Source organism: Camelus dromedarius, chromosome 11 (assembly GCF_036321535.1).
Source record: "Camelus dromedarius isolate mCamDro1 chromosome 11, mCamDro1.pat, whole genome shotgun sequence".
NCBI lineage: Eukaryota > Metazoa > Chordata > Mammalia > Artiodactyla > Camelidae > Camelus > Camelus dromedarius.
The window spans coordinates 52,774,916-53,022,087 of record NC_087446.1 but is presented as its reverse complement, the minus strand read 5'-3'; the positions used below and the strand labels follow the sequence as shown (position 1 = coordinate 53,022,087).

Genomic DNA, 247,172 nt, shown 5'->3' with positions numbered 1-247,172 from the left:
GTTTTCCTTTTCAGCCCCTTTCTTGCTGTTAAGATAAGCCATCACCCTTAAGGACCAGTGCTTCTCCTCTTAAGAAACCCTTAAACTACTCCATCCGGACATGGCTTCCCAGGCCACCCACTTACCCGTTAAAATCAGGTGATGCTTTCCTCCTCCTAGACTCCTCAAAAGTCCTGCTTGGTGACTGAGGTTACTGATAAGTTAGGAGCACTTTCCCAAGTACTTTATTTTTATACTAATAAGTAGATAACCTCTAGAGTTACAACCTCTTATAAGATAGTAATAATAGAGAGGACTTTAGCTGCATGGCAGGCCGGTGGGGGCCTTTTTACCCCTGAACAACTTGGCGAAGAGGATGACCTAGTCCCTCTGTCTCAAGTACTCGGCCTAGGATGCCAGGAAGGAGGTGGAAGGAGCTCTCTTGTGGCAGTTGCTTAAACCTTCCAGCTTTTTTTTTTTTTCCAGGGGAGAAGGGACATGGGGGATGAAAGGGAGAGTTAACCTGGAAGGTGAATGCTTAGCATCCAGCTCTTAGGACAAATAGCAACCTTATCTTCCCAGAATGTGAATAGCTCTTTGTTTATGGCTTGACAGAGGACCCCGGTCTAGGGTCCACTTCAGGATAATCTGGGCAAGGGAGCTTCTAAAATGAGCCTGGAGAAAGCCAGTGGAAGGATTGGTCCTGGTGGGATGGAGGCAGTGACAGGAAGAATGAGTGTGAGTGTGTATGAGTTTCTCACACTAGAGGTATAAGGTCTGAAGGCTCTAGGGAGTCACTGCATTACTTCCAGTTCCAAGTACCTAGATTGGTCAGAGCAGAGCATTGACAGGTATTTATTTTGTACTTTCTATGTTTCCTGACCTATGCCAAGAATGGAGTCAAACCTCTGTACTGAGGAGAAGACCAGTGAATCTATTTCTGGGATGCTCTGGAATCCTTTGGGATAACCATAGTGTACCATGTAGGGCAGTGAGAGTTGGAGAATAATTGTGTAGGGGGATACCCCTTGCTGCTGCTTGGTGCAGGGAGTGGTGTCTTTGTGCAGGCAGTCATAGTACTAAGAAGAGCCTCTTTTCCAGTTCAGAAGGGTGTGGAGGTAGGAGGGTCAACTCCAGTTCTCTATTTTCTAAGCTGGTAACTGGAGGGATGGAGTATCAGGCTGGTCACTGGGGAGTGATAGGATCCAGATGCCTTTTTTTCCTCTGCAGGTTTTTCATTCAAATTAAGCTCCCTGGCCCTGGTTGCTGGAATGGGTAAGGATGATCTTGAGTTCCTGGGCAAAGGGAGGAAAGGGTTAGGTCTAAGGAAATCTGAGCCTTGAGTATGGTAAAGGGAACAGTGCCGCTGAAAGTCTGGAAGTGAGGAACTTGGGTCAGGACTGTTCACCATCAAGGCTTGAAGGTAAGTGTCTTCTTGTTTGTGTCACTGTGGCCACAGCTACAGAAGAGACTATCTGGGCTCTAGTTTAGGAGCAGATCTGGCTCCTGAGCTGAATGTCGTGGAGTAGAGAGCACAACACTCGGGCCAGAACTCTGGCTGTCTGTGCCCAGAGCTGACCAGTTCTTCCCACACACCTTTCTTCCCCTGACCCTTCCTCCAAAGCAGGTACATTGAGAGTTGTCTCTGAGGAGGTCTGCACAGTTAATCTGGGCCAGGCAGGAGGTTTGAGAATGAACTTTTCCACCTGACACCCCCTCCTATACATTGTGGAGAACCATCCTAGGACAGAATTGAATACAAGGCCTTTTAAGGGTTGGAGGGCTTAGCTTGGGGCTTTGAACCACAGAAATTTGGATGCAGGCTTCTTTCTGAGTTCTGAATATAGGAATGCTGGCTTTAGATAATAGATAGGAGTTAGAGGCTCTCTGGTTTTGCTTATGCCAGATCTTGCACTGATGGAATGGTACCTCCCTGGCTAAAACAGCCAAAAGGGAGAGTAGGGGAGGGAGGTAATGTTTCACTCTTGGTTACGAGTGTATAACCATACCTAAAAAGAAAACATCTAGTCAGCCAGGGTATGCATGCTCCTGAAAATACGGCATTTGATTTTGAACCCAGATTTGTATATATTGACTCACAAGCTTTTATTTATTAACAATCTGTTAAACATATTAAAACCATTTAAAAAGCAGTGCCTTGCTTATTATCTGGCACATAATAGGCACTCAGCCTTGATGAATGATTAAACATCATTGTCCGTAACCAAGCTGGGCATGGTGGGCGCCCCATGGGTCTTAGAAGTCAGGGGTCTATGGTAGTTTCTCCGGCTGGCTGACACAGACACCTTTGAAGGTGGCAGCCTTTCCAGGAGTGGTCCTCCAATTAACTTGTGCCTCAGGTCAGGGTTGGGCCAGCTCCCCTCCCTTTCCCAGAACCATTTCACCTTTCTCTGTCCTTCGGTTCCTCCTAACTTGATCCAAGGAGAAAGCTTCTTCCTCCCTGGTCCCTCCTGGGTCCAAGTGGGCTTGTGCTGCCCTCTGTGGGTGATACTGTTGTCTTAGTTTTGCCCTTTTCTGCTACCATCCTCTCACCACTTCCCATTCAGATTACCAAACGAAGCCTCAGAGCTGAACAAGATAGTAGCCTTCCACCTCCATGACAACATTCTAATCATCTGACGCATCAGTGTAATGTGCGTGGTCACCCCTTTGCTCAGAAACTTTCAGTGGGTTCCCACTGCCATTCAAGGCTCTCCACAACCAGCTCTTACTTCCCTCTCCAGTTACCTCTGTCTACTCTTCTGGCTAAATCCTGTACTTTAGCCAAACTAGTCTATTCATTTTTTCCAATTATCCAACCCTCTGCCTTTATACCCTTTCTCACTTGTTTAGAAATACCACTTTCCTTTAAGATCTGCAAATCTGCCCATGACCTGTCTAATCACAAGGACTTCTTTTTTCCTGGTCTGGCTCCTTTAGCTCTATTAGCACAACTCCTTCAACACTTCCCATACGTTGCCTTGTACTGCTGTATATCGTGTTCATTCATTAGATATTTTAATGTTAAAATTAATTTTTGTAACCAAAATAATTATTACAAAAGATCCAAACAATACACAAATCTTCAGAGCAATATGTGGAACTTGTTCCCCTCTGCTCACTCAGTCCCCAAAGGTAACTACCCTCAGCTATTTGATGTGCATCTTCTGGTTCCTTTTCTAAATATATATACCTATGCATGTTTGGGGAGGGGTTAAAATATAAAGGGGCTCATGTCACATCTATTATTCTTGCTTTTTGTAACCTAAAGTTATATACATTTGTCTTAGAGGTTTTCTATATTAGTTTAGTTTTTCCTTTTTAATGGTTTCTCAGAATTGCATAGTATAATATTTATTCAAAGGAAAAACATATATGTCTAGAAACCGTTATATGGAGGCTATTGTGCAGCTAGCATCCAAGGGCCTCCGGGTATGATCACAATCTTGTCCTTGCCATCAGAGAGCTGGCTCTTGAGAGGGAGGGAGGAGCAGGTCGTACACAAATAACCACAACACAAGGGAAAATACCATAAAGTCCCTGAGTTTATGCCTGAAGTTCAGAAATAAGAGAAGTCACTTTCACCTAAGAGAATCCGGACTTCACAGAGGAGGTAATCTTTGACCTTGGCTTGGAGGGAGCTTGACAGGTGAAGGAAGAACATGAGCTGCGCACAGAGATGAAAACACTTGGTGCAGGTTCATCTGATTGCCATGAGCAGAAAGGGGATTTGATTCACTTTATAAACATTTTTGGAGCATCTATATGTCAGACACCATATTAGGCAATGAGCATATAGAAATAAGATGAGGTTCCTGTCTTTAAAAGGCTTTCATTTTAATGGTATCAAAGCCAACTTTGGAAAGGCAGATTAAGACCAGAGGATGAAAGCTTTCAATTGGCATGTCAGGTAGTCTGAATTTAATTCCCGGGGCAGTGTGGAGCCTCAGCCGGCCTTTTAATGGCAATTAACATGACTGAAGCTAAGCAGATAACAGCAAGGTACAGAATGGGCTGATGTAGGGAGAGGCTTAGGAGCTTATTTTTTTGTTTTGTTTTAACAGGATAGAAGCTCATTTCTATCTTAGTTAAAAGGTGTCTGGTGGTAGGCAATCCAGGACCGGTATAGTGACTCTACAGTTACCAGTCTCTGATGACTTCTTTTTTTCACCATACTAGCACGTAACTTCCATCGTCATGGTCACCTTATGGTCTCAGGTGGCTGCTGGAGTGTAATTCATCTCATCTACATTCCAGGCAGCAGAAAGAAGGAAGGGAAGGAGACTGGGGGAGGAGGTGGAGCACTATGGCACACTTCTTAGCTAAATTAACTCCCTTTAAGCAGCCTCCCGGAAGTCCTGGACAATATTTCTAACACTTCTGTGTCTTATTGGTCAGAATTTAGCCACATGGCCTTATCCAACCTTAAGGGAGATTTGGAAATATAGTTTTGTTTGTGCTTGTTTTTTTTTTTTTTCTTTTTGAAAGATTTGCGGTATAATTTGCATACAGTGCAATGCGCCGATCTTTTGCAGTTTGGTAAGTTCTGACATGCATACACCCATGGAGCCCACATCCCTAGATATGGAGCACTTCATCACCCCCAGAGATTCCCTCCTGCTGAGGGGACTTTTTTTTTTTTCTTTTTAAATAACCCAGAAGAGAGAAATAAGAGTTAATTAGGGTGGAAGCCATGGGAATGGAAAGAGGGCTGCAGAGGCTGTGGAGGGAGAAACCAAAGGGGACTGGTTGGATGTGGGAGATGAGAGAAGAATCAGAGAAATGCTGACAGCAGAACCATGAACAGAAACAGGCAATTGGGAGCAAAGTCTAGATTGTTGCAGGTGGGATGGAAGGAGAAAGAGGATTGAGAACAGTATTGTGTGTCTTGATTTGAGGTGCTGGTCAGACATCCAGGTGGAGATTCCCTGTATGCAGGGATGCAGTTATGTCTAGAGCTTGGAAGGGCAGTCAGAGCTCTATGGCATCACTGACTAAAGACAAGGACTAAGAAGTGACTTCAAAATATGGTGAGTGTGAGCTCACTGATGACTTCTGAGGGAGCAGAATCCAGATACCTAAGGCCTGAGTGGACGGGCCAAATGCTGAGGGCTTAAATCATGCACAACGGGACTGGCAGGGTCACCTGAAATAATTTTAAAACCCTTTTAAAAGCTGAAATCCTTGCACAAATGTAAAAGGGTTGTATGTAGCTGTCCTTTTGACAAGTTTGTTGATGAAAGGAAAAAGCAAATGGTAATGTCAGAGGAAGAGATCAGAGATTCACCCATCCTTATAGTAAAATAGCTCCTTGCTCTTTTCAATCAGCCTTCTGAAGGACAGGGCGATGGGACAGCTCCCTGCCTCCTTTTGGGTATATGACCTCCGGAAGTTCTAGCCGAAGGGCTGGATGTGGGAGAGGGATGCCACCTTCGACAACGGCTGGGGTCGGGTGCGCCTGCCAGACACTGCCAGGATAGGTGTGAGGAGACACATCTTTAAGAGGAAACAGAGCAAACGTTTACTCTGGACTCGGATAGTCCTGGGTTTGAATCCTGTCTCTGTCACCAGAGATGACCTTGCGCAGCTACTTAACCTGAAAACCTAGTTCCTCATCTGTAAATTGGAAACAATTTTGCCTACATTTTAAGGTGGTTTTGAGGATTACAGACAAGTGTCTGAAACACAATAGGTAATCATAAGTGGGTGCTACTAATGTGACCCAGCCCCTTGCTATGGGACCGAACGGATAACGGACAGCTTAGAATCTGTAACCTCCCGATCTTAGAGGGAAGGGAGAGCTCCCGCGGCCTCCTCCCTCCAGGAGGTGGGGACAAGGTGGAGGAAGGGCTGCAGGAGGAGGAGCTGGCGTGTCGCGACCCGCCCCGTCCCGTCCAGTCTGGCCTGGGCGCCGAAGGAACTGCTGTCCTAGCCGCTGCCACCCAACAGCCTGTCCTGGGTGCCCTGATCCCTGCCCCGCATCCAGTCATGACCCTGCGCCCCTCACTTCTCCAGCTCCGTCTGCTGCTGCTGCTGCTCGGTGGGGCAGCGTGCCGGGCTGAGGCCGGGTTCGAAACCGAAAGTCCTGTCCGGACCCTCCAAGTGGAGACCCTGGTGAGGAGGAGATAGACCAGGGTGCCCCGGAGGTCGGGCCTTATGGTGGGAATACTGGGGTCTGAACGAACCTAGGAGCGGGGAGGAGAGGAAGTGCGGGGACTGAATCGGGGGTCCCGAGTCCGGGGGCAAGGACGGGATCTTTGGAGGAGCCTCCGTGACTCCTGTAGTGCGATCGTAGGTGGAGCCCCCCGAACCCTGTGCTGAGCCTGCTGCCTTTGGAGACACGCTTCACATACACTACACGGTGAGGGCCTGGGGGACCGAGGCGGGGCCTGGGGGGAGGGGGCGTCACCCTGCTGAAACACGTCAGCTTTGGCATGGACACGTGGCAAGTGGTTCGGGAGTAACAACTCCCGCTCTGGGGTCGCCCAGCACGTGGCGGGGGGAGGGGCGCCCCTCTTCCCTCCCTGCTTTTTCTGCCAGTTCCTCCCCGGCACTGGCACCGAGAAGTGAAGGGTGGAGAGATATCCGCTAAGTGCCAGCCCTTATGGAGCTTCCTGTTCCTCTCTGCCCCAAGGGGAATGCTAAACTGCAGCTGCCCGGGGGTTGCCGCAGCCTGAGGCCCAGGTGTTTGCGCGCCCTGCTGGGAGGGAGAGGTACTAGGTGTGCGCTCTGGATGCTCTCTCCCTGCAGGGCAGCTTGGTAGACGGCCGCATCATTGACACTTCTCTGACCAGAGACCCTCTGGTTATAGAACTTGGCCAAAAGCAGGTGATACCAGGTATGTGAACTGTACCTCCCATTCCACTTCTTTCCAACCTAAGCCCTTTCTTAGTAACCCTTAAACTACTTTGGCTGGAATAAGACCCCAGGGCTCCACCAGCCACCTCCTGAGGTTCACGCCCCATTTCTAGGACTCCTTTTGCCCCATACCACACTGGAAACCAGAGATTTGAGAAGTGGGGAGCTCATTTGAGGGTCAAAGGGGAGTCTTCGATCCTCTCCTGGGATTTGGGGAATGGAGGTAGTTTCCTGTTGAGTTGTGTCTTCTTCTTCAAGGTCTGGAGCAGAGCCTTCTGGACATGTGTGTGGGGTGAGTATCTGCACAGGGGTGGGCTTAGGTACCCCCTCTGCATGGGTGGAGGCTATCTCTGCTATCCTTGGTCCTAGAGGAGGCAGGAGCATTTGCCCTGGCTTCACACTGGGCAGGTCAGGTCAGGTCACTGGGTACTGAGGCTTTGGATAAAGCCTCAGGCTTTCTGGCTGTGGGTTTTGTTGGAGGAGTTGAGGCATGTCAGAGGATGGACACTGTTTCTGGTCAACCTATTTGCTGCTCAGGTGGGAAGGTTCACATTTTGGGTGTGACTATCCAGAGGGTTTTGCTGGTGGGGCTTCAGATGGACTGAGGTGGCTGGCCTCCTTGGTCTCACCTTTGGCTATGACTCACATTCCTTCCCGCAGAGAGAAGCGAAGGGTAATCATTCCTTCTGACTTGGCCTATGGAAAACGGGGATTTCCGCCGTCTATCCCAGGTAAACTGACTAGGCATCTCCCTGAGGCATTCAAAATACCCTGTCCCTAAGAGCTATGAGGAGCCACATACTCTGGAGCTTGCGAAGGTCTAAACCCAGTTTGCTGAAAGCTTCAGGAGTGGCTGAGGCCTCCTTCTGCAGGGCCACATTTTTCCTTCTCAGATCACCAGCAGGGACTAGAGACATGTCTGTTACAGCAACCTGGCTTGCCCTCTGGCAGCCAGCAACTTTTAGGGAGGAGACACCTGCTTGAGACACATGGGTCTGCTGCCTGTGCCACCTCTCCAAGAACTCTAGACTTCCGTCTTTTTCCTACAACTCCAAACTCATTTATGCAGCTGGCATGGCTTCTCACCACTTCACAACTATTCCTCTCAGCATCCACTAGGGACAAGACAGAAAAAGTGATCACCATCAAGAAATTCAAAACAAAATAAAACAAAAAACAACTTGTTTTAAACCAAGCCTGCCCCATAGCTTTAAAAGCCTTCACAGGTCACTGCTGATACCTATTCCTGAAGGCCTGAGGTTGGACAGATTTCCCAAGATGCATATCACTTGCTTTTGGCTATAAGAAATGTTGTATTGCTAAAATGAATTACACCTCAGAGTACTGGGATAAAAGTTCTTATCCTAGTTCTGGCTTAGAGGGAGATCCAGAAAGAAGGGCCAGGAGGGCTAAAGAAAAATTCTTTTACCCAAAGCTCTGTTACCTCATTTCCAGTGCTGCTTCTATTTGCATTTCTCCCCCAACTCACTCCTGTTCATTCCTCTACTTCTTCTTAAACCACATCCTCCTTCCTCTCTAGCCCTTATGTTGAAACACCTATATTTTTCTAACAGTCATGTTGAATGTGCTCATTGGTTGGTGAAATTTTTAAAAGTCTAGTTTAAATCCAATTAATTTCAGCCCCACAAAGATTCTATCCACGTGGCTGTTTGGGAATGGAATACAGTTAGTACAGAGGTTCTCTAACGTATAAATGGAGAACAGCCTGTACTTTTCAGACCCACCGAAAGTTCTTCTGCCCTGTCAGAAACCTGCCACTGAACATAGGGCACAACTTGTATGTTTTGGGTAAACATGACTATCACTAGAGAGCCTCATAACCCTCCTCTGCCCTCTGCCTTTAAGAGAATTCAGTCCCACATTTAAATCTTGCCAGCTTCGTAGTTGTTGCTGTGGTGTGGTCTGCCCTCCTTGTTTTCGTTCAGATTCTGAGTCCTGGATAAAATGTACAGAGATTCTAACCCTCACCTCCTCTCTGCCTCCAGCGGATGCAGTGCTGCATTTTGACGTGGAGCTGATTGCACTGATCCGAGCCAACTACTGGCAAAAGCTGGTGAAGGGCATTTTGCCTCTGGTAGGCATGGCCATGGTGCCTGCCCTTCTGGGCCTCATTGGGTATCACCTATACAGAAAGGCCAGCACACCTAAAGTTTCCAAAAAGAAGCTCAAGGAAGAGAAACGAAACAAGAGCAAAAAGAAATAATAAATAATAATAATTTTTAAAAACCTTCTCTGCATTCTTCACCAGATACTTTTCGATCTGTGTAAGTGGGAATGAGGTAAAGGGCTGGGGAAAAAGGCATTCTGAGTTGGGTCTTGCCTGGCATGGGTGTGGTTAGAGGCTTTGGATCACTTCTCCTGGCCTCTTCCGGTCCTAACTCACCCCTAGGACCATAGGATCTCTAGGTCCTGAAGGTATGGGTTTTGGCTCCCATGGTGTCCTGACTCTGAGGAGCAATAAATCCATCAATGAGAAGTAAGTCTCCTGGTAGTTGCCTAGCTATTCTCTCTACTCCCTAACGCCGCTGTATTCCTAGCATCTTCCAAGAAGACTATTCTATCCAGTACAGCAAAGATAGAAGAAGCTCATAAACTCCATGGAGTCTTTTAATAGCAAAATTCTCAGGTCTCTCAAAACACTCTCTGGGAGTTGAAAAGAAATTTTCTTGTATCACAGGATGTGGGAGATCACATGGGCTGCTTCAATGATGTTGTAAGTGGTTGGAGGTTTTTTGTCACCTGGCTGGGCTGCAGGCGTGGACAAGGGCTGGGGTAGGTTGCTGCGATGATTGACGATGAAGAGTGGGTTGAGCTGGCTCAGCACTTCATCACTCACTGAGATGCCATCCAAGTACTGCCTGAGCATCTCCCGCAGCTTCTCATTGATTTCTAACAACTGGGCACGTCTGTGTTGGAGGCTCAGTTGCTCTAATTTCACTTTGTTGTACCTTTTCCAGAAATTCTCCATCCCTGTGTAGTCCATTATCACCTGGGAGTTGAATTAAAGGGAGAAGGTGTGTGGTAGGACCCTTGGCAAGTGCAGCCCAATGCTCTGTCATCCCCGGCCCTGGGCGACGGCCCCGGGGCCCTAGGAACTTTACCTTTGCCAGCTCGTCATTAAACTCCTTTGGGTTAATTTCCTCTATCTCCTCCTGCTCCTCGTGAGTCAATACTGATGAATAAAAAGGCAGCACTTTTTCTTCCTCTGTTTCAAATTTCCTACATATTTCAGCCAGTTTAAGGATCTTTTCACCCTATTGGAAGCAAGAAGAGACCTTTTATTAGGAAAGGGGGTGGGGAGGGGAAATAGTTGAGTTGGTTCTCCTGCTTCAATCCAGGGAAGCTACCTATCCAAATGGAAGTCAAAAGTAATAAACACATCTAACCCAAGAGTGCTTACTATGTGCCAAGCACAACTGCAAGTATTATATATTCTTCTAAAATTCATTCATTATTAACTCATTTAATTTAAAATGTGAGAGGGAGGGAACATGGAAAACAAAAGATATTCCAAGTGTCCACTCGGGTAGGAAGCAGGAGGAAGCCCTCCACCTCTCCCAAACTCCTTTCACTTCGCAGGGAGCCAGTTTCCTTGGTTTTGTTCTGACTGCCCTCTCCCCTTTGTTACCTTGTCAACAGCCATTCTCAGGGCCTTGAGGGTGGCGTTACTTTCCAGGGTGAGTCTGACTAAGTTCTCTTGTGATATTCTCCGGGCCTGAGTCCTTTGGGCCTTAAGTTTTCGCAGTTGTACAAGGACCAGCTCCTTGTCATTACGAATGTCCTGGTTCTGTTCTTCACTCTCCCGGCTGTGTACCATGATCTTGCCTTTCAAAATAATTATGGAATCCTAAAGGAACAGAGCAGATTAGAGGAAACACTTGACTAGGTGAGGGTCTTCGGTGAGACTGGCTGGGGACTGAAATCAGAGCATACCATCTTTCCCCAACCAGTGACAAGGCCCAGTGGAAACTGGGGAAAGAAGAGCAGGGGATAACGGAGCAGTTACAGCAGTGACTCAGGTTGGTTGCACTAACCTGTAGTCTCTGTATTTTTTTCATCTGTGCTTCAATCTCTTTGGAGCTCTTCTCGTCCTTCACTTTTAGAGTCTCGAAGGCAATCTTTCGATCTTCTGTGGCATCAGTGTAATTCTTGAGTGCATCCTGGAACCTTCTCCACAGATCTTCAACTATATTCTCCAGTTGCAGTCTTAGAAAGTGCTTCTCTTCTAAGTTCTAGGAAGTGGCCCCAATAGACCCAGTGCTTGGAATTACCCTATTAGCACCCTTTTACTTCTACCAGCAACCTCCCCCTCTTGAGCTGTTTGTAGCACAGCATGGTACAGAGGTCGCCAGTGAAAATGCCTACAAAGACCAGGCAGATGATATAAATAAGCGCTGTGGGCTACATGGGGCCTGTGGCAAACCAGAGAGGAAATGTTCCAATGGTGGTGGGGGGTGGGGGCACAGCTGCTCAGCTCCACACGAATGTCCCCATTTGGAAATATGGCCCAGGGTTACCAGATCTTTAAATTTGTCAAGGGAAGCTGAGTTTTTGGATTTTTATGTGAAATCTCCCAATTTTTAAATGTAGGAAGCTTATTAAAATTTTTTATAAAACACTGTGGGGCAAAATAAACCCCCCCCCCCACTCCCCAAAACCAGAGCTTCAGGTTGGCTAAGTCTGCACCCTCCAGGATAGTGGAAAGCTCTTGGGGACCCCGGGCAGGAGACCTGGCCTCTCCTGGCTCTACCACAAACCAGTAGCATGACTTTGGCAGGTCATTTCACTTCTTTGGGCCTTACTTTCTTTAGTTACAAACCACAGGGGTGAGGCCATATGATCTCCTTGGTGCGTTTTAGCTCTTAAATGCATTTCCTAGACATTTCAAAGTGGTCCTCCCTCCCCGCCAATTTTCACAAAATTACAAAAAGCAGTAGGGGTACGTATATTGGCAGCAGGCATTTTATTGACTACGTTGGTTAAAGGGATCTCTTCTAGCTCTACCAGCCTTGAGCACGTTTCTCTCACTTCTCTCCCAGTTCCTGCCTAACTGCTCTCCCTTGGTACCTTGTTTTTGAGATCATCCCACATGCTCTGGAACTCCAGCTTGCTTTCATACTCAGAATCTATATAGTTCTGTTCCATGGCCATGAAAACATCTTGTAGGTAGTGAATCTCTTTTTCATGTTGGTCAATAATTGTCTTCCTATAGGAGACAAGACACTGTCCTTGCTCTGAGGGATAAAGCATATGAACCAATAATGACAACTCAAAGCAGTATGTAATAAAACTATATGAATGGTATAAACTCTTAGGTCTGATGACAAACAGAGGGAGGGTGAGTTCTATTCTTTTTTTTAGGGCCAGAAAGAATGAATAAGATTATTTTGATTTCTGAATAGGTAATACATTCATATGGTACAGAAAAAAAAAGCAGAAAAGCTACAGTGAAAAGTCCCCTGAGTAGTAGATGGGTAGGATTTTGATAGTTGAAAATGGGGTGGGGAGGGGATAGCTCAGTGATGGAGTGCATGCTTAACATGCATGAGGTCCTGGGTTCAATCCCCAGTATCTCTGTTAAAAAAATTAAAATATAAATAAATAAACCTAATTACCTACCGCCCCCAAAATGTTTGTAAAAAAGAAAAGAAAAAAAAAAAAAGAAAGAAAGTGGGTGGCTGCTTTCAGGCAGCACCTTGACGCAGGCTCTGGATACTCCTGTATACTCAATCCCCCATCTCCTCTTAGGCCCCCACACCTTTCTGTCTCAAACTCCTTGGTGAGGGCCTCCAGCTCCATGTTGTAACTCTCCTCTAGGAGGCTGAGCCGGCATCTCTGCAGAGCCAGGAGCTGGTCGACGTTGTGCAGGTGGCTGCGCAGGGCGTGGGCATACTGCTCCTCTGCTTCTGACAGGTCCTTCGCTAAAGACTGTATAGAAAGCACAGAGTTACCATTTTGGCTGAATGACATCTGTGTGAGGAAATAAAAATGTACTCAGCTGGCTAGCTGGGTGGCATGAAGGGCATCCCCTTCCCCCAACTCCGTTCCTAGTGCCAATTCTTTGGCTCTGGGAGTACTGGTTCTCCCACTTTTGAATGTGGGAAGCCAGTGTCTGTAGGGGCCATGTGAAAGCACTGCAGTTAACAGCCCAGCTGAATTCCCAGCTGACAGCCAGACTCAACTGCCAGTCAGCGTAAGACACCCAGCTCAGTCAAGCCTTCAGATGACTGCAGCCCCAACCGACATCTGACTGAAAACCATGCGAGATGCCAGGCAAGAACCTCCCTGGTAAGCTAAGTCAACCTACAGTTCACAGAGAGTTAAATAAGATGTTGTTTCAAGTCACTAATTTTGGAATGGTTTGTTACGTGGCAGTAGATAACGGGCACAAAAAAGGGACAGTGTGAACATCAATAAGGCTAAGAACTGCAGTGGACTGAAAAAATGTCAACCTGTTTGATTATGAGCGTATCAGGATGCTTTAGAAAAATCAGTTACCATTAGAGGGTGGCAGACAACCAATTTTTTTTAACTGGTTTATAAAGGGAAGAGAAAGAGTCAAGCATTTCTTATATAAACTATACCTCTGGGTCACTGAATTATAAATGATAGGAAGTATCTTTTTACAGAAGTATTGAAACTAATAAATGAAAAATGAATGATGCTATTAGCAAATCAGCACTTTGCAATCTCCAGTGAATTGGATAATCGTCAGCTGCTAACATCACAAATGTACCTTCTACTGGAAGAACACAACACCTGTGAGTTTCTAGATGGAATTACCAGACACAGGAAATACTGAAGACAAATTAACATGTTGAACTAAAATACAGAATACTATGCAGTTGTAAAACAAAAAATGTGAAGCTCTTTATGGGCTAATGTGGAATAATCCCCAGGATATATTATTAAGTGAAAAAGGCAAGGGGTAGAACAGTATGTAATACTACCATTTGTGTAAAACAAAGGTTTACTCATGAAACTAAAATTATTGGGAGGGGCATAGGGTGGCTGAAAGGCACCAGTGAAAGGGAACTTTTCTCTATATAACTTTTTTAATCTTTTGAATTTTGAATAATGTGAATGAATTACCTATTAAAAAGAGTAAAACAAATTAAAATTAAAGTGAGTAAAACAAAAAAGTATTCACAAGAGAGCAGGGGGAGGGTATAGCTCAGTGGTTAGAGTACATGCTTAGCATGCACAAAGTCCTGGGTTCAATCCCCAGTACCTCCACCAGAATAGCTAAATAAATAAATAAACCTAATTATCCACCCCCCAGAAAAAAAAACAAAACAAAAAAAGCATTTACTGAATGCCCACATGATCCACTCACCATAAACTACCCCAGAACTAGCTTTTACCTTGTGTATTTATTATGAAAAGGATTTATGAAATAGGTGCTGATAATGGAAGACTGTTCACTCACTCAACAGATGTTTACTAAACGTGCTATGTACCAGCACCATGCTGGGTGCTGAGGATTCAGAGATGGAAAGATGTTCTCACTGCCCCCCAAAGAAGCTTGAAGTCTTGCAGTAGGAAAAGTTATATAAACAGAAAATTACAGTATCACATGCAAAATGCTATGAGGTGGATGATTTCCCAGTGATAATGGGATATAAAGGGCTGAATGCCTACATCTGACTAAGAGCAGTAGGGAAGGCTTCACAGGAAAGACGTCATTTGTATCACTCTTAAAGGAAGAGTGAGAGTGTTCCTGGAAGAGTGGGGAGATGGGGAAAAGAGAATTCCAGATAGAGGGAAGAGCATGTGCAAAGGTACAGGAAGGAAAGAAGGCTGGCTATGCGAAAGGTACAGGCAGAGGCAAGATCATGAAGGGCTCTGATGTTCTTTCCATGGGGTTTGGATCTTTTGCTGTAGAAGAGGGGAGCCACTAAGGAGATTTAAGTAGTGGAGTAACAGGATCAGAGTTTTGTTTTAGAAAAACAATCCTGGTGGCTGTGTAGACAATCATCCAGAGGCAGTTGAGCACAAAGGCTGGAAGATAAGAGACTATTGCAGTAGTCCACGTGGGAGATAATGCCCAGGTCTCAACTACAGCAGGACAGTAGGGAAGAGCAGGGTGTGACTTTGAAAAATACTTAAGGAGAAGATTTATACAAGACTTAGTAACAGAAGTCAGGGATGGAGGCAGAAGCTAGGATGATTCCCAGATTCCTGGATTGGGTGATTCGGTGAATGGCGCCTGGGTGATTCGGTGAATGGCTCCAGCTACCCGAATAGAGTATAAGGAAGACCAGATTGTGGTGGATGGCGAATGGGGCTGGCTAGGGAAGGGGGAGCTCATGAATTCAGTTGTGAGGACAATGCAACAGCCAGGAACAGATATCTAGGGATCCTGAATATAGGGATTTGGAACTCAAGAGAAAAACCCCTTAGAAAAAAAAGATGGTATGGACTCAACTCAAGAACCTCCCAAGAGTGTAAGGATGGCTAATTGAATTGCCCAGAGAGCCAGAACTCTTACCAATGGAGATCTTCTCAACCTCATCCAGGGCCACGGAAGTTGAATTAAAGAGGCCAAACAGAATTTGGCTGAATAAAGCGCTGGAGTGCGAATCAAAATTGTGCTTTCATCACAGCCCTCTCACTGACTTGCTGTGTGACCTTGGGCAGGCTGGTTCCTCTTTCTGGAACTGAGTGTTCTCTCATTAAAATGAAGGTGTAGGACTAAGTTCAGGGCCTTGGGTGATGTCTACTGTGCCTTACAACTCTAATATTGTTCTGTACTGGTTTGAGGCAGTAGATGACCAAGGAGAATGGCTCCTCTAAGGGAGGGAGAGGGATGACAGCCCAATAATCTATTTTTCATTTCAGTGAAATCACCAATAGCCTGGCTTAATCACAGGCTGTGTCTTGTTAGGGCTCGATTAATTAATTCACTCAGCCCATTTTGTTAAGAGAAGAGATCAAAGCAGCCAAATTCAAGTGTTCCCTTGGGAAGAGCACTTGCCTTGATGACACTGTCCTTGCAGTCCACCACTCGTTCAAATGTTTGGCTGAGGATCTCAATATCTTTATGAAGCTCTCTGGTCTTGACTTCCCGAAGGACCATTCTCCACTGCGTGTTAATCTTATTAAGGTTCAGAGCACTATTGTGCTCCTCCTTGGCCAGCTTGTCCTGTGCGAAGGAATAAATATACCCCCGCCGGGAGGTCAGGGTTAAAAGCCCTGATACGGTACAACAAACAAGATCACACTTAATTTGTCAACTGACACTCTGCCTTTTGTCTTTTCTGAGGGACCAAAGCTCCTGGTGGCTAACATTCAGGAGTTCCTGTTCTCATTTTGGGAGGGTCTGAAGTAAGACAGAACAGCCCAATGGCATTTTAAGAAGGGTAAAGGTGAATTTCCTTCTGAGTGGAGGCATCAGAGCAGGATATTGTTTGTAAGGACCCATCTCCAGGGAGAATGTCAGAATTTCAGAGAGCTCAGACAGCTGACAGCACCCACTGTCCCAGTTCTGGGGCTAAGTTGTGATTGCCAAGCTCTAGACCACCTCCCTCCCTCCATACTTCACAGAGAAATGCCTCTTCCCCCAAACAACATTGCCTGAAATCTAAGTATATCTGGGTCTTAAGACTTCCAGAGGAGGGGAGGCCAGCATAAAAATGAGGCCAACACAACGACAGGGTCAAGGCAAAAGGGGCCAGTGCAGGGAGTGGGTAGAGTTTGGGCAGGGAGTAATGCAAAAATCCATCACCTTCAAGAACTGGTTCAGGAGCCTCTCTTTTTTCTTGGCCATCTCCTCCTCTGCCAGCAACTTCTGCTGAAACAGCAGCAGCTGTTCCTCATCGGACAGGGGCATCTTGGCCTTTTTCCCTTTCTTAGACATGGCTGTGTAGGGGACTGGATCTCGGCGAGGATCCTCGGCCTGCCAGGGCCAGTGCTAGAGGCGGTAGGAGGAAAATGTCTCTAGAAAGGAGCCTTCTGGAACTACCCCTGGAGGGTGGTGGACCCTTGTATCCCAGTCCTCAGGCAGGAGGGAGCGTGCAATAGCGGTGAGGCGGGTCTACCAAAGCAAAAGGCGCATCTCCGTCTCCTAGCAACGGGAATCTCACAAAGATGCCACTGTTGGAGCTACGAGGAGAGGCCCTGGCTTGGAGCGCCCTCTGCCGGCTGGAGGACTGCAATCTGTTTTTGAGAGAGGGTCGTTTTCCCTCAAAATCTCTAGCCTCCTCACTGAACACTTTGAAAAGCTTTTTTGGATTGTTTTTCATAGAATGGCCATATTTAAAAATATAGGTAATAAGAAATTTTGGAGAGATATGGAGAAACAGGAACACTTATACGTTGGTGGTGAGAATTAAAAATGATACAGCCACTTTGGAAAACAGTTTGGCAGTTTCTTAAAATGTTAAATATAAATTTACCAAGTGATCCAGCAATTTCACTTTTAGATGTCAATCTAAGAGAAATGAGAGCGTATCCAAGGGCTCGCACAAGAATGTTTTTAGCAGCATTATTCATAATAGCCCAATTGGAAACAAGAAGTTTATCCAACAAGTGAATGGTAGACAAAATATGCTCTTTCCATACAGCGGAATACTATTTAACAGTAGAAAGGAACAGATTATGCATGCATGCTACAACGTGAATAAAATGCAAAAACTTGTTCAAAGAAGCCAGATATAAGAGACCACATATTGTAAGGTTCCATTTTCATGAAATATCCAGAAAAGGCAAAGGTAAAGATGGAAAGTAAGCTACAAATTACTTGAGGTGGGGAGGGGAGATTAATATTAAATGCACATGAGAGATCATATTGGGTTGATGAAAATGTTCTAAACTGATTTATGTTAGACAACTTGATGAATAGAATAAAAGGGCTGAGTAAGAGGAAACTCCTCCTGCCTGCCTGACTGCTTGAGTTGAGACAATGGTTTTTTCTGGTCTTTGGACTCAGACCAAACATCAGATGGATGGAGATTTTATATATATATATATATATATAATATATATAATATATATATATATATATATATATGTTCTGTTTCTCTGGAGAACTCCAACACAGGCATTATATCTCACATTTAAAACAACTTTATTGAGGCATATTTTGCATATCATAATTCACCCTTTTCAAGTGTATAATTCAATGATTTTTTTTTTGCCTGAGGACTATTGATGCATTTGCTTAAGCAGAACAAAGGAGTACACAATAAGCATGAAACAAAGAGAGATATTCCCACACAAGGTGATAAGCCCAGCGCAGGCTGTATGGGCTCTTTACTTCTTGGTAAGAAAGTGTTCCAGGCCCAAGGTCCATTCTTATGGGGCTGAATGGGGGTTGAAAGATTGAGAACATGAGACTGCCTTTCCTAGCAAAAGGTGATCCAGATCCCTGTGAACTGAATGATGACATAAAACTAAACAGTTGATACACTACTGAGACAGAACCAGGAAGGTGTATTGCTGGCTTCGCCAGCTGAAAGCAAACTGCTTTTGGTAAGGATGGAGAAAGACACTTGCCAGCTCACTAGCTACATACCAAGCACCAAGGAATGTGTTGATCTGGTCAAGCAATGAAACCACATCTGGCAATTGGAGTCACTACCTGGTTAAACTTACAATAATCTGCTCTCATTCTCCAAGATCCATCTGTCTTCAGCACAGGCCAAATAGGTGAGTTGAATGGTGATGTGGTAGAAACCACGACTCCTGCACCTTTCAAGAACTTGATGATACTAATCTGTATAATCTCTCCAGGAATTCGGTATTTCTCTTGGTTTACAATTTTCCTAGGTAGAGGCAGTAGGCAGTTCTAGTGGCTTCCACTTGGTCTTTCCCACCATAATAGCCCTCAACCCACAGGTCAGGGAACCCATGTGGGTATTCTGGCATCTGCTGAGTGTATTCCAATTATGCATTGCAGAATTGGGAAAACAACCATAGCATGGGTTCAGGGATTCACTGGCCCAGGGTGAGATAGACCTAACTGATCATCTTATGATCTCTAGAAGCCCCTACTGTGACTAGTGGACCACAGTGAAAATTTAGGTCTCCTGGGTTTAGTGTCATTTCATAGCCAGTGTCCTGTAGTCCCTGAAAAGTTTGACTATTTCCTTTTCCCCAATGCACAATGACTCTGGTAAAAGGCCATAGGTCCTTTTGGGGAAGGCTAGGAGAAAGATGAACAGTCCAAATTTTTGGCAGTGTACTGAGGTCCTTCCTCAAGAAGACCCAAACTCTTCTTCATTCAAAGGGCTCTGGGTCTGTTAAGTGGCTCAACTCTAGGAACTGACTGAGGGGCTATGACTCTCTGCTTTTATGATTCAAGTTAGAATTTTGATCACCTGACCTAGACCTTTTCTGCTTATACAGATCAAGTAAGAATTTAGTAGGCTTCCTATCTAGTTCACTTCTAGGAACACCATGATCGACATCAATCTATGTAATGGGTCTTTGTCAGTCAGACGTCTGATTTCTGCTTTGAATATGCTCTCCATTATGGTAGCCACTCCCACCCGGCCTTTGGTGGTTGAGTGCTGCCACTTGACCCCTGCAGCCCTAGGACCTAATTTCTCCCTTGCATGTATTTTTCCCAATTCAGTGGCTTACCTTTTCACCAAAAAAAAAAAAAAAAAAAAAAAAATCATAATATTCTTCCTTTCCCTTTTCATCTTTTTAATGTTTTGCTTGTTTTTAATCAACAGAATATTTTAAAAATGTAACATAGTCAAATATATCATTCTTTTCCTTTAGGCTTGCTGTTTCTGTTTTGCATACTGTTTAAGAAGTCATTCCCTATCCTAAGGTCATGCAGATAGGTTCCTATCTTATTTTCTAAAGGCTTTATTGTTCTACCTTTTACATTTATACCTATAATTCACCTGGAGTTGATTTTTATCTATTGTGATTTTACATATACCTTGGAGACATTTCCTCACTGCTCTGCACATCCCCTTTGTCATAAATCAAGTGTCCATATATGTGTGTGTTTCTGTTTTGTTTCCTTATTCTATTCCATTGGCCTCTTTCTATATCCTGTAGCAATGCCATACTGTCCTAATTATTATAGCTTTATTATAAGTCTTGATATTTGCTGGACCAAGAACTCACATATTATTCTTCTTGAAGAGTCTTGGTTATTCCTGACCCTTTGAGTTTCTGTATAAATTTATAAATCAGCTTGTCGGTTTCCATTAAAAAAACCCTGTTAGGACTTTTTTTTTCCTTGTTAGGATTTTATGGGGCAAATCTCTAGATAAGTTTGGGGAGAAGTGCCGTCTTTACGGTATTGGGACATGATATATCCCTCTATTTTGGTCTTCTTTAATTTCTCTTAATATTGTCATATAATTTCCCTATTAGAGGTCCTGAATATATTTCATTAGAATTATTTTTAGATATTTGATTTTTTAAATTCAAATGTAAATGGTACCTTTTAAAACTTACTTTTTTTGTTTGTTGCTGATATATTGATTTACATGAAATATTGATTTTTGAAGATTGATCTTATATTCGGCAATATTGCTAAACTCATTTCTTAACTCATAATTTATGTGTAGATTTCTCAGGATTTTCTATCTCACAATTGTATCATCTGTAAATACTGACAAATTTATTCCTTCTTTTTCTCAAATTGTTTATTCCTTTTTCTTGCTTTCATGCACATTACATTATTCTAGTTCAAAATTTCAGAATAATGTTAAACAATACTGAATAGAAAAATGGTAGGATACCATATGATCCAGCAATCCCACTCCTGGGCATATATCTGGAGGAAAATATAATTTGAAAAGACACATGCACCACAATGTTCACAGCAGAACTATTTACAATAGCCAAGACATGGAAACAACCTAAATGTCCATTGACAGCTGACTGGATAAAGAAAATGTGGTATATATACAAGGAATACTACTCAGCCATAAAAAATAAAATAATGCCCTTTGCAGCAATATGCATGGACCTGGAGATCGTCATTCTAAATGAAGTAAGTCAGAAAGAAAAAGAAAAATACCATATGATATCACTTATATCTAAAAAAAAAGGTCACAAATGAACTTATCTACAAAACAGAAACAGACTTACAGACATGGAGAATAAATTTATGGTTACCACGGGGCAAAGGGCATAGGAAGGGATAAACTGAGAATTCAAAATTTGCACCTTCTGGGAAGTGATGGAAATGTTAGCTATCTTTTTTTTTTTTTTGAAATGTTAGCTATCTTGATTGTGATGGTGGTTTCATTGGTGTATACATCTATCAAAATTCATCAAATTGTACATCTGAAACATGTGTAGTTTACTGTACAAGAATCATACCACAATAAAGGTGTAAAAATTTTTTTTTAATTAAAAAAACGATAGGGGACATTTTTTTTGGATCTCAAAGGGAAAGCTTTCAACATTTCACCACTAAGTATGATATTTGCTTCTAGGGATTTCAAAGTTATTCTTTATCAAATTAAGAAAGTTTTCATTTATTCCTTAGTTAATTAGGTTTGATTATTTTAAGTCATAAATGGATGTTGAATTTTACCAAACACTTTCCTGCGTTTATCGCTCTGCACTGCCCCCTTTGTCATAAATCAAGTGTCCATGTATGTGGACAAAACCATTCAATTTTTCTTGTATGTTGAGTTCATATAGTAAATTACATTGATTTTCAAATGTTAAAATTCCTTGCCATTTTTGGAATAAGGTGAACATAGTCATAATATATTATCCTTTTTATATACAGCTTAATGTTACTTGTTTCTATCTTGCTTAGAAATTTGCATTTGTGATCATGACTTTAATTTCCCTTTTTTATAATGTTTTTATAAGGTTTGGTGTCAAGGTTATGCTTGCCTAATAGAATGAATTGGGAAGAGTTTTTCTTTCTATTATTTAGAAGAATTTTTGTCTAGCTGGCTTTATTTCATCCTTAAATGTTTGGTAGAATTCACTGGTGCCATATCTGAGCCTAGCATTTGATTTGTGGGACTTTTTAAAATGAGAACTTTATTGAGATATAATTCACATACCATACATTCATCCACTTAAAATGTACAGTTCAATGGTGTTTAGTACATTCACAGAGTTGTGCAACCATCACCACAATCAATTTTAGAATACTTCCGCCACTCCAAAAAGAAACCCCAAACCGTTAGCAGTCCCTCCCTTTTTGTGGCAATGTTTTAAATTATAGACTCAGTTAAGAGTTTTCTAGGGGGAGAGGGTATATAGCTCAGTGGTAGAAGTGCATGCCTAGCATGCATGAGGTCCTGGGTTCACTTCCCAGCACCTCCATTAAAGAAATAAATAAATAAACCTAATCAAAAAAAGTTTTCTGCTTCCTTCATGGTCAAACCCAATGCCCACACTTCAGGATTAGCTTTTCTCAGAGACTCCAGCTCCAGGATCAATGTCAGCAAACAACAAGGCACTGATTGTCTGTGGCACTGTGCAGGGATACAGAAAGGAGATGAGTGAAGAGGGCAATGAACCCAGGCTCTACATAACTCTGTTTTAGCACGAGGTTAGAGCTGAGATTTTGAGCAAGTTTACATTCTGAATCTGCATCTTTGTCTACCAAGTAGGGAGCATAATCTCCTCTATTTTTCAGGACTAGGGTGGGACAAATGAGAGAATGTGTGTAAAAGCACTTTGGAAATCGTAAAGTATTCAAGTATTATTGAAGAGCTGGCGATTTAGCTAAGGAGACACATACTAAATATAGAAACATAAGTGTGTGCAACAATACATTTTTGAGCACTCACTGTGTGCTAAGCTCTATATTAAGGGCTGTGTATGCATTACCTCATTGGATTCTTACAATTACCCTCTGAAGTAAGTGCTGCTCTTATTTTTATTTTAGAGATGAGAAAAGCAATGCTTAGAGGGATTGAGTAACTCACTCAAGGTTATACGGCTACAAAGGACAGCTTGTGGAGAGGAGCTGCTCAGTTTGGACTTACCAATAGCCCTTGAGAAGACTGCTTTTATGGTCTCTCAACGAAGCTTGACAGGGTAGGAGTTACTCCAGTATCGCTTATAAAGCAATCCCTCCTCCACCCTGACGTCTGTCTCCCTCTCTCCATAATTTTCTGTGAACGTTTTCTCTTTGCCCTTCTTATGCACCCCACCCTGAAATTCAGATTCTTCTCATAGCTTCACAAATCAGTTCTGGGATGGATGCAGAGGCTCTTGTTTCCATGGTGATGTGGGGAGGCTGGTACACCACAAGCCAAGTGTAGGCGATGCAGAGAATTGGCTCAGGATCCAAAGGTGTCGGCAGTAGCCAGGCTCCAGGAAAAGAGATCGATGAGAAAGCCAAGTTTAAGTGACTGGACCTCCCTTGAGCTCCAGAAGGACTTCCACCCCCAACAAACCCCCTGCCCTCCCCAAACTCCTAATTTGGGAGTAGACCGTAGGAGCCCTGGGAAGGGAAGCGGTGGAGGCTTCAAAACAGAAGCTACCGCCCCTGACTTGTTCGAAGACAAAGCCTAATCTCGTTGGGAAAGTCTACCCAGTTGGGGGGTAGCCCCCTCCCCTAGCCCCTCTGCCTCGCCTCACTCTCCTCTTCCCCGCTCTGACCTCATTCTTTGAGCCCTGGCCGGGTCGCTGAAGGGGAGCCGCGCGGCCAGCAGGGGGCAGAGTCTCCCTCCGTCAGAGCTCCTGTAGGAATCCTTCCTCTGCTCCTGCTACCCCTGTTCTCACCAGGATTATTTTCAGCTGACAGGCTGCAAAGGCGCAGTAGGTGGATTTCGGGACAGGGGAGGGGTTCTGGCAGGGGTTGTGAGCATGTGAAACTTTGGTCTTAGGCTATGAGCCCCACTGGAGAGAGGGGTATTTAGGGCCACAGAGTCAGGGCACCTTAAATTTACCGACAAAGGTTTCTTCTGAGGTTTTTCTTGATAGGTTGAAAACATTAAAAATGCCCTAACCCTGAGGAGTGGCTTAGTCATCCATTCAGTAACTGTTTATTGAGTATCAACAATTATATTCACAGATGGATGCATCCAGTCAGAAGTGAGTGTTTACGGAATGCCTACACAGTGGTTCTTAACCTTTTTTTGGCTGGGGGGAGGCATTGCATACCCCTCGAGATTATGATTAAAAAAAAGAGACCCTCTCCTAGAAAGAATGCACTACAAATCTACAAACATTTTTGTATGATTTTGGGACCCTCCTGAACTCCTGGGGGCTCCTCTGTAGACCCCAAGTCTTAAACTCCTGGTCTATTATGGGCCCTGTGCTGGGCACTGAGGGTATGATACAAATTAGATAAACATGGTCCCCACCCTTTCTGAGCTTGATGGGCTGGTGGGAGACACAGAAGACAAAAGGAATTTTCACATATTGAAGTATGGGGAGGTCATTCTGGCTTATACATGAGTTAGCTTGAATTTTATGCTAACTAGAACAGCCTGTTTGGGGCCTTTACAATGCACATCTGCTTTAATTATGAAAGAAAAGGGCACTCTGACCAGAAGTAAAGAATGTCTGTGTTAAAAATAAAGATGAAATGCCTCCTTTCGTGGGATGCCAATGCTGGTTCTCCTTTGATAAGACTCCCTTCCCAGGTGCCAAGGCCGTACTGACTTACTGTGTATGTGCTGATCTTTTCTTCTTCTTTTTTTGGAAAACTTGAAGGAACATATCCCTGACTTGTTTGATGTTCTTTGTTCTGACAAGACATAAAACGGTGCTGAAAACCATACTTCCCCAGAGCAGTTCCTCAGAGTTATCTGAGAAGCTGTCTTCCAGGCTATAGTCCTCAGTTTGGCTCAAATAAAACTCTTTTCTATTCCTATAAAGATTGTTTATTGATTATTTTCATCAACACAGATAAGTGAAGAAATACTTAAAATACAGTCGGGAAATTCAGGTGCGGGGAGACCCACCAGGACCTAGACCAGGGCTCTTATGGAAGGCTTCCTGGAGGAAGTGACAGGTAAACTGAGAGCCGAAAAAGGAGCAGGAGCTGGTCAATAAGACCACTTGGGGCAGGGAGAGAGCATATGGAAAGGCCCCGAGGAGAGAGAACAGCAAACCTGAGAGGCTGACAGCAGGCCTGTGTGGCTGGCTCAGAGATGCCAGGCGGAGGAGTCATGAGAAATGGGGCTGGAGGGTAAGGGCCATATGTAGGCCCTGGGATGCAACAAAAAACAGGGAGACAGCTGCTCCCCTCAAGGACAGAGATAGGAAAGCCGGTGGCTATGCTGCAGATGTGTAAATTGACACTGGGAGTGAGCAGAGGGAGATGTGGGAGCATGTGGACGGAGCTTCAACCCCAGTCTTGGGGATCAGGCCCAGGGCCCAGGAAACGAGGCTCAGTGGTACATTCAGTGTGTCCAGAATTCCTTCAGCCTCTGAAAACAGCTGGGGGACAAAAGAAGAAGTCACGAGGGCACCTTGGGTTGACTGAAGCCTACCATCAGGAACATCTGCTATTCTCGGGGTTATGACGTCTGGGCTGGCATGAGTTCAGCTCTGCCAACTTTTTTAAGTACCCGAGTTGTGGCCAGAAACAGCCTTGGCTAGAAAAGCAGGTGAAGAGAGAGAGCAGTAGGCTTGGCCCTGGCTCCCCACTGTAGGCTTAGGGGTGGGTCTGGAAAGAGACAGGGAAGCAGATGTTGCAATGAGGTATTGCCAGTGATTTATTTTATTTTGCAAACATTCATATAGTCCTTACTACATGCTAGGCACTGTCCTAAACACTTAGTAAATTCTAATTCTTAACACTCCTAGGAGATAGGCATGATCATCGGTGTCATTTTATACATGGGGAAAATGAGGCACAGAGCAGTTAAGTAACTTGACAAGATCAAACAGCAAGTGACAGAGGTGCCATCTGAACCTAGGCAGGCTGGCTCCAGAGTCTGTGCTCTTAGCCACTAAACTATGCTACCTCTGAAAGGAGGGCGTTGAAAGGGCTAAGAGTTGTACCTGGGCCTCCCGCATAAGACAGGTGAGAATTCTATCATTCCACCTCCTAGGACACTGATACAGTACAGGGAGGCAGGCTATGTGGGAGGTCCCAGGGCAGTGGGAAGAGCCATGGGTAATGGTGGGGCCTTGCAACCATGGGCAGCTGCCAGAAACTAAGACTTAGGGTCCAGGATGGAGAGGGGCAGCTAGCTAAGGGGAGGTCAGGGGGCTGGTAAAGTGGCACCTCCTATGTGGCCCCTGAGCTCCAGCCCCTTCCTTGTCATTGTCATTTCTTGCCACTCTCCCTCACTCACGATGTTCTTTCCTGCCCCAAGGTCTTCTTATTTTGCTGTTGCCTCTGCCCTGAAACACCCACCCCCGGCACACAGACACACACCCCTTACCTTTCCGCAGGCTGACACCCACTCATTCTTCAGATCTGAGCCTCACTGTGGGGTCTTCAGAGAGGCCCTTTGGGATCCAATCTCTGAATTAGATCCCTTCCATTGTTCTCTCATAGTAGCAGCCTATTATTTTCCTTTATAACTCATAACTTGAAATTATAGATCCAGTTGTGTTTATTCATTTAATGTTTGACTCTCCCATTAGACCATGGGCTCCCTGAGGCCGAGGGCCCCATCCTATTCTCCACTCTAAACCTTGCTCCTGGCGTTATGCTAAGCACTTACAGATACTTCATTACATTTTAATAAATGAATTTAGAGGGCTTTCAGAGGTCTACTGGTCCAGTGCCTCTTTCCCTCTACCATATGCCCAGTAGGCAGTCATCTCCTTCCTCCTCAATTACTCCTAGTGTCAGAGAACTCACTACTTCACCACAAGGCCGAATCCACTTTTGAAGAAATTTCATAGTTAGAAATTTCGTCCTCTTCGAAGAAAAATCTGACTCCCTCTTACTTCTTGGCCCTCGTTTGGCTCTCTGGAGCTATATGCAATCAAGACAGTCTGTTGAACAGTTGCAGACAGCTATCCTGCTTGCCCCCACCACCCTCAAGCCTTCTCTGTGCTGCCCAGACAGTTCTCTCAGTTGTGGAAGGCTTGGTTTCTCAACTCGTCTCCACCCTGGGCCCCTTTCTCAAGAAACACTCCCTTTGGTCAGCACTCAGAATGTAGCCTGATTTAGGAATTATTACCCCCTCACCCTCAGCCACTCCTGTAACTAGATACAGGTCCGGCAGGATGATGGAGGAGGAGGAGGAGGAAGTGAGAAAAGAAAGCTGTTTCTTTCTCTCCAGTGTAACTGGGGATGTGTTTCTCCAGGAAACAATATTATTAATGATGGCTGGGGCCCCAGGCTAGTCCTGAACCAGATGTACCATTGTCAGCTGCATTCTGGGTCAAGTGGCCTTTCTGGACCCTTTTAATACATTTTCTCTGGGAAAAAAAAAATGTGTTTTAGTTCCAAACAACCAAGTTATATATAAACCCTTTAGATAACTGGCTTACAAATTGGGAACTGCTCCTAAAGAAGTATTTAGGTAACACCGAGTGGGAGAGTGAAGGGACGAGAACAGAGTGGGCTTGTTCAGAAAAGTTTCCAAGAGGTTTTTGAAGCAAAGGCGGGGAAAGTGGGAAGGCACATGGGCTTTAGAGCTGTGAAGGAAAAGCCCAGATGGGCTAACGAGCTAAGTCACAAATCTAAGTGTGATAAGTGTCAGTTTACTGATACAAGTTTTGCCGGGCTAACTCGTAAATCTGAAGTTTAGTGTCAGTTTACTGGGCTAACAAGCTAACTTGTAAATCTAAGCTTAACAAGTGTTAGTAACGTGATTTGTTCTGAATTGATAAGCTTTAGTGTACTGATTTTTTGTTTTTTGTTGTTTGAACCTTATTGGCTAATAGCCCCATACTTGTAATTAACCCTATAAAACCTCATGCGCATGTCTTGGAGGTGCTCAGAGCTTTGGAGGAGAAGCCCCTCTGAGCCCGCCGGCGTAATAAATCTGAGTACTCCAACCCTCCGAGTGGTGTTTGTTTTTTGGCTGGCCTGTCGTTTCCGTAACATAGCCAGATGAACCTGGGTTCAAATCCTAGCTTTGCCACTTATTGACTGGAAGGCCCGCTGGCTCTACCTAACTTCCCCTCTGCTTCCTCTCTCTAGGAGACCAAGATGATCATTTCTCCTCACAGAGTCACCTGGCACATGAGTACTGTTGAATGGTAGGTATGGTAATGTTTTCAAAATATGGGTCTTTTCCCTCCATGTGAGGTTGCAAGATCCATGACCCACGGAAGTCCCTGACCCCGAGATGCAGCTCTCCTGCATGCCGGCCGAGCTGACTACAGAGAGGACTGTCCACTGTCTTCCCTAAAGAGATATTCCAAAGCTGGGGGCGGGGGGCGCTCCAGAATGGAATTAGGGGGACAAAGGTATTGAGGGCCTGAGTGTCCCCAAAGACGGCTGCTTCAGTACGAACTGTTTCTGTAGAGGGGTGTGTCTGCGTGGGTCCTGGGTGGCTGTAGGACAATATTCTACCTGTCAGTGGGACTCAGGAGATTCCCTAGTCTCTCAGGGTCCATTACTCAGCCCTTTGCGCCCCGGCCTTATCACTCAGCTGCTGCCCTCTGGCCTCTTCCCTTTGTTTACCAACTTGGCTGGCTTTCTCCTCTGGGAACAAAGGAGGTGTTCAGTTCTGGGCAGTGCCTGGCTCCAGCTACCCGCCCCCACTCCCTACCCCTTTCCAGGAGCATTGCCCCCCTGTCTCAGGCAGACCCCTTGGTTCTGAGAGGCCCCTTCCCACAGTTCCAGGGAGAGGGGAAGCTGGACTCCTTAGTTGGCACCCTCTTTTCTCACCCTCTGGCCCCCATTCCTGTTCCCTGAAGCTACACTGGTCTAGGCTGGAGGCAGCTCCTCTCCCCATTGTCTGGCCAGGATTTGGAAGCTCTGGTTTCCATAGCAACCCCTGGGCATTTAATTAAGGGAGGAGGCCTTCATCTTTTCTAGTCCGGGCAGTTCCGAATCTCTACCCGAAAAGGATACCCTGAGGGGGTGAGGGAAAAGCATTGTCCTCATATAAAACACCACTCCGGCTTCTCCACAGAACCCATTATAGCTTTCCCAGCCCACCCCCTCCCACCGCCAGCCCTATCCCCACCTCACACCAGAGCAGGCTGGGGAGACCTCAAACCAGTCAGGGCAAACCCCAAGTCCCAGAATAGCAGGGGATGGGTCATGGGGGACAGGCAATTGCTGTAAGCCACCCCCTCCCCCATATACTCTGCTTTGTTTACTGGGCTATCGGGTTGGAGATGAGGTGGGGTGGGAGATAATTCAACACTAGCCTTACTATCCAAATGCTTTACCAAGAATGGGATTAGGGGCTCCTCAAACACTCTGAAATTGAACATAAAATTTTGTATATAACTTCATTATAAGCTTTACCCCTGGGTATCAGGTACATAACTTTTCATCAGACCCACAAAGGTGATCTCCAAAAGGTCCCTAGATCTGCCATTTGCCTGCTGTGAGACTTTAGGCAAATTACTTAACCTCTCTGTGCCTCTGAGTACTCATCTGTAAAATGGAGATCATAATTCTTACTTTACAAGATTGTTGGTATCTGGAGGGCACTTGGTAAGGGGTTATTGTTGTCACAGTTATTATTACTACGAGGGGGGTGCTAACTGGAGGCCCTGCCTCTTATTCATTTCTCACACACAGTCCCTCAAGGTGACCAGCTGACTCTCTCAGTAGGAGGCATTCACCTCCTCCGCCCTCTTTCCCTCTGGCTCCACCCCAGGCTGCTGGAAAGTGCACCAGACTCTGATCGGAAGCTGGCAGCTGCCAAGAGCCTCGTCATGAGGTGGAATTTCCAAGCTCCCTCCGGTCGGTCACCGAGTTATCCTAGTTCCTGAAATTCCTGACTCCAATTTCTCAGCCGTTGCCGTGATCGCTTTTTCCCATTTCTGGTTAGGTTTGTTTGTATGTGTGTGTGTTTTTCCTTTTCACTGTATTTTTAGACTTGGGAAAAATAAACAGTTCACACACTAGCACCTTCCTGATCTTTTGGTTCTTCACAGGCACGCGGGTGGGGGCATTTCTTTCCATGACTGTCTGTCAACTTTGCCCCCCACCCATCCTTACCTTTTGTTGAAAATTCCCAGTTTAGCCCACCCTTCTCTCGTCACTCTGCCTTTCCCATCCCCTCAGCAGCGACAAATGTAGACTGAACACAATTCTGAACTGTATGTGTCTCTGGGTCTTTCATCCTTTTAATACTTTTGTCTTGTTTTCCTTCTGGGAACTTCCCCCAATGGTGGCGTTTTCCCCTCCCTTCAGAAGAGGCAGTTCTGTTTCTGCAGTGCTTGGCTTGTCCCACCTGTTGCCACAGGTGATAGCACCGTGATTCAAAAAAGGAGCTGGGGAGTCAGATGAACTTAGGAAACTGCACCCCACCACTTACATTTAGGCTTCATCATCAGTAAAATAGCATTTACCTAATAGGGTTGTAGGGAAGTTGAAGTGAAATAATGTGAGGAAAGCCCTAATCGCAGTGCCTCGCAGGTGGCAAAGGCCTATATAATGGAGCTGTTATTCACTGGGCCGGAGGGTCCTCCAGGATGCAGGGCTATTTCTCAGCCCTATTTCCTTCAACTCCATCCACACCCCAGTCAGAATTCTGGAGCTGGACTGGGCATCACCAGCATCTGAAGACAGAGGTGACAGAGGGAGGTGGCAAAGGAGAGATGTGGGAAGGCTGAGAATTAGATTTGTGAAGGCGAGAGAAAGGGACTTGGATTATTCAATCTGGAGAAAACTGGAAGAGGGGAGGCAAGGCTTTTAATAATAACAGACGTCGGGGCTCTCTGAATCAAATTCTCTTTTCTCCCCATCAGGGGAGAGGAAGTGTTGGGGTTAGAGAGACCATGGCTGGTGATCAGAAAAATGTCCCAGCTGTGGATGAAATGCTGGCTCAGGAAATCCAAAGTCTTTGCAAAGAAAACTGAAGTTCAGAGAGTTTGTCTAAGGTCACAAGGTAGAGAGTGCTGGGCCCTGGACGCAGACCTCAGCCTGTTGAGAGCAGAGCCAAGGCTTTCAATCTGCCTGCTGTGGCCAGACGCCAGGAGCCCCAGGGGGTCAGATGAGCTGGCAAGCCCAGTGGAGACTCCCAGTTTGCTTAAGATTCCCAGTCCCCAGGAAGTGCTGGAAAGAAGATGAGGTAATGCAATTACCAGCGTCGCCATTTGAGACACCAGAAAGCTCAGAGAAAGACTGAGTAATTTACCCAGGGTCACATCACTAGTAACTGCTCGAGCCAGGATTCAAACCTGGGCCACGTGGCTTGAGCTGGGGCTCTCCACCTGTGCTGCCTCTGAATGTGTCGAGTCAGGTTTTGAACCTAGTGGGGCTGACTCCTGGGCAGGAATGAGTGAAGTTCTGCACCACCTCTTCAGAGGACTGAGGACTGAGTGAGACAACGCAGGTAGAGCACAGCATGTAGGAAGCACAGCACCGTGGTTGTTCTCATTGCGCCTGGCTGGCTTTCCATTTTTGCTCTGTGCCTGGGTTTATACCTTTGGCCTTCAGCAACCAGGAATCTAGGTCCTGTCTCAGTAACTGTCCTCAGTGGGTAGACAGGATTGCAGGTGAACAGGTGACTGCCTGACCCTCTCTGTCCCACCCACTGCCAGAGTTGGTTATCTGGAGCACATCCTCTGGCGTGTCCTGGAAAACTGGGCTGTAGGTAAGCCAGAAGGGTGCTCCAAGAACAAGTCCAGCCCCACGTTTTGTAGAGGAGAATGCTGGGGACCAAAGAGAGAGAGAGTTTGGATCAGGGTCGTTCCTTCTGTCTTTCAGCATTCACTGAGCTCGTGCTGTGTTCTGGGCACCGTTCTAGGCACTGGGGATATGGCAGTTGTCAGTACCAGAAAGTCCCCACAAAGTCTACCTTATCAACATGGGGGAGAACGACAATCAACAAAAAGATAGGTAAACAAAAACATTAGGCAGAAAATATTATAGTGACAAATACCAGAGAATGTTAAAAAGAACAATCAAGTTGCTGTTTCCGTCAAGGTGACCTCTCCAGACAGAAGACACCAAACCCTGAGATCTAAGGGATGAAAGGTGCCAGTCAGGACAAGCAAGAAGGGCATTCCTGGCAGAGGGAAAGCAGCGAGAAGACCTGGAGTAGAACCAGAGTACATTGTACTTAGTAAAGGTAATGATTTAGGAAACAGTAATTTCAGTATGAATGTGTATGTTATATATATATATTTATATATATATAACGTGTGAGTGTGTATGTTTTGGGTTGTGGTGTAACATATATTTCTGACTAAGACTTGTGGGCAGAAAAGTCTGAAAGCCATGACGGGAGGACTGAAACGTTCAGCATGGCTGGAGCACAGCGGGAGAGGGGAAGAAGGCAGGAGACCAGGGCCACAGGGGGCAAGGCAGGTCAGGTATGGCTTGGAAAGAAATTGGATTTTACTCAAAGTGGACCTGACCCCATAGGAAGACTTAAGCCGAGGATGGACACGATCTGGGTCGTTTCTTGGTTTTAATTTTAATCTAGCCATTTAGAAATAGAGAAATCAAGTCTCCTCAGTCATTTTCCCACCAAAACAGATTTGCTTCACTTTTGCAGGCAAGAAATTTAGGGCAGGCAGGGGAGACTTATACTTCTGTCCATCTTTGCCAGATCAAGGAGGACTTCCTGGAGGGGTCCAGGAGGGTGAAAGCACAGAGATCCCCAGGGAGGCTATAAGGAAGGTGAGCAGGAGGACCAGAGAGGGTAGAGGAAGGTGCCGGAGTTGTCATGCGGGAGGATGAGGAAGTGGCTGGATCTGGGAAACTGGAGAAGGGGTAGGTCTGGCTCAGGGTTCACATCATTTCCCAGCTCATTCCCACGTTCCTGAAGGTCCTCTCTTCCCTGAGAATTCCCCCGAGCATGAGAGCTCCCTACCAGTCACCCAGCAGTGGCCACCTTGATCTTAACCAAGCCCTGGTGGTGGCAAGAGAAGGCAGGAAGCCTCCATGTTGTGGTCTCACCAGTGTCCTGGGCTCTGTGTGGCCTGTTCCATGTATGGCTGCTGCTGAACTCCCACTGGGTACATTCTGCTCCTCTAGTCCCCACGTCCACCCCCCAACTCTGCCTGATCCAGACAGAATGCAGGCTTCTTCAGGGCCACTGCCTTTACTGCATCCCTGTTTCCCCTCCTGCCCCATCCTCAGACATCTTTTTCCTCCTAATTTTCAGTCTAGCTCAGGTAGCCTTTTTCTTTTCTTTCTTTCTTTTTCTTTTTTTCTATTTTTTTGGTCTTCCTCCTCTTCTACACGCCTTTACACACACGAATACACACACATTCACTGGTCCTCTTCCTACACCTCCATCTCTTGCTTCCACACCACCCCATTCCCCAAGAACATCCCTTACACCCTGGCCCACCTCTCAGCACCCTATTCTTGTTTTACTGCATAGCTCAGTGCTACTTCCTCCAAAAAGTTTTCCTGGAACATTTTCCTCTTTCCTTTTGTTTCTCCTTCCGATCTCTCACATAACCACAGCCCGCTCCCAGGAAGAGGAGCCGAAGAGCACTGGAAGGACAAAAGCCCCAGGAGTGGGCCTGACCTTCAGAGCTGGGCTTTGGTTTTCTGCTATGGGACATAAACAATTTCACAGAATACCAACATCAAGGAGACTCACTCTGGGAGAGTCACATCCTCTCTGCAGTCACATCCAGATATGAAGATGAAAATATTACCCAAACCACAAAATGAAGAAACATCCCCCTAGCCTAGCTAACGTGAGTGGCTGCTGCTTCTCTACCCATTGCAGCGTCTGCCCTGTTTCATTCTTCCCACCTTCTAGGTAAGAGTGATTGAGGCACCTGACTGTTGAATCCTCCAGCTTCCTGACTGCCTCTAACCCAGAGCTTCTGTGACCTCTCCCCAAATCAGAGAATCTAAGTCCAAACCCTAAGTCCTTTTCCTGGATGCCCCACAGTTCTGCCATGACGTGGACTGTTCTCTTTGCTGAAATGAGTCCACAATCCCAGTTTCATTCAGCTACAACTGTTTGCTGGTGGTCTTTGGCTGAAGGGGACTGACACTCAAGAACAACATACAGGAATACTTGTACGTATTGTTTTAAACTACGAACTCCTATATTTTGGATTTTAGGTGTATTTTATGATATTTTAGTCTCAGATTTCCTTTCCTAATTATGTTCTCAGGCAAACTGCCCCACCCTGCCGACTCATCTGGTCCAGCTGGTTGGATTTATTCTCCAGTCCTTGGATGTACTTAGCGTTTTCCTTCAGCCGTCCTCTGCCCTCCCCAGTCTTGTATCAGAATTGAGGTCCAGGTGAAACCACCCTCTTCCATAAGTCTTCCAAGGTCACCTAACCAGATCTGACCCCTCTCTCCTTAGCACTCCTACTGCACTTGATTTAATTACCCAAGGGGCTCTGGCTTTACCTCCTCTCATAGCTAGAAACCCCCTGAAGACAGGGACTGAGTCTTAAAAACCTGGTTAGCATTCTAGTGTCTTCTCCAGCTAAAAAGCCCAGTCAAAAGGTCAGGTATTCCCAAGGCCAGCGATGAGAGATCCCTGAGATCATGAGAAGCTGGGGTTTAGAACTGAGAAGTGGAGCACCTGAGTCACATTCGGGGATGGGGAGACTGGGCCCTGCCCTGCCACAGTCCTGGGGGACGCAGGTGGCAGGGTGCCCGGCAGCTCTTTGTAAGGATCCCTAGGGCAGAGAAAGTACTGGGTTTGTGCACCCTCGGTAAGAGTCAGAGTGAATTTGAATTTGCTATCATGCTGAACACCTTTGTGTATTATGTCACTGTCCCAGATAAAGACCTTATCAAAGTAATCAGAGCCAGAAAAAGATAGGGCAGCGCTGAGCTTTGAACATGTGGTACACACACACACACACACACACACACAAGCGCGCGCGCACACACACACACTATCCAGGCTAGTGGATTTCAGACTGTGTTCCCTGGAGTTTGTTCCTTAGAGGTACCCCAGGAGGGGAGAGGATGCTGAGTGAGCCCCCACCTCAAGTCCTTTATTCTGATTCAACCAGAGCAGTTTTATTTTTCATCTTTTTTTTGTGTTTTGGAATTCTGCATAAGATTTAATTTGTAAAGGGCTTTACTGCATGTTAACAACACCATGGCGATGCAATCAGCAAAATCCAGAATATGGAAGACACTGCAGAACCTGGTTTCCTTTCTTTTCTTTTTATTGAAATATAGTCAGGTTACAATGTTGTGTCAATTTCTGGTGTACAGCATAACAGTTCAGCCATACATATACATACATATATTCGTTTTCATATTCTTTTTCATTATAGGTTACTACAAGATATTGAATATAGTTCCCTGTGCTATAGAGTAGAAACTTGCTATGTATCTATTTTATATATAGTAGTTAGTACCTGCAAATCTCGAACTCCCAGTAGTTTATCCCTTCCCACCCTCTTCCCCCCTGGTAACCATAAGTTTGTTTTCTATTTCTGTGAGTCTGTTTCTGTTTTGGAAATAAGTTCATTTGTATTATTTTTTTAAAGAGAATTCTTTTATTTTACATATGAGTACTGCAATCTCTATGGATTAAATGATATGATGTTTACAATTTGTTTTAAAATCATCCAGTAAGGAGGTTTAGTGGGGAGAAGTGGGTGGGGGTATAGATGAGGCAAGATTGTGTTGAGAATTGTTGAAACTGGGTTGATGGTTACACATGGGTTTATTGTATTATTCTTTCTACTTTTTAAAATGTTTGAACATTTCCACACAAAAGCTTTTCAAAAAAACAAGTTAAAGGAGATTGTATAAAGAAGAATGGGAATAATAAACTTATTTTTTGAAGTAACAGCTTTATCAAGATATAATTCACATACCAGATAATTCACCAGCTTATACTGCACAATTCAGTGGTTTTTAGTATATTCACAGAATTGTACAACCATCACCACAATAAAATTTAGAAGAGTTTCACCACCCCAAAAAGAAACTCCATAAACATTAGCAGTCAGTCTCTATCCCCCTAGGCCTTACAGCCCTAGGCAACCACTGAGCTACTTTCTGTTTCTTTGGATTTGCTCTGGAAATTTCATACAAATAAAACCATATAATATGTGGTCGTTTATGACTAGCTTCTCCCACCTTAGGAGAATGTTTTCGAGTATAACCTTGTTTTAAACTTTTCTGGTCTTGATAAAAGAACAATCTTGTAAATTTTGTACTCTGGCTATGGAGTTTTAAATAAAGACACTGGGAAGAGGTTTAAACAAACGGGGGAGGAAGTCTAACTGCTAATGAAGAAGAAAAGCTAAACCCCCTTCTTTAGTCCAAACCCCTCACATTACGTTCAAGGAAACAGGGGCCCAGAGAGAGAAGTTTACCTAAACACACACAGCTTCTTAAGGGCAGAGCTGGCCTAGCACCCAGGCCTACTGAATTTTGGCTGCATCCTCCTTTCATGTTGCTATGCTGCCTTTACACACACACACACACACACACACACACACCACTTTTCCCACCACAACTCATAAACATGTAACCCACAAAATATGTCAGAGAAACAGCTTGCGAATCAGCCTTGATGGGGGTTGCTCTGCCTCACAGCTTGGGCTTTCTGCTGCTCTCTCCTGAAAAAGAGCCACTCAGGGAAGAACCAGTGTTAATACAGTTTCCAGAATTTCTATCTCAGTGGAGCTCTAGAAATGGCAATCTTGTAAGAAGCCAGAGGAAGCTGTTTGCATAACAAGAACACATTTTACTTATTTAAACATTTATTTGGAGTGGCTTGGGATGGGGGTGTGTGTGTAAGGGGAGGCTGATAAAGAACATAGGGGAGAGAGGGCTAAAGCCTTTAGGGCTGCCACCGGAGGGAACCCAGTTAAGGGATAAGAGAATGTATGGGAACCCCACTGATGCCTCCAGAACTGAATTCAGATGAGACTGAAGGTGGGAGACAGGAGGGAAAGATCTTACAGCTGTTCCTGTAACTCTCCCAAACCATACTTATGGGCAGCTCAGAGGGGCTGTCAGGCTGCTGAAAAAGGGCAAGGAGAGGACAAATTCTATAGACAGAACACTATCTGAGGGCTGAGGATGAGGCCTGGGAAAAGATAGGGGAAAGAAACTTCCAGAGAGCCTGCCTGAGAGAGGAGGGTAACCAGCCAGATGTAGCACCTGGATAACTGTCTGTCTACCCTGGAGGCTCCCTGAGGTGATTCCTGATCCCTGGAAGGGGAACCTTAGGAGATGGCCTTAGAGGACAGTGCCGAACTTAGCCTCAGAGCCCTCAGCCAAGCAACTTGGACTTGGATGCCACAGGCTTTGATAGGAGGCACATTGGCCAGGCTCAAAATATCCTCCATTCTACTGTCTATAGAGGGCATTGGAAATCTTACCTTTAGAGATCTGTCCCTTTGAGTCCGGGGAAGATCTTTAAATATCCTTTTTGTTCGTTTTGTTTTATTTTTTGGTGGAGGATGTAATTAGATTTATTTATTTATTTGTAATGGAGGTATTGGGGATTAAACCCAGGACCTTGTACATGCTCAGCACGTGCTCTACCACTGAGTTCTACCCTCCCCCTTAAATATCCTTTATAAATGGGGAAAATACCCCTGGGTGGGGCAACAATGATGGCAAAGTAGAGTAAAGCTCAGGTGGAACAGGACCCAGGCCTTGCTCCAGAGGTGCTGGACTTGACAAGGTGAAGGGACCTAAGCATGGACCCTGGAGTGTCTCACTTTTGCCCAAGGTCAGTCTGACTTCAATCCCTGATCCCCAGGAGGCCTTATCTGGGCTGTCCTGGTTCCTGAATAATCAGTGGGTTTTTCAAGCTGCCTGCATACATCTCGTGGGTGTGTCTAGTGGAGAGGCGGTAAGATGAAGGGCTCTGAGGGCCAAGGGCTGGCAGGCAGTTACGTAGCTCATCTCAACCTCATCTTGCCTTCCAGCTTCCTAATCCCGAAGTCCCAGGCCCAGTCTTCCAGACTGGACTTTAACCAGGTGACACAAGCAGTACGTCAGCATCCGTAGATGTCAGCCTGAAACTGGACCTGCGCCTGATTCATCCAGGAAGCTAAACCCAAACAGCAGAATAAACACCCCTAAAGCAGCTCCTGCCAGGCCTGGGGTGAGAGGTTGTCTGGCCAAACAGACAGCAACTTTGTTTGCTTTGTACTCCTCTCTCCCATCCCCACTTGCCAGACTCCCTCATTCCTTTCTCTCTGCCCATCTCTGGGTCAGGAGTTCTGTGGGTTTTTTCCAGATGATGCAAAGAGGCTTATTTATTTATTTATTTATTTATTTATTGGTGAAGGTGATTTCTGAGGAAGAGACTTGGGCGTTGAAAGGGGTCCAGCAGGAGCTTCTGTGAAGGGAAGCCAGAAGTGGGAACGGGTTTGGATGGGGATTACAGGGAACAAAGGGGTCAGAGATTTCTGGGACCACCTCCTTCTTAGGGGTGCCATCTGTCTATAGTTTAGGCAGGTCTTGCTCTTCTGGGACAACTCCAGCTTGTCCTCACTTCCTGCACTCATGACTAGTTTATTGTTTTTGACACTCGTTGGTGGACACTCAAGACCATTAAATTTTGCTTCACATCTCCTCCCCCCTCACTAGTACAAATACACAACAACGTGGGAATCCCCTTTCAGAGGAAGCAACCATGCAGCTTTAAGAGAAAGGGAAGGGAGGGAGAAGGCTCTGACTCAGATCCTCCTGCCATTGGCTGCTGGAGGGGATCCCACCTCAGGGATTGGCTGTGACAGGGTCTGCCTCCTCTTGTCATTGGCTCAACCTGGGATATATAAAGCGGCTGTGCCGGCCTCTCTCTCAGTTGGAGAGAGGCAGGGAGTCCGGCTTCCGTGCGTGCCAAGGCGCTCCTGGCGCAGCCCTCTCCTCTCTGAATCCTAGTGCAGGACCTGCGGAGGCTGCAGCCATGAAGGAGAGACGGGCCCCCCAGCCAGTCGTGGCCAGATGTAAGCTCGTTCTGGTGGGGGATGTGCAGTGCGGGAAGACAGCAATGTTACAGGTGTTGGCGAAGGACTGCTATCCCGAGGTGAGTTCCCCGCCCGCCGTTGGGCAGCTCTGCTCCCTGTCTGCCTGTCTGCCTGCCTGCCTGCCTGCCTGCCTGCCTGCCTGCCTGCCTGCCTGCCGGGGTAGCTTCCCACCTGCCCACCGGCTCTGTCTCACCTCACCCCACCCCACCCTCAGCCGCTTTCTGGCTGGTGGATCGCTTTCTGGCTGGAGGACCGCCCTGCCTTAGCTTCCCCTGAGACCTGTTCCACTTCTGCAGCCCCGCTGGCTCCTCCTTACCTCTTCACCCGTGGGCCTCCGATCAAATCCCCTCCTACCTCCCTTCATCCTGGAGTCAGCTCTTGGGAGAGGGAGGCATTTGAGAGTCTGGGGTTTCTTCTTGACGTAATACCTTCCCGTGCCTTCACCCATCCTCAAGGGATCTATGCGCTTGTCCCCAGGCAGGCTTCTGTTGCTCCTTTCTGCTGCCCTGCTGGTCCAAGGGGCTTGTGGGGAGAAGATAAAGAGCTAGAGTTGTCTGTGGCACTGAAACTGGGAGACAGACAAATCTGGGGACAAGAGGAATCTGTGTGTGTGTCCCCAACCATCTAGGATATGGGGGGGCTTGTCCCTGGCAGGAAGTCATTCACATTTCTTACTTCAATGGAGCAAAGTGTGCCTCTACACTCTCCTCCTCCTGTCATATGTGTCCCTCCTCTCCTTATCTCCTGCCACTTTAGTGTACTAGGATGGGTGGCTTCTTGTGTAGACAGCACTAATCGGAGGGTTACAAGTGTTGGCGCATCCAAGGTGTGAGTAGTACCTGTCTTTTCACAGACGTATGTGCCTACTGTGTTCGAGAATTACACAGCCTGCTTGGAGACAGAGGAACAGAGAGTGGAGCTCAGTCTCTGGGACACCTCAGGTAAGGCTGTTGGCTCCAAATGTCCTCTTCTCACCCCCACTGCTCTGCTGTAGCTGCTGTCTTTTAGAAATTGTTTCCCTCTTTGATGAGGAGAAGGAGTATACTGCTTGCCAGGAAACTGAAAGAAGGGGACCCGAAGATTCTTTAGTTGGGGATGGGGGTAGAGTTTGGCCAACTCAGTTGGCTGATCCAAGGGTGCAGAGTGGATGAACTCCAGAAGCCACTCACTTCTCCGAATATAGCTCTGTCCTTCAGAAGGCTGGGATGGTAAGGTGAATGGACCCCAGAATACTACTGGGGAGGCAGTCAGGGTTTCTCTGTTTCCACTCCCTGCCACTCAGCACACTCACGCAGCCTTTACTGCCAGATAAAAGGCAGGAGGGAGTGTTGCTGGAGGCAGTGATGGTTGAGGCAGGGAGACAAGCCTGCTTTGGGGAAATATTGCTCCTGACTCAGTTTTCTCTCCTGCATTCCATCTCGGGCCACTGCTGCCTGTCTGCTTGCCTGCCGCAGCTCAGCCCCACTGTCATACCTCTGCGGCTCAGGGATGAAGCGATGCATCATCGATGTTTTGGAGGGTGGGGGCTTAATATGGGGCACAGTCACATTGTGGATAGTCAGGGAAGCAGCGGTGTTGGCTCTGACCATTCCCCTCTTCCTCAGGACTGGGCTAAGGTAGAAGATGCTCTTGTCTTTCTGGAATGTAGAAAGCAATATGTTTCCAGCCTCTCATCCCTAAACCTTTAGTGCTAGGCTATCCTCTGCTTTGATTCTGACCCCTTCCCATTATCTCTTTACCCTAGCCCTTTTTAAATAGACTGAGCTCAGAGTCATAATTAAGGACTAAAAACCAGGAATAGGAGAAAGAAAATAAAATCTACTCCTCTCCAAAAATGCATATTCAGGCTGAGTTTTGAGAGGAACTATAAATCACTAGAGGTTTCCTGTTACATATAAATATGCCATCCTACTCCTCCAGAGAGCTGTTGCTCCCATGATCCAATCTTGAGGTCTGGAAAGACTGGAGGTAGGGGATGGGTAGACGGAAAACAAGCCTCCCCTTGCTCCCCACCCCCCCAAACAAAACGAAACAAAAATTCCTCAACCTGGTTGGTATGCTTTCCTCCGTTGCAGTTCCAGGGGTGGGGAGGCAGGATTCTGGTTATCCTGGACTGTGCTATGCTGGCTGGATTGGACTGGAATGCAGCTTAGCTGCATGATGTATGGTTTTTCATTTGCTGTACTCAGCTCACCTCTCAGTCTTCCTAGAATCTTACTGCAGCTCATCTCTTTTCACTACCACCGCCCCAGAGAGCCCCCTCCCACCACTGCTGCTGCCTCCCCTCTCCTCCCAGTCAGAATGCAGCCGTTGAATCCCAGTCCAGATAATGGAAAATCAGCAAGGTGGTCTCTGTTCCCTGTGTCGCATCCCCAGCTCCCAAATTCTGAAAGGATGCAGGCTATCAGTCAGCCTCAAACTCCCTCTTTCAAATTAAGTGCCCACAAGGAAGGAGGACTGGCAGGGGTGTGTGGGATGGGGCTTCCCAGCACTGAGGCCAGGGTTGAAGCTGTTCCCATTATTCACTTGCTGGTCTTAGGGGAGGGGGATCGCTTGGAGCCAGAACAGAAGCCTCCTCCCCTCCCCCGTCCCCAGTACTGCAGTGCTCCCTTTGCTCAGCACTGCTGAGATAAGACCCCACCTCAGAGAGGGATGGGGACCGAATGCTGAAGGAGCAGGCAGCTAACCCAACTCCCCTTTACTCCCTTTTGTTTTTACAACCAACCCCCCACCCCCCGCCTCAGCTTGGATTCCCCCCCAGTCTCCATGGCAATTGCGGTGCAGGGAGAGGGGCTGCTTGCTATTCTGAGCACGGATTGTCTGGGTTCCAAATCTGCTACCATTCCTTCCCCAGGGTGGAGGGGGCCAGGCTCAATCCTTAGCTTTCTCCCACATTGGACCACCAGGGTCTGCACTGCCTACTCCCTTCCTAGTGAGGGGCCCTTATTCGAGCCTCTAAATCCCAGCTATAGGTGCTGCTGTCTTTGAGTCAGCCTCCCTGAGATCTCAGGACAGGGGCTACAGCTTTCCTTTTGCTCTTCTCAGGATAAGCTGATTTGGGTGGGAGGAGGAGTGGGACCCTGAATCATTGATGCTCTCCCTCCGCTGCCAGCCTCCAGAACCTCCTAGTTCTGACCCCACGGCAGAGAAGCAGGGCAGCCAGTTATGTAACAGGCAGGTTTGTTTCTTCACTGGGAAGACCCTGGAGCAAAAGAAGGGAGCAGAGGTTGGGCAGCAGGCAGACTCTAGAAAAGAGACCTTAAACAAGCGCTGGTCTTTCTGCAGGGGCTGGGAGCATCTTCCTCTGGGACTCGGAAAACTGGTGGATCTTAAATTAAGCCCACTGTAGGAGACCCAGACAGACAAATTATGCTCCACCACCCTTTTATTTTTCCCCCTTTCCCTTTTTCAGGACAAAAGTAGATGATCTTCATGCACTGCCTTCTGGTCCCAAGCTTCCAGGCGGCAGCACATTCTCCTGGGAGATGGGTGGGGCCAAGGGACCAACCTCAAGGACCAAGCATGGTAGTCCCAGGACTCTCTAGGTTTGGGCCTGCAGGGGAGGGCAAATGCCATGGCTCAGCATCTGCTCTTCCCCCCACCAGGGTCTCCCTACTATGACAACGTCCGTCCACTCTGCTATAGTGACTCGGATGCAGTATTACTCTGCTTTGACATCAGCCGTCCAGAGACAGTGGACAGTGCACTCAAGAAGGTAAGGCTGGCTAAACTCTGTAGTCTCTAGCTCAACCTGAGAACAAAAAGGAATCTTGGGGACCCTGTCATCTAATCTCATCTTGTGTAAAAGGAAGAGACTGAGGCCAGGGAAGGAAGAGATTTGCCTGAGGCCACACCCTTCGCTACAGCTTTGGGATCTCCAGTCCCCTCTGCATCCCTGCCTTTCCCCCCATCCCGTACTGCTCTGCCAGATGCCCAGCAAGGAAGGTGGTGCTGGTAAATCAGAAAGTGAAGGATGGAGAGTAGAGAATTTCCTGCTGGTATGGTTTGAGGGTCGGGGATAGGGCCTTTTGGCGATTGCTTTTATAGACCTTGATCCCAGGCCTACTGGGACTGGGCAAGCCAGGCGGGCCTGAGCTGAGCTGCTGGTAGGAAATGCCTTAGTCTGGGTGGCAAGGTTTGTCCATACTGAGGGGTCCCAGGATACCTTGTGGAACTCGCCCAGTTTCTCAGAAGACTCTGGGATTATCTCCTTCCATTAGAGAGACTGGTTGCCCTCTTCCTGGATTTCTGGACTTGTGAAGCCCTGTGACTGGGTTGAGGCAGCAAACCCATACCCTGTGTGCTTGGCAGAGAGAAGGAGATTTGCCCTGTGCTCTCTCTGGTGATTGGGCTGTTGAATGGGGGGACAGACTCTTGGGTCAGCACTCCTGTGGCCCCAAAAGGCCTCATGGGCAGGAAGATGATGTAATTAGTGCAGTGGCGATGCTGTGACTCAGAGGGAGAGCTGGGCTGGTGATAAGCTGGATGGTGTGTTTGATGCTGCCAACTGGGCTTCTCCGGGTGTCCGTCAGCCACTGACTCCCCTTCCTTCCTCCTTCCCATTTTGCATGGCTCTTCAGTGGAGGACGGAAATCCTCGATTATTGTCCCAGCACCCGTGTCTTGCTTATTGGCTGTAAGACAGACCTGCGAACAGACCTGAGCACTCTGATGGAGCTGTCCCACCAGAAGCAGGCACCCATCTCTTATGAGCAGGTGTGTGTGTGGGCGCGGGCACCTGTATGTGTATCGGGGGTGGGTTGGGGAAGGCTACAGGAGAGGGCTTGAAAGGTGGCCCTTGCTCAAACTCTCACTATGGCAAGAGAGAATTGGTATTCTGTGGGGCCATCTATAGTCAGCAAACTAGTTACCTGGATAGACGTGGTGGGTACCAGATTTATGCTGTAGTCTGGCAGGTGAGCCATTCCTGTGCGTGCCAGTGTTTCTCAGGTGGTTGTTTGTTCATCGTGGATCACCTGCATTAGAATCACTAGAGTGCTTGTTAGAATTCTTGACTCCTTCCCTATAGAGTCACTCTAGGAGAAATGTTTGGGAACTGCATTTTAAATTAAATCCCTGGATAATTTCTGATGCACATGGGAGAGTAAGGATCATTTCTTTTAAACCATTGTTTCACATTACAATCATCTGGGGAGCTCTTAAAATACTAATGCCTAGATATACCTCCAGGAATTTGGATTTACTTGGTCTGGCATCAGTATGGTTTTAAAAGTGTTCAGATGATCCCAAGGTGCAGTCAGGCATCACCTTCAGAAAATAATCAGCAGAGTGTGGTGGTGGGAGACTGGCAGTTGGGTCCACTGGAGCTGCCCTGGGGAGGACCACTAACCTCAGAAGGTAGTGTTTCAGAGCCATTTTGGATCGTGGTATTGATGACCTTGCTTCCCCTGCAGGGCTGTGCAATAGCCAAGCAGCTGGGTGCAGAAATCTACCTGGAAGGCTCAGCTTTCACCTCCGAAAAGAGTATCCACAGCATCTTCCGGACAGCGTCCATGGTGTGTCTGAACAAGCCCAGCCCAGTGCCCCCGAAGAGCCCTGTCCGAAGCCTCTCCAAGCGACTGCTCCACCTCCCCAGTCGTTCCGAACTCATCTCTTCTACCTTCAAGAAGGAAAAGGCCAAAAGCTGTTCCATTATGTGAAGTGGGGGTTGGAGAGGGGAGACAGCCTCCCACTTCCTCCCTTGGGTTGCAGAGGCACGGGGAGAGGGAGGAGGAGACAATTTAGGACACTGGACATGAGTTTTTCAGACGGCCACGGTGAGGGCTTGGAAGGAGACAGGAATGGGACAAGGAAAGAGCCAGGCCCGGCTTGAGGACCTGACACTGAGAAAGAACCATCACACCCCAAGCCAGGCACTAGGTGGTGGAAGGGGCAGCTGCCCCAGTGCCCTCCGCTCCAGAGGAAGGAAAGGTGTGGGGGTTTGGGGGGCATGCTGGCCTCTAGGCTTTGGTTGGGGGCCTACAGAAGCCTCACCTTCAGCATCATGCCTCTTCCACACAGTGTTTCCATGCAGGCCGGGGGATGGGAGGGGTCCCTGAGCCCTTCCCTTCCCCTCATAGGAGGCCGCAGAGGAGTGGAGAGTGGGGAAGCCAAGAGGCAGCTCCTTGGGGAGCTGAGCTCAGGTGCTTCGTGACTTAAATCAGAAAGGCAGGGGCTGGTCAGAGCCAATGAGAAGGAAACCTCATCTTTGCATAGCCCATGCCTCATGGAGAGGTGACATCATACATTCACATGCTTCTCACCTAAGTCCCCAGGGTCCAAGGGAGAAGCCCCAGACCCCCTTCTCTTGCAGTGTGGGGGTGGTGGTGCTGCAGGGGGTAGGGCTGGGTGGGGGTCACCAGACTTTCTCTGCCCTTAGGGCAGTATAGCTGGCATTTGTTTTATAGACTCTTGTCTTTGGAATTGGGGGGAGGGGGGAGTGTTTCAATCTGTTATATGTTCTGTGTTTAAAGAAGAAAAAACCTATTTATTAATGAAAACTATGACATATAAAGAAGTTGGCTCCATTTTCTTAGTTTCTTTCTGTTTCCTTTGGTCTTTGTTAATGAGGAAAAAGCTGTCCTGGGGCCCTTTCTGTGGGTTGCAGAGTGGCTGCCTCCATTGTTCCCTGGCACCTCTAACAAGGATCTCCTCCCTCTCCCCCGACCTCCTGTCTCATCCCCTTCCCCACCCAAGTCCTGCTAAGCCAACGAAGATCTCCTCAGCCCTAGAGCAGGGTTTCTCAACCTCAGAACTAACGATATTTTGGACTAGATAACACTTTATTGGGGCTACCTTGTACCTTGGAGGATATTTAGCAGCATCCCTGGCCTCTACCTGCTCAGTGTCAGTAGCATTCCTGAGTTGTCACAACCAAAAATGTCTCCAGATATTGCTAAATGTCCCTGGAGCAAAACTGCCCTAGAGAGTCTAGAGTAGAGAGAAAAGGTAGTGAAATCTCAGGAGGGGATCCAAGCTGCTGAGATCCCAGCCCCAGCAGAAGGTGGACAGACTGAAGCCAAGGTTGGGAGGTTACTGAGGTTCTGGTCTCTGAGTTAAAGGAGAGGTGATGCCTTCTGCTTTCTTGACCTTCCAATTCCACAGCCTGTTGATGGCAGCTTAGCAGCTTAGGGGCCTTAACATCCCTTGTCTTCAGCTGCTATTAGGTCTTTTTTCTAAGTTTCACACTGTGCTGGGAATAGTTCCTGTGTATTGAGTACTTACTATATGCTCAACACTGTGTTGAGTGCCTTACCTACAGTATCACATTTAACCACATAAATTAATAGCTAACATTTGTTAAATGTTTACTATGGGTTGGGGTGTGTACGAGTTTTTTGTATGTTACTTATTCTTGTGATAACCCTATGGGGTACCACCGAACTCATTTTAAAAACAAGAAAACTGAGGTTCAGAGAGATTAATGTGCCTGAGGTCACACAGCTAGAAAATGATAAAACCTGGCAAATCAAGGCAACTTTCACTGCTCTGCTATCCTAGCGTGTGAGACAAATGGTGTTATTATATCCCTATTTTATAAAGAGGAAATAGAAAAGCCAGAGATGCCCTATAACTAGCACAAGGTCATACTCTGGTAAGTAGTAGAGATAGGATTCAAACCCAGTCTCAATGTTAACTATAATTCCATGGGCCCCTTACTGCTACCCATGTTGTACCTGGATATGAGACTCTACCTCGGGTCCTCACTAGAACATAGTCCCTCTGTTTTTACCTCCAAGGATGCATGTTTGCCAAAGAACTGGCAGGGTAGGACAAACCACACAAGTATCCTTTAAGCTCAATGTCTTACATGTGTCATAAAAGGTGTGCACAAATCATAGGGGAACTCTGCCACTGTGAACTTGGACAAGCTTCATCAACTTTCTGGGTCTCGAATTACTCATCTTTAATGGTGATGGAGAATGGTAGCTTGGAAATAGGGAAAGAGCATGGATTTTGAAGTCAAATGAACCTGAAGTCAAATCCTGGCTCCATTCTTTTCTTAACTATGTGGACTTTGAAGGCATAATTAATCTTTCTGGGCCACAATCTCCTTATCTGTAAAATGGAGATTAATATCCATCTCATACTGTTACAAGAACAAGTAAAATAAGTAATGTAAGTTAAGTGTGTAGCACAGAGTTGGGCACGCAGAAGCTTCAGCTGCAGCTCTTGAAGATTCCAGTCTACACTTTTGGTCTGTTAGTTCTATTCTGTGAGTGGAGAGCCCTCCAGTGTTCACTGGGTGAATTACACCTAGCAGATCTGAGACATCTCCCTTCAGTTCTCTCTCTGGAGTAGAAGTGGGCAGCTCAAAGGCTGCAGAGTTCTAAGAGCCGAAGTGTGTCTCTCCCAGGGTTACTACGTGCCATTGTAGTGATACTCAGAGCCTTAGTACTATTTGGGTCTATCCCCAGGCTCTGCCTCAGTAGAATTGAACACATATTCTGAGAGAAAAACCAGCCCTAGAACCATGTGGGACTGGAAGCAAAAGCTGATGATGGTTAAAAGGGAAGGAAGAAGGCATTAGCTACTTCCTGGTAACTAAAACATCCTAGAAGTTGCAAGGGTTTTTGTTTTTGTTTTTGCTTGGGAGTGGATGGGTGTGTAGAATTATGATAAGAACCATAAGACCAAAGAGAAATAAAGTGAAAGTACAATTTGGGGTTTAAAAAAAAAGCTCATTTGAGGACTGAAGAGAGGAAACTAGGAAGAAGAAAAAGTATAAAAGCAGCCCAATAACTGGCCAGATTCTAAAGAGCCAAACAGTGAGGAAGCTAGGTCCTACCTGTAATGTTGAGAAAACCAGGTGCCATAGCCCAGGAGATACTATCTTTCCGGGAGGACTTTGGAATCCATTGTGTGGGCTCATTTCGAGTTGTCACAGTAACTAGGGTGTTGCTGGGCGGGGCGAGGGGGTGGGGTGGACAGGTTTGTTAAAATGTCTTCCTAAACCTGGGATCGTCTCGCACAGTGAACTGTCCCATTCTCATTGAGAAATACTAGGCTGCTCCTGTAACTTAACTTTTAGTTTGTCCACCTGTAAAATGGGGCTAATAATCTATCTCACAGACTTTTTTTTTTTTTTGTAGAATCGCTTTTCCACAAACGGTAAAATGTTACTGTAGTTGCAAGTTATAATACGTGCTATTGATATCTAAGGAAGGCCTTAAATTACTCCGTTGTAAGCAGTAGGCCATGATAGTCGTTAACTTCAGTTTCTAGGAAGGCCAGCATTATCTAGGAGGATTGCACCCGTGGAGAGAAACGCCTTTTGAGGAGAACCGACCCACGAAAAACTCTTCCTCTTGCAGACTCAAATGTTTGGCGAACCACATTGCCCAGCGGCCCCCGCGGCCCGGGACCGACGCTCGCGCCGTGCATTCTGGGATTGGCAGTTCTTCGGCCCCTGTTGTCAGCCTTCGCCACCCAGCACCAGGAACTCGCCTTCCCAGCTTGCCGCGCGGCCGGGGGAGCAGCCCGGCGACCAGGAAACGGGAAAGATGGCGACTGCTCGGCGACGTTGAGGCCGCGTTGGGCGGTTCGGACTCAAGAGTGGTGAGCCCCGGACGGTGGAAGCGGTTCCTACTAGCTTGCAGAGAGGGCAAGAGTGAGGGCACGGCGGTGGCCCCTGCCTCCAGGACGAGGCGGGGAAGAATGCCTCAGGGAAGGGGCACGAGCTTGGAAAGCTCTGGCGGGCTGGAGCGAAGGGGCGCGGGCCCCAGGGGTAGTGTTGGCTCCTGGGGGCACAGGGCAGAACCTTGGACAATGTTCCCTGCCAGACCTTTGCCCATGGGCACAGTACCCGTGATACCCTAAGTCCGACCTTAGTCCTTCATGTTTCAAGTGGCCCTTGCACCAGGCAAACTGGAACTCTGGCTTTTCTCCCAGAACCAGTCATGCTTTCCCGCCTCTGCGCCTCCCGTGTTATTTCTTTTGCCAGGAATGCTTTCTTTCCGGCACCTTCAATTACACATCTTCAAATTCTACCTATACTTAAATGTTCAAGAGTCACTTCCTCTACAGCTCTTTCCAAATTTCCTTTTCCAAAGAAAGGAAAGTTCTTCTTTCAATTCCTGGTATAATTCATCTGAATTTTCATCTTGGTATGTGTCTCATACCCTCTGTTGTTCTCTAAGCTTCCAATGGACAGGATCTTGATTTGCTTTTGTAATGGACACAGCACCTAGCTTGATGCCTTGCATAAAGTGGATGCTTGATAAGTACAAACTTCATTGAATGAAAAAAAGACTCTGCCCCTGCCCTATGAGAACTGAGGAACTCACAGATCTGGAGCTTTGCAAGGGAGGCTGCTGGGAAGCAGTGGCCCGGCCAGGCCTAGTTATCTGCCCCCTGTGATAACTAGAACCTATAATAAAAGTTGCCTGTATTTGCTGTCTTCCTATTCTCACTTATCATTCTCTTCTAAACTTACTCCCCTCAGGCTTCCACTCTCTCTATTCCATTGTAACAGCTGTCAAGGTCACCAACCATTTCCGTTTTTCCAAATGCAAGGGTCACTCCTGTGACTCCTAGTCTTTCTCCACTTGACACAGATAACCACTCTCTCCTTGAAACACATTTTTTGCTTCTGTGATGTCATACTTTACTATTTTTTCCTTCTTTCTCACTGGCTGTTGTTTCTTTCCAGTTTTTAAATCTGGCTCCTCCTGTGCCTGACCTCTAAGTATTATAGTGTTCCAGAGCTCAATCCTGGGTCCTCTTTGATTTTCTTCTTTAACTATAATGGCTACTTAAGTAATATCATTTAATGTCCCATGACTTTAAAAGCCATCTGTACATTGATAACTCAAGTTTTTGTCTTCAGACTCTCTCCTGGGTTCCAGAATTACATTTTAAACGATCTTCTTGAACTCTCCACTTCGTTTTCTTACTGACATCTTAGCATTCAACATGGCCAAAATGAAACATTTTGATTTTTTCCTAAATCTTTCCCTTCCTCAGTCTTCTCTGGCTATGAATGGCACCAAGAACTATTTAGGTTGATCAAACCATAAATTAAGGAACTATCTTTGTGTCCTCTTTTTATCAGTAAGTCTTGTCAACTCTGCCTTCAAAATATACCCTGAAGCTATATATCTTTCCACCGCCATTGCCACTTTCCTAGAGCAAGCCACTGTCAGCTCTTGGCTAGACCACCATAATAGCATTTTTAGTCATTCTGCTTCCACTCCTGCCTCCCTACTGTGGATTTCCTTCACATCACCAAAGTAATTCTTTGAAAATTTATAGGATCACACCACTTCCTGCTTAACACCTTTCTAAGGTTCCCACTGCAGTTAGATTAAAATCCATGTTCCTTTATCCTGGCCTAAAACACATTTCCATGATCTGACTTCTGCCTACCTCCCTGAACTCATCTTGAATCACTCTTCCCCCTGGGTCACTGCCACTGAGCCACACAAGTCTCTCTTTAATTGTCAGACATGCTAAGCTAGTTCTTGCCCCAGTGCCTTAGCACTTGCTGTCCCTTTTACCAAATAAGTTCTTTTCCCTGATTTTTACAGGCATTCTTTCCCATCATTCAAGTCTCAGCTCACATGTCATCTAAAAAATTCTTTCCAGAGCCATCTATCTCTTGTTCATACCGCCGCCTGTCACATCAACCTGTTTTAGTCTCCTTATTAGCGCTCATTACTGTTTGAAATTCCCTTATCTTTCTGCCTCACTGTTGGCTACTCCACTGGAATTTAAGCATTATGAGGTCAGAGACTTTGTTTGTTTACTCCTGTATCTCTCGTACTAGAACAGTGTCCGGCACCTATGAGGTACTCACTGAATATTTCTTGAAAAGACGATGATGTCCAGGGTTCTATATAGAGAAGATAAAATAAGATCTAAGAAGTAGATCCTGAGGTTTAGGGATGATAATGGTGATGGTGGTATAGAGGCAGATTCATACTTGCTGTCATTTCAGCTCCTGGTTGAAGTATATTTTGTAGTCTGAAGGACAGTTGACTTGTGGCATGGTGTTCAGTGTCTCCCCCAGGCAGGATGGGGACAGAACAGATTCCTGCCCAAACTTTTTATGAGACTGGGTAATGATCAAGGCTACGAAAATCACAGTAGGAAATGTCAGTCAAAATATGTGTGACCTCTAGGTTTTGGTACACTTCTCCTCCCTCCTTCTCTCCCCCCCCCCCTTTTTTTCTTTTTTAATTCTAAAATAATTATAGACTCACAGGAAGCTGCATAAACAGAGTGCATGGAGGTCCTGTGTACCCTTCACCAGTTAGAAGCACATTTCATTTAATCTGAGTAAAAGGAGTTTGTTTCTCTATTTGAATTTAGATTTTCCTTAGGGTGCTGATTATAAATTCAAATGTCAAAGTTACACTTTGTTTTTCTCTTTTGAGTTTTCTTTATGAGCTCAAGAGAACTTTCCTCCCTTAGATGTGTATGTGTTGACTGATGCTGGTGGATTGGCAGACCTAATAGACTCCTAAGATAAACACTACAGGATGTTTTTAGAGATAGCTAGTACACTATCATTCACTAACATTTTTTTCATACTCTTGCAGTCTAATTATAAAAATAAGGTGTACTCATTGTATACTTTTAGAAATGAATATATACAAAAGAAGAATCCCAGAGAGACAGTATAGTATTAATGAATAAGAATGGGTCTCTGGAGCCGGACTGCCTGAAACTCTGACACTTAACACCCGCACGTCTGTAGGCAAGTTACCGGAGCTTCAGTTTGTTCATCTGTAAAGCAGACATACCAGCATAGCTACCTCAGAGGGTTGTTTTGAGATTAAGTAAATTACATGTAAATCCTTTAGAGCAGTACCTAGTACATAATAAATACTTCTCTTTCCCATGACAGATGGCAGGAGAGCTGGCTGATAAGAAGGACCGTGATGCATCACCTTCCAAGGAGGAAAGGAAGCGATCTCGGACTCCTGACAGAGAACGGGATAGAGACCGGGACCGGAAGTCTTCCCCATCTAAAGATAGGAAACGGCATCGTTCCAGGGACAGGCGTCGAGGAGGCAGCCGTTCTCGCTCCCGTTCCCGCTCCAAGTCTACAGAAAGGTAAAGTGACTTTCTATGTTTGTTACAGTTACATGGGAAGGGAGTGTACATTTCGAACTTCTTCATTCTTGGTTCCTCTGATGCCTCCACTATTAGAACATTAGTCTTTCATACATTTCTCTACACCTAGTGACCCAGTAGCTCTTAAAGGTTAAGGGGAACTTATAAGGGGAGGAGGGGATAGCTCAAGTGGTAGAGCACATGCTTAGCATGTTTGAGTTCCTGGGTTCAATCCCCAGTACCTCCTCCAAATATAAATAAATAAATAAACCTAATTATCTCCCCCTCATTAAACAAAAAAAAAAAAAAAAAAAAGAGGGAACTTGTAAGATGAAGGTCCAGATGAAGGGAAGATGATTGAAAAAGAGAATTTATCTGTTCATGTGGTTTATGACCTGTGATTGCCATTAATACTTAGCAGTACAACTCTGAGCTGTAAGACCTTCGTAGAATTCCCTCATAACTTCCCCGGGAAGCAACATTTTCCAATTTGTAAGATATTACTTTGGGGAGAAAAGCGCATTGGAACCTTCTTAGGGTTGCAGTGAAGCCAGGTACTCAGAAAGTATCAAGTAATTTTTTTTTTCGAGGAGATAAACCAATTTTACTGTCCATCCTTATGTTATACAAAAATCTAGAAACAGGTTTGTAGAAGAATTAAATGAGAGGTAAATAAGGCAGCAGAAATAAGTTAAAATGGAATTATTTTCCATGTTATTGGGATGAAACAAGTGATTCCTTAAATGTCCTGTTTTCAGAGAACGCCGGCACAAAGAGCGAGAACGAGATAAGGAACGTGATCGGAATAAGAAGGACCGCGATCGGGATAAGGATGGGCACAGACGGGACAAGGACCGGAAGCGATCCAGGTACCTGAGGGAGTGGGAATGAGCTTTAGGGCAGCGCTCCCATCTCTTCCTCTCTGCATCTCTGCTGGGTCAGCTTCGTGGCAAAGTAAATTTTCCATAATGAACCCCGTTGGCAGTTACTGCAGGGCTGTCTTCTAGAAGGCGCTTTAGAAAGTATAATCGGTTAGTGATGTCACAGCCCCCTGAAGGTCAACTTGTTCTTAGAATTTAGAAATTAGTTTGAGGGAGGGAGGGTATAGCTCAGTGGCAGAGCGCATGCTTAGCATGCATGAGGTCCTGGGTTCAATCCCCAGTACCTCTTCTAAGAATAAATAAATAAATAAACCTAATCACCTCCCCACAAAAAGTAAAGGAAAAAAAGTTGAAACTAGTCTGATAAAGGTTGCCAGTCTACAAAACATCCCTTTAGCTCCATCAGACCATTCAGTTTTCTACTCAGAATGTACGACATATATTTGTTGAGATAGCTTAATGTCCTAGTATCTTGATTTCTTTGTTCTGGAAACTCTCTATGCAAAGTTTTTTTTTAGGCCCTGAGTGTGTAGCTTAGGATTCAGGCCAAAGGATAGAATTCTCGTAATAGATACAGTGGGGTTGTTTGAGAGTTCTCGTGGGTTAAGCTTATAGCAGGTGTGGGGAAAAGATTGCTGGGACTGGTAGGAAGGCGAAATGAGGGGACATATATAGTAATACCTGGGAAGGGGGGTGTGGGTGGCCATGTCAGCTAAATTCACTGTGTATTATAAAATAATGCAGATTTTTTTTCTTCTGAAATGTATATGCTATTTGGAGGATTTTTTTTTTAATTGAAGCATAGTTGATGTACAATATTGTGTTAGTTTCAGGTATACAGCAGAGTGATTCAGTTATATGTATTTTTTTTCCAGATTCTTTTCCATTATAGGCTATTATAAGATTTTGAATATAGCTCTCTGCTACACAGTAAATCCTCGTTGTTACCTATTCTCTATGTAGTGGTGTGTATCTGTTAATCCCAAACTCCTTATTTATAACCATAAGTTTGTTTTCTATATCTGTGAGTCTGTTTCTGTTTTGTAAGTAAGTTCATTTGTGTTATTTTTTAGATTCCACATATAAGTGATACCATATATTTTTCTTTGTTTGACTTACTTCACTCAGTATGATAATCTCTGGGTTTATCCATGTTCCTGAAAATGGTAATACTTCATTCTTTTTTATAGTTGAGTAATATTTGGAGGAAATATATTTGATATCAGTATTGAAGACCCACTTCCCAGGAGAGATTAGTGTCAGAAAAGGAGATTCAGGTAGAATGGGGCCAAGATAGGGCCGTCATTAGGTTTCAGAGAAGGTGGAGTGACCAGGCCTGCAAAGGGAGCTTCAGGACATGTTGGATGACCATGGGCCAGTCTTGTAGAGTCGTGGGGAAACGTCCACCCTCCCTTTGGGGGCTCAGTCTGAACCTCATCCAGGGGCTAGAAGAAGACTGATAAGGAATTTTCTTCCTTTGCTTTCAAGTTTATCTCCTGGCCGAGGAAAAGATTTTAAGTCTCGGAAAGACAGAGACTCTAAGAAAGATGACGAGGATGAACATGGTGATAAGAAGCCTAAGGTAAAAAGAGGAAGGATTTTTTTTTCCTTATCTTCCTCTTCAGTTTAAGCCTAATTTTGTTGTTCTTCAAAGGGAGATAGCCTCTATGGACTGAAGTCCTGTGTTTTATCTTCAGGCCCAGCCATTATCCCTGGAGGAACTTCTGGCCAAGAAAAAGGCTGAGGAAGAAGCTGAGGCTAAGGTAAGAGCTTGAGGGGCTGTACTGGTTGGCTAGGGCTGCTATAACAGAACACCACAGACGGAGTGATGTAAGAAACAGAAATTAATTTTTCTCACAGTTCTGGAGGCTAGAAGACCGAGATCAAGTGAGGTGGTTTCTTCTGAGTCTTCTCTTCTTGGCTTATAGATGGATGTCTTTTCTGTCTTCATAGATCTTCCCTCTGTGTGCATGTGCCCCTGGTGTCTCTGTGTGTCCCCATTTTCTCTTCTTATAAGGACACAGTCACATTGGTTTAGGGCCCACCCATAGAGTCTCATTTTACCTCAGTCACCTCTTTAAAGGCTTTTTCTCCAAATACAGTCACATTCTGAGATACTGGGAGTTAGGGCTTCAACATCTGAATTTTGAGGGGAACACAGTTTAGCCCATAACAGGGTCCTAGGTCTATTTGTGTTTTCCTTAACAGGTTTATTGCCTGAGCAATTATTTGTGGGCCCCTTGCCATCTCCTCATCTGTGATGTGATTTATACCCTCCTCCCAGAACTTTTGAATACAGTTGCAATCTATTTTGTAGCCGAAGTTCCTCTCCAAAGCAGAACGAGAGGCCGAAGCCCTAAAGCGACGGCAACAGGAGGTGGAAGAGCGGCAGAGGATGCTTGAAGAAGAGAGGAAGAAAAGGAAACAGTTCCAAGACTTGGGCAGGAAAATGTTGGGTTCGTTTACTTACCCTGTGTAGCCCCTAGATGGGGGGGGGGGGGCAAGGACACACAACTGTGGGATGGGATTGTACTGTCATTCAGGAGAGCTGAAACCTGTTTGCTCTGAATTTGGAAGAGGGAAGGGTGGGGCAAGTGTATGAGAAAATTATCTGTTAGGTCTCCATTTCCCTATCCTAAATCTGCCCCTCTCCTTTTTTCTTTTTATTCTTTCTACTCACCTGGTATCTGTTGTCTGGATTTCCTCCATGTCCTCTCTTTTCTTCCATTGAGTTCGTCTGCAGCTCTGCTCTCTTTGGTCTGCAGAAGACCCTCAGGAGCGGGAGCGGCGGGAACGCAGGGAGAGGATGGAGCGGGAGACAAACGGAAATGAGGATGAGGAGGGGCGGCAGAAGATCCGGGAGGAGAAGGATAAGAGCAAGGAACTGCATGCCATTAAGGTGCAGGCCTCGGCTGTCCTCACGGTCCCCCTCCGTACACACGGGTGAGATCTGGCCATTCTAATCTCTGCATGTGAGATCTGGGCCTCCCCCTTGATAGGCTTTGTGTTCTGTCCCTGGGCAGGAGCGTTACCTGGGTGGCATCAAGAAGCGGCGCCGAACAAGGCATCTCAATGACCGCAAGTTTGTCTTTGAGTGGGATGCCTCTGAGGACACATCCATTGACTACAACCCCTTGTGAGTGGCTTGGGCCTAAGTGCTGGGTCTTTTAAACTAGGCAGTTTAGGAACCAGAGAGAACCAGTGACTACAGAGATAGAAGCACGATACGCCGGGATGGGGAGATGGGTGAACTGGTATAGTAGTCAGCCAGCCCTCTGGGTGAGGAAAGACTGGCTGGAAGGGGAACCACTACATGTTGGTTATTTGCCCTTCCATCCTTGTGCCGTAGCAGCCCCTTCCCTTTTCTTCCTCCTCTGTCTTGATCCCAGGTACAAAGAACGGCACCAAGTGCAGTTGTTGGGGCGAGGTTTCATTGCCGGCATCGACCTAAAGCAGCAAAAACGAGAGCAGTCGCGTTTCTATGGCGACCTAATGGAGAAGAGGCGGACGCTTGAAGAAAAGGAGCAGGAGGAGTGAGTGGTCAGGGCCACGGTGGTTGGACAGAGCCAAGTCTACAGAAAGGGGCTGAAGGACATGGACCCCACTTATTCCTCATGTCCTATTCCAGGGCAAGACTCCGCAAACTTCGTAAGAAGGAAGCCAAGCAACGCTGGGATGATCGGCATTGGTCCCAGAAGAAGTTGGATGAGATGACAGACAGGGACTGGCGGATCTTCCGTGAGGACTACAGCATCACCACCAAAGGTGGCAAGATCCCCAATCCCATCCGATCCTGGAAGGACTCTTCTCTGCCCCCACACATCTTGGAGGTCATCGATAAGTGTGGCTATAAGGTAAGAAGGAGCAGATTGGCCCAGAAGACCTGACACGTTCTCCCATTTTAGGGGATACAAAGTTAATTTGAGAACAGAATACTTTGTTCCTATACTGGTGCCTTCTCTGCCAGTGGGCACCAAGGTTACATTGTCTCTTGATTTCTTGGGTATGTATCGTCTGTTGATTGTGTTTCTTCCCAGGTCCCATTCCTGTGAATTGTGCTTGGTGTCTTCCCCTTGTGCTCAACTATGTGCCCACTCTGTCAGCAGTAGCCCGAGTAGTATAATTCTGCCTGTACCCATGACTTTCTCTGGGTCACTGCAGGAACCAACACCTATCCAGCGTCAGGCAATTCCCATTGGGCTACAGAATCGTGACATCATTGGAGTAGCTGAGACAGGCAGCGGCAAGACAGCAGCCTTCCTCATCCCGTTGCTGGTCTGGATAACCACTCTCCCCAAAATTGACAGGTGAGTCAGCTGACACCAGTTGGAGTGGGTTTGACTGGGTAAGAAAGGTAAAAGTGGCAAATGAGTGCTTGGTTTTCTTTAAAGTCTATAATCAGAAGCCCCCTTCTTTAGTCTGGGTCACGTTCTAGGGAATAACTGGATCATAATATCAAAGAAGTGTACGATTTTATTGCTGGCAGGAACCACTCCCTGGAGAACTTGGCTATACCAGAGTCTGATTTTTAAGGGCAATCATTGCATTCTTTTCCCACAACCCTCCCCGTTCCCATAGCTGCCCTTAAGAGTGACTGTCTTGCTCCTGTTTGTGGTTGGATGGGAGCCAAAGCTCATGAAACTGTTGGATGCCCCTTTACCATAGGATCGAAGAGTCAGACCAGGGCCCTTATGCCATCATCCTGGCCCCTACTCGTGAGCTGGCTCAGCAGATTGAGGAAGAGACCATCAAGTTTGGGAAGCCACTGGGCATCCGCACTGTGGCTGTCATTGGCGGCATCTCCAGAGAAGACCAGGGCTTCAGGCTGCGCATGGGTTGTGAGGTTTGTTCACCTAGCCAGCAGCCGGCCTGCCATTTGGGAAGGCTCTCTGTTTTGGGACTTTGTTTCTATTTTCTGCCATAGATCTACAGTAAGTGAAGAGGGCTGGTTTATTTATATACGCTGTTATTTATGGAGGACTTTGCACTGGGGATTATACTCCACGTGTCGTTAATTCTCACAACGACCATGTGAGAATAGATAATGGTATCTCCATTTTATAGATGAAACTGAGGCTCAGGTTAATAACTTGTCCAAAATCACAGCTGGCGATAGGCAGAGCTGAGATTCCTGTATGAAGGCTGTGCTCTTAATCACTCTGCCAGACCACGTCATTGATTTTGTGTGTTGCCTCCTTCTTAGGGTAGGGGAGGAGAGCTTTTTACAAGAAGTCTGCTGCAGGAGTTGTCTTCTGCAGGCTTCTTAGTGGAATCCGTTTATACAACCCCTTCCATAGTATCCCTTAGTCTCTCTTTCATTTAAGAAAGTTCCTGTCAGTTTTGCCTTCTCTATCTAACCCCTGGACCTTACTCAAAGACCCCATTCATTCCTGAAAAAAGTCCGAAGTAGCAACAAGTGATTTCATGTCAATTCTCAGGAACTGTCACTGCCAAATGTAACTGGAGGTTGGGGTCCAAGTTCCTCAGCATTGGGGGGGGGTCTGTTGCCCAAGTGGGTGGATAGTTCACAGGAGGAAGAAAGGAGTACCTGCTGGGGCCACATATGATTCCATTGTACCTCCCAGATAGTGATCGCTACCCCGGGACGTCTGATTGATGTGCTAGAGAACCGCTACCTGGTGCTGAGCCGCTGTACCTACGTGGTTCTGGATGAGGCAGATAGGATGATTGACATGGGCTTTGAACCCGACGTCCAGAAGATCCTGGAGCACATGCCTGTCAGCAACCAGAAGCCGGACACAGATGAGGCTGAGGACCCTGAGAAGATGTTGGCCAACTTTGAGTCAGGAAAACATAAGTACCGCCAAGTAAGGCTGCTTCCCTTGCCTGGGAAAAGTTGGGCAAGTTGCCAAACCTGCTCTAGAGTCCTTCTTGCCCTCAAGCCCAGAGTACATGTTTCCAGAATGGTGAGGCATGGCTAGGTACCATCCTCCCACAGTCCTAGCAGTGTGGCCTCTTAGCTGAGCTCTGGAAAAATGATTCCAAAGTCACGCTGCTGTCCACCACAGGTGCCGGCGAAGGCTCTCAGGCCTTCCTGTTATCGTAAGGTACAAAGTACCCTGCTGCACAGGCACTGAGGAAAGAAGTAGGAAGGCAAAGGGCAGTTTCCCGAGGCCCTATTTCCTCTCAAAACTTGCACCATGGTTCATTTTCGATTCTTTAGCTTGGGCTGTGCTGCCTGTGCTGATGGTGGGATCTGTAACGTGTCTGCCTGGGCCCAGGGCTGAACCTCCTGTTTTCACAGACAGTCATGTTCACGGCCACCATGCCCCCAGCGGTGGAGCGTCTGGCCCGGAGCTATCTTCGGCGGCCTGCTGTGGTGTACATTGGCTCTGCAGGCAAGCCCCATGAACGTGTGGAACAGAAGGTCTTCCTCATGTCAGAGTCAGAAAAGAGGTACGGGGGCAGCTGAGCCAGTGGGATGGAGAAGGGGCTTTTTTTAGAGTGAGTGGTGGCTGGAGGGTGATTGTTCTGCCATGTCAAAGAGCGCTGTTTTCTTGTTCAGAATTCCATGGGCATTGGGGATCCTGGAATTGGTGTTCATAGACCAGGGTTGGGCGTTTCCCTTGGAGTGGAAGGTAGTGTGTGTCTCATTTTTCTCTTCCTCTTCTCCCCAGGAAAAAGCTGCTGGCAATCTTGGAGCAAGGCTTCGATCCACCCATCATCATTTTTGTCAACCAGAAGAAGGGCTGTGATGTTTTGGCCAAATCCCTGGAGAAGATGGGGGTGTGTCTGGCAGGGGAGAGCAAAGCCTGGTCTCTTTGGTGTTGCTTTCTGAAACTGCATGGGCCCCCTAGGCTCCTGCTTTCATCGATCACCCATTCTTGAACCTCTCTAGTATTTAACAAGTCAGGGTCAAGGGGGAAAGGGAGGTTGATGAGGACTGGGTCAATTGCTACAACTCCCTGTCCATTCCAGCAGTGCCAGCCTCAGCTACCTTGGGTCTTCCCCTAAGTGGGCTGGGGCCAGGAAGAGGTTTCGAGACATATATCCTGACAGGATCTGAGAATGTGAAATAGAGTGGGTTGAAGTTTCTCATGTTTATGTATGTTTGGAGAGCGGGTGGTGTGGTCAAGAGGGAGATGTTAGTGATCATTGTTCTTTGCCCCGATACTGTGAGGGGAAGGGTGTGACCTCTCCACTCAACGCTTAAATCTCCTTAAACTTCTTGGTCCCTGCTTTCCACCCTCATCCCTCACCTTCATTCTCTCTCACTACTTCTCATCTGTCTGCTCCACATCTCACTCGATTGCTTTACCTTTGACCTTGCCCTGTCTGTCCCCCATCTCTCCCATCCCTTTCTTCAGCTCATCTGTTCTCTTCTTACCTTCAATTGCCCTCATTCTGTCTCCTGCCTCCTTCCCCTTCTTCTTCTCCCCTGCTGCTCTCTGCAACCCTCCCTCCCTGTCCCCCTCCCTCTTAACTTCTGTGTCTCTCCGTGATCCCACTGCTCTTTCATCACCTCACCATTCTTCCAACAGTACAATGCTTGTACACTGCATGGTGGGAAGGGCCAGGAGCAGCGAGAGTTTGCACTATCCAACCTCAAGGCTGGGGCCAAGGATATTTTGGTGGCTACAGACGTGGCGGGTCGTGGTATCGACATCCAAGATGTGTCTATGGTCGTCAACTATGACATGGCCAAAAACATTGAAGGTAAGTGCAGGGGAAAGCAGCTTTGATCCAGGAAAAGGGAGACTCCTTGCATGTTTCCCCTTGAAGCCAGGGTGTTGCACCAAGGATTGCTTGTCCCGGTGAGAAGAAAAGCTCACCTGGTTGTGTCGTCCCAGCACTTAGGATAGCGCTGTCTTCAGGGTGGAGGAGAATGGAGCTGGGTCACTCGGTCTTAGTGTGGAGCTGGGTCACTCGGTCTTAGTGTGGTGGGATGACCACTGTCAGCAGGGCTAGTGGGGAGAGCACCAGCTGTGTTTACTGCCCTCAGAGGTGCAGTGGGAAGGACGATGCCTTGAGAAGTGAAGGTTTCAGACACTGCTCGCCAGGGCGTCTGGTTTGGCACCCTGAGTGACATTTGTCTCCCTCCCCAGATTATATCCACCGCATTGGCCGCACAGGACGAGCAGGCAAGAGTGGTGTGGCCATCACCTTCCTCACCAAAGAGGACTCTGCTGTGTTCTATGAGCTGAAGCAAGCCATCCTGGAGAGCCCAGTGTCATCCTGCCCCCCAGAGCTAGCCAACCACCCAGATGCCCAGCACAAGCCAGGCACCATCCTCACCAAGAAGCGCCGGGAAGAGACCATCTTCGCCTGACACAGCACCCTTCCCGTGGTTTCAGGCCATGCTCTGGAGCCTGTTCTTCAGGACCCTCACATCTCTTTCCAGGTCCTCACTCTTTCGGGGGCTTAGGAAACACTCAGACTCCCTGGCCCAGACCCTCAGGTCTGAAGGCCTGGCGTGGGCTGTAAAAGGAGAGGAGACTGCTCTGGGAGGCGAGAGAACAGATCACCATGGCTTGTGGCCCAGCTCTGCCCCTCTGGCGTGCTCTGGGATTGCATTGGGCCATCAGCTCTTGCCAGTTACAGGGGCAGCCAGTTGGCATTGCCTCCCAGACTGAACAAAAACCTGGCTGCCAGGCTGGGACTTCTTCGGCACAGACTTGACTGCGTGATCTGCAGCACTGTCATTGCCCTAGATGACCCAGGGGATCTGGCACTGAGGATTATGGACCTTGGACTCTGACTGTCACTTTGACAGCTGTTTGCCCTTTTGGATTATAAAACAAGTTGAGAGCCTTGTTTAGAGATGTGCACGGTCCCTGTGCCAAGGGGTGCTGTGCACTCTAGGCATCCCTCACCCAGGGAATTTTTTTAGTCAATGTGGGGACAGGGTGAGCTGGCTTGAGTCCATCTTGAAGTCAGAGTGAAATTTCTGTTTTCTATTCTCTGAGAAGATGAGTTTGTATGTTCTGAGAATAAATACACGAATATTAAGGCTTTGTCTAGTTCCAGCTAAACTCATCTCCCAGGTTCTCCCTGGCACCACAGAGGTCAGGAGCCCAGCATTGGGCACGATAGGTTGACTTGGGAGATGAAAGAAAACCACTCTGGAGAAGAGCCTGGGGTCTAAGCTGATAGTCTGAGCCTATAGGAGGCACTTGAAGAGAGATGGAAAAGCCACTGACAGCAGGATCGGAGTGTGTCTTCCCTCCCCCGCTCTGGCCTCACAGAACTTGCAGCTCTGGCCTGGGCACCCTCTAGGGAACTTTGCACAAGGGTGAGGAAGGAAAGCAGCTGTGAAACTTTGGCAGGAGAGGCAGTCAGAACTCTCCCGCCCTGTTGCTGTGTGCTTGACATCAAGTCTTCAGACCCTTGCCTGTGGCTCCCTAATTGCTGAGCCCACTGCTCTGCTCATGGAGGGGCATGGAGACGGGCACCAGAGGCACCAAGGAGTGATGAGCTGGGCCCGGCTGAGTTTAGGTTGCGGGGAGAGGGCTAGAGAGCTGCCCAGCCTGGGTTCTCCCCCAGTATTTTTATTCACACACTCTTCCTTAACCCTTAGAGAGCTGGGCAAGTATATGGAGTTAAAAATTGCAACAAATTCTGGACCTTTTGGGCCTGAGGCAGGGACGGTATAAGGCTGTGACTAAGCCTCTTCTCCACCTCCCTAAACAATTCCCTTCTGTGCTGCTGAAAGTTTCCCTCCAGGCCCTGGGCATGAGGGGGTGGGTGAAGGGGTGCCTGGAAGTGTGGTGCCTCTCCCAACTCTGTCCTTTTCCCTTCCCACTCAGTGGGTCCTTTGTGACAGAAAGGAGGCCAGGATACTTCTTTACCTCCTCCAGACTCGGTCCATCCAGTGAGGAGTTTGGCTGCTTAAGCCAACAGACAGAGAACAGGAGCCTGAGGGACTGTGGATGGTGTTTATTAGTGATGACAGTGAGGTGGGGCAGGGTCTTGGGGAGCATGCTCTGTAGGTCACACACTAGAGCCGTAAGTCAAGGGTAGCCGGGTAGATGGGCCTCTGGGGGCTGTCCACGGGATCCTATCTCTCCCCGGGATCCTATCTCTCCCCATCTAACCCTAACTTAACAAGCAGCAGCTATGGATCAGGGAATAAAGTCAGGCCCATATTCCCCAGGAGGCATGAGAGCCAAGAACAGAAATGACAGGATGCAAGAGCAAAAGAATGTGGGGGGCAAGGAGGCCCCCGAAGCTGTCCATACATTCTCCGCTACACACGCCTTCCCTTCCCAAACCCCCAATCCAGGCTGGCTCCCTTCCGCCATTTGGCTTGACCCTGTTCCTGGTCCCTGGTCCTTTCAGGTGTTAAGAAGCTTCCTGGCAGGTGAGGAGAGCCCTTCCCTTCAAGAGCTTCAGCTGTAAGGCCTTTGGCCCTAGCCTAGCCTGCCTGTGCTCCAGCCTGTGTGGATGCCCCACCCCAGCTGATGGATGGGAGTGCCACCCTGTTGGGCTTTGATTGTCTCATTTCTAATGTGTGGCAGTGAGGTGAGTGGAGGCCCTCAGACCCCAAAGCACAACCCCTGAGTCTCTTGACTGTTAGGATTACACCTGCTCAGGGACCTTGTTTCTTCCTCAGGCCGTGCTGCCCACACCCCCACCCTCTAGTCACTTTGAGGGGGCATCCCTTCCCTGAGTCTGGTGGGAAGGCCCCTGCTAAGGGGATCCTGGCCTGAGGGCACTGCCCAGTGGGGCAGCTTCTTGTGCAGGAGGAGAGGAAGGTGCCAGGGGTGCAGCACACACAGCTAGTACCTGGAATGGGAGGCTTGGGGGGGGTCACTGCTTCTCCCAGACTGCAGGCAGCCCTGGAGCTGGGGCCGGGCAGGGGGTTTTAGGGGCTGAGCCTAGTGCCAGCCTAATGCCAGTCTAACTCCAACCTGCCTGGAGCGGGCGCCCCAGCCAGCTGTGCCTGTGCCTGCCAGGGTAGGGCAGCCGGAGGCTGTCAGTAGCTATCCTTGGGCCAGGGCCGGTTGCGCTGCCAGTTCCGGTCACTGTGGTTGTGCTCCGAGTCCTGGGCGAGGAGCCGGTCTTGGGGGTCGTGTCCATTTGCACTAGGCAGCCCCGAGGTGTGCTGGCGGTGAGGCTGGTACAGGTCCTGGTAGGCATCTGCATAGTCCTCCTCCAGGTGGCGGGAGCTACGCTGTGAAGATCCTGTCCAGGCTTGGCGGGAGCTCTCGCTGGCCTCATCTGAGGGCATCAAGCTGTCCCGCTCAAGGGGTGAGTGCTCCTCACCACGCTCCCCTAGCAGCTGCTGGTTCTGGGGGCAACAACAGCTTGAAGTGAGGCAGTGCAGACCTCGCCCTGGCCTCCCTTCCACCTCTAATAGGGTGGGGGATACTCCCCCTCAACTCAGTCCCTGGGTACAGCAAATAGTGCAAGGAAGGAGAAGCATACAGGAGCATTCTTCCACCTCAGACGTGGAAAACTGGCACTTTTGACTCTTGCAAAATTCAGGCTCTGACTTCAAGACAGGCTAGGAGAACGGTTTGGAGAGTGTGTCTCTTTTGAGTCCTAGAAAGGTGGCCTCTGATGACCCATCTCATTGCTTTATTCCCCTCTCATCAGGAAGTGCCTTCGCCCATCTGCTCTAGCTCTGCACAGCAGAGCTGAGTTCTCTGATCCTTTGGCCTTCAAACTGGAGGCCAAGGATGATGCTCTGGGCAGGGAGGGGCGCTGCCTTGGCTGGCTTAGCCTGAGCATCTGTGCCTATTGGAAATGGTTACCTGAAGTCCAGGTATGGCACTGGGAGGGCCCAGAAGTCCAGGGCTGGGGGCTGGGTGGTGGGTAGCCCGCCAGTAAACCTCCAGGTACTCAGCCAGGTGCTCACAGGCATCCTCCAGCTGGTTCTCATCCAGAATTACATCAAATGACTCCTGCAGGGAGGGGAAAGGGGAAATGTTGGCTTTTTCTCAGCAGCAGTCCCCCATCTATCTCTGTCACTTCCCCAACCCTGGGAGAGCAAGAGTTGGGCACAGGAGTAGCTGCCCAGGCACTCACTGGTGGGCACTGAACAAGTTTATCATATGCCATCATCTGTACAGTCAGGTGCTTCATCTGTGACTTCCCCCGGGAACGGATGAGACGCTGGAGTACCTGAGGGAAAAGGGCAGAGCTGGGCCTAGAAAGAACTGTGCTCGTGGTACAGCATGAGGAGCAGGCGACGATGACTCAGAGTTGTGCTAAGTAAGGGGTAGGCAGGGAAAGGGAATCGGTCCCTGCGGGCAGGAACCAAGCAGAGTTGTACTGCATTCTAGGAGGGTAGCCTTCTCCATCACTGCTGCTGACTTACCTTCGGTGACGATACTTTGACAAAGACGATGATGGGGGCCAGTGAGGTCTTGGCCAGCTGTGCTGGGTGGTTGATGGTGTCAGCGTCCAACACTACTAGCTGCAGGGATTTGGCCAGCTCGAAAATGCGCTCGATCTCACTCTGTACTTCAGCTATGGAGGGAGCCAGCGAGCCGCAATGCTCACCAGTGGCTCCACCCACTTCTTACTCTGACAGGGTTTTGGGGCCTCCCAAATGTGGATGGGAAGGAACTGGAGGGAGAGGGTGTTCATCAGGGCCTGGGCAGGCAGAGGGAATTGAGGAGACTGGGGTCGGTTCTTGCCAATCCTGGGGCAAGTGGAAGGGGTTGGGCAGGAATGCAGGTTGTTGGAGGATGGTCTCACTAATGCTCGAGTAGGCAGAGGAGAAGGAGATGGGGGCTCCTCACCAATGCTGGAGCGGGCAGAGGAACGCTCAATGATGGTCCTCTTGCCAGGATTATTGAGCACAGATCTCTTTGCCAGTGAGAGGTCGGCTGTGACTCGGGTGATGGAGATCCTGGGTCGGGGTGGAGGAGCACAGCCCACCTCTAAATTTCAAGCCTAGCCCCCTCCTTACCCAGGTCCTGCCAACTTTCACTTTAGAGAAGACTTTGCTACAGGCATCTGGAAGAAGGCAATGGTTTCTCCTTGGTTCTCATGCCACCCCAGGTCAGGGCAGCTTACCTGCCATCAAACCTATGTTTGAGGAAGTCAAAGAGGGCCTTCTGCATCATGTCTGTGACCTAGGTGGGAGGGGTGAGAGGAAAGGCGTGGAACTGACTGAGGCCCCTCTTGGAGGGAAGCAGCATCCTGTGGAGCCCACCCGCTCCACATGAAGACCTTGACGAGGGGGCCTGTGGGGAGGGACATCCCCTCCCACCGTTCCTGGGCCCCTCCTGTGGTGGGCTTGGTGGAGGTGACTCTGGGGTCAGGGACTTCCTCTTACCTCATAACCTTTGAGAGAGGGTCCCACCAGCACCACAGGCCGCATGGAGGGCACCACATCATATGGGGGAACATGTTCCGCCTGCAGAATTGACCTGAGGTCAGGCAAAGTCATGGCTGTGTGTCCTGCCCTTCACCTGACTGGGGGTGGGGCAGATTCAGAAGTTCTAGGCTCCCTCCCCTCTGTGTTCTCCTGCCCCTCCAACAATGACTGCCCAGAAACCTGTCCCCAAGGCCAGAGCCATGAGCCCCCCAAGCCCAGGTCCCTTCCTTGACTCACCTGCTTTTGCTTCTGCTTGGCTTTTTGGAAAAGGAAATAAAAGATTAAAGTTGGTGAAGAGGGGAAAGGCCCTGCGGGCACGGTATTCCCTTCCCCAGAGGAGACCCTGGGCTTCTCCCAGCTCCAACCCCTTCCCACACTGTTCACCTGGGAGACTCTCCCTTCCCCTGTGTCTCAGTTTCCCACCTACCCAAGATGGGTGGGTTGAAGGGAGGCTACCTAGAGATGGAGGAGGGGAGCGTCGGTTGCCAATGTCACTCAGGCTGGAGGGGTTCCCAGATCTCCTGAGAGCAGAAAGAGAGGTCAGTAAGTGTCTGTGTGTCTGTGCTACACATCATTTAATAGCTGGATACATTTCCTTATCTTTTAGCTAGTGAGGGAAGTATGTGTGACATATGAGCATTTGCGTGTATGCATTTGTATCTGTGCGGTGAAAATGTGCACACTGCGTGTATTTGTGGGGGGATAACGTGTTGCCTGTGTGGTGATGTGGACCATGGGTAAAGTGCATGCACACCTCTGGGGTGTGTGTTTCTTGAGTCACAGCCCTGTGCTTACCTGGCCTTCTGCTCCTGCTTGAGCCGGATGCTCTCCAGACGTTGGGGGCTGGGGATGAAGGCGATGTCTCCACCCTCTTTCACCAGCCGCCCGATCCACCAGTCATTACTGTACTTCTAGGGGTGGGGTGGAGCAAAAGAGGTGGTGAGAGGAGGCCGCCCAGGCCCAGGCCTCAGTCCCGGCTTTTTGGTGTGAAGGAGTCAGGGAGCCATTCAGAGAGCTGATCTGAGGAAGGCAGCACAAGCGGCAGAGTCGGGGTCGGGGGCAGAAGAGCAGCCAGGTTTGAGGCCCCCAAGATTTCGGTGTGAGGCATCATGGCTGTCACAAGGAACCTAAGAGGCAACTAATCTCACTGCTTCCTTTACAGATCTGGAGATTGAGGCCCAAGCCAGGTCTCAGGAAGATGGAGACCCTGGGGATTAGGTCTTGCATGTGAGGGGTGTGCCGGGGTGTGTTAAGGATTAGAGTTGAGGAATTTGGGGAACTGTTTATAACTGAGGACTGAAGCAAGAGGCATGGGAACTGGGTCAAGAGTGGAGAAATAGACATTAAATGCTTTCTATTTGGAGGGAATTGCTCACCTCTTTAATGTGAAGAAAGTCTTTGGCCTCAAAGTTGACTCCAGAGCCCTGGACTGGGCACTCCTCGTCCAGTACGCCACAGTAGCTGACATTGGTCCTCACAGCAAATGCCACGGGTTTGTGCTAGAGAAGTTGACCATAGGTGCAAATGAGGGGCGCTTCAGAGTTCCCCTTCCAGTGCTCCATCAGCCTGCCCATCACACACATGCTCTTGCACACTCATGCACATCCTGCCCGTTGACCCCTTGAGACTTAGGACCTAGCACGAGTTTCCACCCAGCCTGGCCTGGCCTGCCCCCAGCCCGCAAGATGATACCTTGGCCCTTTCAAGCTGCTGCTGAGCCTGGCTCTCCACTTCACGCCGGGCACTCTCCCGGTCCTCCTCCAGGGAGACGTCTGAGTCCAGAGATGGGCGGCTGGTATAGGAGTCAGCTGAACCCTGGCATGGGGGAGATGCTGTGACCCCTGGGCTCAGGTGTGAAGGGCACTACAGAGGCACCTCCAAACCCTACAGTGGTGTCTCCACTAACCTTGGCCTCTCCATCTCCACGGGGGCAGCTGACCCCACCAGTTCCTCCTATCTCCCCGAGAAACATCCCAGTGCCTCTAGGGCTGCAGAAAAGCCAGCCTAACCCATGTGTGCTACGATCTGGACCCTTCCTCCCTAAACCTATTAATACTGCACCTTTGAACACAGCCTTCACTTCCCTCCTTCCTCCCTTTTCTCCCCTTGACCATGTCCTCCAAGACAGAGGCAAGGGAGATGTGTTGAAGATGATATATTGGAGATGATTTGGAATCTTGCGAGTCCAGAAGACCTAGCCCTCTTGTTCACAACAGCCTGCAAAGCAGCCTGGATGTTATCCCTTTAAAATGCCTGACAGGAGCACAGCCAGCCAAGTACGGTCAAGAAACATTGGTTGGCATGACACTAGCCCTGAGTGTCAGGATACAGCTACCCACCCTCTTCGATCCCATCTCCCCCAGGCCCTACCCTTCCAGGGTGAAGAGGAGGACACAGGGCTCCCAACTCCTGAAAGTTACTTCCTCCCTACTCTCCCCGCCTCCACCTACTTCTTTCCTCTCACACCTGCTGGAACAACTAGCAGCAAACAAGACAAACTGAGAAGGCAACACAAAGCTATCTCCCTGGGCCCAGGTGAGGCTGGACCACGCCTACCACCTGGCCTATGTCTCCCCACCCCTTGCCCAAGGGGATATCAGCCCTGGAGGAAGGCCACGTGGGTCCCTGGCAACCCAGCCAGGAGCAACCCTGGGGATGCTGGGGTGGGTCTTTGGTAACCTTAGCCAGGAGAGTGAGTCTGCTCACAGCAAGGATCTTTGGGCAATGAGGGTACATTTGGAGGGTCACAGAGCTCACCTTTAAGGCCATGAGGGAGATGCGAAACTGAACAAGGGAAGCTGGACCTTAGGACAGGAGGACAGAAGGCAGGATATCTGTGCTTCCCCCTCAGTGTAGGGAAAAGGGAGTCTTTTGTTTCCTGCTTTAGTTTCCCCTCTTTATGGGCAGAAGCCTGAAGTGATCCTTCCAGCAATTCTGAGATGCAGGTGGCACAGGTAAGGCAGGAGCCTAGATAAAGGGTCCACTTGGTAATGTGTGCATGTGTGTTTAGGAAAGGGAGTTTAGTAGAATGTTCTCTGAGGAACATGCCTTCAAGCCCACTGTGCATGACCACCTACAGAAGGCAGCAGAGGCCAGGCTCCGGGTGGGGAAGACAAACTCACACACCTGCTGTTGGCCACGCCCTCTGGCCCAGCCCCACCATGGGCTAGAGGGCTGGTCAGCCTGATGGCAGCCCATGTCCTAGAGCGTAAGCGCAACACAATTGTCTGTGGGAGACCAAAGGCATGAAGATAGCACAAGGTGGGGGGGGGGTGTCTTCCATTATTATATAGAGAATGTTCCCCATCTCTCTTGAGAACTTGAGGCTAGCTTGGCAGCAGGATAATGAGCGACTGAACCCCAGGAAGAACCTTTGCACCATCAGTAGAGTGGGGTCCTCCTTCCAGGGTCTTGGGGACAAGAGATACCTCTGTGGCAAATGGCTGGCTGAAGTGAATAGGGGCCAACAGGCTGGGAGGCAGGAGGCCAAGTAGAATGACCACTCACTTTAATACGTAATATCAGATGCTTCCTAGATGTCCAGACCCGTACTGGGAGAGGAGTCTGACCTTTACTCTCTGTTCTCCAGGCTCTCAGCCTAATTTAGTAACCTTCATGTCCTTGCCTGGGACACCTGGGTTACCTGGCCTCTCCCCCTAGGATGTGAATGATGGGATCTCTTCCTAAATGTCTAATGAGTGTGCTCGGAATGGAATCCCCTCTCCATTACGCCGGAGTCTCTCAAGCTCTGGTATCACTCAGGGAAGCCAGTCAGGGCTGCCCTGCCAAACGTACTCTGGGGTCTCACCTCTCCCACCTCCTGTTATGCCAAAACAGCTAGAGGCTCAGTACTCTGGAGCTGCCAGGAGTTGGCACCGTGCCCTGGTGGTGCCCCCCTCGCCTGGTGAGTGTGTGGGCAGGCTGCAGCTCCACTCTTGCCTGGCACGGGGGAAGGAGAGGAGGGAGATGAGCCGTTGGATTTATTTAGAGCCTGATTTCCCTCCTACTGCTTCAGAGGGGGCCTCAGGGAGAGCAAGGAGCCAGCTGAGAGAAGGGGAAGTGGGGGAGGGTGATCCAGGAACCAGAGGGGCTGGGGGGTGAGTGATGGGTTAGCAGGCTGCCCCCTCACACCATCCACATGTCGATCTTTACCTTCCAACAACCCCTGCTTTCTCAACCAGGGACAGGAAGAACCTTCTAGGGCCCTCCAGCCCCACAGAGAGGTTCATTTTCCAGCTCACCTTGGCACCCTGGGCCGTGCCAGCTGTCCCTTCAACTGTCAGAAAGCGGTGTCCACCAGAGCCTTGAAAATCATCTGCTCTAGCAGCAGTGTAATTAGCCCCAGAGGCCCAATGGGGAACTGGGCCCAGCAGGAGCCCAGTCCGGAGAAGGACTGACAGCGGCCTATTCTAAGCCGGAGAACTCATCTATCCTGGGCTTGGCAGCAGGAGAGGGGAGAAGACTCAAACACTCCCCTCTAGGCCCTGGAGTGCTCCTCCCTCCTTACCTATCAGGGACCCCTTCAAGCCATCTCGTTGCTCTCATAAGGAGACATTCTTGCCTCCTTAAATGTTTGAGAGAAGGGACTAAGAAGCTGCTGCCCATCCTTGCCCCATCTTTCCAGGCACTCTCCCTGCTCTCTGAGCTCCGGGAATCACTGCCTAATGAGCTGATTTGTCTCAGTGGGTCAGGAGATAAAAGGAAAGAGGAGAATTAAATATTTATCAGTTGCCTGGTTCTCTGAGCAAAGAGCTTCCTCTCCATCCCCAGGCCCTCAGTTCCTCTGGCCTCACCTCCAGGTCCTCCATGCTGAGCAGGAGCTCAGGATGCCTGCTGCTCTTAAGATGCCTCAGCAGGAGGAGTGGAATGGATGGGGCTCAGTCAGCTGGCCCACCCATGTGCAGGGTGCCCAGTTTTCAGCCTAGGGGAGAAGCCGGGCTAAAGACACGGTGAGGAGATAAGGCAACACTCAGATGGACAGCAGAAGGGGATAATGGAGGTCCTCAAGTTTTATGATCCTTCTCTCCGAAGAGGCTGGGATCGGATTTTCTGCTGTTCTCCAGGCTCCCTAATTTGTCCTTTACTTGAGGCACAGGAGGTCTGGATTGGCTCCCTCTGCAAGAGCCCCAGCTTCCGCTATAGCTGTCGTGTTCAGACCCCACAAATCCTCCCTTGGGAACTCCGGGCATTGAGGGAGGCCTCTCTAAAGCCTCTGTGCCCTCAGCCTCGAGCCCCTCCTCCCTCTACCCTTCTGTCTTGGGCTGTGGAGCCACCTGCTCCGAGCTCTTCCGCTACGCTAGCCCCTCTTTGCACACCCGAAGCCCCCTGCTCTAGGGCTGGGGCGATGGGGACCCTCTAGCATGAAAAACCCATCTCCCCACTTTCCTGGAGCGCCCCCCTACACGCCTGCCCCGTCACAGAGGCGTTTTTCAAAGTCCTGAACTGGGGGAAGGGTCCGAGGGAGAGGATGTCACCCCAACTTCCCCACCCCCACCCTCCCCGTGGGCACTCACCGCCTCCGAGTCCTCAAACCCGGGCACGTAGGAGTCGTCATACATGGGGGAGTCCAGGTGGGGGGAAGCGAGCGGCGCCGGGGGCGGGAGCGGCCCGGAGGCAGAGGCGAGGACAGCGGGCCGCGCCCGGGAGATGCCACTGAGCCCCGCAGCCCTGCGGGCGGCGGCGGAGAGCGAGAGAGCGCGAAGGAGCGAGCGAGCCGCGAAGACCAGCTGCTCCGAGCTCAAATCACCGCTCCCCCCCCACCCCGCAAACCCTGCCGGTCCCACCCCGAGCGCGGCTGAGGAATCTGGCGCCGGCTCCTACAACAATAGTGCCCGCCCACCTGACCCCCCCTCTCCCTGCGAGCGGGCGGGGGCGGCGGCGGGGGGCGCCGGCCACGGGGGGAGCCGGAGACCCGGCCGGGAGAGGGTGGCCGACGGGCGCTGGGTATAAGGTGGGTCCCCAGGCACCTATAGGGCAGAGGGGCGGCGGGAAGGAAGGGGAGGAGAGACTGCGGGCGGGGCGGATCCAGGCTTGAAGGAGGCGGGGCGAGGAGAGATGCGGAGACAGAGACGCTCGGCAACCCAGGAAATACTCCGCCGGGAAACAAAGGGCTGGAGCGGGGGAGGGGAGGGGGCGCCGCGGAGACGAGACCCAGCGGAGGAAGGAGAGGGCGCAGGTTACGCGAAGGCGGGGGCCAGAGAAAGGAGGGACGGAGACAGAGGGAGGAAGGGGGGAGGCAGGAAAGTGGGGAGATTTGGGGAGACCGAGGAGGCGGGGCGGGGGCGAGCGGCAGACGGGGGAGGGGCGGCAGGTGTGAGGGCGGCGTGTCTGGGCCCTGGCGGCCCGGGAGACTCCAAAATCAAACCCCGCTGTGGTAGTGGGGAGAAATGGGTTTAGGGACCCCAGGCCAATGCCAAGAAAGTAGCCCCTGCTCCCCCCTCCCCCGGCTCTCGGCCCCCTCACTCCTGGGACCCTTGCAGCAAAGGGCCTTGTTGCCCAACCCGTGCGAAGGGTGAGGTTTTGGGTCCGGCCACCCCACACCTGTTGCGCGGGCAGATTTCATCCTAGTCTGGCCAGGATGGGGGTTCCCTTCCTCACTTCTTTGCCAAGGACTGTGCCAGGCATTGCCAAGGCATCCGTGGAAACCGGCGGAGGGAGGGGCTGTTTTAGGCAAGCCTAAAAGGAGGAGGAAAGGAACCAGAGAGCGGAGGTAAGGGGATTGTTGTGTCTGGGACAGAAGGTGCGATCCTGGCCACACTGGGGTTGGGAGAGGAAGAGCAAGTCTCCGCAGAGTCACTATTGTAAGGCAAGATGCCCTCTTTAGCAAAAGGATGGGGGTGGGGTGGGATGGCCGGTATCCCGATTGGAGCCACCTGTACCAATCAGTCTCTTTCAAAGGGGCACTAACGTTTGAGATTAGAGACGGAGAAGCAGTACTTATCTTCAGGAAACTTTCTCAGAGAACCACCTATCTGAGCTCCCTCCTTTTTTCATGTCCTGAGCAAAATTATTCCTTTGAATTTTGATTGCCTACCTACCTTCCTTCCCTCTCACCCCCAGGGGGATGTGAGATACACAGAGGGTTACACTTGGAGAGCTTCGGAGCTCAGTCCTTCGCCGTTCCCAGTGTCTCACACTCAGGAGGGTGAATCAGAAATTTGCTCATCCCCTTACCTTCCTGGGCTACAAGGGAATTAGAAAACCAAAACTTTGACAGGGTTTGATGAGATCTGTAGTAGGGAAGCACTCTGTACGGGAGAGAGGAAGACCACCCAAACCACCTGGCTCCCACTTCTTTCACTGGTTCGTGTTCCCTTGGCAAGAAAAAGAGAAGGGGCCTCATCTTAAGACCGTCTTTAGTCTGCCTTTAGTCTGCCACCACCCTGTTTGAGTGGTGCAGTCCAGCCCTGCCCAAATTCATCCTCCTGCTGAATTTGGCAAACAACTTTGTTGGAGTCCTGTGGCTCACTATTGAGGGAGACAGTCCTTTTTCACAGTTCCCACTCCTGAGTCCAGCACCATTTGGGAGTTGGTTATATGTTGGATTCCTCTGTATTGGAAGATCCCAGACACTCTGTCGTCTCACTTTGTGCCCTCTCCCAGTCTCTTAGTATTCCTTATATCATATTATTCTGTCTCTTTGTCCTGTTCAGTCATTCTGTCTCTTATGCTATTCAGTTCCTTCTGTCCTTCCAGAGAAGCAGAAAGAAGGCATGAAATGTGAAAGAATAAGACCCTCAGGGTGCTCTCTCTTGGGAGATGATTCTAAACAAGACAGCTGCTGGGGCATCTACTTCTCTCCCCATCTCTGAATTTACTCCCCTGGCCTCTCCTTTTGGGACTCCCTCCACCATCAGGGTGTCCTGGGGACTGTAGGTAACAGTGGATCTGCCATCAACCTCACTCATTAGTCACACACCTTGTTCTCTTCATCCCCATCTGGGATGGTAGTGCCTAAGTCTGCTCATGAAGCAAGCATTGCCATGCCAACCACCTCCAGGAGACGTGTACAAGTTTCTCATACCTGGGCCCATCCCCTGGGTCTTTCAGAAGCTTCACAGCCTCTCTCCCTCATTCCCTTATCTCTGCCCCCTTCCATTTCCTGCCTCACCCACCACCTGCCCGCTCCAGTTCTCATGGCAACCTATTGACTTCCTGTCCTGTAACAAGACGTGTGCCTGTCAATCTACACATGGTCCCTAACCCTTTGTTTTTCCCAGGAGGAGCATAGAGAGCTGAGGGCGGGGCGCGGGGGAGAGGGGGATAAAGATTGGAGGAGAGGATTCCTCCTGTTCTCTTTCTAGGAGAGAGCAGTTAGACTGGCAGCTGGCAGATACCCAAGGCATGGAAGCAGGACATGTGGTGGGGGGCGAGCCTGAATAACCAGGTTTGGGAGTTGGAATTCTTGGGAGCTTCTGGAATACATTCTAGCTTCTCCTAAAAGTGCACTTAGGAAGCTAGGAAGATCTCAATCTCTGAGCATCAAATGGGGAAACTGAGGCAGGAACTAGGATCTCTGGGAAGTCCTCCCCAGCAGTATTTAAGATCTGGATAAAACCAAAGCCCCTAGCATCCTAGCTGCTGGGCTGCCCCAGGGAGTGGCATCAGGGGAGGTTGGCAGAGCACCACCCCCCATATCTAGCCTCTTTTCTGGTTCCTCAGACAGCCCTCCGCTCCCATTTCCCAGTCCCAGTGCTTAGAAGCTGCTAGCTCTGGCTGCTCCCTCCTTTCCTACCTGCCTCATCTACCCTTAGCCTCACCTCCTTGGCCTCCCTCCCTCCCCATCACTGCAGTCTCCCCCAAATGCCAGCCCTCTTCCTAGCTCTCCTCCGACCCACTGGGGTGTGTTAACGGGATTTTCTCCCACCCACTGGGGAGGGGGCCCCCGCGTTTACCTCATTCAGCAGGAAGGTTGCACTGGAGTCAGAAAAAGACATAGACCGGGCTGGCGGCCTCTCCCCCTTCCCCGGGCCAGGGGCTCCGAGGCGGGAACAGGACCCAGCCGCTGCTCTGCACACTGGCTCCCGCCTGCACGCCTGGCCTCGCCCCACGCCCGCCGGGCTCCAACGCCTGCTCCCTTCCCTCTCTCCGGGTTCCCTCCCCCTTCCTCCCTCCCTCCCTCCCTCCCTCCCTCTCTCTCTCTCTCTCTCTCTCCCCCCCCCTCCCCCTCCCTTTCTCGCCGCCTCTGTCATTCTCTCCCTCCTCTGTCGCCTTTCAATCCTGCTCTCTACGTTTCCATCTCTGCCTCCTCTCTACGGTTCCTTTTCCCTGTTTATCTGGGTGCCTTCCACTGTCCTTCCATCCCCATATCTTGCCTACCTTCTCCGACACCCCCCGCCTCCCTTCCTCCTCAACCCGCTCCCCAGAAAAGGGACTCTGGAGCTCCCACCGCCGCAGGCAGAAGGCGGGAGTAGCTCAAGGGCTGCCCAGGCTCCAGAGCTTTAAGGCGGAAGGTTCCGCTCCCTCCTGGCCCCAGCTCTGTGCGCCCGGCGCCCATCCTCCAGCGCCCGAGGAAGAAAGGCGCTTCGGTCCCAGCGACGGCTTCGACCCGTCCTCAGCAGAGGAAAGGATCGAAAAGGACTATTGCTCGTGTACGCCTCGCTTGCCCCAGCGTCAAGCCCTCCTTCTGGGTTCCGGGGAAACCACGCCCACGCACCCGCCCCAGGCCCAGACCCGGTGGCTCCTACGGGATCCAACTGGAGAGAACCCAGCCGGGATGCACCCGGCGCCTGGGGAGCCTCTTCTGTAATTCCTCTCTTCTGGGTTCTGGGGCCGCGGGACTCCGCCCGCGAAGGCGAAGCGCGAGGTGAAGCGAGGTGGCTCCCCCACCCGCTGCAGCGCCCCCTGGGCTCACTCGCCGGCGGCCGCACACGCCCTCCAGGAGGCGGCACCCGTCCCGGGGTCCCGTCTGTTGACCAGCAGGGGTCCGGCCCTGCCAGCAGGAGGCGCTGTCTTGGTCAGAGCAGAGGCGGCGCAACCCAGACCCCGGCCGAAGCCCAAGACAAATCTCTCTCCCCTATCCTCTTCGTGGTCCCACCTCCATACCCCTAGTATGGGACTCCCCACCGGGGCTCCTTTGAGATCTTTGGCCATTCTGGAGCCTTTGGCCGCTCCTACCTCCATCCTGGTTTCCAGGGGCGCCCCCGCCGAGCCCGGCAGCGTCCCGGCCCGGCCTAGGCAGCGGGGAGTACGAAGTCGCGGGGCTGTTCCTCGGGTCAGTACCCTCTCCCGTCCCCTTCGGCAGGCACGTCAAATAGGACAAGCCCAAGTTCTGGCGGGGGAAGGGGGGTGCGGGGGTGTAGACCCAGCCAGCTCTCTCCCTGCACCTTTCTGAGCGGATCAGCTTCTCATTGGTCCCTCCACACCCCCAATTTCCTCAGTCTGGACTCTTCGCTATACTAAAGACGGAGGCTGGAGGGGAGGGAGGGGGTGGCTGACCCCCTTGCGGAGACAGACACACCCTGAGGCGAGACGACCGGAGTCCCCAGCTTCCCCCTCGGCATCACTTTAGAACTCTTCCCTTTCAAATCAAGGGCATTCCACCGTCCCCCCAAGGCCCTTCTTTTAATTCCCTTCCCCTGGGGGTTCCCAGAACCCCTCCCCTCAATCCTCAGTCCCTAAGGATCTTGGAAGACTTCCCTCCCTCTCTGTTCAGCTGACCCTGCTCTTGCCCCTATTCCAGAGGGAGCTAAATTGGGGGAGAATCAGTTCTCCTCTCTCCACCCCCAGCTCCTCCTCAGGCTTAACCTGGAAAGTGCTTTGGAAGGGCGCCTCCTCCACTCCATCTGTGGTCTAGTCCAGTGGGCCCTGGATCCTCTACCACCCACTTACCCCCAAGTTACTCAGCATCAACTATTCAGAGGAGATAAAGAGGCTGTGTGTGTGTGTGTGTGTGTGTGTGTGTGTTTAAAATGTGCATAGAGGTTTTTATGTTTTTTGTTTTGTTTTGGCTCTAATAGAGGGAGCAGAAGCTTTGCTTTTCATTTGGCCATAAGACCTGGAGGGTGAGAGGCCCCTCCCTACACCCCCGCTGACCACAGCTAATGGACTAGCTCCTCTGGGCCTTGGGGCAGCTTAAGTTTCCATAGGAGAAGGGTGGGGGCGGGGGCGATGGCCAAGGCAAGCAATTGTCCCTGGCTTCCCTCTCCCTCCCTCCCTTCTTCCCTCCCTCCTACCCAAGAACCTATAGCCTAGAACACCACCTCTCTCTCCATCCCTTACTTTAAAATAGAAATATCAATGACTTCTCTCTGAGCCTATCAGAGGGAACCTAGGTGCACAGGGGCAGCTCAGCACCCTTCACTTTTTCTCATTTCCACTCCAGCTGCTGGAGCATGCAGCCCTCTCTTCTGTCACAAAGAGCCCTCTCTTCTGTCTGCCTCGGTGTGAGGTGACTGGCAGGATTATCCCTCTTGGGCCCTGTCCAGGACCCACGCAGTCTTCCTCCCCGCTTTACCCCTGGGTACCCCATCTATGATTCTGACCTCACCGTATCTGGCACCCTGTTAAGAGGGGCCTCTAGCCTGGGTGCACTTCTGTGAGCCATGCTTAGCCTGGCCCCTTCAGGTCCTCAGCTGCAGCCTTCATCCCTGCTCCCTGGAGTCAACTGACCCTCTTCTCTGACCTCCAGGTTGTCAGGACCTCAAGATATTTGGCAGGGTCTCTGCTGGCTCTTTTGACTAGCCTTGTGCAGATACAGCTCTGCACAGGAGGTTGCCCTACTAATCTGGAGTTGGATTTCAGTCCCCACTTGCCTCCCCAGCAAGGCATACCCCACACAGCTGTACTTGGTGGTCCTGGCATTGGAAAATCTGTGTACCACAAAAGACAGAGAACAAAGATCACCGTGTCCATCCCTTTGTATCTACTGTACTGAGAGCTTCAGAGAAAGCTCTGTGGAAGTGGTTTCCACAGGGAATCCCCATTGCCAAGTCCAGATATTCCTCTGAGGAAGTTCCTCTAACATCAAACCTCAGTCCCTCCTGCTGCAATCTCTGTCTTCTCTTTCTGGGCTCTGCCTTTGGGCCCATGGTGATATTTGATGCTTTGAGGCACTTTCACGCTCCATCCCCTGACGCAGCATTTGCTATAAATATGTCTGAAGAGTTTTTTGCTGACAGTGCCCGGCAAGACTGCACCTTCCTTCCCACATCAGGCCTCTCTAGAGGGACTGGGCTCTCAGCTATGGGCTTCAAGACCCAGCTCTCACCTGCTCTGGGGCCGGCAGTGTGACTGCTCTGTGGACTTGGGGATGCCTTTTCATACCTGAGAAAGAGGGAAGGAAAGAAGGCTGAGCTTCTTCACCCTCATTCTCTTGCTGCCTAGAGTCTGGCTCAGCCTGGCACATAGTAGGCGCTTGATATATGTTTATTTTAGTCTTAGGTCTCAGTTTCCATTGCATGTGATTGGTGATTCCAATTCCACAAAATAAACTAGGGAGAGGAACAAGGCTGGGACATGAGCAGAACTCTAGGGCTGTCCTGGGTGGAGGAAGGGGTGTGAGAGGCAGACTCCCAGGATGGCCTAGGGAATGGGGTGCTGGTCTAGACTTGACCACCTTCTCTCCTTGCTCCTCCCAAACTCTTAACACTTTAGGACTCTGAATCACAGCACTGCCCGAGGGGTCAAATCCTTCGTCCACTCCCACATATTTACAAGCTTTGAAAACATCAGAGGTTTGCCAGAGAAGCTGAGGTTGAAAAGAGATGGGGTGGGGTGGGGAATCCCTGGGAAAAGTCCAGAGACTCAGATTCCAGGCAGGGTGGGAAAAGAGTTCTTCCAGTGGGAGCAGTGGAAGCATCCCAGGGCTTCCAAAAGTTGAAACAGAAGGCCTGGGGCATCCTAATTTAGGGGGTGGGGATGCTGACAAGAGACTGGGGGTGGCCGCAAGAAGGCTCAGGGCCATGAGGGGTAAGGCTGACCCTGATATACAGCTGGAGTGAGTGGGATGTTTGGATGCTTCCTCTCTGCCCCTCTGGCTCAATGTCATTCCTGGGCTCCTTTATCTCTCATGGGACCCCTGACTCAGCCCACATCAGAGCCCCTCTCTAACAAGAAGTAAGGGGGAGAGGTACCAGTGATGGGCCAGAGGCTGGGTACTCTCCTACTTGCTTGCAGTAGCCCTCTGGCCCACCCCCAGCTCCCACCCCTCTCAATGTAAGGATATGAGCTGTGGTAGTCATCTCCAGCTCAGAATGAGGGCACAGTGCCTGCAGCCTCCCCAGGAATGAATTATTGAAGAGAACATAGTGCTGGCTGCTGATGGCAGCTGCCCCTGGGGTCCACTGTTGCCTCTCACTCTGCTTCTCAGGCTCCTTCACCAGCTCCAAGGGGGATGGGGGCTGGGAGCCTGGGAAGGGAGAAAAAGGACTGGTGGGGAGTTGCGGCCCCTTGTTATGGACCATGAGGGTGGAGGGGGCTGGTATCTACCCTGGAGCCAGGTTGGGAAGTGAGCCTGGAAGACCCTTGACAGAGGGACTGCCCATTGTTGGAGGTGTGGACTCCTACATGGAGTAACACAGAGCCAGGAGCCGGATCCTTCTTTGACCTGGAGTCAGCACCAGTAAGGATCATTAGGTCATTCAGGGATGCTCTGTGCAGAGCCCTCTGTCCCTCCCTGGGGAACAAGGCTGTGCTGGGAAGGCAGGAGATCCACAGAGCTGGAAACGTGTGTCAGCTGACAGGGGTACAGTTAAGTGTCAGAGTCCTAGGTAGGCCACCCAGCCTGGTGGAAAGAAACACAGGATTTGGAGTCTGAAAACCAGACGGCAAATTCTTGCAGGCTGGTGACTTAGAAATAGTTTCCTTACCTTTAAAAGGGGGAAAGAACAGTGCTTGCTTAAGAGGTTCTGTGAGAATTTAACAGGAACCTTTGTATTTCATAAACTGTAAATTTCTGTGTAGAAGTTGGTTGTCATTATAAACACAGCACATAGTGGAGAGAATCTGTACGGAGTCCTGATCTGGGTTGCAGTCTATGCCCTTTGACGAACCCTTAGTCCATCCACTTCTGCAGTTAAATGACTTTTCAGAGGCCACTATCAATGGTTGGATCTGGATTCAGACCCAGATCTTCAGATTCTACCACCTGGGTTCTTTCCATTACACCATGTGGGCTGGATACTTTGGTCCACTCTGACCTTCCACGGCCCACTCAGCACTGGGGACCTCCCTGAAAAGTCCCCCACACCCGGATGCCACAGCGATTAGGACTTCATTCCTTTGCGTTATGTGTGGCCACACCCCTCTCTCCTGCAGGAATAACGCTGCAAGTACATTTCTTGACTTTCCCCTGAGGCAGCAGAAATGATATTATTGGGTATTAGAATGAAGTTTAAAAAATGACTTCTTATTATTACAGAAGCAGAGTACTTATATATGGTAGAAAATTAGAAAATACAGACAAGCAACGAGAGAAAACAAATCAAAACAGACAATTCCCACCACCCAGAAATGACCATGCTTAATGCTTTTGGTGTAATCCTTCTGGGTTTTTTCCCTTAAAATTAAAAAAAAATTGAGATAACTCAATTGTATAAAATGCACAAATGTTAAATGTACAGTTTGATAAATTTTTGCATGTATATATATCAATATATCTGTATAAACACATCCAAGTCAAAGTTTATATTATCCTCACTCCAGAATATTCCTCATGCCCCTGCACGGTCAGTATCCAGCCTCTTGTGGTAATGGTTATTTAAACTCTTATCACCATAGATTAGATTTGCTGCTTTCTTTGTGTAAAAAATTTTTTCCCATTTATGGTATGTTTATTTATTTAAACATTTTTTATTGATGTATAATCAGTGTACAATGTTGTGTTAACTGATTTGCTTATTCTTGAACTTCATATAAAAAGGATCATACAGCATGTACTCTTTTGTATTGGGTATCTTTCCCACAGCATTATATATATTTTTCTTTTTTTTGGTGGGAGGTGACGTAATCAGGTTTATTTATTTAGTGAAGGTACTGGGGCTTGAACCCAGGATCTCATGCATGCTAGGCATGCACTCTACCACTGAGCTACACCCTCCCCCTCAGCATTGTATTTTTGAGATTCATCCTTGTTGCATTTATTAGCAGTTTGCTCTTTTTTTTTTTTTTTTTTTTGGTGTAGTATTCCACTGTTAGAATATACCAAAACTTATTTATCATTTCTCCTGTTGGTGAACATTTAGGATGATTCCAATTTTGTCTATAATGAACAAAATTGCTATGAACATTCTATATTCATTACTATGAACATGTGTCTTTGATAGACTATGAACTCATTTCTCTTGGATATGTATATACCAAGAAATGGAATTACTGAGATACAGGGTAGACTGTATCCTTTTTTATTCACACATGCACGCAAACACACACACACACACACTCACAAATGAATGCTTTTTTATAACCTACTTTTTTTCAGTCAATGCTCTCCACTTTTCCATTTCATTAATTTTCATTCTATCTAATCCCAGTCAATATTCAGATCTCTCCCATTGGCCCGCCAAATGTTTTCTATAGCTGATATGCCGTAATCAGTATGCAATCAAGGACCACACATTACATCCTGTAAGACCTTGCGGTAGGCTCTTGCTGGCTGTTGGCTGGGTATGTGAATCAGTTCCTTGTCATGTGGCCCTCTACCTAGGTCTACACGCAACATGGCAGCTTACTTCTAAGAGACAGAGAAAGAAAGAGAGAGAGAGACTAGAAGTTGCAGTCTTTTTGTACCTTAATTTTGGAAATGACCTTGCATCATTCTTGCTGCATTTTATTGCTTAAAAGCAAGTCACTAGAACCAGCCTACACTCAGAGGGTGGGGTTCCACAAGGACTTGAACACCAGAAGGCAGGGATTATTGGGAGCCATTTCAGAGCTGCCTACCAATACATTGTAACTGGGAAAATGTGTAGTAATTTAAAGGGCACTGTGTTTATATATATATATATATATGCAAATACTTCCATCTCCATTTTATGGATGAGGAAACTGAGTCTAAGAGAGAGCTTCCTTTTTTATCCTGTCTAACACAGATCCCTCCAGTTACTTTTTATTACATGTTAATTTCCCATAACACACTTTAAAAAAGAACTTCATTTGTAGAGCAGTTTTCAGTTCACAGCAAAACTGAGCAGAAAGTACAGATTTCCCATATACACCCTGCCCCTACACATGCATGGCCTCTCCCACAATTAACATCCCACACCAGAGGAGTACGCTTGAAATCAATGGAGTCTGATTCTGATGCATCATTATCACTCAAAGTCCATAGTTTACACTAGGGTTCACTCTTGGTATAGCACATTCTTTGGGTTTTGACAAACGTGTAATGACATATATCCACCATTGTCGCATCCTACAGAAGAGTTTCACTACCCAAAAATCCTCTGTGCTCTGAATGTCTGTTCATTCATCTCTCCCTGCAAGCCTTGGAAACCACTGATCTTTTCACTGTCTCCATGGTTTTACCTTTTCCAGATGGTCATCTAGTTGGATTCATGCAGTATGCAGCTAGATTCTGCAGTACACCTTTCACGATATCTAATTTTCTTATTCATTTGTCTTCTTGTTTACGCTCTGCCTGCCTGGACTCGAATACAAGTTGCATGAGGGCAGGAACCTTGTTTGTCCTCTTTGCTTTATCCCAGGACTGACCTAGAATTGTTCCTGCTACCTAGTAGGCATTCACGGATAATTGTTAAAAGGAAGAGTACGTTTTGAGATTTGTCTGTGTCACATTTTAACTGATTGGAATTCAAGTCTCCCTGACTTCACAACCCAAATGGATTTGTTCATGACACCACATTGGGAAGGGAAGAAGGTGATGGTGTGTGGGATAGGGAAGAGGAAGAGCAGGGGAGGAAAGAGAGGAGGAGGCTAGGGGGCAAATAGCTTGTCTACAAAATGCACTTAGCCGAGGAGGCAGCTCAGGAGCTTTCCCCAGAGAGCTCTGCCCCAGCAAGAACCTTTGTCCTGGTTCTTCTCGACATGGTTGACAGAAGCTCACATTTGTTTTAAGCAAACAAAAAATTTTACCTAATATTAAGGAAGGCCAAAAAGAAAACAAACAATGAAAATGCATGAGCTGTGACATACTCCAGGAGAGACTGAAGTAGAAAGTTTCCATTCTCACTACAGCTTGCTTTAACCTCGGACTCCCAGACGTGGGCTCTTTGTGTATCTTGCCCCCCAGAAACTGCTACCCAATTCCAAAGATTTTTTATTTATTAATTTTTTTTTTATGGTTCTGCAGTCCCCTTGTATGCCTTCCGGGTTTCCCTGCCTTCCAGCTCCCAGCCTGTTTGTGTCTGTGGGTGTGAGGACACACTAAGATGCCCTGGGCAATAAAAAGATGATGATGATTCCTGTGCAGTGAAAAACAACTCAGCTGAAAAAAAAAATCAGTTTAACAAAATTCTGAATATTTCCATGATAAATTTGATGTCTAGGGGAAAATGTCAGCTATCAAATTATTTCTAAATAAATCTTCTTTCAGTGCCCTTATTTTGCTGGCACCTAGCATTCAGCACACCTATTGAGTGAACAGTCAACTGTTACACCCCTGAGACCCCACCTCTGGGGGAAATGTGAAATTCAGGGGAATCACAGTATATTGTCAACTTTCCTCATATGAAGTATATTCCTGTTGGCATTAAAACTCTGAATGGACCTTTCCCCTAATTTTTATTTTGAAAAAAAAAATGTAAACTGTTGGCATTAAAACTCTGAATGGACCTTTCCCCTAATTTTTATTTTGAAAAAAAAAATGTAAACTTTTCTGTAGGTTTAAAGTTGGAAGAATAATATAACTATATATCCTTTTCACCTAAATTCACTGGTTGGTAGTGTTTCCCCACATTTACTATGTAGATGTGTGTTTTTGCTGAACCATTTGAGAGTCAGTTCCAGACATCAACTGCATTCCTGAATACTTGATCACGTGTTTACCAAGAACAGAGACATTTCTCCATGACCACAAAACATTATCACACTCAGGAAATTTAACTTTGTTAGAGTGTTATCTAACATATAGTCTGTTTCCAATTTCCCCAACTGCCCCAACAATGTCCTTAGGACTAGAAAATAAAAACAAAATCTGGGATCCAATCAAGCACCATAGATTACATTAGTTATGTCTCTTTATTTGTTTGTTTGTTTGTTTGTTTGTTTGTTTGTTTATTTATTGGAGGTACTGAGGATTGAACCCATGACTGTGCATTCTAAGCACATACTCTACCACTGAGCTGTACCCTCTCCCCTAGTTATAACCTTTCCATAAAACTATAATATTTCCTCAGCTATTTTTTTTCTTCCATAACATTGTTAATTTTGAATTGTTCAGGCCCCTTGTTTTAGAAATATACCTCAATTTGTCTCCTTGGGATCAGATTCCGTTTAAAGATTTTTGGTAGGAAGACGAGAGAGGTGACATGGTGTCCTTCTCAGTGCATCCCATGGGAGATGTATGATGTCAGTCTGTCCCATTTTTGGTGATGTTAAATTTGGTCACCTGGTTAAGGTGGCGCTCATGGCATTTTTCTTCATTGGGGAGGATGTTACCTTAAGAGGAGAGAAATGAGGAGAGCTGGAAGGAAGAGTGAGGACCAAAGAGAAGAGGCCCAGAAAGGAAGGGCTAAGGATGTTCATCATTTTTCCTGGGGCCAAGACTGTACAAAGTGACGAGGTGCTTCCTGTTCTCTGCCGCACAGCCTTGGAGCCAGCCTGAGCCAAGCCAGCAGCGACTGAAGTATCTTTCTCCCCTCCCCTCCTCTTCCCTTGAGCCCAAGTCCTGGACTAAGTAAGGGCTGAAATCCACCTGGGTCAAAATCCAGTTAGAAAGGACTCCTTGTCTTGCGTGTCTGCTACCCACATCTGTGTGATGGTGCCGGCAAGGAGCAGGGTAATAACTAATTCCTGGGAGCTGGTTCTCCACCCCAGGCTTTCTCTAGGATCCTTTCTCTTGATCATGATCTTCTGTGAAGGATCAATCAAGAACACCACGGAAGGGGAAACGCTATATGCTGAACACCACTTTTTTTTTTTATTAACGACAATATCTATAAGTCAATGACAACCATCTCCATCCCTCATCCTTCTGTTCAGGGTTGATGGAAGAGTTTTAGTGAATTTGTGTGTATATATTTACTGCCCTAAAATGGGAGCCCTCTGAGACTTATGGGATGAGGAAGTTTGATATTTATTAAATATTATTCCTTTTAGTCCCCGTCACCTCCTACACACACACACATACACACACACACACACACACACACACACACACACACACAAAGCTGACTTCCTGGACATTTTTGGCAAAAGCAAATGCAACTTTTTGCCAGGGAGATTGGGAAACAATGGGAGGATGGCTTCATGACTCTCTCCTTGCTACTCTAAAGTATTTTAAAGAAAAGTGTGGGCATAATGCTATTCTACCACTAGAAACTTCAACAGTATTTCTCAAAAAGAATATTTTCTTAGAACACTGAGATAACACTATTCCCTTCAATGCAATTAAAAATAATTCCTTCTAATACTCAGTACATCAAGCTTCTCATTTCCAAGAAGGGTTGATTTCGAGGAGTGGGTTGAGGAGGGACTTGAAAAGCCCTTAAGAAGGAGGTGGGATACTGAACAAGGTCTTGAATGATAACTAACAGCTACCTCATTGTGGCGGGCTGACTCCAAACTGGCCCCAAATGATCCCTGTCTTCTGGTATTCATTCCCTTGGATAATCCACTTCTCTGACATGTGGGCTGGCCTAGTGACTTACTTCTCATTCCTAGAACACAAGTGATGAGATGGCACTTCTACCATTAGGCTACTGGAGACGGTGACTTCCATCTTGCTAGCAGACTTTCTCCCTCAGGCTTTGATGAAGCAAGCAGCCAAATGGCAATGAGCTGAGACCCTCAGCTGGACAACCTGCAGGAACTGCGTCCTGTCAAAACCACCTGAACTTAGAATTGGATTCTTCCTCATTAAAGCCTCAGATGGGACTGTAGCCCTGGCTGACACGTTGATTGCAGCTCAGAGCACCAGCTAAGCCATGGCCAGAGTCCTGATCTACAGAAACTGTGAGATAATAAATGTGTGCTGTTGTAAGATGTTAAATGTATGGTAGTTTGTTATGCAGCAATAGATAACTAATACACTCAATTAGTAAAACGTCCTTGCATATGGAGTTCATTGTTATCATCCCTTTTTAACGTGGAGGACACTAAAGTTCAGAAAGCCTTGAGCCAATGTACCAGTCAACCAGTTGGCTGCAAAAGCAGAAACAGACTCCAACTAATGTGAGCAGAAGAGACATTTCTTGGCAAGGTAGGGAATAACTTGCTCATAGAATTTATGAAAGGGCCAGAGTACCAAGCTTAAAAACCAGGCAGGAACAAGGGGAAATTAAGCAGTAGGAACCATGAAAGAGTCTGGTTCCAGGGCTCCTGCCACTGTCACTGGATGCACTGCCACTGACAGCAGAACGAATTCTAAATTGCTCTCTCTTCTTCACATCACCAGCTCCAGACCCCAAGCCCTTGGTGTGAGAACCTGATCATCTGAGTTTTGGTCAGCTTTGCACATGTTGGTGCCTGAGATAAGCTCACGGTAGGTGCTCAAAAATAATTTACTCAACTCATAAACAAAAGATGAATCTGGCAATAGGTGGAGAGCTAGCTCGAAGGCTCAGATACGGACCTTTGCCTTAATGCAATGACATTCCCAGCACTTCCCAGAACTTCTGCATTTCCCATGCTACACCCCCATCCGCAGCACGCAGCCAGAGGAAAAGGTTGTAGATTCCATGGTGAAAAGCTGGAAAGATTAACTATGGGCGGCAGTGTCAGAAATTCGCCACCAGAGGGCAGAAGAGAATCAGAAAGCTAAGGGAGTCTGACTGGGGCAGCGGAACCGGCTGGTAGAGAAGGCTGAAGAAGTCCGGCTTGTCTGGGGCCCTGGTAGGCTGGGCTCTGGGGACTCAGAGAAGGAGGGAAGGACGAGCAGTGGTGTGGGCACCAAGAGGTTTCTCTCGCCCTCATGGCCCGTGCTGCACCCTCTCCCCATTGTTGGAGATTTGGGTTCCACTGGTCTTTGCTCTGAGATCTTGGGAGGACTTTGGACTTTTTTTTTTTTTTTTTATGGCATCAATTCTCCAACTGTAAATCCTCCTCCCCACCCCATCAACCCCAGCTCAGCATTGGAGTAGAGTGCAGGGGTGGGGTGAGGGGTGTGCCTCTGGCCCTGAAAATGGGGCAGGGTTGGGATGGGCAGCAGCTTCCCCAATTTGGAACTTGCTATGGCAGAAGGGCAGGAGGAGGTGGGTTTGTCTTTCTGCTCTGGACTAGTGCCTGGCAGATAGAAGCCTCTCGCTAAATGTTTGTCAGTTTTTGACTATTCTTTGATACAGATAAACCACGTGGAGGGAATCAAGGCAGGTCCTTAGGGTACTCCAACTCCACATCTCCTGAGTCCTTCCACTTCTCAGTAGCCCACTATTACCAGCCTTGTCTAAGGATGTTTCTTTTCCACCTGAATCACTATAATAGCTCCCTAAGTGGTTTCCCTTGCATCTCTTGATCCCTCGAGGTATTCTCCACCCAGCAGCAACATGATCTTTTAAAACCATAAATCAGATCATGCTGCTTCCGAGCTTAACATCTTCCAAAGGCTTCTCATTATACTTTGAATGAAATCCAAACTCCTTATGCTGGCCTGTGAGCTTCTCCACTAGCTGAGGCATGCCTCCCTCTCTGGCCTCATCTTTACTCCCTTCCTCCAACACACTGGGCTTCAGCCTCACTGACTTTGTTTCTTGAACACGGTGAGCTTGCTATTGCCTTAGGACTTTTGCATTAGTTGTTGTCCCCTCTGCCTAGAGGCTCTTACTCAGGTTCTTTGCATGACTGATGCCTTGTCATTTCAGGTCTTTACATAAATGTCACTTCCTCAGAGAGGAAGTTATGTCCTACCTACCCCCAATTCTACTGGTCATGGTGGCACTTGTCACCATCAACTCTCTTCTCATCTATTCATCTGTTTCTTGTCTCCTCCCACTAGAAGGAAAGCTCCATAAGATTAGGGACCCAGTCTGCTGAGTGCAATCACTGTATCCCCAGCACCTATTAATAGACAGTACCTGGCCATAGGAGGCACTTGATAAATGTTTGTGGAAAGAAGGAAGGAATGAATGGATGAATGAATGAATGACAGGGAGATAAATAAGGAGGAAGGAAAGTTTGTATGGATCTGGAATTCACAGTCAATCAATCATTTCATTCCCACGGGTGGTAGTGATTGTGAGACTGGTGGTGGCCAAGACCTGGGACCTAGAGGAAGCCAAGAGTCTCTGGGGTGGGGGAGAGGTGGCAGTGGCCATGTTAGGGGTGGTGAAGTGGACAGGATATATGCAAATGTGGGTTTTCCTTGTATATCTTTCTTGCTTCCGAAAAATGTGATGTACAGAAATCTGATCGTTAAGACAGAAAAGTCAGGGAATGGTTATTTGCACTGTAAAAGGAATCCTTGCTTTTTAAGAGGGAATAGGCAGAGGTTGGGTTAGCTCTTTCCCAAGCAATCCAGGGAAAGCTCAAGGGACTCAAGCCCATCAGTTAGTTATGTTACAGGGTGTTTCCAACATGGGATATTTATAGGGTTGTCCAGATGCACTTACAGCTGTATGGAACTTGCATTTACATATACTTTCCTTGTAGGAATTTCCTCTTTCTGAAAATGAGAGGTTGAGAATACATCACTCTGTGACTGTGGTCTGTATTAGAAAAACCACAGTCATTGAGACCAAGCTAGACTTGGAGCAATAGAAATAGCTCATGCCAGCTGCCTCTCTCTCTCTCTTTTTTTCCCTTTCTTTATCAGGATTAGAACCTTCCAATTGATCCCTGACTTGCCATTTATTTTCCACCCTGGGAGAGGGAGGTCCTTTCTGAATATCTCATTCATTATAGTGGTTCTCAAACCAGGCTGAGCAGGACTGGTGTTCCACAAGCTGGATCAAGGTGTTCTGCCCTGAAAATTGAGTACTATCCATCTCATTCTGATTTAAAGAAAAAAAAATTCATAGAATTTTATCAATTTTAGGTTTTTCCAATTTTTTTTTCTAAAACACTGGTGCCTGTGATTCTGGACTGTTAGATCTGGCATAGAACAACATTATGTATTTCATTATTTTAATATATTAATATTTCATAGCATTCTGCAAAGAGTACCATTTCCTCTAGGGGCTAAGGGTAAGTCTGAGACCCACTGCCTCAGAGACTCCATGTTTCCTACTAAGCTTCTCACCTGCAAGCTCTTTTAAACAGCCTTGGTGTATTTCAGACAGAGGTGATTTGACTGAAATATGTCCCGCACATGCAGTCTTCTGTCACGGAGGGGCTGGTGGACCATCCAGACCCTAACCCGCAGTCCCCCTTTGCAGTTGGTCAGTAGCAGCAGTTCTTTTTGGGTCGCAAAGCAAGAGGTCGGGGCCCCACTGTCCCCATCCTTCATGCACTCCCCACAGCCAAAGGGGGACAAAGCGAATCCGCCAGAAGAACAGTATCTGTGCTTCTGAGGGAACATCAGGGAAGGGCTGACAAGGCTCACGTCTGCGATCCATACAGACGGAACCGTCGTGAAGCTGAGTGGAGAGAGAAACGAATGAGGTCAGTGGCTCTCAGTTCTGGTCCTACTTCTGTCACCCACCAGCTGTGTGATCAGGGGCAAGTCACTTCCCAGCTCAGGGGCGTGGTTTTCTGTAGTCAGTAGAGCACAGTGGTTACAAACACAGACGCTGAAGCCAGACAGCAAGTGTTCAGAATCTGGACCTACCGCTTTCTGACCTTGGAATTACTGAACCTCTCTGTGCCTCACTGTTCATGAGGAAAGTGACAGATACCCTCACTCCGAGGTGAGGATGATCATAATAGCATCATGGAGTTATGAGGATTCAATGAATTATTTTATATCAAGGGCTTAGGAGATGACTCAGCACACAGTAAATGATATATAAGTGCTTGCTGTTTTAATTACTAAAAGTATAGCTGCTGAATTAGATAATCTTTAAGATTTCTTCCTGCTTTAATGTCCTACAAATTTATAAAACTTAATAATTGAGTATTTCCTGTGTGCCTAGTGCAAGCTAATGTTTCCTAGCTGTAAAATAAAGGACAGGAATCATTTTTAAGGCCTCAACAATCTATAGTGCTAGAAGCAGATCCTCTGTGAAAGGTGCTGATGGCACCTGCCCTCCAGGAACTGGAAATGAAATTCAGGAGGCCAGGCTAACACACCTGCCATACACTAGGGTAGAGGAGGCCAATATGACTTAAAGCACTCAGAAATGGACCCCTCCTATATTTCTCCAGCTTCTTTGGTTGGTGTCCAAATTTTTTTCTTACTTCCAAAATAAAATGAAGGACAAAGCCTTCCATTCTAAAATATAAAATTTCATAATGCATACACTTCTTTCTCTGAATTTTCTTTTGCATTTTCCCCCAGACAGCCCATAAACATATTATTTTAAGAGATAAATTGCAGATACTGGATTCAGGTTGGAGAGGAAATTTTGATAGTGGTGAGAACACTGGCTAAGTGTTCTTGAAGGGAGAAGTCAGGCAAAGAGGCCCCAGAGGTCAAATTACAGGCCAGGCCTGCACAATTGAGACTCATACATGGCAGAATAAACTATCCCTTTCTCATTTTCATTTCCCATTTTTGAACATTTTTAACCAACACTTTTCTAGCTGATCCTCAAGGTCCTGTGAGAAAGACAAGGCAAAGTTTCCTCCCCATTTTATACAGATGAAACTCCAAAAGAATGAGTGATGATTTGCCCCAGTTGTGTAGTTTACAATTTTATACACCTGATAAGCGATTGAAATGTAATTTTTTTAAAAACATTTTTATTGAAGTTTAGTTGATTTACAGTTTTGTTAGTCTCTGGTGTACATCAGAGTGATTCAGTTATACATATATTTTTTTTCATATTTTTTCCATTATGGTTCATTATAGGATATTGAATATTGAAATGGATTTGCTTAATTCTTCCCCTCTCTTCCTTGCCTCAAGCTCTGTCCTGGTCCTAGGAATCCCAGTAGGGACTTGATGTGGACAAGAGTTGGGCCTTCAAGGACAAGAATATAGAGACAGAGGAGGGTGTAGTTCAGTTGTAGAGCATGTACTTAGCATGCAGGAGGTCATGGGTTCAATCCTCAGTACCTCCTTTGAAAAAAACTGATAATAAATACATACAACTAATTACCCCCCCCAAATCAACAAAATAAATAAAAAAGAATACAGGGAGGGCTGGGTCTGAGGAGAGAGAAGCTTCAGATATCTGAGTTGTGGGACCCTGGGTGGGGAAGGAGCTGCCAAAGGAGCTACAAGTCTGGTTGAGGCAACCAGGAGACCCCCTCCAAGGGACGCCAGTCAAGCTGCCCTCTTCCCAGCTCTAGAGGAATGGCATTCCGTCTAAAATCAGACTCATCTACATCCTGGATGAGTTAATTAACCCTTTTCCCCTTTCTGACTACACCATCTTTCTAACCCTCAAAGGGTTAAAGTAGCTTCCACGTGATTTTCCCATCTCCCAGGTAGGGGCGGCAACTCCGTGCTTGAAAAACGTGGAAAATAAATAAAAGTCCCAAACAATTTATCAGTACGTGTACCTAGAAATACACCCCCTCTCCACCCCCCTACACTCCGCGGGAGAGCACAACCCTTTGGGTGAAAGGGGGCGGGGGACCCTGCACTTTGATAGGTACTGGGGAGGGACACCCCAGAGAGAGTGGGGCCGGTGGGCAGCGTGAAGAGTGCCCCTTCCCCTCTTTCCTCATTCCCCCTCTGGGCTCTGGGTGCAGCAGGTTAGCGTATCGGGGCCAGCGCCCCTGAGGATTGGAGGAGGAAGCAAAAAGTGGTGTGCGGAGAAGCAGGCCGCACACACCTGGCGCCTTGTGGAATGAAATCTTAATTAATTATTAAACTGAGTTCCCTCGGGAGGGAGCAGGGCCTTGGCAGGCGGGGCGGGAATGGCAGGGAGGGGGCTGGAGGAGGGAGGAAGGGAGGAGGGATAAGGGATGAGGAGTGGGTGCTGGGCACCAGTTCAACCCCAGGGGACCCTGACAGGAAGGAAGCCGACCCTCCGTGTGCGGGGTGGGGGGCGGGTAATCGCTGCTAGAGGGTGGGTTTACCCGCGCGCTTGGGGACCCCTAGGGTGAGGGTGGGAAGAGAATGCAGGAGGATGCGGCCCGGGGGTGGAGCGAAGGGGGAGCGGGCTGGACGGCCCCGCTCCTCCCCGGGGTCTTGATCCCAGAACAGTAGCCGCTTGTTTTCCCAAGACTGGGGGAGGGAGCGGCCGGAGGAGAGGAGGGGGCTCGCAGAGGGAGGGGTCTTATTCTTCGGGCTGTCCCACCCCTACCCGGTTCCTCCGAAGGGGAGCGGGCCACCCTGCCCGGCGTCCGGGGAGGGGGAGGGGGTGCCCAGACAAAAGGAGCTTGTGCCTTTAAGGCGGGGAGTCCGGGAGCCGGCGGGGAGGGGACTTCTGGATCCGGGGTAGAGGGCGGCTGCGCTGGACAACAAGGGAGGGGGCGAGGGCCGGGCGGACTGCGGACGGCGGGAGGGACGGCCGGGACGCGCGGGCACGGAGCAGGACCGCGGGACGGCCGGCCGGCCGGCCGGAGCCCGCGGGGGTGGCGGGGCGGGGGCCCGGGGGAGGCACCGACCCCGGCGGGCAGGTGAGACCGCGCGGAGCAGTGTCGGGGGAGGCGGCGGCGCCGGGCGCTCGGGGCTCCGTGCGGCTCGCAGACTCCCGCGCGCCTCCCGAGAGTTTTTCGGTCGGGGCGCGGATGCCGGGGCGCGCGGGAGCCCGAGGCTGGCGGAGGGAAGCCCGGGAGGAGATGGAGGATAGAGGACTCCTGGGTCCGGGACTCAAGGCTCCCACCCTCACTCCCAGCCGTACGCTTCCCTTCCTCCACCCGGAGCGAGTTCCCAGCTTGCTGGGAAGAGGGAGAGATGCATGTACTGGGGGAGGGGCTGTCCTGAGGTTTTTGCAGCCGGGCTGTGGGTGAGCCTCCGAGTCTGAGGTAGAGTGTGATTGTGCTTAGAGGCAGGGGAGGTAGCTTGGGCGGAGGGAGGGATGCCTTCTGCCTGCAGGAGCCCCCTTCTCCTCACTCCAGACCTTGGGAATGAAAGGGCTGGTGTCAAGGCCTGCTGCAGGATGGGCTAGGGGGCCAGACTTTATTCAGAAAGGGCTCTTGGGCATGCCTCAAAAGCTACAGGTGGGAGCGGGCGGTGGACTCTTTCCCCATACCCTCCCCTTACTAGATACCCGTGTGAGTTGGAGGACTCTGGTGGGGATTGTACGGTTGGAATGGAGGTGAGAGCTCAGTGCAGTCTTAGGGAGACCAAGGGCTGGGAAAGGGAGGAGAAGGATTGCTGGACCTCCATATACAGGCCCTGGGGAGGCTCCTCTACATCTGGAAAGGCCTGGAATTGAGGCCCACATCGCAGCATAGTGGGTGGTGCTGGCAATGAAGTGCCCTGCCTGGGCAGCGCCTTCTGCCACGAACTTTCTGAAGTCATTTAAAATCCCCTGGAGCCTCCTTTTGCCAAGGAAGGCAGGGGCAGAGGGGCCCTGGGGACAGGATTGACGGGTGGTGGCCAGGAAGAGGGTTTGGGCGAAGCAGTGGGCAGAGCCATCCTTGGGGCTGGGCCTTGGCCTGCTTCAGGCTCTAGGTCTTAGGCTGGAGAATCCGGGTTTGGGGCGGACTTGGGCTCTGGGAGGCACTGGGCCTCCATCTGCCAGGGTGAACAGACATGGCTTCTGAATGATGCGTGGAGTAGTAGCAGATCTGTGAGAAGAGCAGAGAGATCAGGACCCAGTGGAGGGGGTCGGAGGCACAGGCTCAGGAGTCTGTCTCTGGGGAAGAGGGAGGTGGTCTGTGGTTCATAGTGAGAGGTTTCTGGACAAGGAAGGTTGGGGGACCATATAGGGAAGTTTTGTGGCTTTGAACAGTGCCCTCCCCTGTTCCCTGCCCTACCAGCCTGGCATGGGCTGCCAGGAGTGCTGGGAGCCTGGCGAGTTCTCCAGGATGGGCAGTGCCTGGAGTTGAGCCCAGGGTGGGATGGTGGCAGTTGGTTGGACAAATTACAGATCTGTGAAACTATCCGCTTGTGGGGTCAGGGTGTTCTTGCGAGGGTCATGTGTTCCCCTGGACAGTGTCTGCCCCTTCCTCCATGGGTATAAGCCAGATGCTGGGATATGCTTCCAGGGGGCTGGGAACACAGCCAGAAACAGGTCCTTTAGGAACAGAGGTCTGGCCGGTGGGGGTGGTAAGGACAGGTCAGGGGACTGGCGAGTGGGCAGAGGCTGAAGCACAATGTCAGGGGGAGTCAGAAATCTGCTCACTCTGGGCTCTGTCTCACGCAGCTCTGGGGACTGACAGCTGAGGACACAAGGACTGATAGGACCTGGCTTCTGACTGGCTGGGGAGATACAAGTTCTTGCTCATGACTTTCTGGTCTTTCAGTCTTTTGGACACTGGCAGAGTTTTGGGCTCAAAGTGGTATAAGGCAGGGAGAAGAGCTACCGCTTATTGAGTGTGTAGTGCATGGCAGGCACTGTTAGACTCCTTCCTCACAACTATTACTATTCCCATTTTACAGATGAAAAAACTGATACCAGGAGGTTGTCACTTGTCCAAGGCTGTGAAGCTAGCAAATAATCACAATAAGGTTTGAAACCTGGTCTCACTCCAAAGATCACGTTTCAAATGAAATATTTTGAAGAGCCAGGCTTTCTTTGGTGACCTTTTCCAAATGCCAGCCTAATGAAAAGTCTTCGGTTTTTGATCTGTCCCTCCAGATGGTGCTGTTGGTGATGTTAGGGGGTTGAAGGGCCTGCTGCCCTGTGGGATATGGGAGAAGGGATGCCGAGAGAATGTGGCGGAGGGTGAACCAGGGAGTGGGGTTTCTGGTATGCAGAGAGGTCCCCGGATGGTCTTCTGCTTTGTGGGCCCCTGGCTGTCTGCCCGGAGCGTCGCTTCTGTGGCATGAGCATCTGGTCCTGTGGCCACCTGGGGCCAGTGCTGGGTACTCTCCCCCTTGTCCCCTGGTGAGTACAAATGTCAGTGCTGCTAGCTCTGCAGGTTAAAGTACAAGGAGCCCCTCAGGGTGCCCTGTGGGCATGGAGGTATGTGGCCCTGGTGGGGACGCAGGCATCCATTAATGGCAGTGCCCATGTCTTTACCCTCTCCTGAGCTGGGCTCAGCTAGGGGACACACTGAGGGTGTTGTCATGAGCACCCCTCCTCTTCCGCCAGATCAAGACATTTCCCTCCTGGAGATGTGAGACCTGGAGCTGACTTGGTTATTTGTGATCTCTAGAACTTGGGCCAGCGATATAAAACTGCTGGGAACCTTGGTTCTTTTTTTTTTTTTTTCTTCCCTGTCAAATCTATCCTGTGCCCCAGGTGGCTGCAGGACCAGCTTCACAGGGTTTGGGTGAAGATCAGATGGAATTCGGTATGTGGAAGGATCCTGAACCGTTTAAAGCAGAGAGCTAGTGTGTAAGAGTGTTACCATCCATCCACCCATCAACTCAACGAACATTTATTTAGACCCTACTAGATGTCGTAGATATAGCAGTGAGCAAAACCGGCCCAAATCCTTGCACTCATGAAGTTCACATTCCAGTTAGGAGAGACAGACAATGAACAAATGAGAAAAATATATAGAATGGCAGTTGCTGATAAGAGCTGTGGTGAAAATAAAGCATAAAGCTCGGAAGAGAGATAGGGAGCTCCAGGAAAGGGGGTTGCTATTTTAATAGAGTGGTCAGGGAAAACTCACTGATAAGGGGATGTTCGAGCTATGACCCGGAGGAGCTCTCGTTCCAGGCAGAGGGAACAGCAAGCACCACGGTCCCAGGCTGGCCTGTGCATGGCGTGTTGGGAAACAGCAAAGAGGCTAAAAGGACCAGAGTGCAGTGAGAAGGTGAAGGATCAGAGGATTATCATCTCTAGTTGTTATTTCACATTGGCTGCTCTACACCAGTGCCCTTGAGCTTGCTTGCTTTCTGTGTTTTCAGCATATCAATTTATTGAGTCTCTACTATGAGCCAGGTTCAGTACTCAGGGTACTTGAGTGAGGATAAAGCACTGAGCAAAATAGACATAATACCTTATAAAGTTTATAGTCGGGGGCAGAGTCACACATTAAACAAGGGGCCATTTAATTGTAATTGTGGTAAATAGGAAATGTGCAGGGAGTAAACGAACAGGAGACCAAACTTGGTCTGAGGAGGGGAACTGGGACATCTTCCGTGAGGAAGTTAACATTTAAGCTGTCACCTGAGAAGTTGAATTTCACTTGGTAAAGTGTGCACAGTGTGTGAGTGTGATGGGGAAGGATGTGGAAAGAGACTCCCTTGTGTACAAAGGTCACCGATTGGCAGCTCACAGGCTGAATTCATTCTGTAGATGTGATTTATTTGCTTTGCAGTGTTGAAAAACATGAATGACTTGCCAGTGTTTAAAAATCAGGAGATGTCGTGTAAAGCCTACTTTTTTTTTTAAGCTTCTGTTGAAAAAAGTCAAGATCAGGATCCACTGGGACACCAGTGGCAACAATCTCCTGGTGCAGGACGGTACTTGCCCCCTGCTTAGGGTGTGCCCTCTCCTGAATCAGGTGGCTTTTCTCATTGGTGTGTCCACCACTAAGGAATCAGAGCCTTTCAGAGAAGAGGTGAAGGTCTAAGTATATTGCTTTGGAGTCAGACAGATCTGGGTTAGAATCTTGGTTTTCACACTTGTGTGGCTGCTTGATCTTGGACAAGTGACTTCCCCTCCCTCTGCTTCAGTTGTCTCACCTGTTGAATGGGGGTACCATGGTCTTCTTCAGAGTCATTTTATTTTATTTTTTTCTTTTTTTGCAGGGAGGTAATTAGGTTTATTGATTGATTGAGTGAGTGAGGTACTGGGGATTGAACTCAGGATTTTGTGCATGCTAAGCAGGCACTCTACCACTGGGCTATAGCCTCCCACCCCCAGCAAGAGTCATTTTAAGAGGATAACATGTCTGAAGTGCTCAGCTTGGCAATGGGAAGCGCTCAGTTAACGACAGCTACTGGTGGTGGCAGGCGGTGATGATGGTATTAACACCGTCTCATCCTTTTCCTCCCAGCAGCATGTCGTGGTTTAGTGGCCTCCTGGTCCCCAAAGTAGATGAACGGAAGACAGCCTGGGGCGAACGCAATGGGCAGAAGCGGCCGCGCCGTGGGACTCGGACCAGTGGCTTCTGCACACCCCGTTATATGAGCTGTCTCCGGGATGCCCAGCCACCCAGCCCGACCCCTGCAGCTGCCCCTCGGTGCCCCTGGCAGGATGAGGCCTTCATCCGGAGGGGTGGCCCAGGCAAGGGCACGGAGCTGGGGCTGCGGGCTGTGGCTCTGGGCTTTGAGGACACCGAGGTGACGGTGGCGGGCGGGGTGGCTGAGGTGGCCCCCGACCTTGCCCCCAGGAGCAGGCGAGCTTGCTGGCGCCGGCTGGCGCAGGTGTTCCAGTCGAAGCAGTTCCGCTCGGCCAAGCTGGAGCGCTTGTACCAGCGGTACTTCTTTCAGATGAACCAGAGCAGCCTGACGCTGCTGATGGCGGTGCTCGTGCTGCTCACCGTCGTGCTGCTGGCCTTCCACGCCGCGCCCACCCGCCCTCAGCCTGCCTACGTGGCCCTGCTGGCCTGTGCCGCCGCCCTCTTCGTGGCTCTCATGGTGGTGTGCAACCGGCACAGCTTCCGCCAGGACTCCATGTGGGTGGTGAGCTACGTGGTGCTGGTTATCCTGGTAGCCGTGCAGGTTGGGGGCGCCCTTGCAGCCAACCCCCACAGCCCTTCTGAAGGCCTCTGGTGCCCTGTGTTCTTCGTCTACATCACCTACACACTCCTCCCCATCCGCATGCGGGCGGCTGTCTTCAGTGGCCTGGGCCTCTCCACCCTGCACTTGATCTTGGCCTGGCAACTCAACAGTGGTGATGCCTTCCTCTGGAAGCAGGTGAGTGGTCGGGGAGGCAAGCAGGGAGGGACACCAGGCTGGGAATGAGGAGGGGTTCTGGTTATTGAGGGTGGGTGAGTGGCGGGGTGGATACTGGGTGAGGGGTGTCTGGATGTGTCTGGGAGGAGGGACAGGTGTTGGGAGGCCAAGTTCCAGGGGTCGGTCTACATTTGGGATCTGGGGCAGAAAGCACTGCTGAGAGGAGGGAAGGCTCCAGGACCCAAGCCTGTACTCTGTCCCCATGGGTCACAGTCTATAGCTCTTTAGCCAGAGGCCCTTGAAATAGCGTAGCCTGTAGAGACACACTGTTGTGCTGGAGCTGGGAATGTGATATTTAGCCCCGGGGCCGGGCCAAGATAGGCTCCATCCAGACCTTGGCATCTCTGGCCCCAGGTTGACATCCGAGACTCAGGCCCTGGTACCTTCCCTGAAAGGCAGCTCTAGATGGTGATCTGAAGGGACTGAGTAGGTTTCGGGTGGAGTTATCGAGTCGCCTCTCTGCTGGACCAAGGCCAGCTCCGAGAGGACAGGGAAGGTGATGAGTGAGTCATTTCTCTTCAGGGCATAGGGTTGGACTGTAGATGAGAGGGGCGTTAGGCTCCTACCTTATCTGCCCTCTTCCCACCGGGCACCAGGACTCTGGCAGCCGGCCTTGATGAGGTTGTCTGCCCGTGTCGGCTACTCCTCTGGCTTCTGAGTGGTATATGAGTTGAGAAGTAAAGGCTTGGCTGCAGGCAGACCTGGTTTTCCAATGGGCCACATTCTTCTCTGTAGATCGCAGACAATTAACCTCACCTCTCCCAGCCTTAGTTTCCCAGTCTGTAAAACTGAGATAAAAATAGTATCTTCCTTCGTGGTGTTGCAGTTAGGGCCCCACCCTTTCCCAGAGTGGAGCCGAACCAACAGGGCAGGTTCTCACCTGGAGGCAGGGAGGTGTGGGGATGCTGTAGGCAGTGAAGGGGCCTCCAGGATGTCCCTTGCAGAGAGACTTGAGCTGGTGGAGCCAGCCATCTCGTGTCATCCCCTGGACCAGGGACGAGGGGGCCTTGCCTAGCTGATCCTTCAGGGGCTGCCGTAGGCATAGCCCCCTAGCCAACACACCTCTTGATCCCTCCATTGGCACCCTTATTTAGACAGTGCCGTCCTCTGTTTTGCTCAAGGTTTGAGAGAGTGCTACCTTGCCCAGGTCTTGTGGCCTGTAGCCCACCCTAGCCCCACCCACAAAGAGGAAGTTGCCTGGGGCTCCCAGAGTGAGAAGCTGGGTGCTCTGGCATGATGCCCTTCCCTGCCCAGCCTGTGCTGTGGAACAGAATGTACCTTTTTAAGAGTAACCTTATAGCCAGTTTGTTTGTGGAGCACACGCCTGCAGGGCACCGTCAGATCTCTTAAAGGGCCAGGGTCTTCCTGCTGCTCCTAGCACCCCCTTCCCACTTCTCTCCAGGGTAGCTGTCACACTGGGCTTTGGAATGGGACTGCCCTCTTGGGGGAGGAGGAGCTTGGAGGTGGTGCCTCCCTTCCCCCATCCTCTCTGGCTGGCCAGGGGTAGGTGGGTGTCTCTTCCCTGCTTTCAGCGGGCATGGTGCCCAGAGCCAAGCCCAGGGCCTGACTGGGGAGGCACAGCCCCATTGGAGGCCAGGACTATGCCAGTCTCGCCTCCCCAGGGCCCCCAGCTGCTTCCTCACCCAATGGGGCTCGGCTGGCACATTCTTGGGGCACGTGGAGAAAGCTGCCCCTGCCCCGTGCCAGTCCTTGGGGCCAGGGCTGTCCAGAACCCTTCTCTGAGCTGAGAAAGATTCCCTGCGCCCAGTTGGCCTATAGGTTTCTGGATGGGGTGGGGCTGTGGCCTCATTTGTAGGCTTTGTGGGCAGCCCCTTCCCAGATCCAGTCCCTTCGTCCTAGGATCTGCTCACTCAGACACACTGAGCAGTTCCACTTGGTGACCTGGCCCAGACTGGAGTCTCATCCTGTTCCCTGGCATCCATTTTTTCTCACAGTCAGATAGGGGTCTGTGTACAGATCTATTTCGGTCTCTTTTACCCCTTCCCCTTCCCTCTGCCATGACTCACATTTTCCTCTTGGGCTCCTGGGGCCAGGAAGGGAAGTTGCCTGGTTTGCCCCCCTTTCCTTCTCCCCCACTGGGGGCTATTCTTAGAAACCCCCGAGGGAGATAGTGTGCCCCCCTCTTCACCCCTGCTACTGGGAGGGGGGCCTTGTGAGCTGGACTGGGAAGGGAAGTTGGGAGGCCAATCCTAGAGGGTGAGAGCTGGAAATGCTCGGGGGTTAGCCGTTCCAACCCCTCCGTCTTACACAGGAAAAATGAAACCGAGGTCCCAGAGACAGTGACATGCCCAAGTTTGCGGGATCAGTTCTGGTTCTGGGCAGAGCCCAGAACTCCTGGCTTCCAGTCGGTGCTCTTTCCCTCCCTTCTCCCCAAACCAGAGCCCTGCCCCAGCCAGCTCTGGGGTGGAGCCACAGTGCCAGGTTAACCCCTGAACTTCCAGAAACACGGAGGCCGGCCTCCCTTAGACTGGCTTTCCAGTCAGTGCTGCTGCTGAGGGCTGAGGGCTGAGGGCCGAACACCCTAGGATTGGGGTCCTGGAGCGTGGGGCCTGGCTGGGCCAGGTGTTGGAATAGCCAGGCCTGGTGGCACCCCATCCCTGTCAGGAAGGGTTCTTTGTGTCAGTGGAGTTGATGATTTGCAAGCCTCGGTTCTGAGGCTGGGCCTCAAGAGCTTGGGTGAGTGGGATCTTGGAGACTTGGAATGTACTATGCAATAGGCTTGGGAGTCTGACTGTCCTGGACTCAAGTCCCGTACCAGCTACTACTAGCTGTGCGGTCTTGGGCAACTTACTTAGCTTTTCTGTGCCTGAGTCCCTCACCTTTAAAAGGAGATAGTGTTACCCATTTCATAGAGTCGTAAGAAATACATTCAGTAACATATAGTGGACACCTGTAGAGTCCAGGCACATTGTAGGTAGCCAACAAATTACCTTCAGTAATAGTAACTATAGTAATTATTATGAAGTTACGTCAGGGCAGAGAGGGACCTTAGAGGTCTTATTCTTTCTCTCTGGGTTCTAGACGAGCAAAAAGAGGCCCCAGCAAGATGAGGTGACTTGTCCTAGGCATTCACAGGAGGACGCAGAGCTCAGCTCTCCTGGGTGTGGTTCTGTAAGGAGAAGCACGTGCAGAAGGAGCAGCATTTGTCCTTTGTTTGGGGTCTTTGTGGGGCAGGAAATCATAGTGTGCTGGGCCCAGGCCCTGTGACCTACCTGGCTCTGGTTGGTGCTTCTGCTCCCAGGAACTGTGAAAAGATCACATTTCTAGCTGTGGGTGATCCATCCAGGCAGGAGGCTGGAGTTCTGTGGGGAGTGAGGCGGCATATTGCAGGCTTGCGGAAGACAAGGCACAGGATCCTGGCTTCCTCCCCAGAGGAGTGCATCTACAGAGCCCAGAGAATTGCACCTGTGTGTGTTGGGGTTGGTCACCCATCTGCCCCTGCCACCCTTTTGCAGCTCGGTGCCAACATGCTGCTGTTCCTCTGCACCAATGTCATTGGCATCTGCACACACTACCCGGCTGAGGTGTCTCAGCGCCAGGCCTTTCAGGAAACCCGTGGTTACATCCAGGCCCGGCTGCACCTGCAGCATGAAAATCGGCAGCAGGTGGGGTTGTTTTCCCTGATTGTGGCCTTCCCCCACCTCACCTGCAAATAACTTGCAGGTTGGATCCACTGCCGCATGCAACTCTGTGGAATAAGTGTGAATGCTTCCCCCTGACTGTGCATCACAGAGGCCCTTTGACACTGGGGTTCCTGTCCTGTCCGAGGGTAGGAGGGAGTAGATAGGAGTGCATCTGAAGGGTTGAATGGGGGAGGGTGGTCCAAGAAGGCTGGGATGTATTTCTGCTGAGGGCTCTAATGGAGGAGGGTCAAGCCATGGTCCAGAAGGGAAGTTTAGGGTCTCCAGGAAGGTTTGGGAGGGTTCTGGTGATGTGGAGGGACCAGGAGGGATTAAAATGTGAGGCCAGGAAGATAGTAATGCTCTGTTGAAACTACTGGTCCAGGAGCGGCTGCTGCTGTCAGTGTTGCCCCAGCATGTTGCCATGGAGATGAAAGAAGACATCAACACAAAGAAAGAAGATATGATGTTTCACAAGATCTACATCCAGAAGCATGACAATGTCAGGTAGGGTCGGGGTGGGAGGGTACCAGGAGGGGCTGGGGATCGGGGAGTCTTTGAGGGCCACATGGCCCTTCCATCTTCTGCCATTGTCCACAGCATCCTGTTTGCAGACATTGAAGGCTTCACCAGCCTGGCATCCCAGTGCACTGCGCAGGAGCTAGTCATGACCCTGAACGAGCTCTTTGCCCGGTTTGACAAGCTGGCTGCGGTGAGGGTGCTGGGGCTTGTGGGCGGGGCCGAAAGAGTGAGAGCACAGCCTCACTGGGAGGGAGGGGTGGATGGCGTCCACAGTGAGGGTCGTGGGCTAGGCAGGCTCAGTGAGCAAGAGAGTGAAGGTGACTGTTCCCCAACTCTTTCTCCTTTAGGAAAATCACTGCCTGAGGATCAAGATCTTAGGAGACTGTTACTACTGTGTGTCAGGGCTGCCAGAGGCCCGGGCAGACCATGCCCACTGCTGCGTGGAGATGGGGGTGGACATGATCGAGGCCATCTCGTAAGCACTGTCCCCTTTGGGGAACTGAGGGAACGCCAGCCTGCTCCTGCCCTTTGATGTGTCCCCAGGATTTTTCTTTAGTCTTACGGCTTCTGTCTTTAAGATCCATCACTGGGGCGGGGAATGTACTTTTCTTCAGCCCGTGTGAAGACCACGTGCCCTTAGACTCCAGCTATTAGGATGGGGTGGTGGGGCCAGGGTGAGGTGGGTTTGGGCTGCAGAGAGTGCCAGTTGAGCAGGCCTGAAGGAAGGACAGTTGTTCCTCCTCTTCTAGCTCAGTTTCACAAGATGCTTCCGGGCCCCTGCTGGTGAACATAGTTCTCAAACTTTTGCCCTTGAGCCCCTTGCAGACTCAGGTGTGTCCCGCCCAGGCAGTACTTCTAAGCCCTGCCACGAGGTCTGTCCTCGACCCTCTTGTCTCCAAGGAGAGCACAGGGCCTGGGCTCTGGGCTGGGACTGGGGAGGACGGTTCCAGGAGCTAAGCCAGAGCCGCCTCCTCCCAGGCTGGTGCGTGAGGTGACAGGCGTGAACGTGAACATGCGCGTGGGCATCCACAGCGGGCGCGTGCACTGCGGTGTCCTTGGCCTGCGGAAATGGCAGTTCGATGTGTGGTCCAATGACGTGACTCTGGCCAACCACATGGAGGCTGGCGGCCGGGCCGGGTGAGTGTGGGTCCAGGCAGTGAGCAGGGGGAGCCGAGTGGGAGTGCCAGGTCTCACCGCCCTGTTCCCGCACAGCCGCATCCACATCACTCGGGCCACGCTGCAGTACCTAAACGGGGACTATGAGGTGGAGCCAGGCCGTGGCGGGGAGCGCAACGCCTACCTCAAGGAGCAGCACATTGAGACCTTCCTCATCCTGGGAGCCAGCCAGAAACGGGTCAGGGTTGGGGTGGGGCTGGGGTGGGGCAGGCAGACAGGGCAAATAGGGGAGCCGGCAGAGGCCTTCTCTGGACCCCTCTCTGAGCCTGTATCCGTGCTGCCCACACAGAAAGAGGAGAAGGCCATGCTGGCCAAGCTGCAGCGGACGCGGGCCAACTCCATGGAAGGGCTGATGCCACGCTGGGTGCCTGACCGCACCTTCTCCCGGACCAAGGACTCCAAGGCTTTCCGCCAGATGGTGAGGGGCCCACAGCACCGGGACCTGGGACCTCACTTTGTCTCCCTTAACAGTCTGTGTCCCCCCTCCCTCTTCTGCCTTCCTTGTTGTGGCTCCATCTTCATAGATAGTTTCTGGTATTGGGGTCCCAAGCCCCCCCCCCCAGCCTATGGGGAGAACCCTCAGCACAGTGTTGGGAGTGGGAAGGGGTTGTAGAGGTGAAGGTGGCCTGCCCTCCACCTCACACACACACCCTCTGTCCCTTTTTCCAGGGCATTGATGATTCCAGCAAAGACAAGTAAGTCAGGTTACTGAGGAGGGAGGCACGGGAGGGGAAGGCACTTACATCCTGGGATGAAGTTGCGGGTAGCTGAGGTCCCCCTCTTCCCTGGACCTTAGATGTGTCATGTGGGAGCAGATGCCACACACCCGGCTCACACTCCCCCTCTGAGTGCTGCCTGTGCCCTTCCCTTCTCATGGCCTGTCACATGGCCGTGCTTGTGCACCTGGTGAAGCCATGTCCCCTGCCCTCAGCCGGGGTGCCCAGGATGCCCTGAACCCTGAGGATGAGGTAGATGAATTCCTGGGCCGAGCCATTGACGCCCGCAGCATCGATCAGCTGCGCAAGGACCATGTGCGTCGGTTCCTGCTCACCTTCCAGAGAGAGGATCTTGAAAAGAAGGTTTGGGGGATGCGAGGGCAGGAGGAGGAAGGCTGGGAAACGAGGGGAGGTCCCAGGAGGGAGGTCTGAGCACAGGTGAGGGAACAGGGGAGTTTCTGGGGAATGGGGAGGCCACCTCAGGGCACAGTGGGGATTCGTATCAACTGGGCCAACTGGTAGTGCCCTGCCTCCCCCAGGGCGGAGCCAGTGCCCAGCTCAGTCTCCCCTCCCTCAGTACTCGCGAAAGGTGGACCCCCGCTTTGGAGCCTACGTGGCCTGTGCCCTGTTGGTCTTCTGCTTCATCTGCTTCATCCAACTCCTCGTCTTCCCACAGTGAGAGCCTTGCCCCTTCTCGTTTGGCGTCTCTTCCCTCTGTCACTTCCCAGAACCTTCCTAAACATTTGTGCAAGCACACAGCCCCTAGAGCCTTCACCCTGCCCGCCTGGGGAGGGGGACGAGGATGCCCAGATCTCCCAGAGTAACGTTTTCCCTGGCCCTCTTCCACCCCAGCTCAGCCCTGATGCTTGGGATCTATGCCAGTATCTTCCTGCTGTTGCTGGTCACCGTGCTGACCTGTGCCGTGTACTCCTGTGGCTCTGTACGTGGGGGGCCTTCCAGGGCTCATGGGGGAGGCCAGGCTAGGGGCAGGGAGGGGTCACATGGGACGAGGGAGGAGAAGGCCATGCCTCTGCTGTCGGGTCCCCTCCCTGGGTGGCCTTACCCCTTGGCTGATGTGACCTCTGACTCTCAGTCTCCTGCCTCCCGGCAGCTCTTCCCCCAGGCCCTGCGACGTCTGTCACGCAGCATCGTCCGCTCGCGGGCGCACAGCACCGCAGTTGGCATCTTTTCAGTCCTGCTTGTGTTCACCTCTGCCATTGCCAACATGGTAAAGGTCCAGTGGAAATTCTTCCACCCTGCCTGTGCACCAGGCACCTTTCTGGGTGCTGGGGGTGTAGAGGGGATTGAGACAAATTTCCTGCCCATAGTAGGGATGGGGTTGACCCCAGTCCTCCCTCCTTCTCTCCCTGCCTCTTGTGATCCCTCAGTGAGAACATGGGCCCCTGGGGTATCAGGCATCTGGGCGTGGCTCTTGTAATCCCTCCCAACCTTGGTTACCCTGATATACCTCCCCTGACTTCTGCAGTTCACCTGTAACCACACTCCCATACGGACCTGCGCAGCCCGGATGCTGAATTTAACGCCTGCTGACATCACCGCCTGCCACCTCCAGCAGCTCAATTACTCTCTGGGCCTGGATGCTCCCCTGTGTGAGGGCACCGCACCCACCTGCAGCTTCCCTGAGGTGTCCAGGCAGTGCTCAGGCGGGGTGGGGGTTCTGATCAGTACCAGTTATTGACCCCTCTGTGCTAGGCTAGGTGATGGGCACTGGGGACCTAGGATCTCACCAGAGTCCCCAACACCAGGAGCAGCCAGGGGTCCTGGTGCACTGTAGGGGTGTGTAGAGGGTGAAGGAGGTTTGGGTTTGAGGCTGTGGAGGGGAGCTTGGGTCAGGCAGGGGCGTGCAGCGCTCTCCCTGCCTGGGGGTGCTGTGGCCTCTGCCTTCACCCAACACTGCCTCTGCCATCGCTCCCCAGTACTTCGTCGGGAACATGCTGCTGAGTCTCTTGGCCAGCTCTGTCTTCCTGCACATCAGTAGCATCGGGAAGCTGGCCATGGTCTTTGTCCTGGGGCTCATCTATCTGGTGCTGCTTCTGCTGGGTCCCCCGGCCACCATCTTTGACAACTATGACCTACTGCTTGGCGTCCATGGCTTGTGAGTTTATCCTCAGCCCTTTAACCCCCAGGAGCCTCTTGACCTTACTGGGTCACTGTGAGCCTCTCTGGTACCCAGGCCCCTTGTGCCCCTGGAATGCCACCACTTACCCCTCACCTGGGGGTGGAAAGGAGGTAACACATGACCCCCAATGTCACCCCAAGGAAACTCCAATCCTGGGAAATCCCTATATTTTAGGCTTGACATTAAAAAAAAAAATTCCCTCTTGATTTGCATGCTGCTTTCATATCCACACTTAATTACAGCTGCTTGGTGGTAGAGCCCTGGCTGGGAACCAGAACTTCTGACTCCTGCTTGAGGGCTTTGTCTGGGACACCACACTGGCTTTTCCCTTGCAAAACCCCACCCCTCATGATATGTGGCCCTAGCTTGGTGTGGTAGAAAAAGCCTCTGGGGTCTGCTAGGTTTGAATCCCTCCCCTGCTGCTCATTAGGTGTGTGACCTTGGACAGGTGGGTTAACTTCCCTGAGCCTCAATTTCCTCATCTGTAAAATGGTCATGCCACCTATATCACAGGGTAGTTGTAAAGATTTTAGTAACTAATACTATTGAAGGCTTGCTGACGCCAGGCACTGTGCTAAGCCTTTTGCAGGCATTATTAGATCTCACCATTCTTTTATTGATGAGGAAACAGGGGCTTAGAGAGTTAAGCAACTTGTCCCAGGTCAGTCACATAGCTGGTGAGTAGAGGAGCCGGGGAGTGGAACCTCTGTTCTTAAATGAGTTAATATAAGCAAAAGCCTTGGCCTAATGCCTGATTTATGGTGCTCTGTAAACGTAGTTTCTGTCCCCGCTTCCATGCCCCGACCTAGCGACTCAGGAAGAACTGATGATTGTCTCTTGTGTTTTCCTGCCAGGGCTTCTTCCAATGAGACCTTTGATGGGCTGGACTGGTGAGTGAGGACTCTAGGGCAGCCAAGGGTAGGGCTGCTAGATGCCTCCTTCAGACACTGAGCCTGCCTCTGCTCACTTCAGCCCAGCTGCAGGGAGGGTGGCTCTCAAATATATGACCCCTGTGATTCTGCTGGTGTTTGCACTGGCGCTGTATCTGCATGCCCAGCAGGTGGAATCAACTGCCCGTCTGGACTTCCTCTGGAAACTGCAGGTGACTGGGCGGGCCTCTGGGGGAGGGGGAGGAGCCTGGGGGCGGAGCCTGGACCATGCCAACACTTCGGCTGGCCAAGGCTCAGGCCGCCCGAGCCCACCCTGGCTCCACGCCTCCTCTGTGCCTATCCCCTATCCCCAGCCTCATCCTGTCCCTGCCCCTTTTACTCCTTTGCCTGTTCTTTAGGCCTCATCTATCCTCTTCTTCCACGTGGTTCCCTCTGATGCCCATCTCCAGGCGTTGGCCACTGCCCTCGCCCCTTGTGAATGTTGGGCAGTGGGTGATGGGTGTGGTGTCCTTAGGCAACAGGGGAGAAGGAGGAGATGGAGGAGCTCCAGGCATACAACCGGCGGCTGCTGCATAACATTCTGCCCAAGGACGTGGCTGCCCACTTCCTGGCTCGGGAGCGCCGGAACGATGAACTTTACTATCAGTCGTGTGAGTGCGTGGCCGTCATGTTTGCCTCCATTGCCAACTTCTCTGAGTTCTACGTGGAGCTGGAGGCAAACAATGAGGGTGTCGAGTGCCTGCGGCTGCTCAACGAGATCATTGCTGACTTTGACGAGGTACTTATCCAGTTGGCTGGTGCTAGCAGAGAGTCTGGGGACATGGGGACCAGAGGAGTGGGGAGGACTTTGGATAGTAAGGCTGGGTTGGGGTGAGTGGTACTGGGAGGAGGAAGGGAGATCTGATGGGACCCAGAGATGACAGGGGAAAGGTAGGTACCACAGAGTCAGGGACAGGGACTCATGAAGGTGTCAGAGGCAGTAAGGAGGTCAGCCCTAGTGGGGCAGAGGTGAGGAGCAGAGGAGGATGTGAGGATCTGTGAAGGCGCCAGGATAGGTACCAGATGGATGTCACTGAAGAATAAGCCAGTAGTCTGTGGACAGAGCCCCATGACAGGCGAAGTAAGCAAGATGGTCCCCTGAATAGAAAAAAATGGAAGCAAAATGTGAAGAAATGTCCTGAACATCCAGGGCAGGAATGGGCTGTTCCCTGTTCTACAGGGAAGGCACTTTCTCAGTCTGGGACTCAGTTTCCCAAAAGATGAGGGTTGGAATAATTGATGCCCAGCATTCCCCTGTGGTTCTTGGTTCTGTGAGTGAGCTGGCGAGGTTGACCTGAAGCTGTGTGCTCACGTCCTGGCCTGGGTCCTGATGGCTGCCCGGTGAGGGGGGCTGTTTCCTGGCTCCTTAGCCCTGCACTGAGAGCTGCAGCTGGAAGAGGGGCTCACATACTAAAAGGATGAGAGCTATTGAGACAGGGGAGTGGGGAAGGGGGCCAGGGTGTGACACAGCATGAGCGTTGCGGCAGGGCTGGGTTTGGCCTCTGCCTTGATGGCCAGGTCCCCCTGTGCTGTCCAGATCATCAGTGAGGAGCGGTTCCGGCAGCTGGAGAAGATTAAGACGATTGGTAGCACCTACATGGCTGCCTCTGGGCTGAACGCCAGCACCTATGATCAGGTGGGCCGCTCCCACATCACTGCCCTCGCAGACTACGCCATGCGGCTCATGGAACAGATGAAGCACATCAACGAGCACTCCTTCAACAACTTCCAGATGAAGATTGGTGAGAGGGCTGGGCTGATGGCGGGTTTCCCCAGGGCTGTTTCTGGGTGAAGCTGAGGCCACAGGCCGGGGATGTCATCTCAGATTCCCCATGGGGAGTCCTGTGGGGGTTCCCTTTTCTCCCACTGCTTATATCGTCTGGTATTAAGAATACAGATCATTTGATGAGGGCCTATGATGTGCCAGGCTCTGTCCCAGGCATTTTTAGAGAGGACTCTCAGAGAGATTAAATAACTCAGCCCCAAGGTCATGCAACTAGTAAATGGCTAAACTGGGCTTCAAGACTAGGTTTGTCTAATCTCCAGTACCAGTGTCCTTATCTCTGGCCAGTTTGAGAGGCCCTTCCTCTCAGATGAACTGGTGGATGGGAGTGGTTAATCACAAGGGTTCTGGAGTTAAATGATCTGGTTTGAATTCTGACTGTTCCACTTACTCTTGTTTAACAAATCACCTAACTTCTCTGAGCTTCGGTCCTTTTCTGTAAAATGGGGATAAACGATACCCACCTTTTAGGGCTGTCGAGAGGACAAGATAGTGTAAAGTGCTTACCAGAGTGGTTGGCACAGAGCGAGCATTCAGTGCTCACACACAGCAGGGGGCTCCTCCGATGGCAGGCCTGCACCTCCCGTTCTTCAGGAGACTTGTGCCTTTTCCACTTTCTTCTCTCCATCCTTCTGAAGGTGCCAGGAGGTGGGGTGCCTCCATCGACTACTCTCAATTTTTGTACTACTCTCCCCACCCACCCCAGGGCTGAACATGGGCCCAGTTGTGGCAGGTGTCATTGGGGCTCGGAAGCCACAGTATGACATCTGGGGGAACACAGTGAATGTCTCCAGCCGTATGGACAGCACGGGGGTCCCTGACCGAATCCAGGTAAGGGGAATGCGAGCAGAGGCTGGGAGGGGTATGGGCCCAGAGGGCTTCTGCATGTCCTTCTGTGCAGTTAGCTAGGACGGGTAGGGTGGCAGTGTTCTGTGGCTGGTGGGGTGGGGATGGGGGAGGGAAGCTAGCATGACTGGAGAACCCCTGGGCCCCTGCAAGTGCAGCAGGAAGGATCCCAGGCTAAGCAGGCCCCCATCCCCCCCCAGGTGACCACGGACCTGTACCAGGTTCTAGCGGCCAAGGGCTACCAGCTGGAGTGTCGAGGGGTGGTCAAGGTGAAGGGCAAGGGAGAGATGACCACCTACTTCCTCAATGGGGGCCCCAGCAGTTAGCAGGGCCCGGCTACAAATTCAGCTGAAAGGACCAAGGTGGGCATTTGAGTGGACTCTGTGCCGTTGGGTGAAGCTGTGGCAGGGGACGCTGGGCCTCCAGACCCTGCTGACCACCACGAAAGGGAACACCCAACAGGCTGTGCTTGGACCATGCGCGTCTGCCCTCAGGCTGGTGAACGAGGGGATGCCAAGAGGATTATGCAAGTGACTTTCTTTTTTAATTGGGTTAGGGCTGTTCTCTCCTTTTTTCCAGCTTTGGGAGCAGGGCAGGGGGAGCAGCAGAGGAGCCCCCTTGCCTGAGATATTAAAATGGCAGCTTGCCACCCCTACCCTTTCCCATCTGTCTGGGCAATAGGCTCAAGGCTGGGCCCTTCCTTTCCCTCTTTTTCCTGGGAATATTTTGTACAAAGACCGGGGCAGGCTTGAAGAGTGCCTATTCCATGCTTGCCTTTGCTGTGCCTGCATCCCAGCACCGGTCCTGGGCACCCCCCACCGTGGCCAGGTCTCCCTCATACACACGGCACAGGAGGGAAATGCTCTGGGTTCCCACTCTGTCCATATTTCAGGGGAATGTTTCCATTTGCCAAATCCCAGTCCCAGAGTCTGTCCCCAAAGGGGAACCAAGGGACTTCTGACAGCTCAGATTTAGCTCTAGTTCCTGCACAGCTCCAGGGAAAGGGGCATCTGGTCCCAGTGGTACTGTGAAAATGCCCCGCCAGAGAGCAAGCATGTGTGTGGACGTCAGAAGATCAGGGGCTGGATGTTCACTTGCAGGTGCCAAAGAGCAGGCTGGCCAGGGCCTGGGGTGGTGCCAGACTCTGATGTGAGGGCCCTGATGGGGTCAGGATCACTCCACTCTACCCCAGCGCTTTCTTGCTGTCTGCTGGCAGGGGGCATGGAGCGTCTCTACCCCTTCTGTTGCCAAATAGAAAAGGGCCAGGGCTTGGGGGAAGATGACCCTGATCCCCAGCTCGTCCTCCCAAGCCTCTGGCACGGGGGAAGGCCTGTGTGTCTGTGTAACCATGCGTGCACGGTGGTCTGTGTGTGCGTGTCTGTTTTCCAGGTCTGTGTCCTTGTGTTCCTGCTCCTCGGCTCTCCACCCTGGGTTGCCTCTCTCCTGCAGGCCTGTCTTCTGGGAATAAGGCAGGGTTTCTGATTTCAAGGAATGGAGAGAGATGCCTAGGTTGCCCAAGAGTGGGATGGGGTGTGGTAGCAAGAGGAGGGTGGCCCTGGGGAGAGGAGTCCTTTTTGTGCCAAATCCCTAAGTGCCATTTGGGGGCCATGTGTGCAGCCTGACTGTCTCCCTGCTTGGGGCAGGGACCCAAGCACCTGCTTTAACTGCTCCTTGCACTTGAACTGTCTGGGGTTTGGTGGGCAGAGACTCAGGAGTTTCCTGGGTTCCCAGCTGGTGTCCTGGGACACGGTATGCTTTGGGGCTGGGGTTGCATAGGATCCCTCTGAGGACCCAGATTCTGGTACTAGGGGAGAGAGGAGGGGAACCTGGACCTCGCTCTTCCCCAGCTTTCATCCTAAGCCCGGTGTGCTCTGGGCTCTCCCATCCCCATAAAGCCCATAAGGGCTGCCAGGAGGGTTAGGAGACTGGACTCCAGATTCCCTTCCTATCCCTGCCTACCTTTTACCCCACTCCCTACAACCTCCTCGCCTCTGTCCTGACCTAGTTGGTGCCTTGGTTTCTCTGTCTGTACCTATTTAAGCCAGAGGTATTAGCCTGAATTTTGCTTGAAGATTGCTTTGTCTTAGAGGCGGTTAGGGAGGCAGAGGATAGAGGCAGAGCTGCTGGGTTTGGGGAGTAGAAGAGGCAGGTGGCACTGTTGCCCTTCCTCATGCCCTTTCTGACTCTAGCTCCTTGCAGAGGCCTGGTTTCTGGATTGCACTGCCTGCCTTGGGGGATCTTCCTTTGGCATCAACCAGATGGGCCATCAGTCACTTCATGAGCCAAGGCAGGGAAAGGGGAGAAGACTAATTGGTCCAGATAGAAAGCCATCTCCCCTTCCCTCAGCCACATCCCTGGATAGGAAGGGACTCCCTGGGTCCTGGGGTGGGGATGAGGCTGTAAGAAGATCAGAGTGGGAAGACCACAGCCTTGGGTGACTTGTCTCTGCTTCTTGCCAGGTGGGAAGGGCCTGTCCACACCCTGGCTCCCCATACCACAGTGCCAGCCACGCGCTTCCCCTGGGCTGCCACTGCCCACCCCCCCAACCCTTGCCAGTTGGTGGGGGAGTCAGTGGATGGGAGGCCCATGGACTTTGGTTTTATAATGTAACCACTGTGGGAGCGGGGGAGGGTGGTGTACCATGTATTTCAGTGAAATATTTAATATATTTAAATATCAATAAAAATCAAACTCTTTGTAAAATTCCCTGTTCTCTGCAGCTGTTCTGGGCCCTGGGTTGGGTCAGAAGTGGCAGAGCCTGGTGTAGGAGCAGGCCTCTGCCAGGGGGCTCTGTGGACTTCTCTCATCTACGGTCAGAGGGCTTCCTCTGGTTTCCTCCCTGCCAAGGTGGAGCTGCAGTGTCTTCAAAGTGTGACTGCTCTAGGCCCTTCAGCAGCATGAGGACCAGTGTGTCTTCCCAGATCTGTTACTCTGACCCCCACGGTGCATGAAGTCAGGACCCCCTGAGGTGGTCTTTCCAGTGCCCTGGCCCCTCCCAAGCCAAACACCAAGTTCTAGCTCCTTTAGGAATCTCTCACAATCCTGATCTCACAAAAATTTGGGTATTGGAATAATTTCCCTCCCCCTTACTTCCAGTGCACAGAAGTGACTTTTAATCCACTCTGTTTATTCTGCTTTCTCCATCCCCTCCTCCCAGTAGTCAGCTGTCCAAACCAGGGCACCTCCCTCTTTCCCCTTCTTTGCCCTCTATCCACAGTCTATCTTGTCCTCCTGCAAACATCCTGCTCAATACGGACTGAAGTTTCTGTCGTTGAGAATGGAGTGATCCATAAACCTGGAAAAGAGATGGGGTCTCAGATTCAGCCAGGTTAGGCTGGGGGTTGGGGGAAGGAGTGGTGTCCTTAAACCTAGCTCCCAAGACTGCCTCAGGGCAGGATGGGCAGGGGTAGTGAGGAAGGCAGGCTCCTGCCAGTGGGTGGTGGTTAGAGGGATGGGGAGGTGGCGATGGAGGGAAGCCTCTCACAAGAAGGGAGCAGATACTTGTGTTTGTTCAGAAGACATATCCGTGAGGTGAAAAGCAAAGACACAGGCAAGTCTTTAGCTCCTTTTTATGCCAACACTGCCCAGATTCTGGGGCCAGTTTTCCCTGGTAAGACCGACACCTCTGTCTAATTCCCAACTCTGGATAGATATAAAACGGTCTCCAAGGATTTAAGGGAGGGATATCTCCCCACCCTCACCCCTCCCGGCCTAACCTGGTCATTGGGCTTTTAATGAGGCAGTGGCGGGGGCTCCGGATCCACGGCATGGCTTCCTCTGGGTGCACTCCTGGACTGTGGGACCACCAGAAGCTGAAGTTCTGAGCATCAGTCAGAGGGACTCTGAAGACCTGGTTGGGGACTGAATGGCTGGGAGAAGGGCAGGTTATCCAATTTCTTAGAGTTCTCTGCTACCTTTTGTGCCTCAGGGCATCACGAGCCCAGCCTAGCAACTGGGCCTGACCAGGTGCTGAGAAGTCCTGGAAATTTGGTCATCACACCCAGCTTCACTTCCGGATTCCAGCCTCTCACACCCTTCGTGGTCAGTTGAATCAGTCTTTGCTCTTCCTGCTTCCACTGTAAGCCCATCTCCAAGAGAGCTTTCCCCAAGTGCTAAGGTGGTGGAAAAATAATTGGTCAGCCCACTTGGAAAATGTGCAAGATGGGTCTGCTGGTTCCTTTTTTTTTCCCCTTTGTTCATTCCAAGTAATTCTTTGAAATTTAGCAATGATACTACCTTGATATCTTTACATATTGCTAATATATACCATTTATCAAGTACCTGTTATGTTCTAAATGTTGTTTTAGGTGTTTTTAAAATTTTGAAATAATATCACTTGACTTACCTAGTTTTTTTTTGTATTTTCACTCTATTTATTTGGATAAATCTAAATATATCAGTGTATAAAATTTGTATATTTTTAAAACTTAGAATTATGGCCTAATATTCTGTCTATATAGTCTTTATAATCATTATTTTTTAAAAATCCCTGATACACCATTGAATAGATGTTACATTTTTGACTTGGCTGTTTTCCTATTAATTGATAATCAGCTTTTAAAAAAAAGTTTTGCTGTTAGAAATAACAGCTACTCTTCACACCTATCTTTTTAAATTTCTGAAAGTATTTTAGTTTTTTTTAATTAAACTTGAATTTTGAGATAATTACACGTTCATATATAGTTGTAAGAAACGATACACAGAGATCCTGTGTACCCTTTACCCACGTCCCCCCAGCCCCGACCATGGTAATATCTTGCAAAACTATAGTACCATATCACAACCAGGGTATTCACATGTTGATAAGGTTTTGTCGGTTTATCACCATAGGATCCTAGAGTTGCCCTTTTATAGTCACGTACCCCTCCCTCTACCCCTTGGTAATCAACAACGTGCTCTTCATTTCTATAATTTTGTCATCTTAAGAATGTTATGTAAATGGCATCATACAGTATATGATCTTTTGGGGACTGGCTTTCTTCACATAGCATAATTCCCTGGAGAGTCCTACAAGTATTTGCCTTATCAGTAGGCTGTCCTAAATGCTTTTTAAAATGTATGTTTTCTCTAACTTTAACAGCAATGCTAGAGTATTATTGCAGTTTTCATTTGGTTCAGAGAGGTTAAGTGGTGAAAGGAATTTGCCCAAGGTCACACAACTTGTTTGGAGTTTAAACTCAGTTCAAATTCCAAAACTTTGATCCTTACAATTCTGTAAGATTGGTGGAGTAGGCATTTTCTGTTTTTTTTTTTTTTTAAATGAATGAGGAAGCAGTTTAATAAAGGGTAAGTGACTACCACCCAAGGTGAGACACTTAAAAGAGGCAGAACTAGGACTCACCCCTGGATCTTCTGTTTCTAAGTCTGATTCAGATATTTTATCTTACCTACCCTACTATTCAAGTCTCCTTTCTCTCAGTCTCTTCTTGGCTTTTCCCCCTGCCCCCAAAACCATGCCCCACCACATCCCACCATTCTCTGGGAACTCAGACACATCTTTTCTGCCCCATAGCATGGTGCCTAATTCAACATACTTACATGTCTTTAACGACACCTTCCGTACAGCTTCGTGGTACCTTGTGTGGCTATTCTGGTGCACAGAATAATTCCCATCTTCTGAGATAATAGGGGGAAGCCTCGTGGGCACTGATTCCTTCTGGTCTGAAATGAGAGCAGACTTCCTCTGAGTACTTAGCAAATGGGGTTGACTTTCTGAGTCTGTAGACTCCATGCCAACCAGGTCATGGCAGGCATCTCTCCAAGACACTCACATCAGATTCTCGGGATCTCAGGAGCCAAATCAAAATGCCTGTGACAGAGGAGAGGGAGGAAGAAGCCAGTGATCACAAGACCTCCCTCTCTGCTCTCTTGCTTCTCCCTGGCTCCTGGGTTTTGAGTGACCTGCTGGAATCAGGATATTGACAAATACTTCTGGTTAGTGCAGGTGAAAAAGGCCCCTTATCTGGGTGGAGATGCCTTTCCTGGGGTTGGCATACTTGCAGAGCTTCAGTTGCTTTAATAGGGGAAATTATGTTTAAGCTAAATCTTGGAGGATAAGAAGGAATTCGTGGGACATAGAAGTGTCAGGAAGAGCATTTCAGGCAGCGACATATCAAGTGTGTTAGAAGTTTAGAGAGGTCTCAGTTTGCTATTGATTTAGAGCCTGACTAGTGCTGGGTTAAATGGAGAGGGACAAGGCCTGGGGCTGGCAAGGCTATAGAGTAGGGCAGGTTAAGATCCCCAGGCTCTCTTGTAGCCAAGACAAGGGCAAAGAGTTTTTGGCTAGGCCAACCAACACATCTTCCGATTTTGAATCACAGATGAAGTTACAAAGAAGCAGGGATCATGTCAAGTCTTCTTCTGTTGATGGAAGTTGGGGCAGTGAAGCTGCATCGTGTTTCTAGCAGCAGTTTCCAGGGCCCAGTGTCCTTGGTGCCAGCAGTGCCCACCACAGCAATGAGTGCAGCAGTGTCTATGCCCGACCAGGTATATACATTTAAAAAATCTATTCATGTGTGGATAGACATTTGTATTGCTTCTGTGTCTTGGCTACTGTGAGTAATGCTGTAATGAATATTAGAGTGCAGATGTCTCTGAGATCATGATTTCAATTCCTTTGGGTATATATCCAGAAGTGGGATTGCTGGATCACATGGTAGTTCTATTTTAATTTTTTGAGAAATCTCTATACTGTTTTCTATAGTGGCTGTATACATTTACATCACCGGCAGTGCACGTGGGTTCCCTTTTCTCCTTGCCAGTGCTTATTATCTTTTTTTTTTTTTTTGATAAGAGCCACTTTAGCAGGTAAGAGGTGATATCTCATGATGGTTTTAATTTGCATTTCCCTGATGATTAGTAATATTGAGCATCTCTTCATGTACCTGTTGGGCATTTGTGTTTCTTCACTGGAGAAATGTCTCTTCAGATCCTCTGCCCATTTTTTAATTAGATTTTTTTTTTTTTTTTGCTACTGAGGTATAGGAATTCCTTATATATTTTGGATATTAACCCTTTATCAAATATATGGCTCGCAAATATTTTCTCCCATGCTGTAGGCTGCCTTTTCATTTTGTTGATTACCTTTGTTGCGCAGAAGCTTTTCAGTTTGATGTAATCCCACCAATATTCTTTCAATAAATTCATGTTCTGCTTAAATAGGCTCGATTTGGCTTGCATCTCAGAGTCCTGAGCTTGACAGGAACTGGATCAAAGTTTGCCATGCTCTCTGGAAGTTGTTGAGATTGTGGGGCTCACCTCTGGTGGATGGTGGGGATGCCCCTCTGTTCTGAAGCTCTTTCCCAGCTCCTGCTTTTCTCCTTCATCCTGGCTTGGCCCCACACATTCATCGTCTCTGTCCCTCCCCCATCCCTTTTGTACTCCAGTGGAAATCTCCTTTAACATTCTCTGTCTGAGATAATCACACCACCAGAGTGGGGCACAATGTGAATCCCCTCCATCCACAGTTGAGGACTTGGAGGGGGGAAGCCTGGGCCAAACCAGGGGTTGGATTTGTACTTCATCGCAGGTTATAGCAATAAGGGGCCAGTCCCTAGAAGCAGTGTCATTTGAGTTTGGTCATTTGACTTTGGGCTAGGTGAGGGTGGCAGAGCGTCCATGGCCAAGTAAATGTGGACTGAGGGGAAAGACAAAGAGCGTGTTCCTAGTGGGCAGTGGGACCTGGACTGCAAGTAATGTTGGTCTGGGTGCAGGTGACAGTGGGAACTCTACCTGGTCCTGAGGCCTCAGATTGATTGTTCTTAAGGGTACAGCAGGTGATGCTGTCTATTACCTCCCTTTTGGAGTAGTAGGCTCCCAGCCTCCCAGCTTGGGTTATTGGGTGCTTAGAGGTGTGCTGAACAATGTCACCCACTTGGAAGTCTTCCTCTTGAGTCAAGCACCAGTTGGCATATTCCTCTGATCAGTTTTTGGCAAGCTGGAAGATATTTTTGGTAACTTGTGGCTTCCCCAAGCTGCCAGTTTTTGGAAGCCACCTTTGGAAGGGATGCAATGAACTCTTTATAAGCAAACTCCACTGCGGCAAGGTAGATGAATCCATCATTTTGTTGGTAGATGGTATAACAGAGGTTCTTCATCCGCCCAATTAATACGATGCTCCATACGGTTTTTTGTGGTAAACAGACATGAAGGGCCCTGACGGCTTCTTCTAGAACTGGGCCATAAGTTAGGAGTTACCGTAAGACCACATTTAATGCCTTGAATGGACCATGAAGGATATCTGGGGTAATATAAAGTACTTGCATGGGTCTTCCACTTATCCAAATTAATGTTGCAGATTTCTCAGTATTACAGGCTTCCCAGGGCCACTGGGGTGGTCACAAAAGCTTAGTTTTCCACTACTTTGCCCATTGCCTCTGTTAGTTGGAACTGGGGCTGCTTTGCCATGATGTTTTCAGGTTGAAGAATTTTTAGGATGGGTCTACCTCAGTGGCTCCCAGAATTCTGACTTTCAGGTCAGGGTATTTGCCTGTCTGTTCCAGAGTGTTAGTACATAGTGGTGATAATATCTAACAGACATTGCTTGCAGTTGTCTTAAAGTTGGTGTCGCTGCATGCAGAGTAATACCACCCTGACTGGAGATTCATGCAAGATTAGTTTGAGAGACAATGTGATATTATATGTAAGATATGACTCCTGCCTAAGAGGTCATATCAGATGCGGGGCATTAATCCCTTGAAGTTGGCTGGAGCATTAACGTAGATTGGAATAGGCTAAAGTATGTTTGGAAGGCTACCTTGCTCTTACCGTTTTCCCTGATTTAAGGAAATTGTCAGTGATTTGGGAGGAAGTGGAAAGGAGCATGGGAACCAGACCCAATCTCCAGGGCACATTTTACGTATAGGGGCAGTTCCTTTGCCTCTGTGTCCAAAAATATCTTCCTAAAAGTGGTCACTTGTTCAGCATTCTGAACACAGGGGAAGTAGACAGGGCGCAAGATAACAGAGAGGCGTAGTGCTGGTTGCAGACTGCTGATGTGAAATGCATGACATGGATCTTCCAGAGATAGCAACAGTAAGAAGAGCTAACGTGTCAGTGAATGTGTTCAGCACAACTATAAAAGGTAGGTACTCTTATCATCTTATTTTTTAAATGGAGAAACAGAAGCCCAGAGAAGTTTAGTAATTTGTCCAGCCAAGTTCACATGAACTAGCATATGGCAGAGACATGAGTTTAACCTAAGCAGTTTGGCTCCTGAGCCCATGCTCTTAACCACGACACTAAACAAGCTCTTGAAGTTGTCTAATCAGGGCTTTCCAGAAAGAGCAAGGACTAAGGAAAACCATGAACTGATAGAACTAGCCTCTTTGAGGGCTCCGCCGTGTACAGGTCAATGCGGACCCCGTCAAGGGTGTCTGCTCACTCTGGAGAAGCCTTGAGTTGGGAGGGGGACATGATGATATTACCTGCCTCCCTGAGCTCCACTTGAAACGTGGAATAGTATTTCCTATGTCAAGCATCGGGGGAGCAGAGAGAACTGGAACCTGGTGGGCCACTCTGCAGTGGATTGGACCAGTCCCAGTGGGGAAAGCCAGTGGGGAAAAGCCAAGCCCCTGTGGAAAAAGTGGGACCTCTGCTGTAGGACAGACACAGTCAGCCACCTTGGAGGTGCCCTCTCCCTGGGCGTTGGCAGACTGTGGCTATGAGGAGCTTGAATACCTTCTTCCCTCCAGTTTCAGGTGGATGGGGATGATGGTCTGTAGCAGCTACGAGACGTATGGGTGTTTCCAAAAGACATGCCTGTAACTTCAGTAGATTTATCCATTTAGAAAGGCAGAGGGGCTCAGCGGCTTTGGCCAGTTTGCTCTTGGCTGAACTGTGCCATTCGTGCTCCTGTTTGAAAAGCAGAACTACAGTGCCCTCTACTGGAGTCTAAGAATGGCATCTCTAGCTGTCTCCTAACAGGCAGTGACCAAACAGGCAGCTAGAGGAGGTCAGGAGAAATAAGAGATTGAGCAGAGAACATTCCAGTCAGCGTGCTCAGCTTTTACCAAAGATTTGAGATTTACCTTTTCTTTGAAGAGATTCGTTTGAAAGTAAGAGCAACTCTGAGGACTCGTTAGTGAATTTCCTGGGGAAGAGGAACAATAAAGGAGGCAGTGGAGGAAGATGAAGTGAGGTCCTTTGGATGTGCGGAGCTTGGAGGTCATTGTGTCTGTGGCTGGAGGGCAGTCACCAGAGAGTCTGGCAGGGAGAGGTCATTTGTTTCAAGTCAAGAACAAGCATGATCACTCTATACCCACTCCCATCCATTTGCCGCTGAGACTTCCCAGTGGGCAATGTGGAGTGTAGATTTGTGTTAGGAGGATGTCTAGCTTGACCTAGGGCTTTCATATGACAAGGCAAGGGAGTTATCTCAGCAAAGGGCCAGATAGGGAGAATTTTTCTAAAATTCTAAGACACCCCTGGACCAAGAGGAGTGTCCAGGTATGAAGTTAACAGTAGATGGTCTCGTAGTAACTTATGGTGAAAAAGAGTATGGAAACAAATACATGTATGTTCATGTATGACAGGCATTATGCTGTACACCAGAAATTGACACAACATTGTAAACTGACTATACTTCAATAGGAAAAAATATATATGTTTATATAGAGAGAGTAGATGAGAGAACAGGGTTCAAAGCAAGGGGTGAGACAGATTCAGCAAAGGAAAAGACAGATATATGGCCATGTTCCCCTGGGAAGGACAGAGAAGAGGAAGCTTAGCACCCAAGGTGAATGAACTCCGGAAGCTGGGCTGAACCTGTAGCAGCAACTGTAGTATTAGGATCAGGAAACGTGAGTCTCGGGTGGGGCAGGAGTGCTGATTGGTAGACATGGGGGTTCTGGTCACTGGTCAGGGATGCTCTTCTGTGGGCAGCTGCAATTGACCAGGCTTTCAGGGCCTGAATGAAGACTTCTTTGAAGCCAGCTGGCATTTTTTTTTTGCTTCTCAAGGAAACTTATGGTTAAAAATATTGCTTTCCAGGTACTGCATCCTGGCAAACATGTCTTGAGTAGTGGACCAAGATATTCCAGTCAGAGGAAAGGTATATATTCCATATGGAAATAGTAACTTACTCATTATGGTTTATAACTTCCAGTCATCTCTTTTATAGTTTTATGTACTAGATCTTAGGTATATTACAAATATTATCTTTAATCTCTATATTGGATCTATAAGGAAGGCTTATTGTGTTCATTTACAGTTGAGGAAACTGAGGCACGCTGAATCTGCTTAGTGTGAGTTAGCTCCCCGAATCTGAACAATTTTGAATACCTGATAAGACTGAGTTTCTGAAGTTGAGGAGAGACCAAAGTATGCTCTCCACACCCTGGTTTCCTCTTTGGTCTTTCTATTTTGGTTCTTTATCAGGAAGAAAATAAAGGAGGCAGAGACTGGCAGAGTATTTAGTTACCTATGTTGACTCACCTCTGAGCGTTTTCATTGTGACTGTAATAAGGAAAGCTTGTGTGGGCCTTCACATCTTCTAGCAGAAAAAAACAGTCTTTCTTCAAAGAAAAATTGTGAGTGACTTAAAAATATCACTAGAGTATGTGTTAAGAATGAAAAGTGTTAATATTAATAGGTTCATTTTTATGGTTGCTGTTAAAGCCTTCACTGAAAGGCCAGGTAAGAGTGTGGCTGATCTGAGCAAGGAGAACAGGTTGAAGTGCTATTATGGGTGGACAGAAAAGGGTCAAGACCCTAGAGTGAATGTATTAACAGCGTGAGATCAGCCAGAAAGAGAGCAAGGTTCAGAAAATCATTCTGAAGACAAGTGTGGATTACAAATCAAAGAGTCCTGCAAGATCATTTGGGTTGTGGAACTAAGGATGAGCATAGAGTCAAAAACTGTGTGTTCCTTGAATTAATGGATGTAGAAACTGGGAATAGAAAGACGGGGGTAAGCAAGGTAGATGGTTGTCGGCTTGCTAGGAGCCAAACAGTATGCTATATTTTATCCATACATACGTTACCCAACCAGTTCTGAGGTAACAGAAAGGTATGAGGCAAGTTCCCCCTCATGGTGGTCCACAGGTCCAAGCCTCTGCCAGCTGACCTTATATTGCAAGCAACCTCAGCAGCACTGGGGTTCAGAACCATGCTGAGTTGCACTTTCCTGTTGATACGTTAAATAAGATGAATGCTAAGAGCTTACCATTTAATTTAGCAACATCACTATGGATATGAGCATTGGTAACTATCTAGTGGAGCTGTGGGGGCAAGAGCCTAATTGGTGTGGGTTCAAGAGAGACTGGCAGGATATTTGAAGACATCAAGACCAGACAAGTCTTTTGAGAAATTTTTCTCTATGGTGAGGAGGGAGGGGAGTGGGCAGGGAAATAGGAAATGTAGAGCTTTAAGATGGAAGAAATTATAGCATGTATGTATGCAGATTGGAATGGTCAGAGATGGAAAAATTGATGCAATGCAGTGTGAAGAATATTGCAGTAGTGTCCTTGAACAGGCAAAAAGATGAGATCTGATGCACAAGTGGAGGGGTTGGTATGAGTAAGCGCGTAGACCATTGATTCATTATAGGGCGACACACATGGACACAGGCGCAGGTAGATGGATAGATACGGCTTGTGAGAGGTTATAGAATTATGTTCCAATTTCTTCTGTTTTCACTGTGACATAGAAGGCAAGTCATCTGAGAGTGAGGATAGGTCTGAGGAAAGAGGAGGTATGAGGAGGCCTCCAGGAGAGTGAGAGAATGCACAGAACAAGATGGAGCCTGACTTCTGGGCCGCCACAAAGGCCCACTGGAGTTTAGTGATCATGAATTTAAAGTAAGGCCAGTCAGCATGGTTGTTTTTTTTTTCTCTTGTCAATGAGTAGAAACCACTTTTTCCAGGAGTTTGGTATAATCAGGGCTGAGAAGGGGAGAGGATGGTGGAGAAAGAAATGGTGACGATAGCTTAAGGGCACCATGTGGTCAAGAGAGGGTTCTTTTTCTTTTTCTTTTTCTTTTTTCCAGATGGCAGAGATCACAGCACTTCTATATACTTACAGAAATGATCTGTGAAGAGGGGGGAAAAAACCTGAAGGAGTAGGGATAATCTCAGGAGCAAAATCTTTCAGGTGAGAGGGAATGAGATCCAGTACACAAATGGAATCAGTTCATTCATTTGTACCAGAGGGAAAGTATAGATGCCGTGGAATATTAGATGTGATGATGGAAAGTCTCTTTTGACTGCTTCTATTTTCTTAGTTAAATGAGGAGCAAGAAAATTATCAGCTCAGAGTGAGGATGGGAGAAGGGATTTTAGAGGTTTGAGGAGAGAGAGGATGTGAAATAGTTGTCTTGAGGAGTGGGGGAGTGGCTAGGAGACTATCATAGGATTGTCAGGAAGTCCCAAGTGCTCACTTAAATTTGTGGTTATGGTACTGATCATTCTAGGAAGACTAAATGTCCTAGGAGGAGAGCCAAATACATGTACCTCTGTCTTGACAGGTTTCTCTGGAGCTCAACACTCCAACTTCCTGGAATTTCATAGCCTTGTATTTTGCTTCCAGAGTCAGCCTATGGGCCCCAGGGCTTGGCCATGCTGGCCCAGCCTTCAGCTCTGGGGCAGCTCAACTGGCTTCTAGGGAATACTAGGAATAGAATATAATAACTGTTAAGTGGAATTTTCATGTGGAAGTCTGAATGACGTGGTTGGAGCCAAACTTGGCAGAGGGTAGCCAAGTTTCCTGAATGTCTTTGTGGAAAAGGTAGTTATACCAGAAATATTGTTTAAGATTTATTTTATTATAAACTCATGGATGGTGGGCAGAATGCATAGATATTTCAGGGTGTGCACAATTAAAATGGCTTGTCAGAAATCAGAGATTTCAAGCTGGGATGCAGTGAAAGCAGTCTGATCAATGTGGGAGTTGGAGGTGCTTTGCTCCAGTTTTGGCCTTGAACTGCTTTTAGATTTTGAAGTTTGCTCTTAGGAGGACAAAGCTCTCTCCTCAGCTCTACACATGGCTGGCTCATTCTCATTCTTCACAGTGTTGCTCAAACATTACCTCCTTGATTACTGTCTAAAGTGGGCCTCTTTGAGCTACTCTCCATCATGAGATCTGCAAACTCAGTTGCGTGTAAGAGCCAGGCAGATAATGTTTACGAGTAAAACAAACTGAGTAAGAAATCTGTCCCATCTAAAGGGGCAGCTGTACTTTGCTCTGGCTGTTTGTGGTCATGTAGGGATTTAGGCCAGTGTAGCCAGTTCTAATTTTTTAAAGAGAAATCAGAAATGTGGGTTTTACATGAAGTCTCCTGATTTTTAAATGTTGGTCCAAATTTTTAAGATAGCACTCTGTAGGCTGAGTCTGGCCCTCTGGCCTGCAGTTTATAACTTCTGATCTATTGCACCAACTCTCCCACCCTTATTTCCTTCCCAGCACTTGTTGTAATCTGTGAATATCTTGTTTATTTATCAACTTGTTTATTGTCTGTGTTAGTCACTGTTGTATTCCCAGTGCCTAACATAGTGCCTGGTACAATTAGTTCCCAGTAAATAAATATCTGATGTTGGATGAGAAGGGGAGTCTGGATTGGTGCCTTACCTGGGAACTTTCTATGTATTATGAATATTATTATATATATGAATTATAAATACAAATATATGCATGTATGTGTGTATTTATAAGACACACATCTATATATGGCAAATATTTTCTCAGTTTTTTCTTGCCTTTTAACTTTATTATGTCTTTTGATACTCAATTTATAATTTTTTATTTAGGAAAAATTATCATTTTTCTTTTAGGCTTCTGGCCCTTATGTCCTATGAGAAAGGTTTTCCAGAACCACCCTAGGATTGTAAAAATATTGTTTTCCTCTAATATTTCTATAGTTTTGTTTTATGTATTTAGCTTTTTAATCCAGCTAGAATTTTTGTGTGTGATATGAGGTGGGATTCTTTATGCTAATGAATATCCTTTTATTGTTAATTTACAAAGCATTTTCTAAAAATATCAAATTTAATTTCTATTGAGATAGTTGTATACATCTTTTTGACATATAGGTGTGATGTGTCATTTTAATCTGTTCCTTAATATTAAATCATCATTGTATTTCTGGAATAAATCCTACTTGATAACGGATGATTGTCTTTAATATATTCTTGAATTTGACCTGTTAGTGAGATTTGTCCATTTACTGGTCAATGAATTCCTTTTGTACTATATTCTGTATGATGTTTTATGTTATCAGTTTTGTATTATTATTATAAAGTTAATTATTTTCATTGTGTTTGCTTTTTAGAATGGAGTTATCTGTGTCTTAAAATTTTGACATACAATATTAATTGACTTACAATATTATGTTAGTTTCATTTGGGTGATATTTCACTACAGGGAATTCTAAGCATCTGAACTGGAAAGGGATCTCACCTTTATTCCTCCCTCTTTTCAAAATTGTCTGACCCCATAGGCTTTTTTCCATGCAATTGTTTAACAACTTTCATTTTTCTCTTGTGATTATTGATTTAATAAGGGTTTATACTTACTTATTTTAAATCTGTCTTGTAATCCAAACATTTAGCAAAAAAGAAAAATCTTTTTGCTTTCTTGATGATGTCCTTTGAAGCACAAAGCTTTTAAATTTTGATGAAATTCAATTTATCTATCTTTCATTCTGTCACTTATAATTCTGGTGTCATTTCTTAGAAACCATTGCCATTGTCTGGTCTAAGGTTATGAAGATTTTTCTCCTAAGAGTTGTAAAGTTTTAGCTCTTACATTTATGTCTATGATCCATTTTGAGTTAATTTTTGTATATGGTGTGTTGTGGGGTTCAATTTCATACTTTCACATGTGAATATATCCAGTTTTTGTAGTACCATTTGTTGAAAAGACTGTTCTTTCTTTCCCACTGAATTGTCTTGGCACGCCTGTTGAAAATCAATTGACCATAAATGTAAAAGTTTATTTCTGAACTCTCAGTTCTATTCCGCTGATCTATATGGCAATCCTTATGCCAGTATCACATTGTCTTGCTTTGTAGATTTGTAGAAGATTTGAAATTGGGAAGTATGTCCTCCAACATTGTTATTCTTCAAAGATTGCTTTGGTTATTTTGGGTCCCATGCATTTCCATATGAATTTTAGGATATCTTGTCAATTTCTGCCAGGAACCATTATCTTTGGGTGATATTTCTTTCTTTTTTTTTTTTTAATACTTGACAAACAATATTAAGTTAGTTTCATTTGGGTGATATTTCACTACAAGGAATTCTAACCATCTAAACTGTGTCTGGAAAGGGATCCCACCTTTATTCCTCCCCTGCATCCTAACTACATACTAAATTTAGTAAACATTCAGGAATCTCCAACTTTGTCCAGGACAAGGTTACCTAAGTTTTTATCAGTAATTCTTTAAGATGCTCTATTTTCTTGATTTATTTTAGACTATTAAATGTAAATAGCTTAATGTTATACATAGTAGAGGCTCTTCTAAAGAAGCTCCCTTGAAAAGCTTGCTAGATTAATTAATGTTCTCCATTTTCTCTGAAAAACATATTAAAAGATGCTTGCAACACTCCAGTTGCAGCCAAGAGCTATTCTCTAGCATACCTGCATACTTCTGCTCCCACAAATTAAATTATATGCATACCGAGAGTCACCTGGGGTTTTTTTCTCCAAACAATTCATGCCAATTTTACTTGTGATTGCAATTTTGCAATTTAATGAAATATTATTTAAACTAATGGAATATGTGTTTTTAAAAAAAGCAGTGGTTTGTATAAAAACTAAGTTGACTGTTTTAGAAAATATAAAACTTTAAAAGTTACACTTTGAGTTAAAATGGATGTGAGTTAGAAGATTACCATTTTGCAACAATCATAGAAATAACTGAACCATTAGTAGATGCTAAAACTAGTAAGTGAAAGTCTGATGAGGAATAGGGTATTTACATTTTTTCCAAATATATTCCTGGAAATTATTACTAATTACAAAACAAAAATAGTAATTTGACAGTGAAGAAAACTGGCAAACACCACCTTATTCAAATGGTCAAACTTAACATCACCAATAATGGGACAAAATGACATCACAAGTCATCTGGTGTGACATACTGAAGACATAATGTTGCTTATTCCTCCCCAAAACATTTAAACCTAATCTAATCATGAGAAACATCAGACAAACCCAAATTAAGGAAAATTCTATAAAATGTTGTGCCTGTACTGTTAAAAAAAGTCAATGTCATGAAACAAAGGAGGAGAGGAATTGTTCCAGATTAAAGAAAACTAAGAGGCATGCCAACTAAATGATACTTCATTGTATTCCAGAAGGAAAAAATTTGTTCTAAAGGACATTAATAGGACAATTGGCAAAATTGGAATACAGACTATAGATAATTAGGTAATAGTATTGTATCAGTGTTAAAATTGCTGTTTGATACCTATACTGTGGGTTATTATCTTAAAAAATGTTCTTATTCTTAGGAAAAACAAACTAAAATATTTAGGGGTAAAGGATATAATAGGAACAACTTATTTTCATAGCTGAGGAAAAATACGTATCTACATATATAGAGATATATAAATATATAAATGATATACATAAATACATGGGGAGAGAGCAAGCAAATGTGGCCAGATATTAACAACTGGCTAATTTGGATAAAGACATAGGGAATTTCTTTGTACCAGTCTTAACTTTTCTATAATTTTGAAATTACATCACCAAGTTTTAAAAATGATTAATTGACCATATAACGTTATTTCCTTTCCCTCCTAAATGTGCTAAAATGACATAAAAATAATAATGGCATTAACCTTTAAGGGTAAAGAGAGAGAGCAAGGATATAATAGTAAGATGACATATTTCAGTGGAAATATCTTCTCAAAAATGGAAAGTGGATAGAGGGTTGGTAACTAATTTATCAGAATAGGAAAAATTTTTAACTTAAGTTTCTGCAGTGGAGGATACATCTAGAATTGAGCTAATTCATTTGAGAGGCTCAAACCTTAGAAGGTAACAGGTACCACAGAAGATGGGAGTAAAGAATAGGTCTGAGAACAAGAAGGTGGTCACTGAAACTGTCCACAAAGCATGTGGCACAACCAGGCAAACTACTATGCCCCAACAAGAAAAGAAAATATCTCTCTGTCCAGCAATCTTACTTCTGGCTGTATATCCAAAGGCAATGAAAGCAAGATCTTGAAGAGATATCCTCACTGTTCTGTTTGTTGCAGCATTATTCACAATAGGCAAGATATGGACACCTAAGTGTCTATCAATGGATGAACGGATAAAGAAGATGTGGTATTATATACAATGGAATATCATTCAGTCATGAGAAAGAAGGAAATGCTGCCATTTGCAACAACATGGATGAACCTTGAGGGCAATATGCTAAGCAAGAGAAGTCAGATGGAAAAAGACAAATACTGTATAATCTCACTTATATGTGGAATCTAAAAAAGTGGAACTCAGAAACAGCATAGAATGGTGGTTGGGGCTGGGGTCGGGAGGAGTGAGATGTTGGCCAAAAGGTACAAACTTCCAGTTAGAAGATGAAGTTCTGGAGATCTAATGTACAGCATGGTGATTATAGGTAATTATACTGTATAATATACTTGAAAGGTACTAAGAGAGTAGATCTTAAATGTTCTTACCACAAAAAAGAAATGGTAATTATGTGACATGATGGAGGTGTCAGAGCTAATGCTATGGTGGTTATCATTTTGTAAGTGTATCAAATCAACATATCACACACCTTAAACTTATGCAATGTTATATGTCAATTATATATCTATAAAACTGGGGGAAGAAAGAAAGACTTCTTTGGAGGGACTGTATCTAGGAGGTACTGCACTCCTAGACAGGATTTACGGTGTGGGCTGGCATATAAAGCAGGACCAAACTCCTGTCTTGGTCCCAGTATGCTAGCAGACAAGCATATAACCAGTCCCCAGAGAAGAAATTATAGTTTTTCTCTGGAGAAAATGTAGAGATTCAGAGGAAAGCTCCTGGTGAAGTCCACAATGGATAACTACTCCTCCCTAGGCTTCTAGTCAGTTTTTTAGTTCCTCACTCTTAAATTATAAGGGAGAGCCAAAGACCAACAGGTATTTGACAACAGCTATCAATGAAAGAAAAACACAGACTAAAATAAACTCATAGGAAAAAAGGGTCCAGAGGGAAAAAAGCTAATGCAGGAAACAACAGAATTTCAAATAAAGTATAATACCCCTGAAGAAAAAAGAGAAGATCTGGAAAAGGAAAACCAGAAGACTAAAAATGGCCCTTGGAAATTAAAAATACAGTAAGCAAAATAAAATGGTGTGATACAAAGGTGTGGGGTCCACCGTATGTCCACAGCTTCTTTCTTATTACTCCTCCCCTTGAGTGTGGGTTGGATTTAGTGATTCTCTCCTAATAAACAGAATAAGGTGGAAGTGACAGTCACTTCTGAGAGTAGGTCATAAAAAGGCATTGTGGTTTCCTTCCTCCTTTCTCTCTCTCTCTCTGATCACTTTGCTCTGAGGAAAGTTAGCTGCCATGTGAGAACACTCAAGCAGCTGAAGGGGAGGCCTATCTGGTGAGAAACTGAGGTGTCTTGTCAATGGCCAGAGAGGAACCTAGGCCTCCAGCCATCAGATGACTGCAGCCCCTGCTGACATCCTCTCTGCAACCACGAGAGAAACCCCAGCCAGAACCCCCAGCCAAACTGCTCCTGGATTCCTGATTCACAGAAACTATAAGGTAATACATGTTTGTTGTTTTAAGCATCTATGTTTTAGGGTAATTTGTTACATAGATAATTAACACAGAAGGTTGGAAGATAAAATTGAGGAATCTTCCAAAGAGTAAACTTTGCAAAACCCAAAGAAAATATAGGAGAAGATTAGTAAGTTGGTGGATCAGTTCAGGAGGTTTTAGAGCTGACACATGGAAGTTCCATAAAGAGAGGAGAGAGAAAATAGAGAATAAATTAACAAAGAAATAATAAAGGAAAATTTGTTAGAAATGAAAAGTGTTGATTTCCAGATTGAAAAAAGACTCATGGAATGTCCATCACAGTCAGTGAAAAAGGACCTACAGCAAGTTCCAACATTATGAAATTTCAGAACATTAGGGAACAAAAAGAAAACCAAAAGTTTCTGGAGAGAAATGCACAAAAGAATACAACTGGAAGTTAGAGGACAATAAAGGCATTCCTTAAAATTCTCCGAAAATGATTTTCAACCTAGAATTCCACATCTAGAAAAACTGACAATCAAGTGTGAGGGTAGAATAAACCATTCTGCACTCAAAAATATACCTCCTACACAATCTCATAAAACTATTCAAGGAATAGGAGAAAGGGAGAGTAAATCCAGAAAGAAAACATGGGATCCAAGAAACAGGGAATAAAACCTTGGAGAGAAGCAAAAGCAAGTTTCAGAACAAGAGCTGTCATGCACCAAGAGTAGGAGAAGGCAGAGAGTATGAGAAGGAGAAAGGCAGTTTGGGAAAAAAGGAATCGATAGATTATTTGTTGTGTTTTGAGTGACTGGAAAAAATATCATTGGGCATTTGACAGAGCTGTTGAAGTCTTTGGGGGAAAAAGTAATAGTGGTTACACGGAAAACCAAACAAATGAAAACAATGGTGGCAATTCTTAACTCCAGGAATAAACAAAAAATTGAACAAAAAAGGAAAAGTTATCATAGTGACATTATTTGACTTAATAGTGAACAATTTTTATGTACTTGTAAGACGATATGACTATAAATTGAAACTTGTATTAGAGTTCTATTGCTACATCCCAAATGATCACAAATTTAGTGCCTTAAAATGATATCCACTTACTGTTTTACAGTTCTATAAGTCAGAAGTCTGACAGTCTCTGCTTATCTCACAAGGCTGAAATCAAGGTGTCTGGGCTGGGGTCTTATCTGGAGACTCTAGAGAAGAATCCAATCTCAGGTTCATTCAGGTAATTGGCAGAATTCAGTTTCTTGTGGTGAAAGAACTGATGCCTTGCTGTCAGCTGGGACACTCTCAACTCCTAAATGCTACCCACATTTCCTGGCATGCAGCCCCACTCCATCTTCAAAGCCAGCAATGATGTGTCAAATCCAGCACATGCTTCCAATCTCTGAATTCCGTTTTTTTTTTTTTTTTTCGTTGTTGTTGCTGCTAGCTGGAAAAGACACTCTACTTTTAAAAGGCCTGTGTGATTAGATTAGACCCATTCAGATAATCTCCTTTTTTCCATATAAAGTAACAATCACCAGAGTGTTATCCATCATATTCAGAGGTTCCACCCACACTCAAAGGGGATGAGATTATATAAGGGGAGGGTTCACTGAGGGTCATTCTCAGAATTTTGCTAACCACAAACCTAAAACGGTGATACAAACTAGGGAGAGGGGAAGCACAGGCTGTAGTATAAGAAAGCTAAATTCTCAACTGTCATAACAGGAAGGCAATATATAATAACCCCAAGTGGAACAAGAGAAATTTGTAGGTTAGGCCAAGTGTGTTTCTCTGAGAGAGGGCGAAGGGCTCCTTATTTGGAGACAATAGCATCCCCATTGCACAGTGCTGGGACCCAGCTGGGTGGGGACAAGCAGAGGAGGGCTGGTGTAGGGCTGTTAAGGGATTTCTAGGATCCACCAGTGGGACTCTTTGTACAAATCTTACCTGAAAGCTGAACATGTGCAACAGAGCTTCTTTGATGGAATTAGAAAGAGAACAGGGAGTGCTCAGTGGAGGCCTATACAAGATCAGTCCTTCTCAATCTTAACTTCGTGCTTTATACTTTCCCAGTTATCCCCTCCCCTTACCTATCACTTATTCATTCATTCATTCACACCTTACAAATATATTTATTAAACCTCTACTATGAGGTACTGCTAAGCATTGTAGATACAATACAGATCTGATATCTACTCACTGCTGACTAAAAAGCCTTCAATGGCTGTTTATAAAGTTCAAGGGTTAGCATGCCTAACAGTATCCTCAATTATCTAGAACCTGCCTAGATTCCATGGCCTGCTTCCCAGGACCTGTCTTCTCTACCCTTTATTTGTACCCAAGTTCTTGGAGTTCACTTAATATGGCTCTTCCTCTCAATTCCGTTCCTTTGTCTGTGCTATATTCCCTTCTCATCCACTTGATCAACTGCAATCATCCATTAATGCTCAGTTCTGGAAGCATTTCCTGTGTGAAGTCTTCTCTAAAGGAGTCCCCTATTCTCATTTCAAATCTAATAGTGTTAGGTACTTTCTCTTTTGTGTTTCCACAGCATTCCACATTTAACTGAATCGTACACCACACAGCAAATTTTTGTTTCCATGCTTATCTTCATCCAGTCGTCAGCCACTTTATGGCAGAGAGAGGTCTTACCAATCCATCTTTGTAGCCCTGGTCACCAACATAAAACCTTACACATAGTTGGTGCTTAATAGATGTTGACTAAATGAGCAAATGAATAAGAATAGATTTATTCAGCTGAACAAACTGGGTATCCTAATGAGCATATTAAATGACAGGAGAGGGAGGCTAAATGGATACTTTCTCTACTCTAATTTTAACTAGTATAATTGTTAATCTTGGGGGATAAAACTCTAATCCAAGGTAGGAAAAGAAATGGCTAAGAAGTGGCCCCTCTAACCCTTTATTCTATATTTCCCTTACTTGTTTCTTCAGTTATGTCCATCTTCTTGTTCCGAATGGAATTTTGATATCCCAGTAGATATAAGTTGAAGAAGGCCATCTGACGTCCTCCCTGTCCTCTTCTGGAATGAACAGGCTGGAGCACTGGACTCTGTTTGGTAACCATGGTAATGTCCTGAAGAACTACTATGACTGACACTCCCTTTGTCTGAGGAGGCACAGGATTTATGGGTCACAGAGGAGCTGGAGTGGGAGTGGGGCTAAATAACTTCAGAAAAAAATGGAGGAGCCACATGCCAGTTACTCTTTTTCTTGCCTCAGTCCTATTTATACTCTAAGCTTCAGAAGGCAATGTGTGCAGAGAACACTGATCTGGGCCCAAATCTTAGTTTTGTCATATTCTAGGTGTCTGACTTTGAATTGATCATGCTTCAGTTTTTTAATTAGAAACAAAAGAGGTTATGATATCTATTGCATAGAACTATGAGAATTAAATATTGTATGCAATTTTCCTCAGTATAGTGTCCTGCATATAATGGAACCTTAACAAACAGTATTTGAATCTGAATATGGTACTTCCAAAGAATCCTTAAGTTATTTCAAGCAATGTGTGCTGAGCAAGTTCATACTGACTTTTGAGAACTACTTGCTAAATTTTCAGGAATTCTGCAAGCTGGTTGTTAAGCCATTATTATTATTATTACAGGTAATTTACAGATTGTCTAAACTTAATAAATTAAAATTGAATAAATTAGATTAAAATATAGTGAATATTAAAAACTCATCTCTTCCTAATTACTACATTTTACTATTATCTATGCTTATGAGGTTATTTAAATCTACGTATCTAGATGTTCTGTTGTTTTCATTCTTTTTCCTCTTTGCTTTTCCATTTGGGAAGTTTCTATTGACATATCTTCAAATTGATTCTTTCCTTGGTCATTTCCATTGTACTGATAAGCCATTCTTCATTTCTGTTAGTCTTTTTGACTTCTAGCCTTTCCTTTTCTTAGTTTTCATCTCTCTGCTTATGTTTTTCATTTATTCTTATGTATTGTCCACTTTTTCCATTAGAGTCCTTAGCATATTAATCATAGTTGTTTTAAATTCCCAGTTCTAATGCTTGCTTTGTCTCTTCATTTTTTGCCTTCTAGCATGCCTTGTAATTTTTTTGTAGAAAGTCAGATATGATATATTGGGTAAAATGAACTAAGGTTTTATATTTATCTGGCTGGGAGTTAGTCTATTTCCTGATTGCTATAGTTGTGGGTGTCAGAGGCTAAAATTTCCCCTGATGTCCTTGTCTTTGTCTCCTCTGTTGTCTCTGGGTATCCCTAGAGATACTTTCTTAAATAGAGTTTCAGTGTGTAGTTCTTTCCGTTGTAACCACAGGTTATTATATAGCAGCCCTACTGATGTGTTGGGGGAGGGGAAGTGTTCTGTAATTCTACTAAGTCTCAGTCTTTTAGTGAGCCTGTGTCCCTGGACTGTGACCATCACAGATGCTTCTTGTCTTTTTTTTCCCCCTTAGATGAAACAGGAAGGCTACAGGAAGCTGGAGTTGGTCATTTTCCTTCTCCCACATTGGTTAGGCTCTGTTAAATAGCTTCCCTTGAGGGCAGGGCTTTGAACTGAATGCTCTGGTGCATTTCAAAATGGCTACTTTCCCCCTCTCCTTGCTAACAGAGGGAATTTTTCTCCAGTCTTCAGAGTAAGACCTGTGGGGCTCCTAGAGGTAAAACTCATGAAAATGTGGGGGAACCCTTAAGCTGGGCCCACAGGAGTTTTAAAAAAATCTATCTAGTTCATATTCAGTCTCCAGCAATTAGTCAACTGCTCTTTAAATATTCCTATCAGTTGCTGGTTCCAGGAGTAGTTTTTGCTCCTAGTAAGCCATGATTCTCTGTTCTGCCTGTTCTGATTTTGCCTGTCTTGCTAGTTTTTGTGCTAGAGGTTTGCCCTGTCATCTCAATTCTCTGATGGATCTAAGAAGGGTTATTGATTTTCATTTTGTTCAGCTTTTTTGTTGTTTTGAGAACAGGACTGATGACTTCCAAGCTCTTTACATGTCAGACTGGAAACCAGAAGTACATGTCTATTGTATTTGCACGGGAGAATTACTATTTGATGGTGTGTTCATCTCTCCCCAATTTCATGATCATTGATGTCACACTGGTGGTGTGAAACTGGCCATGATGGGAAAATTTAAACTACAGTAACTGGCAAACACTACAAAGCCTTAATTTATTTGTTTTGTTGACTGTCAAGACTTAAGAAAGTGATTAAGAAAATGTTAATAATGTAAATTAAGTTTAAAAGTGTATCATATCTGTAGCTATTACACTGTCAAAAGCACAAAAAAATTGAAATATTTCCAGTATTAAAAAACTATTAGCAATTTAGCAGATGTTGCTCAAGTCACTGACAAGTGAAGTTCCAACATAAGTCTCATTGTTTCGCTTTCATCTTATTAATGAAATGAAAATATCAACCAGCAGTCAAAGCTATGCAGGCATCTCTCATTTTATTGCACTTTGCTTTCTTGTGCTATGTAGATATTGTGTTTTTCACAAATTGAAGGTTTGTGACAACCCTGCACTGAGCAAGCGTATTGGCGCCATTTTCCCAATAGCATTTGTTCACTTTGTGTTTCTGTGTCACATTTTGGAGATTCTCACAATATTTCTAACTTTTTCACTATTATTATGTTATAGTGATCTGTGATCAGTGATCTTTGATGCTAGGTGATTATTGCAAAAAGATTACAACTCACTGAAGGCTAAGATGGTGGTTAGCATTTTTAAGTAACAAACCACTTTTTAATTAAGGTATGTATATTGTTTTTTAGATATAAAGCTATTGCATACTTAATAGACTACAGTAAACATAACTTTTATATGCACCGGGAAGCCAAGATATTCATGTGACTTACTTTATTGCAATGTTCACTTTATTGTGGTAGTCTGGAACTGAACCTACAGTTATTTCTGAGGCACCTGTACTTGTTTGTCAAATGCCATCATAGGTTAGTTCTTGATTCGAGTCTGGCAAAATTCAATGAATATATTCTGTGAGAATCAGTTGGCTGTAAGAAATTTACAATAAAGGAAATCGTTTATTTTAGTTTTTATAAATTGTGTGCTACACATTTTTTATATCAGTAAATTTTACCATAAATGTATGTAAATATACACATCAATGATAGCTGGGATAGTTATGAACAGCACATCATCTTTTTGTATTTTAATTTGGAGATTATGTGAATCTTGTGGAGAAATTGTTTTAAAATGGTAAATGGTAATAATGTGTGATGTAACTGAAATATGACATTCATAAGCATGACGCAAAATAAGATCAAACCATGATATAGTATAATCCTGTACCCAGAATGAGTAGCCTTATAGATATGATTTACAGGAAACAAAGTCCTATTTAAATTAAAAAAAAAAAAGGAGGAAAATTCCTCTGGCTTAAGATTTTGTCAATTGTTCTTTAAGGGCAGTGTATCTGAAGACTACCATTATTTTGACAATGAGCATGTATTGAACACCTACCATGTGCCAGATGGTGTTCTGTCAGGATGACATTTAAGATCACATAGCTAGTTAAAAGAATAACTGGGAATTTTTAGGACATTATACTAAGTGAAATAATCCAGTCACAGAAATACAAATACTGTATGATTCCATTTATATGAAATATCTAAAGTAGTCAAACTCAAAGAAACAGAAAGTAGAATGGGAGTTGTCAGGACTGGGGGGAAGGAGAAATGGGGAGTCGTTCAGTGGGTATAGAGTTTCAGTCTGCAAAAAGAAAAAGCTGTAGATACCTATTACATAACAATGTAGATATAGCTGATACAAATGAACTGTACACTTAGAAATGGTTAAGATAGTTAAAAAAAAGAATAGTTTGGGAGGGTATATAGCTCAGTGGTAGAGTGTGCACTTGGCATGCATGAGGTCCTAGGTTCAATCTCCAGTACCTCTGTTAAAAAAATAAAAAATAAGTAAACCTAATTACCCTCCAACACCCCCCCCCAAAAAAAAAGAATAGCTGGGATTGGAAACCAGGCCTGACTCAAAAACTCATGTTTGGCAATTATGTTATCACTGCTGACTATTTTCAAATAATTTCATCTTCAGTCAAAGAATATTTCCTTTCTGTGATTTACATAGGTTTCCCTCTTCTGTATGGCAAGGTAGCAAGCCATTGGGTAGCAGTTGCATTGCTGAAGCCTGACAAATATCAGACTTTCTTCTTAGAATGCTGGTACACTCAGCCAGAACAGCAAATTCAAAATGGAGTCATCAGTCCAAAGGATTAAGCGGAGAACCAAACACAGGTCAGAGAAATAGGCAAGAGGGATCTGGGAGAAATAATTTTGACTGTTTAAAAGGCAAAATTCAAGATAACATAACTGAAAAAGCACTTATTCTATTAAAAGAAGAAAGTCTGTAATGGAAGAAGTTTGAAATCATTCTTTTTTTTAATGTTATAACATTTAATGTTATATTTTTTTTAATGTTACAATTTTTTTCCTCCATTTTTCCAGAGTAAAATGGAGCTATTGCTAACTGTAGGCAGTAAATGGCAGAAGAGGGCCGGGAATGGAAGGAAATACTTCTGAGAATGAATCAGAATCTGAGTGGGAGCAGCAGTGACTACAAATGACAAAACTCAAAATATTTACTGTAAAAGACAAAGAATTTTAACATTGTTGCAGAAAAATGTGTTGCAGAAAAATGTGTTACAGCTCAGTTGTGACAGCAATCTATATCCAGGCGAGACACCAAGCAACACTCAGAGAGTTGGAGAACTCAGGTTTATTACATCAGCCTACCCAGAAGACTTAACGCTCCAAGAACTGGACCCCGTCTGTAGGTTTACACAGGCCTTTATAGGCTGCCAGTTTTACACTCTGCAACATCATATGCAAATAAAGTATAACAGAAGTTGACCAACCAGGAACAAGCTTTGTAGAAATAGACCAATCAGGAGTGAGAGAACTAACCAATCAGAAGTGAGCTCCATGCAAATGAAGTACTACAAGTGGACCAATCAGAAGTTAGGGAAGTGGGCCAATCAGAAGTGAGACTAATAACCAATCTGGAGTGAAGGAACTAACCAATCAGAAGTGAGCTCAGGGAACCAATAGAATTTTAGGGGTAAGTAAGCCATTTCAGAGGCAAAAAGTGAGAGAGAGGCTCTGGGCCAGAGAACCAGATGGTGCCAGCAGGAGAGTAGTGGCCCTGCTGGGGGGTCCTGCCCATGTTTTTATGGGGCTTCCCGCCTCAACATTACCCAAATTTAGTCAAGATAACTTGCGTGTTCCAGAAAAGCAAGAATACAGTCGCTAGAGTGGGAGAACCAAGAGAATTAGACTTGATTTTAAAACCTACACTTGTAAGTGGTGTAGTGTAGGACAAACTACCTAACCTCCCCAAGCCTCAGTTTCTTTATCATAGGGAGCTGTGAGCATTTGTTGACATTTATTGACTACTAGGGCCAGGACTGTACTAGGTATGTGCTAGGGATACAAAAATGAACACGGTATTGTCCTTGCCCTCAACTTCAATATTAATATAATAAATATTATGATACAAACTACTGAATGTTTTCTATGTGCCACGTATTACTATAAATGCTTTTAACGTACTAAATCTTCATTTAGCCCTCTTCTGAACCTAAAACGTATCTACTGTAATCATTTACAGTCATATAAGAGGCACCGAGAAATTAAGTATCTTGCCTACGATCAAACAGCCATCCCAGTTAGAGCTGGGACACATGCTGTCACAGGGCAAGAACTTACAAATTTGTGCATACGCAGTACGGCAGTGGAACTTTCCACACGGAAGGAGCAGTTTTTGTTCTCCCGTTCGCAAAATAGGGATTAAAATATTACTTCTTGGGGGTTGTACCGATTAAATGAAATATCATACTTAATAATCAGTATTGTGCTGAATACTAAATTATCAATATTAACTTCCTTTTATTTAGGTTGCATCACCGTGGCGAAGCGTTAAGAGTGTTTTCAAGGCTTTAGCTTTTCAAATGGGTAATTTATACCGTTACCAACAACGTAAGAGCCTTTCAGTTGCTTTAGGTTATGATATGATAGATAAATGTCTCCAATTACTTTTTTCCGTTCTTAGTCTCACCTACTTTCTCTCTCAAGTATTCCATCTCCCCCATTTCATACCGCCACCGCCACCACAAGCGAAGTTCTCCGCGGAACCGCGGAGCGGCGCGTGGGCGGCCGTCTCCTGCCGCTACAGCCGTTACCCCGCCCTCTCGCACAGGGCGCGAACGCTCAACCCAGTTCTCGCGAGAGGAGACGTTTTTTTTTTTTCAAACGAGAACTTGTAACCCCGCCTCACCTCTCAAGGGTCATAAGATTAGCGCCTGCGTCCTAGACCCAAGATCTTTCCTGGTCGCCTACTGGCTATTAACTCGGCTACGGGCTGACCCGAGGTCCATTACGGAAGTAAGTCCTTTAAGAGCAACCCGGCCCCCGCTCTTTGGCGGAAGCGTGTCACGATGTAGCCGTCCGCCCTTAGCGGAAGTTCGTCGCGTCGCAGTTGCCCCCGCACAGCGGATGTGTGTCGCCGCTTAGGTGACGCTGGGAAGTGCTTGCAGCCTCCGCCGCTGCCTTCTGGTTGAAGCACTATGGAGGGAGAGAGGAAGAACAACAATAAACGGTGGTATTTTACTCGAGAACAGCTGGAAAATAGCCCATCCCGTCGTTTTGGCGTGGACCCAGATAAAGAACTTTCTTATCGCCAGCAGGCGGCCAATCTGCTCCAGGACATGGGCCAGCGTCTTTACGTGTATCCTTGCGGCCTAGGCCTTCGGCCTTGGAGTCAGTCGCGCCCTATTCGGGCGTCCAGCCCTCAGGGTCTGTCGCACAGAAGGGAAGAGGGTGGGCAGGGACTGGATGTCTAGTTGAGAGAGCCTCTGATGGGGCGGACTGAAGGTAAGTGTTCGCGGAAGGGAAGCGAGGCGGAGTTAATTTCCCGCTCTCTCACCTGTGCCACCAACTTGCTGGGAATTCGTATCCTTCCCGCATTGTGTTTTAACTAGCTCTTCCTAGTAGTCCATTTTCGGTGTATTCTGATCTCCTGCTTGGTAACTTTGAGATTGTGCCTTTTTACTATGCTCTAGGGGTCTGGTGGAGGTGTAACTGTTGACGGCTGCCTCTTGAACTTAGTGTGTAAAGAGAGTTTTGAGAAAATTCAATACCTGACGGTCCTATAAAAAGGGTGGCCTAGAATTAATGCCCCAGTTTTGGCTCAAAATATGTTCCTCACACTAGCTGTTTCAGAAACCTGTCAAATTCTTGTTTTTCTTTACCATAAAATGGGGTGACACCGATTGAATTTGATTTCTATGCCCAACACAGCGATTGGTACTCAGACGTTCAAAAAGTAGTTACTGTTAAGAGTTTTATAGCATTTCGGAGGAAGGAAGGATGTCAGTTTAGATTTGTAGGGATGTAGACCTACAGAGCTAATGTTGTAAAGCACTATTTATAAAATACTGAGCTTTTAAGTTACTCAGAGTGGTAATGTATATTCGTCTTCCTCGTATTTAAAAGATTTAGTTTTTTTTTTGCTTTTCAAGTTTTTTTTTTTGTCGGAAAACATACTTATTTTGTACTGGAGAAAGCTAATACAGTTTTAAAGTTCTTTCCACTCTGAAAGTGAAAAATTATTTTTGCGTGCAGTTTCCACTTAAATATGTTGCTTGCAGTAATGTTTGTATCTTAAGTTTGTGCTCACTATGGAGGTTTTGCTAAAAGCTAAAAATGGAACTACGATATGACCCGTAATTCCACTCCTGGGTATATATCCCAAAAAACTAAAAACACTTATTTGAAAAGGTATGTGCAACCGCAATGTTTATAGCAACATTATTTACAATTGCCAAGATACGGAAGCAAGTTTAGTGTTCATCAATAGATAAATGGGTAAAGATGTGGTATATGTATTCAGTAGAATACTACTCAGCCATAAAAATGAAAGTTTGCCATTTGCAGCAAAATGGATGAAGTTGGTGGCATTATACTAAGTGAAATAAGCCAGAGAAAGACAAATACTATATATATCACTTATATGTAGAATCTAAAAATATGACAAACTAGCAAGGAAAACAAGCAGACTTGCAGATATAGAAAACTAGTGTTTACAAGGGAAGGGGGATGGGCAAAATAGAGATGGGAGAGTGGAAGGTACAAACCACTGGGTGTGAGACAGGCTACAAGGATTTATTGAACAACAGGAGGAATATAGCCAGTATTTTATAATAATGAAATGGGAAATAACCTATTAAAGTTCTATGGAAAATCAGAAAAAAAGTTTTTCTTTTCAGTAAGTATCAAATAATTCACTGAATGAATATCAGATTGGTCCCAGGGTTCACCTTATGAGAAGGCTTGGTTGCCAGAGAGAAGTAGAACTGAAAAGTTAATTGCTGGAGCCTAGAAGATGAAGAGATAAGTGGAGACATACCTAGAGAGCAGACCCGGGAGGGCGTTGTAAATCCTGTGAAGAGATATCCTGTGCAAGTGGATCACTTTGGCAGGATTTTCAACAGGTGAATGACAGGTTTAGGTCTTAGATAATTTTGTTTGTATTCCTTTTAGATCCACACATACTGAGAAGCTTGCTTGTTCATTAATTCAGCAACTTTATAGTGAATACCTGTTACATATAAGGCATTGGGCTATGTCAATTAGAGGTTACTAATTTGATGAAAGAACAGATCTGCTTTTTAATTCTGAGAGGTAAATACGATTTTTATTTAGGTGCAGCTGCTGTGCTTTCACTGCATGGTCCTTTTGGGGCGCATATAAAGATTGTCTTTTTGCGAATTGTGCTACTTACCTGTTTTGTGGCCTTAACTTGAACATTTTAGCTCACAATTGACTATCAACACTGCTATAGTATACATGCATCGATTCTACATGATTCAGTCCTTTACACAGTTCCATCGAAATGTAAGTATAATTTTTTTATTTGGTATAATCCTTTTGTGATTAATTCCAACTTCATATTTCTTGAGTGGTTAATCTTTGCTGCTAAACTGGGATAAAATTTAGGATCTATCAGTTTCATTATGCGTCGCACTGCTGTTCTGAACCCAATCTTCCAGTTTTCTTGTGAAGTTTCTTGTGAAGTCTAGCTAGTTGTTTGGTGGGTTTAGTGCATACTTGGAGTCGGCGGATTCTAATAAAGAAATAGATAATTGAAGACTTAACATTTTTGGGTTCGGAGAGTAACATTAAAGGGGAAACTATGCTTAATTTTTGAAATGTAATTTTTGAAATGGTTAGTAATATGGACACAGGAAGACAGTGTAATGTAAGTCAGTCATTTGGATTTTCTAAATATCTTTGGTAAAATTCCAATCAGTGACCAGAAGGGGAAAGTACATTATGTGATGACTGCAGATAACTTGTAAGACAGGAAGAAGAAAATAATAGTAATAAAGGGATTTTTTTTTCCTGGACAGAATTATAAATAATACTATTTTCAGTTTTGCTACCTGAAATGGTCCTATTTAACATCATTGTAAATGACTTGGAAGCAAATGCATAGGGATATCCCAGTTGCAGGTAAGATTAAATTTGTTTAATAAAATCACAAGGTAATAGGGCTAAACTTGATGAACACTTCGGTGGATTTGTGAGTCAAGTATTTCATCATATTTTTAAGAAAAGGTTATATTTTGAGGAAAAATGTTTCAGACATTCTTAAGGTGATGGTATTTGAACTCTTTTTATGCCATAAGAAGAGAATCTGTAAAGCTAGATACTGCTCTTACAAGATACTGGTGAAAAGTTTCTTTTGTGTAGCACAGGTAACTGTGGTCGATATCTTGTAATAATTTATAATGGAAAAAAATATGAAGGCGAATATATGTATGTATATGCAAGACTAGGACATTGTGCTGTACACCAGAAATTGATACATTGTAATTGACTGTACTTCAATTAAAAAAAATAAGATATTGGTGGACTCAGTATTGGAAGTAACCGCACAGAAACCCCTTAGATTTGTGGATTAAATATTCCCAATTTTTCCTGATTATCCAATCCATTAGGCTCTCTCCTACTCTTAACCTCCCTGCCTTCCAGCCACACCCTACCTCTGATTGCAAGGAACACACTCTTATTAAGGGAGAGAGAAGCATTTAATGAGGCTGACAGCTCTAGAATAGAAAGTAGTCGATAAAAAACGGAATTTGAAGGGGAAGCCCATAGCTGTCTTGACAATTTTGAAAGTTTTCTGCATTTCTTTTATTATGGTAAAGGTTTGAAATCCAGGGTGAACTATGTCTCAAATCAATTTGTCCTTTCTATGCATGTGTGTGTGTGTGTGTGTGTATCTATATTTCCCCTACTTTTACCTTTTACATTATAACTTGTTTTATTTTCTGTGTGTTTATTTTAGCAAGGGCAGAGACTCATTTTCTGTGTATCCTCTAAAGCGCCTTGAGTAAACTTGTTGAATGGGTGAATAATACGGTAATTATCCAACATGGATTCTTTTGGATTTCATGGCCTTTTCCAAAATTCAGTGATTCTTTTAATTTGGGCTTATAGATCCTCTTTAGAGAATTGACTTCAAGCACATTCTGGATTAACAGATGAAAAATGTCACTCCTTCATTGTGTTAACTCTAAGAATTCAGCTGTGATGAATCCAAGTTCATATTTAGAGTACTTAATACATTGTTATGGCATTGTTATATAACGTGTCCTATGAGGTGCTCATACATTTTTCTTGTTATTTTTTCCTATTACAAAGGTAATAAATGCCCAGGATAAAAATTAAAACAAGACAGACATGTATAATGTAAAAAATGAAAGCTCTTCTGTAATCCCACCCTCCAGAAGTAACTTTTGATAAACATTTTGGCATATAGTATCCCAGACGTTTTTCTGTGCATATAGTACCAGTATTTATATATTTCCATAAAAATCACTTCTTACTATACTACTTTTACACAGTTGCCTTTATCACTTAACAATATGTATATATTGGACATTTTTCTCATTGGTTCCTCATTATTTTAAATGGCCACATAGTATTTGAGTAATTACCATATTTTACCAGCTCCCAGTTGATGAGCTGGTTTGAAATCCAGGGTAAACTACATCTCAGATCAGTTTGTCCTTTCTATGCATGTGTTTATGTGTGTTTATATATTTCCTCTACTTTGCCTTTTAAATTATATCTTGTTTTATTTTCTATGTGTTCATTTTAGCAAGGGCAGAGACTCCCTTTTATGTGTATTCTCTAAAGCACCTTCCGTAAACTTGTTGAATGAATGATCTGGTAATTATCTAGTTTGGGTTATTCCTCGTTTATTATATTATAAGTAATGTTACATAAGATAGTCTGTTACATATATCATGCATTTACATGGCTATTTAATAAATTGCTGTAGGTGGAATTGCTGTGTCCAGTGGGATGCATCTAAAAGATTTTTGTTGTGTCAGTTTGCTCTCCTGAAAGATCATGTCAACATACATTGTTTCCAGCACTGTAGGAGAGTTCTTTTCTCTGAAACAGATATTCGTTACTTTAGGAAATACTAAGTTCTGACTACTTTTCAAGCACTAGAGATAGAGTGGTGAACAAGATAGAGGGAGTCCTAAATTATTTTCTTAATTTACATTCCTTCAGTTAGTGAAGTTGAGCTTCTTAAACCTGTTGGTTATTGATCTTGTGAAAGTGAAGAATTGACTTAAAAATTGACTTGATTCTCTTTGCCCCTGTTTTATTGTTTTCATCTTTTCCTTTTATGAGCTATTTGTATATTAGATCTGTATGTCATTGCCATGAATACTTTCCTCAGTGTGTTGCTTACAGTGTTTTAGAGCCTAAAGCTCTTGCTTTTTTCCTTTTAAAAAAATTTTATTGAGTTATAACATACAGCAAAGCACAGAAGTCTAAGATGTGCAACTTGGTTACTTTTTGCATGGTGTATATGTAACCACCACTCAGAACAAGATATATTATATTGCCAACAACCTGGAAGGTAGAGAATTTGTCTTTTGATTGAAATAAATTTTATTTCTTTAGTGGACATGATTAAATCACTGAGTTACTTTTTTTCCGATTAAATCCTGACATTGCATTTACTCTCTTTTTGAGGAGAAATACAGTCTCATTAGTTGAATTTCTACGTGTACTGTCTAAAATTTTTTTCAGGTGGTGGAATGCAAAAGTAGTGGTGAGCAACCTCGTGTGTGTGTATTTATGTTGTATTTTATATATTTAAAATACCAGTGTTATATTTTAATAGCTGACAAATTGGGGTATATATTACTCTCTGGAGTCAGACTTGACTGGATTTGGATTCTTGCTGCACTGCCTACCAGCTCTAAGGCTTTGGGCAAGTTACCATAGGCCTCAATTTTCTCATCTCTTTGGAGTCAATAATAGTGCCTACCTCATAGAATAGTAAATAGGATTTAGGTGGATTAATTTACAAAGTGCCTGCACATAGCAAATGAATAAGTATTAGCTGGCATTATTATTATTCTTTTAAAATGGAGAAAATCTTGTACTCTTGCCTGGAGTAAGAATTCCTCTTAGAAATTGCCTTTGATGGGAAAGCACTTTGATAAGCTAGCTTGGTATGTGATTCCATGAGGAAGAGTGAGTATTTGTATGGTTGATTGCACAAAAATTAGATTGAAATTTATCTCCTGCAGTCTTTTATTTACTAAGATATTATTTTGCCTAGCTAGCCACTGTTTGTATATCATATTTTAGTTAGATTCTTTCAAATTTATTTTTAGCCCCTTTAAGGCAAAGTTGTAGGCTGAAAATCTTGGTGTTGTCTTTGAGTTGACCTTTTCTCTTTCCCCTTTGTCCAATCAGTTATGAAGTCCTGTTAATTTTTATAGTGGTACTGTTTTTTCTCTCCCTATAAATACATATTGTTACCATATAATTAAAAGAAGACAGAATAAAGGAGAAATGATGATTTCTCTATAACCCATTGTTCAGAGATAATCCTGTTAACATTTTGATGTATATTCCATTAGAATTTTTTTCTCTGCATGCAGATACACATACATATAATTTACTGAAAAACTTAATTTTTCAAGGTGAAAAGTGGGTTTCTTTTTTTCTTTGTACTGCTAGTGCCTAGTTTAAACTTTATTTCCTAATGCCTGGACTGTTAAAATTTTCTCTTAAAATAAACCCTAACTTTTAATGTATCCTATTGTTTCCTCCTTTTAGTGCCACCTACCACCAGGTTAATCTTTCTAAATGTTTCTTAAACTCTGTTTTTTTCCCCTAAAATCTTTAGTGTCGCACTCTTCTTAAAAAATCTTTGGTGTCTCACATCCCATTTTTTATATCCTTTAATTACTCAGTTTAATGTTCAAAATATGCTTCATGCCCCAATTCCCCATACCTTAGTTCATGCCCATTTTCCTCTGATTTTCTTCTTTGTTTATCTTAAGGTCTAGTCGAGTTTATGTAGCAAGCTCCATACACGATGGCAACAAATAATGGAGGAAGAGAATTGTTACTATGAATTGGATTTGTGGAGAAAAATCTGTTCTAGCAGAGTATTAACAGATAACTGCAGGGATACAAATAAGTATTAGAATGCTTGTCAGTTCTACTCAGTAAAGTGAAACAGATACAGATACTTCACTTATGTAAAATTATTTATTGCATTTCTTTGACTCCTGGTGAATTCTGGTTCATGCCATTGCCATCTTTGATTCACTGAAATATTCTTGTTAATATTCTAAACTTCCTGAGGTTTCCAGATCACCAGGCTATGTTTATGTCCTGTTGTTCTAATTTCTTGTTTAGTGTCTTAGTTTGCTGACTACCTTTGTATTGGCTTGATTTTTTTTCCCTCTGAGTGCCTCCTATGTATAACTTGTTGATTTTAATACCATACTTTGGGGAGGTGGGTATAGCTTAGTGGTAGAGCACATGCATAGCATGCATGAGGTTCTGGGTTCAATCCCCAGTACCTCCATTAAAATAAATAATAATATCAAAATAATAATACTATAGTTTGAATTCCTTTTTTTAAGATTCGTGCTCCCCCATATGTAAATATAATTTAGATAATTTGCATATGGTACATTTCCTCCTTTTAGTGTACAATTCACGAGTCAGGCAATCGTCACCATCATCTCATTTCAGAACATCTGTATCACCCCAGAAAGAAACCCCTCATACTTTAGCAATCACTCCCATTCATTCCTCTCTTTTCCTAGCCCCTGGCAACCACTAATCTACTTCCATCTCTATGGATTTGCTGATTCTGGACATTTCACTTTACTCCTTTAAAAAAAAGTATATAGACTGCTTTCATAAAACTTAATAATCTCATTTTAAGTAGAAAGCTGTCTGTTTACATCTAGTGGCTTTTTTGCATGGGTAGCTTTTAATGAGAGTTTGTTGAAGGATTGGTTTTCAGAAGTGGATGTGGATTAATGCATAGGAGAGGAGAAGATACTTTAAGTAGAGGAGCAAAACATAAACAAGAGGCGATGAAGTTGAGGTAAGCAAAAAAAGTTAGTTTGAGACTTAGTTCCTTTTTGGATCTACCTTGCTTTAGAAAGAAACAAGTAATTCATGTGATTTGTTTTCTCTCCATCCAGTCTGTGGCTCCAGCAGCCTTGTTTCTAGCAGCCAAAGTAGAGGAGCAGCCCAAAAAGTTGGAGCATGTCATCAAGGTAGCACATACTTGTCTCCATCCACAGGAATCACTTCCTGATACTAGGAGTGAGGTAGGGGATTGATTAATTACACATATCTGTTTTTCTTAACTTATTTTGATCATAACTTAGTTTTGTAACTTAGATTTATTGAAGTCTGCTGAATGGGGGTTGTTAAGGGAACTTTTAGTGTTTGTTCTCTCCTTAACAAAAGCATCATAGAAATTTTATGGCAAAAGTTAATTGTATTCATTCTGGTAAAACTGGAAAATGCAGGAAAAGAAGAAAATACTTCACCCAGATGTAATTTGGACTACACATATAGGAGTAAACCATTATTTTCAGCTTCTTTTCTATGAGTAGCTATACATGTATATATTTTGTATCTGCTTTTTTCACTTACTATATGCCAAATATTTTCCCATCAATTCTCCACTTTTTTTATATATTTAGATAGTATTTCTACATATACATATATATATATTTTAATAATTTTCTATTAAGATAATCCAGCTTTTCACCCCTATAATACTATTATGAAGAACATTCTTTTAGGTAAATTTTTGTTAATGGATTTTTTAAAAAAAATCCTGTCACTGGTATTTTTTTTTAACTTTTTAAGAAGTTACAAGTTATATATACTCATTATAAAATAACCCAAACACTTAAGAATCATTTAAAGTAAAAGTTAAAACTCATCTCTCCTCCTTGGAAGATACTACTTCTACAGCGTAGGTATGTACATTCTTCAAAACCTTTATCCTATGTGTGTACATATAGCTTTTTTCCCCTTTTCCATCCTTGAAGGGAAACTCCTGGCTTTAGAAGTCAGTGATTAGGGAGTGATGAGTTTGGAGAAAAATTATTTCTGTTACTGGATTATTTGTCTCTTACAATGGATGCATGAGTCATCCTTTATCCGACAGAGACCTGGAATTGTGTATTCTTCTGATCATATTGGAGAAGGTGGTTTTTTGGGGGGAGAAGGGGTTATTTTTTGATGTAATACCCCCTAATTCTCTTTGGGCTGTACCAGTAGTTCTTGTTGAAAAGAGCTGTTGGTCTGGACTTTCATTCACGTTTGAGACTACTAAATGCCATTGGTTCATAGAACTGACCAAATAACAAAATTTTATTTTAACAAAATAAAAAATAAAATCCCCACTTTTTTTTCTTCTTTCAAGTATATTTACATGACTTCTCACTTGAGTCTCTCTTAAGAGGTGATTAGAAGATGCTTTCTTCACTATATGGAAAGGAGAGCTAGCACAGTTTAAGTCCTTATTGGACTTATTCAAGATCATAAAATTCAGTGGAAAGTTAACAGCAACATAAGTCTGTTAACTCCTTGTTCAAGTCTCATTCTCCTAGAGTTCTAGACCAGTGCTGTCCAGTAGAAATATAAGGGAAGTCACATATGTAATTAGCATTTTTAACTTTTCATTAAGCTTTATTTAAAATCCTTATTTTAAGAAATTGAAATTAATTTTAATAATGTTTTATATTGTAATCACAATATATTTCCTTTAACCCCCAAATATTGTCATTTCAGTTTATAATCAATTTTAAAACGTTACTGAGATGGTTTACATTATTTTTTTAACTAAGTCCTCAAAATTTAATGTGTATTCTATACTTCTAGCACATTTCAATTTAGACTAGCTGCATTTCAGGTGCTCAGTAGCCGTGTGTGGATACTGGCTACAGTATTGGCTGGTATAAATCTGAAAGATTTTTGTTTGTTTGTTCTCTGTTCATTTGAACTCTTTTATGAATTTTAAAAATCTAGGATTACCCCAAAGGTAAGGTTTAACAGGAGTCAAATGTTTGAGATTGCCTACAGTACTGTAGGAAGGCTCCACAATGTATTTTGATAATGTTGGAAAAAGATATATTTTAAATTTTCTTATGTTTATATCACATGAAATTTAAAACCTAAAATGTCAATCTGAAAATGAATCAGATCTCTGGTGCTTTTTCTGTAGCCATTTATGAATAAAGTGTCATCTCAGTATATCTTTTTTTTTAAGGAATATCTGTACTGAATAGGGATAGGATTAATTTCAATGCCTACTCTCCCTTATAACTCCATCCTTGCCTTTTGAGGCTTTGGTTTCCCTGGGAGGTTGTTAGAATTATTTACACCTTATATATTATATATTGTGTCTTTTTGGGGAGTAATTTGTGTCTTCTCACCTGCAGACTTATCTACAACAAGTTCAAGATCTGGTGATATTAGAAAGCATAATTCTGCAGACGTTAGGTAAGTTTATTTTTCTTTAAAACATTAAAAAATATGTATGTGATATAGTGATTTTTAAATTTATGAAATAGGAAGAGAATCTTTTGGGAAGATTATTGCACATTTAGAGGTAGAGCTCAGAGTTTAACCTGGTCTATATAAAAGAACGTAGGCACAGCTCACCTTTGAAATAGCAGTTAGCAGGTGTTTTTTTTTTAAATTTATTTATTTTAATTAATTTATTTTTTTGTTCTAGGATTCATGATTTGCTTTTTAAGATTTGGCAAAATAATGGCAGAAGCTACCTAAAGAACTTTTGTCTTCCATGAATTTTTTTAGTCTGTCATTGTATTTAGATAACAGCGTTTGTTTTTAAAACTGGTAATCAGTGTTCAGAACAGCAGGAATTCAGGCTATAGCGGTTGATGGGCAACCCTGAGGATGTTCTGTTATTATCTATTATTTATTTTCATCCAAGAGACTGCCTTTAAAAACTTAGAAAATATGGAAAATAAAGATTTTCATGTTCTTTTGGGCTGTCTTCTTTTTAGGGAGGGGAGGGTTTTATGAGTTGTGTTGGAAAGTTACTGGTAGGGCTGTATTTTTTTGCATATACACACATTCATGCAATGAAATCTTCAAAGTTTATCTCTGAAGTTAGTTTCTGCTAATTTTTACTTTAATTGTCTTAAAGATAACTATTTTAGGGGACAGTGATTTTTCTGGTGAAATAATTTTTTATTAATATTTTAATGTGGAAACCAATAAGATCTAATTTGCAAGAATCAGTTATACTTTTAGAATAATTTACATCATGTAAATATCACAATAGAATTTATCTTGTACCTAGAAAATTTTATTTACAAACACAAAAAGAAACTTCATCAAAAAATTTTATGGACATACTGACCTTCCTTAAGTAATATTAGAGTTGGATAAAATGATCAGTACTAATTAAGATGGTGAAAAGGAACAAAAGTGAAGTGATAGAGGAATGGGTTTTAAAATGTTTTCTCAAGGTTAAGCTTTTGAAGATAATGATCACTTGAGTGACTGCTTCTTCTAACTGTATATTCTTTTGTCCCTAAAAAAATGTTTTGTGTTCAGAGTTTATTGGTAGCTCAGGGATCTTGAGACCGCATTAGCTCTACTGTCTGTGTGGTACATTCTAGCTCAAAATGTAAGCACCTTTGGAGACAATGTATCTTAGAGAAGAGCGTGCTGCATACTTTGTGTGACTCTCTTAGCCTCTGAACAGGCAGTTTTGGGACAAGAAAATGAGAGACCCTTAATGATGACTCAGTTAAAAGAGTTATACCTCTTTTAATAGTTTTAAATTAGTTTGAGTAGCTTTAGCTTTTAACCAGGTACTTTTTTTTTAGGCTTTGAACTAACAATTGATCACCCACATACACATGTGGTAAAGTGCACTCAGCTTGTTCGAGGTAAGGAATCCCAACTTGAGACGGCTGTCTTAAATTGTTTTTACCATTTAGTGGCTAAGATTTGCTGTGGACAAGTACATAACACAGCTGCTTTGGTCAAAAGTTAAATTAAAAAACCTACCTGTCTGAAACCAAAATGAGTGGTTGTGGTTTTTCTGTTGGGTTCTTAGAATGTTTTTAGATGATCTCTAGATAAAGAGAGTTAGCTTCTTGAGGATGTTTGTCAAAGCTGGGGGCAGATTTTGAAAAGTCAACAAATCATAAGTACCTAACAGCAGTTTTAAGGATATCTTGGGAGTAGGTGATCTTAATTTGATTCTAGGATTGATTGTCTTAGACCCTCTTAAAGGCCAACCGAGGCTGAACTAGAATTTATTGAACTTATTTTCATCATTGTTAATCCCGTGGCAGGACTTGCTCTTTATTCTGATTTATCTTTAGTAGCTATAATTGCATGAAACCTATTTATTTAAATAATAGTATCAAGGATATCTAGATACCATCATGCATTTAAGTGCCATTTTTAGTTTTGTAGACTAAATTGATAATTGGCGTCATTGTATGTTTCATCTGAAAACTCCCAAAGTTTTCCCCAAGTTCTTTGTATTTTGAAAGCATTAAAAGATTTACATTGAGCTAGAATAGAGTTAAACAGAGATGAATAAATGCTAATATTTAATCTAAGGAAGATTATAATTTGCTTTGTCAGCCAGAACAGTTTTTTGTTTTTAAGGCAGATTATGTTTTTTTAAATTGTTATAGTTAAATGATTTGTTATTTGATAATTTCCCCCAAATATATCAAGGTCTTTTGGATTCTGATCTTGCCTTCAAATTAGTTCATCCCTTAGCTGAGAAATTCTCAGTGAACCCTTGCATCAGTATCCGTCGGTTACTTGTTTAAAATGCTTATTACGTCCTTCTCCAGATGTGTTGAGTCAAACTCTAGGGAGGATGCCAGGGAATTACATTTTAAACATGTACTCCTGATACCTGGTGTGCAGAATAAAGCTTGAATCCCTAAGTCTGGAAGCATAATTATTAATATTATAATTAAAAATTGCTCAATCTGTCTCCTTTGGTAGTAGAATGTAACTGTCTTATGGTCAGGCACCATGTTGGCTTCATCCACCACTATAGTTCTCTGACTTGCAAATATTAAATACTCACTAAATAATTCTTGAGAATGAATGGAACTAATAACTCCCCCCCCCCTTTTTTTTTTTTAGCAAGCAAGGACTTAGCACAGACTTCTTACTTCATGGCAACCAACAGGTTTATATTTTAATATTTTTCTCTTCTATTTTTGGGGTAGGACTTTAATTGGGTTGGAATTGCCACTTTTAGGGGCATATGGAAAGGTGACAGTTCTGGTACTTAGTAAACTAGAAGCCAGAGACCCAGGCAAGGATCTTTGGTACAATATGTTATAGACAATTTTCTGGTAAATGTTGACTTTTCTGCACAGTTTTCATGCTGTACTGTAAAATTTCCATGCTGCTTTTTAAATTTGCTAAGGTAATATTTATTGCTGATTGTTTGACCTACTTAATTCTGCATTTGTTACTTTGCTTTAAAATATTCAAGAGCATAGTTCTGAAAGTTTGTTTAAACTTGGGGTTTGACAGTGACTAAAAATCTAATTTGGAGGATTCTGCTTTAATTAATGGTATTTTGAAAGGCTCCTTTTTCTTCACCCACTTCCAGATAAATGGACACATATATGTGAAAAGAGTTGTAATACTTTTTCATCCTCCTTCCCTTTATAAAGAAAAAAATTAATATGTAACTTGTATTACCAAATTCCTTACTCATTCTCATCTCCAATCTATTGGTTGTTCGTGGAAACCAAAAACTTCTAATGACTGTCAAGGCTAAGAAGTTCATTTTTACAGCCTGATGGGAGAAATTTTTAAAATAAACTATCAAGCATATTCACACTTGAGAGAGTGATTGTCTGTTCATTATTTTAAATAGACCAGAGTTATGATTTGCAACAGACAAGATAATTTTAAGGGTATTTCCATAAGTATTTGATTTAGGGATTATACATATCAAAAATTTTATAATTTTTCTTGTTTTGAGCTTATTCTCAGGATATTGATCCTTATTTTAAAAAACTGAGTACCCAGTCTTTTATTTTTGTTTTTATTTTTTTCAATCCTTCATCAGTGTGTAAATTAAATGATGATGTAGTCAGAAAAATTAGAAAAGTTGTTGCCTGAGCCAGGTGGGTTAATGGAAAAATCATGTTAAGTGCTGGTTCAGAGCACTGGATATTTCTTACCCTTCTTGCTCTCCAGTGATTTTTTTTTTTAACTTTTTTTTTTTTAAATTAATGGAGAGTTTAAAGTTTGGGTTCAGAACTGAGAGCTCATGACACTCTCTTGTTTCCTTCCCTCTGGTGTCAGCCTGCATTTGACCACATTTAGCCTGCAGTACACACCTCCTGTGGTGGCCTGTGTCTGCATTCATCTGGCTTGCAAGTGGTCCAACTGGGAGATCCCAGTCTCAACTGATGGGAAGCACTGGTGGGAGTATGTTGACGCCACTGTGACCTTGGAACTTTTAGATGGTAAGTTTTAGAGTAAGGGACCTTGAAAAGCACTTGCTCTTGGTTGTCCTATATCTGGCCAAAGGTGACTTGATTTCAGATGCAAATAGTTGAGGTTACTCACATTTCATTAGTTCTGCCTCTGTGAGTTTTTCTTAAATGTTCTAATTTTATTTGTAGAACTGACCCATGAATTTCTGCAGATTCTGGAGAAAACCCCCAACAGGCTCAAACGAATTCGGAATTGGAGGGTAAGAATTATTGCTGTCAGCTTGTGGAACAAACCGTTTTCTTCTTTTGACTACACCAGTGAATATACCGGAATTGGATATGTACCGTAGGTTTGGAATTTCCCTTTTTATAGTTGTGCAATAGTCACGACTTCAACTTCATAGTTTGGATACTGACCCAGAAGTCAGTGGTTGTAGGTGGCAGCAAGATTTATTTTGTGTCTTGCAACTCTTGTGATATAGTCATTTGGTCAGTAACATTGGTTGAGTATTATTTGTGTGGAGACTGTTAAAGGGAAAAAATGGCTTTTCTGAGTCACAGGGTGTTGTCTTCTGGTAGAGGAAGGATACAGACTTAGGAGTTTAGCGCTATTATCATAATTTTGTCTTTGATATTACCTGCTTTTAAATGGATTTTAGAATTTTGTTTTTATATAGATTACAGTCTAAAGTATTTCAGATATTTTTCAAAAGTCTTACGGATAATGGAATTGTTCCCTTTTTTTCCAGTGTCAAAAAGTTTAAAAATGTTCCTTGCATTTCTCAGAAATCTAGACTGATAAGCTTAATTGCATTCTCCTGAGTTGGGTGAGTTGCAGAAAATGAGTTTGCTTAGGGTTCAAAGGAGACTTGAGAGCATCCAGGTCATCTTTTACTTTCATAAAAAACCTCACCAAAATTTTGGACTAACTGCAATTGTAAGTGGTAATAAGAAGGCAGAGATGTTTATGAATGAATTTTAGATATATACAACTTTTTTTTTTTATTGCCTTGTAACACTGGTATAGGTATGGTCACTTTTTTTTTTTTGGATGATAGAACACTTGAACAAAATTTTAAGTATACAGTACTACATTTGATCTTAGCCAAAAAGCCGAGAAGTGATTAAGTATATGATATGGTATTTTTAACTATAGGTACTATGTACTATGCTGTACAGAAGAGCTGTAGGATATATTCATCTTGTGTAACTAAAACTTTCTACCCTTTGACTAATAGGTCCTTGTTTCCCCCGTCCCTCAGTCTCTGGCAACCACTGTTCTACTCTCTGCCTCTACGAGTTTGACTGTTTTAGATTCCTCATATAAGTGAGATCATGCAGTATTTGTCTTTCTGTGTCTGGCTTATTTCACTTATTAAAAGGTCTTCCAGTTTTGTCTATGTTGTTGCAAATGGCAGGATTTCTCCCTTTTTTTATTTTAAATTGTAAAATACAAATAACATAAAATTTACCATCTTAGCCATTTTAATGTATTACATACATTCATACTGTTGTGCAAATAACATAAAATTTACCATCTTAGCCATTTTAATGTATTACATACATTCATACTGTCGTGCAACCATTATTACCATCTATTCCCATAACTTTTCATCTTATAAAACTGAAACTCTATAATCATTAAACAATAACTATCTATTCTTCCTGACCTAAGCCCTTGGCAACTACTAATATACTTTCTGTCTTTATGATTTAGACTACTCTAAGTACTTCATATAAGTGAATCATATATTATTTGTCTTTTTATGACTGACTTATTTCAGTTAGCATAATGTCCTCAAGGGTCATCTGTGTTATAGCATATTATAGAATTTTGTACCTCTTTAAGGCTGAATAGTACTCCTTTGTGTGTATGTACTACATTTTGTTTATCCATTCTTCCATCAATAAATATTTGGTTTGCTTCTGAATTTTAGAATTGTGAATAATGCTCCCATGAATATTGGTGTACACATATCTCTTTGAGACCCTGCTTTCTATGCTTCTGGGTGTATGCCCAGAAGTGGAATTGGCAGGTCATATGTTAGTTCTATTTTTAATTTGTTGAGGAACCATTGCATTGTTTTCTGTAGTGGCTGTAGCATTTTACATTTCTACCAAACAGTGCACAAGTGTTAGTTTCTTTCTATCCTTTCTAACACTTGCTGCTTTGTTTTTTTGGGAGTAGCCATCTTAAGGTATGTGAGGTGATATCTCATAGTTTTGATTTGCATTTCCTTAATGGTTAATGATGTTAAGCATTTTTCATGTTCTTATTGGCCATTTGTGTATCTTCTTTGGAGAAATGTCTATTCTAATGCTTTGCCCATTTTTGAATTGATTTTTTTGTTGTTGTTGTTGAGTTTTAGGAGTTCTCTATACATTCTGGCTTTTAATCCCTTAGCAGGTATATAACTTACAATTATCTTCTCCCATTATATGGGTTGCCTTTTACTCTAGATGGTGTCTTTTGATGCACAAAATTTAAAAATTTTTATGAAGTCCATTTCTTCTTCTTTCTTCCCTTTCTCTCTCTTTCTTTTTCTTCTGGTTACCTGTTCCTTTGGTCTAATATCTAAAAAATCATTGCTAAATCCAATGTTGTAAAGCCTTTTGTCCTGTGTCTCTTATAAGAGTTTTATTGTTTTAGATCTCAAATGTAGGTCTTTTATCCATGTTGAGTTAATTTTTTGTTTATGGTGTTAGGTAAGGGTCCAGCCTCATTCTTCATGTGGATATGCAGTTTTCCTAGCATCATTTGTTGAATGGTCTTGGCATCCTTGTCAAAAGTCATTTGACCATATATGAGAGGGTTTATTTCTGAGTTTTCTATACTGTTCCATTCATCTATATGTCTTGTCTTTTTGTCAATACCACACTGTATTGATTACTGTGGCTTTGTAGTAAGTTTTGGAATTAGGAAGTATGAGTCTTCCAGTTTCGTTCTTCATTTTCAGGATTGTTTTCACTATTTGCTGCCCTTTGAGATTCCATATGAATTCTAGGATGGGTTTTTCTATTTGTGCAAAAAAGGTCATTGGGATTTTGACAGGGATTACATTGAATCTATAGATTGCTTTGGGTATTCATATTTTAACAATGTTAATGTTTGATTTAATGTTTGGATCCAGAACATGGGATGAGTTTCCAATTATGTTTTACTTAATTTTTTTCAGCAGTGTTTTGTAGTTTTCTTGTACAAATCTTTCACTTCCTTGATTAAGTTAATTCCTAGATATTTTAAAATTTTTGATGCTATTGTAAATGCAATTGTATTCACAGTTTCCATTTCGGATTGTTTATTGTTTGTGTGGAGAAGTGCAACTGAATTTTATTTATTGACTTTGTATCTTGCTGCTTTGCCGAATTCATTTGTTAATTCTAATAAAATTAGAAAAAATAAATTTTGGTGGAATTTTTAGGTTTCTACATATAAGCTCATATCATCTGCAAACAGAATTTTACTACTTTTCCAATTTGGATGCCTTTTTTTTTTCCTTGCCTGATTGCTGTACTGTATTGAATAGAAGTGGTGAAAGTTGCCATCCTTTCCTTATTTCTGATCTTAAAGAAAGCTTTCAGTCTTTCACCATTGAATATGATGTTCACAGTGGGTTTTTTACATATGGCTTTTATTATGTTGAGGTAGTTTCTTTACATTCCTAGTTAGTTGAGTGTTTTTATCAGAAAGTGTTGAATTTTGTCAAGTGCTTTTTCTGCATAAATTGAGATGATCATGGGATTTCTTCTCCTTCATTTTGTTTATATGGCATATTACATCAATTTCCATATGTGGAACCATCCTTGAGGAATAAATCCCACTTGGTCATGATACATAATTTTTTTTTAATGTGCTGCTGAATTCATTTTGCTAGTATTTTGTTGAAGATTTTTGAATCAGTGGTCATAAGAGATACTGGTTTGTAGTTTTCCTTTCCTTGTGGTATTTTTGTCTGGCTTTGGTGTCAGGGTAATGCTGGCCTCATAGAAAAGAGCTGAGAAGTGTTCCTCTTAAAATTTTTGGGAAGTCTGAAAACAGTTGGTATTCACTTCTTTAAATGATTGATAGGATAACTAGTGATGGGCCTTAGAAATTTTTGATTATTGAGTCAATTTAATTACAAGTTACAGGTCTGTTCAGATTTTCTCCTCATGATTTAGTTTTGGTAAGTTTTGTTTCTGGGAATTTGTTTTCTTTGGGTTATTCAACTTGTAGGTGTACAGTCTTCTTAGAATGGTAGCAATGTCTCCACTTTAATTTCTGATTTTAGTAGTTTGAGCTTTTCCTCTTTTTCTCTTAGTCCATCTAGCTAAAGGTTTGTCAATTGTGTTGATCTTGTCAAAGAGCCAATTTCTGTTTTAATTGATTTTTCTCTATTTTTCTATTTTCTGTTTTATCTCTGTTCTAATCTTTATTATATTTTTCTTTCTGCTAAACTTTGGGTTTAGTGCTTACTTTTCCAGTTCTTCAAGGTATAAAGTTAGTTATTTTGAAGTGTTTCTTGTTTTTTTTAATGTAGTGTTTATAGCTATAAATTTCTCCCTTAGCACCACTTTTGCTGTGTCCCTTAAGCTTTGATATATCGTCTTTTTGTTTTCCTTTGTCTCTTAAGTATTTTCTAATTTCCCCTTTTGATTTCTTTGATCCATTGGTTTTATTTCCACAATTTTGTGATTTTTTTCCCCCAATTTTCTTTCTGTTACTGATTTCTAACTTTATCACATGGTGTTTCGAAAAGACACTTTGTATGATATGTATCTTTTAAAATCTATTGACTAAGTTTGCTGCCTAACATATGGTCTATTATGGAAAATGTCCCATATGCATTTGAAAAGAACGTGTGCCCTGCTGTTTTTAGGTAGAGTGTTCTGTATATCTCTGTTAGATCTAGTTTATTTATTGTTTAAGTCCTCATTTCCTTATCTTCTGTCTGGTCTACCTATTATTATGAGCAGGGTTTTGAAGTCTCCAACTATTACTGTCTATTTCTCTTTAATTCTGTTAGGTTTTGGCTTCAGCTTCATATATCTTGATGGCCTGTCATTACATGTGTGAATGTTTATAATTGTTATGTCTTACCTCTGTCACTAGCCTTTTAGAATACATAATGTCCTTCATCTCTTGAAACCTTTTTTGATTTAAAGTCTATTTTGTCTGCTATTAGTGTAGTCACACCTTTCTTTTTGTTAGTGTTTGCATGGTATATCTTTTCCCATGTTTTCACTTGCAACCTGTTTGTGTCTTTGGATCTCAGTTGCTTTTACACAGCATATAGTTTATCATATATTTTTATCCATTCTACTAATCTCTGTCTTTTCATTAATTCAATCCATTTATACATAAAGTAATTACAGGTAAGGAGGGACTTCTGTCATTATACTGTTTGTTTTTTATATAGGCATACACTTTTTTATTGCACTTTGCAGATACTGCATTTTTTATAATGAAGGTTATTGGCAACCCTGTGTTGAGCAAGTCTATTGGTGCCATTTTTTCAACAGGATTTGCTCACTTCATGTCTGTCACATTTTGGTAATTCTTGCAGCATTTCAAACTTTTTCATTATTATTATATTTGGTATGGTGATCTGTGATCAGTAATCTTTAATGTTACTACTACAGCTCACTAAAGGCTCAAATGATGGTTAGCATTTTTTAGCAGTAAGGTATTTTAAATTAAGGTCTGTACATTTTTTTACACGTATTGCTATTGCATGTTTAATAGACTACAGTATAGTGTAGACATAATTTTTATATGCACTGGGAAACCAAAAAGTGTGTGTGACTCACTTTATTGAGTTACTTGGTTTATTGAGATGGTCTAAAACTGAACCTGCAGTATCTCCAAGGTATGTCTGTATGCCTTTTGTAGCTTTTTGTCCCTCATTTCCTGCATTCTTGTCTTCTTTTGCGTTCAGCTGATTTTTCATAATGTAAATTTAAAAGTTCCTTTCTCATTTCCTTTTTTGTATTCTGGGCTATTTTCTTTGTGTTTACCATGGGGATTACATTTAACATCCAAAAGTTATAATACCCTAATTTGAAATTTATATTAGTTTAACTTCAGTAACATTCAAAACTCTCTCCTTTACAGCTGCATCCTCACCCCTTTTGGTTGTTGATGTTACAAAATTAAATCTTTACACATTGTGTGCCCTAAAACATGAACTAATAATTCTTCTAGATGAATTAGGCTCTTACAATAGATAAAAAGTAAGATTTGGAATTGTAAACCAAAAAATTTTTTAGAGTAATACTAGGTTTTACACTGATTTTTTTTTTCCTTAGAATGTGTTAGTCTCCTTAATCATGTAGAAACCAAAAAATGCAATTACAAATCATTGTTACAGTTCTAGTTTTTATAATTGCTCATGTATTTACTTTTATTGAGATCTTTATTTCTCCATGTGGCTTAAAGTTATAGTCTTGGAGGAGTCCCTTGAGCCTTCCTTATATGGCTGGTCTAATGGTCTTTAACTCCCTCAGTTTTTATTTAACTGGAAATATCTTAATTTCTTACTCACTTTTTTGAAGGACATTCTTGGTGGATATAGGATTCTTGGCTGACAGTTTTTTTCCTTTTAGTACTTAGAATGTATCAGTTCACTGTCTTCTGTGTTTTTCATTTCAGTTATTCTGTTTTTCAACTCCAGGATTTCTTTTTGGTTTCTTTTTAGGTTTTCTGTCTCTTTACTAATATTTCCAATTTGTTCACGTATTGTTTTCTTGACTTCTCTGTATCTTCCTTTAGTTCTTTGAGTGTGTCTTTAAGGGAGTTATTTTTAACATCTTTGTCTAGTATATCTGCCATTGTATCTTTTTCAGGAACAGTTTCTGTTGATTGTTTTTCCCCTTTTGAATGAGCTATACTTTCCTGTTTCTTTACATGCCTGTGATTTTTGTTGTTGTTGAAGACTGGACATTTGAATCTAATAACATGGTAATTCTAAAAATCAGATTCTCTCCCTTCCCTGGGGTTTGCTGTTATTTTTATTGTTTCTGTATATTTGGGGTGGAGGGTTGATTTTGAAGGATGTCTCTGTGCTGAGGATCAGCTTGATGTGTAAATTTAAGGTCTTCTCAGTTCTTTTCTGAGCCTTTCCCTGACATACCTGAATATGCAGTTGTTTTTGAATATCCTACTCTAATATCTGGCTCCCAAAGGGAGAAAAAGCAAAAAATGAAGTGCGGGAGGAAGGGTGTTGGCCCTTTATATCCTGTAAGTCACTTCAGCCAAAGGGGAGGGGCATGCAGCAGTGGAGGGAGGTGCAACAACAATGGCTGCTGGCCTCTTTGTACCTCCGTGATCAAAAGCAGCAGTCAGCAATCAGAGCACAGTTCTCCAGTATCTGGAAAATAGAGTCCTTTTTGTCCAACCTGGGTCCCTCAAGCTGTGTGCAAGCTACTTCAGGAGCAGATGCATAGCTGGCTCGGGCTGAGAGCTGAAATTGAGGGAAATTTAACCCAATTTACTGTGCAAACCTTACCCTGGATATTGCAAGCCTTCAACAGACTCCCGAATTCCAAAACAGTTATATCAGACAGATTCTGCCTGTGCAGTTGCTGTCTAGGTGGGAGACGGATTCCTGGTGCTTCCCACTCTGCTGTCTTCACAGAATCTTCTTCCTTTTTTAAAAGGCGGAGTGATAGTTTATTGCACGTATAGACCATATTTTAAAAATGCATTGACTCATTGATGGACACTTGGGTTGCTTTCATACCTTGGATATGATGAATAGTGCTGTAGTGAACATGGGAATTCAGAGACCTCTTTGAGATTCTGTTAATGTGATGCTTGATTGAAGGTTTAAAAACTTGTCTCCTGATGGTAATAATTAGCAGTCTCATGTTAGAGTAGCCTTCTGGGTATGGGCTGTCCAAAACTTCCAGTGTCACAGCAAGCACAGTCTAACATTTCAGTGTTTTGTTTCCATTTGATAAATTACCTGAAGTGAGAAAGTGTCATTTGCTTCATTCTAGGCATGCCAAGCTGCCATGAAAACAAAAGCAGATGACCGAGGGACAGATGACAACACTTCAGAGCAGACAATCCTCAATATGATTTCCCAGAGCTCTTCAGACACAACTATTGCAGGTTTAATGAGCATGTCAGCTTCTTCTACCACAAGTGCAGTGCCTTCCCTTCCAGCCACTGGTGAGTCAACCAGCAACTTAAGCAGCATGGAGATGTTGCCTGGTGAGCGCTGGCTGTCCTCCCACCCTCCTTTTAAAGTAGAACCAGCTCAAGGTCATCGGACTAGTGAGAATTTAGCACTTACAGGAGTTGATCATTCCTTGCAGCAGGACAGTTCCAATACATTTATTTCCCAGAAACAGAACAGTAAGAGTGTGCCATCAGCTAAAGTATCACTGAAAGAATACCGTGCAAAGCATGCAGAAGAGTTGGCTGCCCAGAAGAGGCAACTGGAGAATATGGAGGCCAATGTGAAGTCACAGTATGCATATGCTGCCCAGAATCTCCTGTCTCACCATGATAGCCATTCTTCAGTCATTCTGAAGATGCCGATGGAGGGCTCAGAAAACCCTGAGAGGCCTTTTCTGGAGAAGTCTGACAAAACAGCTTTCAAAATGAGAATCCCAGTGACAAGTGGAGAGAAACCTGCCTCTTCAAAACCTGAGGAGATAAAAATGCGCATTAAAGTTCATGCTGCACCCGACAAGCACAATTCTGTGGATGACAGCGTCGCAAAGAGCCGGGAGCACAAAGAAAAGCACAAGACTCACCCATCTAATCACCATCATCATCATAATCACCACTCACACAAGCACTCTCACTCACAGCTTCCCGCTGGTACTGGGAACAAGCGTCCGAGCGATCCAAAACATAGTAGCCAGACAAGCACCTTAGCACACAAACCCTATAGCTTGTCTAGCTCTTTCTCCTCTTCCAGTTCTTCTCGCAAAAGGCCCCTCCCTGAAGAGATTGGAGGGGCGGTGTTTGAGCATTCAGCCAAGACTGCCAAGAGTACTAAATCCTCTTCCATGAATTTCTCCTTCCCTCCTCTTCCTGCAATGGCCCAGTTGCCTGGGCATAGCTCAGACACAAGTGGCCTTCCCTTTTCACAGCCCAGCTGTAAAACTCGAGTTCCTCATGTGAAATTGGATAAAGGCTCCACTGGAGCCAATGGTCACAATGCAACCCAGACCATAGACTATCAAGACACTGTGAATATGCTTCACTCCCTTCTCAGTGCCCAGGGCGTTCAGCCCACTCAGCCCCCTGCGTTTGAATTTGTTCATTCTTACAGTGAATATCTGAATCCACGGGCTGGTGGAATGTCCTCCAGATCTGGCAATACAGACAAACCCCGGCTGCCACCTCTACCATCAGAACCTCCTCCACCACTTCCACCCCTTCCTAAGTAAAAAAGAGAAAGAAGAGGAGGAAAAAAAATCTTTAAAAACACATCTTTTTAAAAAACAAAACAACACACAAAAAAACACAAACTACTGATTCTGGACTAAGAAAATTGTTTCCTTTATGAAATATGTCACCCTTCTTGGACTAGGGAATAAATTAATATTGAGACATAGGTGGGAGGGTGGTAGATGGCCTTGGTTATTATATCTCCTGCCTCAGAAATTTAACTATTTTATTATAGCTTTTACTGGTATTAGAGAGGTGAGAATGTGTTAAAGCTGTGAAGGATTAAGAATACTTTTTCTGTTCTTGGCCTCTCCACCTCTTAATTAGATTGATTAGAGTTGATATCTTCCCTCTTCTTGCCAGGACTGAAATATGGAGGGTTTATCAAACAGTTGTGGATCCTTGTAGTGTTTAATATATCAGAAGAGAGGAAGTATTTAAACGTCAAAATCTTTTTAAGAGACTTTAAAAAAATAATTTAAAGAAAGTAAGTTATCTGTTTAGTTTTTTTATATAATTGGGGAGGGGATAGGGATTTTGCTGTGTGTATGAGATACATAGCAATGAGTCCTGGGGGGTGGGATTGGAGGGGGTGGTTTGTATAGGGGGGATGGGAGGATAGACTTGGCCATGAGTTGAGATAGGCTCCGGCCACTTGAAGTGTTGCAACCTTTAAGTGTGTATGTAAGTGTGGGTATGTGTGTTTTTCAGTGTGTGTGTTTAAAAATCATGTTGTATCTTTCCCTCCCTGTCCTTCACCATTTTCGCTTCCCAACAGTCTACTAGAGAGAGCACGGTGTGGCCTTTAGAACATAAAGGAAGGAAGAGGCATGTATTTGACGTGGTATTTTCCCTTTTCTTTATGTGATAATTGAGGGTAGCCTTCTAAATTCTAGTTTAGGCAGATGCAGCCAGTGGCCTGACTCTGGACTCCATAGGAGAAGTTCCTTTTTACCCCTTTTTTCCTTTTGGTGTAGAACAAAGGTGGGGTTGAGGAAGAAGGTTGGGGAGCTAGGCTGGCTTCTGCCCTACAGAATTGGGTGTGTCTTTTTTCACGTTGGGCTTTGGGAAAGTGTTCAAGTGAGAGCAGTCTCAGGGTCTCTGAAGGGAAGGGGGATGTGCTGTCCTGCCTGTGAAAGCCCAGACAATGTATGAGAATAGTTCTGGGAGAAGCCATGGCACTAGAGGATACTGAAAACAATGGAATTGTGATTGGGAATTTTTAGGACATTATGAATGTACGACTTGCTTTTTATCTGTATATCTGAAGGGAAACAGCTGCATCCTCATTTTTTGCAGCCTGTATGACTTCAGAGATTGGAGCTTATGAATTTAACAGCACTGGTGCTGTGAGCGTGAGTAAGCCTAGCCTGCAGGTGCTGTTTAGATTGTCCATCTTTGGTGGCTTTAGCCTCTAGGCAGAAGTTCTTTAGGAGATTTCTAAGAGTCCTTTAGAAAAATGGATCACAGTCCTGTTCTTATGGGTGCTTGATTATCCCATATTTTAGGTGTGAACACTTTGCTGAGGAAAGAAATCTTCCAAGGGGCTAGAAAGAATTCTAAGCCAAGTTGTCCAGCTGAAAATGCCACCTAGCCACAGATCATTTAATATGGTGGTGTTCGGTCTTCATGGCATCTTTTGCCATGGAGAAGATGACAGTTTGAATTTGTCTTGTTTTTAATGCAGCTTCTTTCACACCAAATACCCTTTACGGATAAACTGAAATTTTTCTGTTGAAAAGTCAGGGAGATGGGAGTTGTACATGTGCTGCTGCTTGCCAGGCGCAGGCTGGGGAGAATACTGGGGCAGATGGAGTTGATGATGCACTGGCCTAATATAGGAAGGAATTTGTGCAGTAAACCTTAACTGAAGGTGAATTAGCGCCCTACATCTCTGCATATCTGAGCTGTCTTAGAGTGCGTGACGTTGCTGTGTAAAATGAGCTCTCAGCTGATCTATACACCAGTCATACTTTTGACCTGGAATCTCACTTTACTTTTGTGGATGACATTTTCCTCTTTCTCCTTTATATTTTGTGTTGTGCTAGGTAATTGGTAGATGCATAGTGTGTTTACTAAATTTAGGCTTTCTGTTTTGTTTAGATTTTGTTTGGTAGAGTCAGCTTTCCTTCTGACCTCCCCAAAATGTTACTTAGTTTTCATCTTTATCTTTGTGGAATTGATGATCACTGATCTGATTATGAAAATGTCTTTTACAGCTTTCAGTTTTCCTCATCAAATGTCACATGTTTTCTAATCACATTCACTCCCTCATCACAGAGATACATACCCGCTTGGCCCCAGCAGTTCTCCATGGCAGTTTGTAGTTAGTTCCTTAGAACTTTGTCAGGAGTGACCTTGAAAAAAGTGCTTACTAGAGCCTAAGAGCTGCTTTTTGCTGCGTAGTCTGGCCTTTACACTAGTAGATCATTGCTGTTACAGGTCATTTTAGAGACTTTTCCAGATTAGCACCTCCTGATACTGCTTTAAGATACCTGCTGTGTCTGCTTGTAGATCTACGCATATGTTGTGAACCTCCTTACTGGCTCTGCATGAAGCTGCTGCATTGCCTTTGGGTTAGCAGATGTGCCTGTCAGCTAGCATGCGTATTGTCCAAGTTCCATACACTTAGGCTTCAAAAGGTTGTGTGGTTTCTAAACTCTGTGTCTTCTCTACCCTCACCACTTCAGAGGGTGAGAAATGGGATTTATACATCCAAAGTTAGTCTAGTAAACGTGGCTCCCCCCCCCTTCTTTTTACCTAGACTATCAAGGATAAGTGGTGGTAAGCAGGCCTGGAGCCTCCAGTTCTGTAAATCTCATTCCTAAAACTGCTTGAATCTCATGTTGACAAAAACAAATACCTGTGAGTTGTCCTTAGGGCTTTTAATCAGATACCTGTGTTGCTGTTAGCTGAACTCTAGTGAAGCATTAATCTAAGGCTAAGTCGGTCTTCTGAAGCATTGGTCATGCTTTGGGGGCTTAGAGGATACGTAGAAATTAGTCTAGTCTTTTCACTCATGAATCAGTGTGTTTCCATTTCTGAGACCCTCAGCTTCCTCTTTTTTTTTTTTTTTAATGATTTTAGTGTTTTGATTTAATGTACCCTTTTGCATAGTCCTATATTATTGGCTTCAACAACATCAATAGAAAAAATTTAAATCTCCATTTGGAAACAGCAATGGATTAGGATATAGAAATAAAATCATGGTGACATCAGTGCTGGATTTACTTAAGCCTCTGCTACCTAATTCCCCATATTGAAAATCCATACTCCTTATACCTTGTTTCCGGACAATTAGAGGGGTCTTATCCCAGTATGGTTGGATTTTAAATATGTGTTTCCCACAGAAACACAAACTGTGGGGACTTGGGAACTGATTGAATTTTAAAAGGATTATTCTTTTGTTGATTTGTTTTGATACTAATGTTAGAAAAGGGATTCTGGAACATTTTGAACTTGGAATTTAAGCAGTCTATGCAACCCTTCACATGGTGAGAAATAAGCCCTCTGCAGTTCCACTAAAGTTCCAGTGATTTTGATACCTCCCCAAATTTCTCACGCTGCTTGTTAATACCCAGCTTTTAACTGAATGTTTGCTCCTGATGGTTTAAAAAATACTCATGTTGTATCATACTGTCAAGTTTTATTTTGTTTTTTTGTCCCTCTGTGAATGTGAGCTCAAAACAAGCGTGGTACTATAATCCTGCCTGATAGCATGGTCTGGAATGAGAATTCTTTCTTAAGTGGGAGACCCTTCCATTTTAATGTTTCTAAAGTTTTTAGTACAAATTTGGCATTGGAAATGGGACGGGGGGAAAAGAATGCTTAGCAAAAAGCATTGTCTACTCTTCCCCTTTTTGAGTGCGTATTCACGGTGAATGAAAAGAAAGGAAGACTTAGGTTTTCTGTTGCCATGTTAAGCATGGAGAGGGATGCTTGACAGCATGCTAATCGAAACCAGAGCAAGTATGTATCTATCAGGTTATCAGGAACTCTTCAGTTGAAAGCTGAGGACTTAACTAGTCAGTGGTTGATCACATTGGGATTGGTTACAAGATGGAAGTGCTGGCTGGGTTAAGCACCCAAAGAAAAGAATGCAGCAGCCTAATTTAGTGTTAACCTAGGTTTCTGGATTTGAAACTGACCTTCTCCCCACCCTACTTCACACATCTAAAACTATGTTTTCTTATCAGACCAAAGAACAAGGAAGGAAAAAAAAAAAAAGTAAAACACTTTACCAATCTATGTCACTCAGGTACAATTTTGTGGTGGTATTTTTGTCTGTTTTCTTTGTATTACTCTTAAGAGTCCTTTCTCAGCATATTATTCTGCTCTTGCCTCTGTCCTCCTCGGGGCACCTCAGTTCTGGATGCTACCCCTGGGATCTCTACTGCGGTTATGTGAATGATAAGATGTAAGTGACCGTTATAGTAAGGGCTCTTTGTAAAAACTTAAAAAATTTTTTAAAAATTTAAAAAAGGATGTTGTATACATTTTATAGTCTGGCTATCAGTTTGATACCTTGCTGTCAAGTGTGTTTCTCAGTCTGTATTTATCCATCCCATCAATAAATGTTACTGATAAAACACTCATCTGATTGTTGTTTATGGGTAGTGAGTCTTCAAATTAGTCTTTAATTGTCATTTTATTGATATGATTATAGTTTTGTTTTACTTTTGGTTGTAGTATGTACTTTCTTACTGCAAAAGATCCTGTAGGAGTTGAGTTCTTTGGAAAGACCTAACTAAGATTTGGTCATCACAGCCAACCTGATAGTATAAAGTATGATGGAGGCAGAGGGAAAAAAAATCCCTCGTTCCGTGGATAACCTGGAAGGTAACTGGTACAGACAAAAATATATAGCTCTAACAGATGATAGCAATATGTACTGCTTATCTGGCAAGCACTGGCAATTATTCATAATTGTACACTTGATTCTTCGAAAAATCTGAAATGTTGGTATTATAGACAGCAGTGCATTTCAGAGAAAAAAATTAACAGCCTTCTTGGTGGTGCCTGGAAAAACTGATAGTGAATACTCACCCTTTTCTTGGGATATAACAAAACCACACACACAGGTAAATTACACATTTAAATGAAAAGGATTTTTTATGCTAAAATATTACAAAATTTTAAAACAAAGTAGCTATAGTTTAAAAGCTCTAATAGGAAAAAAATCGTTAACAATATTAAAGACTTGAAAAAAATCACAAGTTCTGTTCATTCCTTTTTCTGTTTTCTAAAATAAGACAACTTAAGATTTTTGTTTTCTGTACATATGAAACTTGTGGAAGTCACTGTTATATTAGGGGTTTGGTCTGGTTTGAATGGAAGAGTAGAGAAGCAGTAAATGAAAGATATGAGAATGAATGATACTATAAAATCATCAATTTAATGATTTCCTGTTAAAAGAGGTAACAGCTGTGTCATCCTTGGGGCTAGGTGAGGTATAAATCAGTATAAATGTTCGTACGACTGGATCCCCAGTTATAGGGGTTTGTTAAATTAATTGGTATAGAGCTAGCTTTTATCCCTTGATCAGTGCCTAATCATCTTAGTCTCCCTGACACTTGTGAGAGCTGAGTCTACATTCCATAGAAAAGTTTGAAGCCCTTTCTATGACTTGGATTCCCTTAAAGGCTTGTATTTACTGTAATCTCTAGCTCTGGGGCCCACTTCTGCTGAATTGATTGGGTTTATGGGTTGTCACATGTCCTACTTGTGCTACCTTTTTTGTTGTTTTTTTTTTTTTTTTGCACTGTGGAATGTTAACCCCTTCATTTCACATAACACTCAAAGCCAACAAATAAACAAAAAACCACAGTAATGAAAACAAGTTTAAATTGAAAACTAGATACACCTTTTCTGGAAAGTAGTTTCAGGCACTTCCCTGCCTTTCATTTATTCCTGCATTAGAAAATAGTACCTACCAAGTGCTCTGCTGTTTACTGATGGGAATATGGCAGTAAACTAAACAAGCATCCTGCTCTCACAGAACTTGCATTCTCGTAGGGGAGACATGGTAGATGATGAGTACTTTGGAGAATGTAAGGTGGAATAAGGGATAGGGTTTGTGTGTCTGTGTGCACACGTGTGTATGTAGATAAGTAGGTTGTTGAATTTTGAAATAAGATGGCTAGGGAGGAAGGCTTCATGAAATTACAGTTCAGCAAAGACCTGAGAGAGGTGAGAGGGCAAGCCAAGGGAATAGTCGGGGTAAGATCATTCCAGGAAACAAGTGCAAAGGTTCTGAGGTGAGAAAGTGCTGGCATGTTTGAGAAACAGCGAGGAGGCCAGTGTGGCTAGTAGGAAATTGAGTGAGGAGGGGAGAGTAAGTAGCATATGTGGTTAGGCAGTAGAAGGCTAGATAATGCAGGGCCTTGTTCGCCATTATTAAGACAGTGAAATGGGGCACCACTGAAAAGTTCTGAATAGAGAAGATCTAGCTCGGGTTTTTAAATGTTCATTTGGGCTGCTGTGTTGAGAATGGATTATAAGGAGTCAAGGGAAGGAGATTCAACAATAATTAAGGTAGCAGATGAGAGTGGCTTAGACCAAGTTGGAAGTGCTGAAGATAATGAGAATTTACGTATGTTTAAGTTGGAGCCAGTATGATCTCCTCTAAAGGGTTGGAAAAGAGAAGTCAGATGACTTCCAGTGTTTAGTCTCAGAGGCTGGAAGGATGGAGTTGTCAGATGCTGAGATGAGGATGACTAGAAAGTGCAAGATTTTGGCGTTCATTTATTCCTTCTCTCTCCCTGCCCCCAACACTTTCTCTAGGATTAGCCCCCAAAACTCCAAAGTAATTCTCTTTCCTTCAAGAATTCATCTTTCCTAACCTCTATTTACCAACAGCCTCAGGTCTACTTTAACCTATTCAGTAGTTAGTGAAGTGTTCAGTGGATTAAAAACAGCCATCTGCTTTGTTAAAAAACACAAAGAATTTGCTGATATCTTGACCCTTTAATAATATCAACCCCCTCGTTGACTTAGAAGGAAGTGGCTCTAAATAGCATTTTTGGGTCTGTTTTGGGCTCATCAGGAGGTTTTTTTTATTCTTTCAACTAAGACCTTCAGTAGACCCTCTAAAGTTTTTGTTACATCCCTATGTAGTCCCTGATGCCACTACATTGTTCCCTGTAGTAGTTTCAATATTGTTTTCCGATATCACTGCATGTGGTTAAAGAATAGATTTCCTGTGATGTGACTGCCTCTGCTAGTTTTGAGTTACAGGGTGTTTATAACAAATGCCTTTGTACCTCTTTGAGGGTTGGCATGTTTGCTTACATATATAACTCATAGTTGCTATTTAATATTATGGTTGTATTGCTTCCACAATCTCAAACTACTCTAAAATGTTTATTCCAAAAAAGCAGGGTTATCTTTCTTGTTTTCTCTATCCCCAGTGCTTGGCACTTAGGTGCTCAATAAGTATTTATTGAATGAATGAATTTCATGAAGGGGTCTTCCAGGGAAAGACCTAATCTCCGGGAAAAGGCACTTATAAGTCCTCCTTCCCCCATTTTGGTTTTAATCACTCTTGTGCCTAAACTGCTGTGCTTGAGCCTTGTAGATTCTCACTCACCACCGTGAATCATGCTCACCTGCTCACTTGTAGTGGAGAAACAGCTTACTTAAATGAAACCGACAGCACATAAGAGAGCTTGGAAAGGTTGGGATGCAAAACAGATCCAGAAGGCGTAGGGGCCAAAGTGTCAGTTCATTTCAACGCGAGGTGTGGTGGAGATGAAACACGAGAAATGCTTTTAACTAAGAAGTCCATTAAGGATGATAAAGTTGGGATTGTGTCTGCCATTTCTATATGTCTACATTATTTAGCATGGAATTGTGGAGAATTTTAGAGAATCAAGGCCTCAACTAAAACTAACATTTCCTAATTCTCAGTCCAATGTTCTTCACTATATGAGAGGCAATAAAAGGATAAAGAATTAGGGCTGGGTTCAAATTCTCCTCCCTCCCCCATTACTAGATATGGGCCCATTCTGTTCCTCCGTTATCTTATCTGTAAAATGGAGATTATAGCTTCTACCTCTTAGGATTGTTCTGAAAATTAAATGTTTATATATGTAATTTCCCAGACTCAGTAAATCCTCAAAAAAGTTTCCGTAAATGAACTGTTCACAAAAGAAAACTTAAAGCCTTTTCCTGTATAAACAGTAAGAGTCAAATGTACAGTGATCTTTTGGCCTCTATATGCCTGATTTGGTATCCACTGTGTAAGGATGGTGAGGTATCTGCAGCTGAGACTCACGGCGACCTTTCAGTCGCTTTTGCGGCCTGAAAACCCGCCGCGCCGCGAGGTGGAAAAGAGCGGTACCGAGCGAGCGGGTTCCGCAGCCTCACTTTCTCCGGAGTTGCTGACAGCTCTTCTCAGCCACCCAGCCGCGCCTTTACTCAGCGCCCCGCCCTCTCAGGCTTGATTGGTAGCGGGCCTCGGCCAATGGTGACGCACAGTCGTAGGCGCAGTAGCCAATCAGCGGTTGGGAGCACGGAAAGGAATGGGGCCGAGTTAGAAGCGGCTGGCGCGGCCAGAAGACGAGCGGCGCGGCGGCAGAGGTAAGATGGCGGGTGTGCTTGCTCTTCGCCTTTGCAGTGAGGCTGCTGCTTCTTCCCCTTTTGCCCTTTCCGAGCTGCTATTCTGCCTCAGTCAGCGTCAGGGTCGCTCTCCTCGTGTAGGCTCCCAGGACCCAGAACCTCCCGTGCTGGGAGTCTTAGGACAAAATGGCGCTTGCACGGGCCGCCGAGGATGGGCAGGGCCCGACCGTGAGCTCTGAGGCGGGCCGGGACAAAGGCGGCATCCGGGGAGGCGGAGGCCGAGGCGGGGCGCGGTGCTGCGACGTTGCTGCCGCCGCGTGAGGCCGGCGCTGGCCCGTCCCCTCGTACCGCGGCGGTGCGAGCCCTTCGGGTACTTTTCAGCCTGGTGGTGGTGGTGGTGGCCGGGGTCGGGGAGGGCTTGACGGAGAAATTGAGGTGAGGCAAATTACTAACGCCTGGGGAGACCTGGACTGGGGGAGTTGAGGATCGTGACTTCCGCTCGTCTTTTAGAAGCCACGCGCGGTCTGCTCGGATATTGTGGAGCAGGAATTTTCCGGAATGGTAAGGAAGGGCTTTTTGATCTTTTGTGTGACCCTGCAGGTTTTGGTATGAACAGGATTCGGATCCACGTCTTGCCGACCAATCGGGGGAGGATCACCCCAGTGCCCAGGTCTCAGGAGCCCTTGTCTTGTTCATTTACTCATCGCCCATGCTCGCAACCTCGTCTGGAGGGGCAGGAGTTTTGCATTAAGCATATCCTTGAAGACAAGAATGCACCTTTCAAGCAGTGCAGTTATATATCGACGAAGAACGGAAAAAGATGTCCCAGTGCTGCCCCAAAGCCTGAGAAGAAAGATGGGTATATATATATATACATATATATAGATAGATATCTATGTCGTTTGTAGTTTTAGCTTTTAAGTGAGAGGAGGATGTGGTATGATGTGGGTTTGGGAATAGCTGCTGAGTTTCGAGTTTTTAGGTCATGTGCTTGTAAAATTGACGCTATGGGTATATCTTCGGGAAATTTTTTAACATGGTGAAAACTGGAAAAATAAAAACAGTGAAAATTGGAAGGAGACCACGTCCAGTTGGACCAGTTAATCTCTGGATCTTTCTGCTTATCTGTAAAGTAAAGGATATTCTAGATTATTCTTAACCCTGGGATCCACGGCTCTTTTGGCTGTCCTTAAACCTCAAGTAATAATGCAAAATTGTATATATGTGTATCATTCTTCTGGGAAAGGCTTGATAGCTTTCATCATTTAAGCAAAGGTATCCATGCAGAAACATAATTTGGCTAGATAAATTCTGCATGTATCTTCTGGTTTTAAAATTGTGTCTCACATCTTATTACCTACAATGGATTGATATTGAAGTGTATAGTTGCCTTCCAGAACCAGTTTTGAGAGATGAAAGTGGATCTCCTTGATTTGTTGTGAGATGATGTCAGCATTTTTATACTTGGTATGTTTTGTTTGATGGTAGAGCACTAGATTCTTCTACCTGCATTTCCCTTTAGTAATATCAAATGAGTTGACCTTGGGCCAATTAAATTATTCTGCCTCACTGGCGTTTTAAATTTATAAATGAAGATAATAGTCATTTTAATTTCCTGAAAATGATCTGAAGATCAGTGTCTGTGAAAAATGACTGAACTCTTTCAAGAAGGAACCAGAGTATAAAATGTTAATGTTTTGTTTCCTTAGGGTGTCCTTCTGTGCTGAACATGCCCGTAGGAATGCCCTGGCACTTCATGCTCAAATGAAGAAGACCAGTCCAGGGCCTGTGGGTGAAACACTTTTGTGCCAGCTGAGCTCATATGCTAAGACAGAGCTGGGGTCTCAGACTCCAGAAAGTAGCCGCAGTGAAGCCAGCCGGATTCTGGGTAAGGATCTTCTCTCCTAGAATGAAAAAGGAGGAAGAAAGTTAACAAAGAACTTAATTTGGTTTAGCACGGTGCCTCGAACATGTGTGGCACTTGATAATACAATATTATTGTTAATTCACTGGCAATTCCATGAAAATTCAGGACTGCAATGTAATTCACCAGTCTTTTTGGTTTTAAGTAGTGTGTGCTTAGGTGTACTTTCCTGAGTTTATGACTATTTCCTTCATTGCTGTTTTTATATTTATTATCTTTGCTAGGCAGGGAAACAGAATAATTTTGAGTTGGCCGTTCTGTGCTTTTGAGGGTATGGTTAACTCATTTATATAAGTACTCATAACTTGGGATGTATTTTCTTAAGCTGTTTTTTTGCCAGTGCCTCTGTGCTAAGTTGTTTTCAACTTTAAGGTTTGGGTTGTTGTGTTAAGTAATCTAGTTTTGTGTGGTGGAGTTACAGAGGTGGGAAGTCTTAATGGCTGCTCTCCCTTCCTTGCCTCAGATGAAGACAGCTGGAGTGATGGGGAGCAGGAACCCATTACTGTGGATCAGACATGGAGAGGTGACCCTGACAGTGAAGCTGATAGCATAGACAGTGATCAAGAAGATCCCCTAAAGTAAGTTGTAACTCCACATAAGGCTTTTTAAATATTTTACTAGTTAGTATATGGAATGTAGTACTGCATGCTGTTCACAGATTAATTAACTAGGAGGATTGAAGATAGCTTAGCTATGTATGAGCAGTAATAGCTTCTGTGTATTAAAAGTGTCATCGTTTATCACCATCTTGCTTCAAGGCAGGATTTGATTCTTTGTTAGAAGTCTTGTAATTTGGGACAGTTTTTGGACATCAACTACACATGAGAAAGTGTAGGGGAGAAAATAGGAAATTTCTTGGACACAGGAGTGGGAGGTGGGTTGAGATCAAGTAGAGAAAATTGATGTGAATCAGTTCTTGGCTTAAACCTCAGGAATAATAAAGTGATTGTATTTGAATAACTACTACTTCTGCAAAATTCCCTTTTACTTATTTATTTAAGAAAAATTAAAAGGTGTTCAAGAGCTTCCTTTGGTTTCATGCCTAAGAAAGAGAAACTGATTTAGAAACCCAGAAGTGAGTAATCAACCTAATTATATCTTACTAAGGTTCTATTTGTCACTTAACCCATGATCACTTTCGGAGTTGTAGATACTTAAAAACATTGCCACTCCAGTCTCTTATTTCTGTGTCTCATGGTTTGGATTTAGTTTATTGTTTTTGTTTTCTTTCTGACCTCTGTCTCTTAACACTTCCCCCTGATAGTTTAGGTGGAAGAACTAAATTGTGGGAGGGGTAATGAATTTCTAGACTTGACCAGTGTTTGACTTGGATTTTTTTTTTTTTTTCCTTTCCTTTTTAAATTCTTGGAATAGCATTTTCTTCATTCCTTGGATTCTGACATTTATAAAAAGTCATGTAGGGGTTACATTTTCTGAGTAGAATAATTTCACCTATTTAAGTAATCTCAGTTTAGTCAGCTATTCAGGAAGTACTTGTTTAGAAAGTCTGTTTAGTTTGAGTAGAAATGTTTGTTTCTAGCAGGATTCTCAATAGAAACCTGATACCAAATGTGTATATATATATATATATTTTCCCATTGTGTTTCTAGAAATGTCAAACTTGCTGCTTTGAAGAGGTGTATGCTCTTTAGGGTCACAAAGTGACTATTTTGGTGTGGTAAACACTCAGTTTTGAAAGTCCAGGAACTTGATTTTGTCAGTAGTAATCTAGAGTAGATTTGTCCCTAGGGGACACATTCATGCTAATCTAATTTACAAGAGATTGCTATATAAACCAAAATACCAGTTAGTTTTATGAGAAGTATAAATGTTAAAAGCACTAGGTACTTGATGTCAGTTTCTCCTAAAAGGAACATTCAAAGGGGAAAAGGAAGCCCTAGATGTGCTCAGCTATTAGGCAACTAAATATAAGGCTTTCCTTAATTCTTCCACTGATAATATCCAAAACATTTTTTGGCCCACTAAAATACAGTTGTCACTTGTTATCTGAGGGGGATTGGTTCTAGTATCTGTGGCAGGTACCAAAATCCAAGGATGCTGAAGTCCCATAGTGGGCTCTCCTTAACCTGGAGATCCACCAACGGGGTATTATGTATATGCATTTTTAGGGATGTAAGTAGAATTGTTAATTATCCACTTACAATATTTAATTCATTAGTGTGGTTACGTATTATCATCTTATATTTAATGCAAGTGTTTTATTTAATGAAATTCTTTTAATTAAGAATTTTCATCTTTGGTGCCAGTGTTTTTGTCATCATTTTTGAATCAATACTTCTTGAATCAGTAACAATTTACAGCATATATCTTCACTCACTTGTTTCAGAAAGTTCTTTTTGAATTGTTTATGATGATGTCATTAGAGATTTTATCCTACCTAGAATTGCTATTGGCATAGTTTTTCCCCCCTTGTAGATATATGTATGTGATTTCCCTCAAAGTAACCATTTGCTTAATTGCTTTAAAAGCTCCTTTACAACATCCAACACTGTTGAAGTTTTAGCTTAAGAATAATTGTTAAATCTTTTCCTTTTTAAAAAATAAGTTTTATCATATGATCTTTATAGGCATCCAGAACTTATTTTGATAAAGATCATTTCAAGTCTTCATCATTGTAATCAAAGTAAAGAAATTTGGAAGTATGCACTTTAAGAGATACTATTTAATAGACTATAAGGTGACTCTTTCTGGAAGTTGAATTCTAACAATAAAACCTAGATTTATATTTGTGCATATCAGATCTAGAAGACTTAGTTCATGATTTTAATAACTGGCTGTGAAAGTCTGAATCTTTAAATAATTGATCCATTTGTCACGTGAACTAAGCATTCATATTAGTCCGGATGCTCACTGCCCTCTCCCCTGCAATGATTTGTAGTAAATTCTAATTGTAGTGTCTTCCCATTTATAAATTCTAATTCCCAGCTCATTGATTAAATTCTCTTCTGATGGTACAATGAAATTAATTTCATTTTAACAAACTTGCTACTAGGGTGAGGCCTCAGTACTTCAGGCCTGCAGACATATTAATGCAAACAAGCCCCTTTTTCCTGAGTATGAATAAACCTTTTCATATTTTTTTATAGTCTTAGATTTTGACATTTGTATAATTTGCCAGTTTTATTCATGTTTTGGTTCTTAATTTCTGTTTATACTTTAGAGTGCTTTGTAATTGTACTTATTTCTTAGACACTGGTAGTATTGTCTCCTATTTATATTTATGAAAAATTTTTGGCAGAGATTACTTGCTTTCAGTCCCAAAGTTTGTTTATTCTGTGTATTTCAGTGATTTTTAACAGCTGAATTTTAAAGAGCACGTAATTTTTGGATTTAAAATTAGTATAAATATCAAGTCAAGGTATATAGCTTGCTCTTTATATAATGATTACACAAGACAAATGGAACCAAAAATCTTTCAGATTTGCAGTTAATCTCTTAAATTTTGAGTTACTTAATTCAGAGGCAGAAAACAGTCTTTAATTAAAACTGATTTTTAACTCATTTCCTTATGTGACCTCATTAGTCAGTAGAATAACTTTTTTAAAAGTTCTGTTAATTCATAACTGGTGGCAAAGTGTAATAAAGTTGATGTGGAGCTAGATCTTTGGCAATTCAGGGTTAACCCAGGGTGCTGTCTTTTAAGAACATTGTCAAGAAAATGAGCTGAGGACATTGAATAGCCATTGTGACCCGTGTTTTGAGGGCCTATGTAAACTTCCACATAGAAGTGTATTTTTAAATTAAAAATTGTAATTGTTATCTTTTGTACTTTAATTAAAATATATTAAGATACATGATACTAAATTAAGCACTTTAAGCTGTCCTGACTGATAAGTGATTTTCATATATGAAATTATTAAATGGAACAAGAATGTAGATTAATAAAAGTTTTGAGTATTTTGTATCTTCACTTCTATTTAAACACAGTGCACATAATTGGAGAAAATAATGAATCGCTTCCCTTTCCCCAGATTGTGAGATCATATTTTAGTATCCATTCTTGGGAATTTTCTTTTTTGTTTTTTAATAACAACTTGAATGGTAAAATGCTGTGTGAAAACATTCCTGTTTAATAAGGTGATTGTCTCAGCACGGACTGCTTGTTGAATAGCAAACTTAAGTCTAACCTTTACTCTTTTCTCCTGTTAAGCTTGGGTTTTATTAATACACTTCTTATGCTTTGTTGAATCCTCTATTTTATTCTAGACATGCTGGTGTCTACACAGCAGAAGAAGTGGCTCTGATAATGCGTGAAAAGCTAATTCGTTTGCAGTCTTTGTACATTGACCAGTTTAAAAGACTTCAGCATCTGCTAAAAGAGAAGAAGCGACGTTACTTACACAATCGCAAAGTGGAACATGAAGCTTTAGGCAAGTTTTATGCCAGTTCCAACAAGCTGTTGTGGGTTCAACATGTGAATTTGGTGGTAGTTAGATTTACTTCTGTCTTGTTATTTGGATTGGAGGAGGATGTGCTTTTGAAACTGTCTTTTGGCCTGTTTACTTCTTATTAATTTGGAGAAGCATCCTTGATTAGTTGCTTGGCAAGTAACATCTTAACTGTTGTGACTTTCCAGGTAGTAGTCTCCTGACTGGCCCAGAGGGACTTCTGGCCAAAGAACGAGAGAACTTAAAGCGTCTAAAATGTCTCCGACGGTATCGTCAGCGCTATGGAGTGGAAGCCTTACTACATAGGCAGCTGAAGGAACGCAGAATGCTGGCCACAGATGGTGCCTCTCAGCAGGTGATGTGTGTGTGTGTGTGTGTGTGTGTGTGTGTAGTATATACGTATAAGTATAAACATATATGTATACAGTTGCTTTATTTAAAAAGTTACAGTTGTCAAAACACTGTTACACACTCTTGGTTCTGAAATCTGACTTCTTTGACGTGGGGTATATTGAAAAGAGCACTTATCTGGAGGTCCAGAGACATGGGTTTTAGTCTCAGTTCCCTTATGATAGTTCTGTGCCTGCACTGATAACTGAACTTCTCTGGGCCTCTGTTCTCATCCGCATACTGAAGGGTTGCCATAGGTTTCTAAGTTATTAGATTCAAAAATTCTTAAGTACAGAAATAGGCACAGAACACCTAAGTAGCTTGGGACTCTTATTTTAGAAGGTGGGAAGATAGAATAATGGGAGCAATGAATGTCAGGAAGGTTGATAAGGAAGCAGAGTTAAGTGATCATTCTTAAATTTGTTTCTCAAGCCCTTGGTCTTTGCTTCAATAAGAGTAATTCCATTTTTCTTTTTTGTTTATTGAGGCATCAGATAAGATTGCAATTTTAAAAGAATTCTGCTAAAAGACAAAATAGTTAGAAAGCCGCTGTATATCACTTTTATAATATGGAGGTGGTGTATTTTGAATTAGGGTTGACTCATTTGGACATGAGGTTTTAAAATTTTTTTCCTTTTGCAAAGTATTGGTGAATAAATTTGTTAAATGTTGAAGTTTCTAGGGTTTAAGGATGTATGTTTCTTAAATGTTATAACTAAGTATTTTCATAGATAATTGGTTTTATGTTCTTTTGTGGTTTGTTTGTTTTGACTTACTGTTTTCTCCATTTTAGGCCCATACCACTCGTTCCAGTCAGAGGTGCTTGGCCTTTGTGGATGACGTTCGTTGTTCCAATCAGTCTCTTCCAATGACCAGACACTGCCTTACCCGTATCTTTTTACTGTTTAAATTGTTAGCCAGACTGAAGGCCAGTGGAAATCTGTGATAGTTTGCTTAATTGAAGGTCTTTGTTTTCCTTTGGCCCTGAATCAAGGCCGGCAGTTTGCTGAAGCTGTTGGTTTCAAGCAGGTGCCTAAAGAAGTGTCTTTCTGTTGGCCATTTCAGAACTGTGGAAATGTAGTGGTCAATTCATTAGAAAGAAACATCTAAGTCATTAGTGACAGATGTGGGCTAATACTTGTCTGTAGTTGATTAATACCGGGATTCCAAAATTTAGAGATACCTGACTTAACTTGTTCTTTAGAATTACACTCTTAAATCCAGTTACTACAAAAAAAAATGCTGTGGGTTTTCCATAAAAACAGTAGGATGATTCTGAACTGTGAGCTTCCTTTGAATATAATTCTTTTGTATAGTCAAGGCCCTGACTTGTATATTTTAGACTTTATTCAGACTGGAAACTTACATTTAGTATTAGGCTGTAAAACTTTTTGAGTTGTTTATTGAATTGTGAAAGTGCATCTATACGATGGCTATTGATTGAGAAAAGTTATACTGAGAAAGTTATTTTCACAGTAAAGCATTTGTTAGATATTATGATGCTCTACATTATATGAAATCCTACTGGATTTCATTTGCCTGGCAAGAAATACAGATACTTGGAAAATAAAATATATTTTCTTTAATACGCAGGGAAGGAGAATCTTCTCTTGGACTTTTGAAAGGAAAACTGATCTTTTTCCTATTGTTTATTAAGTATTTTATGAATTTATTGATTATTGTAACAAATGTCTGGTAAAGGATTACTGTCCTTAATATATAAAATGCTTGTAAAGAGTAATTAAAAACTAAAGATAAATGCCCAAAACATAATTGGGCAGAGGCTATCTATTTAAAAGTAGAAGTGGCTGATAGTTGAAAAGTATTTATCTTCACTATAAATAAGTGAAATAGGAATTAAAACAAGGAAGCTTCTTAATGTATAAATTGTATACTTGTTTATGTAAGATTTGAAGTTGGCGAGGGAATGATGAAATGGCCATTCTGAGCACTGCCAGTGGGACTATAAAGTGGTACAGGCTTTTTAGAAAGCAGTTAGACAGTATTCATATTCTTTGATATACTGTCACCTCTGAGAATATATTTTAAGGAGATAATTGAACGCAGACCAATACTTTTACATAAAATTCCTCTAACTGGAAACAGCCTTAAAAATTTTCAGAGATAGGAAAAAGATTATGGCACAGCATAATAATGGAATATGTTCAGGAATTAAACATATTTAACAAAATTTATGAATGACATAGGAAAATGATAGTGACAAAAAAAGATACGAAGTTCTTTAGAGTATGTTTTAACTACATGGAACTAAATACTGGGAGGGAATGTAACAGAAGTGTTACATTGGATGTGGTTCTGAATGTCCCCTTTCCCTCTGCTTTGTACTTTTTAGGTTTCTTCTTTAATTACTTTGTAAGGCAAAAAACCCAATTTATGGGTATTAAGGAGTATTTTAGACTTTTCTTACAGCACTAGACTCAATAGCTTATTGTTAACATTTTAAAAAGCAAAGGTGAAAATGAAGTGTATTTGAATAGAGGGGAAGTAGTGTTTTTTTCTTTTGTGCTCTTTTCCTTTCCACTCCATAGTTGCCTGAGTCACTTACCCTTCCTTAAGTCCTTATCCCAGAGAAAGATGCGACTGCCATTGGTGACCTGTTAACTCTTTACTCTGGTCTAATGGAGACAGCACTGGACTGAAAGTGAAGGACCCAGACTCTAGTTGTAGGTCAACCATTCCCTTCTTTGTCTGTTGTCCCCATTGGAAAGGAAAGGGGGTGGAGGAGGATGGGGGGAGGGTCTTTCAAGGATATTGTGGTTTTAAATAAATGAGACTTGTGAAAGTCCTTTGAATTCCATGAAAAAAGTTCCAATTAAAACATTTAATGGAGTAATGTTTGAAATTTTAATAATTTAAGTAAGATTGGGCTTCTTAATTAAGCACATAGAGATTACAAATTTGATTGTTCCATTAGATTCAATGTTTATTTGATCATTGATTTATTCAATACATATTTGTTTACTTTGAGCTATTTACTGTTCCTTTAGAGTAGTGGTTCTCAACTGGGTGCCATTTTGTCGTCCCCCCCCCCCCCCTCCGGCAAGGTGTGGAGGCATTTTTTGTACGTCATAGCTCAGGGCTGGGCATGCTCTGACATCTAGTGGGCAGGGGCCAGGAATGCTGCTAATAAACATTGTGCAGTGTGCACAGATGTCCTTAATGTCAGTAATGCCAAGGTTGTGAAATCCTGGTTTAGAGTTTAGCAAGTTCTAAGACTGGATTGAAAGAAATGGCTTTCTTCCAGAGGCTTTATTTGGTTTAAAAATTATAATGTACATTAGATTTTTTAAATTAAAAAAACTACCTTAAAGTTTTGGGGACAAAAATTACCCATACTTTGATAATCCTGGGTACAATCAATTTATAGAAAATTGTGCTTTCTGGTTTAAAAATAAGCCCGAATTTGAAATAACAGTTGTCTATTAATCTAGGGAAAATTACCATGTAGTTAAGGTTTTTTTAAAATGGTGAAACTTGAGTAAAATATATTTTATAGAGTAACTTGAATAAGAATTTTGTTATCTAATCATGGTTTCAATTTTGATTCATCCTACAGAGCTTTTTTGCCAACTTGGAAATATAGCCCTTTTCTGCTTCCCTTAACAGGAGTTGTTAGAGCTCTTGGGGTGTTCCTGGAGCACTTCCTTTCCATGGGCCCTCATAAACAGAATCATCTTCCCTTTCTCTTTGGGATCATAACAGGACTCTCCTGCACTGACCACCCCCCTAATTAAAGGAGGCATGGAAATTTATTTCCTGTCAGGATATGATACCTAGTTACTATTACTAGGGCTTCTGTTTTCCCCCAACACACTGCTGCTTTAAGCAGATTCATCATGTAAACATTTTGGAAACAAGGTTCAAGAAGGTTTTACAAACTTTTTGCCCATCTGCTTAACAGCAGAAACAACATTATATATATCTCGTGACTCTTGGGAAGGGGTTGGTAGGGGCCTTTGCAAGCTATTTGCATTTGCCATGACATGTTTCTTCTGAATAGGTTTGATTTCTAGCACTGTTAACTGCTATTTGCTTGGCACTATGTTTTCAAATGTTTTGTGTTTGACCCTCATAAGGGAGAACAGAACAAGATTAGTGTTTCTACTTTAAATGACTAGATCCTGAAGTGGAGGTTGGGGATTGGTTTTATACATTACTGGTACAGAGCTAGGATTATGCTAGTAAATGACACTTATTTTGAGAAGTAACTTTAAAAATGGCTACCTGCATTTGGTTCTGTATCAGATGTAAACAATTATCTTGTGTAGTCCACACCTTGAATTTTACATGGCAAACGACTGCTATTTTGTGCCTTCGATAGATGCATTTTATTTCCCTTGACCGTTTTTCTACAGATATTTGTCAGGACACGAATCAGGTTCTCTTCAAATGCTGCCAGGGGTCTGAAGAGGTACCCTGCAACAAACCAGTTCCTGTAAGCCTCTCTGAGGATCCCTGCTGCCCACTGCATTTCCAGCTGCCTCCTCAGATGTATAAGCCCGAGCAGGTACTGTCTGTGCCAGACGATCTGGAAGCCGGCCCCATGGATCTGTACTTGAGTGCTGCTGAGCTTCAGCCCACTGAGAGTTTACCTCTGGAGTTCAGTGATGTAAGTTAGAGAAGCTCTGCTGTGGTTGGCCCTTGAGGAAAGGCCTTATTTATTAATGGCGAGAATAGGTTAGTCTTTTGTGGTTAAAAAACAAAAAACTTTGATAAAAGTTTTGAAATGATGTATGTGTAGTTGTATTTGTATGTTAGCATATTCATTTAGAGACAGTTTAAATTTTGCAGAAGTTTTTTTGTTTGTTTTGTTCCTGAGGAAATGATAAGGGAAATTGTAAACTTAGGGAAGTTGGGAAGTCACGATTATGGTTGGACTTGTGTAGCTGGGAAATTTGGTACCCATCCGCAAGGTGAGTAATTCACTAGAATCTTAAGAATATAGACAAACTGGTATCTTCTCTTGACAATGTAAACTTGTGTTTTGGCCCTGTAATAAGGGTTTTCATTTTCAAATTAATGTGTCCCCTGGAAAATGACTCTAAACTTAGCTCTGACTACTGTTTTTCATTTGTGATATGTTATTGCGTGTGAATGGACTAGAACAGTGATTTCCCTAAGTGTTTACTTTTATAGCCTTCTAAGTGTGTACAGTACACTTTACCTTTTCAGCTTGTTCCTGGATTGCTCCTGCCCATAAACCCATCTCTGATGGCATGTTTCCCTAATTAGCACTACCCTGTTATATTCCACCTCTGTTTTGGCACTTTGCTTAATCTTTAGCCTCTGGATAAAGATCTTCATTATTTATTCTGAAGATAAATCTGAATTGTATAACAAAGGTGTCTTGTATATAACCATGACATGTTTAAAGTGAGAGATCTAAATGGAAAATTCACTACAGGTTGCAAGATTTTTTGCTAAGGGTAGAAACAGGGTTTGGGTGGCCTTAAATATTGCTCACTAACAAAGGACAGGGTAATACCTGAAAAAGAAAAAGTGGCATTAAGAATAAACATATTCTAATTTTCCTCCCATAATCCCCCCCTTTGGTTTTATACTGACTATAGGCTAGTAGACTTGATTTTTGTTACTTCATTTGTAATAAAATTACAGTTTTTTAAAAATCTTGATTATAATTGCTTTTTAAAGTTCTTCAGATTTATAGAGTATGAGAACAGGAAACGGACCTTAGAGATTATATATATCCCAGTGCTTCCCAGACTTTTCCAATGAGATTATGTTGAAGAGAATAAATGGATAGCCCTAGATTGATAAAGATAGATTTTTGTCCACCTCCCTTCATTTCACATGTGACGAAAACCCAGAGGTGTTGTCTTTTTTTTAAACTTAGTAATATTAGCTGCTTTATAGGGCCTGAAAAATAACCTTAAAAGCATTATATCACCATACTCCCTTCCAATATTAATGTACATATGTAGAAACTAATGCGTGTTTTACATAGATGTACTAGGTTACTAACTTTTCTGTTTTGACCTTTTTGCTTTTCCCCTTTCACCTGTTTTTGCCATATTTAAAATAGTGTTTTCCTTCTCAAACTTCTGATAATCTAGATCTGAGAAAATATGGCTGTTCCAATATGTTTGGAGATGTTTATTTTTGGAGAATATTAACACAAAATATTAGAGATTATAAGATGTGCTTATAGGTGAAATGTAAGGAATCTTAATTTTAAAAAATTTAAAAATGTATTGTCAAATTTTTTAATCCTTATTTGTGGTGTGAATTTTCTAAAGAAAGTATGAGAAGTAACCTTATTTTTGAGAATCTAATGGGTGTTTTAGATGGACCTATGTTGTTAGAGCTTTAAAAATGATAATCAGCTATTTGTACTTGATCATCTATGTTCATATTAGTACTTTAGATGAACCACACTGGTCATTATATGAATTTCACCGAGCAGCCTTAACTTATTACTTGCATTCCTCCTTAGATATCATTTCTATTAACTTGTTAATGATTTCTGGTAACTATACTTATGGGAGGACCAGGTATCAGATATTAATATGAGTAAAAATTCAGCCTTTCATTCTAGATATTAACATTTGCTTATTTTCTGTCCTTTGATCCAAGGATATTTGACAAATAACAATTTAATACCTTAATCCTGTTACTTGGAGCTTGCTCTCTTTTGTGTGTGTGGTTTTTGAGCTGTTTTTGAGACCGGAACAAAATGTTGATTCTGTCTTTGTGGCCTGCCTGATACTTTGTGTCCTGATGTCTCTAAACATTCCTCTTACAGGAGGCATTTCTGCTGATCCTTTCTTCCTCTCTTATTTTAGGTTCCTGTTCCCAATTTTAATTCTTAGACAACACTGAATGTGAGAAAAGCCTTTTCAGTATCTATTTTTGTTTGAAAAATTTCCATACCACTGTCATCCTGAGACTTGGAAACCTTTTGCTGCACTACTTAAATGGTTTCTTTTAAATTCCAAGTTAATTATTTATACAACTGACCCTTGAACAACACAGGTTTGAACTGTGTGGGTCCACTCTATACATAATATTGGAGTACTACCTGATGCACAGTTGGTTGAATCTGAGGGTGCAGAACCACGGATGCAGCAGGCCGACGGCATTTACACGTGGGTTTCTGACTGTATGGGCGTTGGTGCCCCTAGCCCCTTTGTTGTTGAAGGATCAGCTGCATAATAAGAAGTGTGTGTACTAAAAGCACTGGAGAAAACAGCGTTCAGTCTTAATGGTGTGGGAACACTGGTTTCTTTGGATAATGCAGAAGTTTCTAACACATTTGAAATAGATGTTAGGTTGCCAACTGTATCCTTTTCCTTATGTTTCTGTTTAAATTATGTATATTCTTTAATTATATTTTCTTTACCATAATTATCTTGGAGATGTGATTATTGTTTTTGGTGATCAGCACAGCAAAGAAAGGGAAAAGATTTCAAACTTTTAGACTTAATTTAAAGTAGCTGCTCATGAAGCTAAATTGCTGGAAATAACAGAGCCTCTATAAATTGGCTTTGACATAGGGGCGTACAAACCCTTGGATAGCTTTTACTCTTGGGAAGGAGAGTTTAGCAGTAGATGCTTAGAAAGTGGCGTGAAAGTGAGCTTGATGCGTTCACTGTCTAAGCCTTTGTGAGGTAGTACTTTAGGACCTGAATCAAGACCAGTAGACTGCTGTATCTGATGGTTTCAGACAGGAGCTGAGAGCAGTGTCTTCCTGTGGTCTGCTGGCTTTAGCACCCCAGTGGGAATGGCTAGCTCGGGTAGAGGAAACAGTCTGTAGGATATAGTGTTGCTGGTGTGTTTTGTTTTTTTGGAGCGGGGGGTAATTAGGTTTATGTATTTGTAAATTAATTTTATTTTATTTTTTAGTGGGGGTACTGGGGATTGAACCCAGAACTTTGTGCATGCTAAGCGTGCACTCTACCACTGAGCTTATACCCTCCCCCTCCTTGTTTTGTTTTTTAAAGAGCAATTGGATTATGTTAGGTTTAAGAATCAGGGACTTACTCTGTGGGGATAGGGACTCAACCAAAATAATGTTTCCTAGCCATTTAGAAAGACTTTTAAGTTTTTTGTCCTTTCTCTTTTCTCCTCCTATCCCGTTCGCGCTCTCGCTCACTGGCTTGCTTTGTGACTATTAGAACATTAATCAAGTGGTCTCATATTGTCCAATCTAAAAGAAAGGCAATATTTCATTTTAGTTTGCAGATTGTTCACATTAGATTCATCACTGGAGAACTTAGATGTTGACTTCTGTTAGTCTTAGAAGTAATACGCTTTTTAAAATTTTTTTATCATGGTAAAATACAATGTAAGATTTACCGTTTTAACCATTTTTAAATGTACTATTCAGTAGCATTAAGCACATTGAAAATACTGTGCAACATCACCACTATCAATTTCCAGAACTTGTCAGCCCAGAGACTCTGTACCCATTAAACTATAACTCCCAGTTCCCCTCGATCCCCAGCCCCTGGTAACTACTATTCTACTTTCTGTCTCTGAATTTTCCTGTTTTAAAAATGTGCTGTTTAAAGCTACTGTAGTCGTCTGTGCTTTATACTTGGCAGCAAGAAAATTCTCATTGCTTTTCAGCCTCATCCCACTTGTTGGACATTTGGGGGAAATATTTTTTTGTTTAAAGGTAGGCGAGGGGTGAGAAAGTATGTGGGAACTTCTGTGAGGTGTGTTGATAAATAGGCCAGCTTCAGCTTACCGGTTCCCTTGGTATTGCTGATCGGCTTTTTTCTTTTTCTTTTCCTAGGACTTGGATGTTGTGGGGGATGGTATGCAGTGCCCTCCTTCACCCTTGCTTTTTGATCCTTCACTAACCCTTGAAGATCATTCAATCAAAGAAATTGCTGAAGGCCCAGTGGATATTTTGGCAAGTGAAGAACCACCCCAGCCAGGCAGAGGGTTCCCTGCTGGCTGTGGCTAGCATGTACCCGCAGGGAGTGGGTTGTCATCACCAGCAGTAAAGGTGCCCCAGTTGGGCCTTGGAGAGAACACTTACTAGCCCCTGGTCCCTATATCTTGGAGAGCAGGACAAATTTATTTAACTAGAAGAGGTTGAGACAAGGAATGTAGGTAAATTGTTGCTTTTGGCACTGGAATTGTTTTCATCATAGAGTTAAGCACAAGCAGTGTGATTTGGCTTCATTCTTTGAGCCTTGGGTGGGATACTAACGGCCCTGACTGAAGACCAGCAGTTAAACTACAGCTGTTTGGTTTCAAGCAGAGGCCCAAAGGACTGTCTTCCTGTGATCTGCCGGCTGTTCTGGAACCTCAGCAGAGAATGGCTGTTTCATTTGGAAGAAACAACCCATAGACCACCTTCCCACTGGGAGGGCCTCAGGAATGCTACAAGTAATGCCTTCTGATTCTAAGGGTTGGGAATAGTTATGGGGAAGAGCAACTGCCTAGAGTTACTTTATATTTGCTGCCTTGTTCTGCTTGCTACCATACATGGGTGTTGTGTAAGTCAGATTCATGCTTCAGACCATAATGAATGAATTTGTAACCAAAGTGACTTTCTTTTAACAGGGCCAGATGCACATGGCTGGAGATGGGTGCAGATCACAGGCATCTCGAATTTCTGAGAAAGCCTCTGCACCACTGCCTCAGAGTGGAGTGGCTACTGCAAATGGGAAGCCAGAACCCACTTCTATCAGTTGATAGTTTGTTTTGTTTTGGGGAACCATTTGACTTTGGAGGATTAGTGTTTCCCATTCTTTAAACAAGCATTTCTGGCCATCTCTCACTAAAGGACAACCCAGACTACCTGGTTTTTCTTCTGGGTTATTGAGTGCTATGGTCAAACATAAGCCAAATGTTGGGGGAAGGGACCAATAGTGTCTAAAAGTTGTGAGTGTCTTCCCATTCTGGGTAAGGAAGAGAGAGGCGATTCCCGTCAGAGCTGCTGGGATTGAGAGTATCTGGGGCTGTGCCTAAGGGGAGAGAGATTTTTGTAAAGAAAGTCTTGCAATACTGATGGACCCAATGGCTGATTATCTCTGTCTAGCAGCCTGTGTTTTTAGCCTTTCCTTACCTCTCACCCAGTTGGGTAATCTGAACCCCTTTCCCCCAATGAACTCTCACCTATAGCCTCTGAGAAAATAGCCCACAGGCCTGGGCCCTCCTTAACCATCCATCTTGCTTCTAATGTTACTATGTAAATTTCTGTAGTGGTTATCTTATGTAAAATATAATAAAAAATTATTGTATATAGTTTCTATTAAATGTTAAAATGTTATGAAAATATAAAACAATCACTTGAATTCATGTTTGTGTTTGAGAGTGTGTAAATATATACATAAGTATATAAATATATATACATAAATATATATACATACACAAATAGTATACATATTTTGGGTTCTTAGGGAGCTGTCTCTGATGGGAAAGGGAAAACAGGACAGGTACTTCCATCCCAAGAAGTAAATATATTTTCAGTAAATATATTTGGTTTGGAGGATAAGATAAAAACCTGTGAGAAGTAAATGGAAAGGGGTGGGACTTCTTATTAAAGCCTACCTGCCCAGTGTTACTTTGTTTCTGCAGGCATCTGCCAGATACCTTCTCTTCACCCTCTCCTCCCACTCCCATTTGTTTCTCACAATTATTGTCTGATTATCATCACAGAATTCTCAAGGGTAGGAATACATACATAAAATCTCCAGAGAAGTTGGGCCTGATGCTGATCACAGAGATAAGCATAAGCTGTCAAGATCATTTTGATGATGAATCTAAGGGTTAAAATAGAAGTTTAGTTAGGGTAAATTTACCTATGCCAGAAGCTGTCTGTTACTATAATGCAGCACGACAAGGAAGCCAAAAGGTTACTTCTGTAAGAACTAAACTGAGGAACAAAGAAGGGTTTATACAGTCATACCATCACCTTAGCTTTAAATATTTACTTCCAGAGAATGGTCAAAAGTAACTCAAAGCCCATCAGATGAATCCTGAGATGACCTTTAATGGTGCTTGTAGTATATTCTTGTTTGCACTGCTTTCTTTTCCCGTACTTATTACACTTAAACACAAAGACAAACATTACTTACGCAGTTTGAACAAGAACATACCTGCTCCAACAGGATGAGAGATTATTTATTGTTTTATTTATTTTTCTCTCCTATTGTTTTAAATTAATCTACAAACCATTAGCATCCCTATCACCTATTTTGTAAATTAACAGGTCCATGAGCTCTTTTGGTGAGGGAGTGGGGAGAGGAGAAACCAGGGAATCTACGTTCTTAGCACCCAGGAATTCTGATGGCCACTCAGGTTTGCAAACCCAGCAAAGGAGAAGTTTGGAGTTTGGAGAAGGCAATGTTAGAGCTACCAGTCTCCAAGGTCCTGGCTTCTATTATTAGGGAAAAAAACGAAGATTTGGTAGGAAGAGCCTCACTCAAGTTGCAACATCTCTTGAGAAAATGTTGGCAGTTGGGAGGCCCTGAAAAGGTTACCTGTTGGAAGAAATGGCCTACTACCTGTGCTGTCATTGGTAGCAGCCAGGAGGTGTGGCCTCAGTGTGACACCTTGGTAGATCCAAAGGTGAAACGAGGTGCCAGGTGGTTGGAGTAGGTTCTCTTGAAAGGAGATCTGGGTGGCATACCTCCATGGCCCCTGCAGTCCACCTCTTGTGGCTGATAGGTCCATGCCTACAGCATCTTCACAATTCCCAAGGGGCCTCTCTTCCTTAGGGGAAGCTTAGGTTAGAGGGATGAGTTACAACTCCCATCGCTGCGGTTTGTTTCAGAGCCACAATTAGTCATCTCCCTTTAGTAAACATTCTAAATTCCCCCCCTTTTTTAGTTATTAATATGCAGTACTTCCTTTAGTTTTTTGACCTGAGGGTTCCCCCTCATGCTCAACTGAAGTACCGTCAGTTATAATGTGTCAGTTTCTGGTGTACAGCAATGCACACACATACATATATTCATTTTCATTCTTTTTCATTAAAGGCTATTACAAGATAATTGAATATAGTTCCCTGTGCTATACAGAAGAAGAAAATTTGAAGTCTAATTTTATATATAGCGGCTAACACTTGCAAACCTCAGACTCCCAAATTTATCCCTTCCCACCCTCCTTCCCCTGGTAACCATAAGATTGTTTACTATGCCTGCGTGTCTGTTTCTGCTTTGTAGATGAGTTGGAGAGGGTGTGGAGAAAAGGGAACCCTCCTACACTGCTGGTGGGAATGTAGTTTGGTGCAGCCATTATGGAAAACAGTATGGAGATTTCCTCAAAACACTAAACAGATTTACCGTATGATCCAACAATCCCACTCCTGAGCATATATCCAGCGGGAACTCTAATTTGAAAAGACACATGCATCCCAATGTTCATAGCAGCACTATATACAATAGCCAAGACATGGAAACCACCCAAATGTTCACCAACAGATGACTGGATAAAGAAGTTGTGGTATATTTACACAATGGAATACTCCTCAGCCATAAAAAACAATAAAATAATGCCATTTGCAGCAACATGGATGGACTAGAGATCATCATTCTAAGTGAAGTAAGCCAGAAAGAGAAAGGAAAATACCATATGATATCACATGTGGAATCTGAAAAAAAGAAAAAGGACACTAATGAACTCATCTACAAAATAAATCCCCTTCATTCTTTATTATCACATTGGTAGGTCTTGCTGGCTTACCCACTGGAGTGAAACTAATTCCTGAGGGCCTTTGGTAATCATACCTTTCTCAGGCCAGCTTGCTGCACATGTTCAGTTACAACTGGGCAAGGGAGCACCAAGCTGCGCCCCTAGGATAATCATCTCCCCAGATATCCACGTTGCAATCCCTGGGTCCTGTGAACACGTTACCTTACTTGGCAAAATGTACTGTATAGATGCGGTTACCGTCAAAGGCTTTGGGATGGGAAAGTAGCCTGGAATATCCAGGTGGGGCTGATCTAATCACATGAGTACTTAAAAGCAGAGAACCCTCCCCAGCTGTGATCAAAGAGAAAGGACAGTGTGAGAAGGATTTGATGTTGCTTCTGAAATGTGGGGGACTGTATGGGGATCAGAGAGAGGTCTATGATTACCAATTATGGCCCCCAGCTGATGGCCAGCAGACTCAGACCTAGGTCCTATATTTCATGAGACTGGACTTTGCCGACACCTGAATGAGTGAGATTCCCCAGAGCCTAAAGAAAACCCAGCATCCTGGGTTTGATGACCTGAGTTCTTCCTACACTTATTGTATAAAAGAAGCCCTACTTCCTGCTGATCAATTATCCTGCCAAAATGGAGGCTCCTTTCCTTCTAGTTCCTGGACCGAGTTTAATGTGCCTTCATGGCAGGTGTAGCTTACAGTTCAATGGATCCTTGCTGCGTCCCTGGTTAGAATGCCTTTGGGTCCAGGACCTCTAATCTTGCAGAGCCTAGAGTTGTGAGGTGGAAATACCCTAGTAGCTCATTGGGTGTGATGAGTAGGGCTGCTTTGCTTCCATCCCTTGGTCCTGAGCCCATTTATTCTTCCTAGTGGAACATAAACTTTATAGAAACCTCTGATTTAGTGCTTGTACTGTGTCCTGAAGGATGGCATCCATCCTTGAGAAGTATTTCCTCCAGGCTGGTGTTTCAACTGTACCTTCAATAGGCTGTTCCAGGGTTTTCTCAGGCCAGCTGCTTCTGGATGGCGCAGTGTGTGATGTGACCCGTGGATCCCTCCTTTGCTGTGCAGTGGATTCCTTAGTCAGGTGCTAAGTTGTGTGATTTCATGCCTGTGGTGCTGGCTAAAGTCCCGTGAGCAGGAGAGGCAGAACCTGTACAAGGAATAGGCATCCCTGTGAGAAGTACCACTTGCTCTTCCAGGATGGAACGAGTGCGCCTGATACATTCTACTTACTACCAGGAAGATGGCTGGTGTGGTGGAGGAATAGTGCCATGTCAGGGGCTCAGTGCTGGCTCTGTTGTTGGCTGGCTAAACACCTGGAGGGGACAGAAGCCAGTTGGTAAGAAGGAGTCCACGTCATAGAGCCTCTGTCTCTGTCTAGTTTGTTTATGTGTCTGTCCTAGTTCTAGGGTGGCTGATGGTGAAGGATAGTTAAAATCAACTGACCAAGTCATTCTGTCCACTTGGTTTTTCAGTGCCTTTTTAATGGAGAATGCTTTCTTGTGGTGGTAACAAGTGATAGAGAAAAGTCTTCATATATCATGCACATTCTCATGTCACATGTCTACCTCAACCTCTTTGTGTCTTATCTTCTAGTCCTTTTTCTTCCAGTTTCCTGACCAACAGGCCAGGCCAGGGCCACTGCTCAGAAATCTGTATCTATTCTGACCTTGGGCCATTTCTCCTTCCACAGGAAGTAGATGACCAAGTGCACTGCCCGGATCGTCACCTACTGAGACATTTTCCCCTTTCCACTGAAGGCTGCTTCCTGGATGTGCCTGGAATGAAGCTGCCAACCATTTATAGCTTGCACATACAAACTGAACACCCCTCTCTCCCACACTCATAAACCAGGCTTGGCTTATTTCCTCCTCCAGCTGGTCTTAAGTGTACGCATCTTCGGTGAGCTAGAGGATGGGTCCCCAGTAAGATGCAGGATGCTGATGACACTTCGGTTTCTGAGTATCAGTGTCAGTTCAGACCTATGCCCAATAATCCTTGAAAGGACAGAGTATTTCCTTTTCCCAAGTGCATAGTCACCCAAGTAAATGGGGAAGGACTGAGGGACTCATTACCATACATACTGGTCACAGTGCTGTGGGGTACTCCATCCTGTGGACCTGGCCATTTCTTCAGTCGCTGGGTTCTAGGTCTGAAAGTTGGCTCAGGTCTGGGAACTGAGCAAAGGATTGTAACTTTTTATTAGGGTGACCACCATGAGTCCCTGTTCCTCCATTTTTGTTTTCTTCTGATTGTAGATGTTAAGCAGCATCCTTATGGTTACTCATCTAGGTGTCCCTACAGATGTTTTATTAACGATCTCCGTAACTCCCTGTGGGTCAGCCTACTTGGCTGTTCCCGACAATAACTGTGATTTGACAGTAATGGTGGCCCCTTAACTTTTGGCAGTTAAGTGTTGCCCACCTGGCTTCTATTAGGAGCCCCATCATCTTCATGGCTATTACCAAGCTTAGTCTGGTCTGCAGAGAAGCCTCACTGAATTTGTTAGCGATCTTGGTGCCCCGTCTCACCAGTGTATTCCTGATGGCCTCAGTGAATGGGAGAGTTCTCTGGGCCTCGCATAACAGACCCATGTGGCATTCCCTTCTCCCTGCATCTTTTGATTCCTTCCTCTGCCTTCTGCCAGGGCAACTCAGGCATTTTCACTTCGCTGAGCGTTAGCCATCATTTTTCTGGGTTTCTGAGAGGCACCCCAGCAGTGAGTTTGCTCCATTCCCTAGGGTTCTTGCCAAAGTGCATGTGGAGGAGGTGCTCTCAAGTCAATGACTTCTTGTTTATCATCTTATGTTCTGGTCCCCTTGGTCAAGCACCCTCAAATCCAGTTCCAGGAATACTCTCCTGGCTCCTACCAGTACATGCTAGCTAGTTCTTATAGTTCCTCTGTGGCACAGTTTATTTCCTTATCATGCTCAGTGCATTTCCATCTGGGTTATGCTGGGATTTAACTCTAGTTATTGGCTTGGAAGCCAAGAGATGAAGTGAAGGCAGCTTTGCGGGGAGAGAGAACACATGTGTTTTGTGAGAAGGGCCCCCTTTCGTGTCTTGGGCATGGGTTAAGGGCTCTTGTTCGGGTCCCTCTGCAAACTCTGAGGCGTCAGGGAAGTCTGCAGAGCCAGGAGCTTCCACTTAGATGTCTTCAGCTCATATTTTAGGGTCCCAGGTTTTTCCAATGGAGCCCCTGACCTTAGCATAACAGTACAACCTTGGCTGAGCATTTAAGTTTCTCTGGAATTCAGCTCTTACTAAGTCCCCAGCCTGCTCCTCAGCTGTCTGCTCTTATGCTGCAGGTGATAAGGGTCCCCTTTTAAGGAATCACTCTGGCTCTCCTACTTATCCTTTAGCTATCTTTAAGAATCAGCTGTACATTACATCCCTAGAACACACTAATCTTAAAACCTGGAAGTTTGTACTTTTAATTACCTTCACTCATTCCCCCACCCCTCCACCCACCTTCACCTCTGGTAACCAATTTGCTCTCTGTTTCTATGAGTTTTTGTTTGTTTGTTTGTTTTTTGTTTGTTTTAGATTCCACATTTAAGCAAGATAATACAGTATTTATCTTTCCCTATCTGACTTATTTCACTTAGCACGATACCCTCAAGGTAAATCTATATTGTTGCAAATGACAAGATTTCCCTCTTTGTCACAGAAAGGCTTATGACCAGTATGTGGCTGGGGTAAAATGGGTTGATGCCTTCAGACTTCAGCAACTAGGGATGATAAGGGGGCAAGAGGTCACAGTCTCAATCTTCTTTGAAACCTAGCTTCCCCTAAGTGGAGACGATATTTTCTGGATTCCCTGTTCTTTTATGTTTCCTAACTCTTTGGGGTCCCCAGTTGGCTCAGCTGCCCAGATCCCACAGCCTGCAATGATTGACTGGCCACCCTTGGGTTATGATCCCAAGTCACCAGGACTGCCACCACCCTGGCATTGCCAGGCAATACCACCTGGCCTCACTGTTCAGCTCCTGTGGGTGGCTACACTTGATCAGTGCATCTAGCCAGCTTCTCTCAGACCTAGTCTACTGGTCCCAGTGCCCTCCTCCTGCTCTGACCAGGCGTCACTGATGCAGCTGATTCAGGTGGAGGGATGGGAGCGGTGGGCTGAGATGGAAGGGTACAGCTTGAAAATGATTTCTATTCCCTTCCTGAGTCTTATATTCCTGCTGCAGATTAGCTTTAGCTACCTGAATGTCCTTTCTACCTGTGTTTCATGGCTTAGTGAATGGCATACCATTCACCCAGTGACCAGACTGGAAGCCTAGCTGTCATCCATTGTTCTGCCTCTCTTCTACAGCCCACAGTCGACTGACTACTATCTGGTCAGTTCTTCCTTCATGCTATCCCTTGAGTTTGTCCCCTTTATCTCCACTGACACTACCTCATTTTGAATCACATGTTGCAGACTGGTAACCTTTGCACCAGATTTGGTCAATATTTGGTTGGGTTTATTTTTTGCAAGATTTTGAAATTTAAAAGGTTACATTAAAATTTTCTTGAATATTTGGAAGATCTAGCAATCCTGGGCAATATTCTTGCATGAAAACTATCAATTGGTGCTGAATAGTGGCTATCCTTTACAACAAGGCATGTGCTTTTCATTTTTCACAGTTCCCACCACTCCCTACTATCTTAGAACCTGCCTGCTTCACTCATTTATGTTACATGTCTGGCTCTTGGAGGCATTGGATTGTGACCCCTTGTTTTCTCTCTTGAGAAAGACAACAACCTTCTACCTGGTTCCCCAGCCTGAAGTTTTACCCTTCTTTAATCCATAATGCAGCCAGGATGATTTTCAGGAAGTGTCACTCCACTGCTTTTGCCAACCTCTAGCCTTCAGTGGTACCTCACTGTTGTCAGGAACAAACACACAGCTCTTTAGTGTGGCATTTAAGACCCTTCATGATCTAACCTTACTCATCTAATGACAGTTTTACTTTTCATTATATTTTAATGTTATGATGTACAACCCTGGGAATATAGTTCATGTGTATACATTATATCTTTCATTTCCAATTTTTAAATTTGTTCTTTTATAGATCAGTCTGAGCTTGTTTTAATTTTGCCCATGTTTCATGATTTTTCTCTCCTGTATTATATGTAAATTATTCATTTGCTGTCTCTTTGAGGATCTTAAACATTCATTTTAAAGCATTTACAGACTTTTAATATTCTCTATTAATATTACAGACTTTTTAATATTCTCTAGTATGAATTTATCTTCCAAACTGTCGATTTTTTGGCTAGCTTTTCTAGAGTTATATTTTTCCCAAGTATTTTGTACTGTTGAATCTCAAGACTCATTTCGAGTGGGTGAGCGCACACACACTCTCAGCTCCTGGTCTGAGGTTATGTGCTGTCTTGCTTTCTCAGGTATGCTCCATATGAGCTTTTGCCTCAGACAGCAGCAGGCAGCAGTTTTTTTCATTTCTCTTTAACAAAAAAAGAGACCCTGACCCCAGCCCCTCATTTCTACAGTGACTTTGGCGCTATTCCTTGTTGCAGATGGAGAACTTTTAGTCTCCGTTAACTTGCAGGAGCTGAACCCATCGCTGCCTCTAACTGCTTAAACCTGGGCTCTAGTAGGCCCTCACTTCAGCCCAACTCACAGCTTTTATTAACAGGTTTCTTACATTTATGGCCCATAGAGATATTTATCTTGCTTTTAAACCAGTATATGCTTTGAAAATGTTCTCTTTTTGCATTTTTTCAATTATTGCTGTGTGCTCACTGTATGTAGGGTATCTCAAAGCATGGACTTACAAGGACTTACAATGCAATATTGAGCAGAAGACCTATTAATAACTTGAAAATTTTAATGCAATCCATTACAAAACCAACCTGTTTCCTTTTCATTAGGAAAATTTACATGTGGTCTAAGTGGAGGAATCTAGGAAAGGTTTCCCAAATCCTTCTCTTCTCCGACTACTTTCTATCTCATCTCTCCCATTTGTGGCTTTTTGCTTCCCCTTTTCTTTCCATTTCCCTGCTCCCTGACCCCCTCTTCTTCTTCCTTCTCTTTCCTCTTCTCCTTTTACTTTTCTTCTCTGACTCTTCCCCTCCTGGATTTCTCCTGTATTTAGGTCATTTTCTTATGGTCTGTCATCCTCCCAGTGTTGTCCCAGTCCTGTTAGCCAGGTAACAGTGAGGAGCAGATGTGCCTCATGTTTATATGAATCAGGGCTCCACTCAAGGGAAGGGCTGGCCCTCAGCGACATTATGATATACAACCCGGGAAATAGAGCCAATATTTTATAATAACTATAAATGGAGTATAACCCTTAAAAATTGTGAGTCACAATATTGTACGTCTGTAGTTTATATAATATTGTACAGCAACTATACTTCAATAAAGACTTAGACATTGAAAATTATAAAACATGGATAAAAAATAAAAGAAAAGTTAAATAAATGTGAAGACATCCTATGGTGATGGAAAGACTTAATATTGTTATGACAGCAATAGTATATAATGCAACCTGCACAATCAGTGTGATTTCTCTGCAAATTCCTAAAAGCCTTTGGGAAGAAATACGCAAGCCGATCCTCACATTCATATGGAATTTAAAGGGACCCCAAGGAGCCAAAACAATCTGAAAAAAGAAAATGAAAGTTGGAGGCTCACACTTCCCATTCTCAAATGTTAGTACAAAGCAACAGTAAAACTGTGATACTGGCATAAAGATATACGTATAGATGAATGAAATTGAATGGAGAACCCAGAAAAAAATCCACCCACCTTTGATGAACTGATTTTAGACAATAGTCAGCAACATTAAATTCGGGGGAAATGGTGTTTTAAACAAATGGCGCTATGCAATTGGCTATCCACATGCAGAGGAATGAAATGGACCCTTACCTCATACCACATATAAAAAGTAATTCAAAATACATAAAAGGCTTAAATATAAGAAGTAAAATTACAATCAACACCCTGTGTCCATAGGTTCCATATCCGTGGATTCAACCAACTCCAAATTGAAAATACTAAAATAAAAAGAAATTCCAAAAAGTTTCAGAAAGACAAAACTTGAATTTGCCATCTGCCAGCTGATATTTTCATAGCATTTACATTGTATTTACAACACTTATATAGCATTTACATTATATTAGTGATTATAAGTAATCTAGAGTGATTTAAAGTATACAGGGAGACATGCCTAGGTTATATGCAATTACTATACTATTTCATGTAAGAGACTTGAGTATACACAGATTTTGGTATGCCCAAGGCGCTCTTGAACCAATCTTCCACTGATACTGAGGGATGACTGTATAAACTCTCCAATAAAACATGTGGATAAATCTTTATAACCTAGGATTTAGCAATGTTTCTTAGATTGGACAGCAAAGCACAAGCCACAAAAGAAAAAATACATAAATTGAACTATGCATGGGGAACTATGTTCAATATCTTGTAATAATTTTTAATGGAAAAAATATGAAAATGGATATATGTATGTATATGCATGACTGGGACATTGTGCTGTACACCAGAGATTGAGACATTGTAACTGACCATACTTCAATTTAAAAAAAGAAAAAGAAAATGAAATTTAAAAAAAGTTTTAGAAATCTAATTACCTCTGCCCCCAAAAAAGGTGTGATTCAGAAAATGAAAATACAGCCCACAGAATGGAAGGAAATATTTGCACATTGTATATCTGATGAATCGTTATCCAGAGTATATCAAGAACTTTTACAACTCATCAATGTAAAGACAAACAACCTAGTTTTAAAAATGGATAAACAACTTCTATAGACCCTCCTCCACACAAGACATACAAATGGTCATCAAGCAGATGAAAAGATATCAAACATTAGTCATGATAGAAATGCAAATTAAAAACCACAATGCAATAACTCCTTCACGCACTCTAAAATAGTTATAACTAAGAAAACTAAAAATAACAAATGTTGGTAACAATGTAGAGAAATTGGAACCTTTAAAAATTACTTGTGGAAATTGAAAAGGATGCAACCTATGCTTACCATATAAATATACAATTAGCATATGGTTCAACAACTCCTCTCCTCGATACATACCCCAAAGAAGGGAAAACAGGTGTGCATATGTATTGATAGCAGCACAATAACCAAAAGATAGAAGCAATGCAAACGTCCATCAACGGGTAAATGGATAAACAAAAGGGCATAGATCCATAAACGGCCATATTATTTTACCATAAAAGGAATAATGTAAAATGGTGCAGCCTCTGTGGAAAACAGTACGGCGGTTCCTCAAAACTTAAACATAAAAATTAACGTATGATTCCTCAATTCCACATCAGGGTATATACCCAAAACACTGAAAGCAGCGGCCGGAACTGATACAGGTACACTCATATTCTTGGCAGCATTAATCACAATAGCAAAAGATAGAAGTGACCCAAGTGTCTACCGATGGATGAATGAATAAACTAAATGTGGTATATACACAAAGGAATGCAACTCAGCCTTAAAACTAAGGAAATACTGACACATGCCACAATGTATATGGGTCTTGAAGTGATTATAAGTGAAATAACCCTGTCACAAAAGGACAAAAATTATATGATTCTACTTATATGAGGTATCCAGAGAAGTCAAATTCAAAGACAAGAAAGTAGAATGTGGCTTCCAGGGGCTTGAGGAGAATGAGTGTTTAATGCTACAGTTTCACTGGTGGAAATTGAAAAGTTCTGAACATGGATGGTGAGGATATTTGTACAACGATATGAATGTGGTTAATGCCATAGAACTGTATACTTAAAAGGGTTTGAATGGCAAATGTTATGTACATTTAATCACAATGAAAAAAGTGGATGAAATACTGATACGTGTTGCAACGTGGATGAACACTGAAAACATCCTAAGTGAAAGAAGAAGCCATACAGAAAAGCCACCCAGATCCTATTCATATTGTGCACTTTAAATCCATGAAGGCTGTGAGAGCGAGGGAAAGTACCAGTAATGGTTCCAGAAAAAGAAAGCTGGATGGGGATGGAAAAAGACATTTCCCTAGAGTCGAGGCAGCGGGCGAATGTTGAAGTGGGCCTGTGTATTGGATTATAATGTGGAAACCATAATAATTTTCTCATTTGGAGGTTATGTGCTGGGTGCCTGGGAGAGTGTCCCTGTTTTGGGTAAAACACATTGGAGTATTTTGTGTGAAGCGGCAAATGTGGTAAAGCAAGGACGGTTGGGGAATCTGAGTGTAGAGATAAACAGTACTTAGTACTGTTGTTGCAAATTTTCTGAATTTGAAATTAACTTTCCAAAATACCATGTCAATACCACTCCAGAAAACCAGAGAAAACATCCCATTTTCTTACAGATGCCAAGTCTCACACAGATCCAGTTCACACAAAGTTATGAACCTAATCTCCCTTGTAGGAATCCACATGTAATTTACAGGGAAGATTATATTAGGAGCCACTATGTCTTCAGTGTTGTGGATGACCTGGATGTGACAGAAACATTGGGATTTTTGAGGTCCAATTTTCTAACATCATTCCACCAGAAAAAACTATTAGACCTAATAAATGAATTTAGTAAAGTTGCAAAATCAATACACAAATATCAATAGCATTTCTAAACACTAATAATGAACCATCAGAAAGAGAAAGAAAACAATCCAACTTAAAATTGCATCAAAAAGAACAAAATACCTAGAAACAAATTTAACCAAGGACTTGAAAGACCTGCACACTGAAAACTTTAAGATACTGATGAATAAACTGAAAAAAACACACAAATAAATGGAAAGATATCCCAAGTTCATGAAATGAAAGAATTAATGTGGTTAAAATGTCCATACTACTCAAAGCAATGTACACAGTGAATGTAATGCCTACCAAAATTCCAATGGGTTTTTTTTTTTTCGTTGAAATAGAGCAAATAATCCTAATATTTGTGTGGTACCACAAAGGACCCCAAATAGCCAATGCGATCCTCATAAAGGAGAACAGGCTGGAGGCATCTCGCTCCCTGATTTCAAACTATATTGCGAAGCTACAGTAACCAAAATGTGTGAAACTGGCACAAAAACAGGCACCCGGACCAGAGGAACAGAACAGAGAGGCCAGAATTAAACCCTTACGGAGGCGGTCATTTAATTTATGACAAAGGTGCCAAGAACACACCAAGGGGAAAAGACAACAAACAGTGCTGGGGAAACTGGACGCCACATGCCATCTACGCGGCACACAAAACTGACTAAAAACCCAGGTTTCCACATCAAGCCCTTCCTGGGTCTTGCACAGAAGGACCCTCCCCCCGTCCCCCAGCGGTCAGCTGTACACAGGAAGTGTCTCCTCACTTTTCCTCACGTATCACGTTTTTCTCACCTTTTCCTCCTGGCGGTGCGTCCCCGGGCAGATTGTGAAGAAACCCAGCTCCTGTCAGCATGGATGTAGCCCCGTGTTGTCCTGAAGCCGAAACCTCAGCGGGTCCTAAGATAATGAACCCGGGTTGCAGGGACGCTGGCCCCTCGGCATCCCAAAGCAGAAGCCCCAGCTTGCCTCAGCAGACAGAACTCCTTTCAGCTGTGCAGAGCTAGGGCCTCGGTGGAATGCGCGTGCGCTGTGAGTCAGCGAAGCGGCTCAGCGCCCCCCTGAGGCTAGTGCTGGAAGTGCAGGCTACACCTCGCTCACAGTTCACTGGAGACACTGCCCCCTGCTGGCTGAATCCATTAAACTTTGGAAATTCAAACCGAAGTGTAGTCAAATATCCCATAACTTCCCCTCAAATAGGTAAGGAACAATTGGAAACCCGATGGAATGAAATGAATGTAGACGCAAACTTTGCAACTTACACCAAATTCACTCAAAGTTATTTATAGACAAATATTAAAAGCAAAACTATTCAAAATTACAGAAGAAAATAAGAAAATTGGCATGAGCTTGGTCACACAGATCATGAGTTTTGACTTTTAAAAGGCAACAAAAAAGCCAATATACAAAAAGCAAAAAATTAATAACATATATTTTATAAAATTAAACATTTTTACTTGGTGAAATACCTTATTCAAAACACCAAAACACAAGCAAACAAGTGGGAGAAAAATATTTGCAAAACACATACCTGATAAAGAATTTGTGTGCAGATTATACAAGAACTAAGAAACAGACAACCACATAAAAATGGGTAAAGATCTGAACAGATACCCAGCCAAAGAAAATATACCAATAATAAATAAGTGGACAAAAATATGATCAACATCATATACCAGTAGGGAATTACACACATTAAAACAACAAGACAGTACTGCACACCTATTAGAACTGTTAACCTCCCCAGAATGACAATACCGACTGCTGGAGGATGGGGAATAACAGACGCTCTCTTGCACTGCTGATGGAACGTATATACAGCCTCTTGAAATATAGTTTGGTAGTACTTTCTACAGCTAAACCAATTTCACATCTTGAGATCCTCAATCATGCCTCTAATATTTACACATCTGCTTTGAAAAATTATATCCAAACAAAAACAAGGATGCAATTATGCACAGTAGCTCTACTCATAGTGTCTGAACCTTAAAGGAATCAGGATATCTTCAGGGGATGAATGCAGAAGCAAACTGGGGTACATCCATGTGAATATGACCCCCCAAACGGGGAATTTCATGAGACCCCAAAGAGCTAAAACAATTTTAAAAAAGAAAATCAAAGTTGGAGGCTCACGCTTCCCATTTTCAAATGTTAGTACACAGCAACAGTAAAGAAAACGCTGAGATAGTGGCATAAAGATACACAGTGTGATGTGACTGAAGGGAGTGTCTCCTGACTTTCCTCGAGGAGAGGGAGGGTGAGGGAAGAAGCTAATCTTTATTAAAATATGTCTTAGGTCAGGCACAGAGGTAGAGGGATTTATTATGTGCCTTTCATTCAATGTTTCACAACAATCCTGTGAAGTATATACTATTATTATTACTATTATTCCTTTCATATTACAGACGAGGCATCTGAGACTCGAAAAGGTTAAGTCATTTGCCTAAGTTAATATGTGAAGGAACTGGAATCAAAACATAGATCGGTCCACTTTTTTTCTGCTATACAACAGTGTCATGGACATTTGACCAATGATTAAAAAGATGATGATCTAAAATTTCTGACTTTAGGAAGAGGCAGGGGGCTGATTATGAGGGTCAAGTTAGGGGTGAGGGGAAGAGCTTGGAGCTTCCTCAAAACCCTTGAAATAATGCCATGAAGGCAGCCACATGCTCTGTGCAGGGCTTGGGACCCGTACCTGTAGTTCCTCCTGGACAATTTCCTCCCTATCTCCCGACTGTCCTCAACACCCCTCACGCAGGGAGAAGCCAGCTCTCTGGGCATGGTGTGAGGCCTGCATCCTGAGGAGGGCGCTCCCTGCTCACGCTATCTCAGTCCTCTCCCCGGGACATGGGCACACACAACACAGGCTTTCACTTTTGACTTTGATGGAAACAAAACAAAAACACCAAGGAGACGTTTAAAATACTCACATACAGCCTAGGTCCTGCCCATTTCTGGAGCAAAATTCCAGACAGGGAAACCTTCTTTTTTTTTTTTTTTTTTTCTCTATATTCCCACTTTATCCAGACAGGACCCTTGTCTATTCCAGATTTTCTTCTTTCTTCCAGTTCCTCTCATTGGCCCTTTTTGTACAACTATCTAACTTCCACCTCTCGGGCTTACATCTCTTTATATCCACGAGTAACTAATTCTCCTTTTTCTGCTATCATCCCTTTCAGCCCTGGAAACCTTGCTCTCTCCTGCATCACTTGTGGGATCACTTGCATCATTTGTTAAGTGCAGATCCCTGGGTCCCATTTCCAGAGGTTCTGATTTTTGTAGGTCTGGTGAGGAGCCTAGAAATCTGCATTTGTAAACTACTCCAGATCATTCTGAAATAGGTGGTTTACATGGCATGCCTTGAGAAACATGTTGATATATTTTTTAAAAATTAGAAATGTTTTTGTGTCACTTTCAAAAACCTTTAAAGAGTCCCTGATGGAGACAAAATTTCAGAATCCTGTCATTGGATTTAATTTCTTTTCTTCCTTTCTCACTTAATTGCCTCCTTTCTTGCCCCTACAACTTCCTGGTCCAACACCAATGACAGGAGGACTAATGGGAACTCCCAGAAAAACGGCCTAATTGGCCTCCTGGGCTGCAGGCATTAGGCTCCTCGCCTCTGACTGACCCTCCCTTTCCCAAGCAGAAGCTGTGTGTGTAGTGGAAGTGGCTCTCACCCCACCACTACCTGCATCACTGCTCTAGAGACTTTAGGACCAAGAGTTTTGTTTCTCTTTTTCTGAGATTTAAAAAAATTATTTATTTGTGTGTTGGGAGGAAGGTAATTAAGTTTATTTATTTATTTAATGGAGGTGCTGGGGACTGAACCCAAGACTTCACACATGCTAGGCATATACTCTACCACTGAGCTAAACCCTCCGCACTCTGAGATTTAATTTGAAGCCTGTCATGAGATCTTACCTTAATTCTTTTTTTCCCTTTAAAATTAAAATTTTTATAAAATTATTTTTTAACTGATGCAGAGTTGATTTACAATGTTGTGTTAGTCCTGGTGTACAGCATAGAGATTCAATTATATATATATTCTCTTTCATTATAGGTTATTACAAGATACTGAATAAAAATTCTTAATGGTTCTTCTTGCTATTTCCCTAACCCTCCTTTCCCTGTCTGCCAGCCTGGGTCCTTGCCATCTTAGATTAACAATCTGAAAATTCCCTACTTGCTGTTATCCTCTGCCCCTTCTTGCATTCTTTTCAGTATTAATGAATTCATTTTCAGCTAATGTTTAGGGAGTGTCTACAGTATTTAGGTCCTGCGCCAGGCATGAGATTTTGATCCCTACCCCCATTCCAGCTGGAAAAATGAAGTTTCCCTCATTTTGTTAGACATCTATTTTCAATCCCACAGTCTCCATCTTTTCATTGCAGGAGTCTCCAGTCCTTTAGACTTTAAGGGGCTAGGCTGGAATCTAGGAAGAAGTCAGTAGTTGTCTTATTCCTCTCTGTGGGGTATGTCCTGGGATGAGCTGTCCCCAGAGCCTGAGAAGGGCCCCCTTTACCTCTTGGTTCTTGAGGCTGTAGATGATGGGGTTGACCATAGGGGTGAACACAGTGTAGAGGACAGAGAAGGCCTTTCGGAGGAAGGGGGCCATGTGGTCTGTTGGGGCTATGTAGACCACAATGAGGGTGCCATAAAACACCCCGACTGCACTGAGGTGGGAGAAGCAGGTGGAGAAGGCTTTCTGCTTTCCACGACCTGAAGGTACTCGCAGCACAGTCTGTAGGATGAAGGCATAGGATGTCACAATCAACAGGAAGGGGGCCAGTGTCAGGAAGCCTGAGATGCTCACTCCAGCTCCCCACATGACCCTCACATCACCACAGAACAGCCCTACAACTGGAGCAAAGTCACAGAAGTAGTGGTCAATCTCCCTGCTGCCAGGGAAGAGGGGCAGATGGGCTGCCAGGGCCAGAACGAAGGCAGAGAAGGAGAAGCCACAGAACCAGGTTCCAGCAGCCAGGCAGCCACACAGCCAGGTGCTCATCAGAGCAGGGTAGTGAAGGGGGTGACAGATGGCCAAGTAACAGTCATAGGACATGGCAGAGAGTAGGAGGCACTCTGCTGCAGCCAGCGAGGCAAACAGGTAGAACTGGAACAGACAGCTGACCAGCGAGATGGTTTCCCTCCCTTCCAGGAAGCTCCGCAACAGCTGAGGCGCGATGTTGGAGGTGTAGCCAATCTCCAGCAGGGAGAAGTGGCCGAGGAAAAAGTACATGGGTGTGTGGAGAGTCTGACTGGAGGCTACAGCCAACACGATGAGGGCGTTGCCCCTGACTATTATCACATAGATGGCCAGAAAGAGGGTGACGGGGAGGAAGCCCAGGTGTTGCAGCTCCCCAGAGCCCTCTAGGATTAGCCAGGTGGTCTGGTTCTCGCTGTCACTACTGGTCTGCTTTCCTCATCTAGATCTGGGCCCAAGAGAATAGAAGAAGGCAATATTAACCAAGATAGGATTATGACCACACACCATGCTTGGCTTATTCGTTTGTTCATCACAGCAAGCACTGGAGCCAGGCTTTGTTGTCTCCTATTTATAGAAGAGAAACTGAGACTCAGTGAATTCAAGCCAATTATTAAAGATCACGATGGTCAAGTCATGATTTGAACCCAGGTTTGCTTGACTCCAAAGCTCCTACATGGTCTACTGTCCTACGGTGCTTTCCCAAATCCTTTCTGAGTGATAGAAATGTGAGTACCAGAGAACAGTATAGGGCTTTTCCAATCATCAAGAGCTATTTACCTGACAATCCTGGCTGAGCATGAACAGGAGAACCATATCTGGTAAACTCTTCTGGAAGGGTGTCCATGACTTCCTGGGGAGGTGGTCCTGCTCTGAGGTCATGCCCATTCCTGGAACAGCCACTCATCTCACACTATTTCCTTTTTCCAAGAAAATGAGACTAAGAAATCCTGATAAGCAGTATATACCACCTGCTCTATGAGAGATGCCGTATAGAAAGATCTGAATTAACTTATATCCCACTCTCCTGGGAAACTATTCTTTTTCCTTGGACAAGTGGCCTGGTGACTGTTGATAACGCCGTGTTCAAACTTTTCCTAATCAGTTTGTTGGGAGCCTTTTTCTCTTGGTTCCCCTCCCCTATATTCCCTATACAGGTCAAATGCTCAACTTATCTCACCTAACTATGGATTCTTTAGAAATTTCTGCCCTGGCATAAGACTTCTTCTCTCACTTATAGCAGGAAGATAATACCAAACACACAGGAAGACCTTGATAAGTACTTGTGGAATGAATGAATAAGTAAATTGGTTATAATAATTTTTCAACAGTAAATAGCCATGGAAAATTGCAGTCTCTGAAAAAGAGGCACTTAAATGATTACTGAAAGAGAGAAGGAATCTCTGGGTCCTCCCCTAACTGATGGAATATTGGAATATTGCTACTCAGAGCCTGAGATGAAACCATGATTAAGATTGGAGGTGGAAGGGGTATGTGTGTGTATGTATGTGTGCGTGTGAATGTATGCGTGCGTGTGCATGTATGCGTGCGTGCGTGTGTGTGTGTGTGTGTGTTATGGTGAAGAAACCAGAAAGCCCAATATGATATAGAGTTTTCTCATTTTTGAAGTTAAGAAAGATAACAGTCCACATGAGCAGATGGCAGCGTGAACAAAGAGTCTTTGTGTTCTTTTCCTGGTCCTACCTGTCCTGGTTTTGACCTTACATCATGCAGATACACATTGGTCATAAGCAGGGGTATAGACATAGAGCAAATAGAATACTTTCATATGTTTTTGAACATATTTTGCCTTCTATGTACTGGTGACTTCTTAAAGAGCTATGGAGAGACTTGAGATGAGAATGGAATAGACTCTGGGTTTATTCCAGAGGGAAGAAGCTACTAAAACTAACCAAACCAACAAACCAAGTCAACTGACCCAGAACTTTTCACGTCTGGACTCTGTATCAATGCTTATGACCAAAAAGTTACTATTGCTCTTGCTAAAGTGAATTTGACCTTAGTTCTGGTAAAATTCTTGGATGTTTTACAGAATGTTTGGAATTCTCATAAGGAGACATCATCAGGAGCTATCTCATGTTAATTACAATGTGAAACATCACATAATGTCTTTTATTGATAGAATTAATAATTTAGTAGATTAAAAGTTAGTAGGTCTGGAGAAAGCAGTAGGAAAGGGACATGTTAATTTCACATAAAGCTTCACAGAAAAAGATGATGACTGTGAGCGTAATAAGAATACTCTTAGTTTGGCTACTGTATGTCAAAATTATTCATTAATGACTGTCTGAAAGTCTGACAAAGATGTCTAGTGAAAAGGAGATGGTTTTGGAGATCTTGTCTTCTTCACCTATTTTAGCAGTGACTTCGACAGACACAGCAAATGTGCACGGCTCATTGAACTTCAGACGATAAGAAACAGAGGGGAAACCAATATTACAGGAGATAGAATTATAATTCAAAATAAGCTTGACCTTTGGAATGCTAGACTAAAAACAAGATGAAATTTAACAAGGGCACATACGAAATCTGCATGTAGCTTTAACAATCAGTTGATAAAGTACAGGAAGGGTAAGACCTAACTTGGTAGCCATCTGTGTGAAAATGACTTGAGATTTTTTTGACTATCATGATTTAGGACTTAGTAGCTGTGAAGTATGAAGAACATACAAAGAATGTGGAGATATTTAATCTGGAAAAGACAAAACTAATGGAAGACTATGATAGCTGGTTTCATTATTGAAGGAATTCTTATTGAAAAAGAGGGATTATAGCTAGCCCACAGAGGGCAGAAAAAGGACCTAGGGGGTGGTTGTGGTGGAAAACCCACACCCACCTACCTGTGCTGGTTTCGTCAAGGTGATTCTTGTGGGGCTAACGATCGTTATTTACAGCATGATTTTGGGATCTGAAAATAAGGTAAGTCTCACTGGAGAGGCTCAGAGTGGGGGAAATGAAGTTGCTTCCTAGAGCCTCCAGAAGTTTGTTGGCAAATATGGGCCCCATTCATTGGAACTTCCTGGAACAAACGCGAGACATTTAAAAAAAAAAAAAACATGGCCAGCTTCTGAATTTGTTTAGGTTGGGTCAGAGGTGCTTCTCTCTGTAAACAAAGAGTAGTGTTGACCCAGATGATTTCTAGGTGTGCAGATTCAGTAGAGAGTGGACTGACCAGCTTTGGGCTTGGAGTTAACTCCTTTTCTCCTGGTTGTCTTACCCCTGGACTAAACTCTCCTGCCAGCCTACAGCTCTGTGGACTTTCTGCTTCTCTCCTCTGAAAGCTCCATGTTATTGGCGTCTTCCTACCCCAGCGTACTCACAGAAGACTGTTGTCTCCATTCTGTACGTGCTGCTCTGGTCACTACTGCCTTTTCTAGAGCAAGACAGCCTCCTTCCCTTATGGGGGTTGAAGAAGAGCCTCCCTAGGGAGGAGATGTAGCATAGAGTCACCTGGATGAGCTGCATCTTTGTTTTTGTTCCAGGGGAATGTTTTAGTTCATCAGGGACCACATCCAGGTGTTTCACTCAAACCTAATGACCTCTTCCTCATGAAATAGGGACTGAAAAGATGTAAGAATAGCCATGATCAAAATCAATATTTATCTAATAATTTATAAGTCATAAAGCAAATATTAACTTATTTAATAAATAGCCAATACTCAGAATGAACAACAAGGTGAAAGGTGAGTATGCTGTGATTTGTTCTTGTACCACTGGGGTGGATTATCTAGAGTATGACCTCAAAGGCTAGATTAGCAGTCTTTCTACTCTGGCATGGGTTATGACCTGCGGTCCTGCTTTCATCCCTTAACAGGGAGGAGGCAGGAGGAAACAGCTTTATAATTCTGTAGATGATTAGTTCTGTTTAGTTTGGTGGTTTTTAACATCACAGATGTACATAAAACCAGGTCAGTCCCCTTAAAGAGAATGCAGGCAGATAGTAAGGCGCAGCTAAATGACGATGTAAATGACAATGTAAAGCTAACTGACGACGTAAAGAAGCCACCCTGCTGCAAGAGCAAAGCACTGAGTTCCTTCCACAGGAAAGCAGAGAGCAGACCTCGGCCAGAAGGCGGACAGCACAGGGTCACAGCGGGGGTTGGATTTTCCTAGTAACAGACTAGGATGGCTCTTCCTGGAAGAAACTGGACAAGTGTCTTACTTTGACATGTGAAAGGCAGAGTGGAAAGACTTGGATGAGGAAAATGTGACCTGCAAAGAGTAAGGGGCAGACTGTCTCTGAGGGAGTAGCTGAGAATAAAATATGGCTGCCTAGGTCTTGGGATGTGTAAAAGGGGGGGGGGGGGCAGTGAGAAAGATGAGAATAAGAGCCTTTTCTAGGTAGAAAGGAAATCCAGTGTTTATTATAAACTTAGAATTTATGATAATAGTCAAAAATATCCAACTTGTGTTTAAAAGTTTAACGTCAGTTTTTTTTTTTCCTGGAATGTTATCTGTGAGTTTAAAGTGGAAATGAAGGGTCTATATGCCGTTTTCTAGATATTAGATTATGTTTTTGTATAACACTGTGTCCTGACATTAATTCATTCAAGAAATACTTATCAAGTATTTACAGCGTGTCAGGCACTGTTCTAGACTCTAGGTATATAGCAGCAAACAAAGCAAAATTTGGTTAGTAGAGTTATCTGGACTACTTTGTTCCCCATGCTTTGACGATGAGTCTGTATTACCCTGATCAGACTCCTCTTTCACCCAGAGCTGGCTTTCCTGAATGCAGAAATCCTGCCTGGGAGAAAATTCATTTTCAAAGGACTAGCTTCTTGTATCCATCATCCCAACTAACTGATATAAGCATCAAGAATGAATGGAGATTTGGTGATAGCCATTATGGAAAACAGTATGGGGATTCCTTAAAAAACTGAAAATAGACTCGTCCTGTGAGCCAGCCATTTGCAGCAACATGGATGGACCTGGAGTTCATCATTCTAAGTGAAGTAAGCCAGAAAGAGAAAGAAAAGTACCGTATGATTCTTGTAATAACCTTTAATGAAAAAAATTTGAAAATGAATACATGTATGTATATGCATGACTTGGACATTGTGCTGTACACCAGGAACTGATGCATTGTAACTCATGGTACTTCAATTAAAAAAAAATACCATATGATACCACTTATATGTGGAATCTTAAAAAAAAAAGACACAAGTGAACTTATTTACAAAACAAAACAGACTCACAGACACAGAAAACAAATGTATTGTTACCACAGGGGAAAGATGGTGGGAAGGGATAAATTGGGAGTTCGAGATTTGCAGATAATAATATATATAAAATAGATAAACAACAAAGTCCAACTGTATAGCACAGGGAACTATAGTCAGTAACTTGTGATAACCTATAATGAAAAAGAATATGGAAAGGAGAAAAAAGAATGAATAGAGAGAATATATAAAGGAGGATGTAGTAAGACCAGATAGCAAAATAACGATACAAAAGGAAACTATTTAGTGAATATCTCTATGTGCTGGGCAGTTTGATAAGAGTTTTACAAAATGATCTCGTTGAAGCCTCACAAGAATCGTAGAAGGTAGTTATTATCATTATCTACAATTTACATACACCAGGCAACTATAGCATAGAGAGATCAAGTACATTGTCCAGGATCATAAAATTAGTAAGTGGTGAAGCCAAAATTTAAATCTGACATTCCACAGTTTTGCCTTTGGATAATAGAGGAGAAGGGTAAATAGAAGGTATTAAGAAAAAGAAGAAAACGGTGATGGGCTGGCCTGGAAATATGATTAAGTTGTTATCTTCAGATGCTTGCTACCTCCTAATTTTAAGTATTGTGGAACAGACACACAGATATACAGACATTCATAAAATGTACCCTAACTTGGCTCCTATTGATTGTCAAAATTTCATCCTGGAAAAAATATGAAGTGGGTGTTATCAAACAATGGTCTCAGTCATTAACGAAGTCTCAATAAAGCCCTTCTATAATACCTCACTGTGAGCAGTAAAACTTCTGGTGAACCTTGCAGGATAAACTTGTTGCGACCACATGAACTAATATTCTCAATAAGGCTGTTAGTTTAACCCAGTAAAATGTTGGAGGATATTTAATAAAAGTAAAGTTTGACTTTTGGAATAACTGATCATCCTGTGTTATTCTTCATGAAGGTAATTAGATAGCCAGGCCAACCGCCTTTCAAAACTAACTTTGGATCATGGCAATAAAAACATGTGAACAGCACATTCACGTTAAAATAACTCCATTACTTAAAATTTTATTTCCTTCCAGTTTTTTTGTTCTTTACATAGTTGTAATTGTCATCATATATACAATTTAAATCCCGGTACTTCACCTAATATTTTATTGTAATCATTTTATATATGTACCTCTATTTAAACTGATCATATAACGTTCAGTATGTAGGTGTAGCAGAATTTGCCCAACCACTTTTGCACGGAAGCTTTGAGTCTGTATATAGACCAAATGTATAGATCATTTATATTTCAACCTTCCACTAAATGGGAGGTCATTTATCTTCTTCTTACATATCCACTGATAAGAAGTTAATATATTCTGGGTACTATTTAACATACATATTTTGAACCTCACAACATGTTGGGCATTATTGGATGATCAAGACACACGATTTTCCCATAGATAATTATGGTACAATAGGGAATATGATACCTGCCACAAAAGAGCTAGTTTACTGAGATTACAGAGAAAGAAATAAGGGAAATTAATGGCAAAGGTGGAATATGAGCTAGAATTTAGAGGACAGACAAGGTTGTAGAAAATTAGAAGTGAGGATAAGTGTCTTCAGTTCCTACCTATTGAGGAGTTAACTGTTGCAGGTTAGCTCTCCTGATGTACACAGCTACATAATGGATACAATGTATGAAGTATCTGCTTTCAGCTATTAGAAAACATACAGTACAGGACTGCAGCCCCTGAGAGAAGGGAAAAAATTGAGGTGAGCCTGCCACCACCTCAGCTTTCCGCCTTCACACAGTTTCTACACCCAAAATCTAGGAAGGGCATGATTTCCTTGCTGAGTTAAAGAGACAGAGATCAGAGTTTGAGAAGGTAGAGATTGTTCGAATCTGTGGGCAGAGGACGGGGGAGATGTACAGAGAAACAATTCTAGAAACCTGTACAGGGATCCCCACAAGACTTTAGCTGAATATTACTAGAAGTATAAATTGAGTAACTATTGGAATTCATACAGAGTGGGAGATATATGAGGTCCAGTCTAATTTTTTTCTTTTTTGGGGGGGAGGCAATTAGGTTTATTTATTTTAATTTATTTATTTTAATAGAGGCGCTGGGGATCGAACCCAGGACTGTTAATTCTTTTTTTTCTGTGTGTGTGTGTGTGTGTGTGTGTGTGTGTGTGTGTGTGTATTTTTTATTGAAGCATAGTCAGTTTACAATGTTGTGTCAATTTCTGGTGTACAGCATAATGCCTCAGCCATACATGAACATACATATATTCATTTTCATATTCTTTTTCACCATGAGTTACTACAAGGTATTGAATATAGTTCCCTGTTGTTCTTCCCAGTATGAACTTGTTGTTTATCTACTTTATGTGGATTTGGGAGTTCGAGATTTGCAGGACTGTTAATTCTTACTCTATTCTGTTTCTGTATGGGTTAGGAACTTATACATTATATCTATATTCTTTTACTAGTTGACCTGAAAGTTTTAGTAATATATTCTTAATAAAGTTAGTTAATATCTCAACCATTCTCTTGTACAATACACGGCCTTAGGAAATTTTTACTCTAAGTATTGTCTGACTTACATGTTCCTATTTTCAATAATTTTAGTTTTGAACATTTAACCCCACACACTAGATGTTGGTATTATTATCTTTTGTTAAAGGTCATGTTCCCTGGGAAACAGATTCTGAGATGGAGGTTGGTGCGCAGGAAGTTTATTGGAGAGTGCTTTTGGAATCAGCACCTGTGTGTGGAGGGGAAGGTGGGAAGCTGAAGGAGGTAGGATTGGTCAGAGCAACAAGTTAAACTGTGGTGCAGTCACAACAAAGTGCTCAGTTAATCTCACAAGAAGCTCAGTGGCCCTGCAGAGTCGTTCCCTCCTGAGGCAAAGGGGCTCCCTTCTCCCGAGGGTGATTCTCAGAGACAGATTCTGCCACCTGCCTGCAGATAACCCTCCTCGCAGCTGCAGGAGTGAGTGTTTTCATCTGCAAGGGGTGGAGGGAATCTGGTCTCTGCACCATACCATCCACTACAGTCCATCCTTGATTAGATGTGGATAGGTAAACACGAACTTTAAACCTGAGTGAGAACAGGACAATGGTTTTATATTCTCAGGAGGGACCATTACAATTATTGTTGTTGTTAATTATTCTATGCCCTGAGCCATGACAGAGGTAGACAGCTTTTCTGATAGTTCTCTCTGCTAAAAGCCAAAGAACTAAAAGAAAATTTATCATCACTTTTGGAGATGATGTGATTATATGATTAGAAACCCTGAAACATTAGTGAAAAAAAAATACTAGAATTTATAAGATATTTTTGTAAGGTGGCCATGTAGAAGATATAGTTACAAAAAAGTATTTGTTCTCTGTACTATTTATAAATGACTAGAAATGGAAAAGGGAAAATATCTCATTTATATAAACAAAAAAGTGTCATATATTTAGGAATAAATTTAATTAAAAAGGCACCGGATCTGTATGGAGAGCAACATAAAACCTTACCAAAATATGTAAAATAAGATGTGAGTAAAAGAAAAATACATATATCCCGAGATTAAAGTTTTAACATCATGAAAATTGACTTTAAAATTATTATTATGTATAATATACACAGTCCTACTTTAAATGTTAACAGATCTTTGGTGGCAATTAGATAAAATATGTTAAAATTTTTATAAAAAATGGATTAGAAAAGTTAGGCATATTTTGAAAAAGAAGAATAGTATAATAAGAATTTAAGAATATGTAGGATACAGAAGGAACATATGTCACATAATAAAGGTCATATACAACAAGCCCACAGCTAATATTATACTCAGTGGAGAAGGCTTGAAAGCTTTTCCTCTTACATCAGGAACAAGACAAGGGTGCCCACTGTCACGACTCCTGTTCAACATAGTTAGTACTAGGAGTCCTAGCTAGAGCAGTTAGGCATGAAAGAAAAAAAGGTATTCAAATCAGGAAGGAAAAAGTAAAACTGTCTCTGTTTGCAGATGATATGTTCTTATACATAGAAAATCCTAATGATTCTACCAAAAGGCTGTTAGAACTAGTAAATGAATTCAGTAAAGTTGCAGGACACAAAATCAACATACAAAAATCTGTACTATTTACCGCACTCACATGACAAAAACAAAATACCTCATTCACATCAAAAACAAAAAGTGTCACATTCCATTCCATTTATAAAAGCATCAAAGCCATTAAATTATTAGAAATTAATTAAACCAAGGAGGTGAAAGACCTATACACTGAAAATTATGAGAAACTGATGAAAGAAATTGAAGAAAATACAAATAAACAGAAAGATAGCCCATGTTCATGGACTGGAAGAGTTCATATTGTTAAAACAGCTATACTACTCCCTGACTTCACACTGCTAAAAAGCTACAGTAATCAAAGTAGTATGGGACTGACACAAGAAAACACATATAGATCAATGGAACAGAATAGAGTCCCCAGAAGTATAGGCCTCCCCATAACACATCATCAATTAACCTAGGGCAAAGGAGGCAAGAATATACAGTGGGAAACCTCAACAATTTTAAGAAGATAGAAATTATCTCAAGCATCTTTACTGACCACAATGCCATGAAACTGGAAATCAACAACAGAGAAACAAAGGAGAAAAAAAGGAAAGCATGGAGATTAAACAATATGTTATTGAAAAAACAATGGATCAATGAGGAAATCAAAGCTGAAATTAAAAAATACCTTGAGACAAATGATAATGAAAGCACAACCACTCAAAACCTATGGGACACAGCAAAGGCAGTGCTAAGAGGGAAGTTTATAGCGATACAGGCCTTCCTCAAAAAAGAAGAACTATCTCAAATAAACAATTTAACCCACCACCTGAATGAATTAGAAAAAGAAGAACAAAAAGCCCCAAAAAGCAGCAGAAGGAAGGAAATAATAAAGATCAGAGAGGAATTAAATACAATAGAGATTAACAAGACCATAGAAAAAATCAACCAAACCAAAAGCTGTTTTTTTGAAAAAGTAAATAAAATCGACAAACCTCTGGCCAAACTCACAAAGAAGAAAAAAGAGAGAGCACAAATTAGCAAAATAAGAAAGGAAAATGGAGAAATTACAACAAACAAAATAGAAATACAGAATATCATACGAGAATATTATGAAAAACTATATGGAACCAAACTGGATAACCTAGAGGAGATGGACAAGTTTCTGGAAACATACTGTCCACCAAAACTGAATCAAGAAGAATCTGAACACTTGAACAATCCGATCACTAGAAAGGAAATAGAAACAGCAATTAAAAACCTCCCTACAAATAAAAGTCCAGGACTGGACGGCTTCACCGGGGAATTCTACCAAACATACAAAGAAGAACTCATACCAGTCCTTCTCAAACTCTTCCAGACGATTGAAAAGGAGGGAATACTCCCAAACTCATTCTATGAAGCCACCATCACCCTGATACCAAAACCAGGCAAAGACACCACAAAAAAAGAGAATTATAGGCCAATATCACTGATGAACATAGACGCCAAAATCCTCACCAAAATTTTAGCAAATAGAATCCAACAACACATAAAAAAGATTATACATCATGACCAAGTGGGGTTCATCCCAGGGACACAAGGCTGGTTCAACATACGCAAATCAATCAGTGTAATACATCACATCAACAAGAGAAAGAACAAAAACCACATGATCATCTCAATCGATGCAGAAAAAGCACTTGATAAAATTCAACACCCATTTATGATAAAAACTCTCGCCAAAGTGGGTATAGAGGGAACATATCTCAACATAATAAAAGCTATATATGACAAACCTACAGCCAGCATAGTACTCAATGGTGAAAAACTCAAAAGCTTCCCACTAAAATCTGGGACAAGACAAGGATGCCCACTGTCACCACTCCTATTCAACATAGTCCTGGAAGTCCTAGCCACAGCAGTCAGGCAAGAGAAAGAAATAAAAGGGATCCAAATTGGAAAAGAAGAGGTAAAAGTGTCATTATATGCTGATGACATGTTACTATATATAGAAAACCCTAAAAGGTCCACACAAAAGCTACTAGAGCTGATTGAAGAATTCAGCAAGGTAGCAGGTTATAAAATTAACGTTCAAAAATCAGTTGCATTTCTTTACACTAACGATAAATCAACAGAAGAAGAAAGTAAAGAAACAATCCCCTTTAAAATAGCACCCAAAGTAATAAAATATCTGGGAATAAATCAAACCAAGGAGGTGAAAGAATTATACACAGAAAACTATAAACCATTGATGAAGGAAATTAAAGAAGACTTTAAAAAATGGAAAGATATTCCATACTCTTGGATTGGAAGAATCAATATTGTTAAAATGGTCACACTGCCCAAGGCAATCTACAGATTTAATGCAATCCCTATCCAATTACCCAGGACATATTTCACAGAACTAGAAAAAATCATAATAAAATTCATATGGAACCATCAAAGACCTAGAATTGCCAAAGCATTACTGAAGAGAAAGAAAGAGGCTGGAGGAATAACTCTCCCAGACTTCAGACAATACTATAGAGCTACAGTCATCAAGACAGCATGGTATTGGTACCAAAACAGACATATAGACCAATGGAACAGAATAGAGAGCCCAGAAATGAACCCACAAACTTTTGGTCAACTCATCTTTGACAAAGGAGGCAAGAATATACATTGGAATAAAGACAGTCTCTTCAGCAAATGGTGTTGGGAAAACTGGACAGCAGCATGTAAAACAATGAAGCTAGAACACTCCCTTACACCATATACAAAAATCAACTCAAAATGGATTAAAGACTTAAACATAAGACAAGATACAATAAACCTCCTAGAGGAAAACATAGGCAAAACATTATCTGACATACATTTAAAAAATTTTCTCCTAGTAGAAATAAAAGCAAGAATAAACAAATGGGACCTAGTGAAACTTACAAGCTTCTGCACAGTGAAGGAAACCAGAAATAAAACAAGAAGAAAACCTACGGAATGGGAGAAAATTTTTGCAAGTGAAACCGACAAAGGCTTGATCTCCAGAATATATAAGCAGCTCATACGACTCAATAAGAAAAAAATAAACAACCCAATCCAAAAATGGGCAGAAGACCTAAACAAGCAATTCTCCAAGGAAGACATACAAATGATCAAAAAGCACATGAAAAAATGCTCAATATCACTAATTATCAGAGAAATGCAAATCAAAACTACAATGAGGTATCACCTCACACCAGTCAGAATGGCCGTCATTCAAAAATCCACAAATGACAAATGCTGGAGGGGCTGTGGAGAAAGGGGAACCCTCCTACACTGCTGGTGGGAATGCAGTTTGGTGCAGCCACTATGGAAAACAGTGTGGAGATTCCTCAAAAGACTAGGAATAGACTTACCATATGACCCAGGAATCCCACTCCTGGACTTGTATCCAGAAGGAAATCTACTTCAGGATGACACCTGCACCCCAATGTTCATAGCAGCACTATTTACAATAGCCAAAACATGGAAACAGCCTAAATGTCCATCAACAGGTGACTGGATAAAGAAATGGTGGTATATTTATACAATGGAATACTACTCAGCCATAAAAACCGACAACATAATGCCATTTGCAGCAACATGGATGCTCCTGGAGAATGTCATTCTAAGTGAGGTAGGCCAGAGAGAGAAAGAAAAATACCATATGAGATCGCTCATATGTGGAATCTAAAAAACAAAAACAAAAACAAACAAACAAAAACAAAGCGTAAATAAAGGACAGAAATAGACTCACAGACAGAGAATACAGACTTGTGGTTACCAGGGGGGTGGAGGGTGGGAAGGGATAGACTGGGATTTCAAAATTGTAGAATAGACTACACTGTATAGCACAGGGAAATATACACAAAATGTTATGATAACTCACAGAGAAAAAAATGTGACAATGAGTGTGTATATGTCCATGAATAACTGAAAAATTGTGCTGAACACTGGAATTTGACACAACATTGTAAAATGATTATAAATCAATAAAAAATGTTAAAAAAAAAAAAAAGAATATACAGTGGGGAAAAAACCAGTCTTTTCACTAAGTGGTGTTGGGGAAACTGGGCAGCTATATGTAAAAGAAGAAAACTAGAACATTTTCTCACATGGTATATAAAAACAAATTCAAAATAGGTTAAAGACCTAAATTTTAGACCTGAAACTGTAAAACTCCTAGAAGAAAACACAGGGAATATGTTGTTGGCGTTGGTCTTAGTTGGTCTTATTTCTTTGGATCTGTCACCTCAGGCAAAGGAAACAAAATCAACAATAAACAAATGGGTTATAATCAAACTTAAAAGATTTTGCACAGTGAAGGAAACCATCCACAAAATGAAAAGGACATCTACCAAATGGGAGAAGATATTTGCAAATAGTAAGTCCAATAAGGAATTAATATCTAAAATATTTTAAAAACTCATACAACTCAATAGAAAAACAAACAAACAAAAACTTAATTAAAAAATGGGCAGAGGAGAGGAATAGGGATTTTTTCTAAGAAGACATACAGATGGCCAACAGGCACATGAAAAGATACTCAGCATCACCAGTCATCAGGGAAATGCAAATCAAAACCACAGTGAGACATCACTTCACACCTGTCAGAATGGCTACCATCAAAAGGACAAGAAATAACAAGTGTTGGTGAGGATGTGGAGAAAAGGGAACCCCTGTGCTCTGTTGGTGAGAATATAAATTGGCACAGCCACTATGGAAAACAGTATGGAGTTTCCTCAAAAAATTAAAAACAATTACCATGTGATCCAGCAATTCTACTCCTGGGTATTATCTGAAGAAAATGAAAAAAACTAATTTGAAAAGATATATGCACCCCAATGTTCATAGCAGCATTATTTACAATACCTAAGGTATAGAAGCACCATAAGTGCCCATCAACAGATGAATGGATGAAGTTGATGTGGAATATATATATATATATATATATATATATATATATATATATATTCACAATGGAATATTACTCAGCTATAAAGATGAATGAAATTTTGCTATTTGCAACAACATGGATGGATCTTATTGAAGTAAGTCCAGACAGAGATGACAAATACTGTATGTTATCACTTATATGTGGAATATATAAAATAAAACAAATGAACAAATATAACAAAACAGAAACAGATTCACATACAGAGAGCAAACTGGAGGTTACCAGAGGGGGATGAGGTGGGGAGAAGGGCAAAATACGTGAAGGAATTAAGAAGTATAAAGTACTAGATGAAAAATAAATAAGCTTCAAGGATGTAATGTACAGCACAGAGAATATAGTCAATGTTTTATAATAACTTTAAATGGAGTATAACCTATAAAATATCAATTACTATGTTTTACACCTGAAACTAGTATAATGTTATAAGTCAACTGCTCTTCAATAAAAGAATAAATTAAAATGTTCATACCCTGAAAAAAAATCTATACTACCTGAAGTCATCTGCAGATTCAATGCAATCTCTATCAATATTCAATGGCATTTTTCATAAAATGTCTATTTCTAAAATGTCTACTTTAGATAGACAAAACAATGCTAAAATTTGTGTTGAATCACAGAAGCCTCCAAATAGCCAAAGCAATTCTGAGAAACAGCAAAGCTGGAGGAATCACGCTTCCTTATTTCAAACTATGTTATAAGGCTAAAATAATCAAGACAGTATGGTACTAGTATAAAAACAGACACGTAGACCAATGGAACAGAATAGAAGACTCAAATATAAACCTATGCATATACAGTGAACTAATCTTTGACAAGGGAGTCAAGATTGCTCAATGGAGAAATGATAGTGTCTTTAATAAATTGTGCTGGGAAAAACTGGATATTTATATTCAAAAGAATGTGAATTGGACTATCTTACAGTAATCAAAAATATTAATTCAAAATGGATTAAGGACTTAAATGGTATGATTTGAAGTGATAAAAATCCTTGAAGAATCCTATTTTAAGAAAGTTTGCAGAATATAAGCTGCATAGCTTATTACAATAAAAAATAATGTTGATATACCCTCTGGATTACTATTCAGCCTTTAAAAGGAAGGAAATCTTGCCACTTGCAACATGGATGGAACTTGATGGCATTATGCTAAATGAAAGAAGGCAGACAGAAAGACACTTACTGTATGCTTATTCCTATGTGGAACCTAAAAACACTAAATTTACAGAAACAGTAGAATAGTGGTTGCCAGGGATTAGGGAGTGGGGAAATAGGGAGATATCTGTCAAAGGGTACAGACTTCCAGTTATAAGATGAATAAGTTCTGGGGCTCTAACATACAGCAACATACAGCATGGTGATTAAAGTTAACAATACTGTATTACACACTTGAAAGTTGCTACAGGAGTAAACCTTTAACTTTCTCACCACACACACACACACAGAAGTGGTAACTATGTGAGGAATGGAGGTGTTAACTGACTTTATTTTGGTAATCATTTCACAATACATATGTGTACCAAATCATTACGTTGGACACCTTAAACTTATACAATGCTGTACGTTAACTACATCTCAGTAAAGCTGGAAAAAAACTTGAGAGAGAACCCACAAATGTGGCAAAATGGTTGACAGTGGGTCTGTGTGAAGGGTATATGTGAGTTACAATATTTTTACTACTTTATGTAGGTTTAAATTCTTTTTGAAAATAAAAAGTTTGATTAGTTTTCTAAAAAGTAGAAAATAACAAGGAAGACTTGTCATACCAGGTATTAAAACAGATCAAAAATCCACTGCAATGAAATCAATAAGGTATTTGTGTTAGAACAGACAAATACGACAAGTTGAGCAGAAGAGGGAACCCACATAGAATTTCAGATGGATAAAATTTTGAAAAATGACTAGCAAAACAATACATATGTATATAAATATAATAATTGATAAAAATATTGATGGATGTATGGTGGACCATTAATATGTGTTAATGCTACAATGTGTGGCAGGAGAAAATGAGGAGAGGGAGAGGGCAGTCAATCCAAAAAGAAAAGGAAAAAAGGTACCACCTTAACAAAAAATAGGGTGTATGATTCTATCAAAGGTGCTGACGTAAAATTATATAAAATAAGTGTTATATAATGTGTTCATTTTAAAACAAACATTTCATAAGTTAAAAATAAAAATCTATTATGATTTGCATGGAAATTTCTTTACATTCTTAATAATTACATGCATATCAATGTTTTAGCTAATATTCAGTTTAAAAGGTATAATTTGTTTTCATTAGTATATTTTCAAATTGTGTTATGATTTACATTTGTATATTTGCACATTTTGTTGATACTACTGTCAGTTCACAAAAATCAATCAATAGTTCATTTAAGCATGAAAGCAGTTATAAAAATAGTAATGCAAATATGACAATTCAAAATAGTCCCATACAAATTGTGAGCAGGCCTTTGGTGTAGATATGGAATGCAAATTCGTGGTGCTAGGTGATTTTGCAAAAGCAACCAAGGGGAAAAAAAAAAAAGCAAAGGAAAGCAAAGCACCGATAAAAAGCACTTCCTCCCTAAGTTTTATTTGCTTTAAATAACTCTAATTCATTTAAGAATTGGTCTGAATTTAGGTTACAAGTCCAAGATCTAGCTTTGTTGTCCACTTAGTGATAATTTACCTGGATTATGGGAGGAAGCAGAACAAGGTGAGAATATTAACTGTAAAAAGTAACGATAAAAAAAGTAACGATCAATATTATTATTTTTTTATATTTTATTTTTATTGTTTAGTTTATTTGCCAGGGAGGTAATTGGGTTTGTATACTTTTTTTTTTTTTTTAATGGAGATACTGGGGATTGAACCCAGGACCCCATGAATGCTAGGCGTGCGCTCTACCACAGAGCTATACCCTCCCCTAAAGAGCAGTATTATTGTGATTCTTGGGGTGTTCCTTCCAAACGGTAGTCCCGGGCTCTCTCTGTAAATCACCACTCATCTACAGTTTCGGATGACTACTGCCAAATGTGCTTTGAGGCAGATGGTTCTAATTCCTTAACCTCTAGAAATCCGCCAGAGAGGACTGGTTTGAAAAAGCTGATTTGATAAATCCTGATTTTCTTTTCTTTTCTTTTTTTTTTTTTTTTTTTACCACAGACAGCATTGGAGGGAATGAGCATAGCTTCGTAGTGTATTTCTGAAAAATCCAGTGTGTTGTAAGTGCCTCTTCACTTCCTCAGTTCAGATCCTGACCCACATGCAGAGTCCCCTACCTCTCTGGAAAGGGAGCTTTTGGCAGGCGTTTTCCTTCGTCCCGTCTTTCCATACACTTCCTCTTTCAGTGCTGAGATCATTGTTGTTCTTCTTTGGTCCACCTCCAAGAATGGACATCTTTCTCCAAATGTCGTAATTGTTCCCATTAGACATCTATCTTCTGTACTAGATGCCCCCAGATATGCTATTTGATAAATATTTCTAGGAAATAATGGGTTCCTCTTGCCTGAGGCACATTATTTTCTTTTTGCACTTAGCTGTGACTCCTGACCTCGATACTGCTTCAGGGAAGGACACAACTACATGATAGGCAAACAGACTGCTGCCATTAGTCTTGACTGGGCTGGAAGCACAAGAAAGCCCCTGTGATTCCCGCTGTCCCGGCCCACCATTTTATTCTATCACAGGTACTTAGTCAACAGCCCGGGGCAGGAGACATTTTATACCAGACTCCACTGTTGGAAAGACTAATCCTCAGGACTTGCTTTCTTATCTGTCCCCCTCCCACAGGGTTCAAGGTCATCTTCTCACTCCCAGCCATATTTTCAACCATACTTGCTTGGTGTGATAGAATTCCTTTTCCTGTCCTTCACATGCTCCTCCAATGCCTCTGGGTGGAAGGAAGCAGAAATGCAGTGGCAGCACTTTTGCTGTTTCTGGATATGGATCTGTTTGTTATCAGGACTCTCTGCTCATCTCTCTTGGCACACCATGATCCTCCACACCTGCATATACTGGTAATCCATGGTATAGGACATGGGGTAAAACTGAGAGGAGTTTGCCCTGATTCTGAAGGGTGGTATGCTATAACAGTTTGGAATACCTTCAGTTTGGAAGTCTTAAATCCTTTTGTTAGGCAGTTACATAGAGGTGAGCTCTGGGCAGGGGGAGAGGAAGGGGAAAGGAACAACCCAGAACACAAGGAACCTGAGCTGTCAATTAACCAGAGCACAGGGAACCTGAGCTGTCAATCAATCAATCAATCAATCACGAAACCAGGATATAAAAACAGGAAAAACAAAGGAACAGTGCCATTTATCCTCTCTTGGATTGGCCTGCTCCCAATTCTCAGGAGTGTCCTATCTTTCACTGTTCTTTTTTTACTTCACCAATAAAAATCTTGTTTATATCACGCTTTTTGTCTCTTGTCAAAAATCTTTTTTTGGGGTGACTAGGAACCGGAGTAATTCTTATTTCCCTTTCCTTTAAACACCCTTGAGGTTAGCAATTCTCTTTTCCTGGTGACATTTTGGTTGGGATGGACACCCAATGCAATATAAGAAATCAGGTTTAAAGTTTGGGGCCAGAGAGAATGAGCCCTGGCATGAAGGAAGCTACCAGCTATTGGCACCATAACACGAAGCTTGATGCTACCAAGTGGAAGGACTCATTCAGCACTAGTATCTCAACTCTACTGCTCAAGGATACTGATCTTAAAGCTCAGATCCGGAATCTTGTCTTATAGGCTCTAGAGATAAACTACTCCAATCTTGAAGTGCTTAAAGCCCGATCTTCCCACTGGCTTGGGTCACTCTCTTTTGAACCTTCTGTGGCCAATTCTGAGGCTATCCACAAGTTTATTTATGAAAAAATCTTTTACAAGTTATTAGTTTTTAGATTTACAGTGTAGTAACTGGCTAGTTAGTGGTAGTGGTGGTTGCGGGTGGGAAGCCTGATAATAGCTCATAGATCCTGTCATGCACACTTTTCCAGTTCTCTGTTCTGGTGAAGTAGAAAGTCTTTGGATCCAAGTTATGTCTGATTTTTATAGTCTGTGTGGCCATATTCTATTCCTATTCCTGAGCCCTCTGCCCTATATCTGAACCAAAATGTCCAGTGACTCTTCCTGGGCTTTGATTCATGCCTGGTTGACTGGGCAAGTGCCAGCTCTGATCCTGGGACTGCGACATGTGATGACATACACTCCTTTCCCATATTCTGTTTGTCTCTCAGGAGAAGGGGGAGTTGGCCATGAACCCTTTTTGTATTTTCTGATTGCTTCACTTATATTACCCCTGAGGCTTCCTTTGTTCCTGAAGTAGGCTGGGGACATCCTGCTTCCTAGAACCAACCCTACAAGAAGCAAAGATATAGACAAAGCCAAATGGGAAACAGGATCATGCTTGTAACGCTCTCTGAACAGGGAAATATACCCGGTATGGACTAGAGATTCTAGGAGGGAAAGGAAAAATGGGGTGAAGTTATGGAAGGAAGCTGGCAGGCTCAGTGTTTCTTTGTTGGCTTGACCAGTCTCTCTTCATCCTCTTCCTAGTTGTCGGGCTTGATGCCAGGGCATTTCTCCATGAATAAAAGGAGGTGAAGCTGTGTGGTGTCTCCATTTCAGGATCTTGGGGGCAGCCAAAATGATGTCCTTGGTCTCTCTGCTCCTGGTGGGCATCCTGTTCCCTACCATCCAGGCCAAACAATTTACAAAATGTAAGCTGTCCGACGAGCTGAAAGACATGAATGGCCACGGAGGCATCACTCTGGCTGAATGTAAGTTTGCTGGTATCTTGCTTTGCTCCATATTTCATCCTCTTCTCTCTTCCACCCTCTTTTCCTCCTCTTTGCTTCTCTACTTTTAATTCAATTACCTAATAATCCTCTTATCTTCTCTGCTTATCTGTTTACTCTTTTATTACATTTGTTCACCTGTCTTTCCTCTCTCCCATTGTCTGATCCCTTTTGGAACTCTGTCTCATCAAGATGTTCTGTGGTTTGCCATATTTGGAGATGGGCTGGGGAGCCTTTTTCTGTCTGGGGATGCAGCTCCTCTTTTATGCTGTGCACGGACACCCTTGTGATACCTCCTTTTAATCTTTCCTTCAGGGATCTGTATCATATTTCACATGAGCGGTTATGACACAGAAACTGTAGTTTCTAACAATGGCAACAGAGAATATGGACTCTTCCAGATCAACAATAAAATTTGGTGCAGAGACAATGAGAACCTTCAGTCAAGGAACATCTGCGACATCTCCTGTGACAGTGAGTAACCTCTTCCACCCTGTTCTTGTGGGTTTCCCCCCCGCTGGAGCCTACTCCTGGGATAATCTTTTTGGTGTCAGGCACACTTCTGGCTTCACTGCCTTGAACTCCACAGTGACTGTGGGATTTGAATTGACCATACTGACTAAGAGGCTGTTAGAGTTTTTCCTATCACTAAATCCCCAGACAGTCCCTTGAAGTTCACGAATAGATGATCTGAGTTGTTTGGGAATCTTGAAAACTGAGACCTTACCTTTTTAGAGTAAGTCAGTTGATAAGACTGATAATTCCTTTGGAGAGGCCCCAGAGAAGCGAAGGGAGCCCCTACCAAGGGGCAGGCATTACCGTATTAGCTTTCTCGTATAGAAAGGCAACAGGCATAAGCTTCCAGTTCAGAGAGGACCAGACCTACTAGATCCAGAGAAGAGGGAAACTCATTACCTTTCTAGGTAATACTTAGCTCTCTCTTTCCTTTCCCTGTAACCCCTGCCAGAGTTCCTGGATGATGACCTCACTGACGACAAAATGTGTGCCAAGAAGATCCTGGATAAGGAAGGAATTGACTACTGGTGAGTCCCAGTTCTATTTTCTACTTTTTCCTTCCCCTCCTTCTTCTCACCCCTTTAGTTCCAGCACCATTCCACCCATCTCTATTTCCTGGTCATTTAATCTAGAATGTAGTCTTCAAAACAAAACTCAATAAACAGACTCAGGTTTTCAATGTTCAAGCCTCATTCACTCCACTCCTGTTTAGCAAGTGTCCTAACAAGGGTTCCCTAATAGGGGACTGAGGTCCAGGCTTCCCTCTACCTGGACTCAGACGTCTAATTCTACTTGTTTAGTCCTAGACCCTACAGCAAGTCTTTTGTACCACTGCCCTACAATTTTCCTGGAGTTTAAAAAATGGACTTACTCCATTAGGTGGCTCAGTGTCCTGTGCCACCTGGCTAGGACAATCTTTCTGTAATTTTCACTCACTCTTCCACCTCAGCCGTCTTGGGAATAAAGGTATATGGAATTTCGAGCTACAATCCAGTTAGTCAACTTGTGTTGTCTCTTTTTTCACGATCAGGTTGGCCCATAAACCACTCTGTTCTGAGAAGCTGGAGCAGTGGCAATGTGAGAAGTGGTGAATGCCTGCTGTCTTTGCTGCTTCCGCCCTCTCTGTCCTCCTAGAGCGCCTCTTCCCTAAGGCTACCACATTTTGCTTCTTTCTAACCCCTTGAAGCTAGTTTGTCTCTGAGACCTGGGCCCTGTAGTGACACCACTGGACATGAGGACTATTCTCCAGGGATGTGTGACTGGTGTACTGGACTTCTGCTCAGCACCCCTGATAGTGTTTTTGCTACAACAATGGATTCCACATCTGTCCTGAATAAAGGGCCTGATTTTGAGTGGCTGGCTGAATTTCCTTCCTGGGGGGATTTAGGGGAAATAGAATGAGTGGGTGGACACTGAAGCCATGGGTCATAGCCACTTTCCATTTCTACTAAAGACGAAATAGGTTGAACTTATAACATTAGGATGGAGGTTGCTTTCTGTATCAATTCAACAAACCACCTGACTTATTCAAGGAACTATGGATGAGATCCAAAATTGGCTAAAAGTAAAGTGTCTCTTCCCTGAAGGACTGGTGGGAAAGATAAGATAAACATTAATATATAATTATAATACAAGAAATAGTGTCATAAGCATCATGAGAGAGGTTAGAAATGTGCCCTGAGTGTTCATAAGAGGAAAGATAATTTATATTTGATGAGGGGCTGTGGGAAAAAAGGGGATCAAAGAAAGATGTGTGACAGGAGTAACATTTCAGCTTGTTTTAAAGTACTGGTGGGATTTTGACAGATGGAGATGTGAGGTGGGAAAAGGACAGCAAGGGCAGGGGCTCCAAGGATCTGAAATGTGTGACTTGAGTGGGTGGAGGGGTTTCCTTACCCCTGAGATCAGGAAATGGGAGCTATGAGAGGAACGCTTTCTAAAAACAAGTGGTAAGAACAGAGGACCCTTACAGCGAGCTCAGCAAGTGAAGAATCTGGACACCTGGGGCCCTTTGGTTTGGACCCTGCACTCCATTACTCTTCCTTGCTGCTTCGCTGGTCTGCAAGGAGGGTGTTTGCAGAACTTTATTTATTCTAATTTGATTAAGAGAAATGTGATAGAAGGAGAAACAGGAGATTTGAGTCCTGAAGTCTGTTTCGGCTTCTCAGTGATGGTCCAAACCTGGGCAAGTCATCTCCTTCCTCTGTGGCTCAATTTTCTCATCTTTAAATGAGGGTTTTGGTCTAGGTTGTTTTTCTGAGCTCTCTTCCTGTTTTGACAATCCAGCATTCGAAGATTCCAATTTAAATGATCCCACTTCTGAATTAGCGGAGTTATCTTCCAATTCCCTATACCCGCTGGGGCTTTAGGCAGTCAGACCATATTTCTCTCCGCTCAGAGACCAGCAGCTCCCAAATGAAGCCCCTGAGGCCTCGTTTGGGTCTTACAGGGCCAGGCAAGGGAGGCATGGCCTCTCCAATACTTAATGAAAACAAATTCTCAGGAAATAACTTGGTAATCATCATATGATTTTAGTGGGAATTTAAACACGTGACACATCTCCCAGGGTATTGCATGCTATTCCCTTCCTGATCATGGGACAAAGCCTTTTCCTAAAGTCTCCAGGGTTTTAGGAGTAAGCCCGGGGTAGGGGTGTGTGTGGGAGGGCAGGGTTGGATGGCCATTCCTCCCACTGATCTCACACGTCTACTTATTACTCTGCCTCAGTAATACACTCAGGAAGGCATATGCCTTGGAAAACATGAGACCAGCGCCACCAAGTGGCCAGAGCAGAAATGCAACTAAAGCTGGGACCATTTTTGCTCAGCTCCATAGCTCTGGACTTCACTCTACAGAGAAATATCCTGATCTTGGAAATTTCACACGTGGGTGTACCATATATGAGGCCATAATTTTTAGAGGGCTTTGCTGAAGGAAACTAACAATTGCAAAGAGGATCTTAGCCTGAAGGTCAAAGGATCAAGAAGAGATAGAAGCCAGGGAGTTGGCACAGAAGTAATCTCGACTGAGGCAGACCGCCTGGCCTTTGGGTAGAAACAGGACAGGAAACTACTGTTCTCTTCCTGAGAACTCTCTTGGGAGCTGAAAGGGAGGTGGGGATGGCAGCTGAGTATTTGTTCTGCTTTCTCCAGCTCCCTCCCCTTCCTCTAGGCGTGGAACAAGTCTGGAGCCAGGCAGGGGTCTAAGTGTCCCAGGCTAGGGCGGGTGGTGAGGAGGCTCAGGGCAGGGGCCTTCAGAGTGCGTGCATTTGACCAAGCTCTGTGAGGAGGACCCAAGGCGGTCTCCCAAAATGTGGACCCTTTTTCTCTCTTTCTCTCCCGATCTCTCCTCCACGCTACTTTCCTCTGACATCCATATTGTTGTGCAGGCAGGAATTTTACTGGATACAATAAATGTTCCTTTTTTTACTCCCTCTTCTCTATCATTTGTTCATTTTTTCACACTGATGGAGAGCCTATTAAGTGACAGAACCATGCTAGACATAGGAGATACAGATGCTGCCAGACAGGGGATTTGCTCTCAAGATTTGCACTTTAGAGAGGATACTCCCTCCTGTATCCTAAGTTCATGCAAGAGAAAGGACTCTTCAGACAGATCCATCATTCATTCCTTCATTTACTCCTTAATTGGTCAAGAAATAGTTATTAAAGATTTACTATTTGCTATGTTCTACTTTAGGTGTTTCTTGTTACGAACAAAGAAAGGAGGTGACACACTTACTTCATTTCATTTCTTTCTCTGTTACTGGAGCTATAGATCTTGCCAGGGAATTTTTTGGGGATGAGAACAAAGGAGGAGTTGAGTCTTAGTACGAAGATGGGACTCTCCAGAATGCAGGGGGATATTTGCTAGTGGTCAGATGGGTTGATTTACACTTTGTGCACAGACAAAAGTAAAAGAGAGAGGGAGAGGCAGAAGGGGAGGGGTAGAAAGGACAGAAAAAGAGAGGAAACATCAATAGCTGTAGAAATGGCCAGTGAAGCTGTGAGGATTAGTCATTACTTTTCTTCTTTTCCTCAGTTTTATTGAGAGACAGACACACATTACTGTATACATTGAAGCCGTAGAGCATGATGGTTTGATTTACATATATTGTGAAGGGAGTATTGCAGTAGGTTCAGCTAATATTCATCATCTCATATACATACAACATAAAGAGAAGAAAAAAGGAAAAAAATTTTCTCCTTGTGATAAGAACCCTTGAGATTTACTCTGTTAACAACTTTCCCATATAGCACACAGCAGTGTTAACTATAGTCACCGGTGTTGTACATTACATCCCTAGGACTTACTTATCTTACACTGGAAATTTGTACCTTTGACCACCTTTCTCCAAACCCCCCTCCTCCCACTGTTTGCCTCTGGTAACTATATGTCTGATCTTTTTTTCTATGAGCTTGTTTGTTTTTAGGGTCTGCATATAACTGAGAGCATCCAGTATTTGTCTTTCTTTGTCTGATTTATTTCACTTGGCATAATGCCTTCAGGGTCCAGCCATGTTGTCACAAATGGCAGAATTTCCTTATTTTATATGGCTGAATAATATTCCATTGGATATATACACAGCATACCTTCTTTATCTACTCATCCATTGATGAACATTTAGGTTCTCTTCACATCTTGGCTATTGTAAATATTGCTGTTATGAACACTGGGATACAAATATCTTTTCCCTATTGAAGTATAGTTGTGGTAAAATATTATTTAAGTTACAGGTGTACAATACAATGATGCACAATTTTTAAAGGTTATACTCCTTTTATAGCTATTATAAAATATTGGCTATATTCCCTGTGTTGTACAATATATCCTTGTAGCTTATTTTATACCTAATAGTTTGGACCTCTCCCTTCCCTCTCCCCACTGGTAACGACTAGTTTGTCCTCCATAGCAGATAACTTTTTGAGTCAGCATTCTCATTTCCTTTTCAATTCCAGAAGTGGAATTGCTGGATCATGTGATGTTTCAACTTTCAGTTTTTTGAAGCTCTTCCATATTGATTTTTTGAGGATTTTCTTGTGTGGTAACTGGGCCCCCATGGATGGTGCCTTCAGTTCTGTGGAGGTTCTCCCATCTTGCTTGACTGGAGGAGGGCACTGGTGTCAGAGGAACTAAGGCTTCTGTTTTGGAAAAAAATGAACGCTGAGATAGCTTAGCGATGATAGCTGTTTCTGTCTCCTCTTCCCACAACTTTTCCTCCAGTTATGAGGAGGCAGTGGAGCCTGGCTTAGAAGGTGAGCCTGGGCTTCCTGGCCAGCATTCTCCTCAGAGCTGCCTTCACCTCCTGGTTCTTCAGACTGTAGATGAGGGGGTTTAGCAGCGGGGTCACCACACTGTACTGCACGGACAGCACTTGCTCCAGGGCTGAGCCGGAAGCTGGAGTCATGTACCTTGAAGGGAATTGCACAAACGAGTGAACTGAGCTCAGGACAATGGACACAATGCTATTGGCAGACACGGTCCATCCCATCCCGGAGACTCTGCAAAGAGGGTCCTCTGAGCTGAGTCAACCGTCACTGGTAGAAGCGTCTAGCAATGACTGAATTATCGGTGAGAAGTCAGTCATATCTGCCTGTAGACGCCTTCATATATGAGCGATCTTGTGCAGAACGTTATAGGAGCTGCCCCGAGGAAAAAGGGAGTTAGTTCTGCAGCATATCAAGTGCTGCAGGATAAATTAGAGCTAAAAATGATCTCATGCATTTCTGGGGAACTTCATACTTTTCAAAGCATCTTTCCTTAATAGTGATGATGATCATACGAAGACATTTTTCTCTTCTTTTTTCTATATATACAACTATATGTTCTCATTTATTGATGACTGTTTCTTACAAAACTGTACACTAGTCTAAGAATGCTATCATTTTTCCTAATGTTTATGGTCTGGGAATTACCCCATAATCACAGCACATTATGTTTACGGTGCTTAGTGGAACAGACATTTGTTCTTTTAGGTGCATTTTTTTCCCCTTGGCTTTGAAAAGAAGCCAAGCTTGGAAAATAAAATGAAAGATAAAAATGTGTTTAGCATGAGACATGAATCCAAAATAATAAGATTCCATTTTTGGAAACATCTTGTTAAGTGTCACTGGGAGTATTTCCCAAAGAGGCATTAATTTGTGTGTGTGTGTGTGTGTGTGTGTGTGTGTGTGTGAGACGGTGCCATCATCATTGGAATGTTCTTTGTGGGTTCTGGTGTGCTTGGTTAAAAGACAGCCTCAAGTGAGCTCTCCTGGACCATTCCTTATCTTTTTCCACCCCTGACTTCTCTCCAAGTAACAAGTAGGTGAGAAAAACATAGAGCACTTTGTGCAAATCCATCTCTAGTTAGTTCACTAGTAGAGAGCACAGACTGTTACCCATTCTATCTCCTGGTAAGTGAAGACTCGTCAGCTGGAGCTGTTTATGTCTGAGAGAAACATGGTAGGAAAGAGCATGAGATGCGAAGTCAGTGAGATTTGGTTTCTATTACAGCTGCATTACTGGCTTGTTCGGGAGCTTTGAGAAAGTACCTGGTTACCCCTGAAACTGAGATTTCTTACCTGACAATGGGGTTAATAATATTTCTCTTAAATTGTGCTACATACTAAAATTGAGCTTGTTTGTATAAAGCAGCTGTCGTATAGTAGGTACCTAAAGAAAAGTTACAGAACAAATAAGCCTGGAAACATCACCTTCCAGGAGGAAGGAAAAGAGGCATCTATTTCAAGGATGATATGTTTTGATTTTTGTCTAGCACTGAATAAAACTCCACCAAAGGCTCTCTGATTTCCTTATGAGAACTCCCAAATCATAGGTTAATGGAAGTAGGAAAATCTTTAGTTCTTGTATAAGCTTATTTTCAGAGTTAGACAACTGAGGAAAGAAAATGGATTTTATTTTTCTAATTCACACATCTAGTCCACAGCAGAGCCAGAGCTAGAACCCAGGCCTTCTGAATTCCATACAGTTCTTTTCCTACTACTTTGCAATGCTCTGTTCTACAGACCGAGGCTACTTTAGAGTGAGAAATGCCTACATTTCCACTCAGGAGGTATAGTAGTGACATACCCGATCCATAAAAGATGGTGACCACGAGAAAATGAGATGAGCAGGTAGAGAAGATCTTGCTCCGACCCGTGGCAGAGTTGATGCCCAGAGCTGTCATGATGATACGGTTGTAGGAACCCAGCAACAGGACAAGGGTGCCAAGGCCCAGGACCACCATGGTGGTCAGGATGGAGGCAATGCTAATGGAAGGGTCAGAACAGGCCAACAGTAGCACAGGGGGAAGCTCGCAGGCAAAACTGCGGATGAGGTTGGGGCCACAGAAGTGATGCTGGGCCAGGAGGATGGTGTTAACCAGTCCGGTCCCCATTCCAATGGCCCAGGATGCTGCCACCAGGCTGGTACACACTTTCCTATTCATAGCCACCACATACAACAGCGGGTGGCACACAGCCTGGAACCGGTCATAGGCCATGACTGAAAGGAGACAAGCTTCAGTGGCCCCAGAAAAGATCACCAAGGAGATCTGGGTGAAACACTTAAGGAGGGATATAGTCTTCCACTTGGAAAGAAGGTTCTCCAGCAGTTTAGGCACAATGATTGAGGAGTAGGAAGCATCCAGGAAGGAGAGGTGACAGAGGAAGAAGTACATGGGGGTGTGGAGGTGGGAGTCAGTACTGATCACCAGCAGCATCAGCAGGTTCCCCGTGAGGGTCAGGAGGTAGATCCCCAGAAATAATACAAACAGTGCTACCTGGGTCTGAGGGTTGTTGGATAGTCCCAGGAGAATAAACGCAGTGACTGTGGTTACGTTGCCAGCTTCCATGGAGCATTCGTTTCCCTTCAGAGGGACAAGAACAGAAAAGAATGCGCAAATGCGTTATGGGTCTCGGAGCATGGCTGGGGATGAGGCACTATGAACAAAGCTTCGGGGCTGACCCAGGACAGATTATGTAGCGGAGGCAACCCGGCCATGTCAGCTCTCATCAACTCTTTCCAGCTCAGGGCAATAATCTATTGGCCAAGGTGGAGAAGGTGGGAAGGAAGAGTGTAGAGAATCAAACCTAGAAAGGAAGGAGAGGAGAACAGAGACTATTCACACTGGAGAAGGAAAGGGAGTTGGAAGCCGACTCCAGAGCCCTGAGAAGTGCTGTTCTCCAGCTCCAAAAGGAACTGAGTTCAAACCACAGGAAGGCTCACTGGCAGAGTGAGTAAACAATAAACATTTTGGCCAATCATCTGGTTGACAGACCTTGATGCTTGTTTGAATAGAGGTAGAGGTATTGCGACACCTGATGATGGTGCAAGAACTTTCTCTGTCACTGTACGTTCATGAATAAGTCACCTGAGTTTCTCATTTTAAAAAATCTGGGAATACTGGATGGTTTCTGAAGTCTGGTCCAGCTTAGAAATTCTAAAGATTGGGAGACAGTCTTCCTTGAGTATCCCTGGACCTAAATGGAAACCTCTTCTCCCTTTCTGTGTCAACCCAGGCAGAAGTGGCACATGAGTATGCTGGTTCCACGGACACCAGGCGGGAGGAAGCCCTCAGACGGGAGATGAGGGCTGTGCACATCAGTTATCCTAAGGGCTCACCATCCCAGGGTTCTTGTGAGTTTACAACGCCCACTGTTCATGCTGTAATCTCAGGACTTAACCTGAGACCCTTTGAAGGCTGTGCTATTCTCTGAGTTGGTACCAGGGGATTTGGATAAAGCCAAGTCAAATTTGGACCACCTTCTATGCATCACAGGGATGGTAAGGGGAAAAAAGAGGAGAGCTAAAAGAACGCCTAGAACACTTAGTAAAATGGACAGTTAAAGGGTTTAGCGTAGAGCGGAGGAAGGTGCAATGTTTACTCCTCACCCCATGAAGGGTAACTCAGGAGAATGATAAATGAGGATCTGATCTCTATTCATGGCTTGCACACTCATGGGTTCCCAGACTGGATAGTTTTAGGAGATGGATTTGCATGAGATGATGTGTCTTCACTGGGCTCCCTAGGCCAACAAGAGACAGTCAGTGGAGGATGCTCAATGGCTCACTTTCCAACTCTGGAGGAAAGGCCACAGATATGGCTAGGGCTCTGTGAGCTTCCCTCAACTTTGTCCTTCCTTTAGAAGACGCAGGGGTGGAACTTCTGAGCGAGGAAATATCCCTCTAGTCTTTATGTCGAAGGGAAGCCTTCTTGACTTTGTTTCCCAAATAACAATGGCCAGAGGGACTTGATCTGAGCTCTAGACCTTGGAGAGTGCTGGAGGCCCCTGGAGAGGCCCTTAAGCAGGAGGCCTGCTCTGAGCTGAATGAGTTCTCCAGGGCCAACCATTCCTCCCCTGTATCATCTTGTTTTAGTGGGTTGCATCATACAGGAGGTGCCCTAGCGTGGCCAATAATTTCTAAAGATAAAAATGTAGAGTTCTAAGGTTTCTTAGTTCTAAATCTTCAAATTCTCACCCTTCCTCTCTCCCTCCTTCCTTTCCTTCTCATTTGGTTATATTTTAAATATTTATAATTATAAAAAGATAATGATAAACGATAGAAAATAAAAAAAAAGATATTGAATGCATTTTAAAACTGAAAAATACATTGAAAATATTTTAATGATAAAAATAATAATTTACTATGTCACACAAAATTAATTCTTTGATGTGTTGCAATTCAAAAAATCCAAATACATTAAAAACTTTAAAATAAAATTTTAATTGCGGTAAAAACTTTTCATTATGGAAAATTTTAAGCATATACAGAAGTAGAAAGAATAGTGTAATAATTCTTCCGTATCCATCACTCAGCTTCAACAGTTACCAACTCATTGACTGTTACCCAGCTCTGACCACATGGGGCTGAAAGATGTGGTCTCTACCTTACGTGAACAGTCAAGAGTCTGAAACATGGGAATGTTCTGCTACTGAAAGGTACAAGGGAAGGATAGATATTGAAGAGCAATTATCAGTCTTTGCCGTGGAAGAGGATTGAATGGTGGTTGATTGAATAAATTCCTAGGAGTTAACAAAGCAACAATACAGAAGGAGCTTGGTCCTTTCACTCTGGACCATCCATATATCTCTGGACTTAAGAGAAAAATAATCTTTTATTGTATTTGATTCACTTTATTTTGGGAATCTCTTCTATAACAGCTTAGCCTTTGTCTTCCTAAGACAGATTTCCTAACCCCAGTTGTCTCCAACTTCCCACCACCAAAAATAATGTTGCAAGAAACATGTTTTTTTCCATGCCTTCAGAAGCATGTCTATTATGTTTGAGAGGATACATCAGGTGTTCTCTGTTACAAGGGGTAAAAGGAAATCTCATTACAAACTGGAAAAGGTGAAAAGTAAAACTTTTTTTTTGCAAAAGCATGAATTACATACTCAGAAATAGATCTGTGTTTAATATAAATTACATAATTCCTAGTCATCTATGGTTATGTTTATAACTTCATATGGATAATGAATTAGGCTCAAATAAGCTATAATATTTCATAGACTTCAGGACCATAATTTTTCATACATCATAAAATACATTTTGATATACCAAAGAAATAAGACTTGCATTTAAGTAGATGTTTTAAACATCAGTAATCCACAGCTACAAAGCTCTACTCTTGATAGCATTTACATTTTTGGGGAGTCACCCAATCTCCAAAGGACAAAAGCAGACAGTAGAAGCAGTGTAACATATGCACAGAAGTTGGTACTGTAAAGGCTATAAAGATTTGCAGCATACAATATTGCTAATTGTTAGAGAACTGCAAATCAAAACTATGATGAGGTATCCCCTCACACCAGTCAGAATGGCCATCATGAAAAAGTCTACAAATAATAAGCGCTGGAGAGGGTGTGGAGAAAAAGGAATCCTTCTACACTATTGGTGGGAATGTAAATTGGTGCAGCAACTATGGAAAACAGTCTGGAGCTTCCTTAAAAAACTAAAAACAGACCTACCCTATGATCCAGCAATCCCACTCCTGGGTGAATATCCAGAGGGAACTCTAATTCAAAAAGATACCTGCACCCCGGTGTTCATAGAAGCACTATTTTTAATAGCCAAGACATGGAAACAACCTAAATGTCCATCGACAGATGAATGGACAAAGAAGATGTGATATATACACTATATATAAAAAAAGTGACATAATGCCATTTGTAGCACCATGGATGGACTTAGGGATTATCATATTAAGTGAAGTAAGTCAGACAGAGAAAGACACATATCATATGATGCTGCGTATATGTGGAATCTAAAAAAAATACAGATTTTATTTGCAAACCAGAAATAGACTCATGGACACAGAAAACAAACTGTTGTTACCAGTGGGGAGAGTGGGGAGAGGGATAGATTAGGAGTTTGAGATTAACAGATACACAGTACCATGTATAAAACAGATAAACAACAAGGACCTACTGTATAGCACAGGGAACTATACTCAATTTCCTGTAATGAGCTGTAAAGGAAAAGACTCTGAAAAAAATGCTTATGTATATGTGTAACTAAGTCACTTCACTGTACACATGAAACTAAAATTGTAAATCAACTGCACTTCAACAAAAAATAAGAATTAAATAAAAAAAGATTTGCAGCATAGTGAGAAGATGCCTTCTGCTCCTTTATATTGTATACAAATTACATGAATTGTGTTGTATATCTCTTGCTCCACTGTCCAGCTATCCTGTCATTTTCTGCTCTGTTGATCAAATACAGAATGGCTTTGCATCCAAGCAGAGGATCCACAGGGTTGCAGTCTGTCAAAAGAGAACAAACTGACAGCAAAACCTTTGAAATAGTCAGAGGTACTCCAGTTGTCCTTAAGGATGTCCAGATGGATGACTCCCAGACTGTTAATGTTGCAGTGATAGATTCTGTTGCAGAAAGTAAACTTTGGTGTGGACAATAAGATGAAATTGTGATATACAGAAAAAAACACACAACCTTCATATACAGAACGTGGTGGACTAAGTGTAGTCAATCTCGATTCATAAATGTTCTCCCTTGGCCAGCATTGCAGTTAGGTGGGGAGAATCCAGGCTTACTTCATCTAGCTCCTCCTGAATTCTTTGAGCACTGGTGGATAATTTAGCAGTGGTTTTGCTAGAGAGTTTGGTGCTTTTCTTCAGCTGGGAGGCAGAAAGTTTTCTTGCTTATTCCTTAGGCTTTGGAGTGGCTGGGTCTTGACCATCCACATCTGAATTACCACTGTTGGTCTGGGGCTCTCATTCTCAGACATCTGCCTATCACTGGACATCTTGGTGAAATTATTTCTTAGAAAACTCTGCTGCCTGCTCAGGCCACTCGTTGGATGCTATACTTGGTGGGGAGGAGGCGGGGAGGGAGAAAAGGAAGCCGAGAAAGTTCTAGGTGGGGAGTGTGGAACGTTGAAAGTTGGAGGGGGTTGTCTGCAATAAACACTTAATACCTGTTTCCTTAGGAACTTACATAATAGTAATTAGAGAATTTTAGCCAGTTGAACAATACCTGAGTCATAGTAGACAATAGACATAATTTGATCAAGTATTGATCCTGCACTGCTGTGGTTGCACCAGCTTTCACTGTAATGCTTGAGTGTTTCTCTATCACTAAACACTAGCCAACCAACTGATATTTGGTAGTCTATCAGATGTGAAGTGCCTTCTCCTTGCTATTTTAATTGCTAATGAGTTTAATCATCTCTTCATACATTCTTTAGTCATATGCGTTTCCCTCTTACAGAAGGAATATACTGTTTCATATACTTTGTTTTCCCTACTGGGTTTTCCTTCCTTGTTGTTTTGAAGGACTTGCTTGTATAGTCTAGAACTGATCTCTTGTCAGTTTTACATACTACAAATCTCTTCTATCATGTTTCTATTATCTTTGTCCGGGGTGTTCCTCATTGCCCCTAACCTTTTAAATTGATGTATCCAAAATTATTATTATTTTTTGCCTTATGGTTTGTGCTGTTAACATTTAGTCTGAGAAGTCCTTTGCCATGCTAACTCACAAAGATATTCTACTTTTTCTTATACTAACTTTATAGCTTTATCTTTGACATTTAGGTTTACTGTATAAATGCAGAGGTAGTGTTAGATAGGGATCCAATTTGAATTTCTTCATATAATATCAGCTTTCCCTTTATATAATCTACATATTTCCCATTGATTTTTGTGGCAACTTGAGCAAATGTTAATTTCCTATACATACGTAAATTTCTCACTGGGCTGTCATTGGTTTGTTTGTCCACCTCACTCTTTTTCTTACTGTGTCCTTGTAATATTGCCTAATATCTAGGAAGGCAGTTATCTTCCCTTCTTTCTTTTCTTTTTAAGAGATTGACTTAGATATTCACAAATCTTTATTCTTCCATATGAATATTAGAGTAAGTTTATTGAGATTCTTAAACAATCTAATAGGAATTTTAATTGGTTTCATGTTAAGGTTATAGGTTAAAATGGAAGAAAATCTGAAATATTTTTAGTAGTTAATGATCCCATCCAAAGCATGGAGTGTTTCTCCATTTAGTCAAAGAATTTTCAATGTCTTTTATTAGAATATGAACGTTTTTCTCCATAGAAAGTCTTCGGTATTCTACATTAGGTTAAATACTAGAAACTTAATAACTTTTGTTGCTTTTGTTAATAGTATTTTATTGTTGATTTTATTTTTTAATTGGTTATTTTTGGTGTAAATACATTCTATTGATTTTGGTAATTTGATCTTGTAACTAAACTTGCTTTTTGGTTCCAGAGGTTAATTTTGTTGGGTTTTCTAAGTAATGATTATACCATCAGGTAACAGGGTGATAATAATGATTTTCTTATGTAGATGACAATACTATAATGCAGCAACAATAACAACAAAATTAAACAGTAGGGGTGTAGTTGGCAAGGTTACTTTATGCCCAGTCTTAAAGACAGGGCTTCTAGAAATCATCAACAAAATGAAAAGGCAACCTACAGAATGGGAGAAAATATTTGCAAATTATATATCTGATAAGGGGTTAATATCCAAAATATGTAAAGAATTCATACAACTAAATAGCAAAACAAACAGATGAACAAAAAACAATGAAAAAACCTGATTAAAAAATGGACAGAAGATGTGAAGAGACAATTTTTCAAAGAAAACATACACATAGCCAAGAGGTACATGAAAAGATGATCAACATCACTAATCATTAGGAAATGCAAATTAAAATCACGAAATATTACCTCCCACATGTTAAAATGGCCATTATCAAAAAGATAACAAGTATTGGCCAGGATGTGGACAAAAGGGAATCCCCTTGGGAACACAGATTGGTTCAGGCACTATGGAAACCTGGATGCATATTTCTCAAAAATATAAAAACAGAACTATCATATGGTCCAGCAACTCCACTTCTGGGTATTTACCTGCAGAAAACTAAAACACTAACTTGTGCTAAGTTCACTAATTTGAGATATGTATTTTTTCTTTAATTAGCAGAAATCTTTGGATGTTCAACAACCTGGTTTGTTCTTGCAAAACGCCTATATATCCTGGCTCCTCCCTTCCTATGACTGTTTAGCTCCCATAAACTAACTCCCTGAGGGAAAGAGGTTTTTTTTTTGTACTAACGGGGAGAGTTAGATATGTTTCCAATGATAAAGACTCAAAGGATCCAAAATGGCAATTCGTATAAGTCTATAATTTGTATGAAAAAGATATAACATAGCAACAGCATTAAAATAAGGATACACACCACAGCCAAAGCCTGCCTCACAGCAAGGAGTCCAGAGAGGACTGGAGGGAGTCAGTTGTCCTCTCTCTGCAGGGTCTTACCAGCATGTGCTTTTATTGTTAGAGCTGCTCCAGGCCCTTGCTCAAAACCTGCCAACCCCCCACGTTTAGCAGGAGTGAACATAAATCTTCAAGTTAAAGTGTCTAGAGATAAGAAAGGAAGACACACACACACACACACACACACACACAACCAGCTGAGACCAAGATGGTGATGAATCTGACCTCCAACAGACCCTGAGTCTCATTATATGTTGATTTTACTGCATTAGCATATTATATGACACAACTACCAGTGGCCAGGACTGGACATTAAGGAACAAAATATGGATACAAAAAAAGTGGTGGCACCCACTCCCTGGAAAAAGACCTGCCCTTTCCCCAGGAGATTAATGCATATGTCCCCTCATCCTTAGCCTCACTCCTCCTCCCTTTATCTCTACTCTTTAAAATTAAATCACCCTCACCAGGTGGGCGAGAAGTTGATTTGTGAACTTAGTTCCTGCTTCCCCATTCTTTGGCCACTGAATAAAGCTTGTGCTGTGTTGATCTCAGCTTCAGTTTCATTATTCGTCTACTTGAATCCGAACAGAAAAAGAATCACCTCCCACCCAGGCAGAGAACCTTGGCCAGGCTAGAGACCGAGCAGGGTCCACACATCTCAATTTTGTAACACTTTCTCTTGATTAGAAACCATCAACTTGTGCATGAAACACATCAGAATCGGGGGCTCAGACTTCTCGAATGTTTATGACAGATCACTCCCTTGATTCCATCTAGTAAACTAGCAGCTGCCCCATGAAGCATCCTTGCAGTAGTAGCAGCCATTTAAAGAGCCAAGGTGAGCCCAAACATTCCCTCAGGAGCAAGTAAATGTTCTCTTCTGCTCAACAGTATTCAAGGACAGGGACGTTGAACCTGGGCCTAAAATTCTCAGTAGCCATTTCAACAAGGGCTCATCAGGGAGCTGCTTTTAATACACGACAAAATGTCTCAGTGCTTTCACTCAGCAATCCCTTACCTTCGTGGCTTCTTGCCCTCCATCGTCAGCTGGTCCCACTTGAATTACCTTTTTATTTGTAATTCGTCTTGCAGGTGTAGCCAGTTATGGGTACGGTTGCCCAGGTTCCCTCAGCTGGAACTCCGTTTCCTGGCCAGAGAGAGCGAAGCTCAACCAAAGGAGATTCTGAGCTTTTATTTTTGTGAACATTGAGTGCAGCAACCACGGAACTGAATTTTAGAGGAACTGCCGTGTGCTTGAAGTTTCCTGCTCATCCATTTTGCTAGACTTCAAGACTTAGGTTTTATCATTTTCAGATTCCACTAGAAGGTGTTACTATCAGTAACTGATTTCAGAGCATGTGCTACTTCAAACCAAGGGTGACACAGCAACCGTCTGGCATCAATGACTCATTTTCACCCCTTTTATCAGAATCATATTTTTTCTATTTAAATAATGCCTTAGTCAGATGAGGTGGGGGTGGATGGGTTTCTGATCCTAACTGAACTAATGGCAGCAGTCAGACAGTGTTTGATCATTAAGGGATACTCACAGGGTCCCAAATAACAATGCTTATAAATCTATGATTATTGCAGGAAAAAGATACAACATAGCAATAGCATCAAGTAAGGATAAACCTTACAGCCAAAGTCTGCCCCCTAGCAAGGCATCCAGAGACCTAGCACGAGCTCTAAATGTCCTCTCTTTGCAAGGCCAGGCCAGGAGACACTTCTTTCACAGATCTGGAATCACTGATGGGTGCATGGGACACTTTGGGGCCCGGGAGCCCAAAAGGAGTCTAGACTGATCTTATGTGCTATTGATCACATAGGCACATTCTTGCTAAGTAGCCAGCCCCAACAGCACAGGCTTCCGTGAGGTCTTACTGAGACCAGATGCAAATCATGAATCTCATTGTTATCGATAAACAAGGCTGATGCATTGGGATATACTACCTTAGAACTCACCTTGAACCTATGGATACAAAGTAACACTATTAACCAGTACCTTTCATACCTTGATCAGGGATCAGTACCGTGCAGCTATGTCTCTTATTTTAGTAAAAAAGTTTAGGCTAATTCCACGTCTTGGCAATTGTAAATAATGCTGCTATGAACATTGGGGTGCAGGTGTCTTTTCTAATTAGTGGTTATTTTTTTCCGGATATATACCCAGGAGTGGAAATGCTGGGTCATACGGTAGTTCTAGTTTTAATTTTTTGGGAAACTTCCATACTGTTTCCCACAGTGGCTGTAAGAATTGACATTCCTACCAACAGTATATGAGGATTCCAGAGGTGACTACTTTTTAACGGTGGCCTGGCTTGGTCCTATGCTGTCTCCTGCTCCACATGTAACTCACCACCTCTGGTGCTTATGTACGGCCCTCCCTGGTAATCTATCGTGACATTCGGTTACTGGCAAGACTGTCCATGGCACATCTTCTAATTCAACTTCTTTTTTCCAGCCGTTAGACCCTTTGCAGGTCGCTGGCTCGCTCACTGAAGCAAATATCCTTGTTCCACTAGTACAGTCACTGCCTTCCTATGTCATTCTAAGGCTAAGGGAAACTCAGGGTGACCTCTCACTACTTAAACCTACACAGTTTTTCCTGCCATTTTTAGTTTGTGGTCATTGTACCATATTTTGTGGGAGAATTTTCAAAGGGTTACCATTTTTCTGGATTCCAAATAATTTTACAATGGTCGGGGAGAGAACAGGTTTTTGACATGTTTGTTCAGCTATGTACATTTTCCTGCCCAAGTCCACCTCTTTGTTCTTTTTTCATGTACTCTCTAGGGACCAATCTGAATGGGACCAGAGGCCAGTCCAAGGCTTAGGAATGGTGGACACAGGAGAAATCTCACCATTGCTAATCATGTTATCTTAGCCTCCCTATGGTACTCCTTCCTTTTGGGGGTTGATGGATACTTTCTGGGTAGAGGGAACTGACACCTAAATTAATTAATTCCAACCACTTGAGTTGGATCTAGTATAAGAAATCAGAGTTAAGCAGAAAAGCCTGACTCTTCTGAAACGCTCACCGAATTCTCTTCCCTAACCACTGATACCACACACAGAGCGATATATTGGGCCAGAGATGAGCAAGGGATTCTCTCTCCTATTTCCTGTCTCTTCCCACACTCATTTTTTTTTCTGTGGTGAAAACAGTTAAGAACCACCCTCTTAGTAAATCTCAAGTATGTAACACACTATGATTAACTATATTCACATTGCTGTTCATTAGATCTCCAGAACTTATTTATCTTTTTTTTTTTAAATCCATTCTGCCACTCTATGCCTCTTGTTGGAGAATTCAATCCATTTACATACAGAGTAATTATTGATAGGCAAGGAATTGCTAATGCTATTTGTAGTTTCTTTGTTCTTTCCTCCTCTCTTGCTGTCTTCTTTTGTGACCTGATGATTTTCTATATCGATAACGTTTTGATTCCCTTCTCTTTAACTTTTGTGTATATACTGTAGGTTTTTGCTTTGTGGTTACTGTGAAACTTAGACATCTCATAAGAGTTTCATCTGGGCTGATAACAACTTAACTTCAATTACATGCAAAATCTCTACCCTTTCCTACTTTCCCCTTTTATGTTTTTGATGTCAGTTTCACCTCTTTTTATATTGCATAATAAATGAAAAATTTTTGTAGTTGTATTTATTTTAAAATATTTTTGTGGGAGAGGGTATAGCTCAGTGGTTGAGTGCTTGCTTAGCATGCAAGAGGTCCTGGGTTCAATCCCCAGTACCTCCATTATAAATAAATAAATAGATCTTTGAACAACTAAAAAAACTGTCAACCTTCATGAGTCACTTTGTTTGAAGTCTTTATTGTGTATATATATCATGTAACTTTTTTGACCCACTCTTAAAGTCTTTTCCTTTTATTTGATGAATTTATATTTCTGTTATTGTTATAATATGTGCTTCTTGAATTTTTCTGTGATGTTATCATTTTTAAAACTTAAAAAAAAGTTTTTGTGCTCTCTTGGCACTATTTTGTTTTCTTTCTTTTGTTTGTGACAAAAATGTCCTGCTACCTTTACTCTTCCGAAGAATATTAGCTACAATATGACAACGTATAATCTATACAGAGGTAAAAAGATAAGAATCCCCAAATTCTACAATTAGGCCACCTTTTATTCATATGTAGGTCAAAATAAAGAGGTTCACAGATATACGAGGTCTTAGAATATTTCATAATGTCTATTTCTTAAAAAAATCTGGATAAGTGCACATTACAAAAAAATAAAAGCAGAATGAAATAAAGAACTCATGAATAACTGATGAGTAACACTCAGGTGGTGAGTATTCGTGTTCCAGGGCTCTGTGTGTTCATTTCATTTAATTCTCACAATACCTCTGTAACGTAGGCACTGTTATTACCCCAATTTTACAGCTAGGAAACTGAGACAGAGAAATGAAGTAATTTACCAGCGTCATAAAGCTTATCAGGCAGTGAGGGTAGGAATACAGGCAACTGGCCGTGTAAGACTATGCATCTAACCATTATGCTCTACTGTGGAAAAGAAAAAACGGAGGAACATGCTATTAAAGGAATACCAGTGAATATCAAATAAGCTCAAATTAGAATGAGCCCAAATGACTATAGAAATTATAATTAAAATCCATAATATACTTGATTTGAATGTCACAAAATGTAAATAGAATAATTTGTGGAAGATTACCAGGAAAAAAATTACAGAAGGTAGAAAAAAAGGGAGGAAGGGACGTGGCAGAGAGAAGAGAGAGTTTGTTAAAGTAAAATAAATCTATAATCTTTCATGGGAGGTGCCAACATATTTTGTTCTTAAGGTTTAAACTTATAAATATGTATTTAAAACTTTAACATTATAAAGAATAAATAAAAATAGTTAAATACCACAGAGAACAACAAATTAAATAAAATCTTTACCAAAGTCAATCAATAAGACAAAAAATGAGTGACAAGATACATAAATGATTAATTCAGGAAATGCAAAACGTCTGAGTTCCAGAAAGAAAGTGGAGGTGGTGGTGTGAGAGAGTAGGAGGAAAAATAGAGCACAGATCTACAGCCATAAAGAAGATATAATTTCTTGTATTTTATTTTTCATTCTCAAGATAGCCAGGGAGAGGGTGGTACAGGGCTCCCTTAAAGTTAGTGGTCTAGAATTCTACCTTAAGTCCAAGCACTTGGCAACACAAACTCATTTGCTCTTATTCTGTGTCCTTGTTCACTACCTAAAATATTGCAGGTATTTCTCCCACACCCTTTTCACAGCTGCCTTCACCTCCATGTTCTTGAGGCTGTAGATGAGGGGGTTCAGCATGGGTGTGACCGCACTATACTGCAAGGAGGAGAGCAAATCCAGGGAGGAACCAGAGGAAGGCATGAGATAGCGAACAAAACCTGAGCCAAAGAACAGGATCACCGCAATGAGATGGGAGGAGCAGGTGGAGAAGGCCTTGCTTCTGCCTGTAGTGGAGCTGATGCTCAGGATGGTGGAGACAATGCGAACATAAGAGAAGAAGACTGGGAGGAACGTTCCAAAACCATGCAGTAAGATTAAGCAGATCAAGATGTCAATACTGACAGAGATATCAGAGCAAGACAGAGGGAAGAGGGAGGGCAGTTCACATGTGTAGTGGTGTATGATTTGAGCCTCACAAAAGTCCAGGTTAATAGCCAAAAGCACAATGATGACTGAATTGAAAGAGGCCAGACCCCAGGAGGCCAGTACAAGCTTTATGCAGAACTGGCTGCTCATCACTTGGCTATAAAACAGTGGATGGCAGATGGCGACATAGCGGTCATAGGCCATCACTGAGAGCAGAAAGGCTTCGGTCCCTGCAGTGATAAACACAAAGAAGACTTGAGTCAGGCAGCCCTCAACAGGGATGGTTTTCTTCTCAGACAGGAGGTCCTTCAGTAGCTTGGGCACAGTGACAGAAGAGAAGCAGAGGTCTAGGAATGAGAGGTTACTTAAGAAGAAGTACATGGGCGTGTGGAGGTGGGAGTCAGTCCTGATCACCAGCAGCATCATCAGGTTCCCCATCATGGTCAGGAGGTAGATCCCCAGGAAGAGCACAAAGAGCAGAGCCTCGATGTGGGGGTCATCAGACAGCCCAGTGAGAATAAACTCAGTGATGGTGCTGTGGTTCCTCAAGGCCATTTGTGGAGGACCTTTCTTTGGAGTGAAATAGAAAGAGGGATGAGAGCGTCTGTCTCCTCCAGAGCTTCACCCCTCTTCTCACACATCCTTCCCTGCTCTGCTTAGACTCTGCGCTCAGACATCTCAAAGCTGCCCTAACTGTATCTCAGTGTTTTCATCCTGTTTTGTGGTCACTGATCTTGGGTCCCAGTCTTCACATACTTCAGAGAATCCCATTCTTCTTCCATAGGCATTTACTGGGAAAATGAGTATCTCTGGCTTACCTCTACCTTCACAGTATTTAGATTTCACTCTGTCCTTCCTATCCTTTAGAAATTCTAAAATTTCTAGCACAAGTTCTAGCACAAATCTAAACCTTCTCTTCTCTCTTCAGTTTCCCAATCATATTTTTTTGTTGTTGTTCAAAATCTTAATAGGATTGACATCCAGTTGGAGCAGTAGGTACAGTGCCAAGGGCCACAATTCTTTTACGGCTGATGGAAATGTTTTGTTTTGTTTTTTTAAAGATCAGAAGGAAAAAAATGCAGCCTGGATTCTATTTCTCTCTATAACTGTAATCATAAAGCATA

The 247,172-nt window shown here is 43.7% G+C and overlaps 13 protein-coding genes, 3 long non-coding RNA genes, 2 other non-coding genes and 1 pseudogene across 33 annotated transcripts; 12 read left to right on the top strand and 7 right to left on the bottom strand.

Moving 5' to 3' along the window:
• The first annotated feature begins 5,835 nt into the window (after positions 1-5,835).
• On the top strand, positions 5,836-9,084 carry FKBP11 (FKBP prolyl isomerase 11). Of its 2 annotated transcripts, XM_010997432.3 has the most exons (6): positions 5,841-6,093; positions 6,275-6,340; positions 6,730-6,817; positions 7,096-7,129; positions 7,498-7,568; positions 8,844-9,084. In XM_010997432.3, the coding sequence occupies exons 1-6, from the start codon at positions 5,968-5,970 to the stop codon at positions 9,059-9,061; spliced, it is 603 nt and encodes a 200-aa protein (XP_010995734.1). In that variant the 5' UTR covers positions 5,841-5,967; the 3' UTR covers positions 9,062-9,084. The 2 variants fall into 2 exon arrangements, with proteins under 2 accessions (XP_010995735.1, XP_010995734.1); XM_010997433.3 differs by lacking the exon at positions 6,275-6,340 and having other exon boundaries at positions 5,836-6,093.
• A 363-nt stretch (positions 9,085-9,447) lies between these two features.
• CCDC65 (coiled-coil domain containing 65) lies at positions 9,448-16,905 on the bottom strand. Its single transcript, XM_010997435.3, has 8 exons — positions 16,586-16,905; positions 15,836-16,003; positions 12,617-12,786; positions 11,926-12,064; positions 10,893-11,090; positions 10,487-10,705; positions 9,960-10,112; positions 9,448-9,847 (listed from the first exon to the last, which is right to left on the bottom strand). Exons 1-8 carry the CDS (start codon positions 16,715-16,717, stop codon positions 9,530-9,532), a joined length of 1,497 nt encoding a protein of 498 aa, XP_010995737.1. The 5' UTR covers positions 16,718-16,905; the 3' UTR covers positions 9,448-9,529.
• A 10,961-nt stretch (positions 16,906-27,866) lies between these two features.
• On the top strand, positions 27,867-29,757 carry LOC135322478 (uncharacterized). The gene is made up of 2 exons (XR_010383057.1): positions 27,867-27,927; positions 29,429-29,757. It is a non-coding gene; the product is annotated as an uncharacterized LOC135322478 (long non-coding RNA).
• An 8,837-nt stretch (positions 29,758-38,594) lies between these two features.
• Positions 38,595-45,254, top strand: RND1 (Rho family GTPase 1). Its single transcript, XM_010997436.3, has 5 exons — positions 38,595-38,804; positions 39,599-39,686; positions 42,351-42,460; positions 43,326-43,460; positions 44,159-45,254. Exons 1-5 carry the CDS (start codon positions 38,685-38,687, stop codon positions 44,402-44,404), a joined length of 699 nt encoding a protein of 232 aa, XP_010995738.1. The 5' UTR covers positions 38,595-38,684; the 3' UTR covers positions 44,405-45,254.
• Positions 45,255-48,215: 2,961 nt separating this feature from the next.
• DDX23 (DEAD-box helicase 23) lies at positions 48,216-61,654 on the top strand. Its single transcript, XM_010997437.3, has 17 exons — positions 48,216-48,302; positions 51,595-51,803; positions 52,562-52,672; positions 54,173-54,266; positions 54,382-54,447; positions 55,002-55,140; positions 55,450-55,583; positions 55,708-55,820; positions 56,074-56,217; positions 56,313-56,538; positions 56,846-56,991; positions 57,350-57,527; positions 58,270-58,512; positions 58,950-59,101; positions 59,323-59,431; positions 60,187-60,361; positions 60,751-61,654. Exons 2-17 carry the CDS (start codon positions 51,595-51,597, stop codon positions 60,972-60,974), a joined length of 2,463 nt encoding a protein of 820 aa, XP_010995739.2. The 5' UTR covers positions 48,216-48,302; the 3' UTR covers positions 60,975-61,654.
• A 912-nt stretch (positions 61,655-62,566) lies between these two features.
• On the bottom strand, positions 62,567-75,050 carry CACNB3 (calcium voltage-gated channel auxiliary subunit beta 3). 3 transcript variants are annotated; one of them, XM_031462663.2, is made up of 13 exons: positions 74,870-75,050; positions 67,668-67,790; positions 67,352-67,474; positions 66,771-66,886; positions 66,432-66,496; positions 66,213-66,232; positions 65,934-66,014; positions 65,672-65,730; positions 65,395-65,504; positions 64,968-65,119; positions 64,676-64,771; positions 64,402-64,551; positions 62,567-63,935 (listed from the first exon to the last, which is right to left on the bottom strand). In XM_031462663.2, the coding sequence occupies exons 1-13, from the start codon at positions 74,909-74,911 to the stop codon at positions 63,621-63,623; spliced, it is 1,452 nt and encodes a 483-aa protein (XP_031318523.1). In that variant the 5' UTR covers positions 74,912-75,050; the 3' UTR covers positions 62,567-63,620. The 3 variants fall into 3 exon arrangements, with proteins under 3 accessions (XP_031318523.1, XP_010995740.1, XP_064347004.1); XM_010997438.3 differs by lacking the exon at positions 74,870-75,050 and adding an exon at positions 71,489-71,745; XM_064490934.1 differs by lacking the exon at positions 74,870-75,050 and adding an exon at positions 70,769-71,423.
• Positions 75,051-92,665: 17,615 nt separating this feature from the next.
• ADCY6 (adenylate cyclase 6) lies at positions 92,666-116,764 on the top strand. 4 transcript variants are annotated; one of them, XM_064490932.1, is made up of 22 exons: positions 92,666-92,696; positions 97,143-98,004; positions 101,520-101,669; positions 102,070-102,191; positions 102,285-102,396; positions 102,554-102,681; positions 103,185-103,343; positions 103,419-103,560; positions 103,672-103,800; positions 104,052-104,077; positions 104,314-104,461; positions 104,676-104,773; positions 104,951-105,038; positions 105,210-105,326; positions 105,585-105,743; positions 106,036-106,214; positions 107,093-107,128; positions 107,211-107,340; positions 107,643-107,906; positions 108,705-108,909; positions 109,657-109,781; positions 116,117-116,764. In XM_064490932.1, exons 2-22 carry the CDS (start codon positions 97,147-97,149, stop codon positions 116,198-116,200), a joined length of 3,459 nt encoding a protein of 1,152 aa, XP_064347002.1. In that variant the 5' UTR covers positions 92,666-92,696; positions 97,143-97,146; the 3' UTR covers positions 116,201-116,764. The 4 variants fall into 4 exon arrangements, with proteins under 4 accessions (XP_064347002.1, XP_031318526.2, XP_031318527.2 ...); XM_031462666.2 differs by lacking the exon at positions 116,117-116,764 and adding an exon at positions 109,997-112,499; XM_031462667.2 differs by lacking the exon at positions 116,117-116,764 and adding an exon at positions 109,997-112,499 and having other exon boundaries at positions 92,676-92,696; positions 97,146-98,004.
• Positions 112,915-132,510, bottom strand: SPMIP11 (sperm microtubule inner protein 11). The gene is made up of 4 exons (XM_031463627.2): positions 132,432-132,510; positions 115,335-115,457; positions 113,513-113,657; positions 112,915-113,091 (listed from the first exon to the last, which is right to left on the bottom strand). The coding sequence occupies exons 1-4, from the start codon at positions 132,508-132,510 to the stop codon at positions 113,043-113,045; spliced, it is 396 nt and encodes a 131-aa protein (XP_031319487.2). The 3' UTR covers positions 112,915-113,042.
• On the top strand, positions 127,493-133,107 carry LOC135322389 (uncharacterized). The gene is made up of 3 exons (XR_010382903.1): positions 127,493-129,509; positions 130,609-130,725; positions 132,444-133,107. It is a non-coding gene; the product is annotated as an uncharacterized LOC135322389 (long non-coding RNA).
• Positions 133,108-138,779: 5,672 nt separating this feature from the next.
• CCNT1 (cyclin T1) lies at positions 138,780-167,332 on the top strand. Of its 6 annotated transcripts, none has more exons than XM_010997440.3 (9): positions 138,823-139,243; positions 141,330-141,411; positions 147,066-147,194; positions 149,325-149,385; positions 150,747-150,809; positions 152,038-152,083; positions 153,220-153,383; positions 153,543-153,613; positions 161,334-167,332. In XM_010997440.3, the coding sequence occupies exons 1-9, from the start codon at positions 139,083-139,085 to the stop codon at positions 162,738-162,740; spliced, it is 2,184 nt and encodes a 727-aa protein (XP_010995742.1). In that variant the 5' UTR covers positions 138,823-139,082; the 3' UTR covers positions 162,741-167,332. The 6 variants fall into 6 exon arrangements, 5 of the variants coding, with proteins under 5 accessions (XP_010995743.1, XP_010995742.1, XP_064346997.1 ...); XM_064490927.1 differs by lacking the exon at positions 138,823-139,243 and adding an exon at positions 139,286-139,467; XR_004140114.2 differs by lacking the exon at positions 153,220-153,383 and having other exon boundaries at positions 138,780-139,243; positions 161,334-161,360.
• A 4,576-nt stretch (positions 167,333-171,908) lies between these two features.
• KANSL2 (KAT8 regulatory NSL complex subunit 2) lies at positions 171,909-188,319 on the top strand. Of its 4 annotated transcripts, none has more exons than XM_064490926.1 (10): positions 171,909-172,159; positions 173,010-173,188; positions 173,688-173,802; positions 177,452-177,615; positions 177,822-177,988; positions 178,817-178,913; positions 182,400-182,551; positions 186,803-186,922; positions 187,277-187,404; positions 187,582-187,722. In XM_064490926.1, exons 1-9 carry the CDS (start codon positions 171,909-171,911, stop codon positions 187,364-187,366), a joined length of 1,335 nt encoding a protein of 444 aa, XP_064346996.1. In that variant the 3' UTR covers positions 187,367-187,404; positions 187,582-187,722. The 4 variants fall into 4 exon arrangements, with proteins under 4 accessions (XP_064346996.1, XP_064346994.1, XP_064346995.1 ...); XM_064490924.1 differs by having other exon boundaries at positions 182,400-182,653; XM_064490925.1 differs by lacking the exon at positions 187,277-187,404 and having other exon boundaries at positions 187,582-188,319.
• On the bottom strand, positions 172,983-196,156 carry LOC105103793 (uncharacterized). The gene is made up of 3 exons (XR_010382902.1): positions 191,651-196,156; positions 188,705-188,783; positions 172,983-173,204 (listed from the first exon to the last, which is right to left on the bottom strand). It is a non-coding gene; the product is annotated as an uncharacterized LOC105103793 (long non-coding RNA).
• LOC116156636 (small nucleolar RNA SNORA2/SNORA34 family) lies at positions 179,002-179,131 on the top strand (annotated as a pseudogene).
• Positions 185,682-185,813, top strand: LOC116156638 (small nucleolar RNA SNORA2/SNORA34 family). The gene has a single exon (XR_004140482.1). It is a non-coding gene; the product is annotated as a small nucleolar RNA SNORA2/SNORA34 family (small nucleolar RNA).
• Positions 187,224-187,361, top strand: LOC116156637 (small nucleolar RNA SNORA2/SNORA34 family). The gene has a single exon (XR_004140481.1). It is a non-coding gene; the product is annotated as a small nucleolar RNA SNORA2/SNORA34 family (small nucleolar RNA).
• Positions 196,157-204,667: 8,511 nt separating the features above from the next.
• On the bottom strand, positions 204,668-206,101 carry LOC105103817 (olfactory receptor 11A1). The gene is made up of 2 exons (XM_064491238.1): positions 206,000-206,101; positions 204,668-205,648 (listed from the first exon to the last, which is right to left on the bottom strand). Exons 1-2 carry the CDS (start codon positions 206,099-206,101, stop codon positions 204,668-204,670), a joined length of 1,083 nt encoding a protein of 360 aa, XP_064347308.1.
• Positions 206,102-225,027: 18,926 nt separating this feature from the next.
• On the top strand, positions 225,028-226,785 carry LALBA (lactalbumin alpha). The gene is made up of 4 exons (XM_010997486.3): positions 225,028-225,160; positions 225,494-225,652; positions 226,146-226,221; positions 226,725-226,785. Exons 1-4 carry the CDS (start codon positions 225,028-225,030, stop codon positions 226,783-226,785), a joined length of 429 nt encoding a protein of 142 aa, XP_010995788.1.
• A 2,923-nt stretch (positions 226,786-229,708) lies between these two features.
• LOC105103819 (olfactory receptor 8S1) lies at positions 229,709-241,584 on the bottom strand. 2 transcript variants are annotated; one of them, XM_031462225.2, is made up of 3 exons: positions 232,766-233,565; positions 232,228-232,237; positions 229,709-231,105 (listed from the first exon to the last, which is right to left on the bottom strand). In XM_031462225.2, exons 1-3 carry the CDS (start codon positions 233,526-233,528, stop codon positions 230,943-230,945), a joined length of 936 nt encoding a protein of 311 aa, XP_031318085.1. In that variant the 5' UTR covers positions 233,529-233,565; the 3' UTR covers positions 229,709-230,942. The 2 variants fall into 2 exon arrangements, 1 of the variants encoding a protein (XP_031318085.1); XR_010383056.1 differs by lacking the exons at positions 232,228-232,237; positions 232,766-233,565 and adding an exon at positions 241,458-241,584 and having other exon boundaries at positions 231,012-231,105.
• A 4,083-nt stretch (positions 241,585-245,667) lies between these two features.
• On the bottom strand, positions 245,668-246,668 carry LOC105103821 (olfactory receptor 8S1). Its single transcript, XM_010997488.2, has one exon. It carries the CDS (start codon positions 246,601-246,603, stop codon positions 245,668-245,670), a length of 936 nt encoding a protein of 311 aa, XP_010995790.2. The 5' UTR covers positions 246,604-246,668.
• Positions 246,669-247,172: the final 504 nt, after the last annotated feature.

Excerpts from the sequence above, each read along its gene's own strand:
- RND1 (XM_010997436.3), top strand. The coding sequence starts at position 38,685 with ATGAAGGAGAGACGGGCCCCCCAGCCAGTCGTGGCCAGATGTAAGCTC. Across the intron at positions 38,805-39,598 it reads CGAAGGACTGCTATCCCGAG|ACGTATGTGCCTACTGTGTT; the intron begins GTGAGTTCCCCG and ends GTCTTTTCACAG. Across the intron at positions 42,461-43,325 it reads TGGACAGTGCACTCAAGAAG|TGGAGGACGGAAATCCTCGA; the intron begins GTAAGGCTGGCT and ends ATGGCTCTTCAG.
- LALBA (XM_010997486.3), top strand. The coding sequence starts at position 225,028 with ATGATGTCCTTGGTCTCTCTGCTCCTGGTGGGCATCCTGTTCCCTACC. Across the intron at positions 225,161-225,493 it reads AGGCATCACTCTGGCTGAAT|GGATCTGTATCATATTTCAC; the intron begins GTAAGTTTGCTG and ends TCTTTCCTTCAG. Across the intron at positions 225,653-226,145 it reads CTGCGACATCTCCTGTGACA|AGTTCCTGGATGATGACCTC; the intron begins GTGAGTAACCTC and ends AACCCCTGCCAG.
- ADCY6 (XM_031462666.2), top strand. The coding sequence starts at position 97,147 with ATGTCGTGGTTTAGTGGCCTCCTGGTCCCCAAAGTAGATGAACGGAAG. Across the intron at positions 104,078-104,313 it reads GATGATTCCAGCAAAGACAA|CCGGGGTGCCCAGGATGCCC; the intron begins GTAAGTCAGGTT and ends CCCTGCCCTCAG. Across the intron at positions 106,215-107,092 it reads CTGCTTGGCGTCCATGGCTT|GGCTTCTTCCAATGAGACCT; the intron begins GTGAGTTTATCC and ends TTTTCCTGCCAG.
- SPMIP11 (XM_031463627.2), bottom strand. The coding sequence starts at position 132,510 with ATGGCCTTCTTCAACTTATATCTACTGGGATATCAAAATTCCATTCGG. Across the intron at positions 115,458-132,431 it reads GGACATAACTGAAGAAACAA|ACCAGAAGGAATCAGTGCCC; the intron begins GTAAGGGAAATA and ends CTCTCATTTCAG. Across the intron at positions 113,092-113,512 it reads ATTAAAAGCCCAATGACCAG|GTTTATGGATCACTCCATTC; the intron begins GTTAGGCCGGGA and ends TCTCTTTTCCAG.
- LOC105103821 (XM_010997488.2), bottom strand. The coding sequence starts at position 246,603 with ATGGCCTTGAGGAACCACAGCACCATCACTGAGTTTATTCTCACTGGG.
- CACNB3 (XM_010997438.3), bottom strand. The coding sequence starts at position 71,533 with ATGTATGACGACTCCTACGTGCCCGGGTTTGAGGACTCGGAGGCG. Across the intron at positions 66,015-66,212 it reads CCAAGCAGAAGCAAAAGCAG|GCGGAACATGTTCCCCCATA; the intron begins GTGAGTCAAGGA and ends TCAATTCTGCAG. Across the intron at positions 64,552-64,675 it reads AACTTGTTCAGTGCCCACCA|GAGTCATTTGATGTAATTCT; the intron begins GTGAGTGCCTGG and ends CCCTCCCTGCAG.
- FKBP11 (XM_010997432.3), top strand. The coding sequence starts at position 5,968 with ATGACCCTGCGCCCCTCACTTCTCCAGCTCCGTCTGCTGCTGCTGCTG. Across the intron at positions 6,094-6,274 it reads CCCTCCAAGTGGAGACCCTG|GTGGAGCCCCCCGAACCCTG; the intron begins GTGAGGAGGAGA and ends GTGCGATCGTAG. Across the intron at positions 7,569-8,843 it reads ATTTCCGCCGTCTATCCCAG|CGGATGCAGTGCTGCATTTT; the intron begins GTAAACTGACTA and ends CTCTGCCTCCAG.
- LOC105103817 (XM_064491238.1), bottom strand. The coding sequence starts at position 206,101 with ATGACCTCAGAGCAGGACCACCTCCCCAGGAAGTCATGGACACCCTTC. Across the intron at positions 205,649-205,999 it reads TGCTCAGCCAGGATTGTCAG|ACCAGTAGTGACAGCGAGAA; the intron begins GTAAATAGCTCT and ends TGAGGAAAGCAG.
- CCNT1 (XM_010997440.3), top strand. The coding sequence starts at position 139,083 with ATGGAGGGAGAGAGGAAGAACAACAATAAACGGTGGTATTTTACTCGA. Across the intron at positions 150,810-152,037 it reads GTGCACTCAGCTTGTTCGAG|CAAGCAAGGACTTAGCACAG; the intron begins GTAAGGAATCCC and ends TTTTTTTTTTAG. Across the intron at positions 153,384-153,542 it reads GACCTTGGAACTTTTAGATG|AACTGACCCATGAATTTCTG; the intron begins GTAAGTTTTAGA and ends TTTTATTTGTAG.
- DDX23 (XM_010997437.3), top strand. The coding sequence starts at position 51,595 with ATGGCAGGAGAGCTGGCTGATAAGAAGGACCGTGATGCATCACCTTCC. Across the intron at positions 51,804-52,561 it reads CGCTCCAAGTCTACAGAAAG|AGAACGCCGGCACAAAGAGC; the intron begins GTAAAGTGACTT and ends TCCTGTTTTCAG. Across the intron at positions 59,432-60,186 it reads AATCCCTGGAGAAGATGGGG|TACAATGCTTGTACACTGCA; the intron begins GTGTGTCTGGCA and ends TTCTTCCAACAG.
- CCDC65 (XM_010997435.3), bottom strand. The coding sequence starts at position 16,717 with ATGTCTAAGAAAGGGAAAAAGGCCAAGATGCCCCTGTCCGATGAGGAA. Across the intron at positions 16,004-16,585 it reads TCCTGAACCAGTTCTTGAAG|GACAAGCTGGCCAAGGAGGA; the intron begins GTGATGGATTTT and ends TCCTTCGCACAG. Across the intron at positions 12,065-12,616 it reads AAGGAGTTTGAGACAGAAAG|GAAGACAATTATTGACCAAC; the intron begins GTGTGGGGGCCT and ends TGTCTCCTATAG.
- KANSL2 (XM_064490923.1), top strand. The coding sequence starts at position 171,909 with ATGAACAGGATTCGGATCCACGTCTTGCCGACCAATCGGGGGAGGATC. Across the intron at positions 173,803-177,451 it reads GATCAAGAAGATCCCCTAAA|ACATGCTGGTGTCTACACAG; the intron begins GTAAGTTGTAAC and ends ATTTTATTCTAG. Across the intron at positions 186,923-187,581 it reads AAGGCCCAGTGGATATTTTG|GGCCAGATGCACATGGCTGG; the intron begins GCAAGTGAAGAA and ends TTCTTTTAACAG.
- LOC105103819 (XM_031462225.2), bottom strand. The coding sequence starts at position 233,528 with ATGGAAGCTGGCAACGTAACCACAGTCACTGCGTTTATTCTCCTGGGA.